Source organism: Podarcis cretensis (assembly GCF_951804945.1).
Source record: "Podarcis cretensis genome assembly, chromosome: 9".
NCBI lineage: Eukaryota > Metazoa > Chordata > Lepidosauria > Squamata > Lacertidae > Podarcis > Podarcis cretensis.
In genome coordinates, this window is record NC_137178.1 from 15,905,482 (window position 1) to 16,192,497 (window position 287,016).

General features: G+C 44.1%; 8 protein-coding genes and 2 long non-coding RNA genes across 26 annotated transcripts in view; 4 read left to right on the forward strand and 6 right to left on the reverse strand.

Annotated features, from left to right (window-relative positions):
* Positions 1–1,129: 1,129 nt before the first annotated feature.
* Positions 1,130–5,656, reverse strand: LOC307224149 (uncharacterized protein C4orf36 homolog). Its single transcript, XM_079990645.1, has 4 exons — positions 5,515–5,656; positions 4,200–4,332; positions 3,361–3,518; positions 1,130–1,433 (listed from the first exon to the last, which is right to left on the reverse strand). The coding sequence occupies exons 2-4, from the start codon at positions 4,262–4,264 to the stop codon at positions 1,291–1,293; spliced, it is 366 nt and encodes a 121-aa protein (XP_079846771.1). The 5' UTR covers positions 4,265–4,332; positions 5,515–5,656; the 3' UTR covers positions 1,130–1,290.
* Positions 5,657–13,753: 8,097 nt separating this feature from the next.
* On the forward strand, positions 13,754–162,315 carry AFF1 (ALF transcription elongation factor 1). 7 transcript variants are annotated; one of them, XM_079990719.1, is made up of 23 exons: positions 13,754–14,014; positions 20,888–20,941; positions 83,293–83,413; positions 84,213–85,109; positions 121,121–121,165; positions 122,925–123,011; positions 123,736–123,772; positions 125,330–125,378; positions 135,389–135,449; positions 135,584–135,621; positions 137,351–137,510; positions 141,644–142,582; positions 146,675–146,772; positions 147,091–147,129; positions 149,383–149,656; positions 150,151–150,242; positions 151,206–151,269; positions 153,208–153,344; positions 153,978–154,049; positions 154,991–155,084; positions 155,983–156,026; positions 157,046–157,275; positions 158,468–158,735. In XM_079990719.1, the coding sequence occupies exons 2-23, from the start codon at positions 20,916–20,918 to the stop codon at positions 158,587–158,589; spliced, it is 3,726 nt and encodes a 1,241-aa protein (XP_079846845.1). In that variant the 5' UTR covers positions 13,754–14,014; positions 20,888–20,915; the 3' UTR covers positions 158,590–158,735. The 7 variants fall into 7 exon arrangements, with proteins under 7 accessions (XP_079846845.1, XP_079846846.1, XP_079846847.1 ...); XM_079990720.1 differs by having other exon boundaries at positions 146,678–146,772; XM_079990721.1 differs by having other exon boundaries at positions 135,389–135,443.
* A 13,932-nt stretch (positions 162,316–176,247) lies between these two features.
* KLHL8 (kelch like family member 8) lies at positions 176,248–200,453 on the reverse strand. Of its 8 annotated transcripts, none has more exons than XM_079990874.1 (10): positions 200,327–200,453; positions 196,693–197,012; positions 187,969–188,517; positions 187,076–187,262; positions 184,936–185,079; positions 183,721–183,832; positions 182,420–182,588; positions 181,358–181,517; positions 180,696–180,897; positions 176,248–179,803 (listed from the first exon to the last, which is right to left on the reverse strand). In XM_079990874.1, the coding sequence occupies exons 2-10, from the start codon at positions 196,894–196,896 to the stop codon at positions 179,680–179,682; spliced, it is 1,851 nt and encodes a 616-aa protein (XP_079847000.1). In that variant the 5' UTR covers positions 196,897–197,012; positions 200,327–200,453; the 3' UTR covers positions 176,248–179,679. The 8 variants fall into 8 exon arrangements, with proteins under 8 accessions (XP_079847000.1, XP_079847002.1, XP_079847001.1 ...); XM_079990876.1 differs by having other exon boundaries at positions 196,693–197,015; XM_079990875.1 differs by having other exon boundaries at positions 200,277–200,444.
* A 364-nt stretch (positions 200,454–200,817) lies between these two features.
* On the forward strand, positions 200,818–204,109 carry LOC307224463. Its single transcript, XR_013842550.1, has 2 exons — positions 200,818–200,891; positions 203,011–204,109. It is a non-coding gene; the product is annotated as an uncharacterized lncRNA (long non-coding RNA).
* On the reverse strand, positions 200,887–207,226 carry LOC307224445. The gene is made up of 4 exons (XR_013842528.1): positions 206,117–207,226; positions 205,055–205,243; positions 202,698–203,812; positions 200,887–202,581 (listed from the first exon to the last, which is right to left on the reverse strand). It is a non-coding gene; the product is annotated as an uncharacterized lncRNA (long non-coding RNA).
* Positions 207,227–210,714: 3,488 nt separating this feature from the next.
* On the reverse strand, positions 210,715–228,197 carry LOC307224332 (17-beta-hydroxysteroid dehydrogenase 13-like). Of its 2 annotated transcripts, XM_079991152.1 has the most exons (7): positions 227,581–228,197; positions 225,435–225,542; positions 219,633–219,764; positions 218,330–218,436; positions 216,669–216,806; positions 213,563–213,673; positions 210,715–210,810 (listed from the first exon to the last, which is right to left on the reverse strand). In XM_079991152.1, exons 1-7 carry the CDS (start codon positions 227,836–227,838, stop codon positions 210,744–210,746), a joined length of 921 nt encoding a protein of 306 aa, XP_079847278.1. In that variant the 5' UTR covers positions 227,839–228,197; the 3' UTR covers positions 210,715–210,743. The 2 variants fall into 2 exon arrangements, with proteins under 2 accessions (XP_079847278.1, XP_079847279.1); XM_079991153.1 differs by lacking the exons at positions 225,435–225,542; positions 227,581–228,197 and adding an exon at positions 225,143–225,379.
* A 5,222-nt stretch (positions 228,198–233,419) lies between these two features.
* Positions 233,420–245,546, forward strand: LOC307224336 (estradiol 17-beta-dehydrogenase 11-like). The gene is made up of 7 exons (XM_079991162.1): positions 233,420–233,669; positions 233,813–233,920; positions 238,578–238,709; positions 240,776–240,882; positions 243,824–243,961; positions 244,642–244,758; positions 245,064–245,546. The coding sequence occupies exons 1-7, from the start codon at positions 233,460–233,462 to the stop codon at positions 245,152–245,154; spliced, it is 903 nt and encodes a 300-aa protein (XP_079847288.1). The 5' UTR covers positions 233,420–233,459; the 3' UTR covers positions 245,155–245,546.
* Positions 245,547–246,695: 1,149 nt separating this feature from the next.
* LOC307224403 (estradiol 17-beta-dehydrogenase 11-like) lies at positions 246,696–258,349 on the reverse strand. Its single transcript, XM_079991270.1, has 7 exons — positions 258,096–258,349; positions 251,621–251,728; positions 251,253–251,384; positions 249,571–249,677; positions 247,726–247,863; positions 247,133–247,249; positions 246,696–246,950 (listed from the first exon to the last, which is right to left on the reverse strand). The coding sequence occupies exons 1-7, from the start codon at positions 258,303–258,305 to the stop codon at positions 246,860–246,862; spliced, it is 903 nt and encodes a 300-aa protein (XP_079847396.1). The 5' UTR covers positions 258,306–258,349; the 3' UTR covers positions 246,696–246,859.
* Positions 258,350–262,652: 4,303 nt separating this feature from the next.
* On the forward strand, positions 262,653–276,749 carry NUDT9 (nudix hydrolase 9). 3 transcript variants are annotated; one of them, XM_079991052.1, is made up of 9 exons: positions 262,653–262,736; positions 262,967–263,056; positions 267,260–267,496; positions 270,013–270,108; positions 271,302–271,388; positions 271,960–272,071; positions 273,456–273,602; positions 274,071–274,155; positions 275,007–276,749. In XM_079991052.1, exons 3-9 carry the CDS (start codon positions 267,300–267,302, stop codon positions 275,198–275,200), a joined length of 918 nt encoding a protein of 305 aa, XP_079847178.1. In that variant the 5' UTR covers positions 262,653–262,736; positions 262,967–263,056; positions 267,260–267,299; the 3' UTR covers positions 275,201–276,749. The 3 variants fall into 3 exon arrangements, with proteins under 3 accessions (XP_079847178.1, XP_079847177.1, XP_079847176.1); XM_079991050.1 differs by lacking the exon at positions 262,653–262,736 and adding an exon at positions 265,251–265,431; XM_079991051.1 differs by lacking the exon at positions 262,653–262,736 and having other exon boundaries at positions 262,962–263,056.
* Positions 276,750–276,876: 127 nt separating this feature from the next.
* The window catches only part of LOC307224397 (uncharacterized protein), an 11,477-nt gene continuing 1,337 nt past the window's right edge, over positions 276,877–287,016 (reverse strand). Inside the window, exons 3-11 of the mRNA XM_079991262.1 lie at positions 285,845–285,874; positions 284,807–284,932; positions 284,035–284,070; positions 281,707–281,742; positions 280,794–280,832; positions 280,449–280,475; positions 279,703–279,723; positions 278,844–278,875; positions 276,877–277,968 (exon numbers count right to left, since the gene is read on the reverse strand). Of these exons, the coding sequence (XP_079847388.1) occupies positions 278,870–278,875; positions 279,703–279,723; positions 280,449–280,475; positions 280,794–280,832; positions 281,707–281,742; positions 284,035–284,070; positions 284,807–284,932; positions 285,845–285,874 (321 nt within the window). The 3' untranslated portion in view covers positions 276,877–277,968; positions 278,844–278,869. The remainder of the gene's footprint in view (positions 277,969–278,843; positions 278,876–279,702; positions 279,724–280,448; positions 280,476–280,793; positions 280,833–281,706; positions 281,743–284,034; positions 284,071–284,806; positions 284,933–285,844; positions 285,875–287,016) is intronic.

Genomic DNA, 287,016 nt, shown 5'->3' on the forward strand with positions numbered 1-287,016 from the left:
GGAAATGTCACATCTTGTTTGCCCTAATCATGATTGCAAGATCTGGATCTGTGGGGTGGGCTTCAAAAAATGGATGTTTTGGCTGTAAATATCATACTAGAAAAAGGTCATGACTGGAGGACAGGGATGGCTGGAAGAGGAGGTGGAGCCCACACAAAGCAAATGCCTCATTTATTTGTATCAAAGGTAAGACTTTTATATTGCTCCCACTTTGTCCCAGGCCCTGCCCATTTGGCCCTTAGAAAGTTGAATAGACGAAAATATGGCTCTGTTTTACTGAAGTTCTTGCTCTCTTTTAATATTTTGAATATCATTATTAGCCTGTTTTAATAGTATTGCTTTCTAAAGTCATTGATATAAGAAAAATTGTTTAAATCAAAGGCACAGCACACCCAGCTAATAAAATTATGGCAATATGGTGATGATAAATTCTGGAGCTTAAATGATCAAGTGGATAATGTTTTCATGGCATCCCTGGTTCACCCCCAACCCTACGCAATTCTTCTGACCTTACCAGATCAACTTTCTTTATGGTGTGCAGTTTGCTGTTCCAACAGGGGTAAGGAGTGTCAGACCTGGGGCCAAATCTGGCCCTCTACTTCTCTTCATGTGGCCCTCAGAACTTTCCCTAGGACATATCTCTCACTGGCTCCATTTTGCACCCCAAGTACTTTTGTCTGGCTGGGATGAACTCTGATAACGCCTCTTGCCTGTCTGGATGAAGGGGGTAAATGAGTGTTTGTACAAACTAGGCTATTCTCCAAAGGTAAAATTCACACCTCTTGCCCCGCCCACTTTCCCCTCTGCCCCGCCCACCACAGGCGTATGGCCCTCATAAGGTCACCCAGATGGGAATGTGGCCCTTGGAATGCAAAAAATGCCCCTGCCTATCCCTGCTGTTGAAGATTGCATGAAGCAGCCCATTCCACTAACTGTGGTTAGGGGAAATAGTATGTGAAGCCTTCCTATCTCGTCCTTGCAGCTGGAAGAGAAGCGGAAGAAGGAGCAAGTGAGCCAAAAGCTCATGCATGCATTTATAAACCATTATTTATCATTACATCTGACCAGGACCTTAGCATCGTTCTTTGTCCTGCTTTCCCTGCATTGACCACCATTAGGCATTCGGGACTGGTTTTCCAATTCGGTTTTTAATAATCTGAATTACGTTACTAGATACACATGATCTTATTAAGGCTGTGGAAAGCCCTTTGTTAGCCTGCTCACTTTGTGCACTGATGTGGTGAATAGCTTCTCTACTGTTGATATAACCACCATAAACACGAGTCAAACCTAGTTGGGACCACTTGGTGGCAGTGGTCGCCTTGCCAAATAGATCCTGTGTTTCAGTTCGGACTCCACTTGCTGTGCTAACTTGCAGTGAAGTTCAATCTTCTCAAGTCTTTGGCGTTGCAAAATCCTGTTGAATTCTATTGCTAAGATTAGGAAACAAAAGAGAAGAATGGAACAGGATTCTCATAGAAACACAATTCTTTAGACATGTAGACCAGGAGTTGATGGACTACAATTCTAATTGTTCTTCACTATTGGCTATGTTAGGGACGCAGGTGGCGCTGTGGGTTAAAGCCTCAGCGCCTAGGGCTTGCCGATCGAAAGGTCGGCGGTTCGAATCCCTGCGGCGGGGTGCGCTCCCGCTGCTCGGTCCCAGCGCCTGCCAACCTAGCAGTTCGAAAGCACCTCCGGGTGCAAGTAGATAAATAGGGACCGCTTACCAGCGGGAAGGTAAACAGCGTTTCCGTGTGCGGCTCTGGCTCTGGCCAGAGCAGCGATGTCATGCTGGCCACGTGACCCGGAAGTGTCTCCGGACAGCGCTGGCCCCTGGCCTCTTAAGTGAGATGGGCGCACAACCCCAGAGTCTGTCAAGACTGGCCCGTACGGGCAGGGGTACCTTTACCTTTACCTTTATTGGCTATGTTGGCCACAGGGCTGATGGCAATCCATCATCATCATCATCATCATCATCATCATCATTAAATTGTGTATGCTGCCCTCCGTCCAAAGATCACAGGGCAATTCACAACTTAAAAAAATACATAACTGTCAGAGCTGCCTCTAGGTCCCAGCTCACAGAGGACCAACGCTAGGCTGTAGTAATGTACAAAAGTCTTTATTGAAGTTCAGTTTCCATTTCAAAGCCACAGCGTGCAGCCCTACATCTTAAACCCTAGATCGGCGAAGTCCCGTCTGAGTCTCCTCCCCTATGACACCAGTTTAAGATCCTAGCCCTGCTCCACCTTTTACGCTGCTCTCTCCTCCTCTGGGTCCTCCTGCCCGCTGGGGCATTGCCCTTTCTGGACTCTTCCGACGCTGAGTCGCTTAGCTCCTCCCCCTCCCTCCGGCGGGCTTTAGGACCCGGTTCCCAATCCTCATTCTCTGCTGTCCCGCGCTCCTGTACATTTGAACTTGCCTCTCGCGCCAACCCAGTGACCTTCCTCCTGACTGTTACACTACTTCTGTCACTGCTTCCCTCTTCCGGGACACTGGCCGGATCTGACCTCTCCTCCGTTGTCCGACTTTCTGATGGAGGCGTGGTCAGCCCTGCCTTATCTTCTCTCCCTGGTGGGGAATGCACTGGCCCCGATACCTGGGACTCTTCCCCCCCCACTCTGCTCTGGTGGGGAAGCTGGTCCTGATTTCCAGCTACTGCTCTGGGAGTCCCTGCTGCCCCCTTGCTCCTGGGGTGTTCCCCTTGGGAACCCCCTACCCCTGGCCACTGGCGCCCCCTTCTGTGAATCTTCCGATTCGCTGGAGAGGCTCATGGAATCCCTCGGTCCACTGTCCTCTTCTCCTACGCTCCCCTCGGATTCTTCCCCTTCGCTCTCCATCTCCTCTCTTCCCTGTGCCTCTGCTCCTGAACCCCTGACAATAACAAAAACCAAACCAAACTAAACACATAGCCTCCCTCAGACACATTTAAAAGGCCATAGGATGTTAATCAGCCAAATGCCTGATTGAAGAGAAACATTTTTACCTAGCACCTAAAGATATGTAATAAAGATGCCAGGTGAGTCTCCCTGGGGACAGAATTCCACAAAGGGGAATCACAGAAAATGTCCATTCTTGTTTGGCAAACATTCTTATCCCTAAGATAAAAACACAACATTGGGTTTTCACCACTGCCTGTAACTGAATACAGTATTTAAAGTTCTTTTGCAAATGAATATGGTACAAAATTAAGGAAGAGGTCACTGAATGCTTGTTTAGATTAAAGGTAGGTCCATAGAATTAAATCAATGGCCCTCTCCTAGCAGTAAATTCCACTTATTAATTCTGTGTTGAGTAAGCAATTAAATTAAGAAGGAAACCCCAGCACCCTCCGGTCCACAAAGTCCACGTATGTACCTTGTACAGAAGGGATGGGCGCTTTCAAAATAGTTTTCACAGGCCTCAGGTGGAAGGGAGAGCCCCAACAGATGTCATAATGCAGAGGGTTGCTGATCTTTTCTGCAGATGCTTGCAACAAACGCCTTGTTAGTTCAGCAAATTCAAAACGGTTGTGCCTGAAATGTCAGCATTACAATTAGAGGTATGCATTTGGCAAGGGAATTCCAAAAAGTGCATATAAATTTGTGCCTAAATTGGTTTTAGAACACTCCTCTTCCTCTGTTGCTTTCGCCACCAGAGGGAAATCCCTGCCAGTTACCTAATATGGCACCTGCAAAAGGCTTCACTCAATATCTCCTCAAAAATCCATAATGTACAGGACGGAAAGACTGTTTGCTCCCCCTGTTCCATTCCTGTTTGCTTGACTTTGTCCACACTGAACACCTCTCCTTAAAGCATACGTACATTTCACTGAATGCCAAGATTGGACACCCATTCTCCCTTCTGTTCCAAGCAGAACAGAGTTGCAAAAAAACCTTTTCTGTGTGTGAGTGCAACAGTGACTGACCTAGGTGTCTTTTTCCCATTGATGGATGTGTGTGCTAATGGGAGGGGTTTGCCCACATCATTTTGTGGTCCTGTCTCTTTTTCTGCTCTTTTAGGTGTGCCACCCATTTTGGGTTGTGTCACATCCTCACAGCAGCCAGTTTGTGACTGGTCCCCACAAATATTTGTCAAGATTCCAAATGCGTCCAGCAGCCTGGAAAGGATAGTGATCCTGTTCTAATCTGTATATGTCTCTGAAGATTTTAAGATAGAAGGAACTCTATTTGAACAATGCAGTGAAAAATACATACACTTTATAACCACTGTCTTTCAAGACAGATTCTCTTTTCTTCTTCCTGTGAAAATCAAATTCCATGATGGGTGGATGGTACTGTGTGTTTACACCTGCACTTCAGAAACAGCTGGATATCCTATTGTGCTCACCTGTAATAGAAAAATAAGTGGAACATCTATCCATGCAAGGGCAGGAAAGACGCTGCTACTAGCTTTAGTAAGTGGTGATTATAGCGTTAATGACCCGCCAGAGTCACCAAACTTCCTTGCAAATGAAAAAGCTTTCAACAAATTGTGTATTGGGACATGGCAGGAGCTACATGGTCTGTCCATCTCATGGTGAACTATAATTTTCTCAGAGGCAAGTTGTGGGGAAGCTAGCATTGTGCTATACAATACGTACAAGAAAGAATGGAAATTAATATATAGGCCAGGCACTTCAAATTCCCACTTGGCCATGGATCTCACTGAATGACATTGGGCTAGTTGTTGCCTCTTGGCCTAAGATGCCTCACAGTGTTGCTGGGGATATTAAATGAGTTGGGGGAGAATGGTGTGTCTCAACTGTTGCCCCTCTCCCAACCCAGCATGAGGGAGTGTGGCTCTAACACTGAGAACAGTTTCCTACTCCTGTTGTAAGACAGCTTTGTAGGTGCCCTACACTGCAATCCTAAATATATTTACCCAAAAGCAGATCGTGCAATTGTTATAATAATTCTAAGGTCTCAAATATAGAATAAATGTGCACAAGGTAAAACACACATGCGTAAGGATCTAAACCACATGTCTCAAATAGTGCAGGAGAGCAATCCTGAAGCCATCTTGATTCTTAATGACCCCAAACATTTCCTCTGTGAAGGAAATATCTTGGAAAAACCTTTCCCAGTAGTTCTTTTCACTTACAAATCCTTCAAACCCTGTCTTAAGAGCGTATTTTGTGTATTTTGTGGATTCTAGAACTAAAGTATTTATTTACCATATCAAAAAGGTGGCCAGGTAATGCAACCAGTAAAACATTGTCAGTCATCTTGGCAGACAGGAGACATGTGTAAGACTCTTTGGCTGGTCTTTGGCTAAGGGGTTGGGCATCTATTAAAAGTTCTTGTCTGACTTAGGGGACTCAGTCCCTTGAAGAGCTGGGCAGCAAAAGCCAAACCCCATTTTTCCTATAACACTATATTCAGTGGAACTTGCTCCCTAAAGTGTGTTTAGGATTGTAATTATAAAGGCACTTGGGGTCTGTATAAAACAATGAACAAAAGCCTGTCATGTATTATAAATAGCTTAATTAATTTTCCTGCTGGGTTGTTCCCTGTTGTGTTTGCTACTCACTTTTTTCATAATCAATGATGGCCAGCTTAGTAACTTTCTCTTCCCCCTCACAGGTCCATTTCTCGTGAGGACCTTAATTTTTGCCCTCAAGTCTGTCCTGTTGCCTCTGACATTTCCCACAGGTTTGCTTCTGATGTAATAAAGCGTATTGTATTTGTAAGGCATATGGCTGGAGGCAAATATGCTAAAATAAGCTGAGGCGATACTACAAACTGATATTGGTGTATTTATTACTTTGTCATACATTTCCCTAGAAAACTGGGGCGAGGTTACCAAGATTTATTTGAGACTCCACTTTGCCAAACAACATAAATGGAATCAACTGATGTTTAATGACCAATGTTTTATAGTGTTCTGATGTTAGTAAGGTAAAGGGACCCCTGACCATTAGGTCCAGTCGTGACCGACTCTGGGGTTGCGGCACTCATCTCGCTTTATCGACCGAGGGAGCCGGCATACAGCTTCCGGGTCATGTGGCCAGCATGACTAAGCCACTTCTGGCGAACCAGAGCAGCGCACGGAAACACGGTTTACCTTTCCACTGGAGTGATACCTATTTATCTACTTGCACTTTGAGGTGCTTTCAAACTGCTAGGCTGGCAGGAACAGGGACCGAGCAGCGGGAGCTCACCCCATTGCAGGGATTCGAACCACCGACCTTCTGATCGGCAAATCCTAGGCTCTGTGGTTTAACCCATAGCGCCATCCTCTGTCTGATGTTAGTATTGCTTGTCTATTTGTTTGTTGTGGATTGTTCTGAAGAAAAAAAGTTTTCCCTCCGAGCGGCTTTAGAAACACATAAAAGCAAAATGCAATCGATACATGAACTATAGATAGACAGATAAAAATATATGCAGCACACATTTCAGATAAAGGCAGCATGAAATTAATTACGTCAAGGATTAGGAATTTAACAAAAGTCTTAGGATAATAAAAAGGATTTTGCCTGGTGCTAGAAAGACAACAAAATAATCGCCGGGCCAATCTCCCTGGAGAGAGCATTCCATAGTCTGGATTTCCCACCAGACATTTTGGCACCTGAGGTGAACTACAAAATGGCTTTTACCACACCAGGGAACAAGTGGGGAGTGAAGATATTCTCCGGGAATAAGAGGTGGGTGGGAAATAAAATCACCCTTACCCAACAGTTAAGGTGGGAAGGCTGTACACGGGGCAGAAGGGGGCCTGTTCTGAATCACAGAGGGTGGGTTCCTCTGCCATTTCCCCCCATAGGGATAAAAGGAGGCCATCAGCACCTCCAAATTAGCTTTAAAGGCGCCACTGGGGAAGGGCTGCTGAGGAGGCAGAAAATATGGACTCCAAAGAGTGTGTGGCAGCCATTGCTGCCACAGTGGCAACAGCAGCAGCAGGCGATACATTCTTTGGAGGCCAGACCTTCTGCCCTTGTAGATCCTTCCGCCTGAGGCAGTTGCTACACCTTGCCTCATGGGTGGGCCAGGCCTGATGTCACCACTGAGAAGGTCCTGTATCTCATTGCCACTCCCTTAACGATAGTGGGAGTGCAGAGGCAGAGCCGTCTTTAGCATATGCGGCGTTGGAGTGCAAAAAACTGCCCAGCGCCCCCATTTGGGGGGGCAGGCCAAAGTTGTTGAGCGCCTTTTGGAGGGGCAGCTCAGAGTTGTTGAGCTTTGGGGGGCACGCAACTCTCTCCCATGCCACTGCGGATGAAGGGAGGAGAGGAACAATCCCCGCAGAGGTTTGGGTGGGAAGCTGTGCACCTCTTGTGAGCAGTGTGCGTGTGCTGGGCGGGCCTCTTGATGACCCGCCAATCCCAGGTACGCAGGAGGGCAGAGCCAGCCGACGAGCTCTGCTCTACTCGGCAGCGGCTATCGGCTGGCCTGGCTGTTCAATCCCCGGACTCCAAATCTCCACCCCGGACTCTTATCCTGGCGCCCCTGAGAGCCTGGTGCCCGAGCGCCCTGCACCCCTAGCGCCTATGGGTAAGCCAGCCCTGTGCAGAGGTAAACCTCAAAAGATAATCTTCAGGGAGAATTAGAGGGTATCCAAAACAGAAAGTACAGAAAGAATGGAAAATCTATAAAGAGTATTTGGAAAAGTATTACAATAACAAATATCTCCTGGCAGAAATAGAATGATCCCTGTAAAACAACAAACTTAATGTTTTTTGATATCTGACAAAAACAAAGAAAGAAATATAGTAATTTGGAACTGTGTGTGAAAAAATTGTAGAAATAATAATACAATGAGTCTAATCGGAAGCCAAATGTGTTTGTTTTGTTTTGTGTTATTTTTCTTCTTTTCTTTTTTCCTCTCTCCCTTCCCCTCACTCCCTCCTCGTCCTTCTCCTTCTTCTTCTTTCTCTTCTCTTTTTTTCCTTAGTGTTTCCCATCTTGGTCTTTCACTTTTTGATATGTTAAGAAAGAGATAAAGAGATAAGAGTGTAATATGAAAACCTCAGTAAGTTAAAAGTGATGTTATGTTTAAAAAAAAAAAATATTACAATTAATATATTGTTAAAATGGTTAATTGTAAAGGAACTGAGGTAGCAACTACTGTGGGGTTTTTTTCTTTGTTAATGTTGAATTCTAAATAATAATAATAATAATAATAATAATAATAATAATCTTCAAAGTATAGAAATAAAGGTGATCCAAAGTGACAGGGCTGTATCACACCTCACACACACACACACACACACACACACACACAAACACACACACACACACACAAACACACACACACACACACCATTGGGAACTTCTCCCAGCAGCAGGACATGGGAAAGAGCCTCTTCTGGAGATCTTAAGGCAATTAAATAAAATGTTCTAGCCATGCAGACTATATTCCACTCCCTATCAAAAAACCCTTTTTATACCCTTCAACACTTCTAACACGTACCGTCATCAGCACATAACACATACATGAAAGAAAAAATGGATGGAGATCCACTCCCATAAAATTCAGCTCAGTCCCTCTGAGGGAATGACTTCCTAGTCCTGGAGCACATTATGCTACTTGCATTTTATATAATAATAAAGTGGTACCTCGGGTTACATACGCTTCAGGTTACAGACGCTTCAGGTTACAGACTCCACTAACCCAGAAATAGTACCTCGGGTTAAGAACTTTGCTTCAGGATGAGAACAGAAATTGCACGGCAGCGGTGGGAGGCCCCAATAGCTAAAGTGGTACCTCTGGTTAAGAACAGTTTCAGGTTAAGAACGGATCTCCAGAATTTATTAAGTTCTTAATAAATCTCCAGAATTTATTAAGTTCTTTTCTATAGTTCTGCAAACCTCAGGATTTCTCCTTGAGCTTTGCTGATACTTCCCTTGTGCTTGGATGGATTGATGCTTTTGAGACAGGTTTGAGCTCCAGCTGTTGCCAAGCAGGGTGGCCAGTTGTGCCCATACAACACAGCAGTGTGGATCCATTTATTGCTTGCTATTATTGAGATAGTGAAGCTGAGGCTCCAATACTTTGGCCACCTCATGAGAAGAGAAGACTCCCTGGAAAAAACCCTGATGTTGGGAAAGATGGAGGGCACAAGGAGAAGGGGACGGTAGAGGATGAGATGGTTGAACAGTGTTCTCAAAGCTACCAGCATGAGTTTGACCAAACTGCGGGAGACAGTGGGAGACAGGAGTGCCTGGCGTGCTCTGGTCCATGGGGTCACGAAGAGTCAGACACGACTAAACGACTCAACAACAACAACAAAAATTATTGAGATTGGGACGTGGGTGGCGCTGTGGGTTAAACCACACAGCCTAGGACTTGCTGATCAGAAGGTCAGCGGTTTGAATCCCTGCGACGGGGTGAGCTCCCATTGCTCTGTCCCTGCTCCTGCCAACCTAGCAGTTCGAAAGCACGCCAAAAAGTACAAGTAGATAAATAGGTACCACTCTGGCAGAAAGGTAAACAGCGTTTCTGTGTGCTGCTCTGGTTCGCCAGAAGCAGCTTAGTCATGCTGGCCACATGACCCAGAACCTGTACGCTGGCTCCCCCGGCTAATAAAGCAAGATGAGCGCCGCAACCCCAGAGTCGGCCACGACTGGACCTAATGGTCAGGGGTCACTTTACCTATGATTGAGATCTCCACAAAACCGGCTTTGTCATTTTGCTTTTCAGTCTGCTGTCCTGCATGCATATAGCTTGAGGTGAGGGTGCTAGAGAGAAAGAGAGAGATGAGAATGAGACTGTCAGTCTAATGGAACAGAACGTTCAAAATTTCTGTCAGCCCCAAGTTGTGCCAGTGAAATCTTTGAAGTAAGCCAAGAGATGGATTTGTTTTGTTCCCAGTGCTGTTCCAACAAAGGGCATAACATTGTCCAAAGTGGCGCCTCATCCCAGCTGGAAAGGGAGGCTGAAATTCCTAACGGAAGACATATTTGAGTAACTTTGCTGCTCTGAGCAAGCACACATTTTAAATTATGTATCACACTGTTGACACATCCCAAAAATATTGCTGCCTTCAGCATCTCTTCATAGCTGGCTCTATGAAAAGAAAGCTGTTAAAAGCAGGGGGTTTAACTTGGAAATACCGAAGCTATTCTAGCCTTCCAACAGGTTGCCTTAAATACAGTAGATGTTGTGTATTTTGATGATATGCAAAGTCCAGACTCTTTATATTCAAGAGAACTTTACTTTCAAAAGAACCTTGCTTTCATAAACATATAACTGTGAAGAACATATATACTGTTATGTACTGAAGTTCTCACCCTGGGCCAGCAGGGGGATACTGTAGATAGTTATGCAAATGAAGGATCGAAAGTGACGTTCAGTGATTGGATAGTTTTAGAAACATGTTACAGTAACATTGTACTGGAGCTCTATATAAGCAGGCTGACTGAACCCTTCAGTTCAGTTCTGTTCTGGCCTGTGAATAAACAAGAGCTGTTTGAAGTATCGCTGTGTCGTCTGATATGTTCACCCACAACTTAACATCTACAATCTCATGTTTATTCACTTTGTTCCTTATATAGAGCACAAGTTTCTCCCTACAGTGGTACCTCGCGTTACATACGCTTCAGGTTACATACGCTTCAGGTTACAGACTCCGCTAACCCAGAAATATTACCTCAGGTTAAGAACTTTAGCTCAGGATGAGAACAGAAATCGTGCTCCAGCTGTGAGCAGCGGCAGGAGGCCCCATTAGCTAAAGTGGTGCTTCAGGTTAAGAACAGTTTCAGGTTCAGTATGGACCTCCGGAACGAATTAAGTACTTAACCTGAGGTACTACTGTATTTTAGGGATCATGCTGACACAGTCTGTCCTCAGCAGTATCCAAAGGAGTATCTCTCAGCAGCCGTTCTCCCTCTCATGCACCTATAGAGAAAAGCAGAATACAGTTTAAAAAATCAGTTACCTTTTGCAATAAGGAATGCGAAGGGAAAACTCCACCGGAAAGTGCGGGATAACACCTGGTTTTTAATTTTTGTTAGGCCATCTAACCACCCTGTAAACAAATCAGAATGAACTTTAGTTAAACAACCAAAGCTGTCTAATCTCCCTGCAAAAAAATAATAATCAGGATGAATGCTCAATATACATGTTGTTTGGAAGCACTGTTAGATATTCAACCAATAAATCAAGTCTCCATAACTCACTTGGCCAAGTTTGTTAAGACACAAATATCAACAACTCCATTTCCAAGTGCCCAGTGAGAGAGAGTGAGTTTGGGTGTCCCTCTTCCTGAACCAACAGACATGTGTACACACAATACATAATTGTATATATAGTGGTACCTCTAGTTAAGAATTTAATTCGTTCCAGAGGTCCGTTCTTAACCTGAAACTGTTCTTAACTAGAGGTGAGCTTTCACTAATGAGGCCTCTTGCTGCCACTGTACCGCCGGCACACAATTTCCGTTCTCATCCTGAGGCAGAGTTCTCAACTTGAGGTAACTCTTCCAGGTTAGCGGAGTTTGTAACCTGAAGTGTTTGTAACCTGAGGTGTTTGTAACTCGAGGTACCACTGTACTTCCAATTTGTTGTTAGGAGAGCTGCGTTTCATGAGGCTCAGAGCTGAGATTAAGGAAGGTGGTGGACTCTCTCCTTCACTGGAGGTTTTTAAGCAGAGGTTGGATGGTCATCTCTCAGGGATTATTTAGCTGGGATTCCTGCATTGGATAGGGTTGGACTAGATGACCCTTGGGGTCCCTTCTGACTCTATTATGCACATTAACAACTTAAAATGCAGTAAGGTTGTCTCCCACACTGCATTTTTTAAAGAAAATTATTTATACTTTTCAAGCTTTTGAAGCTTATCAACTTCACAATCATTTTAACCTTTCAAAACTTGACTTCCTTCCCCCTCTTTCTGCAGTTCCTTACATTTATTATTTAATACCTTCTTCATATCCAAAGTAACTTAATTTGCTTGTTTATTCATCTACTTTAAATATATACTCTTATAAAACTGCAGGTTATTACAATAATCCTGCCAATGTTCTCATCTGTTTACAATTTGTCTTTAAATACTCAACAAACCATTTCCATTCTTTTATAAAAAGTTTGTTGTCTTGGTTTCTTATTCTTCCGGTAAGTTTCGCCATTTCTGTATACAGTGGTACCTCAGGTTAAGAACTTAATTCATTTTGGAGGTCCATTCTTAACCTGAAATTGTTCTTAACCTGAGGTACCACTTTAGCTAATGGGGACTCCCACTGCTGCTGCTGTGCAATTTCTGTTCTCATCCTGAGCTAAAGTTCTTAACCTGAGGTACTATTTCTGGGTTAGCGGAGTCTGTAACCTGAAGCGTCTGTAACCTGAGGTACCATTGTATTCCATAAGTTTTTGTATCCATTCTTCCTTTGCTGGGACTTCTGCTTCTTTCCATTTTTGGGCAAGTGTTACTTGTCCCACACTGCATTTTAAGTCATGTGGGGTTTTTTTGCCCCCTGCATGTACCAGAGAGGGAGGGAATGGGGAAGTTGCGCATGACCTGATTTCCTGAAGCCAAACTGCTATTCAGTGAAACCGACATCCACACATGTGCAATGGCTGCCTCAGAAGTACACACCTCAGCCTAACCACAGCTGAGATTTTGGAATTGGATGGAAGCTGCTGTGAGGGAAAGCGCATCAACCAGGTGTGTTTCTGAAGAAACAACAAAAAAAGGATTGTGGCAAACGTCATGCGCACTTGGCTTCAAACACCAGCAGTGGGAGAGCACAGGAGCTGGAGCAAGCAGTAATGTACATTACCCAAGCGGTATCTGTCACTGCCGGGGATGTTTGCTTTTTTGAGCTCATCTTTCAAAAAAAACCCAATGTTTATTTAGACCAGCTAATGCAGAGTTGCCACCTTCTTATTACTTGTTTTAAAACAGATTTACTTTGCCCATATTGGAGCCTCTCTCCTTCCCCACACCTCCCAGTTCATAAAAGAGAAACCCTTAAATAGGGGATAGTTTAAACCAAGGTTTCCCAAACTTGGGTCTCCAGCTGTTTTTTGGACTACAATGCCCATCATCCCTGAAGACTTGTCCTGCTACCTAGGGATGATGGGAGTTGTAGTCGAAAAACAGCTGGAGATCAGAGTTTGGGAAACCCGGGTTTAAACTTTGGAGTGGGGGAAGCACGGAGGAAAAAGGCTAAATCCTTGGGCCTTTGTGTGAAACCCTGAGAGAGGGCAACACGAGCAGCTGGAAAGCAGGGGGCCTATTTTGACCTGGAAACTTTGCTCTTCAAGCCGGGTAGGGTTGCTTCATGGGAGGAAGGGGTATTTTGTACATGCTCAGGAGCACTTTCCATAGCTGAAGTTGAACACTGAAAACCAGTGTCAGGCTTTAACCCCCGGTGAACTTTGCTTAGCTTAATGCAGTGTGTTGTTGTTTTTTCCTTAAAAAAAATGTTTAGGGGTGCTCTCATTTTGACTCAAGAAAATCACCATTTTCGGTAAAAATAAATACAGGAAATGGACCAAAGTACAAAGATTCATAGAATGTTTAGGGGTATGCCATTAAAAAAATCACTGGCTTAATGAAAGTGGTGTCCTTTCCATGCTGTTTTAAGTCTCGCACTACCCTCCCCAATTGCCTTCTGTAATTAGAATAATATTTAGCGCCCCAGGTTGAATTCCCGGGTCTCGAACTCTTGGACTTGCCGGGTTTCCATCGCCTGCGGCGCTTCGGGCTTTCCCGGAGACGCTTCGGCTGCAGCGGAGAGGAGGGGTCGGGAGGAGGAGACCGCCTTCGGAGGGGGGCGTGGTCAGAGCGAAGGAGGCGGGACCGGCAGCCCCTGGAGCCGCTCTCTGGTTGTCGCTTCAGGCCAGCCAATCCCGCGGCCAGCTCTTGAAGCCCGCATCTCTCTCTGTCTCTGCCCGGTGCAATGGGGCTGTAGAAGCTGCTGCTGCAGCAGCAACAACAGGTTATGAAGGGCGCAGAAAGCAAGAAAGCGAGCGAGTAAGCAAAGCCTCTCCTGGCTCTCTAAATCTGCTGCTGCTGGAGGGGGAGGCCGGTCCAGGCTTGGCCCCCTCCTCTCTTCGCTCCTGATGGGGTTTGCACGGCTGTAGCGGAGGTGAGAGTCAATTTCCCTACCTCTAAAAGATACAAGGCACTCAATGAGAAAGCGCTTTCAAAAGCAAGCAGACGTCCATTTCTGCCTTGCAAAAGCTATGGGGCGCTTTATTTATTTATTTAGGGGGGGGTGGGGAGGTTATCGACTCAATGTTTGCGCCGCTTTGAATGCAAACAGCAGCAACAGCCAAAAGTTTGGGTTTGTTGTTTTGTTGTTTTGCTTTTTTGCAGAGAGTTTTCCGGGGCTGTCAAGCTGTTAATCCCGTCAAAAAGTGTGTGCTGTTGGGGAATTGCTTGTTTTTAACAAAAAGCAATGCAGGGGCGATTCAGTCGAAGCTGCAAAACGGTGGAAAGTGCTTCGAATGACTGTGTGTATGTGTGTGTTATTTGCCTGTGCGTTTTGGTGGTTTGAAAGACCAGGAGAAGGGCGGGGTGGGGGATGCTGAGCAGTTGTCTCAATGATTTGTTGTTTTGTTGTTTTTGTTGTTTATTTACTTAAATGTTTCCTATGCCCCTTTGGAAACTTCGGAACCGTTTGCAACAGAAAACGTGCATCCCTCTGGGACAAGCCTTGTTAGCAAATGGAAGTATCCCCTTTGCCTTAAACTATCTAACCAAAACTATCTAAATTATGAGTTACAGTTGAAATGCTCTTTTCAAAATTTTCCACAGGGTTAGTAGCCATGGCAGACTGTTACTCTGCGAAAAGATTAGATGTTGCTATATTGTGTGTCTAGATATATGCGCTATGCATTTGATTTTTGTTGTTTTAAAAAGTTTTTGATATTCTGTAACTGAATAAAAAAGGATGGCCTTTGTTCCTTCACTCAATGTGTGTCTGAAAAAATACGGGCATATCCTACGCTGGATAGTAGTGTGCTGACCAGTTCTGGTGCACACATTGCATGATAATACAGGGTAGCGATCTAGCATTTGGTGTGTGCCTATATATGTGTGAACCAATTGTGTAACTTTGGGGTGTGGCTCCAGAGCCCCAGGAGGTGTGTGAAGCACTGGGAGTTTGTCCCAAGTCTAGATATGGCTAACGCTGAGGCTATTATGTATAAATTAGAGTATTTTGCATTTGCACATAGATTCATAGAATTGTAGAGTTAGAAGGATAATCTGGTTCAACCCATTTTAAAACAAAATCTGGGAAATGGTCTTTAATCTGTGCTTGAGGTAGAAATGTGTTGCAAAACCGTCTTAAAATAAAGCTGAATGCTGAAGTGAGCTCCAATAATCCACCAGCAGATGAAACGGGTACAGGGTGTTTTTTTATTGTTGTGTAATAGTTGTTGTTTATGTTAACAAATGGTTTGTCCTGCATTTATTTTTTAAAAGTCATTTCTACAAAACTGCATTAAACTTTGGCCACTAGAGGCCGCTCATTCAATCTCGCTTCAGCCAAGGCTCCATCTCACACACTAGGAATTTTAACGTTCTTTGAAGTTGCAAAGTGGACATATAAAATTCAGAAGCGACTCAAATATACCTGCTCACCGAGAAGCAACCAAAGGCTTGCCAAAGAGCAGATAACTCATTTTGAGATTTGAGCCTCCCCATGGAGCATCAAGCAATTCATTTCCATTAGATCTGTAGCAAATTTAGTCACAATTTCTGTGCACACACATTTTTTTTTAAAAAATTGATCTGCACAATAGTGATCTGAAGCCTATGGGAGGTGCATTGTGCTATTCACAGATGATCCTCTGAAGATTTGGATAAAGAGCTTTATTACGGCATTGGTTCGCATGGGGGTACAGTCGACTTTCCCGATTCATGAATTGGCAGGGTCTTTAGTGTGGTGGCTCCCGTCATGTGGAACAGTCTGTTTTATGTTTTCCAAGTATTCTAAAAACTTTTTTGCTTACCGAAGCATTGGGAAAGACTAAAGCTCAATGGTACAACATCTGCCTTACATGCAGCAGGTCCAAGGTCCAATCCTTGACATCTTTAGATTAGTCTTTTCAAAGTAATGAATAAAATAGCTAGGCATCTGCTTTATGGAAACAGGGAGGAGGAATGTTTTTTACAAAATGAGGCAAAAATGAACGACTGTTCTACAGAACAAAATCTAGTTTAGAAAAAAGGATACAGTAGAACCTTGGGTTACGGCGGGGATCCGTTTCAGAGGCCCTGCTGCAACCGGAAAACAACCCAACCCAAAGGATCGCGTCTGCATACGTGTGCAGCGCAATTTAGCACTTCTGCGCGTGTGCGAACGGTGCGAACCCGGAAGTAACGCATTCCGGTACTTCTGGGTTTGTGCCGGTTGCAAGCCAAGGGTGACGTAAACCGGAGGCAATATAACCCAAGGCTCCACTGTATTTGGTCATCGTAGAGCACAGTCCTTTTTTTAAAAAATTTTTAAAATTAAATTTCCTGTTTTACATTTTAGAATATTCATTTAAACAACCTTAAAATATCAGTGACTTCCCTTCTCTTTCCATGGTTCATTTTGCATAACATAAATTCCTGCATATTTTACCTAAACTAAACCATTCAGTATTCCGTTATTACATCCATCTAAACTTATTTACGCTGTTGAATTTATCTTAATGCTGCCAATATTTTCAAGTGTACACAATTTCCCACCGTATATTCAATAAACATTTTCTAATCTTCTTGAAACGTGTGTTCTTCTTGTTCTCTTATTCTATATGTTAGGTATGCAAGCTGTGCATATTCCATCAGTTTAAGCTGCCATTCTTCTTTTGTTGGGACCTCACTCGTTTTCCATTTTTGGGCTAACCAAACATGGGCCACCGTAGTGGCATACATAAATAACCTTTTTTGACATCTGGGAATTTCCGTCTGAATTATGCCCAACGAAAAGGACTCTGGTACTTTTAAACATTGTTTTCAATTCATTACAAATTATTTCCCAATACCCTTTTACCCATTTACAGGTCCACCACATATGAAATAGCCTCACTGAGCACAGTCCTATTGTCTACTCAGAACTTAGTCTTGTTGAATTCAATGGGTCTTGCTGCTCAGTAAAAATGGGGTTAAAATTGCAGTTGACTGACACTGCCCTCATTTTATTAAAACATTCCTTTCCCCTCATTCTCTCTATTTGTGTGTGTGTGTGTGTGTGTGTGTGTGTGAGAGAGAGAGAGAGAGAGAGAGAGAGAGAGATGGCTTGTACAACACTGATCATGCAGGGATAGTGCTTAACTTTAACTGGCTTGTATCCATTATGCAGACTTAGGGTGACCAGACACGTTGAAGCCAGGACTCTTGTACCCTTAATAATTGTAGCCAGGGCTCCTGTATCTTTAATAGTTGTGTAGAAGAGGGATGTTATTATACTGCAAGTGTGATAAAAGCTGTGCCACCTTCTCATCAGGGTACAGGAGACCCCATTCCTTCCTATGCACTAGGTCAGTTGATGAGCATTGTCTGTTTCCAGTATTCAGAAAGGGTGTGCAAATGTAGTAGCATACACTCCCCCAGCCCCACCCCCACTTTTAGTATTTGCATGCCATATGCAAACAAAATCCATCCTGTTGCATGAAGAACTATTTTGTTTGGAGGATGTGTTGCCAATTTTAAATTGCACTAGAGAGCAAATTAGTATGCTTCCTTCTCTTTCAAATTCATGGCATGTGGGATTCTGTATGTCTTGCCATCTGTATAGCCATCACTTGCGGAAAGAAGCTTAAATCCGATTTTAGCTTGGGCTCTGAGTGATGGCAGAGAGTCAGAGAAGAATCCTGTTTGCTACTACTGTGTTTACTTCTTCTTGATGTAGCAAAGTGCTTTACAATATGTATTTGGGTGGATTTGCACAGGCTCTTTACTGTTTTTCTGGAACTACAAATTAGGCATGCCAAATGGTAAAGTTAACAGCATATCAACAAGGTAAAGGTAAAGGGACCCCTGACCATTAGGTCCAGTTGTGACCAACTCTGGGGTTGCGGCGCTCATCTCGCTTTATTGGCCGAGGGAGCCGGCGTACAGCTTCCGGGTCATGTGGCCAGCATGACTAAGCTGCTTCTGGCGAACCAGAGAGGCGCACAGAAACGCCATTTACCTTCCCACCGGAGTGGTACCTATTTATCTACTTGCACTTTGACGTGCTTTCAAACTGCTAGGTTGGCAGGAGCAGGGACCGAGCAACGGGAGTTCACCCCGTTGCGGGGATTCGAACTGCTGACCTTCTGATCAGCAAGTCCTAGGCTCTGTGGTTTAACCCACAGCGCCACCCGTGTCCCTATATCGACAAATGTTGCCTAATAAAACTTTGGTTCCAGTGACGAACGGTATAACTGCCTCAATGTTTTGCAAACATTGGTGAGCTTGTTTTGCTAATTTCACTTCATCTGTAGCAATGTTTCTAGCAATGTTTCAATGCAATCCTTTGCGGTGATGTAGGGCAAAACAAGCGGTTGTAGTATAAAACATCAGAAGATGTTCGCATTGGCAAACTGTGTTGTCCGAAAGCACCAGGTTGCCAGAGGCTGCTTTTGTTTTTTACCTGTCCTATTGCAAGGTCTTGGATTGCAGGCTTCCATATAGGCGCTCACAACAAAATACTCCCCTCCATTTGCTTTTTAATTATTTTTAACAAAACACAGACCAAACAAACCAAACACAATTGATAAGGTGCATCAGTTTCATTCTACCTTAGTTGCTGCTTGACTTGCTAGTGCAGTTGGGTGAGCCCTGGGAGCCTGACCTTTCTTCTCCCAACCCATAATAAAACGCTTCCTTGGTGGTTTAGAATTTGTCCCAGCCCCATCCTGTCTATCTTCTTTCCTGCGCTTTCGTAAGTTCTAGCAGCAGACTTCTGTCCCCCACTCCTTCTGTTTCAGAGAGAACTCTCTGCGTGTCTTTTAGTACCTGGAAAGAAGCACTAACTAAATCATAATAGCCGCAGGGACTCGCTCAAAGAATCTTATTTGTAATATATATGTCTATTTTGTGTTTATAAGCATTACTAGTGTTAAATGTGAATTCTAGGCTTTTGAAGCTCCCTGTTGAAAGTAATGCTGGGGTTTAGCAAACCACTTGAAAGAGTGGAAACTTCCTGTTTTTGCTTTGAAAGAGCCCATTGGCACCTTAAAATTTATTAAGTGTGTAAGAAGACTGGTGTGTGTGTGTGTGTGTGTGTTGTTGTTGTTGTTGTTGTTGAGAGAGAGAAAGAAAAAAAGAAATAATAAGGAAAGAAAGAACCAGAAGAGGGAAGGAAAGACTATTACTTGCTGCAGAGCTATTGAATCGAGAGCATGTTTAAAGTTCCCAGTATTTATTTTGATAATTATTCCATTAGGGTTGTTCACACATTACACAGAACACAGGTGTTGGCTGTCTCAACACTTGTACAAGTCTTTGTGTGAAAGTGTGTATGCTTGCTCACATACGTAGCTTGCCTGTTACATACACAGAAGTATACTCACAAATAATAATAATAATATGAGCGCCGCAACCCCAGAGTTGTCCGCAACTGGACTTAATGGTCAGGGGTCCCTTTACCTTTTTACCCCAGCCACTCTGGGCGGCTCCCAACGGAATATTAAAAATGCAATAAAACTTCAAACATTAAAAACTTCCCTAAACAGAGCTACCTTCAAATGTCTTCTAAAAGTCAGATAGTTGTTTATTTCCTTGACCTCTGAAGGGAGGGTGTTCCACAGGGCGGGTGCCACTACCGAGAAGGCCCTCTGCCTGGTTCCCTGTAACCTCACTTCTTGCAGTGAGGGAACTGCCAGAAGGCCCTCGGAGTTGGACCTCAGTGTCTGGGCAGAACAATGGGGGTGGAGACGCTCCTTCAGGTATACAGGGCCTTCTGAATTACTGTAGGAGTGTACAGCTAAACTGATTGCGTACATAGATTGTACACTTGTTGAATGTAACAGTTGAGCATCTTTTTAACTGCATCTTCCTCTGCTTCTCCTTATTCTCTCAACTTTAATCCTTGTAATACCTCCTTAAGAGATAGACTAAGGGTAGCCTTGGGGTGGTTCCCAAACTCTTCTCCCCACGCCTCGCCTCCATGGACCACTTGAAAATTGCTAAGGGTCTTGGCAGACCTCTTAATAATTCTTCTGCTTGTTGTAGCAATAGCAATGAGCTGTGTTAGATGCTGCACGTTTTTTAAAATTGCATTTTTACAGACACACCACAGGCCACTAGTGGTCTACAGTTTGGGAACCCCTGCTAAGAAATGAAGTTTCGAGGCCTGCTTCAGGCTTGTTGGAGTCGCCTTTTCTAGCTGTTCATTTCTACAATGAGAATAAGCGACAGTGACCTGTCTAAGAAGCAGGACTTGCAGAAATCTCTGTACATGATTTTAAAACCAGAAGACAAAATAAGAAAGCACAAAAAGCAATTGTTGGGATCAATTGAAAAGTCATAAAGTAATGAGCAAGCTTTTGTGGTTGGACATGTAGCAAAGAAGGAGAAAAAAAGAAAAGAAAAGAAGATGGAGAGAGAGAGAGAGAGAGAGAGAGAGAGAGAATGAATTATGAAAACCTTGTTGTAATACTCAAGCTGGAATTGAAGAGGTTTTGCCCAGACTTAATTAGGCTAGACTGTGTTTGCAGTGAAGAATTCTCATGTTACACCAAAGACGAATGGGACAACCCTTTTCTTATACAGTATACTCTTGGCTTTAGTTTTTGATTAGTAATTAGCCGGAAGAAGGGGGGGGGGGTGAGCTTGAAAGCTTGTTTGCTACTCTGTGACTTGTTAGTCATAAAGGCATTGTGCTAATAAAGGCTACCGCTGCTGCAGGGAGCAACAAGAATATATTTGAAAGAGCTTCTGCAATTTTCAAATGCTATATAATGAGTGGCGTGTGATCTTCTTCAAAAGGTGATAAAACTGAAGTCTGATTGGCTGATGACTCATGTTTCCTTTCCAGATGAGCTGATTTGCAGAGGATTGTCAAGATGGCTTCTACAAACACCAGGAACAGGTAGGATTTAGAATGAGGGCACCATCCACTTCTCTTAGAGAGCCAGTGTGGTGTAGTGGTTAAGAGCAGTAAACTTGTAATCTGGTGAACCGGGTTCGCGTCTCCGCTCCTCCACATGCAGCTGCTGGGTGACCTTGGGCCAGTCACACTTCTTTGAAGTCTCTCAGCTCCACTCACCTCACAGAATGTTTGTTGTGGGGGAGGAAGGGAAAGGAGAAAGTTAGCCACTTTGAGACTCCTTAAAGGAAGTGAAAGGCGGGGTATCAAATCCAAACCCTTCTTCTCTTCTAGAGAGGCCCTTGCTTTCTTGACCTTGTTTTGTGGTCTTTGCATGAACAAAAGGTTACTGTTAAACACACCAATAATAATCATTTAATAATTCTATTATTTGTACCATCTGACTGGGCTGCCCCAGCCACTCTGGGCAGCTTCCAGCATATTCAAAAACATAATAAAAGTTTATTTGGGCCCATTTAGGGGCCTGGTTTGTGCAGCATCTTAAGTCTGAGCCTAAGCCTAGGTAATCTGAGCTGGGACTTGTGCTAACTATGAGTGGTACCCAAGAACAGCCTTAGCTGCTGCTTATGGTTAGTGGGGAAACAGCTTAACCACAGGTCCTGGTTCAGATGACATGCTAATCCGGTCGTTGCCAAACTTTTTTGTTCCACTATCCCCTTGGCTCCATAAACTGTTTCCCAATGCCCTCTATAAAAAGCATTACAGCTGTACCTTGTAAGTCAAATGGAATCCGTTCCGGAAGTTCGTTCAACTTCCAAAATATCCAAAAACCAAATCACAGCTTCTGATTGGCTGCAGGAGCTTCCTGCAGCCAATCTGAAACCCCGTCGGATGTTCAGCTTCCAAAAATAGTTTGCAAACCAGAACAGTCACTTCTGGGTTTGCGATGTTTGGGAGCCAAAATGTTTGGGAACCCCGTATTTTTTGCACCATAACACTCACTTTTTTCCTCCTAGAAAGTAAGGGGAAATGTCTGTGCGTGTTATGGAGCGAATGCCTGCGGGTGGCGGGGGGGATCTGCTGCAGTCGTGAGCAGAGGATCCATGGTTCCCCTTCCTTCCCTCCTCCGTGGTTACAAAGCATGGATCCACATGGATCCTCAGGATTTTTGCATTGGGTACTCCAAACTCACTGTCAGATCACATGTCTGTGGCCACAGCATGAACCACAAAAATCATATATCCACTATTTCGTTTAGAATATTTTTTTTCTTGTTTTCCTCCTCTCCTCTAAAAACTACGTGCGTTTTATGGTCTGGTGCGTGTTATAGAGCGAAAAATACGGTAATCTGTTCGAAAACCCAAGGTACGACTGTATTCAGAATACAGTCATACCTCTAGTTGTGTTAGGTTCATGTCCCAGATTTTTGGGTTGCGAACGCGGCAAACCCGGAAGTGTATACTTCCGGGTTACGCCGCAAGCGCAGAAGCGGTCTGTGCGCTTCATGCATGCGTAGGAGTGCTCTATTGCATCATGCGCATGCACAGAAGCGGCGCTCTACTTACAGACTTTTAAGTAGAGGTACCACTGTAGTGGTTTGCATGACGCACTGAAGAAGATCACAATGCAATAACATTCGAAACAGTAACAATTAATTGCACCTTTATCCAATTAAAACTATTTCGTTCCATTAATTCAACAACAGGACTTGATCCTGTGATAAGGGCTTTTTAAGGTCTCATAGTCATTTACACCACCCAGCCTCCACTGCCCCCCAGGCGGCACTTTGGGAACCAGTGTGCTAAGCTGAAACTTGGATTGCTGGCGGTCCCTGGAAAAGAGTTTGGAGGCACTTTGCTCCTCCCCAATCTGGTAAAAACAAGCAGGGAGCGGAGCAAAGTCCACTTGCAAGATGCTCTCTTGAAGCCCATAGAGAAGCCATAGTTTAGCTTACTGTATTGTGTGAACTAGCTTAGTGAGGCACTGCTAGAGGCATCTGAGAGCTGCTCCCAGTATTTCAGGGTAGGCAAACTAAGGCCTGGGGGCCGGATCTGGCCCAATCGCCTTCTAAATCCGGCCCGCGGATGGTCCAGGAATCAGCATGTTTCTACATGAGTAGAATGTGCCCTTTTATTGAAAATGCATCTCTGAGTTATTTGTGGGGCATAGGAATTTGTTCATTATTATTTTTTCCAAAATATAGTCTGGCCCCCACAAGATCTGAGGGACAGTGGACCGGCCCCCTGCTGAAAAAGTTTGCTGATCCCTGGTCTTAAGAGACATTGCTGAGGGCTTCCAAGTTTCGTCTTGCACTCTGTATCTGTGCAACAAGCACAGGGCATGGATTATCCTGTCGCTGTAAACAGAAATATGCCTTATTTCCCACTTCAGCTTCCTGTTATTAAATTTTAGGGTGCACACACATAGCAGACACACATAGCAGTCCTTCACCCTTCAAAATTTAGGAAATATTCCCTGAGGGGAAATTACACTTTATTTTAGCACACAGAACAAGCCCCAAAAGCCACTTTACCTCTCCTAATGACTCTAAATATTTCCTGTGCAGAATGAAATATCTTAGAGAAACCTTTCCTAATAGTTCTTTTACTTAAAAATCCTTCAGATCTTGTCTTAAGGGCATATTTTTTTCATGAATTGGGTAGGCCTGTGACCTGGTTTCTAGAACTAAAGTATATACTATCTCAAAAGAATGGCCAGATAATGCAATCATCAAAGCATTATCAGGTATCTTGACAGGAGAGAAGTCATGCCTCTTTCTGTGACACATGTATGATGCTTTGTGGGTGGTCTTTGGTTAAGGAGTTGGGCTGCAAAAGCGAACCCCAGTTTTTTCTAGAACTGTCACATGAAAGAAATTGGCTGTGGCCTTCTCAAGTGCAGGGCTATTCAGAAGAACAGGCAACCTGTAAAATAGATTAGATCAACAATGGCTCACTGGTTGCCCCAAGATAATTCTGTCTGTCTCCTGATTCAATCAAGAAAGGCAGTTGCATTTTGTAATCTTGTTCTCTTGAGTGTCTATAAAAACGTTTGAGTCACCTCTTCAGCTTTAGTGGAAGGTGCTCAAGGCAACTTCCATTGAAGCCATGAAAACCATTCGAAGGTCTGTGGATTATGAATAAACTTCAACTTGAAAATGTGTTGGCATTGTATTAATTTTCTAGCGTTGGGTGGAAGAAATGGCTGTCGTTTCGCTTGCCAGGGAATGGAGAAGTCTTATACATTTATAAGGCATGGAGAAATTCCACATTTTTGTGTCCCCTTTGGACTTTGCATGCAATTTGACTCCTCTGTGTGTGTGTGTGCTTTAAAATTGTCTTCAAATATTCATATATGTATGCAGCACTGTATCAGCTGCATGCTCTCCATAATAGTAAGCCCTTCGTGCTGGATGATGCCATGGGCAGTCAGATATATAAGCTGATTACCAAATGGCACCTTCAACTTAGGCTATGGTCGCCTAACGTCTTGGCGCCATCTTCCCTCCAAAATGAGTTTTGAAGCTTCCAGATCCTTCTCTAAGAGACATTTTGCTCTCCCCGTATTTATTTAATTACTTAATTTAAATAGCTGCCCCACAGCAGAAGTACTCTAGGAAGCTAGGGTGGTGTTGTGGTTAGGGGATTGGGCTAGGACCTACGAGATCAGGTTTCAAATCCCCACTCAGTCATGAAGCTCACTGGGTGAGCTTCAGCCAGTCACAGCCTCCTAGCCTACCTCGCAAGATCGTTGTAGGGATTAACTGAGGGGTGGGGTGAACCATGGAGAGAAAGGTGGAATATAAATGCAAGAAATAAGACCTTTTGCTTACCTGCTTAAGAAAGATGGAGAGGGCAGCCAGATGGCGATGTCTGTCTCCAACCTGGCATTCAGAGATCTCCACAACTGGACCCGTGCCAGTTGGAAAACACACCTGGCTAATTTCTAGCACTGATGGAGACTGACCCCTTATAAGGTGAAGGAGTGCCTCCACCCCCATCGTTCTGCCTGGACGCTGAGGTCCAGCGCTGAGGGCCTTCTGGCGGTTCCCTCATTGTGAGAAGCAAAGCTACAGGGAACCAGGCAGAGGGCCTTCTCGGTAGTGGCACCTGCCCTGTGGAACCCCCTCCCACCAGATGTCAAGGAGATAAACAACTACCTGACATTTAGAAGACATTCTGTTCAGGGAAGTTTTTAATGTGTGACATTTTAGTGTATTTTTGGTCTTTGTTGAAAGCAGCCCAGAGTGGCTGGGGAAACCCAGCCAGATGGGCGGGGTACAAATAATTAAAAATTATTAATATTATAAGGTGGGCTGTGGCTCAGCAGTAGGACATATGCTTGGCATGCAGAAGGCAGGCTCAATGTCTGGCATTTCTAGGTATGGCCAGGAGAGACGCCTGTCTGAAGCCCTGGAGAGTTGCTGCAAGCCCAGATGAACCCAATGGTCAGAATCTGTCTTAAGACAGCTTCCTAGGTTCCTGTGACATGCATCTGGGGCCACCTGATCTCCATCTGGTTCCCAGACCGGCCTCCTCTGGCTTATGTAAATTAAGTGAAGCAACATGGAGCAACCTTGTCAAAACATGGCCAGCAATGCTGCTTCATCAGGTTTTAAAGGGATTAAGGAGAAATTTAGTTCCTGGAAGAGGTCAAATGCTACTCCCATAACACAGCTGCGTTTCCACAGCCAGAAAAGTGGTGCTGCGCTTGCGGATTGATCAATCCCTTATAGTCAAATTTCCAGCTTAAGTGTGCTCAGCGTGACAATGTAAGAGGCACGAGGGGGGGGGGGACAAGTCGTATTGAGTTTCAGTTAACTCCCCTCTAACCTGTAGTATTGTCTGGGCGCCTGTTAAAGGTGCTTACTGCCGCCACAGAGTCCGAGGTGGAAGAAAAGTAGAGCTGGTGTTCTCAGCATATCGCTGACACCGTGCTCCAAAACAGTGCATGGTGATCTCTCCTGTCAGCAGCAGTTAGTTAGACGTTAAAAAGCAGAAGTGGGACTTCAGTGACCCTCTCCAGGATACTCTATTTCATCCTGACTTCCATCCAGTTTTCTCTCCGCCCCCAAAGCAGTCAGACAGCACTATACATGCTCATTGGGGTTCCTACACTCTGAAGCAGGGTTTTTTTCTACCTAAAAAAATGGAATTTTGCAGATCTTAGTGTTCCCTTGAGTCTGCTGATTCCTCTCTCTTCTGTGTGGGCGTTGTTGCTTTGGCTGCATAAGCAATGGCGCTTGCCTCTGAACAGTGAAAATGGAGGAAATGGTCAGGGAACAAGATGGGATCTTGGGGCACATCATAGGGGTACTGGAATCGGCACTGGTGGGCCAGTTAGAGCAAAACCACCACAAAATGGATGTCTCCAGTTATACCAGAAGGAATTTATTTGTGGTTCGGTGACTAGGACCCTGTCCGCACTGTACGTGTAAAACCAGTATCAAACCACTTTATACAGTCATGGCTTCTCCCAAAGAATCCTGGGAATGGTAGTTTGTTAAGGGGCCTGAGAGTTGTTGTAAAGGTAAAGGGACCCCTGACCATTAGGTCCAGTCGTGGCCGACTCTGGGGTTGCGGCGCTCATCTTGCTTTATTGGCCAAGGGAGCTGGCGTACAGCATCCGGGTATTGTGGCCAGCATGACTAAGCCTCTTCTGGCGCACCAGAACAGCGCACAGAAACACCGTTTACCTTCCCGCTGGAGTGGTACCTATTTATCTACTTGCACTTTGACGTGCTTTCAAACTGCTAGGTGGGCAGGAGCAGGGACCGAGCAACGGGAGCTCACCCCATTGCGGGGATTCGAACCTCTGACCTTCTGATCGGCAAGTCCTAGACTCTGTGGTTTAACCCACAGCACCACCAGGAGATCTCTGTTCCCTGCCCCTTCAGAGCTATAATTCTCAGAGAGGTTTAACCATCACTTATTCCCAGGGAACTCTGGGAATTGTAGCTATGTGGGGGGAATAGGGGGTCTCCTAACAACTCTCAGCTCCCTTAACAAATTACAGCTCCCAGAATGCTTTGGGAGATGCCGTGACCATTTAAAGTGGTATGAGACTGCTTTATATGTATAGTGCAAATATAGGTAAGTCTCCTGGCCTCAAAGAGCTAACAAGTGCTCTACCTGTTGTTATGGACCCTTTCACCAGTGAGGCAACAGTGTAGGAAATTACTGATGAGGAGATATGCATGAAGGTAACTGATCCAGTCTGGGATGCTAACCTGGGAGTGAATCTCACTTGTTCAAAAGGACTTGACTCAATTGCCTCTTCTAAATTACTTCTTGAAGCTTTTGGTGATTTGAGATAAATGTGCGCTCCCTTTCATTAATGTTCCCAAAGCGCACCCACACCCACAATTCAAAGCCGAGAAATAAAATAATGCATCTCCTGCAGAGTCTAGTCTAGCACTATCCAAACAGGCAGTGCTTTCTCACCCCAGATCAGATATTGCATCAAAATGAATCTGACAGCTGTAGTGAATCTGAAGAGCAAATTGCGTCCTGCCTGTGGATTCTGCCTTTGTTTAGCTGGTATATAAATCACGCTCGTTAACACTCTTTATAGCCTGTCTTCTCCCTGAATTGTTCTCCCAAGTCCAACAAGAACATATAAGCCTCTGTGTGTGCTAAATTTGTCTCTCTGCAGAAGCTAGCTGCTGCTTGTAGAACAATTAAAGCAAAATTATTAAGCTGCTCGGAGCAACAGCGGGATAATGTCTGCCTGGAGGATGCTACCTGCAGGATAGGCTAGCTGAGGAAGGGTGGTCTGTAAGACTCCCTAGATTCATTCTTCCAGCTCTTGGCAGGAGTTTCTTGCATTTACATTGCAGACAGCCTAAGTCTGGCTCAGCCATCTAGGCAGAACAGGCAGTCTCCTGGGAAAAACACTATTCAAAGGGCAGCTGTCATGGTGCTTCATAGCCAGCTCTGCCCACAAGTGGAAACCTCACCCTAGTATCCTGTGAGGTGCTGCAGGGAATATTCTCCCCCTACACCTAAAGGTGGCAAAAAAACCCTGTAAGCTGGTTCTGAGACAGTTACAGGGGCGTTGCAGTAATAACAGTGCAATCCTAAACTCACATACAGTGGTACCTCCGGTTACAGACGCTTCAGGTTACAGACTCCACTAACCCAGAAATAGTACCTCAGGTTAAGAACTTTGCTTCAGGATGAGAACAGAAATCGTGCTCCGGCAGCAGGAGGCCCCATGAGCTAAAGTGGTGCTTCAGGTTAAGAACAGTTTCAGGTTAAGAAGGGACCTCCGGAACGAATTAAGTTCTTAACCCGAGGTACCACTGTACTTAGTTGGGAGTTGGGACTTACTGCTGAGTAAAAATACCTGGAAGGTGGTTCGCAATTTCTGGTAAATGGGAATAAGTTTTTTTAAAAATCATAATACTATGGATAACTCCCCCCCACGCGTCACAGTATTTCTACTCCTAGTTATAGTAAACCACTAATACGCTTGTTTGCTAACGAACATATCACGAATACATCAGATAGCCTTGCAATATAAAGTTGTACACAAATACCACAGAGATCTAGAAGTGCCACTTCTGGCTGGTATCTTGTCTCGAGAGACAATGGAGTGCACCTCCAGGGGTGAGGTCAAACCACTGTGTTAGCAGCATCAAAATGATCTCTCTGGGGCACAAGCCTGGGCTGTGCATATGGACGCCCTGGGCTGCCCAGATGCAAGGCTCCCCTTTTGGCTTTGCTGATGTTGCCCAATACATCTGGCACCAGCTTGGCTGCAGAATTTGCTGGGGAGAGGTGTACAAGGCACCATCCAACCATCTCAGGGATTTGTGTAGGGTTGTCTTGCAAGGCAGCAGAGGTTTAAGGTCAGTTTTCCTTCTTCTAGATGGTCTGACTTCCCAGGTTAACGAGCCCCATCTACCCCTCATTTCAGCACTTGCAGAAACTGCCTTCATGATTGTTGGCCCCACTAATGGTCCTGTCCGCTCAATCTGCCAGAGCCTGTCTTTTGCATGCAGGTTAAGTCCCTTCCCCAAGACTGGCTACCCTCTCCTGGTTTTAGCTGGCCAGTCAAAGCCATTCCTGGGGTGTGACTGCTGTCGCCTGTTGACAGGTTCTAGGAGCCACAGCTGAGAGCCGAGTGCAGGGTGGGGACCAAAGATGAACAAACTACCTCAGAAGAGCATAACGTGTCCCCACCAGAGGTACTACCCCTCCCCCAACACCCCGCACATCCCAATTTCCACTTCAGCCTGTGTATGTGTGTGTGTGTGTGTGTGTGTGTGTATTCTACAATCTATATTTACTAATATATCAAGTGATTAGAGGTGTAGCCTCAAGTAAGCAGGACCACAGCCACATCCATTTACTATCTGCATTGTAGATGGTAGAATTCACTCATTTTCCATATAGGCTAATTGCTATTGCTTTCCTTATCTTCCCCAGTTAAATAGTGCTTGTGGGTTGGAAGAACTGACTGCTGCTCACATCATTATAGCTTTTCAGCACAGTCGTTTCTTCTCTTGGCACACAGACCTGGCTCAAATCGTTATGGGTTTTTCCCTGACCTTGATCAACTTGTTAGTGTATGGGCCCTCCTCTAGATCTGCTGTGCAACAGCTCTGAGAAGCAGTTGAGGCCAAGAGCAGGGTAACTGGTTCAGAGTCAGCTTAATTTTGGAAACTGAACCTGGGTCTGGTTCAAATTCAAATCCGTCCGTCTAAGCCAGCGCACTACCCTGTCTCACATGCTGCTCATAAACACTATATTTTAGTTGGGCTGTGGTGTAGTCCAAAGGGGCCCTCTGCACATGCAACATACAGTGGTACCTCAGGTTACAGACGCTTCAGGTTACATACGCTTCAGGTTACAGACTCCACAAACCCAGAAATAGTGCTTCAGGTTAAGAACTTTGATTCAGGATGAGAACAGAAATCGGGCTCCGGCAGCACGGCAGCAGCAGGAGGCCCCATTAGCTAAAGTGGTGCTTCAGGTTAAGTACAGTTTCAGGTTAAGAACGGACCTCCGGAACGAATTAAGTACTTAACCCGAGGTACCACTGTAGTGGAATCCTAAGAGTTGCTGCCAGGAAACCCACCACAGCAGCCTCTTTCCTTTGTGGGGAAGGGTTCTCCCTTCTCCATTTTATCCTCACAACAAACCTGTGAGGTGTGGGTCAGGCTGTCATTGTGCGTGGCTTCAAGGAGCGCCAATGGGCTGCCATTACCTGCTGTACAGTGCCCTGCAGGAAGAATGGCCTACTCAGCTCAGTTACTTGCATGGCCATTTACGACGGGCTCCATCTCTGTGCCGCCGCCATTTTGTGACTGGTGCCATTGTAATGGTGGGCGTTGGCCATTGGCATCCCTCCTCATGGCTCCTGGCAAGATAGTGTGAGCATGTGAATACCAGAGCTACATGGGTACGGTCCCTCTTAGATGCCTAAACTCAAATTCCCCCGGTCTAATATCCCTAGTGCTGCAAGATTGTCACAAGAGCGCCTGGACTAAAATTGTCTATCAAAAACTTCACTCTTGTGGTTTATCACCACAACAGCTACTTACTTTGGGTTTTAGTAAAGCAAACAGTCTCATTTGTCAGCGCCTAAATGATATCGAGCGTCAGAACTTGGCCACAATAAGGAATTTTTGCCCATGGTATGACTATTTTCCACCTTCCCATTTCGACTCTCTGGCACCCTATCTGTATAACCTAGCAATTAGAAAATACAGACGTGCTTTTACTCTCACGGGATTGAATGTATCACCCTCAGCTGTACTTGAGGGACAATTCCAACAGATTCCACACGAAAAACGCTTATGTCCCTGTGGAGACGGCATTACCAAATTGGTGGCGCATGCCCTTCTGGCTTGCACTCTTTATAAAGACTTGAGGAATGAGATTATCACCCCTCTTTTATTGTCCATTCCGGGTCACCCAACCACTGCCACAATGTCCTTTCTCTTGGCAGATCAAGATGAGCAGGTGACAGCAAAGGTTGCAAGGGTTTTAAGCTGGGGCAATCAGAATAAGATCTGCTATTTGACAATTGATTCAAAACCCTAACGTTTATTTTATATAATTGACTTTTTATTTCTATTCTTTGTATATCGCATTGTTGTTTTATTGCTACGGCCGAAGGCTGGCGCAAATAAAGATTCATTCATTCATAGCATAGATGAGGCTGCCCAGTATACAGGACTCTGCAGGATCCAATCAAGGAAGCCTTGACGGTTGTTCCTTATATGCGAGAGTTCTGGGTGTGTAATGCTGATGGGTGAATCTGTGGTTGTGTTGGTATTTTGGTACCCATATGTGAGTTTATTCTGGGAGGGAAGTGTGGGATGTTTAATGCTATGCACATCAGACCTGCAGAAAAATCCCTGTGTGTTGTTATTGAGGTAATGGGTAAAAAGGGCACATCTGCAGTCTCAGCTGGGAATCTGGTTATTTTGGCTGTACAGTAGGGTGACTGTGGAGGGCTATTGAAGCCTCCCTCAATGGGACAATTCATGGACTGGGGCCAGAGGTCTGCTTGGGAATGAAAAGTCCCTAGCTTGCATGCTTGATGCACTTGGAATCACAATAGGGCGCTGAGCCCTTTCACCTCCCGCAGCAAAGGAATCTATTGGGATATAAATGGAGGCTGTTAAGGCACATCTCGTTAATTAATAGGCCCCTTTTCAGCTTTGTTTAAGGCCTGCCTCCAGACTTACTGCTTCTCCATAGTGCTTGCCCAAATTGTGTTGGCTATTAAGGGTGTGTGTGTGGGGGGGTGTATCTATCTATAAAACAATGGCTGCAAAGCTCTTTAACTTACAAATGAATATGAATGAAGGGTGTCTGGGTTATTTTAGTGGGTAGGGTAGCAATGGATAGCTTACAAACAATCCTGTGTATTGCACATCAGCAATTACATTGTGTTCCTTGGGTTGCAGGATGTCTCAACTTCTGCTGATTTGCCTAGGGAGTTGTTATGCTGAAGGAAAGGCTCCCAAGTTTACTTTAGCTCCTTCCTAGTTTGCTATCTTCTCTCTCTGTGTGTGTGTTGTTGTGTGTGGCTAAGCAGGTTTATATCTTTGTTTTACAGGGACCAACTCTGTTTAGGATTTTTGATTATCTGCTACTCACCCTCACCCTCCCTACTACTGACTTCCCTGCAGCCTTTGTAGATAAAAAGAAGCACCAGTTCTTGCACTTTGTTTTAATATATTTTTTAGCTCATCTATTTCTCCACTTTGAAATCAAGAGGAGATCAGATGTTCTGGGCTGTTTGCCTTCTCTGTGCAATAGGCCGCCTAGTTTGTCTGCTTTGCACTGCCCCCCCCCCTTTCAAAATATCCTTTTCTCTTTTGGCCATTTATGCAGAATTGATACCTGTCTGTTTCTGTTTGTAAGAAAAGCCATGTGTGAGAAACATTTCCTCATTGGAAAATATATTGGGAACTGAACATGTACAAAATCCCTTGGGCTGCTCCACCAGCGCATATATTCTTTCAAAATAGCTTTAATAGGAAGCCATCACAAGCCCCATTCCCTGCTTCAAAAAGATGAGTTACAGGGTCTCTAAACCCCCCCCCCCCCCGTTTAAAACCTCACAACCTGCTTCCTAATCTGCAAAACATAATTTCCATTGTCACTGCTCTGTTCATTTGTATTGTTTGGCAAGGGGTATGCATATACTCTCAAAAAACAACAACTATGTGCTTCAATAAATGAATTATGCAACGTCATCAATATTGCTCACTGAACTAATTTGCATGATTTCCCTTTGTAATTTAGTTGTTTTGTATAATTTAATTAACCAAAAAGAAAAGGCTCTCAGAGCATCTTACAGCAATCAATAATAAGACAGTTTCCCCTCTCAGACACAAAAGGAAAAGCAGTGACACAAAAGGAAAAGCAGTTGGGAGGGATGATGAAAAACAGCAAAGTAGTTCTCAGTTGCAATGTTTCTTCTAAGTGTTTTTTTCTGTCAGGGAGGAGTCCAGCACCCTGTAGCTGCTTCACCTTTGGCCGATGCCCAGGAGGAGCTCCCCCCCTTATTATTGCAATGTTCTTCCTAGGATGCAGAGAGATATTTTAATATTTACTTGTCCTGTGGAGGGGCAAGAAGTTATGCAGGGCACTGACACATTGGCCAGTGAAAGAATTTGTTCACCCACCACCACCTTTGGCTTTTAATTTTCAGTAGGCATTTCCTCTTTCAGTTCAAATTGTCTTTATGCCTAGAAGGACTAGAAACGTGTAGCAGCACTCTTGCACCCCTGAGTATCGGTACATTTTTGGGGTAACATAACCAAAAACCTAGGGACCCGGGTGGCGCTGTGGGTTAAACCACAGAGCCTAGGGCTTGCCAATCAGAAGGTCGCGGGTTTGAATCCCTGCGATGGGGTGAGCTCCCGTTGCTCGGTCCCTGCTCCTGCCAACCTAGCAGTTTGAAAGCACGTCAAAGTGCAAGTAGATAGATAGGTACCGCTCCAGCAGGAAGGTAAACGGCGTTTCTGTGCTCTGCTCTGGTTCGCCCAAAGCGGCTTAGTCATGCTGGCCACATGACCCGGAAGCTGTACGCCGGCTCCCTCGGCCAATAAAGCGAGATGAGCGCCACAACCCTGGAGTCATCCGCGACTGGACCTAATGGTCAGGGGTCCCTTTACCTTTACCTAACCAAAAACCTGGCATTCATCAAGAGCATTTTGTGTTGAGTTACCCTTCTGTTTTGTAAAGTGGGATAAAGAACCATTGGTGCATGCTGAATATGTAGTTCATTGGAACACAGAAGCAGGGATCAAGGAACAGAACACACCTCTGCTTCTGGTTTTTTATTTGCACAGAGTGCAAGCTATTAACTGTTGCAAGCCCCTCTTTCTACCCACCAAAAGACCCACTAATCCTGGGTAAAGTACGATTCCCCCATTCCGGAAGTGAGGAAACACTGGGTGCCCAATATGTGAGTCAGCAGTGTGGTGCAGCAGCAAAAAATAGCTAACGCTCTTCTAGGCTGCATCAAAAGGCATATAGTGTCCGGATCAAGGGAAGTAATAGCACCACTCTATTCTGCCTTGGTCAGACCACACCTGGAATACTGTGTCCAGTTCTGGGCAGCACAATTTAAGAAGGATGTTGACAAGCTGGAATGTGTGCTGAGAAGGGCGACCAAGATGATCAAGGTTATGGAAACCAAGCCTTATGAGGAATGGTTGAAGGAGCTGGGTATGTTTAGCCTGGAAAAGAGGAGATGTTATGACCATCTTCCAATATCTCAAGGACTGTCACATGGAAGATGGAGCAAGCTTGTTTTTGCCTGCTCTGCAGGGTAGGACTCGAACCAATGGCTTCAAGTCACAAGAAAGGAGATTGCGACTAAAGACCAGGAAATACTTTTGACAGTGAGAGCTGTTTGGCAGAGGACAGGTCTCCCTCAGGAGGTTGTGGACTCTGCTTTTCAAGCAGAGGTTGGATGGCCACCTGTCATGGATGCTTTAGCTGAGATTCCTGCGTTCCCGGGGGTTAGACTAGATGACCCTTGGGTCCCTTCTGACTCCTATCATTCTGTGATTCTGCATCGGAGCAGCGCCCGAGGCCGATCCCCTGGTGCCCACCGCACCATCAAAAGTTGCCAGTATCTTTCCTCCCGGCGGCGCCGGCTGCCTCTTATCCGCACGCGCCCCGCATTGCGCGGAGGCCAGCAGTGCCAGGCAGGAGGGAACTCCGTGTCCCGCCTGGTGCGTGCTTGTACATTGTGAGGGTGTGTGTGTGTGTGTGTGAATAATTTTTATGTTGGCAGCGCTCAGCCGCCGTTCCCCCTCCGAGGCGGGGCCCCATCCGCGTGTGCGCTCTCGCCGCGCGCCTTTCCCCTTCTGATAGGCTCGCCAGCCGGGCTTGTCCATTCCTCCCGGAGCCAACCCTCCCCGTTCCGTCGCCCTTGACAAAACAACATGTCCATTTAAGGGAAGGCGGAGCGTACCAGGCGAACTTTTCGCTGGGGGGGGCGGGGGCGAGGCTATAGGTGCGAATCGTTTCAGAACCGGCTCTCCAAAAAACAATCCCCTTCCTTCGTTGGGAAAGCGCAGCCAGAAGCGCACGGTGCTTTCGCCGAGTTCCCCCTCACCCCAGCGCCCCAGAATGGGTCGGCTCAGAGGCCGGACCGGTCCGGAGCTCCAAATGGTCATTCAGTAAGCGAGCCCAGCCAGCCAGTCCCGGGCTTGGCTCGCTTACCTGTGGAGCAGCAGCAGCAGCAGCAGCAGAGCCCGCGAGCTCCGCCGCCTCCCCCTTCGCCTCTCAGCTGGCTTGCAATGTGTCGAGCCGGACTGGAGGAGGCCCCCGGGTGCCCGGATGTCTATCCAAATTAGTGTCGGACTGAGCTAGCAGAGGGAGGGAGGGAGGGAGGGAGAGGGAGGCGTTACAGCCGAGGAAGCAGCAGTCTTGGGGGAGAAAGGAAGGGGGCGCGTAAAAGTGGGATTGCTCTGAGCCAGGGGCGCAGAGCGCAGCAGCAAATAGGCAGGAAGTTTTTGGGTGGCGGAGGGTAGGGCAAGGGCGAAGAAAGCCTTCCGATGGCCAGGAGACGGTCGGCTTGCTAAACTTCACTATGGCTGCCCAGTCAAGGTAAGGATTATATATATATATATGTTAGCCATCTACCAAAAACAAAACAAAACAAGATTTATGTTTGTTTCCCAGCTTCCCTCCCTCCCTCCCTGTTGTCGGAGTGTTTCCCCTTTTCATTGCTGCTCGTTCTTCGCCGGTTCTCTCTCTCTCTCCCCCCCCTCCCCTTCTCAAAAGTTTGTGCTCTTCAGAATTTTATTTAATTTTTAATTTGTTTCGAATCGGGTTGAAATGTATTTGGGTTTAAAAAAAAGATAGCAAAGCTCCCCAGCCCCCCCCCTTGTTAAAAATCAAAAGACAGTTTTTTGTTGTTGTTTTTTTAAAAAAGTTTACCTCTCTCTGAAAGGTTGTGAAACAGGAACCTCCTGGTATTTAAATGTAATGGTGCATTAAAAAAAAAAAAATCCTCGTGAGGGAAGCAGTTGGAATCCTCTGATCTTATAAAAGCTGATCATTGATACCCCCTCTTGCAGCGCTTTCCTCTTCAACAGCCCCTTTATTATAAAGGAAAGTATATATACTGATGCTGACACAATGGGTCTTTTTGTAAAATGTGTACGGATTTAGTATGCTTTCAGTTTTCTCTGGATTTCATGCCTTTAAAATGGTAGTTGGGCTGACTGTGAGTGAAATCTGCTGAGTAGGCAAAGGATGGAAATGGTCTGTGGAGCAATAAAAGGGGAGTTTGAGTGAACCAGAGTAATTATGTCTAGTTACTGCCAAATTAGGGGATGGGAGATGAATCCAGGTATACACTTTAAAAATGGTTGTTCCTAATCACTTCGGATTACAGCTTCAGGGGAAAGGCTTTTTATTAGTGCTGCTGCTACTCCTTCCTCACCCTTCCTTAGGATTATTTGAGAAATCCCATGGCTAAATGGGGGGGGGGGGCTATCCACCTCACTATATTTGAAGCAGCATGATGAGTTTGGGATGCAGTTTTCTCCCCTTAAATTCACACCCACCAGGCTCCCACTGTGGTTCTCTTACCACCCTCCAAAAAAATAAATAAATCAGTACCCAGCTGACCTATTTCAAAATGATGTTTGGTGTTGCTATTAGTAGTGTAGATTCCTGGCTGGAAACCGGGAGTTGGGATTGTGGCAACTGGCAATGTTGGAGAAAAAAATGTCTGGTCACTCCTGCGTGGGATAAGTAGATGCTTGTATTCTTTTTTCTGGATAACTGCAACTTTCCTTGGGTAATCTTGGGCAATAAATAATGGGGAGAATATTGCTAATGGGCCATTGCCATAGTTTTGGAAATATTAAAGCCCCATCTCTCTCTCTCTCTCTCTCTCTCTGCCAGAGTCTTTATGTTCAAGGTATAATTTGCTGGCCGTCTTCTAGTTCATAAAAGTGCCAACCTCAACTTTTGCCTTTAAGCATGCACTGGCATAGTTTGGGAGGTTTGAGGGTGGAGTGAAGCGTTCTGGCTAAACTTGATTTGTATCATTTAAGAGGCAACATAATTGAACTCAGTCCTTTGTAGTGTCTCTGTGATGTTTGGAGGACATAGCCTCTGATGCAAATGTCAGTGTTCTTGGTTGGGGGGGGGGAGAAAGAATGTAATATGTGATACTTTAAAAACAGCAAAAAACTGAATACACTGATTTGACTTTCAACAGAATGTGTTGAGAACAGTCAGAGATGCAAACACTTGGAGTGTAGCTGCAACAAGGAATTCGGAATTGTTTTCTATGTGGTAGAATCCTCTGTTGTAGGAGAGGCTGTTTATGAAATCCAATCCAGAGAGTCTTCTGTTTGCCCTGCAGGTGATTGTGAGGCAGCTTGACAGCAAAGTTCGGGAAGAATGAGAAACATTAGCATATGGATTCCTTTCTCCCCTTTTTTACCTAGAAGAGAAACCTTTACCAAACAGATACAGTAAAAAATATCTACACACTTTGAGCAGCCTGGTTCTTCCCACATGAGCAAATAACCGGGCATCTGTTAAACTGAATAGCATAGCTCTGATTTCAGTAAGGATGTTCCGCTTGTGACTTTAGCATGCAATGGCCTGCCTACAGGGTTGAGTCCTGTGCACAAAGGAAAAACCCTGCACATGCAGTTCTCTTTGTGGAATTGTGTCAGCTGTGACAATGCCTTTTGGGAGGCACCGAATACAAAGCGGTATCTCAGCGGGACTTACTATTCAGAAGTAGGGATTGGAAGGTTCGGTTGCAGTTTTGTGCACATTTACCTGGGAGCAGCTCCTTTTGAACTCAGAGCAACTGTCTTCCAAGTAGATGTGTGCCTATGATTTGGCAGAATTAGCTACAGTAATTGTTTGAGAGGGGCACCACTTGGGCTGCCCCTCACACAGAATTTTTTTGGCCTGGTTTTACATATACAGCATAAGAAAGAGTACAAATTGCACCACTCCAAAATATTAACTTAAGTTAAAAAACAACAATGCCCTGCAAGTAGAAAGCTAGTTGAGTTCGTGCCATATGGCCTCCATTTCCAATCATGTGATGCCTGACATTGGCAGAGTAAGCAGTTATGGGGGACTAACTTAGTAGCTTTATGGGTTTGCTGGTGCGAGGGCCCCCCAAAGTGACATCATTCTGTGGTAAAAACGCTGTGAGTAACCCCCAAAGGCAGCACATTTGCCTAAGAGCTTTTGCTCAAGCCTGTCAGCAACCATGATCCAAGTTTACCTCTCAGGTTTCTCCGTTAAAAAATTGTTGTCGGCATCCATCTGTCTCTGGAGACTATGGAAGAGTGCGCCTTTGGGGGTAAAGTCAAACTGCTGGAAGGTTTCAGCGCCTGCTGTGGCTGTAGAGTCTGATATGGTAGACAGGGAGAGACATGTTTTGTTGCAGCTGGGGCAGGTGAAGGCGTCCAGTTGTGCCTCAGATGCACCATGGCGTTTCTTCAGAGAGAGTTTTCTCCAGTGTGCTAGTTTTTTGCTTAGGAGAATTCTTTTTTTTTTTTTTAAAGCATGCTTTTGAAAATGCATCTGGAGTGGAACTGCCTCATTATGCCTTCCATTTCACAGAAGCTTTCTCCCTGGTTGCAAGCAGACAAAATTGCTCTTTGCAAGCCAGACTTTAGTTATGGTGTAGGAGTGGAACATGGAAATGGGAGAATTCTGACTAACTTCTTTGGTTAGATTGCTCAGCTTCTGCTTTTGTTTTGATTCAGGGGTAAAGAAGCAAATTCTAGGCATTTGGGCTGAAAATATCAGCATGCTATCTCAGTGCTTTGATACATCCTGCAGTGTTCACATACTGAATTGGATTCTAGTTTTCCCCTCTCCTTCCCACAGTCTTACTTGAGTAAAATTAATCATAGTGTCCAGAAGTCTTAGAAACCTGGAATCAAATAACAGTGTGTAGCAACCCAAAAATATTAAGCATTAAATTAAAATGGAAAACTTGATATTTAAAGTGACCCTGGTGAAGGGGAGAGGGTCACAGTTTGCAACTTGAAGGGAGTGATTTTTCCAAAGTAAAATGCCACCCATGAGCTTAGTCCTCAGCTCTTCTTGTCATTATGTAGTCTTGAGCAGTGAAATATTTTCATATGTGAAAGTGCAATTTGGGAACATCGCTCACTGTCCACCTCCAAGGCATTTTTTTTTTAAAAAAGGCTGAAACTCTCATATTGAAAGTTGCATGAATCATGTCATTTATCAATGCAGATTTTGAATTAAATGCTAATGTTGGGAAATTATTTGTAGTGCATGACAAGTTTTCCCCACAGCCGAATCTGTCTTCTACTACTACTTCTTCTTTTAATGGAACATGTCCTATTGATGTTTAATGATTGGCAGGTGGGTTGTCCCACCCACCTGTCAAAGTGGGCCCACTAGAGTTGGGGGGACGGGACACATACTTCCCAATCAGGACGGAACTCCCCAAACATCAGCTGATGTACAAGCATTCTGTTTTCCACCAGATTTGGTTGTGTCAGCCAGTTCCCACGGCCAGGACATTGGGGCAGGTGGGCACGATTTCAGGAAAATTGCTTGCATGCCAAATTGTGGGGTGGGGGTGGGGAACAGTTCTGGAGGTCCATAGGCTGGAGGTCCGTAGGCTGGAGGTGCCCCATCCCACTTTTGTTCCAGCTATTCTTACCACAGAATTGTCCCCCCCCCACCTTCTCACTAGATTTCTTTCACCCATCACATTCAGTTATGTAGGAGCTACTGCTTTTCCTTTCCTTTTTGCCTAGAGGTGTTGTGTACCTAATGCAGCTGTTTAACTACAGCCATTTGTGTCCCAAAGTAGCTCATGTGTGACTCTCTATTAAAGGGATCATTGTAGCTGTCAACTGAGTGGCGGTGCTTCATCCCACACAGCCTATATCAGTCTTTCCCAAAATTGGGTCTCCAGCTGTTTTTGGACTACAGTTCCCATCATCCCTGACCACTGGTCCTGCTAGCTAGGGTTGATGGGAGTTGTAGTCCAAAAACAGCTGGAGATCCAAGTTTGGGAAACACTGGCCTATATGGTCATTTTACTCTCTGTATATTGGGAATGATTATTCCAGGCTGCTTCTAAAGGTTATTATTGACATTGTAGGATGATTTCCACAGGTTCGTTTCATAAGCCTCTGGGTGTTTTCTCCAAAGCTTAGTACCGTGGTACCTCGGGTTAAGTACTTGATTCGTTCCAGAGGTCCTGTACAGTGGAACCTCGGGTTGCTAACGTGATCTGTGCAGGAGGCACATTCGCAACCTGCAGTGCCGCGCCTGCGCATGCACGGGTTTCGATTCAGCGCTTCTGCGCATGTGCAAAGCGCCGAAACCTGGAAGTAACCCACAGTGCGCAACCTGAAGCATCTGTAACCCGAGGTACCACCTCTAGAAATTCATTCTGATTGTGCAGATAAAATATAACTGATAGAATTCTGCAGGATGGGGTATGAGCGTGTGAAAACAGTCCAGATCCAATGATCAACAGATGATGGAGTTGTCAGGCGCCATCATGGCACCCAAGTATCTTCACTTGGTTGCAAAAGGTGCTTGGCGCCTGGCTAATTTCGAACACCGCGAGCATGTTGCAATATATAGGGGACGTTAGCCTGGGTAAGCTCCAAACTGCAGCTGCCAAAAGCAGACAGGGTCTCCAGGTGGTTTCTAAAGTAGAACTCTGCACTTAACTTCATTTTGTGGGTGACTGCTGTACAAGCAGAGAATCTGATGTTCAGGGCATCCACCCACACTCAGGGAATCTTCCTCAAATCTATACAGCAAGTAAGGACAAGGAAGAAAAAGAGGTTGAAAATAGCTGAGAGGTTTTAGAAGCCAGATTTTTAAGATCAGTTAGAAATGGTTGGGAGGTAAATTCAGAACTCTGTAAAGTGTCTTGAACCCTCTCCTATTGCCTCTGTTTCCAGGGCTGTGCATATTGCATTTACTTTTTTTGTTTAAATTTAAAATGTGGGACTGTGAAATAGCCATTGAAAGGCAGGGGATATACACACACATGTACCTGTCAACATTTTTTGCAAGAAGAAAAGCTGAAATTCCATTTCAGTCCTGAATACAATCAGAGAAAGTGTTGCTGCATTCATTGGGGCCTTTTCTCCATTAAGCATGCATAGGGTTACAACTTCAGTGACCTTTGTAAACTAGCCAGTTTTAAGCAAATTTCCCAGCCCCTGATAACAGGAAATGTCTCCTTGACGGTGTTGCCTCCCCCATCTCCTTCCCACTCAGTGTTGTTTTCCCCCTCTCCTTGTCATATTTGCATTTTGTGACCTTCTTAAAATTATTCCTGGACAGGCAGATTTCCCAGCTCCTGATAACCAGGAACCCACCCCTACCCCTGTTATTGAGATGTCAGGAGGCATTGCATATGTTTTTAAACTTATATTTTCACAATATTGAGGTCTAGAGACTTGATACACGCTTTCCATGTTTACTAATTTCTGGATTTGCACTTGACCTCATACAACAGTAGTTTTCTCCCTGAGTGTCCTTTTTTTGTTTGTTTTCCTTTCCCCAAATCCTTCCTGGGAAAATATATTGAACTAATAATTAAATTGTGAATTATTTGGTTTAATTTCAGTTCTTCACATAGCAGAATTTGATTAGTTTGTGTTCAGAATTTGAAATGTGAAAGCCCGGGGGTATGGAAGAGAAACCTTTCTCCCTCATTTATTTATTTATTTATTGCACTTTCCTTGCACAACGTGTATCTGCATCTCTTTATCCAGACAAACAGGCCTACACAAACATATTTTATTTTCTCGCATCAAATGTCTTAAGTTCTCAGGAATCTGGGATTTCCCCCAACCATGTGGACAAAATCTGCATGAATGCTACAAACACCAAAAAGTGCTCGTCCAACAGGGTGTTGAAAATGTATGAAAACTAAGGCTGTGTACATACAGTACATTCAAAGCACATGACACCCCCCCAAAGAACCCAGGAAACTGTAGAACACCCACAATTCTCAGCACCCACAACTAACTACAGTTCCCAGGATTATTTGGGAGAAGTCATGTGCTTTTAATGTAACGGTGTATATATGATCTAAGTCTCCAACAATTGCAAGGAGAGCCCGGTGCATGAGTGAGGCAGACATTTGCATCCACCCCACCAGCGCAACATCAGTATCTTTGTTAAAAAAACACACCAGCTTTTGGGGAGATGTGAATAACAGAAAAAACGGGAAATGGATGGCCCTTATTATCTTGATCAAGTCAAAGTAGCTCTAGCTGCAAAGGATTAGAAATGGCCGCTTTCAGTAACACCAGGGCTTACAGCGTTTGAACTGTGCTTTACATATTAACCTGTGCGCTCCGTTTAAAGTTTTGTTGAGGTTTTGTTTTATTAGACTGCTGTCTCCAGGTGAGGACAAGCTGCTGAACTGGTTTTTGCTGTGAGTGCTGGGCTGCTTAGAGGGTGCGTCACTTAGCCGGCTTGCACCAGTATGGTTCTCCCCCTCCCCCAAATCCCCTGCACTGCCCCTGAGCCTTGGGACATAATACATTGGATAAATTATTACACAAAAGCTGCAGGCCTCACGGGGGAGGCTGCGGTGGGTAGGTGGATGGGAGAACAGTAGGTTAATGCATTCTGGTATTACTTTTAGATTACTTTTAGATTTTATGGAAGCCGCCCAGAGTGGCTGGGGAAACCCAGCCAGATGGGCGGGGTACAAATAATAAATAATAATAATAATAATAATAATAATAATAATTACTGCAGTGACACTATAATCATAGGAACACAGAGTTGATCTAGATGAGTGTTTTCCAGACTTCTTCGTTCCCGTATTGTGTGTCGCAGAGGACTCTGGGAAAACGTACAGGGGTTCATATTGGGCCTCCCCACTGCTCCACATAAACTGAGTTAAAATTTATTCCAGATAACTTCCAACGTTCCTCTGCAGGTTTTGTGCTTTGCTGCAGGCATTGGTGGGGAGGGGGTGAGTGAGTCATCAGCAGCCCTACCCTGGGAAGATAAAGGTGTTGTGTGACCTTCTTTGTGTAATAATCAGGTTTATCTTTTAGATAGTACCTAGTGGCAAAAGCCTTGGGGGGGAATGGTTATGTTGAGGAATGGGAGAAACTTGGCCAGACACTGTTGAACCACTGACCATCGGGTTCATCATCCCTGACCATCTGACACGCTGGCTGGAGCTGATGGGAGCTGTAGTCACAATCTAGAGGGCCGCAGGGTCTATCTACCCTTGGCACGTGGTCTTCAAGACAAATGACTTCTTAACTTTCTGTTATTCGGTAGTGGTAGGATAATAACGTAGTTTTTCTCTACGTGGGTTGATGCCTTTGGAACAACCTTCTGTGTTAAGGTAGGTGAAGACTCGCTTTATAATTCAGATCTTTGGGGAGGTAATATTGGAGGTTTCATATGTTTGATTTGATGCTGTTGCCTTCTAAGTTTTTATCTGTTTATTTGTTTTGCTTGTTAATTGTTACATTTGATTTTGAAGTTTATGGGTTTCCACCTTGGGGACACTTTGAGTGAAGGGCAGATTAGAAATATTGTAAGTAAATTATATATACATATTCTTGAGTATTGCAAGAGGCTTGTATAATCTGAGGCGTGTTTGTTAGATTCCCAACTAAACAGTAGTTGCTATTACCAGTTGGACCTACTGCCTCTCTGTGTTATAGCAAAACCTCCCACTCTCTGCTAGTTTGTGGCTAATTTTCACCATGTCGGTGAGATCTGGCTACTAGTGCAGGAGCTGGTCCTCAGACCTGGGGGATTCCAGGTGCACAAATCCTTTGCTCATTTAATATTGATTTTTTTTAAAAAAAACATCACCGATTCCCAGCTTCAGTGCTTTCATTTAATGTTTAAGAAATCAATTGGCATTTCCGAACTTTACCTTCCCATCTGTAAAGTGGGAATAGAATTGTTGGTAGTTGCTTTATTGCCCATTCTGAGCATTGCGGATAGAAGAGTTAGTATGCAGAAAAACAAGATTTACTGCATAAAGAGCTTCAGGCTCCCTCTTCAGAATGCTTTCAGCTCCCGGCTTTTGGACGGTTTCCTTCCTTCTATTGTTCGGATATGGAGATTATTTTTCAGAGCTGGTAAAACGGGGAGAAAAACACCTGCCTGGATGAATGCAAGACTCTGACATAAAGAAGAGGGAAGCATGGATTTTAATGAATGCAGATGGCTCCTTTCCCCTCCTCCCCATGCTTTCTGATTGAATCCAGCTAGCTAATGGCACTACGGTAGACTCTCATTATTACCTGTAAAATATATTCTCCAAATGGGAGGCGAGTGAAGCAGTTCTAAGGAGTGCCATTAATGTATAGCCCTCATTTAGGCTTGCAGGATGGGGGAAGAGTCTTCAATTACCATGACATTCTCTGCAGCAGAGTACTGCTGCATGATGATGTGTTACAGCACACTGCCTCTATTGCGAGCTGGCTTTGCTCTCTACCTGAATGATGGCTGGCGGTGAAGAATTCTGATTTCAGTGTCGGAGATGGGCTGAAGGTGCACAAGTCAATGCTGACATTTCTCTGTAAAGATTTGGCTTACGTCCCTCCTTGAGGGTTTGCTCAAGCAGAGGGCATGCCAGCAGTTGCAATGGGAAGCTGTGTTGTATGGTAATGTTTCGGAGACATTCTCGGACTGGAACGATGCTCTTCTGAGCGCCCCCCAGCACGTTATATCTTGGTGTGCTGTGTTTCCCAAGGACCTGTGGAAGAGCCATGTTGTGCAGATAAAATAAAGGGGAATTGTAGTTTTATGTGTGCATTGCAAGGTTGCCCAGTGACCTTCATGGCTGATTCGAACCCTTGACTTTCTCACCTCCTATTCTGGCAATCTAACCATTATACCACACTGACTGTGATTTACTGAATGCTTAGCTTTCCCCCAAGATTGAAATCCTAAACATACTTACTAGGATGTAAGTACCGTTGAATTTGGTGCATCAGAGTCTCAGGCAAGCTCTCTGCATCCCTTCTACATCTGTAAAATGGGTGCCAGATGTTGTCTGATGATTGCAAGTTAATGCTTGCAAAGTTTTTTTATTGTGATGAGCTCCTATATTTGTGTGTGCATGCGCGTGTAAAAATGTCCCAAGTTAAAACATCTGCAGACCCAGTGAATAATGGTGCGACTTTGAGAATGAATGAAAAGACTTATCAGGCTAAATTTAGATAATAGGCTTGATCAGATCACAATCAGTTGTGACCTCCCCTGTGTCCCTTTGCAATAGAGTTTACAGTAGCAGCTCCTTTAGCTGACTGGAGCCTTTCGGAGTGCAAAGCTTCCTTTTGCAACGTGCTATTTTGAGAAGTAGAGACATCACCTTGCCAACAAAGGTCCGTATAGTTAAAGCTATGGTTTTCCCAGTAGTGATGTATGGAAGTGAGAGCTGGACCATAAAGAAGGCTGATCGCCGAAGAATTGATGCTTTTGAATTCTGGTGCTGGAGGAGACTCTTGAGAGTCCCATGGACTGCAAGAAGATCAAACCTCTCCATTCTGAAGGAAATCAGCCCTGAGTGCTCACTGGAAGGACAGATTGTGAAGCTGAGGCTCCAGTACTTTGGCCACCTCATGAGAAGAGAAGACTCCCTGGAAAAGACCCTGATGTTGGGAAAGATGGAGGGCACAAGGAGAAGGGGACGACAGAGGACGAGATGGTTGGATAGTGTTTTCGAGGTTACCAGCATGAGTCTGACCAAGCTGCGGGGGGCAGTGGAGGACAGGAGTGCCTGGCGTTCTCTGGTCCATGGGGTCACGAAGAGTCGGACACGACTAAACGACTAAACAACAACACAACAACAACAATTTTGAGTGCAAGCATTTTGCGCGTTAAGCCTCTGTCCTCTCCTCTTCCCTGTCGTTGCCACCAGCAGTCTTCCTTCATTCCCGTAGCTGTGTCTCTATGTATTTGCTTTCCAAGGGGTTTCCTTGCAGTTCAGGAAAACAGCAGTCTCTGCTTCTGTCCATCCCGCTCCCCTCCCTGGCCTTCCTCTGGTGTAAAGTGGGAAACAGGTCAGATTATCTGTGGGTCAGCTTTGAAACCCTCTTTTGCTGTAAAAAGCCACTGTGTGTGCTTAGTGTGGTTCTGTGATCAAAATGTCAAGCCTTGGAACAGTTCCTGTTTTCAGGTGAAACACTGTTCCTGGTTTTTTTATTATTATTTGTGGGATGAAGGAAGAACGCTGAGTTCAGTGGGATTAATTTCAAAATAGGTGGTTTAAGATTATATTTACTCACTGTGGGAAGGAGGAGGCGTGGCAAAACCTCCACTTTTTCCGAAGACCGCGGTTCTATGCACACTTCCCTCTGAGCAAGCATTTATATGATCAGGCTGCATAATATTTTAAACAAAATGGCTGTGGTCTGCTTACAGGGAAAGAAAGGGCAGGAGCTGGCCGGAAATAAAGAGAAAGGAAGAAACGTCAGACATACACCAACATGAAGTGTTTCTCAATTCCTAAAACTGCTTATTGGGGCAGTTGACTATAAGACTTTGGTTGCGAGAACCGGGATGCCACAAGTACAAAAATGTCCCTGTTTTCATCTTGCAGGATGTATGCCTTGAAGCTCCCACAATCTTCCCTAGCTTGCTTCTAAGCCTTTGGAGTAGAATGGGAAGTAAGGATTCACTTCTGCTTTCTAGGCATGGGTCCAATTGGTTTTCCCCTTGCTCCACTCCTTTTCCCATGGAAAACCCACTCTCTAGTGCTAAATCGGAGCAAACATGAATTGCTGTTTCCTCCGATAGAGCGCCAAAGAGCAGTTTTTTCTAGGGGAAAGCAGCAGGACGAGGAGAAGTATGGACAAATCCTTGAATATAGATTGTGGTCCAATCCCACGCAGTTGTTGGAGCTCTCTATTAGTGCATGTCTTAATTGGAGAAGGAATCTCATTAGTGTATCTGTATTAATGAATTTGACTTCCAACCTTTGTCTATGTATCTGAGAGCACAGGGAAGCTTCAAACTGGATCAGTTCAAGCATTCGGAGCCAATAATTTACAACGATTCCAACCATATTCCCAAAATTGAGCCAAATGGATTGGGATTCTGAGTTGGCATGAAGCATCTTTCTGTGTTCCTATTATGGTTGCTACATCCTCTTTGTTCCCAGTTCTAGAGACTTTCCACAGGCTCACCTCTAAGGGAGTGTTGAAAGCATTAATCATGGTAAGAAAGAGCATTAGCTAAAGTCCTTTCTCTTCCTCTCAGCACCCATATACACACAGTTCAGCTGCAGGTGATAATGCAAGAGGCTTAATACTAAGAGATTACAGCAGAAGAATTGCTGAGCACTTTGGCCATGAAAAGGTGTTATGGGAGTTGATAAAGAAGAATAGAATTTCATGATACTAAGTCATCTTTTTAGCTCTTGTTGATAGTGGTGTCCCCGTCATTCAGTGCAGTTAGGGAACAAGAGAGGAGAAATCCTGGACTGATTTATTTGTGGCAGGATCTGCTTCAACACACACGGCATACATTTACATGATCAGACCTATCCATTCTGAAGGAAATCAGCCCTGAGTGCTCACTGGAAGGACAGATCCTGAAGCTGAGGCTCCAATACTTTGGCCACCTCATGAGAAGAGAAGACTTCCTGGGAAAGACCCTGGGAAAGATTGAGGGCACAAGGAGAAGGGGACGACAGAGGACGAGATGGTTGGACAGTGTTCTCGAAGCTACGAACATGAGTCTGACCAAACTGTGGGAGGCAGTGGAAGACAGAAGTGCCTGGCGTGCTCTGGTCCATGGGGTCACGAAGAGTCGGACACGACTAAACAACTAAACAACAACCGATTATGTTGGTGCAGATGGGGCTCATCGACCTGGGAAGGTAGCCCATCCAGGAGAAGGAAACTCTGGTCCCAGACCTCCACTGCTTTGCGAGATATCTTCAGAAGAAGAAAAAACTAAGGCGCAAACATTACACAAATCCTGAGACAATTGGATGGCATCTTGTACGCCTCCTCCTGGCAACTCCTGCAACCAATCTGGTGGCAAACATATTGCTCTGCTTTCCCTTGGACCACATCAGTGAGACTGAGAGGAGATGGGTCTTGTTGCCTGGGCCCCCCTGGACCCTCAATACGCACTGCCCATTCTTGCGCCCCAGGGAAGTCACTTCAGTGCTGCTAATGCACACCATTGTCTCTTGAGAGACAGATGGATGCCAGCAACAAGCTATGTCATTCATATCCCATCTTCCTTCCATTATGGTACTCAAGACAGGGTTCCCTGGTGGTCTCCCATCCGGTAGACATTGACCAGACCAAGCTCTGCTGAACTTCAGCAAGTTTAACTACACTACCCTGTTACCTTGAGATCATGCCCAAAGGTATTGACTAGTTTGTTTGGAGCTAATATTCGACTTGCTGCTATAGTACTTGCAGCTTGATCTCGCTGCATGTTTACTTGGAAACAAGTCATGTCAAATTTAATGAGGCTTAACTTCATAGACGGTGTCCTCAGGATTGCAGGTAATTCTGCTAATAATAGGATTGCAGGCTTAATTCAGAGTGTTTTGAAGAGACATTTGGCAAGCCCAGCTTGAGCGTTGGAGTCCTCACAACTAATAAGGTATTTGAAAGTGTATGTCTGTGTGTATAAGGAAAAAAACCCAGTGCAGATGAGGATAGCGTCCTTAGGCGGAGCCAACCTTGCAATATGCTGAGGAGCGCAGGCAGTAGATTGTGAAAGTCTTCAAAAGCTAAACACACAGGTTCTGTTGAGGGTGTGTTTATGTGCAATCTTGCAATGAAGCACCCTGTTTTGCAAAGGTTAGTGCACCTGAAAAACTGTAAGTACTCACGGTGTAGCTTGTAGTCAGGTCTTCATAGCGTGATCTGCCCTCCCTGTTTGGGTTCTGGGCTCTGGGCTTAGAATCTTAGGTCAACTTTTCAGTTGACTATAAGAGAAAGGGGAAGGCTATGAGAGAGACTGCTGACATGTTTTCTTGCATGGCTGCCTTGCAGTGTAGGCCAGTTGTGTTGCATACTATCCAGTATTGCTACCGTGACCACCCCCCCCCCCCGCCTTTGTACCTATAGCTCTCACACAGGAGGGTATTTTGGGGCTTTCGGGAAAACACTTTAATGGGGACTCAGAGATGGCCACCAGATTCCTTGACGTGCCCTGGGGTGAAAGAAACTTACTTTTCTCCTAGCACCCAGACCGCTGTCTCTCCCAGAGATCACAGCAGCCTGCTTTTCCCTGCCAATCCCAGTCCTGTATGTCTGTGGCGGTTTAGGCCTATTTGTTTGTTTGTTTTACACTAACCCTATGAGTTGGCAACAATGCATGCAATACCCAGCTGTCAAACTATATGATGTTTATTAGGAATGAGGAAGACGAAGGCAGAGAACAAAGGGATGAAGCAGATAGAGGGCTTCAGATGGAGAGCTAAGCTTTTGGTCCAGCAGATATCGCTGCCAGATCAAATAAATATATTTGCACACCATCGTTCACAAGCACTTTAAGATTTGTGCTGGAACATATATATATATATATACTTTAGACTTGCTAAGCTTTCTATGAGGAGGCTCTGCAAGATGATCCTTGAAGTTCTACTAATGAAATAGTTAGCCAATCTAAGATGCTGCTGGATATGTTAGACTGATCTTTTTGCTGTCTTTTTTCAGACATGAGCACCAATAGGTCACGGAGTACGTTAAGTTCAGCTTCCTTTCCCGTTCAGGCAAACAAAACATTAATGTTTAACTTGACAGGCGACAGCACAGTCCATTCTTGGGACTGTGAATATTTCTGAGCTCTGCCGTCGCTCTTGGTTTCCAACATAACAGCCAAAGAGAAACGCTCAGTTGTGATGTAAAAGGTCTGTAAATAAGCCGTATATAAAATCGTTGAATCGTACGACATACAGAGGGGTCGTGTAATCCAACCTTAGTCCCAGGGGAACATCCTGTACACCACAGCCCAGGCTTTCACCACATATTAAATATTTCTACAGACATAACACCCAGTGTCCAGATTTTGTTTTGTACCTGACAATTTTTTCATCTGTGTCTTTCAGCCAAAATAAGTTGAGAACGAAGCCTTCATGTTCAAAGGCAAATGCAACCCTGGGGGACATATGTTGTGAGCTACAAGTAGCTTCCCAGATGATCATAGAATTGTAGAGCTGGAAGGGACCCAAGGGTCATCTAGTCCAACCCTCTGCAACACAGGACCCTCATGCCCAATATGGGGCTGGAACCCATGACCCTGACATTAAGAGTCTCGTGCTCTACCAACTGAGCTATCCCAGACTCCCATAATCCTTGACCATTGGCTGTACTGGCTGGGGCTGATGGGAGCTGTAGTCCCATCAACATCTAAAGGCACCATGTTGGCTATCCGTATTGTGTATGAACAATGGCAGGTGGCAACTGCAATTCCTTAGCGATAAAGAGCACACTGGGCTGTGTTAACCTTTGGTTATATTCAGCATTATTTGGGATGGGGAAGGCTGTGGACCTCACTGATGTTGTTGGACTTCATCTCCCAAACAGCTCTAGCTATCATGGCCAGTGGTCAAGGAGTTGAAGTCCAAAAACATCTGGAAGGCAACAAGTTCACCACCCCTGAGCAAGACAGCTCAGGGTGTACCACAAGCAGGTACAAAGAAAATGTATCTTGAAAAGAGATTTTAAAGTTAATACATTTGTATGGGAAGTCAAATAAGCAACAATAACATAGCATTGTGTTTTCAAGTAAATAGTTTTAGTTTTTTCTTGGGGTTGGCTGTCAGGATACTGGACTTCTCCAGTGATGCTCAGAGAGCATCAAAAGAGCCATTAGAACTGCAGCAAATAATGTGACCACTGAATCAAGGTGTTGGGTATCCTGTAAACTGGAATAAATTGGAAGCAGTGACACAGCATCGTTTAGTTGAATGAGGCTCATTCAGACATTTCACTTTTAAAATTACAAGAGGGAAGCAGACAGACAATAGAGTTGAAGTGAACATGGAGGATTTGGGTTTAGGGAGCTGCCAAGGTAAATATTTAGGGATATGAGTAAAATGCAGTTTCTCAAGTTACCTTAGGGGTAGGGATGAATATAATAAAATGGAAAGTGTTTCCAGCATTGGTGAATTTGATAAATTTACCAGGATATTTAAGAAAAGCCATTTATATTTAAGTATATTTAAGGATATAGATAAAATTATATATAGCTTCCTTTGGGAAATGTGGAGGGAGGGGGAATTATCTTAGTTAAACTTCACTTACCTATGAATTCAGGGGTGGAGGGGAGAGGATTAAGTTTCCCAATATGATCTGTTACTCAGCTTGCATTAGTGGGGATACATTGGCTAATGCAAATCAAATAGTCCAACCATGGCTTGGCTGTCATGAACAGACTTCAGTCTTGATTGCTCTCTCTCTTCCTTACTTATTCCATTTTTCCTCCTCTCAGTTAGAGCAAACCAAAGGCTTGCCACAGTGTACAGATTGGACAAGTATGGTTTGCACAAACCTTTGCTTGCATCCTACTCAGAATTGGAGACCATGATTTGAATGGGATTTAGGATTCTGATCTGGAGGCAAATTATGGTATCTGCAAACTTGGAGAAAAAGAAGAAAATCAGGGGGTGTGTAATGGGAAGATTATGTGAGCCTGAAGGAGAGAATTAGAAGTTCAACTGCTGTACCCTGCCTGAGACAGACATGGAGAGATTATGAATATAATCTAGAGGGTGTTTCTCTGGCCCTGGAAATCTATAATTCTGTCATAGTAGTGGTGGGCAGGTACAGCCTTCCACTTTGCTGTTGGGCCAGGGTTAATTGCTACTACTTGTAGACGAATGCATGGCTGAACCAGTTTACATAACATATATATTTGTTTTGGTATGACAAAGAAGTACAGTAATGATGCATTCTCTGGATGATGTGCAGGTTTAATTATTTTGTACCTGGCAGGACTTAAGAGATCCTTCCTCTGGTTATTTGATAAAGAGTATACCTAAGTGCACAGCTGCTTGGGAATAATTGTGCCTCTTTTGAATGCATGTAAGAAGCTGTAATTTTAATGTGTGCGATCCAGAAGTTTTGTGTGTTTGCTTTTTTATTTTATTTTAAAGGAAATTATTGCTTTTAAATGAAATGGATCAAACCAAAAAAATAGTAACCAGAACATATAACACTCATGACTTTGAATTTTAATTGTAGGTTTTCTATTTTACAATGTGTTTTCTTCATACAGAAAACAAATTAATAAGAAAAAGTGTGAGAAGTACTTGGCTTATATAACAGCAGTTTGTTAAAATAAAATAAAAAACCCAGAATTGGAAACCCAGTTCAAATTGTGGGTTTTAGTTCTGAATTCCAGGTAAACTATGGTTTGCAGCAACCATAGCTTACCCAGTTCAAACAGAATGATGAACTCTCACACCATGATCCAGGAAGTAAGTGGGGGAATTGGAGCAGGGCTGGAGAATCTGTGGCCCTCCAGATGTTGAACTATAACCCCTGTCATTCTTTGACCATTGGCTACACTGGATGGGGCGGATGGGAGTCTGAATCCAGTGACCTGTGGAAGGCCACAAGGAGGTCGGACGGAAGCCCAGGGATCAGAGCTTGGCTCTGAGTCTTCTTCCCCTGGGGGTTCCCCAACTGGTACCTCCCACCACTGCTCTGCATCCAGCCAGTCCATGACATGGGCTTATAAATAGACATCTGTGTACTCATCTGTGGTTGCTTCAGAATCTGCTTCCGGAGAGCAGAGAGGAAAACTGGATAAAATTGTGGTCTCCCCATTTGCTCATCCCTTTAGAGACCACAAATGACTAAGGTGACTACATATGAGCAAGTGGGCTAGAACCACTCTTTTGTGGGCTAATAACTTCTCTGGAATAGCAGTGACTGGCATATAAGCTCTTAAATCAGCCAAGAAGGGCTTTGGGCAATGATTGAGAAGTCCTCCATGCGCCTTCCGTCGAAGGTCTGCCTAGTGGGAGCTCTCTGCTTGTGGTTAATCATGTTGTGCTCCAAGTAATGCAGCTTATGTTTCTGGTGTTATTTATTTCAACCCGGATAACAGCAGGGCCTCAACAGAGGCTTATCTGTGACGTAGACTCTCTCTCCTCGTGTCACTGAGTTTACAACGACTTCTGAAGAATTGGCACAGCGGCTTCCTGTGTGTTCCTCATTTTTGAGACAGAATGTTTATTTCATAAGATTTCCAGAGCGGTGGGTAGTCCTGTTATTATGTCTGTTGCCTCAAAACAACAAAGGGTCTTGTGGCACCTTAAAGGAATTAACAACTTTTAGTACAGGCAGCTTCCCATTTGTGTACGTTGAAGGCATGCACACGCTTGTGTTGCCGTGAACCCAGAAGTGGCGCAAAAAGGGGGGGGGAAGTAGCCCACAAAAGAGCACCAAAAAATGGCACAAAAGTAGACTTGCCTGTACTCCTTTCATGGGGTACGGACTGTAGCCCACAAAATATTAAAAGGTGCTATGGTGTCACAAGATCCTTTGTTGTTATTTCATACGGCATCAACTTCTGGAAGAGGATAGGGTTCATTAGAGTTCTCTTTCTTTCTTTCTTTTTAATAATATTTATTAAAATTTTTCCAGAATAAAAAGGAAAGATAGCAAGAAAGAAAGAAAAAACAAATATGATTTACACTTGGTTTCAGTGGCATCTTTCCCGGACTTCCCCCCCTCCCCCTCTTGTATTCCATTTCCCTTAAATTGATTCCACAGATTCTTACCCCAAATTTTAAAACCTTATTTGTAATTTTAAATAACCCATTTATTCCAAATTAATTTATCTTATTTATCTTAATGAACCATTTCTCCTTATATTTTATATAATTCCCTAAGATCGACCCCATTTCCCTTCCACGAATTCCCCTATTTTCAAACAACAAACATGAAAAAAGAAAAGAAAGAAATAATATATAATTTTACAGCCTTTGGATTCCAAATCTCTCCCCCCCCCCCCATTCCCCGGTTCCAATCCCCAAAGTTCATCCATTGTCTACTGCCAGCCTGGTGTATCCACGTCTATATCTCAACTCCACTTTGCCGTCTTTTGATAGCTTTTCATTTCAGAAAGTCCAATCTCGAAAAAACTCTCAGAAAAAGTCATTGTTCTTCCATCCAGACCTCTATGTTTAAGAGTCTAACTTAAATTCTATTTCTTGGTCCTTTTAAAGTCTGGATGTTCCAAATACTCCGGCTTCAAATTTGGTCCAGCTCTTATTCCTCAGGTTGCTTTTTCCTGTTCTGCTGCAGAAACCTTCTAATTCAGAAACTTCTTGTTCTCCACAGAGGCTTTTGTTATTCAGGAACATAACTTGCGTCAAGTCCCTTCCTTTCTTCAATAGATAAATCCATTGTCTCCTTTAGTATAGAAACCTCTGTAGACAAAATAATGCTTCGTTTTTGCAGCTTTCCCAAGAGATAACAGATCCTGCTCAAATTCATAGTATTTTTCCACTTGCTGCTACTGTTGCAATGTCCCAGCCTCCCTCTAGAGGGAATATGGTAACTTAATTTCTTTCAAAATCAGACCCAAAAGTCAAATAACTTGTTGCCTTTATTTCCAATAATTTATGTCCAAATTGTAACAAATCTAACCAGCAAAGCCATCGTAACAAAGTTCTCTTTTATTTTCCTGCTTTGACAGCTACTTTGACAGCTGTCAAAGTTTCTGTGTCTCTTCACCAGTCTCTCATAGCGGATCGTTCCCGGTTCCCGGGGGGGTTGCATTTTAGTTCCCACAAATCAGTCTTCTTCTCCAGCACAATTATTGTAATTTCCCTTCGTGAAGTTAAAATTTTTTTTCAGGTAAACAAGTTCATCTCTCGATCTTAGTTGTCAAATCCTGGCGTTGAGCCATCTACGACATGGGGGGGGGGGAGTTCCTTTTTGCACTCCCCCCGCTCGCTCCAAATTCAAAGATCAAATTTCCCTTTTAAGTCCAATCAATTTACTCACGGGTTGTTCCTTTTAGTCCAAATCCGAAATTTTCAAAGAAGAAGTCATTGCTCTCCGCCGAATGGCATGTGGCTTCGCTGGGCAGGGGAAGCATTGGACTCACAGCACCCCCCCCGTCACCCGCTCCGCAGCCTTTAAAAAGGCTCCTTCGCGGGTCGGGGGGGCGCAAGTCCATGGGCATCTCCGAGTCACCAAGTCCATGGGCATCTCCGCCCATGGTTTTTGAGGGTCCCCACGTCGCCGGCACGGCAGGATCCGACCCCTACCCAGCCGACTCCCTCCGGAGCTAGGAGGGAGTCCGCCATTCGGCGATGGCGCCGACCCGGAAGTCCATTAGAGTTCTCTTTCGAGCCTCTTCTATCCACCACATTTTATGTACACACCTGAGAAACCACTTGAGTCAGGGCAAGATTCCCGAAGCACGCCTTGCTGATCTGTGAACGTAAAGTAGGGCAGTGAAATGGATACTTGCTCTAAAACGGTCTGCGGACCACAGTTAACATTTTTTTATGTCTGGGTCACGCCGTAGACTGAGATACTTTATAATCTGCTTGAATGTGAAGAGAATATCTTGGGCTGGAACATTTCTGGAGCCAATTGCATGTGGACCAGAACAGTCTCATGGGCGTGAGAGTCTTGGGGGAAGATCCAAAGAGCATTTTGGCAGCACTGTCTCTACTCTTTCTCTGCCTGCTTTTCCTGTTTGGGAGCAGGAGGTTTTTTTTGGGGGGGGGGGGTTGGCCATGCAGCTGCTGGCATGATTTCCACTCTGGCTTCCCAGCTCCAAAGTTGAGAGAAAAGCTGGCTGAAAAGATAACGTCTCATGCTCGCTGGAAGGCAACATTGCATTTTCACCCTGCCTTCCTCATTCCTTCCTTCCCCTGGACTACCTGGAGGCAGTACAGTGGTACCTCGGGTTACAGACGCTTCAGGTTACAGACTCCGCTAACCCAGATACAGTACCTCAGGTTAAGAACTTTGCTTCAGGATGAGAACAGAAATTGCGGTGGCGTGGCGGCAGCAGGAGGCCCCATTAGCTAAAGTGGTACCTCAAGTTAAGAACAGTTTCAGGCTAAGAACGGACCTCCAGAATGAATTAAATTCTTAACCCGAGGTGCCACTGTATTAAGACCGCTGCACTATATTGTTTTAACTCTGAATAAAATCTCGAAAATCTCGAGGTCTCATTACTAAGCCTGCTTAAAAGCTATATCTCTGTTTTTCCTGGTTTTTTTGAACCTGAGTGAAAAAGTGGAACTGCAGGGTGAGTGCTGCTGGAATCATTGAGAAATTCTGTGACGATAAACTGTGTTCAGTAATGGGCATAAGGCTGGAAAGGATATCCTTATTTCCAGTAACAATGAAGTTTGTGCAGTTCCAGTGACTCACAAAATGAGTCTTTAAGAATGCGTGATGTTATCCTGAACTCGCTCTATTTTCCCCGTGTTTCCGTTCAACAGCAGCAATAGAATCTTAACTAATCAGGCTGGTGATAAAGATATTGCACACTGGCCACTATTTTTGCCTCCCTCTTTCCCCCCCACAGAAATGAAAATAGCACAGCCAAGGGTGTTTTTTAAACCACGAAGTCTGTTGCTTCTGTTGCAAAACAGCAGCAAGGCAGAGCCCAATATGTGCAAGTAACTGAAAAATGATTTACACCCCCCCTCCCCCCAGAATTTTCGCCTGCATTATAGGCAGAAACACCAGACTTTCAATACACTTGCGCATCTCATTTTGGGGACTGTCTTACAATCTCCAAAGCTGATCTAAATAGCAAAAGAAAGGCTAGTTTTGGTATAATAAGGTGTGCCATGTGGCTTGAGGATTACTGTATGTTATCAAGGCAAGGCCTAATGATGATAAAAAGGTAAAGGTAAAGGTACCCCTGCCCGTACGGGCCAGTCTTGACAGACTCTGGGGTTGTGCGCCCATCTCACTCAAGAGGCCAGGGGCCAGCGCTGTCCGGAGACACTTCCGGGTCACGTGGCCAGCGTGACATCGCTGCTCTGGCGAGCCAGAGCCGCACACGGAAACGCCGTTTACCTTCCCGCTGGTAAGCGGTCCCTATTTATCTACTTGCACCTGGAGGTGCTTTCGAACTGCTAGGTTGGCAGGCGCTGGGACCGAGCAGCGGGAGCGCACCCCGCCGCAGGGATTCGAACCGCCAACCTTTCGATCGGCAAGTCCTAGGCGCTGAGGCTTTAACCCACAGCGCCACCTGCGTCCCACTGGGGTGCAAAATGTATCCTAATTGCACATTAGATAAGTATAGCGGGTTCCATTTGGCCACGGTCCTTATCCCTCTTGCTGTCCGTTGCCTTCTCCTTTTCTGTTGCCCGCTTTCCCTCCCCTTTATGGTTCTGCCATGGAAGAGCCACCATGTTCAGACATCTTAAAAGGGAGAGAAGATGGTACAGTGGACGCTCGGGTTGCGAATGTGATCCGTGCTGGAGCCACGTTCGCAATCCACAGTGTTCGCAACCCGCAGTGCCGCGTCTGCGCACACGCTGGTTGAGATTCGGCACTTCTGCGCATGCGCAAAGTGTGATTTAGCGCTTCTGTGCATACGCGAGCACCAAAACCTGGAAGTAACCTGTTCCGGTACTTCCGGGTTCGGCGCGGTGCGCAACCCGAAAATGCGCAACCTGAAGCGTATGTAACCTGAGGTATGACTGTACATGGTGCTGGGAGTTGCAGGAAGTGGGAGCATAAGCGTTAATAGTTTGCCAAGGTGAATGGCAAATTTCAAATGTAAGTCAAATGTAAAATCAAAACAGGCCACCATTTCAGCCATGATAATTCCACATTGTACGGCCATGTTTGCATTGGAATGCCATGTGCGTCTGAATTTTTTCTGACCCCTCATGCAAGGATAGGGAACCAGCTTTTATTGGACTGCAGCTCCCACCATCTGCTCTTTTGACCCGGGGGCAGATCGGTGTTGGGATACCAACAACGTATAGAGGGCCACAGCTTTCCCATGCAGTGTTTCCCAACCTTTGGTCTCCAGCTGTTTCAGACTACAATTCCCATCATGCCTGACCACTGGTCTTGCTAGCTAGAGATGATGGGAGTTGTAGTCCAAAAACAGCTGGAGACCAAAGGTTGGGAAACACTACTCTAATGGATGGGTTGGGGGCAGAAGTAGCCTCCAGAACCTCTGTTAACTGGGCCCCAAGACTCTCCCTAAGCCAGACCCCTGCCGCAAAAAACCCCTCTGCCTCTGATTTGCACCTTCCTTGAATGCTTTTGACTGACTGGAATGGGTCTTTTTATCTCTGATAATGCCACTTGCTTCCTTGGATGGGAGAAGCAGCGTATGAGTATAGAGGCTATTTTACTATACAAAGATCAGATATGCATCCATTGCTTTACCTCCTTTTGGCCTTGACCCAGCACTGGCTCGTGGCCCCCAAAAGGCTGTCCAGAAGCGAATCCGGCCCTTGGTCTGAAAACGGTTCCGCTCTCCTGCTCTAAATTCTTTTGGTGTCGGCAGTCAACACAGCACAGACTTGTACAAAAGCAACATAGCTACAGAAATGTTATTTTCATATCTCGTTGAGTGCCAACTTTCCTTTGTTCTTGCGTTTGGATTTCTCTGTATGCAATTAGGGGGTGTGGTGGATGTTCGCAGAGCATGACCCAAACTGAGTGCGGGCCAGAACTACGCAGAAGGAACTGAGCAGAAAACGAGGGAACAGAACTATATTGTGATTAAAATGTTGGACTGTGTTTTGATGCAAGAGTAGTCTTGTAATTTCTGAAATGCTACCCACTCAGGAAACTGGATTTGTATAAACAACGGTGGAGCCCAGAGGCCTTTCGGACAGGAAGCAAATGTTGATGTTCAGTATATTTATAGTTGCTTAAAAAGCTAGAAAGCAGTTGCAGCCAGAGGTAGGCTAACTAGATTGATCAGAACATGTCTGATCTGTTGCAGAAGAGATGTAGAGAGAGATAAAATGAATCATGTACACTTGGGAAGATTTATCTTACTCTTGCTTCATTTTTTCCTCTTAAAGGAAAGGGGCATTACCTTCTAGCAGGAAGGCTATATTTCTCTTCCCCAGTATTCAAATTTCTCTGGGCACCAGGCACATTTTGCTACTGGCATGGGTCCAGTTGTGACTACGTGGAGATTTCTGGGTGCCAGGTTGACAACTGCAGTTTAAAATCCTCTGCCTTAGGTAAAGGGTAAAGGGACCCCTGACCATTAGGTCCAGTCGTGGCTGACTCTGGGGTTGTGGCGCTCATCTCGCTTTATTGGCCGAGGGAGCCGGCGTACAGCTTCCGGGTCATGTGGCCAGCATGACTAAGCCGCTTCTGGCGAACCAGAGCAGCACACGGAAACGCTGTTTACCTTCCCGCCGGAGTGGTATTTGTCTACTTGCACTTTGATGTGCTTTCGAACTGCTAGGTTGGCAGGAGCAGGGACCGAGCAACGGGAGCTCACCCCGTGGCGGGGATTCAAACCGCCGACCTTCTGATCGGCCAGTCCTAGGCTCTGTGGTTTAACCCACAGCGCCACCCAAGTTAATTCCATTTTCATTTCCACTGTGTGTGTTTATCCTGCTTGCATACTGAGACAAGTGAATTGTAACAACAAGCCACACTAAAGCAATATAGCTGAGATGATAGAGGGACCCCAAGCATCAGCTAGTCGAACCCCCTGGCATATAGACATTTCGTTGTGGCGACTATAACCTTGGTTTAAGGTGCTATTTGGTGACTAGCTTATATAGCTGAACTTCTAACACAGCTCCTCCTTTGTTTGATAGTAATAAGTTGAACTATTAACACCAAGAGGGACGTGGGTGGCGCTGTGGTCTAAACCACTGAGCCTCTTGGGCTTGCCAATCGGAAAGTTGGTGGTTCAAATGCACTCAATGGTGGTGAGCTCCCGTTGCTCTGTTGGGTATGTTTATATTACCACTTATTCCACATCCAGTTTTCTAATCGGATTGAAGCTGGGTTGAAGGGGGGGGGGGGAATACCGTATTTTTCCGTGTATAAGATGCCACCATGTATAAGACGCCCCTTATTTTGAGGGGACTCTGAATTAAGGAAACACCCCTCAGTACTACCCGTGTATAAGACGAACCCCAATTTTAAACCTATTTTTTGGGTAACCCCCCCCCAGTCTTATACTTGGAAAAATATGGTACATCAAACAGCTGCATTTGTCCAGGAACTGCAGGATCAATATGGATTGTGGCAAACATAATGTGAATACAGCGCAATAAATTAGCTGTGGGAGCACACTGGATATAGAGCGGTAATGAGAGCATAGGTTAAGACGATGGCCACCTGTCATGGGTGCTTTAGTTGAGATTCCTGCATGGCAGGGGGTTTGGCCTAGGTGACCCTCAGGGTCCCTTCCCTGGTTGGAGGGGCAGTACCCCATTGAGGTGCAATCCTGTGCATGTTTACTTGGAAATAAATGCTCAGTGGCGGTTGCTCTCAAGGAACTGTGCTTAGCATTGCAGCCTTAGCCTTGTCTCAAACCTCAGACTAACATAGTTCTCTCCCATAGAGCAATGTGATAGATGTTATAAATGTTTGTTTTGTGGCTTTTACCTGTTTCAGGCGTTTGCCTGATTTAAATAGTGAGTTGCGTACAGAGTAAGTACCACACAGCATGTAACTTCTGGGCAGTAATTGCAGCATGCCAGAAATGCACACTTAATGTTTAAATAGTGCTTGTCAGTTGAAAAGGGCCTTGAAGTAAGATTTCATTGCAAAAGAAACCTGTTGTTTCACTCTCTTCCTGCCTATCTGCAATCTGAAAAAATACCAAGCGATGGCATGCTCTGGACTGTTAAGGTTGCGCAAGGGAAATTGAGGAGGACGAGGGGTTATGAGCCGCGTGAATGTGTGCAACTGTGTAAAGGAAGAAGAGCAAACCTTTAGTTTTGTGGGAGTCGATTGCACAAGCATCTTCCGCTTGGATGCATGCACGCTTTCTTTCCGAGGCACGCACGCATCCAAAAGCGGGTGAGTGTATGTTTGCACGTACTTATCTCCCTCCTTATTTAGGAGATGTGCAGGAGATAACAGCTGTTGCTGGGTATAGGAAGAAGGCGATTCCTTTCTTTTGCCACACCTGACCTGCCTGGAACAGTGCTTCACCTGTTTTGGTTCTGTTGCTGCTCTTAACTCTTGAAACCGGTAAAAAAAAAAAAAAAGAGTGCTAAATTTTGAAGAGCTAGGAGGAGAAGTCCTTGTAGTCCTTGTCAAAACAAAATAAAAAAATTCCTTCCAGTAGCACCTTAAAGACCAACTAAGTTAGTTCTTGGTATGAGCTTTCGTGTGCATGCACACTTCTTCAGATACACTGAAGCTCATACCAAGAACTAACTTAGTTGGTCTTTAAGGTGCTACTGGAAGGAATTTTTTTATTTTGTTTTGACTATGGCAGACCAACACGGCTACCTATCTGTAACTTGTAGTCCTTGTTGTTGTTGTTTAGTCGTTTAGTCGTGTCCGACTCTTCGTGACCCCATGGACCAGAGCACGCCAGGCACTCCTGTCTTCCATTGCCTCCCGCAGTTTGGTCAGACTCATGCTGGAAGCTTCAAGAAAACTATCCAACCATCTCGTCCTCTGTCGTCCCCTTCTCCTTGTGCCCTCAATCTTTCCCAACATCAGGGTTTTTTCCAGGGAGTCTTCTCTTCTCATGAGGTGGCCAAAGTATTGGAGCCTCAGCTTCAGGATCTGTCCTTCCAGTGAGCACTCAGGGGCTGATTTCCTTCAGAATGGAGAGGTTTGATCTTCTTGCATTCCATGGGACTCTCAAGCGTCTCCTCCAGCACCATAATTCAAAAGCATCAATTGTAGTCCTTAGTGAACTTAATTAAATAGGTATGGTATGGTAGAGGTCTGTACTGGGCCTGTGCACTGGATTCAGCCAAAGCCTCAGTTCAGAATTGAACCAGGCCGATTTGAAGAGTGGGTAGCTGTTGGATTGAGAGTTGGATTGAAAGAGCACGGATCGTTGAGGGTCAGGATGATGCTGATGCTGATGATGCTTTTATTATTTATACCCTGCCTATCTGGCTGGGGTGCCCAGAGTGATGCCGTGCTCTCTCCTTGGAGGTTTCTAAGCAGAGGTTGAGTGGCCATCTGTCTTGGATGGCTTTACTTTGGACTAGTTGAGCCTTGGGGTCCCTTCCAATTCTACGATTCTGTGAGCACGGAGTGCCAGGCAGGAAGAAGGAGAGGTGCCAGGTGGGAAGAAGAAACTCCAAAAGGGTCTAGGACAGCTGTGTTAAGATCAGGGTGGGGTGCAACCCGTAGATGCCTTTAAGCCTGGAGTGCAGAGCTCTCCTTTCTGCCCAGTGCCCCACCTCCTGAAGCGGCAATCCCACAGCAAAGCTCTTTACAAGGCAGCACCCCTCAGGATTGATCCCCCTTGGCGCAGCGTCTCCTTGTCCCGCCCTCCACCTCACTGTATGTTGAATTAAAGGTAAAGGGACCCCTGACAGTTAAGTCCAGTTGCGAATGACTCGGGGGTTGCAGTGCTCATCTCGCTTTATTGGCTGAGGGAGCCGGCGTACAACATCTGGGTCATGTGGCCAGCATGACTAAGCCGCTTCTGGAAAACCAGAGCAGCACACGGAAACGCCATTTACCTTCCCGCCGGATCCCTTTTCTAATCATCTCTATCATGGAATCTTCCGTTCTCTCCACCACTATATTGCTGAGCTGAGTTGAGCTGCCATTTTCATTGACCTCAAGACCTCCAAGAATCACAGCCAGTACAAATCTCTCATATTCATACACGCCAACAGAATGTGGTTAGTGGAGGTGATATAGCACTGAATGTATTCTTCTGAACTGCTGAAAATACAGGTAAGAAGCGATGGATGTTGTGGGTCCTATTTTTGATTTATTTATTTTTAGCAAAGAAACAAACAGATAAATAAGGTAAAGGTAAAGGGACCCCTGACCATTAGGTCTAGTCGTGACCGACTCTGGGGTTGTGGCGCTCATCTCACTTTATTGGCTGAGGGAGCCGGCGTACAACTTCCAGATCATGAGGCCAGCATGACTAAGCCGCTTCTGGAAAACCAGAGCAGCACACTGAAACGCCATTTACCTTCCCGCCGGAGCGGTACTTATTTATCTACTTGCACTTTGACATGCTTTCGAACTGCTAGGTTGGCAGGAGCTGGGACCAAGCAATGGGACCAAGCAATGCGCACCGACCCCTCTCGCTCTCCAGCTTCAGCGAAAGCCTGCATTCGCACCATAGGACGCACACACATTTCCCCTTCATTTTTGGAGGGAAAAAAGTGCGTCCTATGGTGCGAAAAATACGGTAAGCATCAGCTCTCAGGTCCTCAGGTCGGCCTGATCTGGCAGTCCTGGACTAGAGCCACAGGTTGGTGGACCTGTGCTGAAGCATACTAGAAATGTATCTGAATTGCTGCCTGAATGCAGACCATTCATTTGGGGAACTGGGTTTTGCAACTCGGTTAGTATACGTTGCCTTACGAAAATCCTGAATAGTTGTGTTTTGGAAGTGAAATGTTGGGTAACAGTGTCTACATATGTGAGTTTCAAAGTAAAACTTCTGGATTTTGAGGAAACTCATACCTTAAGGTTAACGTCTTTGGCCGAGCGTGAATCCCCGCAGCACATGACACCAGCCTTTCCCCTTTGCACTATGAAATCTTTATTGCACTGATGTAGCTAGGACCACTTTATTTGATGGGTTTTGGTTCCAAGTTGTGTATCAGATTTTTTAAAAAACACAGAGGAAGGAGGACTGGAAACCGTAAAGAATGCATAAAGGGAAAACTGTTCCTCAAGTGTGCCAACCATTAATGTATGTTGTAATTTAATGTGTTGAAGAACTGGAGCAATCCAGGGATAAGTAAAAATGTAAGAATCTACTGTTGTTATATAAATGAAATACAATGCAGTCTGCTAAAAAATATGCAAGAAGACTTGTACTTAGCAAGCAGAATAAAATTCTAAAAATGTTTTTATTTGAGATTAAAATTACTGTAATTCTTTTGGGGCGGTTTTTGCTCTCTCAGTTTCACTTACACACTCTGACTTAGAGGTCTTGGTGGATAGCTCTGTTGAAGATGTTGACCCCGTGTGTTGCAGCTGTGAATAAGGGAAATTTCCTTGTTAGGGATCATTAGGAAAGGGATTAGTTGCTATACAAATCTGTGGGTTCAACAGCACTTTTAAATACTGTTTACAGTTCTGGTCGCCTGCCTTCAAAAAGGATATTGTAGAGCTAGAAAGGGTTCAGAAAAGGGCACTCAAAATGATCAAGGGGATGGAGCAATTCCCCTGCAAGGAAAATTTCCAGCACATCAGGTTTTAGGGGTGGGGGGAAAGGTGGGGTGGGGCATGGTAGATTATGCCCAGCATGGAGAAATTGGATAGAGAGCAGTTTTCCTTCCTTTCCCACAATACAGTGGTACCTATGGTTAAGTACTTAATTCGTTCCGGAGGTCCGTTCTTAACCTGAAGTTGTTCTTAACCTGAAGCACCACTTTAGCTAATGGGGCCTCCTGCTGCTGCTGCGCAGCTGCTGCATGAGTTCTGTTCTCATCCTGAAGCAAAGTACTATCCTGAAGCAAGGTACTATTTCTGCGTTAGTGGAGTCTGTAATCTGAAGCGTATGTAACCTGAAGCGTATGTAACCTGAGGTACCACTGTATTAGAACTTGAGGGTCATCCCAGTGAAAATGAAGATTCAGCACAGATTAAGGAAAGTGCTCCACACAACACTGTAGTTGAACTATGGAAGTCTCTCCCACAAAATGTATTGATGACCACCAACCTGGATGGCCATCTACCATGGATGCTTTAGCTGAGATTCCTGCATTGCAGTGGGCTGGACTAGATGACTCTTGGGGTCCCTTCTAACTCTACCATTCTATGAAAAGAGGATTGGACAAATTCATGAGCTTCCAGTAGCTACCAGCCATGATGGTTATGTTTGCCTCCACTGTTGGAGGCGGCCTGCCTTTTTATACCAGTTTCCCTGGGAATCATAAGTGGTGAGAATGGCTGTTGTCGTGGGCATCCCATAGGTATCTGCCTGACCCTCTATGAAAACAGGATGCTGAACTGGATTCGCCATTGGTTTGACGCAGCAGGCTCTCCTTGCATTCTTAGCAGTGGTCAAGCCATGCCCAAGATTTTTTTTTTAAAGTACCAACCATATGTATTATTTTGTCTGATAATAATAAACAATAATAATAAATTTTATTTATACCCCACCCTCCGCAGTCAAGACCGGGCTCAGGGCGGCTAACAGCCGTTATAAAAACAAATTAATTGAAATACAACTTAAAAACAAGATTAAAATATTAAAATACAGCCTCATTTCAATGGAAACTCAAATCAAAAACTTTTGGGGGGACGAAAACGTCCAGTCTTCACCAAGGCTAACTTTCCAGACTGGTCCTACATGGGCCAGAAAAAAGCCAGGGAACTCCCCAAATAGGAGTTCCATTACAGGAGGGGAAAGGAAAAAGGAAGAGGGAGGAGGGAATCAAATTGATGTAATGGTCTTAAGTCAAGGGGTTACCTTTTTATTCTGTCTCATAAGTATATGCCTTCAATATCTGAGACAGTTCCAAAATGCATTGATCATAAATATGAACAGTTGCCACAATATCTATTTTCTTAACCCCCCCCCATTTATTTATTTTTAAATTTTGGCGTGTATGTAGAATTTGCGCTCTCAGGTAAAACAAGCGCAGCAACCAAATGGGATATCTTCTCTGCTTTGTGTAATTATGTGCCTCTTATAATCCAGTATTTTCTATGGTGAAAGGATGTGGGGAGACAACAAGAGCTCTTTTATCAGCAGTGGCAAGGAACAGGAGGGCATTCTGTACTGAACATGTGTGAGATAACACCTTTGTGTGAACTTGTGAGATAACACCTATGTTGACAGTGTAAAAATTTAGCTGATCCAAGTGGTGAGCTCCCTGACTGTACTTGAATAAGGATAGTTTGGGGGTGGGGGTGGGAAGGCAACACATTTTGAAAGGCCTTGAGAAGAGATAGCATTTATGAGAAAGGAGAAAGAGACTTTAAATGGAGATGCGAAGCACAGCGTAGATCTCCTTGCTTCTCCCAGGCCCGCTCCAGTGACATCTGGCCATGCAACATAATAAGTGGATTTGTCTGTAGTGGAGATGGTTCAGGCAGCAAGGCAAACTTTCCTGTGGAGCTTGGGTCTGGCCATTGTGGGAGTCACTTGGGCAGGTTGTGCCTGTAAAGTCTCTTCCAAGGCTTCCCTCTGGGTGTGTGGAAGTAAATTGCTGGGAGTTGCGTAACAGAAACCGGAGAGTTGTGTGCCACAGAAACCAGAGTTGTGTCCCACAGTGGGGGGAGAGTGTGTGTGTGTGGCTGTGTGTTTGTGTTGTGACCAGCCTTGTGTGGAGTGATGTGTGCAGGCAGGCCTGTATAGAAGGCTTGTCTGGAAGAGCTGTAGAACACAATAAGCCCTAGGAAAAGGGCGTGTGTAGCTATGCAGACCAAGTCAGGTCTCTGTTCACTCGGGCAACATGGCCGCTGCTTTGGTGAAGAATGCAGATGTGGGAAAGGACCTACCCCCCCACAAGAATCCCCCAACGTGGGGCTCTCCAGATGTTTTGAACTATAACCCACATCAGTTCCAGCCAGCACAACTGATGAGGCTGAGGGGAGTTGTGATCCAAAACATATGGAGGGCCCTCAGGTTAGGGATGGCTGGCCTACATGATGCAGACTGCTTACATGGAAACGGGAGGCCCGTACGTTGCCTTGACAATGTGGGAGCCAGCCGCAGGCAAAACCCCCCTACATTAGTAAAAATAAATAAAAATACATAGCAAACTGAGGTTCTGCCCCCACCCTAACAAAAATCCTGGCTACGTCCATGGAAGCAATCATCTACTAAGTCAAATCTCCTTTCTTCTTCTAAGGAATACTACGGTAGCTTGGTGGGGCTAGAAATAGTGCGGAGGATATTAGGCTTGCGCTGCAATATCAGCCTACAAAAATAGTTACGCTAAAAGTAACGTTTCAGAAGGTAGATGGTGTTGAGAATTCTACGTTGCCCGGAAAATTGTGGTAAGCATTTATGGAGAGCAAATGTTTGGTTTAGCTCTGCAGAGATCCAGGTTGAAATCCGTGCTTAGCAAAGGCACCCCACTCTTAAGCTAAATTTGACTTGCCCAACCTATTTTACAGGACTGTTTTGAGGACAAAACGGAGATAACTCTGAACCCAAGGGTTGTTTTTGGAAAGGGGAAGTGCGTATCAGATAAGCAATTTGCCTTATGTAGCAACTTTTGCAGAAACCAAAGTAAACTTTCGAAGTACACTTGTGCAACATTCAATTTAAATAGCTGTCAAAATAACTGCATTAGACCTGGAATTGTGAGGAAATATATATATTAAAATCTTTTATTTATGTGTATTTGTGAAAGGCTTGCAGCTATCCAGAGGTAGATTGTCTTCATGATTTTCTCAGCAAAGGAATAAACTGGAGCTAGTATCTGAAACTGCTCTGCTGCGATTGCAGGGTCACAATTCACTGGGAAGTTTTCTGGTGCAGGTTAACACTGAAACAAATGGGGAGTTTCAGAAGAGGCCTGTCTCAATTCATTTTGGTGGAGTTTCCCCCCCTGAAATGAAATGTATCCTAGTTAAAAAAATTGTGTTGTGAGCCATTACATCCAAAAACATTCACACTTTGAGTGAACACAGGTTGTTCATTTAAATAGGATGTTTATGTTCCTTTTTTTTTTTTGCCTGGTTCATAGAAGTATTATTAAATAAACAGGTTAAAACAATTAAAAAACAAAACCGTAGCAGTTTTAATGAAAATCTGACTTGATCGATTCAGAACACCCTGTGAAATAAAGCTTTTCACTCTTATGTCTAAAACTAACAGCTGTGGGGCATGATGTCTCACATAAGGAATGAATTCCACATCCGTGGTACCATCATTAAAAAGGGTTCCATCTTGTATTACCACCATCCTGTATCTCTGACTCTGAAGGAGGAACGCAGGGCCTCCTTAGGTGATCTTAGATAGAAGGCCCGTGTGAGTTTCCTAGGTCCCAGACTTTTTAGGAAATCAGTTATGGGAATAATGTAGTTCTGGGGCTAAATACACGTACAAACAACTTTCCAATTGATTAGCCCGAAAGAAGGAAGAGGAAATGCTGGATCCGCAATTGCTGACAATTTAAAAAGAGTTGGCTAGATAACTCAGATTTTGAGTGAGGAAAGATCAAATGTTCTCAAACATCCTAGGATGCCACACTATTCCTTTAAAAAAAAACTTATTGATAAATGCAATACTTACAAACACAAACCAGAACACTAAACAGACTTATACATACACCTCTCAATTTAGATTACAAAAAAGAAAACAAACATACAGACATAAATTTTGACTTCCCTCCACCTATATGTGGCTTCCTTCGTTTCTTTTCTTCTTTTCGCTGTGTTATCAATGTTATTTTTGACTATCTTATACCCATTTCATCTTAATTTTTTACTCTATAAGTTTCATTCATTGCATATTGATATATTAATACCGGAACAATGTTTTTTGATGTATTCCTTCAGGAGGCCACACTATTCCATGTGGGGTGTTCTAACAATTAGCAGAGTGCCCATAATTATAATTGTAGCGGAGTCTTGACAGATGAGTAGCTCCATGCCAAAGACTGGATGGATGTGGTTTGGACAGCTTAAAAAAAGGGAGCTTGTTATACCCAAATCAAATGAACTGTAATGACGTCAAGTGTCAGGTTTGCTGAAAGTTCAGCTGTCCTGGGTGGCTTGGGATGGAAAGATAAAAGGCCATAAATTAGTTCCATTGTTAAAGCCCAGTAAGACAATTTTCTGATTGCCTGGGGCAGAATAGCATTTGCCCACAGGCAAGTAGTAAAATCACCTGCCCACCTTCTTTCTAGCTAATGCAGTGCTGATTTCTAGAGTGGGAGAGACCATTGCACAGTTAACTGCTGCTGCCGCCACCACGATTTCTGGCATGAAGAGGTGACGCCTGCTCGCTCTCTGGCACTTTCCAGCTTGGTCGACATGCACTTCTTCCATAAAGCCAGGATGGATTAGCACAGATAGCCCAGTATTGTTTTGCCAGCCTGCAAAATTGCATTGCGCTCCCATTTTGGGGGCCAGAGAGCACCAGTGGGGTATCTTGGCTTGCCTCTTCTGTGTGGGAGACTGAGGTGGGACAACACTGGTTAGGGCAAATACATCCTTCTGTGTTTCTGTGCCCTGCTAGAGTGTGGTGTAGTGGTTAAGAGCAGTGGACTCGTAATCTGGTGAACTGGGTTCGATTCCCCGCTCCTCCACATGCAGCTGCTGGGTGACCTTGGGCTAGTCACACTTCTCTGAAGTCTCTCAGCCTCACTCACCTCCCAGAGTGTTTGTTGTGGGGGAGGAAGGGAAAGGAGATTGTGAGCCGCTTTGAGACTCCTTAGGGTAGTGATAAAGCGGGATATCAAATCCAAACTCTTCTTCTTCTTGTGTCATTAGGGTGGGGTAGCAGGTGGTTTTGGGAAATGTGCAGCTTTTGCATTTGCTAATACGGTATACTCAAGAGCAATGATTTTCTCTTTCTAATGTGGCAGTCATTTGCCTAATGGAGAAAGTAAAGCCTGCTTCCTGTTGGAGTGGTGCTAAAACAGCCTAGAAGATCCAGTGGTTTGGCTTCTCCAGCTTTCAACTGTGTCCAAGATTGCAGTCTGCTTACATTAGCCCACAGAATTTGTGTGTGTGTGTGTGTGTGTGTGTGTTGGGGTATTGAGAATCAAATGTGCCGTAATCTACATAGCCATCTCTTTTTAACTGATGCATCTCCTGCTGCATTTGATCATGCTAGATTGTCGCAAAACAAATCTGGCCCGGGCAGTGACTTTTATGTGTCTGCCACATACGCATTAAATTGTGACATCGAGAAACCTGATCAGCTTGCTTGCCTTTTCCTTCACTCCCTCTCCTTGCAAAGACTGGTTTGGCAGGACACACTGTTCTTTGGGAGAAGGAAAAATGATATTGTTGTGCATGCATGCATGGTTTTTAAACTGTTGGTTAGCGTGCATTTCTAGCAGGTGTCAAAACAGTAAATGAATGGGATTATATAATTGACCTTGTTGTAGCTCCTGTTCCCAGTTACGTAAGGTCTGGGAAAAGGCCTATAGGGCGTAAGTTATCATGTTAGGAACATAGGAAGCTGGTCCATGTAACTCATTACTGTCTAAACTGGCTGGCAGTGGCTCTACAGAATTTGCGGACCCGTGCCAGTGCTACCTGAAGATGCCAGGGATTGGATGTTCTGCCACCAAGCTATGACATTTCCTATGCACCATGCACAAGGAATATTCTGGCTGGCTATTGGCAGAATATTTTAAGGCAGCAGTTCTAAACCATGGTCTACAGTTTGCAAGCTTCATTCAGCTGGTCAGCGCCATGTCTGTAAAAATACAATTTAAAATCATATATCATCTAGGACAGAGCTTAAAGGTAAAGGGACGCCTGACCACTAGGTCCAGTCGTGACCGACTCTGGGGTTGCGGCGCTCATCTCGCTTTATTGGCCAAGGGAGCCGGTGTTTGTCCGCAGACAGTTTACCTTCCCGCTGGAGCGGTACCTATTTATCTACTTGCACTTTGTGCTTTCGAACTGCTAGGTTGGCAGGAGCAGGGACCGAACAACAGGAGCTCACCCCATTGCAGGGATTCGAACCGCCAACCTTCTGATTGGCAAATCCTAGTCTTTGTGGTTTAACCCACAGCGCCACCCAGGTCCCTTAGGACAGAGCTTACAACAGGCCAAAAAACCCCCATTAAGTGATCAGCCCAAGACCCGTGGCAATTTTCAGGCGGTCAGTGGGCAATTCACATGGGTTCGCTGTTGGAAAACTGATGTGATTTGTCAGTGTATGTTTGTTGATTTGACCCCTAGCAAAGCAGTTCTTTTCTGTCATCTAGTGCAGAAAAGCCATGACAAAACTATGGAAGCAAAAGAGGAAGAAGTTCCAGGTGCCTTAACTTAAAATCTGTTCCAGGTTCAATGCATTTGCTAAGTAATTGTTCCTCAGGTGCTTGAAATAATTTCGGGTGGGTTTTAAAAATCTACCAGCTGCTCCAAGGGCACTCTTTTGAGATTGGTGCTAGCAACCTCTAACCAGTGTGTTCAACATTTTAAAGAAAGTGACTGTCCTTCGAAAGTCTGAAAAGAGCATGGATCTGGAAAACCAGCTTCAATACTTATTCCAGCAGGAGGTTTGTGTTACTGAATATGTTCACCAATTTGCTCAGTATCCTACATAATAGTGCTTTTAAAGAAGTGTTGTTTCATGCATTTTTTATTCTTTGACCATTTTTTCCAGGCGAGTGCGGATCCTCTTTCTACTAATCCACCTTCCTTCTACTAACTCCGCCTTTAAACATCCCTTTCACTTTCAAAGGAGTAGAACTTGTTTATTAATTCCAAGGCAGCAGGTTTTACAACCGGCTTACTGGCCCCCCCAGGAAGACAAATTCCAGATAAACTTTCTGGCTTGTTTTTGTGAGTGACAGAAGGCAGCAATTCTGAAAAACGGGAAAGGGGGACTTGGGTTTTCAGGGGAGTGGTTTACTGAAAACAAAATAAATTAAAGCAGAAATGCTGGCATTAGAAATTTTTCTATATTTTTTAAAAAACATCTAAAAAGCTTGCTGTGTTAGAATTACTTCAGATCTAAGGAAAAACTGGCCCGTTCAAAAGCATGCTCCTGTTTTCTGTGCAAAGTGGTGGCTAGAGACAGGCATCACGGAATAGGAAGACAGAAGGAGTAGGAAGGGAAAATTAAGATTTAGGCAATTTGGCATTCTTCCTCTCTCCTCCCCTTCTTTTTTCTTAGAAAAATTGAACTGCATTGAAGATAAATTTGCAGCTCCTGCCATTCTGGCAGGGTTAATTATTTGGGGGCAGGGTGGTCATGGTTGCAGTTAGAAATAGTCTGAGGTATGTGTTAACTTATTTCTTGTGCTATCCTTGGATAATTACCTGCTTCCCATCCTGAATTTGTTATGCGCATGCTCATCTTGTTGGTGTATAAAAGTCTAGGAGTGTGAAGGGGAACCAAACCCTGGCCCACCTTATCTTGCTTTGCTCTATGGCTCTAAGCCATGGGTAGGCAACCTAAGGCCTGGGAGCCAGATCCGGCCCAATCACCTTCTAAATCCAGCCCGCGGACGGTCCGGGAATCAGCATGTTTTTACATGAGTAGAATGTGCCCTTTAATTAAAAATGCATCTCTGGGATATTTGTGGGGCTTGCCTGGTGTTTTTACATGGGTAGAATGTGTGCTTTATTTAAAATGTATCTCTGGGTTATTTGTGGGCATAGGAATTCATTCATTATTATTCTTATCATTTTTCAAAATATAGTCCGGCCCCAGACAAGGTTTGAGGGACAGTGGACCGGCCCCCTGCTGAAAAGTTTGCGGACCCCTGTTAAGCCCTCCAGTTGATGATGGACTACAAGACTCATCACTCCTGAGTACTGGCCTTGCTGGTGGTGGGGAGAGATGGGAGTTGGAGTCCAACAGCATCTGGAGGGCCTCTGGTCCCAGCCTGGCAGCTGTTAAGGAAGGCTGCTGCAGACAAAGGTGGTATTTAGAGTTGACCTTCTCCTTTCCCCTCCCCTTGCAGCCTTCCTGTGACTCTTAACAGCTGTTAGGCCAGCAGAGACTTGGCAAGTGAAGCTTTTCTGCTAGGTCACTTGCAGCATTTAAGGGGAGAGGGAGCCCCAGGGGTGGCGAGGTGAAGGCATCAACTCTGGTAAATATTTGATCTCTCTTATCAAGCTGACTGTTTGCTGCAGATTTTTCTCCTTTGTTGTCTCGGACCTTTGATGTGCTAATTAACCCTCCCAATTCGGCTGCATGCAAGCACATTCCATCCTTTGTATTCTTCCTGCTCTCTCTCTCTGTGTTTTTGTTTTTTAACAGCCCTGCAGAGATAAAATATATTTTGCTCTTGCTCTTTAACCATCTGACTGTTCCAACAAAAGATAATACTTGGAAGCCAGTTTGGGGAGTCGTCTCTCAATGCACTAGTGCCCTGGGGATGTCTTCCTTCTCACTGCACTCTTTACCAAGAAAGTCAGTCTTAATTTTAATCATTTTGCACTTGCAAAGAAAAGGAAGTTGGCATTGCCAGGATTCCCTTTCCTCCTTAACAGAGCCCCTCATCCTGCGATTGCATATCCTTTAGTAATGAGAATAGTAAATGCTACCTGCCTGTTGCACAGTTTCATTCTTCACACCTTCCCAGAGGGTTAAGTAGCAAGCTGGTGAATTATTGGGTTGCTTTCAGGTTTTTGTCTTTCTTGGGATTCTGGATGTTGAGAGAGGCCTGCATGCTGCTGGTCGTGCAAGCTCTCATCCAGATTACTTGCTGGTTCATAGGTCATTCCCTTATGCTATATTTTAGACGTGGTAGTGACATGCTAGGGGACGCGGGTGGTGCTGTGGATAAAAGCCTCAGCGCCTAGGGCTTGCCGATCGAAAGGTCGGCGGTTCGAATCCCCGCGGCGGGGTGCGCTCCCGCTGCTCGGTCCCAGCGCCTGCCAACCTAGCAGTTCGAAAGCACCCCCGGGTGCAAGTAGATAAATAGGGACCACTTACTGGTGGGAAGGTAAACGGCGTTTCCGTGTGTTGCGCTGGCTCGCCAGATACAGCTTGTCACGCTGGCCACGTGACCCGGATGTGTCTCCGGACAGCGCTGGCCCCCGGCCTCTTGAGTGAGATGGGCGCACAACCCCAGAGTCTGTCAAGACTGGCCCGTACGGGCAGGGGTACCTTTACCTTTACCTTTTTAGTGACATGCTGAGTCTAGCCAATGTATTGTAGTCAGTTATATTCTGGTATATTTTAAGATTAGGGTACAAGGTGTCCTGCCCTTGTGAGCCAGTGTGGTGTAGTGGTTAAGAGCGGTAGACTCGTAATCTGGTGAACTGAGTTTGATTCCCCGCTCCTCCACATGCAGCTGCTGGGTGACCTTGGGCTAGTCACACTTCTCAGAAGTCTCTCAGCCCCACTCACCTCACAGAGTGTTTGTTGTGGGGGAGGAAGAGAAAGGAGATTGTTAGCCGCTTTGAGACTCCTTAGGGTAGTGATAAAGCAGGATAACAAATCCAAACTCTTCTTCTTCTTGATGATATGCAAAGCCATAGAGGGAAATGTTTAAGAACGCAGGGATGGCAAGGAATGTTCATGGTTGTCCTAACAGGGAAGGCTCAGTCACAGAATGCTAACAAATCAAGCATTCTTGCAAGAGAAGCAGATGTCTACCTTGAACTGCTAGTTGGAAATCCTCATAAAAGGCCCAGGGCATGAAGGGATGTGTGTTGGTGGTCAACCAGGAGTGTTGCAAAAGCAAAGAGAGTTGTGGTTTGGTGCACAGAGAACTGGAACGGTTGTGCATTTCACATCACAGTATTGGGACACTGAGCCAATGCATTGGCTGCTGGCTCTCATTGTTAGAAATTTTCCCATCCAGATTTTGCTGAGAAGCAGGACTGGGTGTGTGACTAATGTGATGATACATATCAATGGCTAGTTTTTATTGCTCTTAGAAAAGATAATCTTGATATTTTTTATATATATAAGAAAAGGTAGGGGAAAAGCTCCACCCTTGTTCTTGGGAAACTTTAATCGCTCTCTTCTCATAGCAGGGAAGGTGTAGCTTTAATGAGAAAAGGGCTTTATTAAGTCTCTTGATTTCCTGCTGTTGTGTTAAAAGGAAATGTTCTTCCTTAATCTTTGGAAGGGAGAAATGGTTCATGTTCTAGAGCGGAAACACATTACCCATTTCTTACAGCTTCTTGTCCACCCTTTCCCCCTCCTGCAGCATAAAACTTAGCAGCTATCACTTGTGATGTTTCTGTTCTAAATGAATAATGCGCTTAATGTGTCACAAACGGGACATTTGTGTCAAGTGGCGATTTGGGCCAGTGGAATAAAGGAAGTTTTAGTATGGTGGACATTCTACATGAGGCTCCTTTTTCCAGAAAACTTCACAGCCTGAACGTGTCAGAAAGTAAATTGTTTGGATCACTTCAGCTGATGCTAATTTTAAAAAAATGGCAATATGAGCAAAGTTCAATCAGGTGAAAAGCAGTAGCAATAACAGTCATCTGTCACTGTTTGCAGTCCTGTTTGCACTTCACCTGGGAATAAGTTCCATTGAACTTGTCGTGTAACCGGGGGTGGGGGGTGGGGGGGAAGTTTATTGTAAACCACTCATTTCTAAACACTTTATCATCCATATCCATATTTTATTGTTGTCGTTTCTATTGAAATTAATGTGAACTACTTTGGACATAGCTTATACTGAAAGCCCCATATAAATATTTTAGTAAATGCAAAAATAAAATAAAAAATTGTGTGCCAGGTTGGATGATAATGGAAATGATATTCTCGTCATTAAAACATAATACATTGAAACATTCCAGTGCTGTACTGCTTTTAATGGCTACACAGTTCAGTCTTTTTGAATATCATCAGTTTCAGTGCTTGAGTCCAGCACTAATTTTACTGAAAGGTATCCTTAAATTATTTTTTTGCTTGGGTTATGCCCAGCCTATGTAATAGTATCGACTTCTATATTCACAACCGTGTTGCAGCTTCAGTATGTTAAAATAGAATGAAAAAACACTGTCACAAATGTTTGAACAAGAAAGGCTGGTTTCCTTTGACGTTTAGAAAATCTTACACATTTTTGGGGAATTTACCCCCCCTCCTCAGCAGAGGCTTAGAAAACTTTGAAATGAGTAGGATCAGATGTATCATGTTTGCTTTGCTTTTAGTAAGCAAAATGAAAATTATATATATACACACCTTGTTAATTTTATGTATTTTATCATAGTTTACTGAAATATTTAATATTAAGTTTTTGTTCCCTGAAATACACTTAATGTGGTTTAATGCAGTCACACTTTTTTTTAGTTTGGGTTTTACTTTCACTTGCCAGTTACATAGAATTAGAATTTTAAGTTGGCTTTGATTTGACCTGCAGCTAATGTTATGAAATCACCTGACTATTTATAAATAAAATAACAACAAAAGAAAAAATAGTTATTTGCATGGTATGCCATGCTTTGTAAAAGGCATGTTTAAAACCAGTCAGTGCATTTTTATGGACTATAATTGAATCTGTCTTAATCTGAAATGAAGCCATCCCAATACTCCCCCCCCCCTCCACGTTTTGTTATGCATAATCTTTTGGTTTCATTTCCCTCCTTCTCTGTTCCCTGTTCCAGTTTGCAAATATACTGTGTGTTGGTTTAGAATACTGGCACTTCCTAGGAGGTGTCACCTGAAAAAAGTTAATTTCAACATTGAAACTGCTCAGTTTGGTGTTGATTTGATTTGTCTCCATTAAGTTACTAATCCTTTTTTAATGGAATGGTGCATTTTTAGAAATAGAAAGCTCCATGGGAGGGGGGAAGTAGTGGGAAGTTTTCCTCCTGGAAGAATTTCTTTTCCCCTGCATTCTGTTAGCCAGCTCCATCAGTTCATATGACCAGGGTTTGTATGAATCTGCAAAATGATCACTTCCAAAAAAGCTTTCATATTGTAGCGAGTTAGAGGTGTTTAATTAATTAAGCTTGTGTTAAAAATCATGTGTCAGACTATCCAGGAATTAGAATCTAAGGAAGCATAGTGTATATTCTAAGCATCTGTAAAAGCTAATTGGGTTTAGGCACATTTCCTGGGTTGTGTATTGGACATGGTAATCCTAGCCAAATCAACAAGTGTTAATGAAGTGAGACAAACTTTATTTGTGAGGTGATCAGGAGTTGCAAGCATCAAAGGAAAAAGGTGCTAGGATGCAAATGAACTGAGCCCTCATGTAGATGAAGGACTTAGTTTAGGGAGTGTGATGTAACCAGGAAGCAGAGAAGAAAAGTTGCCCCACAGAGCAATAGAGGCTGCAGAGAAAGGATGCTGAAACTGCTACTATGAATAAGCTGGCATCCTTTGGGGTGCTGTTGTGGTGAACCCTTCCTTTCTAGGCTCCTGGTTGTGTGTGTGTGTGTGTGTGTGTGTGTGTGTGAATAAACCATACATCATAAAGACACCACAAACTCCGCTGTGCCTTATTGTCGCGAAGGAAACACAGACCCTGAATAGGTGCCTGGGATGCCCAAAGTCTGGTTCACGACTCAGCAGAGACTGGGCTGGCATGTAACCATACCTATCCCCTTCAGTTGCCGTTATATGTTTTAATAGATTAAATCCGGTTTTTTGATTCGGCGATCACTCAGCGGAATATAATGATAGCAAAGGATTTCAAAGGCTTATGAATTATAGAAATTCTGTTATTGTAGAGTTGCTGCATCTTGTTTTGGGTATTGGTTTGTTTGTTTGTTTTGGATTGGTTTGGGCGGGGGGGGGGGGGGAGAGAAAGAGAGAAGTAACTGCCTTTCTGCCATTTTTAATGCACCCTAAATACAGCAAGGTGAGATTTCCTCGTAATGCAGAAACTCAGACCCGAGCGGTTTAAAGGCCATTATATTTGGGTCAGCAGAACAGCTAGTAAGCAAAAGCAATCCAGTAGCTTCCTTTAGAGAGAAACCCCTGCTAATAAAACAAATATGCAAGCTTTCTCCAGCGCACTAAACTTAGACACAAGGGGAAAGGAGGAAGGTAGATGTTGCTGGTCAACAACTTCTCTTTATGTTTAAGAACTGTAAAGCAAGCAGCCTCTCTGCATGTGGTAAATGGATGGATCTAGCTAAGTCAGTGGTCTGGGCTTGACGTTGCCATGGCAGCAGCAGAGCTTCTGTTTCCCAATAACACGCCAGCAACTAACTTGCTTTGTCACAACACAAGTGTGATGATTCCAGAGGCCTCTGAGTTTCTGCTCCTGTGCAGCATCGCTGCCACCTTAAGTTTCTTAACTCTTTCAATTCCTCTTGTATCCTCTTTAAAGCAGTGACTTGGCAGTGGGAAAAGGGGGAGTTTCCTGGTGCGGGAACCTCTTGAACTTAAGTGCGGCAAGAGCTGTGGCTACGCTTGAGCAGGATAAATACGTCAGGGAAAAACTTCCAAATTTTTCCTATTCCCACCGCAGCTGCGTGGAAGGCAAAAGACTGCAGGTCTTACAGCCTCCATCTTGCAGTGGAGGGAGTGCAAGGCTTCTCGGCAGGGAGGAAAAGGAGGACCGGATCAAAACTGGATGCAAGGCCAGTCAGTGCAGTATTGATAGGAAGGGACTGAGCAGTCCAGTGCGGGGAATGGGGCGAAAGGGGGATTAGGTCTAGACCTTGCCTGGTGCGTTCTGCAAATTGTAGCTTCTGTTGTCAGTGTAACATTGCCAATTTGCGATTCTAAGAGGGAAGCTGAGCTTTCAACCTGAGCAGCTACACTCCTGTGAGCACAACCCTAGTTACATTACTGTTATGTTTCCACGATTGAAAACCAGGCACTTTTCATTGTTGTTTAGTTGTTCAGTCGTGTCCGACTCTCCGTGACCCCATGGACCAGAGCACGCCAGCCACTCCTGTCTTCCACTGCCTCCCGCAGTTTGGTCAGACTCATGTTGGTAGTTTCGAGAACACTATCCAACCATCTCGTCCTCTGTCATCCCCTTCTCCTTGTGCCCTCCATCTTTCCCAACATCAGGGTCTTTTCCAGGGAGTCTTCTCTTCTCATGAGGTGGCCAAAGTAATGGAGCCTCAGCTTCAGGATCTGTCCTTCCAGTGAGCACTCAGGGCTGATTTCCTTAAGAATGGATAGGTTTAATCTTCTTGCAGTCCATGGGACTCTCAAGAGTCTCCTCCAGCACCATAATTCAAAAGCATCAATTCTTTGGCAATCAGCCTTCTTTATGGTCCGGCTCTCACTTCCATACATCACTACTGGGAAAACCATAGCTTTAACTATACGGACCTTTGTTGGCAAGGTGATGTCTCTCCTTTTTAAGATGTCTCTGCTTTTTAAGATATTTTTAAGATACTTTTCGTTAGCTTTCCCTTATTACCGCACCATGGCTCCTCAGTAAGGAGGAAGTGATTGGGCCCACACAAACCACCACTCTTAACCCACAGTATATTGCACTTCCACCCCACAATAACACTTTTGTATGATTTCACTGCTTGTGCTGTGAAACAAGTCATTCATCCGAGTTACGGTCGTGGGGTGCCTCCCAACGAAAACAAGCAAACATGTCTTTCCCCCAAGACCACATTTCCTTGTGCTTGATTATTAATTCAAAATGCCTGACATTCTTAAGCAGAATCCAGTTTTGTTGACTTTCACCGTGGGTTTGGAGAGTCAAATTTCATCCTTCCGTGGGCCGTAGGCAGGCATAGCTCTGTGTTTGCTCCACATATGCTAAAATTGGAATGATGCTGAGAAGTCTATAATGTGACACGCACACCCCCAGCATTTCTTGTGAGCCAGTTTGGTGCCATGCATAGAAGGCTGGATGTAGGTCTGAGGAACAGAGGCTCAAATTTGGAGCCCTAAGACACGGGTTGTCAACCTGATCCCTCCCGCCCACTAGTGGGCAAATCAGGATTCTAGGTGGGCGGTAGGGGGTTCTACAGGACAAGCTGAATCCACCTTCCATCGAGCACTGGTGGGCGGTAAGGAAATTTTAGCATCCAGAAATATGCATTTGTGGGTGGTAGGTATAAAAAGGGTAAAGGGGACCCCTGACCATTAGGTCCGGTCGTGAATGACTCGGGTTGCGGCGCTCATCTCGCTTTACTGGCTGAGGGAGCCGGCGTACAGCTTCCGGGTCATGTGACCAGCATGACTAAGCTGCTTCTGGCGAACCAGAGCAGCGCATGGAAACACCGTTTACCTTCCCGCCGGAGTGGTACCAATTTATCTACTTGCACTTTGACGTGCTTTCGAACTGCTCGGCAAGTCCTAGGTTCTGTGGTTTAACCCACAGCGCCACCCGCATCCCTAAAATGGTAGATTACCCCTGCCCTAAAAGGATCTCTGGCTCTTTCCTTTTTCCCAACCTAACCTAGCTCATAGAGTGGTTAGGGGGCTGAGCCATCAGCCAGAGTGCTAGAAGAGGAAAGGTATCAAGATATGATACATGAATGAGCGAGGATGGTGCTGTGGTCTAAACCACCAAGCCTCTTGGGCTTGCTGATCAGAAGGTTGGCAGTTTGAATCCCCGCAATGGGGTAAGCTCCCGTTGCTCTGCCCCAGCTCCTGCCAACCCAGCAGTTGGAAAGCACACCAGTGCAAATAAATAAATAGGTACCACTGCGGCAGGAAGATAAACGGCATTTATGGGCTCTTTGGTTTCAGTCACAGTGTCCTGTTGCTCCAGAAGCGGTTCAGTCATGCTGGCCACATGACCCGGAAAGCTGTGTGTGGACAAATGCTGCCTTCCTCGGCCTGAAAACGAGATGAGCACCACAACCCCATAGTCCCCTTTCACTGGACTTAACCGTCCAGGGGTCCTTTACCCTCTTTTTTTTTACATGAATGAGATACCTACCACTTACCCAAACAAGCAATATATCTACCAGTCCAAGAAGCAACTTATATTCTACCCCTGCTTTGCAATTTCCCCAAGGAACACGCAGGAAAGTGTCTTCAAAACAAAAGCAAACAAAGGCTTTAACACCACAGTAGAAATCTGGGGGTGGGCGAACTTAATGGGTATCCAATATAGGGAATTTCAGAACCTGGTTTCAGCCACTGAGTTGGTCCTGTTCTGCGTACCCAGCTTCCTAATCTCTGAAGACCTCTAAGGGAAGAGCTCAGGCTGGTACCTTTAAAAATAGTGATTACTTGAGAGGCAGTGTGGCCTAGTGAGTGAAGACTTGGACATAGACTGGGAAGGTGCAGGTTCAAATCTCTGCTCATCCACAAAGCTTAGACCCAGGCCCATTCACTGTCCCTCAGTCTGCCCAAGAGCAAGTTGCATAGATTCTATGAGATTTTCATAGGCTTGGCATTGTTAGGTGGGGCTAGGGCTAGCTGGAAGAATGGTGGGAATAAAATTTTAATTTAAAATAAGCCAGTCTGGTGGAAGAATAATGTTTTTATTTCAACAAAGCTGTTAAGCCTCTGTCTGTGTGCTACCTGAAGGGAAAAAAATCCAGGCATTTTGTTGAAACTCATTGTGCAAATCTCCAAACTGAGAGGTGCAGGAGATGATTCAAATTGGTGGCGGCTGCTTGGTGAGACAAATCTATAAGGGCTGATGACAGAGCCTTCCAAGAACGCCTGCTTCAAACCCACTGAAATGAATGGGACTGGTGTGGAAGCATTTTCTGCTGAATTGCATTAACGGCTGGGGTATGCAAGGCAGAAGAATAATATATAATAATAATAATAATAATAATTATTATTATTATTATTTATTATTTGTACCCCACCCATCTGGCTGGGTTTCCCCAGCCACTCTGGGCGGCTTCCAACAAAGATGAAAGATACACTAAAATGTCACATATTAAAAACTTCCCTGAACAGGGCTGCCTTCAGATGTCTTCTGAATGTCAGGTAGATGTTTATTGCTTTGACATCTGATGGGAGGGCGTTCCACAGGGCGGGCACCACTACCGAGAAGGCCCTCTGCCTGGTTCCCTGTAACTTGGCCTCTCGCAGTGAGGGAACTGCCAGAAGGCCCTCGGAGCTGGACCTCAGTGTCCGGGCAGAACGATGGGGGAGGAGACACTCCTTCAGATATACTGGACTGAGGCCGTTTAGGGCTTTAAAGGTCAGCACCAACACTTTGAATTGTGCTCGGAAACGTACTTCTCAGTACTTCTATAAAGGCCACATCAAACAGTTATGTGTGGACCTTGGGAAAGTCTTGGGAAGAAGAATGGTACAGGGGCTCTGGGATGATGCATTGCCAGATATTTTACATAACACTGTTGTCCTCTGGCAATGCACATCTGCCTTCTCAGCTTTGTGTTGATAAGAGAATAATAACAGTTGTTTTAGAGGCTCTGGTTCACACGTAGCGGTTGTTCCGAACAAATCAACATTCTGCGGCCTTTTCCATGAGCTTTCTTACACATAAAGTCATTGAAAAGACAGTGGTTTCTTTCCCTTGTTCCCAGTGCATGACTGGGTGTAATAACACTCCCAAATTTCAGTCCAAGCGTGAAAGCCAAAAAGTGGCTTCTTCTTCTTCTTGGGAAAATGGATTTGCTGCAGTTTTCACAATCTCAGCAAGAAGAGGGCTGATGGGGGGCGGGGGCAGGCGGTAGCAGTGTGTGTGTGTGTGTGTGTGTGTGTGTGTGTGTGTGTGTATGTATTAAGATGGGACAAGAAATAATGGACTTAAGTGGGCAGGCAAGGGTAGCCCCTGCTGTTTCTCAGGCGTATCTATAGGGAACATACGAAGCTGTCTTACACTGAGTCAGACCATTGTTCCATTTAGCTCTTGTCTACACTGACTGACAGCGAGTGGTTTTCTAGGGCTTCGGCCAGAGCATGTTCCCATTCCCAGGATCCCTGTGGGAAGGTAAACACTGGGGAAAGAAATCCTTCCATACATGAGAACAATTAGCAAGTGGAACAAACCTGCGCAGGGAGTCTGTGGAAACCTCGTAATTTGAAGCATTTGAGGAAAGGTTGGAGCAGCACTTGATGATTGGGGTCATTTTGGCCGCAATGAATTAGCAGAACTGTATGTGCTTCATAACATGCAACACAAAGCCACAGATTTCAACCTCATGGTGATCTCTGAGATAATGTATTTTTAAAAGGAAGCAGAAGTAGGCCTGATGAAATCTCTATAAAGGCAGCTGTTTGGGTTTCGAGAGGTGTCTCATCAGTGCCCCCCATTGCATGGCTTATTATTATTATTATTTCAGCTCCCCCACTCCCATGGCGATCTGTCTTACACATATTATGCTAAGGACTAAGCCATCTATAGCTCTGGTAATCAACTACTTTTTAACTTCTTATCTACTGGGTTACTCCTCTGCAAGGCAAGAAACAAGGCCAATGGGAGTTGCCTGTCCCTAATCTCTTGGGTCCATGGAGTGTCTGGAATAAAGAACATGATGACTAGGGTGTGCGAACCACCTCCTCAGTACTTCTATAAAGGCCACATCAAACAGTTATGTGTGGACCTTGGGAAAGTCTTTTTTTGGTATACAAAAGGTTTGCTGGAGTATTTTCTTGTTCAGGCTTTTTATGCAAGCATGTCTTGCTTTCCTTGAGACTCCCCAGCATGCCTGCAGGCATGTATCTATGTGTTGTCCAACTATATTGTCTGCTTAGCTACTGAGCGCAAGGTCTCTGCTTAGTTTAATTACCTACCTACCTTTTGCAATTCTAGAAAGTCCTTATTAGCTTGAGGAGGTACTTTGTTAATTGCAGAAGCATAGCCTAGGTAGTAATATCCCCTCTTTCTCTCTCTGCCCACAGCTTGTACAATGAAGAGAGAAATTTGCTCCGCATCCAAGCAAAAGAGAGGAGGAATCAGGAAGCTCTCCAGGAGAAAGAATCATTCCCTGCTGATATCCCTCTCTTTGGAGAACCTTACAAGGTATCGGCACAGTCTCACATTGCACAGTAGGATTTACAGCAGGGAGTTGTTGCATTTACAGATTGAGTCTTTGGCCTCTTTGCCCTGCCTAATGCGTTTCTGCTGTCTCCAGGGCAGTGGCTATGGGGTTCTTGCCAATTCAAGGAAACCACAGACTCTATCTCTATACCTTCAGCTTTCTTTCAGAAGCAAGCCTCTCTTGCTTGTGGGGATGTAAATAAAAATGTGCAGCTAGAAATTGATCAGCAAGAAGTGAACCTGAGAGGGCCCATGGCACAATGCGAGACCATGTGCTTTGAGTGCAGAGGATCCCAGATTCAATGCCTGGCTTTCCTGCTTTAAAGAACTGATGTTGCAGGGCTTAGCAAGACCTCTGTGTGTTTTACTGGGGAATTGCTACCAGAAAACGCTGGGCTAGCAGTCTCACTCTGGCTGTAAGAGAGCTTCAGCTTTTCAGTGATGCGATCATTTGAGTATAAAAGCAGTGGCATGACTTAAAAAGAAAAAACTTGGACAACTGACACTTAGTTTTTTTAAAAATGTACATAATATTTTATTGCGATTATAGGTATCGAGCTACATGAATTTAGGTTTCTGTTAGCCTGTGTTGTCCCACACTCTTCAGTTCACCTATTGGTTAGCACCACATAAGCAGAAATGCCTTTCTGTGACCCTGGTTCTCTCATTGCATAGTAGCAAAATCTGCTAAGGAGTGAGGACATCCTCAGTGAACTGAGGGGGGCGGGAATGGTTTAATTTCACCTCTTCCATTTCGCGGTTGTTTTCCTCCCCGTTTCAGAACAACAAAGCAGATGAGCTATCCAGCCGGATTCAGAAGATGTTTGGCAATTACGAAGAGATGAAGGAGCTTATCGCCATCAAGTCTCAGCAAGATTTCATAGGGATCCCCACAAGCGTCATGTCTCTGATCCCTCAGCGCAAGCCAGATCGCCCACTCTTGCCTGAAAAGACCAGCAGCGTGGTACCCGCCTCATTCCAGAATGGTAGCCATCACCGCAAGCCCTTGGGACCCATTGCTTCGGGTGCTCCCTCTGCGGGCAACTCTCTGCACCACCAAAAAATTCACTCAAGGATAGAACTGGCCTCGCAAAGCAGTGGGCTGCCCAGCAACCAGAGGCGAAGTCAAGAGCAGGGCCGCAAGACTCAAGAAGGCCAGAACAGCAGAGGCCAGAAGAAGAATGAAAGATGCATTGAAGAAGCCCGCAAGCTGCAGCCCTCCCTTTTGGAACTTTCTCCCTTGCTGTCCTCGTTGTCTTCCCCCATAGCACCCTTGTCGCCTCTACATTCCAGCCAACGTGTCAATTCCAGGTCTCTCGGCAGCATCAACAAAAACCACGGGCAGAATAGCTCCCCTTCTCTGGAGCTGGTGGCTGGAACACGTGAGAATGAAACCCAGGACAGCTTGAGTGCTCCTGTAGCCGTTGCTGCCCAGCCTTCCTCCCAGACTTTCCCCGGATCGTTGTCATCAAAAACCAGTGCAATACAGCAGAAACCAACTGCCTACGTGAGGCCAATGGATGGTCAAGATCAAGCTCCGGACGAGTCGCCGGAGCTCAAGCCACTTCCTGAGGAATACCACGAACAGTCCTACGGGAAAATAGCAAACGTGAAAACAAACGTCAAGCCCAACTTGCCCAGCTTGCCCAAATTGAAAATACCTGTTGAAGCGACTGAGGTTAGTGGAATTTCTGCTCTTTGTTTTGGTTTTACTTTGGTGCAGTAAAGTGATTTATTCATACTTACTTGTTTTGGTTTAGGGCGATCCATAATAATAATTAGGTTTAACCAATATACAGTGGTACCTCAGGTTACATACACTTCAGGTTACATATGCTTCAGGTTACATACGCTTCAGGTTACAGACTCCACTAACCCAGAAATAATGCTTCAGGTTAAGAACTTTGCTTCAGGATAAGAACAGAAATCGGGCTCCGGTGGCGCGGCAGCAGCAGGAGGCCCCATTAGCTAAAGTGGTGCTGCAGGTTAAGAACAGTTTCAGGTTAAGAACGGACCTCCGGAACGAATTAAGTACTTAACCCGAGGTACCACTGTACAGTACAATCATTAAAGCTGAACTTGCTGCAGAGAAGCCAACTTTTAATAGAATATTGTGGGCTGAGAAGGTACTCAATGCTAGGAATGGACAATTGCCCTCCCATTCACGGCAAAAGTGGAACAAAGCTTTTTTTAAAAAAATGTTCAGGCAAACACTCCAACACCCCTCTGCAGCTGCTACTTCCCCCTAGCTCAAGGACCCAAAAATGTCACGATAGGTGGAGACATCAGCAGCTGGTGCTTCAAGTTCCTGGCAATAGCATATCTTGCCATCAGGAACTGGGACTGCCAAGTCCCATAATTCCCAGTGAGAATCTGAAGCTTTCTGTGCATCCTTCCTGGCACTGGTTTTGGGATCTGTAGGAAAGGACACTGCCTGGGGAATTGGAATATTTGCTTCTTCTGCCTCATCTAAAAATCACTTTGTTAGACCTTCCACACGGGGGAAAGTTGATGGCAAAGGGGGTTGAGGAGCAGATCTGAGGTGCGTGCCGCCTCTTTCAATTATGCCTGCCAGAATGAGAAAGGTGTAGCAGGCCCTGTTCAACAGCTGTTAAACACCTTGTTGAGCAGGCTTGTTAAAAGCAGTTCAAGGATAGACTTTAGACAAAAGCGATAGGGATTCAGGTGGTGTTTTGTGTGTGGGTGTTGGCTTTTATTGCCTGTGTTTGTTTATTGGAGGAGGGGGGCAATTTTGGTAACCAATAATAACTGACAGATACCACAATCAGGTGGTTGGAATTATTATGTATTGATTAATCCGGAGTGAAACTGTTAAGAGGAGCCAAAGGGGAAAAACCTGCATGGATATCTATTGCTACAAGGCTAAATATTTCTGTTCTTGGTTTTTATGCATGAGTTTGTTTAGATAACTTTATAAACTTTGATTCAAGAATTAAACCACCCAAAGCAGCAAACATAGCAAATTAAAAGCATTATAATGAAACAAGCTGCCAAAGCAGCATAGAAAAATTACTGAATAAAAACTAAGAACAATGCAGAGCCGGATAAACTCAAAACTGTGGTCAAACAAAAAACTTGCCTGAGCCAAAATGTTTTCAGTTGCTGATGGAATGCAAACTACAGAGGGGGTCTACTAATCTCCTAGATGTGAACGCCATAATTGACCAGGCCTCTGTTGCTTTACTGCCCAGATGATAGCTTACGAATGATGCTGGTGTATGATTTGGAATTTTCCTGCATTTGGGTCCTAAATGCATTCGAGATTTTGTTCTCCCCTGTTTTTGATAGCCACTGTTCTTCCCCAGTGCTTGCTTTCGACATCACTTTCATCAAATGATGATTGACTCAGAGTTTTCGAGGCTTGTGTGCTGCCACCTGCAGCTGTGAATTTAATTGTTGACGGCATCTGCTTACGGCAACACTGACAAGTTCAGCCTTTCCATTTGAACAGAGGAATCAGCTTTACTACAGAGTCAATTAATCCTCAGTGGATAGCTATGCTATGACTCACTTCGTACTCATGCTAAATCTATACACAAGCCTTTCTGCTGTTCCAAATTCTCTTGTCTCTAACTTGCAGCATTCAAGAAGCTATCCAATGGCATTTACCCTTAAAAAAACAACAACCACCGGTTAAAATAGATATTTAATTTGCAGTGTATGGGTGTGAACTTGCCCACACCTGCTCATATATGCATGACCCATCACTAGGTTGCTGTTTCATGTGAAGCCCTATATTTAGAACTGGAAAGACTGCCTGCCTCATTTTGGAATTATTCTGACTAGTGAGCTGCTGACCAAAGAGTGACCACATTTGGGGTCCACAAAACGGCCCAGTTTGCCATGGAGTACTTTGAATTTCAAAACTTTGCAAGGGGGACTCAGAGCGAGAGAGAGAGAGAGAGGGGACTGACTGCAGCTATTACAACCCTTCTTAACTACATTTAGAGGGATTTCCCTTAATTCTGTTTGGTGTTTGGGAGTTGCTCTTCAAGGTGAAAGGTCACGTGTTCCTCAGACAGGGAAACTGCACAGCATTGGCCATTCCTGCTCTTTCGCTTCCTGGATTATTTACTTATTTCCCAATCTTTATTTGTGTGTGCTTGCTCTCACAGTAATCCTATGTCAGTAGGATCACTGCTGTTCTTGTATTTCAGATTAGAGGTGAAGCATATTGAGTGGGTGGCTTACCCTTGGCCACCTAATGAGCCCATAGTAGAGCCAGGACAGACCTCCTTCCCCTTTTCCGGCTGGGGAGCCTTTTGCCAGAAGTTGTTGTCGGCTGGAGGGCAGAAACCTGCTTCTCTGAAGAAGACCATGTTCCATGCATGCCAAGCAAAGAGTTTGAAATATATTTTGCTTTTTGAAGATCATGTAGTAATCATGCTTTATTAAGCATCCATGTTGCATTTCTTAGATCCAAAGTGAGCCCTTTGCAGTTTTGCATGTAACACAGCTGTGTTGAAGGCTGTGGCTTATCAACGTTTAATAATGCTTCCATGGACTTCAAAACCAGCAGCTGGAAGTTTCAGCATGAGGTGGCATTTGTAGCGAACACGGTTGAGTGGCTTTTAAATCATTGTTTTAAATCTTCAAAGAGGGGAATGGGAGCACTTTTTAAAAAATCAACAACACAACATTCCCCCATTTTGTAAAGCATGTGTTTCATTAACATGATAACATGCTAATGCTGCATGCTGCCATTCAAGTACACTCCCATAGAGAGTATAATGGCTGCGTTAGGAGGTTATGCTAACCGTAGTTTAGTGTGACATCCTAATGCAGCCATTAAACATTATATACTCATTATGTAACCATAGCTTGGCGTGATCTGAAGCCCTCCTTTCAAGTTGGCTTGCTTCAAAGGAGCCATAGTTTCAACAGTAACAGCAGTTTGTTGGATCAGATGACACAACTAACTGTGGTTAAGTAAAAGTGGAAGTTAAAAGCTTCCAAACTCCTTATATGGAGCACAAGAGCCTCAAGATGGTTATTGTCATACTAAACTGTGGCTGGACTGGCTTTGTGGTCCCTGACTGGTGAAACAGAATGAAGTGTGCATTCTGGTTCAAGGATAATCATGCTGATAAGCCGATGTTCTTAGAAGCTGAGAGTGTGAGTGCAAATATAGCCCAGATAAAAGTAAAAGAGAGGGAGAAGGAGAGAGGTGTTCTTAACCTGCCATACTGCTTTCTTGAGTGCTGTCAGTAATCAGATGTTTTGAGACGAGAGACACACTTTGTGCAGAGTAGTAATCTTCCTGAATACATGCAGCCCTCTAAATTGAGAACATCTGGCAACCCCAGGTAGGAGAAAGAGAACATAAAGAAGGCCTCCTGTTATTTTACTTGGCCTTTATTTTATGGGGCACAGCTTGCCGAAAGTGATAGGTTAGAATTGCTAATGAGAAGCTGTTGATCGTTCTGTGATTTGATGGAATTTGCACAGACATGAAAGGAGAGCGGATAAGCAAGAACCAGCAGGAAAAACTTGAGCAATACTTAGGAGCAGATGAGAGGCAAACAGCTTCCAACAAGGCTGGGATGTAGCACACAATGGAGGGAGTGAGAGGTTTGGCCGGGGAGAGAGCGAAGAACAATGCCCAGAAATACAGCAGCATCTAGTTCTCGAGCTTCTAAAGTGAGACCAGACATTTAGCTGCTTTAGTCTGCTTTTCGCGTGCACACCCTTTTGTAATCCATTTTTACAGTGTGTTTTTTAAAAAATCAGTGGCTGATTGTGTGTGGGGAAAGCCCCACTTTGAAATCGGGAGAATATGAGGGCATTTAAATACCCCCTGCCACAGGGTTTTCAGCAGTGCCACTAAGGTATCTGTTTTTCCTTTATTGACAAGGGGTGCAATCCTGCTTGAGCCATGCAAAGAGAGCAGTACACTCTTTCCCTCCTGCACCATGCCGGCGTGGTGTTTGGTCGTTGCTGCTCTCTGGTGGGCAATGACATCTGGGCTGGTACATTGGCTGAAAGGTAAGGTTCTCCTTTCTCCCTTCCCCCCCAATAACTTAACCTGAAATATCCAGCGGCCCTCTTCTCCACTGGCTAGCCTTGACACTAACTGGAATTAGCATTGTGCGCACCTGGCCCCCTGAGGCAGGAGGAGTGGGTTGCAGGATGCTTGATGTTGAAGGGTCAAAAGAGGGAGAGCCTTACCTTGAGTTGATAAGTTCAGTTGTGATGCAGAAGTCTTGCAGAGCAGCAAGCTAGCACTGAGCTAGCATTGGATTGCCAGGGGGGAGAAAAAAGGGAGAGAGAGAGAGAGAAGAGAAGAGAAGAGAAGAGAAGAGAAGAGAAGAGACAGACCATAGGCAGGTAATGTGAACTGGCTGTCTGGTGGATAACTTCCGCTGTATTTTCTGGGTGACTGGAAAGAAAGGCTAGTTGTAAGGTTTATGTTTTCCTCCCTTTTAAACTGTGCTGTGTGTTCTTAGCATCTTCCCATGCTGCTCTGAGGTCTTCTGTCCAAAAAAACTGCCTATAAACTAAGATTTTAATGTATGTTTGTACACACACATACACACACACACACACACACACACACAGTGGGGGTGCTTGCAGGCTTGCATCCAAATAAATTTGCCAGAACATGTGGAAGTGATATTATTATTATTATTTATTTATTTATTTATTTATTTATTTATTTATTTATTTGTACCCCACCCATCTGGCTGGGTTTCCCCAGCCACTTTGGGTGGCTTCCACAGAGACAAAAATACACTAAAATGTCACACATTAAAAACTTCCCTGAACAGGGCTGCCTTAAGATGTCTTCTGAATGTCAGGTAGTTGTTTATCGCTTTGACATCTGATGGGAGGACGTTCCACAGGGCGGGCGCCACTACCGAGAAGGCCCTCTGCCTGGTTCCCCTGTAGCTGATGAACTATGTTGGTATCTACTGGTTGACTTGGGCTTGGAGGTTTCTGCCAGCTCTCCCATCCTGCTCTGCTGTTCATCTGACAGATGGGAGACCGCGGTGCAGTGTTGCGCTGCCGCAGAATCAAACGCATTGCTCTGAAACAGCATGAAAAGTGCAGTATTGTTCTTCTGCAAGAGTGCTTGCGCCTGATCCTTGCACCCTTTGCCTTGTGTAGCAGACCACACAGAAGGCGGCAAGGTGGCATGAGAACTGATACTTCCAGTGTAATTCTTCTCAGATCAAACTGTGCTATTGAGACGATAATACTGGATCGAATCGGTATATCAAGAACCAGTGTGGTAGCGTGGAGGGAGGAAACTTTGGGTCAGGGAGTGAATGAGGCCCTCCAAGCCTCTATCTAGCCGACTCTCTTGCAAGCCATATCCCTCAGTGGCTTTGCTCCATACCCTCATTTTGTGCTTTTGCCTTTCTGAAATGTGTCCTTGAATGTTGATGATGCCAGTTGCTCGCCAGAATGGAGAAATGGATTTCGAGGGGGGGGGGGGAATCCTGATTTTTGCATGCCTGGAATGTAGCTTAGTGTACAAAGGGAAGCATCAAATCCATTGTTTCAAATCCATTGCACCACCCACTTTTGTTTCTGGCCTTGCCCACCCATGAGAAATAAAAAAATTAATTAGCATACTTGGGAAAACACCAATGTTTGAAGAAGTATAAAAATGGGGTGGGGTGGGGATCCGCCCCTCACAAAGAACAACCTGCAGTTGGCCCTACTAAACATCTTCCAAGACAACAATGCCCACTTACACCACAAAGAACTCAAAACCCACCTACTTTCAGCAGCCAAAAACACCATAACCAGACACTGGAGAGACCTGTCAGGAGTAAGCATGGACCAGTGGTACCAAATAGTATGGGAAACAGCCTTACTAGAAAAATTAATCAATAAACTGAAACTGACACAGAGACAAATATAAGAAGACGTCTTCACCCTGGTATGGCTCCCCTTTATCACATACACAGCCCAACAAGAGAATGACAAAAATCCACCAACAGCATACAAATCAATATGGCTAACCTGATCCAAAACACCCACCCACCCCACTCACACATGAAAACAAAGATCACTACAGCCAACCACAAATGAACAGCCACACCCTAGGCCAACCTCAACCTCTCTCACCACCAAAGGAACACAAGTGAACAGGAAAGAACCCGCACAAGCAACGCTGACACAAAACCCCACATATATTAAATAAAATGGAAACATCACCACCGGACACCACCCCACTCTTATTTTCCCCCATCCACCTCTTTCCCCCTATTCTTCCTAATGTCTCAACAAATGAAAACGATTTGTAAAAAAATAAAATAAATAAAAATTGTTATGTGGAAAAAGAGAGACATTGCACATACCTTTGTAAATCAAGAATATCTTTAGTAAAAATACTTTTACAAAACCAAAGAACAACCTGCAGAACGTTGGATGTCTTGAGGTGTGAGGGTTGGGACTAGGAGAGTTCATGAATAGGAGCTCTTCGCGTTGCAACATTTCGTTGTAGATTCCACTTGCATTATTAAAGTTCTAAACACTTGCAGGGTGGTTAAATCCTTTGCTGAAAAGCTTATGACATTAACCCAGTTTCTAGCTCTTTATAACAGAACCTCTGTTTGGGGTCATTTCGGGAGTCTGAAGTTTTGCTGGTTATTATATTGCAGAATTCTCCATAATGTTTGGTTAGGCCAACACTGTGTGCCCACTGTCACAGGCAGAAAGTACTGCCAATAATGTATGTAGGGGTGTGCACATTTGCGGTGATTTAATGCCAGTTCCCACCATGTATTTTTCTGTGTGATTGCGTAGCCAGAAATGGTTAATAACAAGGGCTGCCTATGTGAACTTGCCACCGATTCATACATTTTTGTGGCAACTTTAAGTACTAAAACGTGTTGGTTTTTAAGGTGCCACAGGACTCTCTTTATAAACATAAATATATATGTAGGTATTGAGTAGGGAAAATGGTTTTGAGGAAGCATTTAAACAATTTTACACATGTTATTTCAGACCACTATTTTCAAGCTGGTAGAGCAATGTTATTTCAGTGCCTCAATTCACCACAGAGGTAGGCACATATAAGGCCACTGAAGAAATAAATTGTGTGCTTTTCTTTGAATTGGATTTAGCCTGGTGTGCTGCAACATATTATCAAACTGTTAGCCAACATGGGGACTACTCATATTGTTAATAAGCGCTCTTACTGTTCTTTTTTCTTTCTTTCCTTTTTTAATGGCTAAAATCATGAGGTGTCTTTTTTAGCCTTGGTGCATAGTGCAAACAGTGTGAGCTCTTGAAACATGCCTCCGAACCTCCCTTTCCTACTATGTTTTAATTAATTAGCTCCTTTCAGTTAATTTTGCTCCATCTTACTTGGAAATGCAAAATCCAACCTATTGTACACACAACATGCTGATAGCCCCGCAACACTTATTGACTCTAGATCTCTGGTTAGAGCTACTAATTTTCCTTGAGGGCCATTTTGAAAAGAGGCCGCCAGCTGTTTTGTGTGTGTATGTAGGAAAGCACATATTCTCCCACTTGGTATGCCTGATTTGGTCAGGGGACTTCTCAGTTGTTTACCCCAATTCTAAAATGGATCTTCAGGTGGTAGTAGGAATACTAGAAGTGAGGCTTCCCCTCTTTGCTTTTTATACATCTGTAGAACTAAAGCTCTCGATCCATTTTTTTTTTAAATTATAAATCATAAAAAGGATAATTTTTAACATGGAATACAGCGAAACAGTGGCAGAGCTCCCCTTTCTCTGTCGGTTCATGTTTTGGTTTTGAGGTGAGATGGGCATGTATAAAATGCAGTACCTCCTCATGATTGATTTCTAAATTCCAGCATGAAAAGGTATTCTGACAATTGTAGGAAAACAAATCAAAACAAAAAACCCCTCACAGCAACCAAAAAGCTCCCTTTTCATTCTTGTCATGTGTGGTGTGTACACACACACACACACACACGACATAACCACACACTGACACAACATTATTATTTTTTAAGGAGAAACAGCTATCAGTCACAAGTGCACACTTTTAAAAACAAAAACAAGCTGAGTAAACGAAAACCGGTGCTATTAATGTTTTTATTGTAGTCGCTTATAGCCGCTTTATTTATACAGCTACTTATTTATCTGGGGTAGCAATAGAAAAGTTGAAAAAGAGAGAGAGAGTGGAAAAAGTCGTCTTTAAATAAACAAACCCAAGCCAGAAAGAGTGAGCAAAGAAAAAATAAATAAACTACTTTGCTGTATGTGCTTTTGTCGGCGATTCCCACCGGACTTTACGGGGCTTTGCTTTTCCCTCCTTGCTCTTCCTCTGGGTGCAGCGGCTGCTGCTTTTGTTTTAAAACTGGAAATGAAATATTAACAAAACCAGCCATTAGAGGAGGCCAGATGAAACGGCTTGCGCTTTTCCTCTGCTTTTATTTTTTTAAAAATAAAAAATCCGCACACGGTCCTTTGCATAAGTTGGAACCGCCAAAGGGACAGATGTTGCCAATTTCAAACGTTACGAAGAGGAGCAGCGGGGAACGTGTGTGTGTGTGTGTGTGTGTGTGTGTGTGTGTGTTGGGGGTGCGCACTCTCTCTCTTTCACACACACACACACACACACACACACACACACACACACAGAGCACGGCAGCTATTGCTTAGCAACCGCGCACTTGAGGGAGCGTTTTTTAGGAGAGGAGCCAAGGGAGTTATGCCTGGGAGCGCTCGCTGGCTTCGCATGGCTCAGTGTGAGGGAAGAGATTAAAAAGTTCTTTCCTGTCAGGGCCGACACTCCAGCCGCTAGCACAAAAGACGCTAACCTTATTGACACTGATTACAGCTGACAAGGGAATGTATGAAAACAGGAAACCTCTCTTGCCATGTAGGAAGGCAGTAAGACATGTTCACGGAGGTAAGTGGCCCCCTCTCCCCTCCCCGCACAAATACAAAATTGGCCGTAGCAGCTGTGGAAATGGGGGGGGGGGAGATTTTTTTTTTTTTAAAAAAGGTGGGCTGCCAAGCAGGTAGTCGAGCTGGTGCAAGCTGCAAGCAGGTGTCATCCATCCAGCGCTGTTTACAAATAGCCATGGAAGGATTTCCTCTTCTGTGGGCTGTCGTGCTTAAGCAAACAGGTACCAGTGAACTCCCTGCATAGGTGACTCGTAAACAAGGATGGCTTATGGGGCTGAGGCAGTCGCACTCCTCCTCCTCCTTCTCCTCCTCCTCCTCTTCCTTTGCAAAGAGTTTGATAGATAATTGACAGGCTTGTAGCCGTTTTCCTTGGCGTCAGCAGTCCTGGATTCCGTTGGCATCGTTTCCTAAAAGCTCCAGGAACGGAATACATACATATATATCCAAGCTTCTAAGTCTCTTGTGGCAGAAGGTACTATACCTGGCTAGGCGGAGGGACCTGTCTTGCCTATAGAAATAATAACTGCTGAATCATTATGAGCAGCACGGAAAACTTTTCTTTTTCTCTCTCTCTCTTTTATATTGGCACGCTTGCTTGAGTTTACACAAAATAAAACTCTGGAGCTGTTAAATCATTCCAAGGCGAAATGCTCTTGAAGCTAACAGTTTCAGAGTTACTCATATGCTGCAATTTTCTTAGCCTTGAAATGTTTGTTTTCGTTTTATTATCTGCGAGGTTGGTATAAATGAGATGGAAAATACTGCATTTAACATCTTGCAAAGTTGCTTGTTGCTTCTGAAGCAATGTTTGTGTGACCTCCTTCTGAAAGTGTGCGTGTGGGGCAAGGTAGTGGCTGCTAGTGTTAACTTTCAAGTTGCTGTTTTTGTTTTAGGTTGGGCTTTTGGAGGTGGAGGGTGGCCTATGTGATCTTTATTCCGTTGCAGAGAAATTCTAAAACTATTTAGAATTAGGTTAGTGATGCATTGATAACATGTGGCAGCTGTGGGGCAAACCATACTCAAATACTATAGTCTGGTTTTAGTAAAATAAAAATGGGATCCGTTTTAAAGGCAACAAGACCTATTCAGAAGTTTCCCCATGGACGCTGCTTGCATCCCAAGACTTGTTACATCACAGCAAAAGTCAGATTCTGGTAAGAATCTCTTGGGCCTATGTCCTTCCAACTTCTTGACACAGATGCCCCTTACACTGTAGAGAAATTACTCGTGCTGCACCAGGTTTTTCCTCAATCTCCCTTAATACCCTCCAACTTTCAATTCAAGAAAGGGTCAAATGATAAAATCTAACCCGTGTCCAGTGTGAACTTTTCCACAGTGTCTCATAGCCAATACTACATTGGGGCATTGTGGGAAATTAAAATGGCATCCTGGCACTTGGAATTTTTGAAGGTGCTTGCTGGGTGTGGATTGCAGCCCTGTGGAAAGGCCATAAAGTCTAATAACTGCTGTACTAGACTAATGGCTTCTGGAGATGCCTTGCTAATGGACTAATTAGTTACAGTTAATTCTGTGTTTACTTAAACCCTAGTTACTGCTCACTGTAGGTTTTTTTTTACCTTTTCAGGATATTGATACAGTGAGAATATTTAATCATCATCTGGCAGATTTATGCATGCCTAGTTTGTTTTCATCCTCCTCACTTATAGGTCTTGCTTTTACTTGATAAATAAAATGATGCTTTATCAATTATTCACTTTATTTCCTATCTCTAAGGAGTTTTGTCTTCTACTAGCAGTTAAGTAAAATGCATGCAGTTTTGTTTCAGTTTGAAAACACAGTCCTTGCTCTGGGAGATTTTGTTTTATTTATTTTTTGTCAAGCCACTTGTGGCTAAGTATCACTGCTCCAAATGCGCAAAAAAAATTAGTTCAGACCTACTTTGTGAATAACTGAGAGCTTTAAAAACTTGAGGGCATTGAAAGGTTGTAGTGTTGCTTTCTTCAGCTCTATTTAGTGCATTTGTATTGTTGCTCTGAAAACTAAAATATTTTCTATAGTACCTAGTAGGATTTTGATTATCTTTTCCCCCTCACTCATTCTGGTTATGAAAAGTTCTTGGCATTACATCACCATGTGATTGTTTTTATATGCTGTTAGAACACATTGTGCATTGAGTAAATGCACGAACGTGCATTTTTGAAGCTGCTGGTGAAAGATTCCTGGATTTCCCCTCTCATGAAGTCTAGAAGAAACGAGCTGCAGACTCTGGGGTGCTTAGTGCCATTGCAGCTAATTCATTTTGAAGGCACATCAAGACATTAATAAGCCAGCTAATACCCCACTAAGGTCTACTTACGGAGACTATCCCACATCAAAAAGTCATGTGGGTTATTTTTCTCTTGGTGACATGTCATGGGTAACTAGTATTCTCTGTCCCATCCAATGGTTCCAAAAGCATTCAACTTACCTGCACCTATGGCATGCCATTCAAAAGCAATATATGCTTTAATTTATTTTGTATTACTTCAGGACTCCGTCATCATTCAGCTGACTGATCTAAAGCTGCTTTCTGTGACATCAAAAAGCAAAGCCAGGCATGTCCAGAGGGGAAGTAGCTCCTCCTTCTTAGTCGACGCAGGTTGTTGTTGATATCTGGTGCATCAGCTGCTAACTTGCAGGATACTCTTGAAACCCGTTCTTTGCCAATGTATAGGTAGTTGTTTGCTTCCCACACATTCTCCCAAATTTCAGGAGGCTCTGGACCTCTAGAAAAGACGATGCGGTTATCTAAAGCGTGTGACATGCCATCCTTCAGGCAAAACATACATTTGCCAGAATGCTTTGGCTGGCAGTGGGCTGGACTACATTTGTGGCAAGTGGAGATGGTGTGATGGTATTGTGGCTTGAGTCTTGTTTTTGGGAAGGAAGGTACATCATCCCCCCCTCCTCTCTTCCAGATCTAGCACTTTTATTTTGGAATATTCTATGCCCCAGCTGTCCCAGCACTGCCACTGAGAAAGCAAAAAAGTGCTGTGGGGAACAAAGTGATTTGAATCCTTAGCATAACCTTGGACAGTGTCCAGCCTCTCTGCCCAGCTCAGCACTATGATGGGAATACGAATTGTCCTTTCACCGCTTAGCAGATCAATCATCTGATCAATAGGGATGGAATCACTGAAGCTGACGAAGTGCTGGTCTGAGCAATGACTGCCTCTACCCCCTGCAGTTGATCTTCATGGATCAGCTGTGACAGTTGTGAGAACAGGATGTTGACTAGGCAGCCTTTGGTCTCATCCTGCAGATCTCTTCTGATGTTCTTAGGTTATGCCTGTCTGTATCCATGTATTGGAAAGTGTTCAGAAGTGATTCTCACCAAGCTGACAGTAATGAGGAGAGCACCCAAAATCCAGCAGGGTGTGTATATGGGATATTCATTACTGAGCCTACTACAAATGAATTAGAATTAATGTTTTAGGTGAGGAGGTAGGGTGGTGGAAAGGATAATTAATATAGCTCACTAAAACTAAGCAATATAATTATTTAAACAGTTAAGTACTGCCTATATGGACACTATAACTACCAAAGTGTCTAAGCAGTTTGTAAAGATACAATATTAAAAATAAAAGTCAAAACTATAGAAACTAACTACAAATTAAAATCTCTTCAGTAGGTGCCAGAGAGTCTGTAGGGAGGGGGGGCCTGTCTGACCTCAACTGGAATTCATGGCTTGTGCAAAGAATTCCACGGCAATTAATTCATCTCTGCTAAGAGTTTCAAAGAAATTAATCACGTTTATTTGTATGCATTAATATTTTTAAAGATTTTTTTCCCTTTAAATTTATATTATGAAATTGAAGAAAGGCTCTTTTAAAGAATTACACTTCGGTGCCTCCCCGTTTGGCATGTATGTGGCTTTGGCTAAACCAGACCTAGATGATTCAAACTCTCTTTACCGGAGAAAGGGGAACAAGATTTTTCAGTGTTTCATTGGTAGGAATCGCAACATGCCTGAGTGCCATTCATTCTTCTGCACTATCATCTGCAAAGCCCCATCGCTATATCTGCATAGCTTTGCCCCATATTTTTTTCCAGTCATGCTAGAGCAGGGGTGAGGAACCTTTTTAAGCCTGTAGAGGCTGCATTCCCTCATGGGGGCAACGCACCACTGGTGGCCACATGCCACTGGTGCGCGGGGTGGGGGGCAGAGACAAAGAGTGGGCAAAGCAACAGCTAAGACTTTTCTTTGTATAGTGAGCTACATTCCAACCATGCAAAAGCCAGAGGTTTCTTTGCACCCACCTATATGTATATCTCCAACCCCCCCCCCCCAGGCAAGCAAGGGACACCAGAGCCATTGTGAGCTGTGGCCTAAAGTGGAAGCATGGTTTTTTGACAGTCTCTGCCCCCCCCCCCCACAGCCTGCGGTTCTCCAGTCCTAGAGTGTGACAACTGATAGCTTCTTTAGAGATACAGTGGACCCCTGAGTTACGTACCGCTCTGGATACGTAACTTTCGGGTTGCGAATGCAGCAAACCCGGAAGTGTATACAGTGGTACCTCGGGTTACAGGCGCTTCAGGTTACAGACTCCACTAACCCAGAAATAGTACCTCGGGTTAAGAACTTTGCTTCAGGATGAGAACAGAAATCGTGCTCCGGCGGTGTGGCGGCAGCGGGAGGCCCCATTAGCTAAAGTGGTACCTCAGGTTAAGAACAGTTTCAGGTTAAGTATGGACCTCCAGAACGAATTAAGTTCTTAACCCGAGATACCATTGTACTTATGGGTTTCGCCGCATGCGCAGAAGCGCTCTATTGCCCGTGCACGTGCCCAGAATCAGTGTCTCCAGTTACAGACTTTTCAGGTTAAGTATGGACCCCTGGAATGAATTTAATTGGTATCCAGAGGGTCCACTGTATATAATATGTTTGTATGTATGATTATATTATATACAGTGGACCCTCCGTGTGTATGTATGATTATAGGACGCGTGTGGTGCTGTGGGTTAAACCACAGAGCCTAGGACTTGCTGATCAGAAGGTCGGTGGTTCGAATCCCCACGACAGGGTGAGCTCCTGTTGTTCGGTCCCTGCTCCTGCCAACCTAGCAATTCGAAAGCACATCAAAGTGCAAGTAGACAAATAGGTACTGCTCTGGCGGGAAGGTAAACGGCGTTTCCATGTGCTGCTCTGGTTCGCCAGAAGCGGCTTAGTCATGCTGGCCACATGACCCGGAAGTTGTACGCCGGCTCCCTCGGCCAATAAAGTGAGATGAGCGCCGCAACCCCAGAGTCGGTCACGACTGGACCTAATGGTCAGGGGTCCCTTTACCTTTACCTTTTATATATGATTATAGAAATCGTAGGACTTTCGGAAATGAAATCCAGCTATAAACTCCCTCACCCAATGCCTTAGTTTTACTTTAAAAAAAGGGGGGGGGGAATTCTTGCAGCTTGTGGGCCAAAAGCTATAAATCCTTGCCTGATTTGCTGCCTTCCATTCTGAAGAAGGCACACCTTACGATTCCATGGAAAACTAGTCTTGGCTGGCTTAAGCTTTCATAACACACCTTGCCTGTTCCACTGAGGCCTGGTCTAGGTCCCACTGTGTGCACTTGGTCTGGAAGTCTTGGAGCAGTGTTGCTTGACGCATTACGAGAATGCTGGGGTTTCTCTGCTCTTACCGTTTTATGGCTTGTTTCTCTCCCCCTCCCCTTTAAAAAGCAGTAAGTTAATCTTTGTCTGGAAGAGGCATTGTTAATATTGACAAAAGCCGTTTCCTGTTAATAGGGAAGGAAGCAATATTGATAATGAATGCAGTGTGGATTTATTGTCGTAATGGCTCTATGTTATGGTAGCAATAATCCCAGAGATCTTTTGCTGAGTCTATTTTGCTCAGATCATTTCCTCAAGAGTATAGATACCTGCATATATTTCCCCTCTAAAGCCATTGGGTTTTTCTTTCTGCATACCAGCTGCCTGCCTGCTCTGGTAGTTCCTCTGAAAAGGTTGCAGAGTGAATGCTTTATGATGTTTCAAACGAAGGTGGAATTAATGTTTTATCGTGTTCATATGACTTCGCTTTTTCCTTCACTTGTTAATACATTTCCCCTCAAGTTTTCTCCATTTCCAGTCATTTTCAAAATAGGAGAACCACAGTGCTCCTATGTACATTCTCTCCCCCCCCCTTGCTTTTATGTAGTGTTGTCATTTTCTACATGTGTCTATGCAGAAGAAAGGAAAGCCACAACCTTTCATAATCTACTTGCATGCCCAGAAGCATTCAGCCAGTCATTTCTGGAAACAGTGCTTAACTAAATGGATTTTTGGCAAGGCGATTCTTGCTTCTCCAGCTCATGAAATATTTTTTGCCGTGGACTGTGGTGCCGAACAAATTGCTCACCTAATACTAAAGGGACAAATCCCAGCAAAAGCAGGTAATAGCTTGGGTGGCATTTTCTCACTATTTGTTGGTTATTTATATGCTCCCAAAGGAATAAATCTGTGGCAACATCAATAATGGCTAATAAAACCCTCATAGAATATAGCGCTAATGATAACTAGACATGGTGTGAGGTAGCTTATCACCTGTCTTTGTGATTTATAAAACATTGATAAAACTTTCAAGTTTTTGTTTTTTTTAAAGCATGAAGATCTAACAGAGGCCGGGGGGGGGGGGAGAGGAACTAGCAGCAATGAGAGTGATTTGTATTTTCTTTTTGGCCCCCAAAATAAGTGTCTTAAATGTGGTACCTGAACAAGGAGGATGGAAGGTGGAGCTCTCTAAATAGGGAACTGTATAACGTTGGTGCCACAACAGAGAAGACCCTGTCCAGGGGGGCCAACTTGAATAAAATATTTGGGGGGGGGCAGATAAGCCCTGCTCTGCATAATCTGATCACATTACACAGTGCACACACACAATGCTCATCAACTTTGGAAAGGGCAGCCCCCTCAAATATTTTATTGGGGGGCCAAAAACCCCCCCCAGCCCCTAGGAATTGTCTGCTATGGCCCTATCCCATGTGTTGACCAATAGGTGAAGATTCAGAAAGTTGTAAATGTTATATGCTGGCTATTGAAGTAGAGAGAAATACCATCTATATTAGCAATATTAGGGCTTCCTTTTTGATAAGTTTAAGAACTATTGTAGGATTGTTGGCTTTTGGTCTGATGTGAGATTTTATAACATCGGGGGATCTGTGGCCAGTTTGGACAGTTAGGAGATCAGATGGAATACTTGTAGAGATAGAGAAGTGAGGAAAAATGTTTTACATTTTTTTTTAAAAAAACCAATAACATTAGTAAAATTTGTTACAGTAGAGCCTTACAACTTTGTTACAGTTATACATAACATTACAGTGTATTTGTTGTTGCCTATCAAGACAGAAGCATCTAATCTCCATGTGCATGTTTTCAAAGTTAGTATAATTTATTTCATTTATGAATCACTTCCCGTGCGGCACCCCAAAGAGATTTATAACATAACATATATAAAACAGTTACATTTATAAATAAAGAGCTATTTAAAAAAAAACAAAACCCCAAACACAATTATAAACATGAAGACAGTATAAAACAGGAGATAAATACAGAAAAGGTTCTGTTTGCTGCCTATGCACCTGTGAGACAAAGCAGCATACAAGTTACCCCAGTATTCTTCAGGCTATGGGGTAATGGAGGAAAATATCTCATTTGACAGTTGACCCAGTAGATCCATCAGCAGTTATGATTTTATTTTATTTATTTATTAAATTTATATACTACTCTTCACCACAAGATCTCAGGGGCAATTCACAGAATAAAATACAGCAGTCGTCCCCTCTCCGTGGAAACAGGCAGTCATATTAGTCAGGCACTGCTCATTAAAGCACAGGGCTTGTTAATTGCCTTCCTAGTTGCCCTGAAAGCGTTCAAGGCTTCTATATCAGGGGTTAGAAAACTTTTTCACCACTGTCCCTCAAACCTTGTCTGGGGCCGGACTATATTTTGAAAATAATAATAATAATAATAATAATAATAATAATAATAATAATAATGAATTCCTATGCCCCACAAATAACCCAGAGATGCATTTTAAATAAAACCACACATTCTACTCATGTAAAAACACACTGATTCCCGGACTGTCCGCAGGCTGGATTTAGAAGGCGACTGGGCCGGATCTGGCCCCTGGGCCTTAGTTTGCCTACCCATATTCTATATGTTCCAACTGTCAGAGCCTCAAGGGGCTTCACTGTGTTTGATGCAACACTAAAAAGGTTACCTCCATTGTTCCTCTCCTCCCTCTGTGGCCCAGGGGACCAAAATGGATATTGGGATAGACAGTGGCGTATCCACCAATGAATTCCCCCCCCCCCCGCAAACCATGGACTACGGCTGTAAATCCAGAATCCACAATTCCATCTGGGAGAGGGCCCTCCACAGCATGTCAGTTTCTCACGTGGGAATCTGGGAGTTGTACTCTTACATGCACACACACACACACACACACCCTTCCCCTGGGTGGGAAGAAATGCTTCTGCAGGAATTGGAATGGAGAAATCTGCATCTGTGAGGTCAGGTTGGGAGCCCTGTGGGGCAGAGGGAGGCAACATAGCAGGAGTTACTGTATTTTTCGCGGCATAAGACGCACCTGCCCATAAGACGCACCTAGTTTTTAGAGGAGGAAAACAAGAAAAAAAAATATTCTGAACGAAACAGTGGATGTATGATTTTTGTGGTTCATGCTGTGGCCACAGACATGTGATTTGACGGTGAGTTTGGGGTAGCCCAATGCAAAAATCCTGAGGATCCATGTGGATCCGTGCTTTGTAGCCATGTTTTTGCGCCATTGCGGCCCGGCCCCACGCAACAATGGGTGCGTGATTTTTTGGGTGCAGGCTGTAGCCATGGACATGCTATGTGATCTGATGGTGAATTTGGGGTGACGCAATGCAAAAATCCTGAGGATCCATGGGCTTTTACCTCCCCCCTCCCAGGCAGCCTTCTTTATCTCTAGCGTCCCTTATCTCCCTCCCCAATCGCTTGCCAATCAGCTGTTCAGCGGCTTAGTTTCAACACCCCCTTCCCTCTTTCCAAAAAAAAATGCACGACCTGCTTTTTGCCCCTGGGCAATTTAGCTCCAGGGACCACGCATTCGCTCCATAACACGCACAGATATTTCCCCTTACTTTTTTGGAAGAAAAAATACGGTAACATACGGAGCTAAGGGGGGACACTACCTGCTGCAGAATTCAAGCAGAGATTGCTCACATATGTGAATTCTCAAGATGCCCCTACTCAGGCCATGAGGGAGCATGCATTGCAGAGGGTTGGACTAGATGATCCTTGGGGTCCCCCCTAACTATGATTCTGTGAAGCAAGGCCTCTAAAGATAACCCTGGAAGTATGGGTAGGCTGATAAAAGAAGCAGGTGGTCTTCATAATATTCTGATCCCAAGTAGCTTAGGCCTTTAGATTTAGCCTAGGAACTCATCTGAGAGTTGGTGTTACATGGCCTGAGCTAGGATCCAGATAGCTATTTTCTTCATACCAGAGGTCTTGTGGATTCAGTGGACTTTTTAAAAAAATCTCCCCCTTCCTCCCCCTAATAATAATAATTTATTATTTATACCCCACCCATCTGGCTGAGTTTCCCCAGCCACTCTGGGCAGCTTCCAACAGAATATTAAAATACAATAGTCTATAACAGCAGACCACCATGCCACATCATTAATTAATTATTTTTTGGACACATGGATGGGTTCTGCATGGGAAATGCAAGTTCAGTTCCTTCTTGGGCACATAGGAGGAGGCCCTGGAGTCTGATGTTTTTGCAGGAGGAGAGTGGCATCTGGAACAAGAAGAGAAAGTCTGGGATAGCTGGTAATTAAAGGCAATTATCTTCAAATTTTTGCGAGAACCGCTTGAGACTGTGCTTATTGAAAACGCCTACTTCCTTTATCGTAATGCACAAACCATATTAATACTGCATTAGTTGTGGGTTGACTCTCACACCTTCTTGCATTGTGTTCCTTGTGTGTTAACTGGTGTGAAACAAATTTCCATCAATAAATTCTCTATTGTTAATGCAGTCTTTCCCCTTAAAGTCTCTCTCTCTCTCCCCCCCCCCCCACTCTTTAAGGTATCTAAATTTCTAAGTAACACTAAATAAGATTATTACCGTTGAAATAAATAAAGGTGTCTAGGCAGCGCATCATTATTACCCATCTTTCCTGGTGGTCAGACATGAATTTAATGAAATGCCTATCCTGGTCTCTCAAGAAAAGATCATGTTCAGCAAACGCGAAGGATCTGCTATTTTTTTATTTAAAATTTAAAATCTGCTAAACTTTTACAAAGTGCTTCAAACTATGATTCTCTAAAGTATTGACAGCAGCGCTACTCTTAATTGACAACTGGAAAAAAGAAATAAACCAGAGTGGCTTTTAATTAAATAATTGTTGTTGTTGTTTAGTCGTTTAGTCGTGTCCGACTCTTCGTGACCCCATGGACCAGAGAACGCCAGGCACTCCTGTCCTCCACTGCCCCCCGCAGCTTGGTCAGACTCATGCTGGTAACCTCGAAAACACTATCCAACCATCTCGTCCTCTGTCGTCCCCTTCTCCTTGTGCCCTCCATCTTTCCCAACATCAGGGTCTTCTCCAAGGATTCTTCTCTTCTCATGAGGTGGCCAAAGTACTGGAGCCTCAGCTTCACAATCTGTCCTTCCAGTGAGCACTCAGGGCTGATTTCCTTCAGAATGGAGAGGTTTGATCTTCTTGCAGTCCATGGGACTCTCTGTTAAATATACAGAGCATGGAGAGTGATGTCTGAATTTTAAATTTCTATTAAAGCCAATAAAGGATGATTAAAACAGTAGCAAGAATAAGTTGGTAACATTTTCTACTGTGTGAAATGTTTCCATCTTCTTACTTGCTATAACATGAGAGCGTTGGGGGGGCTAGTACAAAAATAATGTATTCTATCCTTCGCCTGTTGTTAAGGAACCAAGAATGTATATGCAAGTGAAGCTGCAACTGTGTGTGTGTGTGTGTGTGTGTGTGTGTGTGTGTGTTTTGAAATTAACCCTTCATGAAAACTAAGCAAGAAGACAAAAGCCTTCCAAACCCCCACAAAATTTGCAAACCCTCACCAAGTAAGTTCATCTTTTAATACACAAACGGCAATTTAACTTTTAACCAGCGATTTTTAGGCCAGCTAAAAAGAGGAATATCTCTCTCAAACCTGGCTTCAGTGAGGTTTCTTCCTGGTTTCTTAAATCAGTTTCCTATGACAGCCAAACTGGAAAACTGTGGTTTATGATATCCCCTCAGACTAGGATATAAAGCCATGACCATATATCCAGAAAGACATTCCTTTTTCCCGGATTGTGGCGCTGTGGGTTAAAGCCTCAGCGCCTAGGACTTGCTGATCGAAAGGTCGGCGGTTTGAATCCCTGCGGCAGGGTGCGCTCCCGCTGCTCGGTCCCAGCGCCTGCCAACCTAGCAGTTCGAAAGCACCTCCGGGTGCAAGTAGATAAATAGGGACCGCTTACCAGCGGGAAGGTAAACGGCGTTTCCGTGTGCGGCTCTGGCTCGCCAGAGCAGCGATGTCACGCTGGCCACGTGACCCGGAAGTGTCTCCGGACAGCGCTGGCCCCTGGCCTCTTAAGTGAGATGGGCACACAACCCCAGAGTCTGTCAAGACTGGCCCGTACGGGCAGGGGTACCTTTACCTTTACCTTTTACCTGAGGTGCTTGTGTAGCATGCAATCCAGTCCTCTCTACACTAGAAACATGATTGTTCCAGAGACTGTTCTATCATTACAGGGGCCCCTCAGGTAAATAATGGCTGATCCTATGGTCCTCCTGATGTTGTTGGCTTGCAAATTTCATTATCCTTGATTATGAGTTCCTCAATATCTGGTTAATAACCCCTGCTCTGAAATGACTTTCCATTTCCTGATCGGATGGGAGCTCAGCCAAGTTGAGGAGAAACCAGCAAGATAATTGGCGTGAATCCTTAAGGTAAAAGTTTAAATGACATGGAGATGTAATGGCAATGCTCAATCAGTCTCCACAATTTTAATCAAGTACAGTGGTACCTCGGGTTGCAGACGCTTCAGGTTACAGACCCAGAAATAGTACCTCGGGTTAAGAACTTTGCTTCAGGATGAGAACAGAAATCGTGCAGCGGCAGTAGCGGGAGGTGCCATTGGCTAAAGTGGTGCTTCAGGTTAAGAACAGTTTCAGGTTAAGAACGGACCTCTGGAATGAATTAAGTACATAACCAGAGGTACTACTGTAATTCAATTTATTAATCAGTTACTGCTTCATCACTTGTTATTTAATAGTGTTTGTTCGCCATCTGTCATGGATGCTTTAGCTGGGATTCCTGCATTGCGGGGAGTTGGACTGGATAACCCTTGAGGTCCCTCCCAACTCTGCAATTCTTTGTTTCTATGCCACAGGCTAGTTATAGAGAAGAAAATGGACATTTTATTCAGACTTCTGCTGTAGATGTGCCCTGTGTCCGTGCAACCAGGTTCCTTCCCACATCCCTCTCATTTTCCCAGATAGCTTCATATTTAAACCTTTTGTGTCTACTTATAAAATAACCATTTTGACACAAGAGTGTGCTGATTTCTGTCCTTCACCCACAAAAACAGTAGCGGTAAGGAGAGGAGAGAGATCCATTACTGTACATCGGAATGAGGCCTGGGCAAAATAATCTATCTCTGGGTCAGAAAACCTTGTAAAATCTTGAAAAGAATGTTTGTTTCCCTCCAAGCACCCATGCTTGAGGCATACAATGCAGCCATTGTTTAAAAACCATTTTCATGTAAAACACTTGAATCCTTTGAGGGGGGGTCATCCAGTGTCATTTGTAGAGAGGAAGGCTAGAAGTCCCTAGAGATCTCTCTCCCTCCTCATTCCAGCCTGAATTCCCTTGCTGCATTGGCAGAAGCGAGAGAGGTTTGGATAGGCGGTCAGCCTCCTCCTCTATTGGTGAAATGGAGTGTGCTGAGTTTGCATTAGTTCATGCTGGGAGACTTAACTGGAGAGCTATGTATAATCATTAGCTTTGTTAATCCTTTCAGCCGCTTTGGGAGGCAGTCGGTCAGTATTATTACTTACTTGTTTGGGAGACCTGAGTTCAGGGGGATCTTGGGTGGTCCCCGGCAGGACTTAATGCCTCAGAAAAGAGACTCAAGCTTGCCTCTAAACTGAAGCATCTTGATTTTTAAACCCCACCCTCTCTGTCCCTAGCACGTTGGGGAAGCTTCTGGCTACTTGGAGGGAAATGCCCTCTGCACATGATTGAAGCCCCCCTTTACTAATTATAAGTGAGGCCTATGGGTTGCGGGTGGCACTGTGGTCTAAACCACCAAGCCTCTTGGGCTTGCTGATCAGAAGGTTGGCGGTTTGAATCCATGTGACGGAGTGAGCTCCCGTTGCTCTGCCCCAGCTTCTTCCAACCTAGCAGTTCGAAAGCACACCTGTGCAAGTAGATAAATAGGTACCGCTGCAGCGGAAAGGTAAATGGTATTTTTGTGCGTTCTGGCACTTGTCACGGTGTCCTGTTGCGCCAGAAGTGGTTTAATCCTGCTGGCCACATGACCCGGAAAGCTGTCGGTGGACAAATGCCGGCTCCCTCGGCCTGAAAAGTGAGATGAGCACCACACCCCATAGTTGCCTTTGACTGGACTCAACCGTCCAGGGGTCCTTTACCTTTTTTACCTTATAAGTGAGGCCTGGCATTGAAAATAGCTTCTAGAACGAAACTTTCATGTTCCAGTGTTCAGCTTTTTTTGTGATGTGGGAAAGTGGTTGGTGTTTGCAAAGACTTTTATTTCCGCATAAGGAATATGCTCTGTATACTAGCTGAGTGGCAGGTGAAGCACATGCTGGAAGAGAAAGAAATGTCCATTGGTGGGACATGTTATGCTTAATTTAGGCTTACGTGCTTTTACGCACACACAAAGTATTTGGCTGTTCCTGTTCCATAACTGTGGGTTCAGGAACTCTCAATACAGAAATTCTGGGCTAAGCAGAATTGCTGGTTACTGCACAGCCTGGGAGCATAACGATAAGTGCAGCTGCACACTTAGAAATCTGCTTAATCAAGACTGCGTAAGGAGACGCCTCAGGGCTGTACTGTACCATTCATTGCACTGCAGGTTCCACAACCCCTTCACTCCGGAAAAAGGAGCCAGCTGGCTTTGAATTCTGTGTTCTTGACTTCAGTAGTAGAGAGGACAGTACCTCTGTAGCTAAAGTCAAGAAGAATTGTGTGGAGAAGGGGTTCAGACATTCAGTACCGGATTATTTCCCCCCTCCAGCAGCGTGCGTTCTTGGAGATGTTAACATGCAAGTATTCCCAAGGCTGCCTTTCCTTCTTGGGTACATGCATGTGGAGGAGGCCTTACATGAAGAACGGGGTAAATTCAGCTTGGCGTTCTTTAAGTGTAGACGTGCTTCTAGCTGTCACAGAAAATATTCCTTCCCTGAATCCAGGGATGTGCCCTAAGTGTGCAAAATAATACTAGACTTCTCACAACCTGCCAGCCTATCAGCTGTATGCCTGGCTTTTCTGGAGCTGATCTAAAATGGGTGGGAAACTTCAGCCTATGGGCAGGATGTGACCCACAGCCAGGTTTCATTCAACCCTCTGGGACGAAGACCCACTCTTGGATTTGATTCTACACACTACTGGATTGTAGCCTCTGACAGGCTTCCCTGTGCTAATAAATCCCTCACATTATTTATAATAGTGATGTCCTGTTTATAGCCCTCAAGGTTATAAAGTAATCTCTGTTAAGGGGATAAAACTGACACCTGGTTTTGTCTGTTAGATGTCAAAATATGCCATATTCAGGCTTATGTATCAAATTTCAGAATCAAACCATGGTTTAATGTTCTGGCTTTGGAACAAACTATGGTTTGAACAAACCACACTTCCCTGTATTCAGAACTGCAGTATCTTCACATCCTTCCCTTGCACGTGGCATGGAGCTGCTGCACACAAACCTACAGGCAACACCTCCTTAAGCCATACTTTAGCATTACACCTGAACCAGATCAGTGAAACAAACTATTGCTCAGACATAAGCTATAGTTACGGTTTGTCAATCAGACACCTACTCAGTTCACACATAATACTCAGCTAAACTATGAGTTAGTGTGAACAAGCTGGTGCATATTTAGAAAACGATGGCTGCTTTGCCCCTCCAGTTTCGTTGCTGCCTCTCTACCAGGAACTAAGCCATAGTTTGGCTTGGTCTTGGGTATTAACCCAGGCAAACCATAAGTGGTCAGCCAAGGGCAAACCTTGGTTACAGCTTGTGACTTGTTTCGATAAAGACAAACCACATGCCAGGTTTTGCAGGTATTCCTAAACCAAACTCTGGCTTGAGATACCAGCAGAGATGCTGGTAGACAGCAGGACCAGGGAAGAATCAGAGCAGCTGTGTTATTAAATATATAATGCACCAGATATTTGCTTGTACATTCTAAAGCATAGTTAGCTTTAGTGTTATGCGCGAACCACGCTATTGTACAAAGCCATGGTTGATCTTTAACCAAGATTGGCACAATGGTTCATAAAAGAGGTCCAACCCATTGTACATGTTGATGTGACCTCTTCAGTTATTTGTAAACCTCCTGGGTTTGGGATTCTGTGAACCGAAAACCTTTAAACAAATGTTAAAACAAAAAATTAACATTTGGGCTACCCTGCAATAACTAAAATACCCGTTTGAAGAAACCTCCACCCCATCAATATATGTAAGTATCTCAATAGAAAATTATTCCAAGTTGGTTTGTTGGTAGTATATATTTGCTTCCTTGCTTAAGGCTTAGTTTACACTAACAGTATTTTGCAGCAGTGCTCCTGGGTGCAATTTCTACTGTTCACAGCCTTAGCTTCTAAGCAGTTTTGACAGCAAAATGTCACTCCATCTGCTTTTTTTGTTTTTAGCTCTGAATACATTAACTCATGGGTGGCCTACATTTTAGTAACACCAGACAAGTTGGATTTTATACCCCGTGTTGGATAAATATATGCAGTCCCTGCTGTGTTTGTGTTTTTGTTGCCCTAGTGTTTCTCTTGGAATCTTAAGAATCCTGTGTTTTGTGTGTGTAAAGTTTCTAGCCCTCATTTGACTGCAAAGATAATGAAACAGTAGTCATTTGTCCCCAAGGCTTAAAATTCAGAATGAGCATAAGAATTACCCTAACATGTATTTCTCCTGATCTCAAAGACAAGTCTCCTGAGTTTGAAGTGACTACTACCAGATCTCTTTAAGTCAGTCCAACCTTTTGAAAGATTACCAGCACAATCCTATATGTGTGTCTTCGGATGTAAGACCCATTTATGTTCAGTGGAGTTTACTGCCAGGTAAATGTGCATAGGATTGGAACCTTAAGTAGCTGGGCAGTCTTAAGTAGGGTGGTAGTCAGATGTGCATGTTGGAGATTTGTGGTGGGGAGAGAGAGAGTGTGTGCAAAGTTAATACACATAACAAGGTCATGTTGATAAGAGGTGTACACTTCCTGAAACATGCTGAGCACTGTATGTGTGGTGCACCAAAATTCTGCACCGAGTAATGCTGTTTATCGGCCTTTAGACGAAGCAGATCAAAAGTGTCTGAGAGGGCTCACCCGGTCTGGCATGTTTGAAAATGCCTGAGTATTTATTCCCATTACAAGACGTGCTCACCAAAAGGACTCAGAGCAGAACTATCTCCATAAGCAGCTCTTTACTCTTGCCGTAGAAGTTGCCCCGGGAATTCCTGTATCAGAATATTATGGTTAACTTTCAGTCATATAAGCACAATCTGTCCCTTGCTGACATTGTGCAGATTGGCATTGCAGAAGTCCACCCCCCTTCACCTGAAACTTTGATGTGAATTTCCTTAATGGTTAAGAAAAAATACTCTTGAATAGTTAAGAATATGTCACAGTTAATGTCGTCGTCGTCCCCCCCGCCCCACTTTCATGAAAGATCTTAGGACCTGGACCTGACCTAGAAACCTCTAAATTGCAGGTGTTTGTGTGTGGGCTTCTGGTGGTGGGTAACACAAAGTGATTTTGACATGCTCAGAAGCACGATTGGTGGTTGTTTTCATGTAGCAGAGAAAAGCTTAGTCATTGAGGACCAGATTAAAGTGTGCGGAGTCTTGATTCTGATGAAGTTCTGGTCTTTGTGGCTTTTGGCTTTGGTCATCTCTCTCTTCTATTACAAACTCTTCTGCTCTTGTGAGGCCTGCGCTAAAGTTAGCTGGGCACATAGGAGTGAAATGAGGACACCACTGGCAGTCTCCAGCCTAATTTCCCTTGCCGTTTTGTGGAAATCAAGCAGGCCCGGGAAAAAGGGGGAAAATCTCCACGTGGCAAGTCATCCAAGTTCTCCTTGAGAGGGGGAACAAAAAAAGAAAAAGAAAAGAAAAGAAAACCTAATCCCTACTGAAAATGGAATTTAATAGAAACTGAATGCAGATGCCTTGACAAGTCACTGATTTCAAAACCCGACTCTCCAGAAAGTAACAAGGGTTATGGCTTAAATCACCCTTTGGCTCTGAGTGTAAAAAGCATAAATCTGGTAACCAAGTAAAGGCAATAATAAGTAATAAAATTCTAGATATATAGCCTTGCTGCAATGCATTTCTTATAGGTAACAGTCAAAAGAGCTATAAAAGTTCCATTCAAGGGGGTGGGGAAGCACAGTTCAGTCAAACTGAAATAGAATCACGGTGCAGTCCTAGACAGGTCTACTCAGAAGTAAGCCCCATTGACTTCAGTGAAACTTGCTGCAAGGCAAGTGTGTATAGCATTGCAGTGTAGTATTAGGTATTCTCACTGGCCTGGTTCTCATCTAAAACAATTGGCTTATTGTAATGTGCAGCGCTGCTGAAATCGGGCCACTTTTACCCTTTCCTTTTCCGATTTGAGAAAACAAACCACAGTGCTGGCTTAGCATTACACACGAACCAGTGCTCATGCGTCTCTTCTCTCCAAACACGTCATAGAAAGCCAGTTGCGTGTAACACTAAGCCAATGCTTGTGATGTGCACACTGTCAGCTCAGCTCAGCAAAGGTCAAGACAGGACAGCTGTAATTTGAGTGGTGTGCACCAGCACACTGCTCATTCACAGTAAACCATGGTTTGTTTCTAACCATGGCTTACCATTGTGTGTGAATGGAATCAGTGGCAGCAGCTATCCTGGTTCTCAAGCACAGATTCTTCATATCACCTGCTACCTGATTATTTTTAGCCGCTTAGAAGTTTCAGTGCAAAGACAGAAGTACTGTTTTTGGGGGACAGGAGGCGGGCAGGTGTGGAGGATTCCCTGGTCCTGAATGGGCTAACTGTGCCCCTGAAGGACCAGGTGAGCAGCCTGGGAGTCATTCTGGACTCACAGCTGTCCATGGAGACGCAGGTCAATTCTGTGTCCAGAGCAGCTGTTTATCAGCTCCATCTGGTACGCAGGCTGAGACCCTACCTGCCCGCAGACTGTCTTGCCAGAGTAGTGCATGTTCTAGTTATCTCCCGCTTGGACTACTGCAATGCGCTCTATGTGGGGCTACCTTTGAAGCTGACCCGGAAACTACAACTAATCCAGAATGCGGCAGCTAGACTGGTGACTGGGAGCTGCCGCCGAGACCACATAACACCGGTCTTGAAAGACCTACACTGGCTCCCAGTACATTTCTGAGCACAATTCAAAGTGTTGGTGCTGACCTTTAATGCCCTAAACGGCCTTGGTCCAGTATACCTGAAGGAGTGTCTCCACCTCCATCGTTCAGCCCGGACACTGAGGTCCAGCGCTGAGGGCCTTCTGGCGGTTCCCTCGCTGCGAGAAGCCAAGTTACAGGGAACCAGGCAGAGGGCCTTCTCGGTAGTGGCACCCGCCCTGTGGAACGCCCTCCTACCAGATGTCAAAGAGAAAAATAACTACCAAACTTTTAGAAGACATCTGAAGACAGCCCTGTTTAGGGAAGCTTTTAATGTTTAATAGGTTATTGTATTTTAGTGTTTTGTTGGAAGCCGCCCAGAGTGGCTGGGGAAACCCAACCAGATGGGTGGGGTATAAATAATATATTATTATTAATTATTATTATTATTATTATTATTATTTATTTATTATTATTCAGGCGGCATATAAAGGTTGTTAAACAAATGGATAGTTGGAGAGGCCCTAGATCAAACCCAGGACTTTCAACATATAATGCGTTTCCTTTATCACTGAGCTATGGCTAGTCCATGACAAACTTGCATCATCAACTTTCCATGTATGTTACCCCTCTCATCCATCCTGCTCCTCCGTTTCTTTCTTGGACTCTCCTTTCCCAGATTCCTCTCAAGTCATTGCGTGTCTTCCATATCTCAAGGGGGAGGGTTTGGCTTCATCCCACGATCGGGCTTGCAGAAGCCACTTTTTAAAATGAGCACATAAACTTTCACTTACCCAGAGGAACGCTGGCTCTATTTTAACTCGTCGTGCATTCAGTTTTTCCTTACTCATTTAAAGGAAATCCACAAAACACTCCTAGCTTCTAGGTTCCCAAGCCATGCAATCAACAAAATTATATGCTCCTCATGGTGAGATTCTGCAACCTAACCGTAGTAGCTGTGGGCACGTTGTGCAGCATCAAGGTCCACATCGGAAGTGTGTTGCAGACTGGAGAGCATTTTATTTGTATGTGTGGTCCAGTGGAACAGAGCCTCAGACTTGGCCTCGGGAAATGACAGCTTAGCTGTGAACTCTCTGGGTGGCCTTATAGGCCAAGCCCCCCTAGCTTTCGGACTCAATTCCCAATTTGTAAAATGAGAGCAACACTGTCATAGGACAGGCAAACAAACAAACAAACAAAAACTAGAAGCACTTCAGTCATGAAAACCGTAATGTAAACAGTTCGTGATGATAGCCACATTTTCTCCACGCACCTCCGCTCAGAAGTCTTGTTTTACTTCTTATTTTTTTGAAACTTCTTGGCTTCGTAATTGTATTTCCAAATTTATTTCTGCAAGCAGGAGTGCTAACAAAGAGCAGGTTGTTCAGGGTTCTGACAAGAACCTAGGCAGAACTCCAGAAGGAAAGGTAGCTATTCTGGGCAGCTTGCTCCCCATACGTCTTTCCCAGTCTCTTACTGTTTTCCATACAAAGTAGTTCAGTTCATTGCTGTTGATCTGTACTGTATGGTTAACTGGAAATTGTTGTTGTCTCCCTCTACCATCCCCTACACCAGTTTGTCTACACACACACACAGCACCACTCTTTCTCCATCTGTGCTGAACAATGGAAATCTCTCATATGCTTTGCACATTGATTTTGTGAAAATACTGTAGCCCTAAAAAGAAGCAAATACGCTAACCATGGATTTTCTCTTTTAACCATCTCACCTAGAATTTGCTCTTACTGGCAATGGCTCTCCAGCTACCCAGCCTTTCTTAAACTGGGGAGGTCATGGTTCTCAGGGCTGATCTTTCCATAGGTGAATGGATGCAACAGCCTCAGGTGGCAGGTCTGAGAACAGCCGTCCAATCCACTCCCCCAAGCTTGCTTCTACTGGCTAGTCCAGTAGCAAACTAAGGCCTGCAGGCCAGATCAGGCCCAATTGCCTTCAGGATCCAACCCGTGGACCGTCCATGGATCGGCGTGGGAGTTCTGTTTGTTTGGGCTGCGCCATTTCCCCCCCTGCGCCATTCCATTCCCCCTAACTCTCTCACACACACCTCCCTCCCTCCTCCTGGCTTCTCCCAGCCTTGCCTAGAAGAGGAAGGGGGCTGGGCTGAGCTGGCTGAGTGCCATTTTAAGCAGTCCCTCTCCGGAGCCAGCCCTTTCACACCGCTCACCCCCCCTGTCACCACCGCCCTGGTGCTCCTGTGGGCCAGAGAGAGGAGCGGATGAGCTCGCTCTGCCTACCTGGCAAGTCTCTCTGCTTCTTCCTTCCCACCCTTGCTTGGCAGTGGCTACTTCCCTCAGAGCAAGTCATTCTGGTGGGGTAGCTGTGCTGCTGTGGCCAATGACGCCTAAAATGTGTGTGGTGGGTTAGAGTTACTGTAACTTTGCAAACATTTTTTCTTCTGGTTCTTGGCATTGTTTTTTTGCCGCTGCATAAAAACTTCCATGGAATGCTTGAAGGCAGGATCCAACCCACCCCCAGGTCCTCTGTAGTGTGAAGCAGGGAATGATGAGATGGTGTGAGAGGTCCTATCTGGCACTGCAAAATAGCGTGAGCTGGGTGTGGGGAGGACTGCTGCCAAAGAAGCAGTGGCAAAACAAACAAAAGTCAGCGGCAAGGGACAGGGTGCTTCAGCACTGCTAATGCAGAAGGGATGAAGAAGAGCAGGAGCAAAGTCAATGGTTGCTCAGACAGCTCAGTCTCTCGCATCAGCACTGGCATGGATTGAAGTTGGGATCATCTTGATGCGAAGGGTGTGTTCTGCCACTGAGCTACAGTCCCTCATATAAAGAAACACAACTGTTGGTTGCACACCACAAGATACTCCCCTGTTTGTTTCCTAATCACATTTCTATACTACTGTGTATTTTGCCAAGATTTTGGCTTTTGATTTATGTAGATGCATAAATTAACTCAGAGGTTGAGATAAGGTTAGTCCTTCTTGCATTATCAGATGCACTTGGCTCTACAGGCTGACATGAAACACCCAGAACCCTTAACCACTTTGTGTGTGTATTGTTAACCTCTCTTGAGTGCAGCCCTTTGTGAGAAAGTGTTGCTCAGTTTGAAATCTAATATAACCAAAGTTAAGAAAGCTTGCAGGCTTGCAAAATCCCTTACAAGTTATTCCTTCCCTTCTTCCAATGGCTTTAACCACAGTTAAGGTTTATATCCGAACTGACCATGAGCTAAAAGTTCTGTATCCATACCAGTATTAAGACAACTTCATATGGTCGTATATCAGAATTGTTATTCTCTTGTTCCTTGTTCATTTTCCCCAGTACAGCTCTGCTCATACGACTCTTACTGGCCTTATTCAGACATCACACTAAACAATGGCTATGAGACATGAATGAGCCTAATAATTTTTTTCAGAGATCATGCGCTCCCCTCTCCTGTGTGGCTAGGAGTTCAGAATTTCTGCCTTTATGTAACCACAGTATGTCAGACTATCCATACTGAGTTTAATATTAACTGTGGTTAGTTTAAAACAAACTTCAAACCACAGTTTCTTAAGCTGGCTTGTTTAACCATAGTTAATGTTAAACATGGTTTACAGGTTTGGACGATGTGACAAACCACACGAGAAGAGGCACTGCCATCTTTAAAGGCAATCTATCCCCCCCCCCCCAAAAAAAAAAATTGTGTGCCTGAAAATTACAGCACATCACTTCAGGAAAGAAGTCAACAATGACTTGAATCATGATGGCAGTTGCAGCAAACATACGGTATATGAGCTTTGTAAATACTCCATCTCAGCACTGTAGATCAGGCATTTATCACCAAAATCCCTTTTCATTTTGCCCACTGACTGGTTCTGTGAAACCAGGAAATTTGCATACTCCTAATGCAGCTTTGATATCATCTAGTAATAGGTGTGCCATTTTGCCTCCTACTTCAGCCTAAAGCACATCAAAGCAAGTGCCCTTTCTTTATCGACTGGTTCTGCAAGTTAATAAAAAGGAGAGAAGTGGGGACTTTTAACTGGGAATAACCACCCTTCAGATGGGCTCTTAAAAATAAAAATTACACAGGCAGTATTTGGCTTAGCTATACCTTAGTTCCTCAGTATTGGTCTGCGGTGAAACAAAAACTTGTTTTGCATCCAGAAGGTTTTATTGCTTTATGGGTGTTATAAACAACACTGTGTGTTTGCAGTAGGCACTGCTAAGTAACAAGAGAGCTCTGCTATTTGTAGCACAGTGAGAGTTAGTGTGACAAGTGTATGGCAATGACAGCAATGAGCCAGGTAGCCCCTGATTTGAATCTCACCTTGGCAAAGCAATTCAGTAGGTGCTCTTAGGCTAGTCTCATCTCTGAGGACTTGAGTTAGCACTGACCCAGGGCTCAGGTAATGGTGACGGTGGTTGAGCTCAGAGTGCCTTTAATGAATTCCTTAAACTCCTCCCCTTGAACTTGCCTCCCCCAGTTTAAGCCAAATCATCGTCACTCTGTAGCTTTCTAAGAGCAGTACAGTGGTACCTCGGGTTAAGAACTTAATTCGTTCTGGAGGTCCGTTCTTAACCTGAAACTGTTCTTAACCTGAGGTACCACTTTAGCTAATGGGGCCTCCTGTTGCTGCTGCGCCGCCACTGCATGATTTCTGTTCTCATCCTGAAGCAAAGTTCTTAACCCGAGGTACTATTTCTGGGTTAGTGGAGTCTGTAACCTGAAGCGTATGTAACCTGAGGTACCACTGTATCAAGAGAAGGCCGAAAAATAAGTAAAAGTGCCGGTCTCCCAACCACCCAGTAATGTCAGAACTGCTTCAGCCAACCAGTTTTCAAGCAAGGTTATCTTCTAGCTAGTAAGCAAACTTTGCAAAAGTTATGTTTGGAATTGCCATCTCAAGGACACAGGCTGTTGGCTTCTGTTGTTACAGTGCAAAGATAAAATATTTTCCGTACAAAATAAATAATATTCTGCTCAGAAAGGGGAGTGGGGTGAGGGGAGATGGGGGCAAGGAGAGTTCCTCTGGTAGCCTGATAGCAATAGGGCAGAGTGTCCCAACGTGTCATTCCTGGTAGCCAAGTGTTTTTCCCTTTTGATAACACGGATTCTGGAAAGTGGAGTGGGTACAATCCACCATGCAGTTCTTCGCTACCCTGATTGATCAGGAGCTACATATGTGGGGGTTATGTTCTGGGGGCCGCACCTAAAGGCAAATCACGTATAGTCAAAACCAATTGGGTTCAGTGGTGGGTGGAATTGCCAGAGTCATTTCCCCCAGAACCTTGCCCCCTTTCTGCCTATTTTATTTTACCACCAGCATAAAGCTGAATGTGCACAAGTTAAAATGCACGCAAGTTGCAAACTTACTGTAGCTGCAGTTCATTTGAATCAGATGTGCAGAGGAGAACTCTCCAGTGGGGGTGTGTCCAAAATGTGTTTGCCAGGCTTTGGAGTTGCTTGCAAGATATAAAATGGCAGATATATTTTGAATCCTTGCTGTGATCAAAAACTTCCATCTTGCAGCTCCAGAGCACCCCGACCTCATGTCCACAGTTCATAAACACGTAGCATCTGAATGTTATTATTTTTCTGAATTAAACTGCTAACATTTGAAAATCAAAGAGGATAATTGAGCTGATGCCGTCAAGATAACAAAAGCATAGATTTTAGTATCTGTATTTATTCCAGCTATATTTCTGAATATATACTGTATGTTTAAAGCGGCATTGATGTTCAGCGTTGCCTGTGCTACAAGCATGGGCAGTAGATGAAAGTCTTCCTTATACTCTGTACATTTTTATGTCCGGTTTAGCTTGCAGGCGAGGTATGCTTGTTAGATAGTTTAATTGAGTTATGCAGCAGTCAGGCTTGAGCAAAACATAGCCTAATTTGCAGTCCAGCTAAGGTTCTGCACAGAACTCTGATGAAGGAGTTTTGGTTTTGCAAGACTTGTTTTCATTGGCTGTCATTCATGACTTTTGGCAAGGAGGGACGCAGGTGGCGCTGTGGGTTAAAGCCTCAGCGCCTAGGGCTTGCCGATCGAAAGGTCGGCGGTTCGAATCCCTGCGGCGGGGTGCGCTCCCGCTGCTCGGTCCCAGCGCCTGCCAACCTAGCAGTTCGAAAGCACCTCCGGGTGCAAGTAGATAAATAGGGACCGCTTACCAGCGGGAAGGTAAACGGCGTTTCCGTGTGCGGCTCTGGCTCTGGCTCTGGCCAGAGCAGCGATGTCACGCTGGCCACGTGACCCGGAAGTGTCTCCGGACAGCGCTGGCCCCTGGCCTCTTAAGTGAGATGGGCGCACAACCCCAGAGTCTGTCAAGACTGGCCCGTACGGGCAGGGGTACCTTTACCTTTACCTAATGAGCAGAATCATTTAAGGGAGTGAGGAGACTCTAGGGAGGTCGTGTTGAGCAGAGCAGTGGTCATCAGCAATAAGGTGAAACAGAGGCTTAAAGATAAGGTTGGACAAAGCTTTGGGAAGCTTTAAAAGTGAGGTCAAGAAGTTGAGTACATGAAGGAAAGAAGAGCCAGTGAGAGTACAATGTCTTGGAGCCAGGCTGTAGCTCATTGGTAGAGCACTTGATTTGCAGGCAGAAAGTACCAGGGTCAACCCCAGGGAACTTCATTTTTTCATTTCTTTTAAAGGTTAGGTAGCAAATGGTGTGAAAAAGCTCTGCCTCAGGCCCTGAAGTTGATAGGTCCTTTGATCAGATACATGGCATCTTCCTAGGTTCCAGGGAAGGGATTTGGGGGAAGGCGTTGTGTGGTCTGAGAGACTGGAGAGGTGGATGATTTTGGCAGTGGCGTTTTGGATAGAGGTGAGATGATAGAAATGTGAAAATGGGAGGGCCAGAAAGGAGAAGGCTGCAGTAGGCTAGATGGGAGCTGACTAGCACAAAGAACCTGAATTTTAGCCGAGAGGAGTGGATGGGTTTTAATTATGTTGCGTTCTTGAATAGGGAGATGCAATGTGGTTTGGCAACTCTTTTAATGTGGTGGAGGGCGAAGGAGAAGAGAAAAGTCGTGGAGAGATGGGCCTGGAAGGAAATGTGAACATTTTAGCCTTTCGGCTTTCAGCTTGTGCCATCTCCTTGAAAATACATGCAAGATATCACACGAGGCAGCAGAGGTTTAGGATTGGAGTCTTCTCCTGGATGGGCTACCTTCCCAGGTTGATGAGCCCAATCTGTGCCTCATTTCCCTCTGCAGCACATTGCCACAGCCTGCCTTTGCATGCAGGGGAAGTCCTTAAGTCATTGAAGGTTTGAGGCCCATCAGCTACCCTCACATGGTTTAGCTGGCCAGTTAAAACCATTCCCAGGGTGTGGCCGCTGTCACATGCTTACAGCTTCTAGGAGCCACAGGTGATAGCTGTGGGGAACAAAGATGGACAAACTAACCCAGAAGGAGCCCAAGGTGTCCCCCACCAGAGGTATTACCCCTCCCCAACACCCCATACATTCAATAATCTGATACTATCGTCATTATATATATATTGTTCATTCTCCCCCCCCCCCCAATGAGCTTTTTATTTTTTGAATGTTGCCTTCTACTTTCTTTAAGCTTCTGTCTATCACAGCAGAGCTTACTGCTGGGTGTTCGAATACTAACTAAATGTTGGGTTAATCTGCTGAAGTCTAGCTGAGACTTGCCTTGTTCTCTACTGTGAGCAGAAAGCCCAGAGCCTTTAAGCTCTCCTGCGTGGGTGTGGTGGACAAAGGTGAATTTCTAAGTGTTTCTGTAACAAAGCAACGGGTGTGGCGCCAATATCTTAGAAGAGACACCAAGTATATCCTCCGCACTGGCCTTTTATTCCTTAGAGGGGCAGCCTCCTGCGGCGATTACTTTGTGTTCTTCCAACCGGCGGCAAAAATAGTTAACTACATAAAGAGACGGCGTGATATAGGAGCTTCCCTCTTTAAGATACCTCACTGGGAGATGTGGTGCCTCTCTGGCATGCAGCAATTCACATTGCTAGGAGAGTAAACTTCATGGGGGGGTGCAGTTTAATTGAGGAGAAGGAAGCCTCTCCTGAGAGCACTTAAGTGAGGAAAGGAAATCTTTCCCCTAAACAGGGTTCCTGATAACAGTGTTCATAAATACCACGCTTTCATTCGTCATACTCAACGTCAATAAAACAGCTGTTTAAGCAAATCTTTACATTTCTGCTTGTGAATTTGGACCAGTCCATGGAATAACCCCCACTTTTTTTTATCTTGGTTGTTTTCCAGCAATCGTTCTCCAATGAAGTCCATTGTGTTGAAGAAATTTTAAAGGTGAGTGTATCTGCCTTTGGTTGGTGTGTGCTTTAAGCAACAGATGTGGGCAGCAGAACCATTTATTTCTGCTGTGTAAAGGAAGGAATTGCTTGTTTTTTTCTGTGGCTAGCTACAGGGTGTGAATTCAAAGGTTGTTTGCTTTGGATGAACAATAAAGGTTTCTTTTGAAATGCTTCAAACTACCCAACCTGAATGTTTCTGGGCAATCCTTGTAATAGGTCTGAAACAAAACCATGTGTTTCATATTTTCTAAATTGCTAGCCCTAGATAACATACTGTATGTAGATACAACCTTTGTATGCTGTGAAGTTCTGTGGGTGGTTTACGATAAATAAGCAAACAATTGAAATTTCAAGTAAAACATTTTTTTAAAGAAACACTTTTTTAAAAGGAACAGGAAGAGATACAAAAAAAAAATTCCTTCCAGTAGCACCTTAAAGACCAACTAAGTTAGTTCTTGGTATGAGCTTTCGTGTGCATGCACACTTCTTCAGAGATGCACACGAAAGCTCATACCAAGAACTAACTTAGTTGGTCTTTAAGGTGCTACTGGAAGGAATTTTTTTTTTTGTTTTGACTATGGCAGACCAACACGGCTACCTATCTGTAACAGGAAGAGATACAAAAATTCAGCCGTGAGTTTTGGTTTGTTGCAAGATCTCATTTTCAACTGCATCCTCAAAATTAAAAGCACATAAAAAAACAAACAGAGGCCCAGACCATCTGTATTTTTAAAAAAAGATCTAGGTGAACAGAAAGTTACTGAAAAAGCCACAAAGATGGGCACCCCGTGAGCCTAACTGAGAAGGTTATTCCATAACTGGGGTGCTGCTGTTGAAAACACATTTCCTAGAGGTTATCCACTTCATTTCGTTTGGTGGGGGCACCGAAAGCAGGACCTCTGAAGAGGTTTGTGTAGGTCCATATGGCCTTTAAAGTAACCTGGTCTATAAAGGCATTTAAAAATTTAAAAGGCCAATGCCATTTAAAATGTTGAAACCACCACATTAAATTGGGCCCAGAAACAAACTGAGAGCCAGTACCATGTGGTTGTGTACATACTGTACATTGAAAGCACATTCAAAGCACATTGCCCGCCTCAGAGAATTCTGGGCGCTGTAGTTTTACCCCACACACTTCTCCCTGATAAGGCTATTCCATAACTGCTATTGAATACACACTTTCTCTAGGGTCCCTCACACTGTTTGTGCCATTCTAGTTTGTGTATTATTAGCAGAAGCCTTTTCCCCCTCCCTTTCCCCTGCTTGGGAAATAGTGGACACATGCATTTTAAAAACAGCACTGTATACTCTATACCTCGTAATAGCCCAAGGAAGTTGATATAGGCCTGAGGTTCAAAGCAGAATCTGAAATTCCAGTGCCCCAGTTCTGCTGCTGCTGCTGCTGCTGTTTTTAATCCACCAATTCAGACACAGTTTAAAATTTCGTATGCAGTATATTCAAAATGATTGGTGGCAGTAGAAGGTAGAAGTATGGTGGTATTATGCATTTTCCTACCCCAAACCAAAGTCCTCAAATGCCAGGGAAGAACACACACACACACACACACACACACACACACACACACACCATGATAGCTGCAAGGCTCTCAGGCACCAAGAAGCAAAAACGCAGATTATAATCTTGTGCTGTCCCAGTGCTTTGGGTTTACATGTGTCTTGATGCTGGGTAAGTACAGGAAATGGGCATTAAAGACTGGTTTTCATTTTTTCCAATCTTTTTATCTCTCTCTTAGGAAATGACCCATTCATGGCCACCTCCTTTGACAGCCATCCATACTCCTAGCACAGCTGAGCCTTCAAAGTTTCCTTTCCCTGCAAAGGTATAATAATAATAATAATAATAATAATAATAATAATAATAATAATAATAAATAATGGTTGCTTAAATCTAATCAGTTAAACACAATAAAATGATGACTATAAATGTAATTACTGCTGAGCACAAAGTCAGAAGATACTCTGAAGACAAAACAATAACTTAGCAATAGTATATTTCTTTACAGTGTTCAAATAACTTCCATTCATTATATCAGTATTCATAGTATGTCATGACGTGTTAATTGTCTTGCAATGTTCCCCTTTCTCCTTTGCTTCTTTGAAATTATTCTTCAAAGCTCAACTTCTCTGTGGAACCTTTAACAAAGACTTATGATCCCCATTTCTTATGGTTTTTGTAAACTACCCTCGGTTAAACTCAGTTAAAGGGTGAAACATAGATTTCTAATATAAGTAACTGAAATAAAAGCAGTTTCTTTCCCTGTTTACCCCTGCTTTCATTTCTTTTCTGTTGTTCCTCTGTACCGATTGTAAGCTCCTTGGGGCAGAGACATGACATCTTATCAGCGGTATTATATAAATCACTGTAGGAATTGTTTGCAACATTCCTGTAAAGCAGGCTGGGATTATCCCTGTATGGTAGATTAAAAGACTGAGAGATACTGGTGTGATTAAGGTCACCTAGTTAGTTCATAGCCAAAATGAAAGTTGAAGGTGGGAGCTTAGCTACTATTCTATGATTAAAATTTCCATTTCCTCTCTTTCTAGGAAACCCAGCATGGTGGATCAGTCATACAGAGCCAGAGTAAGTAAGAGATCTAAAAATCTATGTGTGGTTGCTTGGATACAGTCAGCTGTGTCCTGCTGTGGTTGCGTTCATTTCGACAGGGATGGAAGAGAAATTTCCATTCAAAACTTTACTGAAATGAAAGCATGTTGAACAATAGAAGTGTCCGTTGGCTTGAGCCCAGTGTTTTTCTGCTGCATACATTTCTGCACGCACTGTAAACATTCCTGTATTTGTATCTATTGTGCATTTACTTGTAAACACAGGAAACTTTCAGAAGCAACAAAAACGACCTAATCAATTACAGTGGTACCCTCGGTTGCGAACGGGATCCATTCCGGAGGTCCGGCCGGATCCCAAGGTTTCCGCAACCCGAGGAGAAGCGGTAAACTGCTTCTGCGCATGTGCACGGGGGGATAGACCACTTCTGCGCATGCGCGTGCAGCAACACACTTCCAGGTTTGCCGCTTTCACAACCTGAAGTTTACGTTACCCGAGGGTAACGTAACACGAGGTGCTACTGTAATTGGATTGGCAGCAACTGCTACTGGCTATCACTACGATATGGAAGTTGAGGCAGAGCGATGAACCCATTCCAGTAGTGCTTTTTGCAAGGTTGAGCTCCAGCTATTGTTGGGGCTGATTGAAGCAGATTTAGAAGTAACCCCATGTGGTGTAGTTAGCACCACTCCAGGTAACGTCTGTGTCTTTGTTGTTGTTTAGTCGTTTAGTCGTGTTCGACTCTTCGTGACCCTATGGACCAGAGCACGCAAGGCACTTCTGTCTTCCACTGCCTCCCACAGTTTGGTCAGACTCATGCTGGTAGCTTCGAGGACACTGTCCAACCATCTTGTCCTCTGTTGTCCCCTTCTCTTTGTGCCCTCAATCTTTCCCAACATCAGGGTCTTTTCCAGGGAGTCTTCTCTTCTCATGAGGTGGCCAAAGTATTGGAGTCTCAGCTAATACTCTGTCTCTTTGTATGTGGTTAAAGCAGATCACATGGCTACACATGATGGTGTTTATGCTTACTGTGTCATTAGCGTGATGCATGGCCATGCGATCTTCACTAACCACATGGAAACAAGACGCAAAAGTTTCCAAGGAATAGTGTGGGAATACATATGGAAGGAGGAAGCTGTATGCCACCTGTGTACCATTTATCCTTATCTTGGTTGTAAAGCCAATCGATAGTGGTCACCTCAGTCTTTCCTGGGCTCCTGGCAGCCTTCCTGAATTATCTGTAATGGAATTATAGAATTCCACTGAGCAGAAAGGCATTTAACAGCTGTCCAAAAGTTTGAGCAGTGTTTGTTTATTTGGTTCTTAGCTGCATTAGACATATCGCCGTCTTTAACTTGTGGAATAAAAATGAAAGTTGCAAACTGTTGGGGAACCTGTATGAATCCATACCCCTAGCATGGATTCAGACGATATACCGTCAATTAACACAGATTGCATAATGCATAAATCTTTGTGTGTGAGAGGCATACACACAGAGAGGGGAGGGCAATAGAAAACAATTTAAATGGTACAATGCTTGTACAGCCTAAAACATGTGTTGTTGTTGTTTTACAGAGCAGTATGATGCACCTTCTAAGACGTCTATTTCTCAGCAAGGAAAATCGTAAGTTGCTGCACCTTGTGCCTCTGAATATTACGGTAGTTAAGTCAGGGTGGGGAACGTCTAGCCTGCCAGGCCACCCCATTTGGCCTACAAGTCTGCTGTAATGAAACCACACCCCTCAACCACACACCTGACATTCACACATCACTTCAGTTGCAGAAATGAGGCCTGAACTCCCCAAACATTCATGGGGAGTTCATTTCTGCTTGGTGTGGCTTCTTCTCTCCCACAACAACAGAGACTTGTGGAGCCTAAATGACCTGGAAAATGTTCTTATGGCCTAAACCTGCAAATATTAAGAGTCCACATCATCAAATGCATGAACCGCAAACTTTAGTTGTATGTTTAGACACAATGTGCTTATTTTTCATGCACTCTAGCTCTAATTATACGGCACCATCTGTACTTGTTGCATTTAATTTCCCTCTCATATCACTGCTTACACTCCCTTACAACCATATGTATCAATACCTAACATGGCTAGAGCCATCCTGAAAATGAATTCTACTGGGAAGCTGAGGACAGCCTCCTGGCCGCACCTGCAAACTCTCAAAATCTACATGCTTTTTGTGAAAGCATAAGCACAGTGCAGCACTGAATGCCATACTTTTAAATGTCTGGGAGCATGCATTTGATTCTGGATGGTTGCCCTGAGTTTCCAGGACATCAAGATGTTGTTTGAAACATCTGCTCATGTGCAGACTGCCACTGAAGAAATTATTCAGGCTTTTCTTAAACTAGCTACTTGGTTAGTTTGCACTAGAGCAGGGGTCAGCAAACTTCTTCAGTGGGGAGCCGGTCCACTGTCCCTCAGACTTTGTGGGGGGCTATATTTTGGGGGGGAAGTGAACAAATTCCTATGCCCGACAAATAACCCAGAGATGCATTTTAAATAAAAGCACACATTCTACTCATGTAAAAACACCAGGCAGGCCCCACAAATAACCCAGAGATGCGTTTTAAATAAAAGGACGCATTCTACTCATGTAAAAACACGCTGATTCCCAGACCGTCTGCGGGCCGGATTTAGAAGGCGATTGGGCCGGATCTGGCCCCCGGGCCTTAGTTTGCCTACCCATGCACTAGAGGTTAGCCACACCCCAAACAATTGTGCAAGCGGCTCCATGTGATCAGTGGGGCTTTTGACAACTTTTCCAAATTGTGTTGCCAGCAGGCCACACCCATGAAGATGGCACATTGCTTTTGCGAGAGAGAAAGAGAACAAATGAGATTATTTCTTTGGCAAAGCTAGATGCACACATGAAAGTTCACATATTAAGCAGCCCCATGATTCTTTTGATTATGTTGATGATTTAAAATTGGACTGGAGCCAGAACCTTAGTTTCTCAGCTTGCCACTGCCTTGACAAAACTTTGCCATGTTGCTCCATTTGTTTGTTTGTTTGTTTGTTTGAGTGGGAGTAGAGGGGCTTGATAAATTAGGGACAGGTTTTCTTATTGAAGATTAAAATCTCCGGTGAGACTTAAGCAAAGATACAGGTTTCATCTTGTTTGGCAGAAGTAAGAATTATGTCTAGCTTGATTTCCATGGTCAGCAAATTTTCCTTAATTGTCTCTGTGCATGAATGTTTCTAGAAAACAAAACATTTACACCAGCTGTTGCTAGGAATCTTTGCTGTAAGTGTACCTATGCTGGAAACAAGTGGGAACAGTGACATTACAGAACCCTTCCTAATAGAACTTCTGCTTAGAAACACCGTAGAACACTGAAGCACAATGCACATCTCTTAAATTTCCCATTTCATGTTAGTTTCCCAAGTGCTATGTTATTTTTAAGTATGCCATTAGAGTCATGTGAGATTTTCCTCCGGCACTGTTATTTTACACGTGATAAACTCAGGGCTCAGGGGCTGGTTAAACGGCCTCTGTGGGCCACAGGTTGGGGTCCCCTGGACTAGACCATGTAAAAAAATGAACATAATGTTTTAGCTGCAGTTCATTCATTTTCAACTTTGCATTCTTGTCATAAAAAAGCGCGCCTAGACATTCCGTTGTTGCGCCCATAACCTAGGTTTAAGGTGCTGTTTAGCTCCTAGCTTTCATATCTCAGTTTCTAACAATGTGTGTGTAAGAAAACAGTTACGGGAGCAAGATTTACAGGGTTAACCAGGAGGTATCAGTCCCTAACAGCTGTGATGGTAATTGCAGAGCCTTCACATTCAATGAATCGGATAAAACTCACAAAATTAATATTTTGCAATTAAGATTTCTTTAAACCAGTGGCTTCCCCATTTAAAACTGTGAAATGGGTACTGTCCCTTAAGAAACCTGGTTTTGAAATGGTGTGAATAGGCTCCAAACGTAAATAATTTTCACTAAATTATGATCATAAACACAGTCTTCAAGTTAAATGTTTAAAACAGAAGTCATTTGCTCTGCAAATAAAATGCAGCACATCTCTATTCAAGCAACTATATTGACACTTCTGTTCAAACTGTACTTGGGTGGGCTGTGTTCTCTTACTTATTAGAAAGCTTTTATTTTAATTTGCTCTTATCTGAAGCCCAGAATCTATCAATGCTGTTTCCTTGTCAGGCAAACCTTGCAGAAGAATTGCATTGCTCAACAATACTTCTGGGGGGGGGGGGAACCGCTCCTAATTGGGCAAATCAATCAACTCCTGCTTTCAGTTTTAACTGATGTTAACAATTAAAAAGGTGAAGCCAGTTGTTGATGAGAACAAGAGCCAAAGAATGTTCCACACACCAATGTTTTCTGTGTGGGTATCCTTATCACAAAGAACTGTGTGTACTTTGTTACCTTTGATGAGTGTACATGCAGCTGTTGTGCCACATGTACACATATCATGGCTTTCCAACATGTTTTAAAGTCATTTCAGGTGAGCAATGACTTCACAATATTGAAGCTTTTCAGGTATTTTGGAAAAAGATAGCATGCGTGAATGAGCAACTTTTAGAGATATTTTCTTACTGTAACCTTCCAAGTTTTCCTTTAGCCTGCATAATTCAATGTTTTCTTTTTCTGCATGAAAATGGCGAGCACAATGTGTGAAACCACCCCTTCAGATCTTTTGACTTATGAGTTGTGAAATGCTTTTCAAGGCTACACGGATTGGAAGCTATTGTTTGCAAGCCTGGTTTTTGTCCCTTCTGCCTTTGTCCTATCCCCATGGAGCATCTTAAATCCATATAATTAATGACAGATTGGTTTTAGAGGAATATGAAACCTCCAGGACTAAAGCCAATCTCTTTATAACTAGGGATGAAGGTGGATTACTGCAGTCACAGCAGAATTGTTTCTCCTTCTTCTGAGTCACCGGGCCCTGTCCCCTGCCAGAACCAGAACAGTGGGACTAGAGTCCTGGGAGTGTTCTGCTTTGGTATATATAACAGCTCCAGTGTCCTGCTGGAGTTGCAATTATGTCTGAACATAGAGCATAGTCCTTGGATGTGGCTATGTTTTATCAGGTGGCTTGGTTAATACCCATCTTACAATGGCAGCCAGTGCAGAAGAACATTCTCCTTTTCCTTGCCAATGAAAACTGTTTATCAGCAGTTAATGAGAATGCCCTATTGCTCCTCAAAAGAGTAGAAAAAAAGATGGCTTCCCAAATATAAACGAAATAAGCACCATTTGGACCGGGGACTTAATTAAGTTGATTCCTCAGGTTTATTTGTTTTAATTAGTGCACTCTTGGGTTTGTGTGTTGCTCTGCACAATGGTTCTCTTTCTTTCCGTTCTTCCTCTTCGAAACGCACGTGACCGTCTGAAACTCCAGCCACTTTGAGTCGCTCACGTTACAGAGTGTAGCCGACTGAAAACAAGCAGCGTTTGTGCTGGCTAATTAGAGGCTGAAATCCCTCTACATCTGCGTGCCCAGAGTAAGCAGGCAAGCTTTTTGCAGAGCAAACGTGGATTTCCCAGAGGGCTTTCCATTCTTGAGTTCGGCCCTCAAGTTTAGCACCTGGCTTCACTGGAATGGAAGCAAGGTTTTTGTTATTTACAACAGCAGGTGGCAAGTTCAGTTCCCACTGACGTTAGGGGAGTCCTAGGAGAGACAAGCTTGTTCGTGAAATAGGATGATCATATTTGGCATGTGACAGGTTTTAGGAGCTACTTCTGTTTGTAAACACACAAACCCCTCTTCCTTCTAAATAATTAGTTCCCAAAGATGTAAGAGTTCTCCCCCAGCCCCGCACACTCAAAATGCAGCATGCCCAGCATTCTTTATTTTTAAAGTCCTCTTTCATTGTTTCTCCAGTGTCATCTTAAGGATGACGGATCCAAAAATGTTATACTCTGTATACTCCAGAAGTTCAAGATTAAAAACATTGAAGATATTTGAAAAGATTATTTATTTATTTAACAATTTATTTATTATCAGTCCATCACCCTAAAGTTCCAAATGCGGGTTTCAGCATTAAAACATCATTAAAAATAATTTAAAACAACTTTGGACTACAATGCACGCAGAGTTAGTTGCATTGATTTTGGTTGCAGAGGCAAGAATGTGCAAGATTTCAAAAAGCTGTATGTTCTTAACTGTTTGGTTTTTTAAAGTTTTTTTTTTTTTAAAAAAAATGAAATTAGCCTTTCCTCTTAAATTAATCAAAGCATTTAAGAGTTTGTTAAAAATAAATAAAAACACATTGCTTAGCAAATACTCTTCTCTTGTATGTAGTGAGTGATGACTCTCCTTTTTTTAAAAAAGAAAAAGCTTCCAATTGTCCTTCCTGGGAACAATTCATCAGCTGCAAGTTTCTTTCTGCATTATTAATAGCTTATCTGAAAGCTATTAATAATATGCCAACAGAGGCAATTTGTGTCTGTCTATCTTTCTTTCTGGGAAGAAGCCCTTCAGAAGATAATGGGAAAATAAACGGTGTCGTCTTTGGATAATAGATGTAGTCTTCACGGTCTTCCCACATAATGCCATTTTCTTCTGAAGGTTTTATTTGGAACACTGATGCCTTCATCTGGGATAATAAAACCTTACTGCAGTTTCTTGTGTAGGGGCAGAAAAATTGTGCTTTGGGTTTGAGTGGCAACTATTTCATAATTATCCCCCTCCCCATTCCAAAAAAACCCCCACCACTGAGTACTGAGTCAAATGTACAATTTCCTGTGCATTAGTGATTTGGAGCTCCTGTGCTCATTAGTCACAAAACACTGCCTTATATAGCGTTTGGCTGTTGTTCATCTAGCTCAATGTGGTCTGCACTGAATAGTAGTGGCTCTTCATCATCATCATCATCATCATTTTATTTGTATGTTGCCTTTCCACAGTTAAAAACAATGCTCAAGGAGGCTTACAACATGACAAGATTTACATAATTACAAAAGTCATAAACAATATATAAACCACATAAAAAAATACACAACCAAATGGAAAACCATTTCCACGTAAATCAAAATCTAAAACTAAGAATACAGCATTTATATCACAGTTTAAAATGACATAGGTAAACATAGGGGACAAATAGAAGAAGACGCCTTCACCCTGGTATAGGCTCCCCTTTATCACACACAGAGCCCAACGAGACAATGACAAAAATCCACCAACAGCATACAAATCAGTATGGCTAACCTGATTAAAAAACACCCACCCACCCCACTCAAACACGAAAACAAAGATCACCACAGCCAACCACACCCTAGGCCAACCCCAACCTCTCTCGCCACCAAAGGAACACAAGTGAACAGCAGAGAACCTGCACAAGCAACGCTGACACAAAACCCCACATATATTAAGTAAAATAGAAACATCGTCACCCGACCCCACCCCCACCCATCTTCCACCCCTTTCCCCCTTTTCTTCCTAATGTCTCAACAAATGAAACTGATTTGTAAAAAATGTTACTTGGAAAAAAAGAGAGAGAGATTGCACATACTTTTGTAAATCAAGAAAATCTTTAATAAAAATACATTTAAAAAAGAAAGAGCAAATTGATGTGGAGAACTGAACAAAGCAAAGGATTAGTACAGGCATGCACCCCCCCCCCCTTACACAGGCGTTCCGTCCCAGACCCCGCCACACTCACATAAGTGAAATTCTGAATGTTCTCCAGCATGCAAACAGCTTCCTGCAGGTAGAAATCATGAAAGATTTCCCTCTGATATGCTGGGTTGATAATGCAACATTCATGAAACTTAGAAGGCACCTAGATGGTAGTGGCGTAGTCTAGAATTCTGCATCTGCCTATTGTTTAGATCCGCTCATGACAACCATGGGAATTGCAGCAGTTATGCCTATCTCAGGACATGTTGTGAGGACACATGGACTCTCCTTCCTTGGAGTAGGTTTTTAAGCAGAGGTTGAATGGCCATCTGTCATGGATGCTTTAGCTGAGATTCCTGCATTGCAAGGCGTTAGACTAGTTGACCGGCAGGGTCCCTTCCAACTCTACTGTTCTATAATGCAGCCACCTGACTGAAGCTCAGCCAAGGGTCTGGGTCTGATCAGTGCTTGAATGGGAGATCACATGGGACAAAAGGCAGGACACAAGTGCGCTAAATAAAATAATAACTGGATGTACATCATGTGCACCTGATTTTCTTTCAATAAACTGGCTGGGCGTATTGTCTAGTCACAGATAACCGACAGCAAGTTAAAATGAGCAGCTACCAGCATGATTTATTTTTTTTACGCCTGGTTTGAGAATCTAGTAAAAGAAATAGTGATTATTTTCTTAAACACTGCTTCACAAAAACGTATTCAAGTGAAAGAATCATGTCGCCTCCAAAAATCATGAGGCATCAAAAATTCACTAGTTTGCTTCTGGCCTTTCATTGTAGGCTTCTGGAAATTGTCCTGTGTGCTCTTGTCTTTTGGGCAACTGCAGGCTTGCTTTTGTGTGATTTTGTATAAACCAACACTGAAGAGCTGAGAAGAAAGGGGACATGCGTGTAGAGAACATTATTACTAGGCCGCTGCAAGAATATGTAGGATTGCCCTCCAGAGTTTGTGGTTATGCTGATATAATCCCTTGGTAGATCTTTACATAATAGGATCCATTGTACACCACAAATGCCGAAGGACCGAACTTCATTAGGATGTGTTTACATTAACCGAGGCTAAACAAGGGACTGGTTTCACTGACAGCAGCTGTACTCTAGTACCCTGCCAATGTCACAGAATAGTTTTGCCCCATATGCTTCTAGTTGGGCATAGTTAGCTTTGCAACATTGATTTATTTAAAGGCAGTAGCTATTGTGGTAGCTTGCTGGCTTATTTTCCAGTGCTGTGCAGGTACAACAACCTTGGAACTAGCCGGCATGGCAAAGCGCTAAGAAGCAAAGTGTTTGTGGCAGGGGAGACAATCTAAGGAAAGCATCCCATGATGATTAAAAGTTTGCTTTTATTGTTTTTATTCTTTGATTGTTTTTAGGTATTTATATCTTGCTTTCTTTTTTAATATAATTTTTTATTAGTTTTTTTTAAACATATCATTTTCAACAATAATTAAACATACCGGTACTTTTACATCTTATTCAAATTTTTGACTTCCATCAATCCTGTCTGAAAATATAGATATATATTTATAATCTTGCTTTCACATAAGTTGCAAAGAAGCTATAAAACTGATAACAGCAATAAATAGTTTTTTAAAAACCAACAGTAGCACACGTAGCAGCAGATTAAAAAGCAATAACAAACTTAATAACTGAACACCTATAGAACTTGCAGTACAAATTGGGAGGACTGGTTATCAGTCCTTTTGGGGGGGGGGATAAAATAAAGATTGAAACTTAATCATGCAGTCTCTGTTTTATTGTGCTGGTTACCTGTTACACACAAGCTGGAAACTTCTTCCCTGATATAATAGGTTTTTCTTTTAATGGAGGGGCAGCTGGGCTCCCACCTGCAGCCTGACATGGTTAGTAACAGGGTTACCCTCTCACCTGCCATTTGTGAAAGCTAGATCACACTCATACGCACAGAAACTGGATGGGTTTGTTCATCCGTGGGTGCCAGCTGGCAGGCCTCAAAAATATCAGATCTTATCTGGCTAACATTCCTGTTCCTGCTGTGGTTTCATTTGGATTTGGTTATCCATCACTTCCGCCTCTTGGCTCTTAGAAGCACTGTTTGTTTGGTATCAACTAACTGCCAGGATCCATCCCCAAAGTGGTCATATTTCAGTGTCTGAGAGGTAACTGGATGTACTTTCTGAGTAAAATCTGTGGCATGTAAATAAATAAAAAATATGTGCCATTATTAATTCATTCTAGCACAAGGAGGATAGTAGTTAAGCGCAAAAAGCTTCTTAAAAAGCAATATCCCCTTTAAGATTCAGTGATTCTTTTTTTAACTTGTGCTAATTCAGCTTTGAGTGTCTGATTTTCATGATAGTGCAAGGAGTAGTTTGGGAGCTGGGGTTGGTTGGTTGGGTGGTTATACCTTTAATGCGTTTTCTCAGTCTTTAGGTAGGTAGTCATGTTTAATTGGTGGTTTTTAGCTTTAAGCAAAAGCTTAGGTATAATCTAAACTTTCCTTAGTTGCCCAGTTGCCACTTACAACCTTGTGTTTTCCCCCTCTTTTTAATTGCAAAGCTTTATAGAAATACATATTGTGATAATGACATGGAACTGGATCCAGAGTTCTTATGAACAGAACTCTACTCACTGGGCACATCCACCTGAGGAAGTGGGGAAGCAATATTTGCTGCTTCCTCCTCCCCCCCCCCCCAAAAAAGTTTTTTTGTGAAACTTGGTAGAAAGTGGTGCAGAAGTCTGCAGGGAGAGTTGGCAAACTTCTACCTCTCCCGCTTTCTGCAGCAAGCGCTTGGGTCCACTCTCTTCCATGAAACAAGTTCTTGTGTTTGCCGAAGTAACACTTTGGATCCAGCCCGCTGTGTGCATATTATGCCGTAGAGTAGAACTCCGCTTCACAAGCATGGGGCTATATCCAGTGTTGCGACTCTGCTTTGCATGCGTGGCTTCTGTCTGTGCAACAGAACTTCCTAGCTCCTACAGCTGCACACCCTCAAAATCAGCTCAGGTGGGTTGGGGGACCCTGCAGAGTAGATTTGGAGGGTACGCAGCGGGGAAACAACCCCCGGCTATCTGATCAGTACTGCACCTGTTTTTTAAATATATTTGAAAGACCACTGTAAACAGTTGAAATCATTGGTAGGAATACAGTGGCACTTGTAAAGTAACATGAACTTTGGTTACCATGATGATATAATAGATGGATTACAGTAAAAGATGCAGGAATAAAATTTAGAAAGAACCTCTTTTTATTTTTGGAATGGTTATGTTTGTTGTGTATGGCTTTATGCAAAACTAATAAAAAATTATTTTTTAAAGTATCTGTTATACACACACACACACATTTTTATTTGTATTTATTTATTTATTAAGGTATTTATATATTGCCCTCTCAAAAAGTATCAGGGTGGGGTGCAGCAATATAAAAAAGCTAAAAGAAACCCATTTAAAGCTGTCATTAGAATGACTGCCTCCTCAATTTTCCCTCTTTTGTTCACATAATAGCAAACGCCAAATCCTTGGTTGCCATCACTTCTGCCACCAGATGGTGGTCCTTGAGTTAGTGAGGTTTATGGCACCGGATTGTCAACAGGCATTCGTACCCATGAACATTTATCTTCATTTCACAACCAGTTTTAAGCTTTGGACAACAGCAGTGCTCTATTCTGACAGGCAGGTAGGAACACTTTCCAGATCTCTTGTTTTATGGGAGCATGCACCACAAATCTTTCTTTACAGCAATGACTATATTAGTTTTCATGAGCAGAGACTCCAGGGAAGATGAAGCGCTCTTGTTCTGCAGAGGAAATAGTTCAGCTTGGCCTTTTTCTTTGGAGTGCAAAAATGAAACCTGTGCTCGTTTTCCAAGAAAAATACTGTGAAAAGACAAGCTTGAGCAAAGAACACTTTCCCAGCTGAGTAGTATGTTGAGTGTAGATTAATCAAAACTTTGAAAACAAACTTGAAAACATTCCCTCTGAGTAACATTGCAATTTTTTGCAGCGAGTTACATTTATATCCTCTTTTCTCTTTCAGAATGCTACATGAAGACCTTGAGATCAGCGATAGTGACGAGGGTGACGATGACCAAGTCAGTGTGTGTAGATAAAATTTATAAATCCTGCAAATACCCAGAATACCTTTAAAAATATTTATGGCCTGTTTTCCTGCCTGAGCTGCTTATACTAACCTTTTTTTGTTGTTGTTGTTGTTGTTGTTCTTGTTAAATAGGTTTCTGATAAACCGTCTTCCTCATCCACTCCTCCAAGGTACGATTTCTTGGAAATAACAGGGAGGCAGAGGTGGGGAACAGCTCACAAGTTGTCTTATGCATGTAAACAGAAATCCTTGTGGAAGCAGCTCGGGGTTGTGGGCGAGAGGTTAAGAGGAGGGGGAGAGAGAGAGAGAGAGAGAGAGAGAGACTCTCACTGAACTGTTCACTGATTGGGATAATTCGGTAACAATGCATGAGGTTGTTTTAATACGTCCCTGCTTCTTCAAAGCACTAAAATTCAGTGTGTAATAAAATGGCTCATCTCACCCAGTATTCTGTTCTCTGCAGCAGCCAAGCAGACACCTACAGAAAGCTCGCATGTAGGAACTGAGTTCAAATCTATCCACTAGCGAGTCCCAACAGTGGATGCAGAGTTATTCACCAGTACGCTTTGGGTTCCTAGCTATCTAGTTCACCTGTGTGATTGTGAAGATAAAATGGAATCACCTCGTGTACACCATCCATAGTTCCATGGAGTAAGATTCTTAATTTAAAATCTAAAAACCGCTCTACGTTTAAAACAAAAGCAACATACAAAAATAGATTACAAAATGTAATATGAATCATACTGTAAGGTAATGCAAATCTGTGGATGGTAGGACCCGAATTAATGGATTCAAGTTACAAAAAAGGGAGTTTCTGCCTAAACATCAGGAAGAACTTTCTGACGGCAGTAGCTGTTCAGCAGCTGAATTTTTTTCACCTTGAGAGGGTATGCAGGCTGTCCTGCATTGGAGGAGGTTTTTAAGCCGAGGTTGGGTGGCCATCTGTCATGGATGCTTTAGCTGAGATTCCTGCATTGGAGGGGGGTGGACTAGATGAGCCTCGGGGGTCCCTTGCAACTCTACAATTCTGCGATTCTATAAAACTAGGTTTAAAAGTCCAGGATGTACAGTGGTACCTCGGGTTACAAACAGGTTACAGACTCCGCTAACCCGGAAGTAGTACCTCGGGTTAAGAACTTTACCTCAGGATGAGAACAGAAATGGTGCGGTGGCAGCGGGAGGCCCCATTAGCTAACGTGGTACCTCAGGTTAAGAATGGTTTCAGGTTAAGAACAGACCTCCGGAACAAATTAAGTTCATAGCCAGAGGTACCACTGTACATGTTTTGAGCTTATTTACTCTCCCCCAGGAAAATGGTCATTAGATGAAATGTGTTTGATCTTCTGCTTTTCTGGCAGTTGTACAGTGGTACCTCGGGTTAAGAACTTAATTCGTTCTGGAGGTCCGTTCTTAACCTGAAACAATTCTTAACCTGAAGCAACACTTTAGCTAATGGGGCCTCTCACTGCTGCCGCGCGAGTTCTGTTCTCATCCTGAAGCAAAGTTCTTAACCTGAGGTACTATTTCTGGGTTAGCGGAGTCTGTAACCTGAAGCGTCTGTAACCTGAGGTACCACTGTATCACAGTCGCTCTCAAAAGCCCCCTTGTTTTCCTAGCAATGTTTCCTTCTCTCCCTCCCTCCACCCCTCTGTGTGTGTGTGTGTGTGTGTGTTGTGTGATTTAGCGCTTTTGCATTTTCATCCTTTTGAGGGATCAGGAGAATGTGATCCCCGCAGTGAACAATGATAGAATGTTTTAAATGATGCTGGTTGGATTTTATCTCTCTCTCTCTCCCACCCCAACCTCCGCCCCAGTGCTGGCCTGTCTCTGGAGGGAGTGGAAGTGCAGAAAGATGATCCTTACCCTCTTCTAATTTTATCTCATGGTATTGACTTGCAGTGCCCCACAATCACAGCCTGAGAGTGTGGCATTGGCACATTCCAGCAGTCCAGAGTCTGGGAGCACAAGCGACTCGGACAGTTCCTCTGACTCTGAGAGTGAGAGCAGCTCCAGTGAAAGTGAAGCAAATGATCCCCCAACAAGAGCATCCACACCTGAGGTACGGTGTCCCATTATTTTTAAAGTGCATGATCTGTGTGTTGTGAATAGCCAATAGGAGGCCCCTCTTGACTTTTTTTTATTTAGCCGGTCAGATAATTGTTCTGTCAGCAGAATGCTGTCAGTCTCTTCTACCACGTTACTGGTCCCTTTCCACCCTCCCAGTTTCCCAGCACATTCGAACCCTGTGCTACTGTAGTCCAGCTGTCCACATAACGCCATCAGCACATACTTTAGCCACAGGCTAAAAGTCACTTCCTTCCGGCCATGTAGCCAGAAATGTTTCAACACAGGCACAGTGCAAATAGAAGAAGACGCCTTCATCTCAGTATGGTTCCCCTTTATCTAATAATAATAATAATAATAATAATAATAATAATAATAATAAATTTATTTATACCCCGCCCATCTGGCTCGGCTTCCCCAGCCACTCTAGGCGGCTTCCAAAAAAATATTAAAATACTGTAATACATCAAATATTTAAAGCTTCCCTAAACAGGGCTGCCTTCAGATGTCTTCTAAAAGTCTGGTAGTTGTTTTTCTCTTTGACATCTGATGGGAGGGCGTTCCACAGGGAGGGTGCCACTACCGAGAAGGCCCTCTGCCTGATTCCCTGTAACTTGGCTTCTTGCAGTGAGGGAACCGCCAGAAGGCCCTCGGTGCTGGACCTCAGTGTCCGGGTAGAATGATGGGGGTGGAGACGCTCCTTCAGATATTCTGGACCGAGGCCGTTTAGAGCTTTAAAGGTCAGCACCAACACTTTGAATTGTGCTCAGAAACGTACCGGCCCAACAAAACAACAAGAAGAATCCACCAGCAGCATTCGAATCAATCTGGCTAACCTGATCCAAACACACACACACACACAAAAAAATTCACTACAGCCAATCAAAGACAACCAACCACCCCCTAGGCCACCCCCAAAGAAATACAAGAAGCGAATAGTAAAGAGAACCCACACAAGTGATGCTGACACAAAACCCCACACATATACTAAGTAGAAGAATAGAAGCATTGCCACCCGACCCCACCCCACTCACCGTTCCTCCCTCCCCATCTTTCCCCCTTTTCTTTCTAACCTAACACTGTATGTAACACTAATGTCTCACACCAAATGAACTGATCTGTAGAAAACGCAATTTGAAAAAAGAGACAATGCACATATTTTTGTAAACTAATAAATCTTAATAAAAATATATTTTTTAAAAAAATACATGAATGCAAAACAGACAAAACCTTAGATCGAAGCATCTAATATATTCAAAGTGTATTTAGTACATTAAATAATTTCAATGCATTTTAATGATGATGATGATGCCTGTATGGTTATCAGGCACCCCAAGGCCTCTTCCCACCTTCCAGCCAACAGACTGTATGCAGCGGTTGTACAAGTGGAAGGCAGTTTGCGCCAACCAGTGTTCCTCTTCCACTCCTCCTTACTGCCCCCTTTACCTTCCTGGCTGTGGGGCTGTGTTGTACAGCGCTGCAGAATTGTATAGAAACTGGGTGGAGTGGTCATGATCCAGGAGGAAGGACCTTCAGATACATCCTGATGTAACCTTTCACTACAAACTGTTGGCTGGAATAGTGGAAGGTGGGGAAAACTTTTTGCTTCTTACTGAAAAGTTGCGTTGAATGCTACCTGCAGCTGTCACCTCGGGTCTTGCCCTATAAGTGCCATGATCAGAAGCTTTAAAAAATGCCAATGAAATTTAGAAATTCAGGGATAAGGCCTGGCGTTATGGTGCTTGTGAATTGCATGTGCTCTGTGTGGTGATGACATCTGCCATATGGACCAGTTGTAAAGTGTCCTCTGAACAATGACCATAAGGCCTCTATTGCCGACAAATCAAAGAACTATTTGAACAAGGGTGAAATTTCTGTCCGTGTTTTGAGTGGTTTTGAGTTCAGAACCTTCTCTGCATCTAAGTTCTGTTTTGAAATTTTAGCTCAAACCTTTCGATCCCAATTATTTTATTTATATGATTGTGTATGTGCAACTTTTTTTTTTTAAAAAAAGCAAATTTCAACAGAATATTTAGACCTTTTCCAGAAATCTGTGTGGAACATTCATGTCTGTAGGAAAGGTTCCTTCCCTCCTCCTCTTTCCCTGGGACGTGGCTGGACTTGACTTGATTTGTTCAGTTTTGGAGGCCTTCGCTGACCTACTTGGGAAGCCAAACTGGGAAAAAGCACCATTAATGTCATAATCAAGAGCAGGAGTGTTGTGAAATTGCTTCAGGAACGAAAATCTGTTTTTTACGTCATTGGTATAATGTCAAGCTTAGTGTGGCATGTTGAGGATCTATGGAATTATGAAAACCATCTTTTAAAAATTGGCCTTAATTCATTACCCTTCAACCTTCTTGATTGGCACCTTCATAATACACTTGTAGGCACCAGGCAAAAACGTTCCTTTTTAACCAGGCCTTTGCTTGATTCGATTGACATCGTTTGGGAGAGGAGGGTATTGGGTTGTTTTTATTTTGATTATGTATTTTGTGGTTTTATATTTTGATTTTGTTCTGTGAACTGCCCTGAGACCTCCGGGTATAGGGCGGAATAATAATAATAATAATAATAATAATAATAATAATAATAATAATAATAATTAATAATAGGAGGGGACCCACACTGCAGTCCTTTATATGAAACAGAGAAAGAAGCAAAATACCATTTGGATTACAGTTTTGTTTGTAGAATCATCTGGCTTAAATCACTGTGTCTGGGCTGCACTGCTTTGGGCTGCAGATGAGGGCTCATTGGACTGCATGCTTGTCCATAAAAATAAATAAATACCCCTTGTGCATGGAAAATCAGCATGTCTGGGACAAGGTGGCTTTTCTCTGACAGGCCTGCTTTCTATGCACAGAGATTTTATTTCTGTTTTTGTATGGCGGAGCATGAAATCGTTAGAATTTCTACCTTCCATCTGAAGCAATACACTCATACCTCGGGTTAAATACGCTTCAAGTGGAGCGCGTTCAAGTTGCGCTCCGCGGCAACCCAGAAGTAACAGAGCGCATTATTTCCGGGTTTCGCTGCTTGGGCATGCGCAGACGTTCAAAATGACGTCATGCGCAGAAGCGGTGAAAAGCGAAGCACGCGTGCGCAGATGTGCCATCACTAGATATGTTTACCTCTAGATGCGAATGGGGCTTCGGAACGGATCCTGTTCGTATCTAGAGGTACCACTGTATAGACAAGGGAAAGGTTTGCTATCTGAGTGAGAACCAGGCCATAGAGTGACTCTGTACATTTTGCGCCATTGTCTTCATGGGGGCCCACTTGACAGAGGTGGGCAGGGCCAAATGGGGCAGAGCTCAATGGATTTGAATATATACAATGGGCTACATTCCATTCACCCCTCTCCATCTCAAGAGGCTTGAAGGTGTGGAGCCTGGCCTGGGTATGAAGCCTGGCCTGGGTATGGTCCCAGTGGGTTGGAGGACCACATTTAGTCCCTTATACCTGAAGCCCCACACCTTGGAAGTAAGAGAAGCCACCTCAGGCAGGTTTCTTTGGAGCCCAGACATGGCACAGCAATAAAGAAAAGGCAGAGGCATTTGGGTGGTGGATGTGGAATAATAATTAATAATAATAATTTATTATTTATACCCCGCCCATCTGGCTGAGTTTCCCCAGCCACTCTGGGCGGCTTCCAATCAAGTGTTAAAAACAACACAGCATTAAATATTAAAAACTTTCCTAAACAGGGCTGCCTTCAGATATATTTTAAAGAGAAGATAGCTGCTTATTTCCTTCACATCTGAAGGGAGGGCGTTCCACAGTGCGGGCGCCGCTACCGAGAAGGCCCTCTGCCTGATTCCCTGTAACTTGGCTTCTTGCAGTGAGGGAACCGCCAGAAGGCCCTCGGTGCTGGACCTCAGTGTCCGGGTAGAATGATGGGGGTGGAGACGCTCCTTCAGGTATACAGGACCGAGTGAAGCTATTTGCCTGGTCTTGCGCTGGTGCTCGCATCAGAATTATGTTCTTGGGCAAAGCCACCATTTCTGGTCTTTCCACCCTTGCTCAGTTCAGCATATAGTCCTCAGAGGTTTGGTGCAGATGAAGCAATGCGCTTTGTGACGGGCGCACAACCAACTGGTGTTTCTCTTTTCTTTTTCGCCACAGCCCGATCCACAGACATCCAACAGATGGCAGCTGAACAACTGGCTGATCAAGGTGAACCAGCCGGTGTCTCCCACCGAGAATTTCCTTGAGGATGACCGCAGCAGGGGGAGTCTCCAGGAAGGCAAGGGGCAAGGGAAAACTTGCAGCGGCAGCAGCAGCAAAAGGGAATGCTCGCAGCCGACAGATGGACACTCGAAAACTGCCAGCAAAGCACCCCGGTCAGCTCAAGAGGTACACCTCCCTACCAAGCGCAGCTACCAGAAGTCTCCGGTGCACACAGAGGAACCCCAGTTCCACCAAGTCGTGGGCAGTAAGCAGCCCAGGAAGTCCAGCAAAGTCGCAGCACCGGAGGAACCGAAGCGAGGCCTGACGGTAGAGAGTGAGCCGCCCGGTCTGTATGGGGCGAAGGACCAGTCTTCCAAAGACAAGCCCAAGGTGAAAACGAAAGGGCGGCTGAAGTTTGGCGACAAGAAGGAACAGAAGCTGGCAGTGCCGGAGCCCGCCGAGAAGAAAAAGCACAAGAGCTTGCACCAGGCCACTGTTAAATTGTTCTCGGACCGGGGTGCTGCAAAAGACAGTGCGGCTGGCAGTGCCCTGGAGCTTTTGCCCCTCAGCCCTTTGAGCCAGAGCCCCAGGGTTCCCGCCACCAGCAGAACTAGCGGCACGAAACCAGCTGTTGTGGTAAGAGAGGACAAGGACAAGTTTCTCTTGCCTATCAGGGATAAGAAGTTGCTGTCGCCCTTGAGGGATTGCCCGGTCCCTCCCTCGCTTGTGGTTAAAATTGAGCTCGCTCTCCTCTCACGGGTCCCACATCCACCCCGGAAGGGGGGGGACTGCCCCAAAAGACTGGAGGTCAGAGAGAGCCACAGCTTGAAGAAGCAGGATGTAGACAAGAGGAGACAAGAGGATGCACCAAGCAAGACTGTCAAAAAGAGAAAGGTGAGAGAGGGAGACCTGTGCAGTTGGTACTTTTTATTTTAACCCTTCAGTATTTCTTGTGTTTATTTTACCATGTTCTATTTATCTGTTTGAGGGACGCGGGTGGCGCTGAGGGTTAAACCACTGAGCCTAGGGCTTGCCGATCAGAAGGTCGGCGGTTCGAATCCCCGCGACGGAGTGAGCTCCCGTTGCTCGGTCCCAGGTCCTGCCAACCTAGCAGTTTGAAAGCACAAAGTACAAGTAGATAAATAGGTACCACTCCGGCGGGAAGTTTCCGTGCGCTGCTCTGGTTCGCCAGAAGCAGCTTAGTCATGTTGGCCACATGACCCGGAAGCTGTACGCCAGCTCCCTCGGCCAGTAAAGCGAGATGAGCGCCACAACCCCAGAGTCGGTCACGACTGGACCTAATGGTCAGGGGTCCCTTTACCTTTACCTTATTTATCTGTTTGTTTCTTTGCTAAAAATAAATAAATCAAAAATAGGACCCACAACATCCATCGCTTCTTACCTGTATTTTCAGCAGTTCAGAAGAATACATTCAGTGCTACATCACCTCCACTAACCACATTCTGTTGGCGTGTGTGAATATGAGAGATTTGTACTGGCTGTGATTCTTGGAGGTCTTGAGGTCAATGAAAATGGCAGCTCAGCTCAGTGGCGTAGCGTGGGGGGTGCAGGGGGGGCCAGCCGCACCGGGCACAACATTTGGGGGGGGGGCGCTCGCACTCGCAGCTCTCTGCCCCTACCTGGCTCACTCACTCTCTCTCACTGCAGTGCTGGCTGTGCGAATCCGATCCGAGCTGCCGGGTCGCCGCCCACTGTGGAGGGGGAGGGTGCCAGGTGTGCGGTGCGGTGCGGAGCGGAGAGAGAGCGAGGGAGGGACTATCTGGGGGAGGGACAGTGCAGCAGCCGCCCAGCACAGCGCTGAGTGCGGGAGAGAACCACACCCGACCAGACCAGGCAGCAGCAAGAAGAAGCTGGCAGCGGCGGCAGGTTAGGGGCACAAATTACTTGCCTTGCCCCAGGTTAAAAGGTAAAGGTAAAGGTACCCCTGCCCGTACGGGCCAGTCTTGACAGACTCTGGGGTTGTGCGCCCATCTCACTTAAGAGGCCAGGGGCCAGCGCTGTCCGGAGACACTTCCGGGTCACGTGGCCAGCGTGACATCGCTGCTCTGGCGAGCCAGAGCCGCACACGGAAACGCCGTTTACCTTCCCGCTGGTAAGCGGTCCCTATTTATCTACTTGCACCCGGAGGTGCTTTCGAACTGCTAGGTTGGCAGGCGCTGGGACCGAGCAGCGGGAGCGCACCCCGCCGCAGGGATTCGAACCGCCGACCTTTCGATCGGCAAGCCCTAGGCGCTGAGGCTTTAATCCACAGCGCCACCTGCGTCCCTAACCTGCCCCAGGTTAGGGGGCGCAAATTACTTGCCTTGCCCCGGGTGCTGACAACCCACGCTACGCCGCTGGCTCAGCTCAGCTCAGCAATATAGTGGAACGGAAGATTCCATGATAGAGATGATTAGAAAAGGGATCAGTATCAGGCCCAGACATCCTAAAGCAGCTGCCCTCTCTCCACCGTGACAGCTGGCTGCATCTGTGAACCTGCTATTTTAGTTTTCCACAGCAACCCCCGGGGTGACAGTAGTCTGGCTCGCATGCCACGTTAAATGGAGAGCGCCGGTGCCCAATGCTCAAAAGTTTGCACGGTTCTCCTCTGTTGGTGCTCCCGCCACACCACTGCATGCAAACTGCAAGCAGTAATCAAGGCTTGTTCTTGGCTGTGGAAATAATATTTAAAAAGCGTGCACCGGTTTTTAAATGGTTTAATGTGATGGATGAACTGGGGGCCCTGCCGTGCACTCTGGAGAAATGTGGGACGTTAAACTGTGACTCCTGTCTTCTCTTGCAATTTCAAAAAGTGTGTACAAAATAAAAACCAAATACCATACAAAATATTATTGATTGAATCAGAAACATAAAACAACCTTACACAATTAAATCAGTAACAATGTAGAAAATCCTATGTAATGGTAGCTGGCCAGATAACAACATTACGTTTTGTGTAAATGTTATTTTCTTTAAGAATAGATTGATAGGATATTAAGGGTTGGTGTAATCAAAAGTGGCAAGTAAGTAACTTAGCTGCCTAACATTCATATACTTTTTTCTTAAAAGCAAGAAAACTAAGCAAGAAAATTAAATGTTGCCCATTTAATTAATGGGCAGTGACATGACACACTGGTTAGAAATGTTATAGTGGCTAATATTTTAATATTTTTTTGCCTTTTATTCATTTGTATTTAAAAAAATTTAGATGCAGCAATTGACTTGGGGTAGTGAGCTGACTGGTAAAAATAGTCACTGAGTAGCAGGCTCAGTGACTCAGAGTAGTCACTTGGTAGTTGCTATAATAATCATTTCTCGGTCTTGTGGCTAAGATCATGCAATTCCAAGGTTAACTTGCTTTGCTTTTCATAGTACATTCTTTCTGAATTTAATCCTGATTTTCCTCTGGTTTGGATGGTGGTGGTTTTCTGCTGGAAGCATTTGTGTATAAAAGTTGTCTCGATAACTTCCTCCTCCCCCTCACGTGTATCTGATTCTTGTTAAAATAGCTTCGGAGGGCGGGGGGGAATCCGCGTGGGGTTAACTCTCTGGTGTATGTTTTCCTTTTGGCAAACAAAAGTACAATCAGCTGCCATCAGTGACTTGACCAGAAGGAATTTTTGTGTTGCAGTCTCAGTTTAATTCATACTCACCAGGAATTTTATATCTATTGAATAGGCTTAAAAGGTAGCCTTATCTGAATCATCCAAGGTCAGGAAAAGAAATACTGTATACATGGCTTCCTTTGGTCTTGCTGAGGCAGAGATTTCTCTCTTGCTTGGACCGCTGAATAAATCAGTCGGTTCCCCAAGCCCCCCCCCCCCCCCAAAAAAAAAATAAGAAAGAAGAATGGAAATTCCAATCCTGCTAGATGTTGTTAAATTAGCTAACTAGGATTACATTTTGAAATCAGCATGTCACATGCTGATTAATGATTGGCAACTTTTTGTGGGGGAGCAATATGAAGTCAGTCACATTCATCTCTATAGATATAACACTTTCTAGCAAGCAGTTAACACCCCCACCAGCCACATTTTCAACTGAAGAGCAAGAACAGAAGGGCTGAAAGACGATTGTCGATTGATTGATTCCCCCTGAAGCTTGAGGGGTGGACGGACAGGTTTTTAACCTCCTCACCTCAGTGGCAGTGTGAACAGCAATGAAGGCTTGGGCAAATTTCTCCTTTTAGGCCCGTCAGCTGTTTTTGACCAGCGTGGTATAGTGGTTAGGTGCAGTGGACTCGTAATCTGGTGAACCAGATTCGCTTCCCCACTCCTCCACATGCAGCTGCTGGGTGACCTTGGGCCAGTCACACTTCTCTGAAGTCTCTCAGCCCCACTCACCTCACAGATTGTTTGTTGTGTGGGAGGAGAGGAAAGGAGATTGTTAGCCGCTTTGAGACTCCTTAAGGGGAGTGAAAGGCGGGATATCAAGTCCAAACTCTTCTTCTTCTTTTCTTTGCTCATGCGTGGAGGAACTCAACAGCTGTTTTACAGAAGAAGGCAAGTGCCTCATTGAAGCCTCTCTTGCTGTACAAACCTAATCCAAATATGTTAGAAGAGCCCTTTTCCTGTGTCCATACATAATAGGAAGGGGTGATGGAGGGTGGCAGAGCTACTTGGGGATCAGCCAGGCTACTTGAGGAACAGAGTTTGTCCACAGGCCTCCAGTAGCTTCTCTCTCTTGTGCATTTAGGCTCTCCTGCAGCTTGGGAAAACTATGTACATAGAAGCACCCTTCCACTGCGCTTATATCTTAGCTGCATGGGAAACCATGGATGCAAGCCTTTGGCTCCTTACCTGATCCAGCTGCCCGGGCCACTTGCTGTTAGCCAGGCTTGAAAAACAGCAACAACGCTGACTGATTTTAACACTGTATTTTATGTTATTGACACCTGGCCTGAGACTATTTGAAATGCAGGTAAGGAATCCAGTAAACAACAGCAGTAATAATAATAATACTGTTCTGCATTTGTCCTTTTATCAGCAGGAAGATTCTCTGAGAAACGATCAGAAAAAAGTCAAGATGGATAGAGAAACCAAATCACCCCCGTTGTCAGGTCACAAAGACTCCAGTAAAAACAAGTGAGTATGAAGTTCTCGTGTAAATAAGTGGGGGACAGTGGCTCCCTTTTTGTGCTTTCAGCTTAAAAAATAAATAAATCATTGTTTTGGCTAAAGAATGGCCTAAGTCTACAGCATGGATATTGTGGCTGTGACTGTCTCAGTTGTAGGAGTCTAACCTTTTCTACTACTTGCACCACTAAAGGCTGTTGGGACTGTGCTGGCAATATCCAGAAACCCCCATACATGGTGATGTTTAATATGCATGTTACGAAACAGTTAGCAAATATTTGCTTTGTTATCAGTGCTGCGTTTGTTCAAACTGTTCTTTCCCCTTAGATTAAATCTGAGGCACCTAGTAGATCCCAAGGCTTGCTGGTAAGGACACTTATTTTTAAAACTTTATAAAATTGCCCAGGCTTCGGGCACCAAATCCCTAAACCCTGATGCGGCCTGGGATCTGTGTGTTCTTAACTCTCGCCAGAAGGGGAAGAGCTCAGGCAATTTAGTTGTTGCAGTTTGGGTGCTTAGAACAGGGAGTCCTGCCCTTTTGCCTACAGAACAACGCTTGGTAACATGTGGAAATACCTTACTGAGGCAGTGTTTCTGCAGCCCTGGCTGATGCACATGAATGCATAGGCACATGTGCATATTTGGATCGGGGGCGTAGTGAATTGTGATGAGAATGCAGCATGTTTTTACATAAAGAATAAATCAAACCATTGTTTCTCGAACTTAGCTCTCATTTCGAATTGCAGTTTTTCATTCGTTTAAAAGGAAAAGGGCCCTGAAATCATGTTTTGGACCTGTTTAGAACAAACCACAGTTTCCCACATTCAAATATGATGGGGGACAGAAAATGGAAAGCTTTGAACTTCCTCTGTTAGTGCATGGAGAAGGGAAGGGTTTGCCACAGCCTGCTCTAGCAGGAGGAAATCATGGTTTTGCATTACTTCTGAACCAGGCCACAGACTATCAAGAAGTTCTTGGTCTACATTGCAACATAGTTCTGCAAAGTGCTGTGGAACTGTGGCATTAACCAGCCACAAGGAGTGGGTCCCTAGCTGTTTTTGGACTACAACTGCTATCATCCCTAGCTAGCAGGACCAGTGGTCAGAGATGATGTAAACTGTAGTCCAACAACAGCTGGGGACCCAACTTTGAGAAACACTGAATTAAACCAAGATAATATCCAAAGAGCTAGTCTTGAGAGTTAGATCTGAGCATGTGTGTTATAGCTTCATGTTCCAAGTTCTGCAATAAAGCTTATGTAACGTATCCAGACCTGGTACTGGAATTTGAAAAACAAAATATGATGACTATTGCAGTATAGCGGAGGACCAGTGCTATGTAGCAGTTAGGGTGTTAGGTCTGCGGGAACCCAGGTTCAGATCCTTGCTCAGAATATGTCTTGGGTTAGCCACTATCAGCTCAAACTACCTCATAGGATTGTTTTGAGGGTGAAATCTTGGGCAGGAGCGCCATGCATTCTGCATTGAGCTCCATGGAGGAAAAGCAGTATTTAAGTGCACCAAATAAATAGTAGTTAAAGATACAAAAATTCTGGTGGCCATACTAGAATCTGCAACAATAAATCCTTTGAATCTTAAAAGAGCACATTGTGCAGGATGGTCTTGCTATCGTTGCACTCCTACGAATAATCATTTTGCATTCTGACAATATTTTAACATTCTTTGCCAATCCATTGTCTTACTTAATCCTAAAGTAATTGGCAGGATTCTATAGATAAATATGTATGCAGGGTGATTGCAATCTTGAGCAGAAGGAAAATAGGAACAGGTGATACCTCTGAGTGTCTTTCGTTTGAAACTTGCTTGTTGCGCTATAAAAGGACTGCATTGTGGTCACCTTTCAGTCTGGCTGAGAGAATTCTTAGCATTGCAACTGGGAGTCGCTGCCCCAGTTCCTGACCCTGTGCAGTGCAGAGATCAGAAAGGAAATCTATGTTCAACGTACACACGAAATGACTTACTGTGACTTAAGCCATGGATCTGAAAGGGTTCAAGAATGACACTGGGAGTCCTTTTGACAGAGTCTTCAAAAGTATTTTGTTTAAAAGCAAAATGTTTCCCTGCACAGACTAATAATAATACTGATAATAAATGGTTCTGCATCTGCAGGGGAGCTTTGAACAACAGCCATGTTCCTATGATGGCAAACCACTTTTGAATGGGAGGATAGCTTCATAAGTTCTTCCACATTTGTCCTGGGCGTTCAAAGCAATAATAATAAAAAAACCAGTAGTTTGCCCAAACTTCTGGGTCCACCTGAAAGTAGCTCTTTGGATCTCAGACATTGTGGGGACCAAATTGTTATGTCTCCCAGCAGCTACATTTAATCGGATCCTTAGCTTCAGTTCTGCTTTAGAGACAAAGCCCAAGGGTGTGTTATTCTGGATACATGTTTGGCTTCTGCAGATGGTTAATGTGCAAATGAATTGCCAGAAAGTCCCTAATTCCACCTCCCCACTGCTCTTGATGAAGTCTTTTCAGCTGTCTGTTTTGCAGCATCTCCCACTAAATAAACAGAGCCCCTGTGTTTCCCCTTCCACCAATGAAGGCTTTACAATAAGCCATATGGCTTAAAACTGATTTGACTCGCCCTCTCCAGGATTTCAAAGCCATCAGTAGAGACACAAAGACAAGAGATGCCACTGCCGCCGCTGCCGCCTCCACCGCCGCCGCCACCACCACCACCGTTGTCTCCTGCGCAGAAACCAGCCAAGATGGCCCAGAAGAGGCCAAAGAATGAAAGCGGTGCCTGCAGCCAGCCTCCTGGTCTCAGTATCAGCACTACCAAGAGCAAGGAAAGCCACAAGGATTCTTCATCCTCCAAGCACAGGAAACTGGAGGGGAAGCCTTCCGAAAGCTCAAAAAGCAACAAAGTAGGTGCCAATGACAAATTCGCAATTGGAGCCTTTGATGATGACCTCTTCCTTACAGTGCTTGACCTTGGGCTACTCAGGGGAAAAGTTTTCAAATACTTACTTGGGGGGCATTTTAAGGCTTGCTCCAGTCTCCCAAGCAGCCCCTACTATTAATAACTGTTTGGTGCAAGAGCTGTCAGTCTGAGAACTGCCTCTACTGTATATACTTTCCCCTTTTCAGTGAGTTTCCCATTCAACATTTTCTGTCTAGTTTATTTGTGTCTCTTTCCCCCCTGGTGGAGCAAGCAGGCTGGTGTTACTTATACCGTAAACCACCCTGTTGTGACATTTCTAGTCAGAAGCCAAGTTTCCTCATCATGCTCTGTTGAAAAAATGCAGTGAAAAGAGATGTCCTGGAACAAATAAATACATGCTCATCTTGGAAAAGAAAAGTTTTGATGTGGCTATTTTTTTCTGAGTACAAAACTTACCTTTCCTCTTTGACTTCTCAGAGATCTGCAGACGATGTTCCAAATCCTTTTCCAGTGCCTTCTTTGCCAAATGGTACCTCCAAGCCAACAAAACCTCAGGGCAAGCCGCACAAGTAAGAATGCAGTTTCTGTTCCTCTCTGGTTAAGTTCTCTTTTGAGTTCTCATTTTACCTTTCTTGTTTTCTTCTCTTGTCAACAACCTAGCTTGCCGTTCTCTGAAACAAAAAATCTTGGTTTTTTGAAGTCTCCCCTACCCCACCAAAGTCCAGATAGATGTCAGTTTGCTTCTCCATTCAAACTCTCCCCTCATATGGCTTGTACACATGGACCCCTCAATTTACAGCTTCTGATGTAGTCTAAATTTTCAAAGGGTATATATGATAGCAGCAGTCAGAATTAGAACCAAGAGGATGTTGTGTATCCTTTGTCTCTTGTATTTCAAGCAAGGAAGCATGACTGAAACTATGGCATATTAAGGTGTTAGAACTCTGTGGTGTATCTCTTGAGAATTCAGGAGCGTGGGTTGCATTTTTAGGTGCCTCTACTCCCGGTTTTGTTTTGTTTTTAAATCATTACGCATATAAAATTAGCATGCTGGGGAGAGAAGTTTAGCATTGTTCTCTCCCTCATGCTAGTTTATTGAATGCGTGGAGCCTTTTAGTTGGAGAAGCATGGAGACATCACACATAAAGATCTCTCTCTCTTTATCTCCATGTCTTGATAAGTGTTAGGCAAGTAGGTACTGTATTTTTCGCTCTATAACACGCACCCGACCATAACACGCACATAGTTTTTAGAGGAGGAAAATCCGTAGGCATGCCACCCGTAGGCATTCCCTCCATAACACGCACAGACATTTCCCCTTACCTTTTAGGAGGAAAAAAGTGAGTGTTATGGTGCAAAAAATATGGTAGTTTCTTTGATGTAAAAGAGCTCAGTTTATTAATGCATGTTAAGAGGTTTGACTAATTCAACCTGTGCAGAGCAAAAGCACGTACATTTTTCAAAACGAGTATTTCATTTACTTTTTTTAAAAAAAACTGAAAAATCCCATTCTGTCTTATGTCTCACTTCAGACAACATCCAGTGGAATTTCACTTAAACGAGGCCAAAAGGTTGAGGCACAAAGCCGACACAATGGTAAGTGCTTTGACTTAGTGCTGGATGCAAGAAAGTTTGCCCAAAGTTCTGAGCAGCGGGATAACTAAACTCCTTTCTACTTAATTAAAGTGTAGAAATTCTGTGGTTGGAACTCATTTCCTGCATTTGCTGAATCTGGGCTTCAGTGTTATGGTTCACGGCATGAACAGCTTGTGTTACTCAGGCCTGGTGCTCTGTGATGCTCTTCTGTGGCAGGGGAAGCGGCTTCCCTTTGGCCTCTGTGGTCCTGGCAAGGCATTATCAACACCAAGAGTGCTTGGCTTGGGACATAATTTCCGCCCCGTCATTCCCCACCCCCACTTCAACTTTGCTTCTCCAACAGTCTTTTTAGACATGAGCTCTTTATACAGTGGTGCCTCGCAAGACGAAAAGAATCCGTTCCGCGATTCTCTTCGTCTAGCGGTTTTTTCGTCTTGTGAAGCAAGCCCATTGACGGCTTAGCGGATTAGCGCTGTTAGCGGCTTTTAGCGGCTTTTAGCGGCTTATCAGCTTAGCGGATAAGCAGATAAGCAGCTTAGCGGCTTAGAAAAAGGGGGGGAGGAAAAAAAAGTCGGAAAAACTCGCAAGACATTTCGTCTTGCGAAGCAAGCCCATAGGGAAATTTGTTTTGCGAAGCACCTCCAAAACGGAAAACCCTTTCGTCTAGCGGGTTTTTCGTCTTGCGAGGCATTCGTCTTGCGGGGCACCACTGTACCATTCTGTCCACTGCTTTTTAAAATATGGGGGGGATGTTCAGAAGTGGTGTACCCCACATTCTGGTGTTGTACAGCCCATTCTGCTACCTCATTCTGAAGGCTACAAAGTTCAATTCTGGGTTTGGTTTCTGGTTGTTGCTTGGAGTGGGACAGAATATAGGGAATAGTCACTTAAGACACGTTTGCTACTCAAGTCACATAGCACAGCCTTCCCCGACTTAGTGCGCATCGTTTGCTTTTGGACTACAAGTCCCATCAACCCCAGCCATCTATTTGGGATGTTCTGAAAGGGCATAGCAACATGCTGTCAAGTAGCTGACATTTGCCAGCACCAATATGTGCATACATGGACTTTGCTTACTCAATTATGAAAGTAAATTCTTTGCTTTCTAATAGCCCCTGGTCCTTCCCTTCCCTCCTGCTTTGAAAAAAGCTAAAAAGCTTTTTACTGATTAGAGAAAGCTAGTCTGGTTGCATAATGCCATTTACCTTAAGCAGCAGTAATGAGTTCTTCCCTCTTAGATGCACCAGTTTCTGAGTGCATTGTGTTCCACTGGATGATGTAATCATGCTTAACAGCAAGCAGTGAATAGATTTGGTGCTTCAAAATATATGTACGTTTGAATTGGTCTTGTTAAACTTTTGCACAGTTCCGTTCCGTTCCATTCTTGGGACCCACCTCTGCCCAGTTGTTCCATGTGTTTTGGGCATGGATTACAAATGCATTGCCCATGGGTCACATGCACCCAGAGAAGCCATCCCTGGAGACTGCAGGGTCCCACCCACCTGCCCCCTCTTAAATTTGGCCTGGGGGAAAAGCCTCCCATTGGCTCCAACAGAAATATATTTTATCAAGCCTAATTGTTAGCGGTGGGTGATCTTCCTGGAGACTGAAGCTGGTGGGAGAAAAGGTTAACTCTTGTCTCCCTAGCTGCAGTCTCCAGGAAAACCATGCCAGCCTCCCAAGAAAATTAAGCTTGGGAAAAAAATCACTCAAGGAGGACTTCACATTGTTGCTTGTTTGCAGTAAACAAACCATAGCTAAGCATGTTAAGTGTGTATGTGGGCGTTAAAGGGGGAGCAGGGGAAATGCCTTCAAATGGAAATCAGCTGGCATCATGAGGCTCGAGGTTCCCATGTCAAATTCTTGGCGTCAGTCCAAATGATTGCACAGAGCATTGAACCCTTGTTAGTTGACCACCGTTCGTCTTCTCCCCAACAGACAGATGACATTGGAAAGGCCTTCAAGTACTTGGATGCTGCCCTATCCTTGATTGAGTGTGGCATTGCCATGGAATCTGATCCCCTCTCACCAAAGCCAGCCTATAGCATGTTCGCAGAGACCATAGACCTCATCAAGTAAGTGGGACACCCCTTCCTTGCCTGGTAATAAGCACATCCCCTTATGCTCATACTCCCAATTTCTACTCTTCCTACGTTAAGGGCCTTCCCTCTACCCTCTTGCACTTTTTGCTTTGCGTTGGCAAAGGACCTGAGCTCAGAAGTGGCGCCATTATGAAATGGAGAAATCTACAGCTATATACAGTGGTACCTCGGGTTACAGACGCTTCAGGTTACAGACACTTCAGGTTACAGACTCCGCTAAGCCAGAAATAGTACCTCGGGTTAAGAACTTTGCTTCAGGATGAGAACAGAAATCGCTCGGCGGCAGGAGCAGGAGGCCCCATTAGCTAAAGTGGTGCTTCAGGTTAAGAACAGTTTCAGGTTAAGAATGGCCCTCCAGAACTAATTAAGTTCTTAACCTGAGGTACCACAGTACTTTGCCTTTGAAGATAGCAGGTGGGCTATCTAAATGAGAAAAAATAAGCAAGCCCTCCCCCATTTCACCCTAGGCCAAATAATCAGTTTTCTAAATCGGCACAGTTTCCTCAATGTCAGCAGGACTATCTGGAATCAGTAAGCAAGTCAGGATGTATGTTTTCATTATTAAAAACAGCCATTTATTTTATTTTATTTTTTGCTTTCTCACAGATTCATAATGACATTAAAATACTTTGCGGACTCTTCAACAAACACGCATGAAAAAATCTTCATTGTTTTTTGGTGAGTGGATCTTCTGTTTTCAAGCGTTCTAGTTTGAGAAATAAGGTGGGGGGCATTTTAAGAGAAAAAGATGGGTACATTAAGTCCAATGTATTCAAGTTATGTGAAAGGAGATTCTGACTAAAACTTAGAAAGAACTTTCTGACCGTGATAGCCGTTTGACAGTGGGATGGACTCCCTTAGGAGGTTGTGGACTCTCCTTCATGATGGCCATCGGTCATGGATAGTTTTGTTGAGATTCCTGCATTGCAGGGGGCTGGACTAGATGACCCCTGGGGTCCCAACTCTACAGTTCTGTGATAAGCTGGTAATGTAGGAAAAACCCTTACGTTTACCCAGTGTACCATTAAAAGGAAGTTAGGATATCCTATTTTTTTTGTCTTCTGTGTTTTACATTGTTTCTTAAAACAGCAAATTAATTTTTAAAAATGTAGCAAGAGCAATCCAGAATTATTTTAAAGATTGTCAAGAAACTGTATGTGACACCCATTTGGAAAAGTGGGATATAAAACCACCCCCCCCAGCCCCCAATCCCCCCCCCCCACAGCCCTGGCTTCACTGGGTTGCCGTGAAAATGCCCTCACTATTTTCGAGTGGCTGGGGAAACCCAGCCAGATAGGTGGGGTATAAGTAATAAAACTATTATTGTTTTATATTTTGTTTTCATGTGGAGAGGTTATAGCACAGTGGTTGAGCATATGCTTTGCATGCCCCAAGTCTTGAGTTCTATTCAGCTTCAGGACAGTAGCAGATCCCATACTTTGTAGTTCTTGGGTTCAGCCCCCAGCATACCTGTTTAAAAGACTCAGTTAGTAGAGGGTGGGAGAGATCTCTTTCCATCTTGGGGAGATGCTGCCAATCAGTGCAGACAGAAATGAGCTATTGGACCAAGGGTCTGATAAGGCAGCTTCATATGCTCAGTGTTGGTTGTGTTTTCACAGCATGCGCTGCCAAGCCATTCTGTACATGGCAATGTTTCGCTACAAGAAGGACACAGCAATAAAGTATTCCCGGACCCTTATTGAACACTTCAAGGTAGAGAACGAAAACGTTGTGGGTTGTATTTTGGCAGGGACTTGGGGTTGGTTCTAACTCAGCTTCAGAACTTGATTTAAAAATAAAAACAGAAGCTTTGTGACATCAGTCTTTGGGTCGGATCCAACAATAGTTTGTGGGCAATTTGTGCTGAATACTCTGCTTTATTTGCGTGAGTAGCATAACATTGAAGCGGCAACCTCATGCAAGATCATAGCTCCCTTTTCCATGACATGGTGTCTCCCCCCGCCTTGTGTTATTCCTTTTTCTCTTTTATTACAAAAGGATAATAGGGGTCTTGTAAATCGCTCACAAGGTAGTGTGCTAACATGAGGATACCACTGTATAATCTGGCCAGTGGACATACTGTCAGAACAGACTCTTGGTTCTAAGTTCAGAAGTAACACTGCAAGTCCAATAAGCAAAAGATTTATCAGACCCAGAAGGATTGTGCCTGCATTACTTTCCCTCCCGTTCTAGCCTCCCTTCTCTTGCAAGACTTGCTGCAAGACTTCTGATTTGTTGAACCACAGTTTCCCAGCACATTAAAACTACAGTTCACAGATCAGGATTGCAAGCTGCAATTTGATCCTGGTTTGCTAGACCAAAGTTCCCAGTTGGGACATAACAGGAAACGGTGTTTTAACAAACCCCCCAAGATTTACATTGAGGCAAGTGAATGAGGGGGTGTGTAGCCACAAGACTTGTTCTCACGTCAGACAGACCTCAGATTACCATTGTTTACCTTACCCAATCCAGACAATTCTCTTAGAAGAAATAGACCTCAAACAATATGAATACATGGCGTCTTAGAAGGTGTAGTTAAAAATGTAATGTTGGAACTGGTTGCAAGTTGGTGTCAAGTGTGAACTGAGTAGAATTCCATTCCTTGTTTCAGAGTTCTTCTAGAATTACACAAGCACCTTCTCCGTGTGTTGCCAGGTAATACTGAAATCTATATCACCCTTCCCTTGTTACAAAAGGTTGAAACCTGATTTTGAAATAATAAAAGTTTCACGCTGTACCTACCTGGGACGTTTAAGGCTGGTTTAGTGTCAAGAAGGGGGAATTGGGGATTTCTGATGGCTTTTCCTCCTGAAGCTTTTAAGCTCCAAACCTATGCCCACTTATTTAGAATGAATGTTCACTGAACAGACTAGGAATGGCTTCTGAGCAGATGTGTAAAAGATGGCTCTGCCATCCTTTCCCCTCAAGTCTGATCTGTCTATTAATGTGATGGAACAGATACTGGGCTGTGGAACTCTTGGCCTAGATCCCACTAGGCACTAAAGTTCACTAGATGGAGAGCACACTTGCTTAAGGCCTTCTCTTCCACCCATTTACATTGTTGGTGGTGATATAGGAGGTGCAGTTTGCGTCTTGCCATTTTAAATTTAATGCCACAATAGCCACTGCCATTGAGTAGAGTTTCAGCTCCTCAACTGGAATTAGCCACCCAGTGAACCACTGCTCCCCTCAGCTGATAGGAACACTGCTTAGTTAGACCACTCCTGTCAAGAGTTCCTTGCAGAAGCTGTGGCAAATAAGACTTCAACTGGCTGTGTTTGACTCTTACGCACAATAAGGCAATGAATGACTGATTGTATGACAGTGGCTCCCAACTGTTCAGCTTCTTAGCTGAAAACTGCATATTAACCAACAAAGCAAGTATTCAGCCTTGGGGTCTGAGTGTACAGTTGAGGGCATGTGTGTGAGAAGAACAGAATGCCAGAACACGTCTTTCCATAGATGTCTTTTTCAGCAAAGGCAAGCGGGACCATTGCAGCACCCAGCGCTTCTGTTTAGTATTCCAGTTGGCCATGGCTTCTCCTGGGACATCCCATTCCATTCCCCTTCCAGCCCTGGCTCTCTGTTTGCTTTCCCCCCTCCTAAAGATAATGAAACTCAGCTCCTGAATTCACTGATGGTATATATGGCAATTCTTGTGTTTTGTCTTTCAGGAGTATAGGCACACCGTCCCCTCTTTCCCCGATGCCCTCTCCAGCCGGCTCTGTGAGCTCCCAGACAGGTTCCAGCGCCAGCAGCTGCGGAAGTGGAAGCATTGGCTCCTCGGTCAACGTTCCTCACTTTATCCCAACCATCACTTCTTCCTTTGTTGGCATCACTTCTTATATTCTCTATGCCTACGATTTCTGGGAACAAGCTGATGTTTTGGCCAGGAAGAATAAGAGTAAGGCTTTTTGTTTTCCTGTGTTTCTACTGACACAGTCCATGCAGCACCCTCAGGCTTTGCTTTCCCTCGGGAGGCCTATTTTGCACATTATTTGGCAAGATTATTAGGGAGAACCGCATAAATAAGCTCAGTGGCATCTGGGACCTAAGGCAGAGGGCCATTCCCAGTTCTGCTACCTGATACCCTGGAAGAGCGGCTGCCAGTCCAAAGGCAAATGACTGTTTCTGCCTGCCCTTTTGAAATAAAATACCTAGCAGTTAGTTTCATCTAGCAGTGGTCAGAATGCATGGGATGCTAAAAGGCAGAAGGAAAGACAAATGTGGCAGTCATTCAGTAAGCAAAGCAGGGGATTAATTTTAGGTGGTCTCTTGGTAAAGAGCCAATGCAAGTCAAATTAGGTAGAGTTATCTTATGGCTGGTAGTCATTTAATCTCCGATCCTCCAAAAATTGAAACGACATGTTCAGGCACTGCTTGTCTCTGGCAACAACCTTGGGGTGCAGAATATCTGCAATATTGTCTAATTCACTTCCTGTTACAGGGAACGTGTCAGTCACCAAGATTTATCGGGTTAGGGGGGTTATAGTCATCTTTCTTTGCCCCTTGATAATATTTTAAGGAGGCAGAATAGTATGTTCTCCAGGTTCTTAAAAAATAAGAAATCAAAATCATGTACCATGGAAAGCTGGATTCAGTATGAATCAGATTAAGTACATTAGCATGGTTTCACATCATTCATATAATGTACTTTGTTTCTCAGTCATACTGTGAAGCAAGGAGCCTCCTCCCCACCCAAAAATTATTTTTTAGCATTCAAGCATACCTTTCTCAATCTCCATCTGGACTAGGAAAATGTTTTGGGGTTCAAATGCAAGCTGAGATTCCTGTGAAACTTGAATTTTGCTCCTAATAACAAGTATTATGTGCTGTAGGGTTAGTCTCTCCCCCCCCCCCCCCTTTGCACTGTTGCAGAACTGGAGCAGGCAGATAGTGCTGCCTGTAAACAGCTATGGTGAAAACTCTGCCCATGCAGGTCTTTAAGTGTGAGGTACTTTCAGCTAAGCATTTAGGTAGCTTGAACGATGCCTCCTATATTTCTGCCGAACCCTTTCCATGCCTGAGCCGTGCAGACTGCAAGGAGCCAAACGTGTGACGCCAGATTTCCTCTTTTCTCTTTCTCTCCCTCTCAGAGTTTTTCTCCGAGCTCAGTGCTGCCGCCTGCCCTCTCTCGCTGAACAGCAGTATGATCGAACTGGTACACTACACCCGCCAGGGTTTGCAGTGGCTGAGACTGCAACCAAGTACGCCTTAACTGGTGCTTTGAGGCGAGAGACCCTTGCCTTGGACTCTTTGCACTTTGAAAAGCCTCCGAAAACAGCCTGGTTGGCTGACTTGTTGGGATATATAAGCACCTGGAACAAGGAAGGATGGAGCTTGGTGGAAGGGGGTCTGGCGCCACTGGAAAACTTTAAGGACTATATTTGCTACGGTGCCAATAGGCCACCTGGAAGATAAGAAGTGGAGAAGAGGCCTCAAAAGTGGAGGGTGCCTTTCTTTCTTTCTTTCTTTCTTTTTTTCAAAGGACAAAGTGCAATGTTCTCTTTTTCATTTCTCTTTTTCCCGTCATGGTTCAATGTGTCAATGGTCTATAAACATTTCGTTACATGAATAACCAGCAGGACAAAAAAAAACAAAATGAAAAAAAAAAAAGGACACACATGAAGAAGTGCCGGTGAGAAGGAAAACCGTCTCCCAAAGAATTTTCTGCAACACCTCAAAGGATGCAACGTCCATGGGCCCAGCGTAGGCTTCAGATTTGTTTGCCTCTCTTCTCCCCCCCCCCTTTTCTTTTAAATGTAAACCACAAAATGCAATCTGTAGCATGTATTCTTGTTCCTGGAGGGCGGGATGGACAGAGACTCACAAAGGAAGCGGGGTTATCCAGCAGCACGACCCCACTCGTTTAAATACAAAATGGCAAAGCTGTCTTCCTCCTTCCCTCTCTCTCTCCACTTGCCAGCCGTAGCTATTTGTTGCACTACTACCCTTTCCCCCCCTTTGATGGGTGGGCTTGTAGCTCGTGTCAGGCATATCCAGATTCTGTAGCTGGCCTGCCCAGCCCCTGCCTTTTCCCTGGTTTCCTTTCTACCTGTGCTGACAGTAGTGTGCCAGTCCCAGCTGTCGTGGTTTTGCAGCCATGCGTGTGGGGCATTGACAATCTCGTATGGGAAAGAGGAAATCTGGGACTGCATTGTCAGAAGCCTCTTGTGAATAGAGGATGCACAGTGTAGGTATGTTTACCCCCTCCCTATGGGGTGGCAAGGTGGGAGTGGGTGGGCTGGCTTCCCCTCCCCTCCAAATTTAGTTGAGCAATACTGCACTAATGAATTGAACTGGAATTGCTTGCAACCACTGTCTTCAGTACTTTAAAAAATGCCGTTTTTTCAGTTCCCCTGTAGTCCATACAGTGGATGCACTCGACCTTTCAGCAAAGGGGTTTGGTCTTGGTCTTACAGCGCAAGCACAGTTCATGGTGGCTCTTTTGCACAAGCAGGAATCTGAGGAGTCCCTGGCTAGCACAGGAAAAGATGAGTTGGGCAGTCAGGAGGGCTCATACTGGCTGTAGCAAGATTATTTTTCAGTTTTCGATCCTTAAAGCAGAAGGAACTTCGTAGCACGCCATCTCACTGTCTCTGAAATGGCTGGTTCAGTTTTTGTTTGCACTGGTTATTGATGCCCAACTTCCATGTCTACTGGCGAGTATGACACCTGACCGTAAGATTTGGCATAACCCCTTCCTTTTTAAAATACTTCCATTTCTTCAACAGTAACCTACCGGTTTGGCCAATTTTCAATCCATGTTCAAGGAGAGTAAATGGCAATTGTCTTAGATTCGCAAGCATATCCTCTTGTGTCTTTATAAAAGTCCCAATTGAAGAGAGGGGCTTCAGGACTGTAGCACCTCTGGCCTATTTACTTCTCTCTGTTTAGTCTAAAACTTATTAAGGACCCATTTTTCTGTTCTCCCCCCAACTTGTGCCTTAACTGTCCCATTTGCTCCTGTCATCACCCGGCTTTATGACAGAGCAGTGGGAATCTCTTCCAAATAAACTGTGCTTGAGTGCGGCATCACAGTTTCCTTTACAGCTGACTCCTGATATTAAAATGTCAGTCTGACATTCTTACATGTTTGTCCCATAGAAAACTGCCCTGCAGCATTGAAGCAGTATTCCTGTTTAGAAGGACCTGTTATGTACTTGTAGGGTTTGCTAAAATGTCAATGGACCTCATAGCTTCTGTGATTCAATAGTAAGGTGTGTCCCTGCAGCTTCCTTCTGGGGAACACAGCCCTGTAAAAGGTCAGCACGAGGAAGCCGGTCTCATGGAAAGTTGAAGCCTTAGTTGATTTCAGGGAAAAGCCACTTCCTCCAATGGGGAGCAAGTTCCAGATTTTCATCCCAGTTTAATGTTCCTTAGGGTTGAACTAGACTTGGGGCAGACAGCCAGGATCTTCATTGAAGTGTGGCAAAATAGTCCACGGAGGGCACAACTTGTCTGGCACCCTGCTTTTTTGGTGCAATGCAGCCGGAGGAGGGAAGAGTTTAGCAATGTCCCATGCCTGCCCCACCCCTGGCTCTTCACACTCTCCTGCCCCTCCTCTGCTTTGGGGCTGCTGGGCAGACCCAGGCCACCAAATTCCACAGCTTCTGTTGAATGCTTAGCTCCTTACATGAGCAGGTTCCTATCAGAAATGATGTGGAAAAGGAAAAGGAGGCAACTCCAAATATCAGGTGCTTGCCCTTTCCTGGGAAAGGACACACAAAGCAATTATGGTTGCGCCCAGGTGTCTTATCCTAGTAAGCTATTGGGTCCGGCCAAGAAGCAAATGCACACTAAACTCATTTTGTTTCTCTTTTCCAAATCATGTCCCTCTCTTCTGACTGGTTGACAGCTGTAGTCTCAGGACTGGCTTTCTCTTCCTTTCTCTGCTCCCCTCGCCTGGCCAAATGGCACCCGACTCAGCCAGCCGCTGCTGCCGTTTGCCTTGTTGCTGCTTTTGCTCTGTTAAAACACACCCTGAGCTTAAGAATCCCCGGTTGTCAAGGGACCCACTTTTTGACCTGCTTGTTGAGCACTTTATCCAAGGGGTAGTGATCATTGGTTCCTGTTTAATCCATTTATGCTGCTGACTTTATATTACCGTTTGTGGGGTGATGCAAAGATGAGCAGCAAAGAACATAGGCTTTTCCCTCCTCCTCCTTCAACCAACCAATGAACAGAAAGATTCCAATCTGATTTGGTCCAGGAATGTCCTATTCCAAAACCAAACAAGAGCACAGCTTCCCTCTTAACGTTCACAGAAGCTAAGCTGAATTACGTGTGACATGTTCTGCAATTTCTTTTTATTTTACATGCAGTTGCAAAGAAGCAGTTGGTCTATGGGGAATCACGCTTAGGAAGCTTATAACCTCTTGACTTTTTTTTTTAATGTTATTAAAGAAAGATCAATTGAAGAATCAGAGAAAATGTCATTTCACCCCCTTTCCAGACTCTGGTACCCCAGATGTTGATGGAACTGCCATTGATTTCAGCTAGGGCCTGGGGCCCAGCCTATCTAAGAAGCAAGAAGTAAATTTGTTTTGCCATTTTAAACACAGGTCAATGGAGCTGTGTACTTAAAGCAGCCTCCTTTCCCAGATGATATTTATTTAGAATTATAATTAATGTATTTAAATTGCCAATGTTCTATATGTCTAAGATACCATTATTTAATAATTTTGAAAGTTCCATTGACACTGGAGATGTGGACTGAAAGATTGATGACAATTTTATTTTTTAAGGGCGTTATCTCTTGCCCTCCCCCTCCTCCCTCCTTAGTTTCTTTATATATAAAAAAGAACTCTACATTAAAATTTATTATAGGGTGTTGTATCTCCCATTTGTAAATTACATTTTCTGCCCTGTATATTGGTGGTATTTCCAGGTTGATTTGTTAAATTCATGTGGGGTAATAAAATAAATATTAAATGAAACAGCATTTTTCTTGAGAGTCAGTGTGGAAATATTTTTAAGCCATTAACAGCTCTGGTATTGGTCTCCAAAAACAAAACAAAACGCCACCAGTGATTATATACTGGTAGGGTGGCAAGCTTCTGCACTGAACAGAATGCCAGCGCCTCAACTTTCAAAGAGAAGACTTCTGTATTGTTTCAATGTCTGGATCTCTGAAAATTCCAGTAACAGCAGTGGTGCCCAGAAGACGCCACCAGAATCCTTTAAGAAAGCTTGTACCTGTCTACGCTGAATACAGTCCCTGCCCCAGCTACAAACAAAAGCTGACATGAACTTCTTGTTTTGCTGCCTGTTTGAGTTTCAGGCCAGCATTAGCCTCCAGTATCCTTGGGCAACTGCCATGGCTCAAGTACCTACTGGGGGCTCCATTGGAACTGATACCTACATTGGGTTATTCCTTGGTGGAGTGTCCAGGGCAGATGTTTACCAGCTCCATCTGGTACACAGGCTGAGACCCTATCTGCCAGCGGTCTGTCTCGCCAGAGTGGTGCATGCTCCAGTTATCTCCTGCTTGGACTACTGCAATGCGCTCTATGTGGGGCTACCTTTGAAGCTGACCCGGAAACTACAACTAATCCAAAATGCGGCAGCTAGACTGGTGACTGGGAACGGACGCCGAGACCACATGACACCGGTCTTGAAAGACCTACATTGGCTCCCAGTACGTTTCTGAACACAATTCAGTGTGTTGGTGCTGACCTTTAAAGCCCTAAACAGTATATCTGAAGGAGCGTCTCCACCCCCATCGTTCTACCTGGATACTGAGGTCCATTGCCAAGGGCCTTCTGGCAGTTCCCTCATTGCGAGAAGCCAAGTTATAGGGAACCAGGCAGAGGGCCTTCTCAGTAGTAGCACCTGCCCTGTGGAACGCCCTGCCACCAGATGTCAAAGAGAACAACTACTACCAGACTTTCAGAAGACATCTAAAGGCAGCCCTGTTTAGGGAAGCTTTTAATGTTTAACAGACCACTGTATTTTAATATTTTGTTGGAAGCCACCCAGAGTGGCTGGGGAAACCCAGCCAGATGGGCGGGGTATAAATAATTATTAAATTATTATTATATAAATAACATTACTTCAGGGCACCAAACAGAGTCTCACTACTGGTAGTGGGCCCACTGAAGGGCCCTGAGATGCAAAGGGGAGCTCTCAGGTGGCCATGTTGAAGGCCACAACAAGGTTCTAATCAGCCCTCTTATGTCACCAGGTAGCCCCAAAGACCTGGATGTTTTTGGTGGATTAGAAGGTGCAGAGATGTCATCTGGGGTTTTATCCCATAATTACAAATGAAGCTGGTAATTTTTAGTTATCTTAATAGTGCAGGATAGTAACTTCTTGACTTTTCAGCATTTCCTTGCTTAAAACGTGGGTCTTTCTGGCAACTCTGCACTCTTAAAACACAGAATCTAAATCATTCATTTTTATGTTCCTGGCAATATAACAGTGGCAGCCTGAATCCTGGAGTGCAGACTAAAAGCCAGTGGAGCTTGTTGGCTCTCAACACTTGCATGGCTTTGGCTGGCAAAACAATACCACTATTATATTTTACCCTCCACCTTCAATATGTAATAACACTCTCCTCATTATGTTTTAAGATTATCACGCTGTAATTTGTCTTCATAACACTTTCTCCCCCCCCCCCCATTGTAAGACCACTAAAACCTGCAGCTGGAAGCTTCTTAATCTATCCCAGCAGCATTCTTCTTTCACTAGCTCCTCACCCATTTTTATTTCTTGTCCTAAGAAAGGTACAGTGGTACCTCGGGTTACATACACTGCAGGTTACAGACGCTTCAGGTTACAGACTCCGCTAACCCAGAAATAGTACCTCGGATTAAGAACTTTGCTTCAGGATGAGAACAGAAATCGTGCTCCGGCGGCCTGGTGGCAGCAGGAGGCCCCATTAGCTAAAGTGGTGCTTCAGGTGAAGAACAGTTTCAGGTTAAGAACAGACCTCCAGAACGAATTAAGTACTTAACCCGAGGTACCACTGTACTGGCATATTCTTCCTCTGACAGATGCCCCCAATGTCTCTGAAATGCTACTTGTAGAAAACCATTGTCCTACGGATGGGTACAGTTCAAAAGGGTAGTTCTCCTAAACACTGAATTTTGATGCACTCCCATTCATTTCACAGGGGCTTCTGCAAGAGACAGCCCCTCTGCGTTATGCCTTAAAACACTAAGCATGAAGGTACAGTAACACAATACTGCAAAACATTCATAGCTGCCTTGTAGATCCATTTAGAACAAGCCTGTGAGGTAGGTTAAGCTGAAAAATGGTGACTGGACCAAGTTCACCCGGTGAGCTTCATGGCTGATTTGGGATTTGGACCCTGGATTCCTAGATCATAATCCAACATTAACCATTGATCCACAAGCCTAGGAAGAGGATCAGACAAAAAAACCCACCTACTAGACTCTAGTAGGAGCTAGAGCATCCTGATTTCTCAGCAGCCGACCTATGGGAAGCTTGCAAACAAGATAGCCCACTTCCAAGCAACTGGGAGACAAGGGCACACCCACCTCCAACATGGAAGACTGGAAATACTGTATAGCCATTGTTAAATTTCACAAATTTTATATATAACATTCAGCTTCACTGAATGGCCCCAGGTTTTACTATTATGTAATAGCAAGAAAAAAGACAAAATATATAACAAAGACACCAAAAAAGAGAAAAATTCCTTCCAGTAGCCTGGAGAGACCAACTAAGTTTGTTATTGGTATGAGCTTTTGTGTATGCACACTTCTTCAGATACCTTCAGATACTTCTTCAAGTATCTGAAGAAGTGTGCATGCACATGAAAGCTCATACCAATAACAAACTTAGTTGGTCTCTAAGGTGCTACTTGGAGCAGGAACCGGCAAGCCACTCCAGTATCCCTGCCAAGAAAACTCCATGGACAAAGACAACAGGCATATGAGTGCCTGGCGTGCTCTGGTCCATGGGGTCACGAAGCGTCGGACACGACTAAACAAAAACAAGGTGCTACTGGAAGGATTTTTGTTTGTTTGTTTTGACTATTGCAGACCAACACGGCTAATATATTAGCAACACAAGGTAGCTATTTCAGGAGTGGAATTTGCTGTGGAGATGGAGGTTCAAATCCCAGCTCTCCCATGAAGCATACTCTCTTTGCTAACCTCTCTCACAGGATTGTTGCAAAGATAAAACAGGATAATGCCCCTCCAAGCCCCTCTGGGTTCTTTGGAGCAAGAAGAGATACGAATGCGAGAAGGAATCTGATACCAGAACACGAGCCAAAGGGAAATGAAATTGGTAGACAACATGAAACACTGGTGCAAGACCAAATCAAATCAAATCAAAGTTTATTAAACGGTCACAGACCAGATTAACTCGTACAGCTAGTCAGCAAAAGATAACACCAGAAGAACAAAGGACAATTTCAATACAGATTAGGTCATAACAACAATTTAAAATTAGACAGCATAAATAAAATTAAATATTTGCCTTCACCTGCATATTGACATTGGAAAGCTCTTGTTTCCTGCGCCTAATAGCGGCTACACAGAATTTGGCAACATTGATCGTAATTTCAGGGACCTTATCTTCTACCAAGGCTCTCATACATAGGAGTTCTGGTTCATTTTTAAGCTTTTGTAGAAATGGGGCAATAAAGGTCAGGCGTAGGTCCTCGTAATAACTACAGTGCAGCAATACATGCAGACTTGTTTCCACTTCCGATGAGCCACATGGGCAAACACGTGACTCATATGGTTTGCCCTCATATCTGCCTAACAACAGGGCAGAGGGCAGAACGTTGAATCTGGCCAGGGTAAAGGAGTGTCTGTACTTAGGTATTTGTAAATCAGCCAGATAATTTGCGGGTGAGAACCCTCTCCCAAAGTCTCTAATTGTGGCATGTTTATCCATTTGGCCCATATGACATTGCAGCTCTATGTCCCTAATGCGTTGGAGCACTTGACTTCTGGCACTCTCATATCCTGCCGCTATTAAGATCTGCGGGGAGAATCCCAAGCTTCTTATCTTTTCAAACAGGGAAGCCTTCCAGGTAGAATGAAAGGTGTCTAAGAGTGTTAAGGGAGCCAAACCGGCCGGGGAAAAAATAAGTTTTAACCAGTAGTGTATCTTTAGAATCCACAGCCGTGCGTTAACGGGTGGTTGTCCAACTTCTAAGCGGACAGCTATATTAGATACACAAGGGGGGATCCCCAATAAACACCGATAGAATTTTGTTTGAAATGCCTCCATAGGCGCAAAATTTTTAAAACTGCAGACCTGGGATCCATAAGTGAGTTGTGGGAGTATTTTTGCAGCAAAAACCTGGGAGGCCGCCGGAACGTATTTTCCCCCTTTCCCATGAAAGAATCTTGTAAGGGCTTTACTGGCCCTTCCTGCGTTGGCAATGGCGTTTTTCATCTGTTGGTGCCACGAGACCCTTTCCTGAAAAGTTATTCCCAGGTATTTGAAAGTTGCTACCTGGTCAATAGGTTGACCATTAATTCTCCATTTGTGTTTCCTTCTTTTTTTTGAGAACACCATAATTTTAGTTTTGCTGTAATTTATTGATAGTTGTTCCGCTTGACAATAGTCAGCAAGTGATCTCAAAAGCTTCCTCAAGCCAACACAGGAAAGGGAGAGTAGGACTGCGTCGTCCGCATACAGAAGCACCGGGAGGGGCATACCTGCCAGTTTGGGAGGGTGGGCATTTTCTTTCGCCATATTTACTGCTAGAGAGTTGATATAAAAATTAAATAGCGTTGGCGCGAGGACACATCCTTGTTTAACCCCATAGTGCGTTTGAATTTCTTTAGTTAGATGGCCTGACCGATCGCATCTTACCCTCACCCTGGTGTTTTCGTATAGACCACGGATAAGGCGTAATAAGCGTTTATCTATGTTTGTAGCGCCAAGCTTTTCCCAGAGTCTGTCCCTTGGTATTAGATCAAAAGCCGATTTAAAATCGACAAAAGCTGCATATAAAGACCCCCCTTTTCTAGAGTATTTGTCTGCTAGGTGTTGAAGGACAAGGGCCTGGTCTATAGTTGAACGCTTTGCTCTAAAACCAGCTTGAGCTTCTGATAGAATATGCTCTCTTTCCATCCACTCCACCAATTTATCACATAAATGAGCAGCGTACAGTTTGCTAATAATGCTTAATAGACTGATTGGTCTATAGTTAGCTGGCTCAGTTCTGTTTCCTTTCTTAAATATTGGAATGATGATGGCTAAACCCCAGTCCTCGGGGATAATAGCCGCTTGATTTATACTAGTGAACAAGGCGGCTAGCACAGGGGCCCACCATTCAACATTTGCCTTAAGAATTTCTGGTGGGATATTGTCAGCACCCGGGGCTTTCCCTGATTTAAGAGATTGAATAAGGCCAGTAATTTCTTCTGTGGTTACAGGGGGCCATTCCTTGCCAAATTCACTTGAAGCAGGAAGCAGAACTGGGGCCAGTTGATTTGATGAATATAATGAGTGGAAATAGGCCTCCCATGCTCCAGCGGGTATAGAGTATTCGATTTCAATCGGGGAGTCTCTCCAGCTTTTTGCAATTGTTTTCCAAAACGTGGCAGAATCTTTCTTTTGAGAGGCCTCCACTAGGCACTGCCATTCCTTCCTTTGTGCCTGGAGCTTTTTCTTGTTAATCAAAGCTTTATAACTGCGTTTTAACTCAAACCAGTCTAATGGTAGCGAAGGTAGGTTGGCTGATCTATAGTTCCTGTACTTATCCAGCAGGAGGCGTTTCATAGCCATGCATTCTTGGTCAAACCAAGGTTTGGATTTATTAGAGTGTAGAGATTGCCGTGGCGGTTTTTTGTTGCTCAGATAAGGTTGTAGGGACGAAATCAGTTCCTGGAACATGTCTAATCTAGCCTCAGGAGTTGGGGAATTAACGAGGTTCTCCTTTCTAGCAAGAAAAGTATCTGAGTGAAGTCTTTCCGATATTTCATCACTCAATTTGCTGGACCATTTAATACGTGAGTATCTTAGCTCCATGTTTTCGAAACATGGGGCTACAAGTTTATCAGAGCAAAATAAATCTTTTCTTATATCCAGTATTAAACAGAGCGGTAGATGGTCGCTGTCAACCCTCTCCACCACTTTGTATTCCCGTGCTCTGCTCAAGAGGTTAGATGACACCAGGACGTAGTCGATAGTGGAGGCTCCCATGTTGGATATAAATGTAAATTCCCCACTGGGTTCTCTGTCGACACGACCATTTAATACAGTCAGATCCAGATTGTTGGAAAAACGTAGAAGACATAGGCCTGCATAGTTGCAGCCCTTGTCTTTTGAGAGCCTAGGGGGAATAAAATGGGCTTCTTCAGAAATGGGAGGTACGTCATGGAAATGGGCATATAACGCCTCGTCTGATTGGCCAATTCTGGCATTTAAATCCCCAGCCAGCAGCACTGCCGCTGCAGGAGTTTGATTCATTAGCTCATCGACATATGATTCTAGCCTATGCCAGATGTTTTTGATAAGCTGCTTGCCTCTTTGGGGAGGGGCATATATATTGATCAATAGAAGTGTGCAATATCTGCATTTCATTAATAATGCCATGGCCACACTACTCAGAGGCTCCAGCTCGATGAAAGATGCTCTCAGCCTTGTGGATATTAGAATGCCTAGCCCACCCTTAACTCGTCCCCCTTTGTTGCTTGGTGAACCTGCGAGCGAAAATGAGGCAAAACCATTTACATCTAAATCCCCTGTTAGCCATGTCTCTTGCAGGAAAACTATATCATGATCTTGAATAAAATTGACAAATGATTGGTCAGTTGCCTTGTTGAGCCAACCAGCAATGTTCCATGATAAAAATTTAAGATTAGCTTTATCACAGTCGAGTCTTTGTCAATTATTAGCTAACGTACTTTTAGGGTTTGTCGCTTTGTGTATCGGTCGCCTATCGTCTTTGTATGGCGGGCTATCCAGCCGCTCTATGATTTCAATAGGTGGATGCAAAGTGCTCACGTTTGTGAACACCAGATCTTTATTATGCATAAATTCCTTCTGTGGATATTCTGTTGCGGCCTGATTTTGGCCCAATTCTGTATCATCTAGGTATCTCATTTTGTCCCATACGTCTGGTGGGGTCACCTTAGGGATATTTCTCCTTCGGGGGGGTGATGGAATGCTCTCCTTGGAGGGTGGCACATTCTCTCTTGGTGGAAAGTTAATCTCCGCTTTAATCTGAAGGTTACATGTTGTGGTCTTTTTTTGGTCCCCCTTAATAACCTCGTTGCCTGAGGCTCTCTCGGCCAGCTTATCTCTTAGCTTGTCTAGTCTTCCCAAGATGTCAGTTTGAATTAATGGTGGGAACATCCAGAATTGGTCAATTAGGATATTTTCTTCCATAGTAAAGGAATCCTCACCTTTGCTCACAAGGCATTGCGGATTCTGTTTGTCAGGCCAGAATTTTGAGAGTTGTTTCCCCTTTCTGAGATTTGCCTGCTTAGTTTTCAAAAGGGGGCCCAAAGGAGCCTTATTTTCAAAGAGCCTAAGTATAGTTATCCGTGCTTTTAAAAAGGCAGGTCTTGACCTAAAAATAAACTTGGCCAGGTTCTGGTCCCTAAAAGTGGTCAGTGCTCTCACTGAGTGACCATCATAATGTAGATATTCCACTGAGGTGATATCATTAGACTTAACCATTCCTGGCAGTATGTCATTTAGGCTAGATACAAAGTTCATTATTCGCTGTTTCCCTGTAAGGAAGCCCTTAGGCTTCGGAAAGTTCGTGAGTACCAATTTTGAGGGGTTTAGGATCAAATTCCAATCTCTTTCCTGACTAGAGGCTTGCCAGGTCTGAAGGGGGGTATCATCTCTACTAAACGCTTCCTCTTCCCCGCTGTTCGATTTGCTAAATGTTTTATTGCCTTCATAGGTAGAGGCCTCTACTTCCGCAGCATCAGGTTTGTTAAATAGTTGGTTATCCAGGGACTGAATTGTTACTTCTGCCTTCTCACTTGCTACTGGAGTCAGCCTTGGCAAGTCCTCCGTAGCTGGTTGCTGTGTAACTATCTTTGTTTCTCTCTTTTTACCCTTCTTTTTACTGCCTCGTGTGGTCGATTTATTTGGGGCCGAGGGAAGAAGTTTAAACAGTTTCTGCCAATGTATATTTCGATTACTGCGGGTATACTTGGCTTTCCTTGTTGTTTTGATATTTTTACTTTTCTTCACTTTTACCCCTGGGTTATGTCTTTGCAGATTCTTATTTATTACTGGTTTGTTCGTCCCCACTAGCTCAACTGTTTTATGTTCTTGGGGCATATCACTTAATTTTGTCTCTTTTAATTGAGGTGTCAAGTTTTCTACTAACGTCAGCAGTAGCCCATTTGTTATTGTTAGATAGTTTTTTATGTTGGCTAGATCAGTACTTATTGCTAAGGAATAATCCAAAGGGTGGCCGTCACTCAATTCTGTTTGAGAGTATTTTGAAATAGGTATCTGGTTTTGATGGGTTGATGTACTTTCTTCCGTGGGCAACTGTTCCTTAGTAATAGAGGTATTTCCTTCCTGGAGTTCCTCGGCTAAAGCTAGTTCTTTCGCTAGGCTGTATGGGGAGTTAATATTTCCAGTATCTTGATATATCTCTTTAAAATAGGACGTCCAGTCAAGAACAGTTAGAGAGGGGGGTATTACTTCATCAAGAATTGACTCTTTTTGTGGACTCTTGCCCTCCTCCATCTTAGGAAAGTAATTTGTGATTTTGCTTTGTCTTTGTCTTTTACCAGGGCCCGGGGGGCTAATTGCCGAGTCAGGCAGTATACCCAACTCCTTATATGTTCTTCTAGTGAAAACCATGGTAAAAGTTGTCTTGATATAGAGAGAGGGCAGTTTACCCCAGGTGCGAGTGCCTTAAATTGGGGGGCAAGTGGGGATATCAATCTATATTCCCACCTGCTCTCTGCAGGAGCTTCCTGATGTGCTCATCAACAGCTGCAGTCTATTTCTCTGTTTTGAGTTCTCTGCTTTTAGATCTTGGTGATTGTCCTAAGCCTATAGTTTCACCTCAATCATGCGACCAGCGCTGTTTCGCAAATGCTGCAACCTAGTCAGAATATGATAATAAAACAGTGCTGCGAAAGGGGCAGCAATAATAAAACGGCTAAGAACTACATTAGAATTAAAATTGCCTTATTTAGGCAATTTATGTGCCGCTGGAAAAGGATAATAGCGGAGTTTGGCTATAGCGTATGTACAGCTATGATAACCTTGTATTTCGGGCCCTAGCTTAGTCTTTAGAGGCCATCTCCCACCGCCCTATACTGAACGAAGGATATCCAAGAGCCCCAGAAGGGAAACTTTCTGTGGGCTGGTTCACTGATTCCTTCTAAGCAGTCTTTCAGAGTCTTTCTAGGCAGTCTTTCAGAGGCCTGCCACATAAGGCAGGGAACAGAACGATATCTTGCTGAAGCCGATTTTCCAAACCTCCAGAGGATCCTGTCCGATACACTGTTGTAGAGGTATTTTGTAAATTAAAAACTTCCTATAAAAAAAACCTCAGGATGCCTTCACCAGAGGTCTCTGAGAGTATAAATGCTGGTCTCCTCAGAACAGTTTGTTAAAATGAAGAGTCTTTCCAGCTAATGCACTACCTCTTCAGCTGCGAAGCAGGAATGCTGTCCCCAGCTAGTTCGCACAGCCCCCCAGCTGGGCGGGGGTCAATCAATCAGTTCAGTTAACCCCCGAATCTCCAAGCTTTATCTTTCTCTGTGTTCAGCAAAGCTGGGAGACTATGGGCCAGTCTCAAAGCAGGGCTCACAGTCGTGTCTCTCCTTACCCTCCTTCTCCAGGCACCGTTGGTCGGGTAAGCAATTCAGTTTTGTCTTTAGACCTCTTCTCTCTCTGCTCTCAGTTCAGGCAGCAGCGTTCTCTCCTCTCTGACAACCTTGACCGGGCAGCTGATAAGGAGGGAGGGAGCAGGCTAGGACAAGCTGAAGACAAGCTGGGGCAGGCTGAAACTTGCAGAGCCAGCAGGAATTATAAAAGTGCTCAGAGTCTTTAAAATGTTTTCCTTTTGTTAGAAATTGGCATCCGGAGGACAATTAAGATAAGGTTTTAAAAGAATAAAAGTGAGCGCCGGAGAGCGTGACTTGCCTCGGCGCCATCTTGGCTCCCCTTCCCGAAGCTTTTGTGTATGCACACTTCTTCAGATACCTTCAGATACTTCTTCAAGTATCTGAAGAAGTGTGCATGCACATGAAAGCTCATACCAATAACAAACTTAGTTGGTCTCTAAGGTGCTACTTGGAGCAGGAACCGGCAAGCCACTCCAGTATCCCTGCCAAGAAAACTCCATGGACAAAGACAACAGGCATATGAGTGCCTGGCGTGCTCTGGTCCATGGGGTCACGAAGCGTCGGACACGACTAAACAAAAACAAGGTGCTACTGGAAGGATTTTTGTTTGTTTGTTTTGACTATTGTAGACCAACACGGCTAATATATTAGCAACACAAGGTAGCTATTTCAGGAGTGGAATTTGCTGTGGAGATGGAGGTTCAAATCCCAGCTCTCCCATGAAGCATACTCTCTTTGCTAACCTCTCTCACAGGATTGTTGCAAAGATAAAACAGGATAATGCCCCTCCAAGCCCCTCTGGGTTCTTTGGAGCAAGAAGAGATACGAATGCGAGAAGGAATCTGATACCAGAACACGAGCCAAAGGGAAATGAAATTGGTAGACAACATGAAACACTGGTGCAAGACAAACCCTTGTATATTTTGCTGATGTGCCTGTAGGAGACTTGTTTGAATTGTGTAACTCAACTGTGCAGCCATTTCAGAAACAGACCCTGCCCTCCAATAGATCATAATTTTATAACCTCTATCATGTTCTCCTTCCTTTTTTCTCTATAAAGGTAAAGGGACCCCTGACCATTAGGTTCAGTCACGGACGATTCTGGGGTTGTGGAGCTCATCTGGCTTTATTGGCCGAGGGAGCCGGCGTACAGCTTCCGGGTCATGTGGCCAGCATGACTAAGCCGCTTCTTGGGAACCAGAGCAGCACACGGAAACGCCGTTTACCTTCCCACCAGAGCAGTACCTATTTATCTACTTGCACTTTGATGTGCTTTTGAACTGCTAGGTTGGCAGGAGCAGGGACCGAGCAACAGGAGCTCACCCCGTCACGGGGATTCGAACCGCCGACCTTCTGATCAGCAAGTCCTAGGCTCTGTGGTTTAACCCACAGCGCCACCCACGTCCCCTTTCCCCCCTCTATACAAAGACTCAAATGTTTTAACATAGGGCAGTTGCTCCAGGCCCTTGATTATTCTCATTATGGAGCAAACAAATGGTTACAACACCCACCCTCGGCTCTTACTGCATAGTTTCCTACTTAGAGCATTAATGTTCAGGGCCATTAGGTTAACAGCAGGGGAGAAGCAGATAGCCAGCCACTGAGTGGGACACATTAAAAAAACTGCTGCCCCGCAAGCTGGCCCTAAGGTTTGCCTGCTTTTTCCATCCATAATCCATACTACATGTAATTTATTACCACTAACCGCCCTCAGGCCGTATGTGAATACTACTGCCTTTAAAAAGGCTGTCCTTCTGCAACAATTAAAAAGCATAAAGTTAACAACGTAGTGTTCCGCACCAAAAGATTTCCCAATAGTTTCATTTGTACCAAATGTTGGATACAGGTTGAAAGCGGAGCTATACAACAACTGTTCTTAATCTGCTTTTTCTGGCAAAGGGGGATCAGTATGTTGGACCCTTTTAGTGTGAAAGTCTCTCTCAGAACAAGAGCACTGCAGCTGCATCTATATAATGCAAAATTGACATTCAAAACTCCGCTTCAAAGCACCGTGAAATCAGCCCTGCACATAAGCCAAAGAAGAAGAAAACCTCAACATTTAAGTACCTTTTATGAGTTCAAACAAAAGTCATGCAACATGCATATGCTATACAGATGTAGCAGAGGCAGCTGGAGCAAAATTAATACAGGATTATGATTTGCAGAAACATTGACATGGATACATCCATTTAAAAAGTTAATTGATTGCTTAAAGCTGATTGTGCATTTGGCAAAGTCTAGAATAGGCTGTTACTATGCAATACAGGACCTTAGAATCTCTCTTGTTCCTGGTGACATTGATATTTATTATAGTCAGAACTGGAGAATTTTTTTAATCTCCTAACCCTTCAGCACCAGGCTGAATATTTCAGATTTCTAAGAACATCAATACTTCTTTTTCCAGTCCTGCGTACATCTGTTTTGACTTACCAAATATTAGCACCAAATGCCAAAGAGGCCTTTGCCACCTTAGAGCCCTTCCAGTGTTCCAAACTACTTCATGCATTGAGAGCACCAAGCCTCCAGAAGCTCATGCCCTAATAAATCCATTAGTCTCTAAAGGTGCCAGAGGACTCTCTTAATTAAGGCTCAGATAATGGACAGCCTACAGCAAGTTCTCAAGTTGGGTGAAGCCAGGATTTTCAAACCAGCCTCCCACATTACAAGTCCCTGATGAATCAGAGCAAATTTCCATAAGCTATGCTGCTGGTCTCCTTTGAGGAGGACAGGAAGTTACGGCCCTTTCCCTCCCTCTACTGGGGAAAAATGCACAGTGCAGCTTCCCAGACATGAATCGTTCAAATGGTCTGAGATGAACAGAGGATACCAGCCCTACAGCTCCCATCAGGCCCAGTCAGCATGCTCACTGGTCATGAAATAATGAGAGCTGGAGTGCAGTAATGGGAAGACCACAGGTTCCCCATCTCTGGTCCAAATGATTATATAATGCAGACATGCCACTGTCATTTATTCCTCTACAGGAAACAGAGAGGCGCAGGGTGTCTCCTCCCCTTGAAATCTTTCTCTTCCTGCTGTTCATTACAAGAACTCCATCAAGTGTTTTTCTTCTAGAAAAATAGGTGCCAGTACTCACCAAGAGCACAGGTGGCACTGTGGGTTAAACCACAGAGCCTAGGACTTGCCGATCATAAGGTTGGCGGTTCGAATCCCCGCGACAGGGTGAGCTCCCGTTGCTCGGGTCCCAGCTCCTGCCAACCTAGCAGTTTGAAAGCATGTCAAAGTGCAAGTAGATAAATAGGTACCGGCGTTTCCGTGTGCTGCTCTGGTTCACCAGAAGCGGCTTAGTCATGCTGGCCACATGACCCGGAAGCTGTACGCCGGCTCCCTCGGCCAATAAAGCGAGATGAGTGCCACAACCCCAGAATCGGCCATGACTGGACCTAAAGGTCAGGGGTCCCTTTACCTTTACCTACCATGAAGCTGTTACAGTAAGTGCCACAATTTTTAACAACAACAAAAAAAGAGGAGCTGGTACTGCATTGAGTACCCCCTGAAGAAAAAAAAAACACTGTCCATAATTAAGAAATTAAGGTAGGGATCGTCGTCATCAACACTTCTAACCCACTCTGGGAGTCATAACTGCTCCCGCACAGCAAGCTATAAGTTTGTGACTTAGTGACACGAGATGCAGCAGGCAGAAGGAACAAACGCATAGCAGAAACATGTTGCATTTAGAAAAGTATTTGGCGCTAGGAATTATGATTACAACTTCTTCTCTGCTTCATGTTTCTAGAGATTTCTATGATGATCTGTTGCACGGTGCTGCCAGAGCTATCCATGGACTGCACAGCAAGACACCAGCAGGTTACAAAATATGCATCTAAACAAAGGACTCTGACCACAGGTAGTCCTATCAGCAGAACTCTGTCAAAAAATAAAATTTAATATCATAAGGTAGATGGTTCATCAACACTAACCCTCAGAAGAGCAACAGTTTCTGATAATTTAATGTTCAGTTTATTCAGATACCTTCTGTATCTCTTAAGTGTCAGTGATAAGGTTTCCAGGGGACCTAAGATACACCCGCTATCTGCCTTTCAGCACTGAAATTCCACCCAAATGAGAAATAAATGCGCAAGCCAACAAATAAATGTATTTTATTACAATATTGCCCATTTCCACACAACATACCACACCACTTCATTCTGCATTTTGTCCACTGGATACCACAGACTAATACAAACCAGGTTTTAGAAGTGGCAGTGCAATAGTAAAGTGATAGAACTACATACAGAGAATCATTAAATAACTGTTTCTCCAAGAAACACTGTGTTGTTATGCCCATATTGTGCCTCAAAGCCAATCCCACCCACCATAAAATGTTTAGGCATAAAGCTTTAGCCATATACATTTTCCCCAAATTTTCCCTTGTGAGATGGGAAGTTACAATTTTGTATGTAGCTGTGTTGAGGCAGCTCCCAAATCACATACTCATCAAAATGCCCAATTTCCTTTATGATAAAAGGATGCGGCACTGTTTCTTGCCTCGTGAGCTTTTGCCACAACAGAGGAAAGCTGCCCCAAGATGCTTGCTCTTAAAATACAGCTATATACTGTCTCACATGCAGAGCTCCATAGGTTGAGTGCTAAGTAACCAGAACAAAAGAAATTCAGTGCAGTTCTGACAAAGAATGGGGGGGGGGGGATAAAAACTAGACCCACTACATCAAATCAAGTAAATTAAATTTTAAAAGGAAAAGACTGCAAATTAAGGAAACCTTCAACTAATGTACACACAAGTCTAATTTCATCTTTCCTTCAGGCTGCCCAATAGAAATATTTAGCATGATTTAACAACTGTACTCTCCTCTAAGTTAACAATAGAACAAGACACACTTAAACCACTAGAGAAAGGCTTGATCCATTCCAAAACACTAGCTCTCCCACCAGGAAGGGGAATGGGGTATGGAAATGAACCAGCATGGCTTAAGACTACAAACTTTTCCTTATGTACTGCTTCTTCTTCAAGGAGCTCACACAGTGAGATGCTGGGTGCCAACCTATTTCCACAACTTCATACAATATTAAACCTTTCACCTGGATCTCTGCAGATATTCACCCAGGGACAAAGTCGCCATCTGACAGGGGTTCCACAAAGGTTCCTCCATCCTGCGGTGGCATTGCAGTATCGGGCCCCAAGTGAGATAACTTCTTTGGGAAATGACTTGCAATGATTGTTTTGAATATAAAGTGAGCATACATGCACACGCAACACATACGTAAGAAAAAACAAAACTAAAAAGCCTATCCCTTTCGTTACCATTAAGGCAAATTAATTTTCTGGCTTTGCAAACTAACCAGAAAAGTCCATTTAAGGTGAGCAGCACAAGATGACCAGCTTCTGAATGATTTGCTGAACGATTGTCCCAAAAGTCACATGAGAAATCTGAAAATGGAATGGTCCAGGATTCAGATGCAAGGTTGGAAACTGAAGTAAAAGCCAGTAACCTCAAGGAAAACAGAGAAAGGTGATTCATAAGCAGCAGGAGAGTGGACACAAAAATCCCTCTAGCTCAGTAGTTTCCAACCAGTGTGCCGTGGTACCCTGGGGTGCCTTGAATGATGGTCAGCGGTGCCATGGGCAAAAGTGGCCTCTGTCTCTCTTTCCTTCTCTCTGATGCCCTCTCACATCTCTGCCTTCCAAAGGTTTGTGTGGCTGTTTGTTGCAGCAGCCCTGGCTACAAGCTCCCCAGGCAAATGGTGCCTCTGGGGCTGGCCACGGGGTGCTAGTTGCCAGGAGCTGAGGTGGCCTTGGAGTAAGCAAGCAAGTGGGCAAGAGAGCGCAGCTAGCCAGTCCGCTAGCCCTTGCTGTTGCAAATAGGCAAACAAGTTGGAAGCCGGGCAGGCAGCCAGGCACTGCACTGGCCTTTCTTGTGCTTACTGTGTGCAAGGTCTGCCTGGGAGCTGAGTGCCCAGTGGTGAAGGTAAGTGTTTTCCACCATGCAGACCCAGCAGCACCCACTGCTGTCATTGCTGCCTCACAAAGTAAGGTGCTGGTCTCACGTTCACCTTTGGCCAGTTTCCATTGGGCCACTAAGCCTGGGGGCACCCTCTTCCTGTGGGGCAGTGTGAGGAAGCACCTCTCTTTGGGGCAGGGGGAGAGCTCAGAGACTAGGGGCAGCGGTAGCAGCTTCCCAGAGGACTCCCAAGGAGAGGAGGCTGAGGGAACACGCCACAAGGGAGGGCATTTGAAAAAAGGGCGAGAGGCTGCCAGGTCTGCAGGCAAAGGGTGACATAACTGGGCTCCTGAGCCCCACAGGGGTGCCACAGAAAGAATGTAGTTGGCCAAGGGAGCTGTGGACTCAAAAAGGTTGAAAGCCTCTGCTCTAGCTATTAGGATGAAATGAAGATGGTTCATAAGCAATATACTTCACCCTGTTACAACATCACCAGCAACCACTATTGATCCAGACAGTTCATGATCCTTGTTTCTACTGTACAATTTTCAACAAGGAAGCAGAATGTAGTTGTTCTGTTACAAACCGATTCATCTGTGTTGCCTGAACAAACAAAACTGGCATCAAATGCAGTTTCTGAAAACCAAGATATCAGAACACCAGAATCTCTCAACTGTTGTTCACGTCAATTTCCTAATTAACGCTTTTCAGGAGTTTGGAGTTTTCCAGGCTTTTATGGGTCTGCATAGTGTTACAACTGTAGAACACATTTACACATAAAGTCAAGAGTTTTTAAACAGAATGTATACAAGTCTTAAAGGATTCTCTAGATAACTGTGATAATTGTAAGCGTACCAATTTTTGAGGACAAATCCCAGTCATTTGAAATATACAGACGAAAGGTTCTCCAACATCTTTGGCAGTTATATGATGCTTAAAATGAAGTCCCCACATCTCTGTTAATATGAAAACACTGGGGGACGTGTTCTAAGCCAGACCAACCTGTTGCCTTCCAAATGTTGGACCCAAACACCCATCGGACAATGATCAGGAATGATGAGAGTTGTAGTCAAACATCTGGAAAGGCACAGGTTCCTCACCCCTGTACTAAACAACTGGTGAGGCCATATTTGCAAACTTTGTGCTACATGCATGAACTAGAATGAGCCCTGGCAATGCCATGGATGCCCTCTCTTCCCTTGTGGCCAAAAGGACATTCCTTGCATCTCAACTAGTCCTGTTTTCCAAAGCATTGATTTATCACAAACTCTGGTGAATTTCAAGATAAGCCAGACTCTTATGAAGGTGGTTTGTTTAACTAGGATTTGAGAGAAATCAGGATCCCTGGTCCAGATGAGAAGAAAGGCTGAGATTCATGGAAAGTGAAGCTAAACATTGCCCAAGGAGAGACAAAGGAAAAGAAGGCCAAGGATGCACTGAACTTGATTCAGCTCATGCATGTAATGCTAAATCATGGTTTGCTACCAGGTATGAACATGAACAAGTTCTATAAATAAAAAAAGCTTTTGAGTATCTACACATACTGCTTTTAAAAAAATCAAAATGTCTTTGCACAAAGGTTGTAAAGTATTGCGGCATTTCACAAAGTCTTCAATTTTACATGCAATCCACCACATTGCTGGACCCTTGACCCACGTCACGGATCTGGCTCCCAAGGCAGGCACACACGGCTACACCAGCCCCAGCTCTGCAGTGAGACACGGAACCAACAAGCTCCCACCTGAGAAAGAATGAAAGAGGAAAAATTGAATACAAGGGGCGTTAGCAATGCAACTGTCCTTGGCACGTCAAATATCTTAAAGTGAAAAAAGCTTAGCTACACTTCTACACAGCTTAGCGTGACAAAATCTCTTATACGGTGCTAATTTTGAAAATTGCTTCTATTTTATTTTTGTAACTATTTATGGGTTCTACCACCACCCATGAAGGAAACTTTGCTGAAGAACTAAATGCTGGTCCATTTGCATTTAAATAGCAAGACTAGGCAGAGGAGAGGGTTTAGCTTCCCATGCACAAAGACAGCAATAGTTCAAGACCAAATATAATTTTAAAATAAGATTTTTATAACTGCTTATATCTGTCTGAGAATAACGAATGATTTCTCGGGTACTTATTTCCTTCCATCTCTACTTGTCAAAATTCCTGCTTTTCTGTTTCCTAGACTCATCCATTACAACAGATCCGTCCCAAAAACCACCCCCTTTTACTTGTACATTTTCCAATCCCCTAGAATGAAGAGTCTAATAACTGCTTGGTGGCAGCTGCAAAAGAGAAAGTGAGACTTTAACATCAACTACACAGATTTTCCCTACTTTTCACAGAATCATATATTTGTAGCATTGGAAGGGACATCTAGTCCAACCCACTGCCATGAAGGAATCTCAACTAAAGCATCCATGACAGGCCATCCAAACTTTGCTTAAAAATCTCCAAGGAAGGAGAGTCCACCACCTCTTGTGGGATTCCCCCCCCCCCCCTGCTGAACAGCTCTTATTGTCAGAAAGTTTGTCCTGATGTTGGGTTGGAATCTCCTTTCTTGTAACTTGAATCCATTGGTTCACGTCTCATCCAGCATAAAGACCTAGCTCTGTAAAAGCAAGAATCAAAGTTACCTGTTCACCACAGGATCGAAGGCTTCCACTGTGTTCAGGTAAGCATTTCCATTATGCCCTCCAACAGCAAAGATTTTGCCCATTAACGTTGCTATGCCAACTCCACCCCGAGGCGTCGTAAGCTCCGCTACATATTCCCACTTGTTGCTGCGAGGGTCAAATCGTTCAACAGAGCTCAGCGGAGAATTGTCATCAAAGCCACCTGCATCAAGGCATATACATACAAGTGAAGCATGAAATCTTCTCTCAGACTATGCAATAGTTTTATCACAAGCTGTTCTGCGGAGCAAAGCTACAGGATGGATGCATAGTGACCCAGTAATTCAAACAGTACCCAAAAATACAATGGAGCTGCTATTTGACCTAAAAGCCCACAATTCTTATAAAGCTAAAGCCTAGTCCATTGTTAGCATGATCTGTAAGCAAGTGTACCTCAATGTTAGTAAGAAGAGGAGCCCGAGGTTTATGCCTAGTAGTGCACTGTTGCCTTGAAAAAAGATAGCTTATTTATCACTTCATCACAAAATACAGTATTGTCCACAGCTAGCAACAAAAATACTTAAAATCCAGTGTAATCATTTGATGATGTTCTTTCAAACACTTACAGCAAAGCTACAAGAAGATGAGTTAAGCACATGGATAACTGTCTAGGTGCTACTCACCTACCACATATAGGCAGCCATGGAGTTCACTAACCCCATTGCCAGCTCTTCGCTGACCCATTTCTTTCACTTCTATCCATTTATCTAGATGAGGATCATACTTTTCCACACTGGAGAGAGAAGCTACACCATCATTTCCACCAACAGCATAAACATGGTTCTGAAAAGAGGAAAGATCAAATGAATGTTCTATCCAACAGACAGGCCCAAGGGTGAATTAGGTGCGTTACTGCAGCAAAAATTAAGATGTGTCCCTTCTGCTCTCACAATGTATAAAGAAACAGTTGTCAGCCAGCTTGCTAGGCAGCAGCAGTCTATCCCCAAGGATAAAATTTTGAGCACCATATAATCATTGCCAACACAACAGCGAGCTTTCAATCCAATTTACTAGACGAGTTTTCAGGTTTCAAAATTATCATCTGTGGATATTACTTATTTTATACTTGCCAAAGTTATACTGTACTTATATTATTTAATTCTATTTAGTAAATATAGTCTTTTTATCAATTACCCCTCCAAAAAAACCGAAAAATCCTCTGGGCAACATGCAAAAACAATAAAATGAATTAAAACAGCAAGATCCACATTAACAACATTCTATATAACAAGACTTAGCACAAAAAAACCCTGCAATCAGGTAAATACTGCAATGAACAACACTTAATAACAAGACTTTGGTTGTAAGTTGCTTTGGGTTGCCTTCGGCAAGATAAAGCAACTAAAAAGTCTAATTAATAATAATATATATATATATAAAACTTGACAAAGTTCCACAGAGTTAAATAACTATTTTAAGACACAGAATAATAACAGAAATTAAAAATAGTTTTTTGTTTTTTATTTTTGATGATGATGATAACAATAATAAATTATTATTTGTACCCCGCCCATCTGGCTGGGTTTCCCCAGCCACTCTGGGCGGCTTCCACAAAGACTAAAAATACACTAAGCTCCAAGCAAATGACACCAAGCAAAGACTTTCCATTTTCACTGAAGAGTTCTATATGACATTTCTGTGCCGATGCCCTTTGAATGCCAATAAAAAAAACCAGAGTCGCTTACCACAAGAGCCACAGAGCCAACACCTCCCCGGGGCGTATTCATAGGTGCTACAGCACTCCACTGATCAGATTCAATGTCGTATCTCTCCACATCGCTGAAGCAAGTGTTATCATCCAGTCCCCCAATAGCATAAATGGGGCCTCCAAGAGAAGCCAGAGCAATCCCTCTCCTAATAAAGTAACGCAATTAGTTATCAGACTACATAATCTTAAAACAAACTGACAAAGTGAGTTACAAACTGGCAAAGTGAGTTACTAGGTATCATTAGTTCTACCTCACTTTGGCAACTTTTCCAGAATACCAAGGTTATTAAAACCCCAAGTGTAAACCACAAATGGAAGCTTCTTTCCCAGCTGAAGTATACTTAATCAAAGAGATCTTTAAAATGTTTCTTCAAGATACTGCAAATGAAAGAATTAAAGAACAGATTTTGGACTCTAGAACATTTGCAGGTTTGTACTTCTGTCAATTTTCTTTAATTTTTTTCAACCACACTAATCACCAGATAATAATATTCAACAACAACATGAAGGTTTAACAGATCAGTGAACTGCAAGTTTTGACCATGACATAAATTCTTTCTTGTTATATGCTGGCAAGGGCCAATTTTCTATATACAAAAGCCCCATTCATTCATTCATGCATTCAATCAACACATGAGGAATGAAGTGTGGCACATGCAGGACCACCAGCAGCTTCTCTGCCCTTTTCAGCTCTAGCTCTGATTTCTCACTTCAAGTAGAACGGTCTGAATGGATATTATGTGCATGTTGGAAGGTCCAATCCACTCAATGTTGGAAGGTCAGGGGTGGAGATGGCATAGACTTCCTCATGTCTCCTCCACACTTTGTTCCCCCATGTTTCTTTGAAGCCTAAATTCAGTTTTAATTTCCCTTCTGATACCCCACGAACACAGTCCATTTTGCCATTATCAGTCTATTCCAAACTCTCAAAAGAATATAAAGAATCCTCTTATATTGGGGATTTCCAGCAGCTTCACAAAACACTCTATTTATAATTACCTCAGCTAAAATAACAACTCTGATTCTTTTTCTAATTTATTTTGTTCCTTCCCCACTTCTGTTTTTCACCTTATGTGCTCATCTCATATTTTTTATGTCCGCTATTCACCTTCTGTGTTGTATCTTACTTTGGACTGCAGGCATTGGCCATGACTAGGTACTTGTTCTATGTACAGCCTATCTGATGCATACCTCAATAAATGCTAATGTGTTCCACATGAATCTACTTCTTTAACAACAACAACAACAAAGCGGAACGTCCATGCCAAGTTTACATACCTTTTGGTATTCATTGATGCTTTCATCATCCATTTATTTGTGAGAGGATCAAACATTTCCATGCTGCCCAGATGTTCATTTCCATCATGTCCACCCACTGCATAAACTTTACCTGAAACATATAAAATTTTCTGGTCAGACAAACTAGGATAACTCCTTAAAGTATTTCCTATGGCCATCTAGTATGATATCAAGAAGACAAGATGTGAAACAGCTGCTTCCCAGGTCTTAAGTCACATTCGACCGCTTGGCATGAAGTTCCCTGCCCCTAATCTAGAAACACCCTCTGGAATCACTTAAAGGTAAAGGACCCCTGACCATTAGGTCCAGTCGTGACCGACTCTGGGGTTGCGGCGCTCATCTCGCTTTATTGGCCGAGGGAGCCGGCGTACAGCTTCCAGGTCATGTGGCCAGCATGACAAAGCCACTTCTGGCGAACCAGAGCAGCGCACGGAAACGCCGTTTACCTTCCCGCTGGAGCGATACCTATTTATCTACTTGCACTTTGACGTGCTTTTGAACTGCTAGGTTGGCAGGAGCAGGGACCGAGCAACGGGAGCTCACCCCGTCGTGGGGATTCGAACCACCGACCTTCTGATCGGCAAGTCCTAGGCTCTGTGGTTTAACCCACAGCGCCACCCGTGTCCCTATTCCCAGGTTAGTTCACACATAATCACTGTGCCACACTAGTGAAATTAGATTCACATTTTTTGCCACTCTATTATATATATTCCATTACTGCTATAGCGTAATGTCTACAATAATTTTTTTCTGTAAAGAAATCTGCATCACATTATCTAAAGATCAGGGGAAAATAATAGTCTCAGGGACTTGATGATACTTTATACTTCTAGGATACAAAGGCAGCCTTAAAAGGCAGCAGCTTTAAATCTTTTCTAATTTAAGATGCAATGCTATTTACTAGTACAGTAAATAGTTCCTAGTGTTGAATTCAGTGGTAGGTACTGTGGCTAGACACAAGCTGTGAGTTATATTTTTAGTACTAGAGAGGACATTTCATTGGGCAGAAACCCAGAACACAAAACCAGCTGACTGCAAAACAGAAACAATTGCATCTTTTTTATCGCAAGAAGCCAACTACTATTCTCAGCTATTTTGTATACAAAGGCTGTAATTTTGGTTGATGGAATGGCTGAGTCATTAACTTCAACAAAGTATAAAGCAATTTTAGAGAACAGATTTCTTTTTACCAACCTCCCACAGAGATTACACCCACATGCCTCCTCCTACTGTTCATTTCAGGGCCAAAAAACCAGCTGTTCTTATTTATAGAGTAGCATTCAATGCTGCGAAATGGGTCGCCAGATCCACCACGACCACCAACACAGAAAAGGACACCTAACAGAAAACATACAACAAAAGTCACAAACACCTCATTTCTTAAGAACGTCAGTATTCATCACACAAAATTCACAGGGTGGCAAAGTACAGAATGCTGCACATAGCACACATTAAAAGTCCTCTTGAAACTAAATAGTAGAAACTGGTCTGTTTGGTTGGCTTAGTATTATTTACTGTTTTCAATGCTCAGCACTGACAATTTGTCATTCAACAGTAACAGTTCCACCCTGCTTCAACTTAGGTTGAACTGGGTTGAGGCTTCAACATAGACTGAAAGGGAAGTCAGAGCTGGAATAGACAAGTCACCCAATCAAGGCTTGTGGAAGTCTCCACAAAAGTTAATAACCCCTTTAAATGTTCAATAGCCTCCCTATTCACATGCATTTTTGACAGCCCAACATAAAGAGAACCAGCTTGCTTCAACTTGCAGGAGGCTATCTGCCTACAGCAATTCTAACTCACCATGGACTTCCAGGCAAGTGGCTCCTTAACAAGCCTGTTTTTAGTCCATTCACAATCCCAACATAGCCATTTCCGAGCTTGGGAGGAGAGGGGGTTGCGGGCTACCTCCTCCCACATACTTGGGGGTGGCCTTTTGCCCCCGCGAGAACCAGGGAATCCCCGGGCGTGTCTTCGACCCTGCCCGCCAATTGGCGGACTGGGGAGGTGTGGCCTAGCCTATTTAAGGCCAGGCACGCCCGGGGACCGCCCTCTTTCCCCTTTCCAGCTGAGCGGTTTTTCCCATACCACCCACTTTTTAGGCTTAGCTAGCTATGACCTTGCTATGGACTCCGGTTGGTCGCCGCAAGGGGCCTGGTAGGAATTTTTCCAATTTGGCGCACTTCCAGCCTTTTGGTTTTTTCACCTACCTCGTAGCAAACGTCACAACTTCCACGGTATTGGCGGTTAGGCATTGGCAGGGGTTAATTGTTATGCAAATGAATGGGGGGAAGGAAGCGCCATCACCTTCCCCCAATGAAAAGGGTAGTCTGGTAGAGGACTCCAGGAGGCGCTGCCTTGTCAGAAACCTAGGGAGGTAAGGGCCCCCGGCACACCCCCGAGCGGTGACACCCGTGGGATCCTAGTTGGCGTACTTCAACAGGACTCCCACGGCTTGTAGATAACCCTTCTCGGTCTCCATGCCGGGTAGTCAATAGGAGCCAATGCCTAAGGCCAATACCTTTCAATTCTGTAATCAATAAAGTTGTGGCCTTTTCATGCCCATTAACCTTAAATAATGTGTCCAGTGTCTTCATTTCACATGGGGGAGGGGACCTGCCACGCAACCCTCTCCACTTTAAAGAGATACATGTTTTTGGCCAACACCACCACAGGCAACGTTCAGCACACTGCTTCAAGATTCCTATAGAGCACATCGCTTCAGATGACTTAAGTAAACAACAAAAACTGGGCAAAGCCCAGCTCCTTTAAGGTGGGAGTTTTTGTTATCAATTGCAATGGAGGCAGATTATATGTTATGTTGAAAACATACATATCTGAAGAAGTGTGCATGCACACCAAAGCTCATACCAATAATAAACTTAATTGGTCTCTAAGGTGCTACTGGAAGGAATTTTGTTGTTGTTGTTGAAAACTGTTCTCCATCATTCAAATGCATTAATGTATCCAAGGACTGTACATTTGGACTGTTAGGCTGTAATACATACTGTTCAATACAAGAAATTTAGCACCTCAGTTGAGACAGTATTCCATGGTTTAGCATTCAAATCAGAGGCTCATGCCAAGGCAATGCTATACCATTGTGAAACAACCTTTTGTGTAGATACAGATTCTCCCTCCCCCCCCCCCAAATGAATTAAAAAAGCTACACCCTAAGGCACTTAAATAAAATGACACGGCTTACTAATGTTATGCTGTGTACAAATTCGTTTATGTTGTCTTTTACTATTCTACCATGAGTACTTACACCTCTGAATTACAGAATAGACTTTTTGTGAGTTTCTAAAACACTGGTGCCTCAGAAACTAGTTACCTGCTGTGCGTTTCCTTGGTGTTGTCCGTACAGAATACTCAAAATCTGGCACGGTATGACTACTTAAGTGAAGGTGGTAGTTCCTTGCTTCATCCAGCAAGTCCCGACATTTTAGGTTCTGCTTGACAATTTCTTCTTTTGCCACAACTCCCATGAGAAAACAAATGGGTAACAGTGGTAGGCGCACCTAGGAGAATGGACATTATGGGTGGTCAGCTGAACCAATAGTAACAGTTCTCAGCAATTACAAGGCAAGCCTCCAGAGACATCATGGAGAACATCGTGATCCTCTATTTGCCTTGTTCAGTGTGGTCAATCTGCATCTGTATGGCCTACAACTGAACCCAGTATGTATGTCCTATGTCTTCACTAGGGAGGGAGAGAGATCCAGAAGATGAAAAAACAAGATTCCATTTAGTTGTAACAACAGTGACATTCCTCCATGTGTTATAGCTGCTGTGAACCCTGACACATCCTACTTACACACACATTGTGATTACTTGCTGCCTGCACTTTTGAACTATGACTGACATGCATAAAATATTTAATCTCTCCACAAATCAACGCTGCTCATGCATTCAGCTGCAAGTCATCAAATAATGTGTGGTGACAAGATGCAGATGTGTGTGACCTGGCTCTGAGATGGAAAGTAACCGAATTAGCTTTTGAGAAACCCATAGTTTTCAGGGATTTAACAGAAGTGACCCCAACTTGAATTTGTCACAAAGAATGCATAAGAGAAAAATTGTCTTAAGTGTCAATCTTTTTGGAGAACAAAAAAGTGATCCAGTTCTAATGTGATGAACCAGTATAATCACTCCACAGATCACCCCACCTCTGCATATTATGAGACACCAATAGATTTAGTTACTTCATTCTCATCTGGTCCTTACCTGAGCAACTATTTCATCTAACCATGTAGCATGATGCTGTGGATTGGCCAGAAGCCATTTAATAGCAGCACCATAAACCTGCTTTTCACTTTCAATGCTCAGGTCACTGGAAGACAACAGTTTATGAAGGTGCTGAGGCGACACACTCACAAAATCTTCACATTCCACCACTTCAGCAAAATGTTCACATGCATAGCGATCGGCCATATCCATCAAGTCAATACGATTGTGGCTCTCCGCAAAGGATCTCACTGCCAGGCAATTTGAAGGATGGAAGTGTAGTTTCATGTATTCACAGCAAGCTTTGGCCACTACCTCTACCTGAAGAATGCAGGCCGCATATAAGAGAGGCTGGACATTGTCTACCGTCAGAGTCAGTCGAGATGAATAGACGAATTTGACCAAATCTTCTATGGCATCACCATCAAAGTCTTTGATCTCGATCAATGTCTGTTTAGCTTCTGCCATTTCAGAAAGGAACATGGCTCGGAAGTATGGAATAACACAAGCCAGGACAAGCTTGTGACAGGAGATCAACTTCGAACCCACCTGTGGGATAACATATATTTATATTAATAGTTAATTGTTTTACCTTAATAAAAAGAAGCTGTGGTCTTGAATTCTAAAGATGAAGTAACGGATTTTAAAAATTATTAGCATTAATCAAATCCAGAAGTGCAAAGGGGTATTGACCTCAGAACTATCAAGAAAATTGAATAAACAGAAAATTGACTAACAACATTACTCAGATCAATGACAATTTTCTGTATAGATTAGTATACATGTGTGGTACTGTTGTAAGAGTCATAACATTTTATTGAAAAGTCTCCATCAAGTATTTATATAAATTTGAAAGATAAATTATATTGATCACAGCATCAAAATCTTATTTGTATTGATGAATATTTCAACAATGAATATGCAGTTCATATTCAGTTGTAAAACCTACTTTTCGCTTTAACTGAAAGAGAAAATTATTTCTCATTAGTCCCACTTTCAAATAGCTTAATGATAAAGTTCCATCCCTGAATTATTTCTAGTAGTTTTATCCAGTCATCTCAATTAGCTGTTCTTTTAATAATCCACAGCCACAGCAATCTAATGCAGCCAAAACAGTTTCTTGCCAAGAAATGATGAAAAGCAATTAGCTGTACATGACTTTATACAATGTGCTGCCATGAAGAAAGGACAGACATCACTACGCTGGGTCAATTTTGCTGCATTACAAGGCTAGTGGATCTGTGTGTACAATTTGACCATGGAAAAGGCAATGCAACCACTTTGGTTATCTACCACTAGATTAGTAACAAATGACCAATATTCATACACAAACCCTAAAGCAGGAGGAAGGGCAGGATATAAATGGAATAAAATAAATGTGCTATTTCAGCAGAGAAATGGAAAAATGGGTTTGCACTGGATAGTCAACCCGGCTGAAAATATTTGTGCCTTATATGATTTTAAAGATTAACTATCAATTGAAAATAAGGATATGAGTCTAATGAAAGTTTACATTTTATGATCCAGCAGTCTTTAGGTTCCATATTAAAGAAGTTAGCTTCCCCTACCCAGCTGTTTTTCTTAAATTTGCAGGATGTGTTTTCAGGTACAAAAATCCTCTTGATTATATTTTCTATTAATCAACCTTTTCTCTTCTGCAAAGATTAGTTTCACTGTCAAAAAATGTCAATTTGAGTTGTATGAACAAGCATTCTGGCTTACAAACTCTTATTTAAACAAATCAGATTCAACCCACAATTCAGTGGTAGCTTACTTTGAAACTTACCAGAGTTTGTTGTAACCTAGATTTCTGGTTTATTTGTTTCAAATAATAAGTGACACCTATCAGCACATGTAAGTCCCCCTTCCTGTTGTGCAAGAGGAGGGGGGAAGCGTGCAATCTTGATAACAGCAGCAGTAGTTTTTAGTGTGAAAAGGATAAAAAACTGCAATATCTCTTTGCAAAACAAAGGAGAAGGCTTCTGACACAAAAGCATGGAAGCAACTCTTCCAAGGGTTCATCCTACAGTTCTCTTGTAATGTTAAAGATCAAGGTCACAGCTATATATTGCTGATAAGAGTTCAAACTTGCACTGAACTGAGCATGTATAGTGGGTTTTTAAAGAACAGTGGTACTTTGGGTTACAAATGCTTCAGGTTCCAGGCTAACCCGGAAGTAGTACCTCGGGTTGAGAACTTTGCCCCTGGATGAGAACGGAAATTTCACGGTGCCAGCACGGTGGCAGCATGAGGCGCCATTAGCAAAAGCGTACCTCAGGTTAAGAATGGTTTCAGATTAAGAATGGACCTCCAGAACAAATTAAGTTCCTAACCCAAGGTACCACTGAACTAGGCAGTCCTTCAAAATTATTTATTTATTTAAAACAATTTATGTTATGTAGTGAAGTTTCACCCTGGGCCAGCAGGGGGATACTGTAGATAGTTTTCACTCAGGTCTGTAGATAGTTTTCACTCAGGTCCATGTCAGTTATTTTAGATGGGAAACTCTGGGTTGTTGTTGCTACAATGTTGACAGCTGGCTGCCTATAAAAGCAGGCCGGCTGAGCTGTTTGCTAGTCAGTTCTATTCCAGCTTACAAAATAAAGAGCTGCTTTGGAGAAATCACTGTGTCGTCTGCTATGTTAACCCACAACTTAACACTGGCGACGAAGGTGGGATCGATGGACATCAGCGAAATCACTGGACTGAACCAATTCAGAGCTGACTGTTCTGGCTGGAGCACTGTGTTCCATCCATCACCCTTCACGCCGGCATCGGAATCATGGCTTCACTTGTGCCTCTACCGCCGTTTGCGCCAGCCTCTGAATCATGGGACTCCTACCTCGCTCGGTTCGACTGCTACCTCCAAGCCAACGAGCTGACAGAAGTATCAAAGGAGCGGAAGCGGGGCCTATTCCTCAGCCTCTGTGGGCCTGAGGTGTTTGAGACGGCCCGAGCATTGGTTGCGCCTGAAGCAGTCCAGGCAACACCGTGGGACACGATCCAAGAGAAGCTCCGCAACCACTACGCACCAAAGCTGTCCAAGATTGCTGCCCGCCATGCGTTCTACCACCGGAAGCAGGCAGAGGGGGAGTCAATCAACAACTACACCACCGCCCTGCGACAGGCTGCAATGCACTGCGAGTTCCGAGACTTAGACGATGCCCTGATGGATCGAATCGTCTGCGGGGTCCAGGACATCCATCTGCAACGGCGTCTCCTCGCCAAGCCAGACCTCACGCTACAGAAAGCCATTGAGGAGGCTGTGGCCTCAGAAGCTGCTGAACACTCCGCCCAGGAGATTCGCAAGTCCAGCAGCCCGCGTCTTGATAGGAAGCCAGTTCCGGTGCATCATGAAGAGGCCAGCAGTGATGAGGCATCCTCCACTGAAGACGATGACGTGCACCAGAAAAAGCGGGAGCGCAGGAAGTTCCAATAGAAGTCCAAGGGCCAACCAGAATATGCCGGCTGCGGAGGCAACCATTCCCGTGCCAAGTGTCGATTCAGAGACGCCATCTGTAGGAAGTGTTCCAGAAGGGGCCACATCGCTAAGGTCTGCCGATCGGCTCCGTCTGACACCCCCCCTTCACCGACTCGCAAGTCCAAGTCTTCACTCCAGTCTGCCAAGGAAAGTTGTTTCGCTCTCACCAACTGCCGCTGCCCGTCTGGAACCACGATTGGCCAAACCGACTCACCTACGCGACGCAAGCTGAACGTCACGGTGCTCATTGAAGGAGCTCCATGTGACATGGAGATCGACACCGGGTCTGCCATGTCCATCATGTCTTGGAGCACCATCAAAAGACTGGTACCCAGAGTGTCCAAAAGGCAACTCGACTCTCACCGCGTACACCTGAGAGACTACCAGGGAAACAACATTCCCGTGGTAGGCGTTGGCCGGTTCCGGATCGCCTTCAAGGATTTTTCGGGCCTGCTCCGGTTGGTGGTGGTCGAAGGTCAGTGGCCAAGCCTCCTAGGGCTTGACTGGTTTGATGCCCTCGGCCTGGAAGTCACTGGCATCAACTGCATCTCTAACGCAGAGACTGAGGGCCTGGTCAAAGACTTTGCCGAGGTTTTTGACGGCACCTTGGGGCAATATACAGGTACGCCCATCTCCTTTAGCCTTGATCCGCAAGTCGCCCCCATCAGGCTAAAGCCACGCCGGGTTCCCTTTGCTCTCAAGGCTAAGGTGGACAAACAACTGGACAAACTGATCGCCCAAGGAGTTTTGGAGCCGGTTGACCACGCCAAGTGGGAAACCCCCATCGTCACACCTGTCAAGCCAGATGGGTCGGTGAGAATCTGCGCTGACTACAAGTGCACGATCAACAAGGCACTTCAGCAGCACGCTTATCCGGTTCCTGTTGTCCAACACCTGCTGCATTCCCTGGGTGAGGGTAAGGTCTTCACTAAGCTGGACCTTGCCCAAGCCTATCAACAACTGCCCGTCGATGATGCCACTGCTGAAGCCCAGACGATCGTCACCCACCGAGGGGCATTCCGTTGCCGCCGGTTGCAGTTCGGGGTGAGTGTGGCTCCTGGCATCTTCCAAAGCCTTATGGAGCGTCTCCTGCAAGGGCTTCCGGGCGTGGTACCATATTTTGATGACATCTTGGTGTCCGCAGACTCACACCAGCAGCTGTTCGAGCGCCTCCGTGCCGTGCTGACCAGGTTCCAAGAGGCTGGGCTCAAGGTAAAGAGGGAGAAGTGCCAGATCGCCGTTCCACAGGTAGAGTTCCTGGGCTATCTTATTGACGCCTCCGGCCTCCACCCTCCACCCGACCACATCCAAGATCCGCGCTATCCAGCAGGCCCCCATCCCAAAGAACAAGACGGAGTTGCAGGCGTTCCTGGGGCTGCTGAACTTTTATAACATGTTCCTGCCCCACAAAGCCACAGTGGCTGAGCCTCTTCACCGACTCCTTAGCACAAAGACGCCTTGGGCCTGGGGTCATCGGGAGACGACGGCCTTCAACGCGGTCAAGGCTCTCCTTTCATCGGACTGTGTGCTGGTACAGTACAGTGAATCCAGGCCGCTGGTCCTTGCCTGCGACGCCTCACCTTTTGGCAACGGCGCTGTCCTTAGTCACTGTTTTCCAGACGGAAGAGAAGCACCGCTCGCCTACTTTTCCAGGACGCTATCTCCGACGGAACGGAATTACAGCCAGCTCAACAAGGAGACACTGGCACTTGTGGCTGGAGTGAAGAGGTTCCATAATTACCTCTATGGCAGGACTTTTGACCTCATCACTGACTACAAGCCACTCCTGGGCCTCCTCGCCGGTGATCGTCCAACTCCACTGGTCCTCTCGCCACGCATGCTGCGATGGACTGTTTCCTGGCTGCCTACCACTACCGGCTCGTCCATCGCCCGGGGAAATCAATGGGCCATGCCGACGCCCTCAGCCATTGCCCTCTTCCAGCATTTGTGGAAGACCCGGCTCCAGCTTCATCGCTCCTCCTGATTGAGGATCTTCCGGCAGCGCCTGTATCGGCTGCCACTGTGGCCTCTGCGTCTGCCCAGGATCGCACCATCAGCCGGGTGCTCAACTGGGTGTGGAGGGGGTGGCCACAAAGGCCTTTTGCATCGGAGTTCCAGCCCTTCACAACCAGACAACATGAACTCTCGGCTCATCGCGGCTGTCTGCTGTGGGGAGACCGCGTCGTGATTCCCCAGGGACTCCGTCAGCGCGTCCTGGAGGCTCTGCACGTTGGCCACCTGGGAATTGTCAAAATGAAGGCGTTGGCTCGGTGTTACGTCTGGTGGCCTAATATGGACGATGCCATCACTGCCTGGGTGTCCGCCTGTCAAGCGTGCCAAGAGTCGAGGCCTGCACCACCGGCAAGTAAGGGACACACCTGGGAGACGCCAAAGACACCCTGGTCGAGGGTGCACATCGATCTGGCTGGCCCCTTTCACGGCTGGACCTTTATGGTAGTGGTGGACACCTATTCCAAATGGCTGGAGGTGGCCCTGATGCCCTCCACCACTACCGAGGCCGTCATCCGGGTGCTGCGAGGCCTGTTTGCAACGCATAGGTGTCCTGATGTCCTTGTCTCCGACAACGGACCGCAGTTCACGTCAGGCACGTTTGAGCGGTATCTTTTGGGACTGGGCATCTGCCATGGCCTAATGGCACCCTTTCATCCATCCAGCAACGGGCAAGCGGAGAGAATGGTGCGCTCGGCAAAAGAGGCACTGGCGCGCCTGGACCGGGGAGACTGGCACGAGCGGGTCGGCGAATACTTGTTCGTGCAACACATCACCCCTCACGCGGCAACAGGGCGGAGTCCTGCTGAACTGCTTATGGGCCGCCGCCTCAGGTCACCGCTTGACTGGCTGCACCCGGACTTTGCCGTGGCTGAACCCCCAGGCTGTGCCAACGTGCCACGGTCATTTGTCCCAGGAAACCAGGTCTTTGCCCGGAACTATGTGGGGGACATTCCTTGGGTGCCAGCCACAGTAGTGGGAGTCACTGGACCTCGCTCGTACCAGGTGGCACTTGAAGACGGACGCTTGTGGCACCGGCACGTAGACCAGCTTAGGCGCAGGGTTGGGGACTTGGACACTACCGTGGTGCTCCCAACTGCGCCTGTGGCTCCAGGAGAGACACTTACAGATGGCGAGGCTCCACCTACACCTCCCTCGCAAACTGCCAGCGTGGAGCCGAACCAAGCCACTTTAGAGGGTCTGCCAGACTTGCCACAGACTCAGACCACTCCACTTGCGGAGGCTCCACCCACAGCAGCGGATCCAGGGGATTTGGTTTCAACGCCACCTAGGGTCGCACCACAGCCTCAGCAAGAACTGTGTGGCCCTCCGGACTTGGCTACCAGTCCCCGGCGGTCTGGCAGAGTTTCCAAGCGCCCAACTTATTTAAAGGACTATGTTGTTGGACATGTATCACTGTTGGTCTAAGTATGGGAAATGTAACCGATATGCTTTTGTGCCTAATTGAACCATTACGCGTAGTGCTGTATATAAGGAAACCATTACGATTGTAACTAACGCCTTATCTCGGTGGGGAGGGGTGTTATGTAGTGAAGTTTCACCCTGGGCCAGCAGGGGGATACTGTAGATAGTTTTCACTCAGGTCTGTAGATAGTTTTCACTCAGGTCCACGTCAGTTATTTTAGGCGGGAAACTCTGGGTTGTTGTTGCTACAATGTTGACAGCTGGCTGCCTATAAAAGCAGGCCGGCTGAGCTGTTTGCTAGTCAGTTCTATTCCAGCTTATAAAATAAAGAGCTGCTTTAGAGAAATCGCTGTGTCGTCTGCTATGTCAACCCACAACTTAACAATTTATAAACCACTTTGTTTAAAAATCTTTAAGCAACATACAAGAATACAACATAAAAATGGTAAAACTGTATCATAAAAAGAGATACAATATAAAAAGCACTAAAACAGGAATTAGCTACAGGAAATGGGCTCCATGTCATCCTTTTGCCTAGGAGAAACTTTCTAATCATCTGTGGTAACCAGGCAATATATAGCTGTGACCTTGATCTTTAACATTACAAGAGAACTGTGGGATGAACCCTTGGAAGAGTTGCCTCCATGCCACTGTTGCAATTGCCTGCAGGACACCTAAGAGGACCTTTAAAGAAGAAGAAAAGGACAACATATGTAGTAAACCTAGGCTGCCTGAAACCCATTAACTAAGCAGCTGGGCTCTCAGGGCATTTTTGTGGATACAGTCATACCTCGGGATAAATACGCTTCAGGATAAGTATTTTCGAGTTGCGCTCTGCGGCGACCCGGAAGTAACGGAGCGCGTTACTTCCGGGTTTCGCCGCTTGCGCATGCGCAGACGGTCAAAATGACGTCCCGTGCATGAGCGGAAGCGGCAAAATGCGACCTGCGCACGCGCAGTCGCATCTTAAGTTCTGTTCAGGATGCGAACGGGGCTCTGGAACGGATCCCGTTTGCATCCCGAGGTACCACTGTACTAGCAGTTGTAAACTGTTATATATTTTCTCAAAGCACTGCAGAAGTTGTATTCCTCTCCTTCCACAGACAAGCAAGAGCCTTGGTGCACTGCCAGAGAGATGCAAAACAGTGCTAATGTACTCCCATTCCAATACACCCATACTCACACATTCTGTTATAGGAGAAGAAAGAGGGGACAGTAGCAACTTAGTCCATGTCAAGATTGTTATCCCCAATATTAGGGCTTTTCCCACTAGAAGAGAATGGCAATTACTACTTACATGGGAGAAAGTGAAGAGGTGCGCTTAGAAACCTGGAAACACCACTGGGATTGGCTAACCCACAGCCTACCCTTGGTGTTCAGCAACCTTCACTGAGCATCCTCTTATCTGATTGGACCCATCCTCGTAAGGAAGAGAATGTTAAGACCAGGCTTGCATATATGACATTATCTGAACAAGATGGCAGCCATGTCACATCAGCTGAGTGGGTTTATATAGGTACTGTGGCCTCTTAAAATAATAGGGGGGAAACTTTGAAATTTGAGTTCAAGTCCATAAATTTAGCACAATCACACTCTCCCTACAAGCACCAAATAGTCTGCTGACTTGCAGCATTACTAGGAAGAGTTTTGGTTAAAGGGAAGGCAACACTGCATGAAACTAACTCCCAAATGTTGTCAACATAAATGATGCAAAGCTAATATATTTTCTAGTGAATTAATACATAAACGCACAAACCATTCTACACACAAAACACATACACACAAAGGAGAAAATATGGAATCAGCACCTTCAGCGTAACATCACAAAGCTCCCCAGCTTCATAGAATCGGAGGAGAGAGCTGTGAAAATCCTTCCAAGCTTCATTTGCTTCGAATACAAATGTTTCTTCTTCACCATCACTGTTCAAAGGTGACTTTTCCTGTGGTTGCTGCCTTCTGCCTTTTACCACATGATGCTTTGCTTGCTCTGGGACCATAGAATCAGAAGCCATTAGCTGTTTTGTCTCCTTCCAGGTTTGTTCTCAGTCTCCATGGAAAAAAGCCACACACATCCTGCCAAGCAAATCAGGAAGAACATCCAGTCTTGAGTAGAACTGCCATTTTCTCACTACTAGAAGAAAATGAAAATAGATTAGGCGTTTTCCTCCATCAAGCCCTTGAAACACCATAGGTTGAAGTTCGCTGCCAACTATTATTCTGTCTTTTACAAAGACCAAGGCAATAAAATCAAGAAGGCAACTTCTAAGTCACTATCAGGATGGGAACATAGGCTTGGATCTCAAGTTGCTCATCCATTCATGTGTGAGAGCAAGTGATGTCTACCAACTACCCCCTACATCCATAATCTTCCATGCCTTCCCGAACCTGCAAGAGAGGATTTTCATGGGGCTGCAGAAGTAAAGAAAATGGTGGAAGTGGCAGTCTAGGAACATGGGCTCTATTGATTCATGGAAGGAAAGTTAGGATCCAAGCCACTGCTAGTACATTTCCACAATGAGTTAGAACCAAGCAACTGTGAGCAACAGGAGGAAAACAAGCCTAAATGGGCACAATGCTGTAATAGGAAAGGTTGACGGATTTAGTTTCACTTGTATTGAGTTCTAGTATGCAGTGCAAAAGACACAAATCTTCTGGAACAATATGGTCCGTAGCATAAAGGTTGGGTGGGCTGCAGGAAGGAGAAATACTAAAGTTGGGACACCCTCCAACTGCCTTTCTATTCATACAGGGAACCTTTGGGTCAAAGCCAAAGTAACAAACTACAGTTCTAAATATCACAAAATCCTTCTTGGCATAGTTAAGGCTGAAGGAAGTTCTCTCAAAGTATATATAATCTGTTGGGTTTTTTATTGTTCAAATTGCTTTGCATCTAAGGAAGATTAAAGATACCTTCCTGTACACAACTGAACTGTACCACTTGCAGATTAAAGTTTTATTATTCACTCATGGGCTCTTAAATCAGGCCATTATTATTTAAGTTGTACCTTATACACCTGAGATATATAGTACCCACTTTACTCAGTTCAATGGCAAACGTTTGTGTGACAAATCGTGCCATTCTACAGCCACAGGTTTTTTAAAGGATGCTTTATCAATATCAATACTTTTATCTGAGGAATTTTCAGAAAAGTTATGTTTAGTAGATGCTTATATAGCTCCAACAACATACAGAACATGGAGCTTCACAGAGTGAAACTTACAGCTGACACAAAAAGCTTAGAATAAAAAATTACAATGGTGAGCCCCCCCCCCCAAATTCATGGTATGTGTGATGACTATATGTACAGCCTTAAAAAGGAAACAATGTTATAGACACAGCCTGTCTTTAACATATTTGCTTCATCCCCGATTTATTACATACTGGCCAACTTCAGGGAGGGAGGACTGTAGTGTGACAAAATAACAGGAGGGTCCACAGGCCCAGTTACAGCATTAAATCTTATCTGCCGTTTTTCCTGTCTCTCCTGCTCTGCACTACTGCTGTTTGGTCCTTAGTTCTGCAGACCAAATACTACAGCAAGGCCACGATACATCAGTGCACGGGAGAGGGAAAGAGACTGGATACACATTTACTGCAGCATAGACAATGTGCAACTGAATGACACACTTTCACACTGTGGACATCAGGTGCACTTCCCAAAGAGGCTGTACATTTTTCAATATATTTATGTCAGGCTTCTACAAGAAGCCAGCACAAGGCAGCTTGCAATTAAAACATTAACTGACAAGACAACTCAAGTACTGGGGTCACCCCCCCCAAAAAAAAAAAAGCTTGGCAGGTCCACTTAAAGGCCATAAGCAGGGGGAGACCAAGTTGAGTTCTCACAGGAGGAAATTCCACAAATGAAAAATCTGTGTTCTTGCTTTCCACCAACAGGATCAACCTTATCACACCTCCAAGGCCAATCTTAAAAGATTTGACCAGTTGAGTCTGGGCAGTCTTTCAAATAAACTGTTCCCAAACCATTCAGGGTTTTAAGAGTTAGTATCAGCACTTTAAACTGAGCATGGAAACAAATGCATAAGCTGATGCAAATTGATGCAATATGATCAAACTGCTTTGGACTGAAGTACTGTACACCACATTCAGTTTTCAGTGCTGTATGGAAAACAGAAGTACATTCTCTAAATGAGGAACTAAATGAAGATCTGCTTTCAACATGGAAAACTACATAAAAACATTTCATGGTTATAGTCATAGCCCAGAGCATTGTGATTAATGGCACTGATGTTATGCACCTGGAAATCGGGAAGTCTTGCTTAGGTATGAAAATTGATGCTTAAACTGTAGTATCCACTGCATAAGGGCATTAGACTCAATCTCAGGGCCGGAGCTTTGAGTCCCACATTGGCCAAGATTTCTGCACTGCAGGGGGTTGCACTAAATGACCCCCCAGCTCTACAACTCTATTATTCTATTCAAGTGAAATGTAATGTAATGTAATGTAATGGAAGCAGCAATGACAGAAGACAAAAAGCAGCAGGGATTATAATAACACAACAATATGCAAGAGCTTAAATGCCACCAGCTCAACTCTTTCTACATTGTATCCAAAAATACAGCAAGAACCCATCTATGGAATGTGTGATGTTTCTGACCCAAATAACCACTGTATTTTACAGAATTCACTAACCAGGAAGCACATCATCAATCTATCTGTAAAGGAAACAAACCTGAGTAGCACCAGGAAACATTAGCTGAAAGAAAATTAGTAAAATGTTCAAATTTTATCTGTCGACAGTGCTGTGTAATTTCCCCTTCTCTTTATATATTTGCTCCATTTATCTTTCATTCTCTAAAATTGAGACTCGTAAATGAGCACTTCACATTTAAACCTAGTTCTTGATTTTTTCCATTTCCTTCCCCCTCACATATCTGCTCTGCCCTTCACCAGTTTCACGCATTTCTACATTCTTCCTTCTGCTCTATTTCACTCGGACGACAAGGGAAAAGAGAGCCAGCTTTTATCCTAACAACCAAGGAACACCCCCTCCGCTCAGCAAAAGCAGAATCAATTGCATTCCGCCAACTCCATCATCATCATCATCATCATCATCATCACCAACAGCAGCAGCATCACCTCTCGCACCCAAGGAAAACCACGTGCAAAAAACACCCCCCCCCCCAGGTTTAGCACCCTGACGACCCCTTCCTTCCCAAGGAGCGGTGCCCCTGCCTTAAAAACACCCCTCCCTCCTCCCCATCTATAACTTGGACCCTACCAGGACTAAAACCAGAAACCCATAAATGAATGGTTGCGAGTTGCTGTTTTTTTAAAACGGGGCATTTCTTCTGAGCATGCACAGAGTGCTACTTATGAGCAGCCCTCAAATATACAGGGCTGAGGGAGCACGCCTTGCTGTAGCCCACCTTCCACAGCCCCCTTCTGCCTCTCTCTCCCTCGGCTCCAGCCTCCTTACCACGCCAATTCTCTACCTCCCTCCTTGGTGCAGCCAGGGCAGTTGCACCTCAGCAGCCGTTACCTCCGGCGCGCGCTCCCTATCTTCCGCGCGCGCAACCCAAAACATACACAAATACACACACACAGAGGCATATATGCACGGAGGACGCGGCCAACAGCGCATGCGCCCAGCCCGGATCCGACGGAGATGTATCTGGAGGGAGGGAGGGAGGGGGGAGGCGTATCAAGGAAACGCAGCGAGCCGGGTGAGAGGAGGAGGAGCAAGGAGATGGGGACCGCGCGCATGCGCTGCAGAGCTCTGGGCTCGAGCGCAAACCCGTGGGCTGCGCGCGCAAGCTCTCCTTATGGCCGTTAACGGCTGTTCAGTTACCAAACACGCCCCCCCCCCGGCCTCCTGGGGGGGGGAGAGAGAGAGAGAGAGAGAGAGAGAGAGAGAGACGCTCGCCTGAGATGAGGGGGGAAATACTGTTTTTCTGCGCATGCGTCGAGTATGTACGCCCCACTAGCTCGAAACGCTGCGAGGTTGTCCGTCTTTGTATGTCGCTTCCTCTGCTGCGTTTTAAGTCAGTCCACTGAATTCAATGGGATTTACAGCTTTAAATCTTTCACGCTTAGCCGGGTGGATGGGATACACGCCCCCCCCCTCCGCCCCATGTCAGACGTTTGTAACGTTTCCTCTGTTGCCACACATTTTGATTTAAATCGAGAGTGAATCGGCCTGGGCACATCAAAACTCAAGTGTTTCATAATAAGATAAGAGACGGTTGCATTTATATCCCACCTTTTCTCCTCCCAAGCAGTTCAAGGTGGTGCACGAGGTATACTCACCATCCTCACAACACCCCTGTGAGGTAGGCTAGGTTGGGAGGCAGCAACTGGCCCAACCTAGCATGTGATGTGATCTTTCATGGCCGAGTGGGGAATTTGAACCCCGGTCTCCAGGTCCCAGTCCAACACTTGAACCATTACAACCACACATAGGGATTGTGCCTGACCATTTGACCTGTCCAATAACTTGTATAACTAAGAACTAGTGTCTGCATTTGCTTTTCTTCCTCCTCCCTCTCACTGACTTTCCTTTTCGTGTTGTGTCTTTTTGATGGTAAACATGATAGCGGGGATTGTCATGTTACTATATTTGCAACCTGCTCGAGAGCCTTTCTTCAGCTCCAAATAATAGCCTGCTCCAAATAATAGCATTTAATTGTCATGAGTGCCGGTACTTTATATTCATATTTTCAGTATTGGGGGCTGTGGTGATGAGGGATTAGGCTTGTATGACCACATAGACGCAGATATCTACTTTGCCTACCCCTTTCCCTCTCTTATGGTGCTGAGTTCCAGATTTTAGAATTCCTACCTTAATGGGATTACGAGTTTTTGAAAAGGGTTAAGCACCCTTTTACCAAAGCACCACATCTCCAGTTCCCAAGGCAGCTCTGAGGGCCTTCTAATTAGCACACTAAAAATAGGAGGGATGGTCTGGTTTATCCAGTTTCTTATGCCTGTGTCTGCAGACAACTTGGAATCTTTGTTGAGCTGTTTGGACCAAACTGGTGAAGTGGGTGTGTGGAAATATGATCCTCTTCAGTCACATACACTCTTGTCAATCTGTGCAGACACCAGTGGCCTAGGTTGAAAAGCAGGCACTCTGAGCATAGAGCAGATGCAAGGCAGATGCATGTTGTAAGATGCTTTTGTCAGGTTGTATCTCCATTCAAATATCACCTAAATCACCATAGCTGTGATACGATATTATAGGCAGCTTCTACATCTTCTTGAGACAGGCCTATACAGCCATATAACTAGTCCACCAGGGGTTTGGTACCCTATTGTTTTTGCTAGTTTCTTGGGTCACCATGCATCAGAACCAAAAGAGCCCTGCTCATTCCAGCCAGGCCAGCATCCTCTTTACCACAGTGACCAGCATCTTTTTCAACCCATGGACCATTTTCCATTCCTGAGCAACCTTCCGATGGCTACATGGCGTCAGAGGCAAAAGTGAGAAGAGCAACAAATGCATATTTTACTTGCACACACATTTCTGTCCTCCATCCAGACCAATAAGAGGCATTATCTCAAGGACACATTCCAGTCAGGGGCATACTTAGGGGTTGGGCAGGCTGGTGTCCTCTAAGGGTGCAGGCTCAGAGGGGCACAAAAATTGCTCCACTCTTCCTCAAAGTGGCCAGGAGCCAGCCCGACAGTATTGCAGCAACCTTACAGGGCCCTCTCCCCAGTCAGCCAGCAGCCCTGTTAGAAATATGAGCAAGGCTCAGAGGGAAGAAAGAGCCTAGGTACACTTCTGGTCACTGGTGGCACACAAAAGGCGAAAGGCAATGAAAAGCAAACTATTAGCATTTCTGCACCATGGTCCCCCCTGGCTTTGGAGGTCCAGATACATCTCCTTGCCAAGGGTGCAAGGGAGCTGAGGTATACCTTTGATTCCAGCCAGGCAAAAAATACTAAAGCACTTGGGGTGTGAAAGAGGTCCAGTGAGGGGCGATGCTTGGGAAAAGTTCCAAAAGGTAAAGATTTGAGCCTTCCCACTCCTGAAATTCCCCACATGAGCTAGAATGTTTCCAGAAAGCTCACAACCAGGGCATCAATGCAATAGCTCTTCCCTGCTGTTTTCCCCACAACTGGTTAAAAGTAGTAACCCTTTCCTTTTTGTTCTTCAAGGTGCAGTTACTTGTTGGCCCTGTGCCCAATGCCTAATTCAGCTATTGACTATTGGCAGGGTGGAGTCAACAGTTGCTAGCAAGCTTTTTGCACAACAAGCACCTGATCTGGAACTGTCTATCTGAACAGCAAGAATTTGGAATTGCCCCACCAGTTCCCTTGCAGACCTACAAACACTTAACAGTGCCAGTTTTAGAACTAGCAGCCTGCTCTTGCCTTACTTAAAAGTAGAGGTGTCTGTGCCCTCCTTTATATATAGTCACTCTAGCAGGAAGTGAAAGATTTTTCAGACTACAGGCAGAAACGGTGTGAAAAGGGAAATGGAGACTCTTTCTTTATGAACAATGTGAATGGCCCACTTAAGCAATCTGAGCAATGTCTACTGTACAGGAAAAGCAGGAATTTGCACCTAGTTAACAATAGGCAAGCTGAGCCTATTTTTGCTCTGACATTTCCAGCTGACTCTGCCATGCACAAGTGCTATATGTGACTCCTCTCAAACAGTAGGCACAGCTGACATGAATGACCCTGGTTTCAGTGTCCTATACCTTCTCAGTTGCTGAAGAATGCTGGGAGGTCACAGGAAATAACAGTGGCCCACGGACAAGGCTAATCCTTACATGCCACTTCCCATTCCTGTTCAGGAACCATGAAAGGAATGTTACCGCTCTTATTGTTGGTCCATTAGCTCAGCAAATATTTATTTGAATGGTAGCATTTGGGGGATGCTGACTCTTGTCACAAAATGTTAGCCAGTTCTGTCTGAGCACCTACGAATAAAACTTATTTAGATATACAAGACCTGCAAGAAAGAAGAAAAAAGGTTGTCGTGTGGAGTGCAGCTGTTCAAAGTGTCCAGCCAGTCATGCCCTCTTCAGGATACTCCATTCCATTCTATTACACACAAACTTTCCGCTTAGGGGTTTGTTTATTATTATTTTTTTGTATTTCTGAAAACTTGCCTATTGAACATTAGGCAGGCACCAAAGCTATATATTGTTTTAGATGCCTACTAAAACTTCTGTTTATTCCAGCAAGCCCACCCAGACATGTAATATAGTTATGTATACATACTTGTTTTTAAAATTTTGCTGATTTGCTCTGTGTATTATTGATAGTTCTTTTATATATAACACAGGAAGCCATTATGAAGCAATGGATCAACTGTTGTATCAAATGTTACCAATATGACTTTGTCATGTCAGTCCCAAGATTATCAATAATATAGTCACAGAAACCAATATAAGCATGCTTTGATTTCCATTACTGAAGTTAGATCACACCTGAAATCTAAAAAAAGTTGTTTAGTGATGACTGTTAGGAGCTGCTGATATCAGGTGAAACTTGTTTTTGTTCCAAACTCAGGCTTTTGTTAGTTATTTGAAAGGATTGCTTGATACTGTAAGAAAGAAGCATTTGTGCAAAGTGTGATTTTTAGCCAGGAAAGCTTCACACATGCACTCAGAAGCTTATTTATTTTTTGTCTGCATGATACACTTGTAAGAGCGGTATGACGCATGTGCAATTGGACTAATCATGCATATTTTTAGAATACCTTTCCATCTAGAGATTGGTCTGAGGGTACGTTATGTTGTTACATTGCATAAGCTGTCTGATGCAGAAAGATCACAGAGTTTTCTTAGCCCAAATATCTTGGTTTTCTTTTTTGAAGTCAAGCTTTGGTAACTCTGCCTATGTCCTTTTAGCTTAGTCTAGTGGAACTACATTAATTTACATAACTGAGGGAAGCATGCAGTGGTTGCGTTCACACATCACCACGATAATGGTTTGCTGCCAATCTGCAAAGCACTCTTGCTTGCTTGCTGCCAGCTAGTGAGCAGGAGCAATAAACCACTATAAAACAAAAAATCTGAATCCAAGGTTTGGTATTGGCTTACCAGTCATGGTTTGTGAATGAGTGTCTCCACTTTAGAAATATATATATTGTCCAGTAGCACCTTAGAGACCAACTAAGTTTGTTCTTGGTATGAGCTTTCGTGTGCATGCACAATTCTTCACACCTACCTGAATCGTCTTCAGCTACCTACCTGAATCTGTCTCCACTTTAATCCAGGATGTGTGGAATGGCGAGCTGCTTCCTTTTGTGTGTGTTAGCCTTGCTTTTGTGCCTGCTTCTTCTCCCATTGTGTGGTGCGTTGCATTTAGGTCAGTAAACCGACAGGGCATCTTTGGCTACGGGTGTCCTTGTGGAGCTAGTGGTACATTCTCCTAACTGGAAATAAAGTGTGCAAGTGCACGCACAGTTGGACACCACTGCCTTTCTTCCCATGTGCTTGGGTGCATGTGACATAAAACCTTTCCTTGGTAGGAGAAAGACATAGTGGTGGGGCACCATTCCATAGTTCACCTCAGGTCACAAAATGTGTTGGTCTGACTCAGGGTTAATCCCATTCCCTAGGAAGGAGGAGCAAAACTGGAGCAATCTGAGCACAGGTTGAAACGTTACCTTTCTATTGAGGCTTTTGCTAGTTATTGATGCCAACCATTCATTGTAAAAACAATTCTGACTATCAATAGTGCTTGTTTAATTTATAATATTTTAATGCATTCTGTTGTATTAAGGTTGTGAAAAGTATGAGATGTTTGCCTAAGAGACACTATATAAATACTTTTTATAAATAAATACGCTATATAAATACTTTTTATAAATATTTTTTAATGAATAACTTGGAAGGCCCTCCAGACGTTGTTTGATGCCAGCTCACATCAGCCTCAGCCAACAACAGGTGTGATCGGTATGGTGGTGCAACAACATCTAGAGAGAAACAGACTCCCCATCCTTGAGCTACAGGGACATTTGTCAGGGCAAACAAGGCACAATTTTATGGAACAAAGTCTATGATGTATCAAGATGGATCAAAGTCAAACAAATAACAGGGCCATGAAAAGGTCAGAAGCAAATCTGAAAGACCGGGAGGAGGAATTACCATCAATGTCAATAAAGGGCAGTTTGTGGAGAAACAGGAAATTGTTCAGAAAAGAGAGCACCAATACCCAGCATTTTGCAATCTTTAACCTGGGAGGGGAAATCTGTGGCCCTCCAAACGTTGCTGAAACTAAACTCCCATAATCTTTGATCACTTACCATGTTGGCTGGGGTTGATGGGAGAAACACACATTCCTCATTCCTCCTTTGCACACATGTTTCCTAATGCTCCCCTTCAATTTAAGGCTTAGGATGAGGTTCAATTTAGTTGAAATAGGAAGGAGAGAGGAAAGACTTGTCTGTTGGTTATACTACAGAGCACTTAATCACCTCTCAGCCCACACCTCTTGGAGATGAAAAAGTGCATTCAGATTTGGCCCACTTAGCACCACAGTGAAAATGCTGACAGGCAGAATGAAGGACTGGCATATTTTTCTCCCTTCCCTGAAGCCCAGCCTTCAAAACAAACAAAGGCATACTTTGCCCAGCTTGGTTGCTATAGTGAATCCATGGAAACAGCTGCACCCCTTAGATGCAGGCAGAAACTGAAAGCTGCCGCTGTAGCATGCCATCAGAAACCTACTGCTGCCTACCTGACACTCTGACCACATGCATCTTTTGTTGTTGTTTAGTCGTTTAGTCATATCTGACTCTTCATGACTCCATGGACCAGAGCATGCCAGGCACTCCTGTCTTCCACTGCCTCCCGCAGTTTGGTCAAACACATGCTAGTAGCTTCGAGGACATTGTCCAAACATCTTATCCTTTGTCATCCCCTTCTCCTTGTGCCCTCCATCTTTCCCAACATCAGGGTCTTTTCCAGGGAGTCTTCTCTTCTCATGAGGTAGCCAAAGTATTGGAGCCTCAGCTTCAGGATCTGTCCTTCCAGAGGGCACTCAGGACTGATTTCCTTAAGAATGGAGAGGTTTGTTCTTCTTGCAGTCCATGGGACTCTCAAGAGTCTCCTCCAGCACCATAATTCAAAAGCATCAATTCTTCGGCGATCAGCCTTCTTTATGGTCCAGCTCTCACTTTCATACATCACTACTGGGAAAACCATAGCTTTAACTATACGGACCTTTGTTGGCAAGGTGATGTCTCTGCTTTGTAAGATGCTGTCTAGGTTTGTCATCGCTTTTCTCCCAAGAAGGAGGCATCTTTTAATTTTGTGACTACTGTCACCATCTGCAGTGATCATGGACATGCATCTTTTGTTGTTGTTGTTGTTTAGTCATTTAGTCGTGTCTGACTCTTCGTGACCCCATGGACCAGAGCACGCCAGGCACTCCTGTCCTCCACTGCCCCCCGCAGCTTGGTCAGACTCATGCTGGTAACCTCGAAAACACTATCCAACCATCTCATCCTCTGTCGCCCCCTTCTCCTTGTGCCCTCCATCTTTTACTCTAAAGCAAATCTTGCTGAACTCTATGGTGCTTGCTCCCAGGTAAATGTCCATCAGAATGCATCTGTAGTGGGTGGCACATTTACATAGATGGACTGAGAGCTGCTCCTGGTCTTGTGTTCGTATGGATTTCAGGCCACTGATGGGAAAGATAAGCTTGAGTGCATGTTACCTGCATCATTACAACAACCAATAAACCCTGATTTTGTTTACTCACCTGCTGTGGCCATTAGCTGATCCTAAAAGCAAACAAGGTCTTAACACTTCTGCTTTTGTTTCGTTCTCACTCTGCATTTCCCAGGCTTTCCATGTGGAATGCAGTTTTAATGACACTGCAAAATGTCAACCAGCTGGGAGTGTTCTGCCCTTGGTCTTTACTACTCATTTGGTGTCTTGTTACGTAAATATTACACAAACCCCTTGACAACTAGCAATCTTCAGCAAAGGACTGGGTGGGTTAGTTCGACTCAAGATGCAAAAGGCAGCTGTCACACAACCCCAATCATTTAAGCTCCCTGGTCAATTTCAAAACCTCCCTTGTTTGTAGAAGGCTATCATTTTTCAACGCAGATTGTAAGTAAAGAGTGCCATCTACTGGCTCTGTCTAACATTTCCCAGAAATCAGGAATAAGTATATACACCTGCAGGCACAGCTTTTTCTTCCAGATTGTCATGTGAACTTTGGCCCTAAGATATGTTAAAAGGCAATAATGATGTGCATTGATTTTTGAACAAGTGTTCTATATTTCCCATATTTGGAGAGATAAATTGCTTTTCTGAAAAAACCCCTGGTTTGTATGAACAACGTTTTACTCCAACAGTCTGTAAAGCAATCTGAGCTCACGGGCAAGCCTGTCAAATTCAGGGTTTTCTTAATTTCTCAGTTTTTGAATTCTAAATTCAGTTCTCCACATTTCTGTATCAATTTGCATTTTTAAAAAATGGCCTAATGAAAATTGTCCATATTTTTGTGCAAATTATACACTTTGTATGCAGTTTTACCTAATATACACATTTTTGTAAAGCAATGTTATGCCATTTTCACTCATATACAGTATGTATGAACTGTTTATACTAGTATATGCATTTTTATACACATTACTTGGCTAGAGAGTTCGGATAAGTGTGCACTTTGAAGGATGACTGCATTTCAGTTTGTATATTGTTTCTTAAAGTGTGGATCTGATATTATGAAGATGATGTATAGATGGTATTTGACTCCTGTAAAATTAGCAAAGATGTATCATAATTTTGATAATACATGTTGGAAATGTAAAGAAAAGGAAGGAACATTCTTTCATATGTGGTGGACCTGCCCCAAGGTGAAAGACTTCTGGGAAAAGATTTATAATGAATTGAAAAAAATGTTGAAATATACATTTATAAAGAAACCAGAGGCCTTTCTTCTTGGAATAACAGGTTTGGAAAGAAAGATGTTAAACTACCGTATTTTTCGCCCCATAAGACGCACTTTTTCCCCTCAAAAAATGAAGGGGAAATCTGGGTGCGTCCTATGGGGCGAATGCAGGCTTTCGCTGAAGCTTGGAGAGCGAGAGGGGTCGGTGCGCACCGACCCCTCTCGCTCTCCAGGCTTCAGGAAGACATCCGCAGCCTGGGCAGCCCTGCAGGAGGTCCGGCAGGGATGTCTAGGCTGCGGATAGCAGCCTGCTTCCCGGAGCGTCGGGCGCCCTGAAAGCAGAGCGCCCGGCGTTTCGGGAGCGCATCCGCAGCCTGGGCAGCCCTGTGGGAGTTCTCCGCAGGGCTCCCCATGCTGCGGATAGCAGCCTGCCGCCCGGTGGGCGGGGCGCCCTGAAGCAGAGCGCCCCGCGCGCTGGGCAGACATCCGCAGCGTGGGGAGCCCTGCAGGAGTTCCCCGCAGGGCTCCCCACGCTGCGGATAGCAGCCTGCCGCCTGAGGCAGACATCGGCCAGCCCCACAAGCTCAGGGAGGCGCAGCGCCGTTCCTCGACCTGGTTTGGTTTCCCCGACCTGCTTTTGGGGGGGAAATAAAGGAAAATTTTTTTTCCTTTATTTCCCCCCCCAAAAAACTAGGTGCGTCCTATGGGACGGAGCGTCCTATGGGACGAAAAATACGGTATTTTTGTATGCCACAACTGTGGCTCGTATTTTGTTAGCTAAAAAGTGGAAAACTCAAGAATTACCAACAGTAGAAGAATGGCAGATGAAGATGATGGATTTTTTGGAGCTAGCCGATCTAACCGGAAGAGTCCGCGACCAGAAGGAGGAGGAACACCACGAAGAATGGAAGAAATGTAATGATTATTTAGCTAAATTTGTTAAGCTAAACTAACTGGAAATAGCTTCCAGATACTTAATGGGATACATAAATAGGATTGTATTTATGTTAACTGATAAAATAATATGTTTAATACAAGAAGGAGAAGATTTAAAGATGTTAATGTTTAATTTAAAGAGTATCAAAATTGGGATTTGGAAAACCGTTATAAGGATATGCAATGAAATTCAACTAAGGGGAAACGAGAAAGTCGTTTTACAAAGTTAATAACTGTTATTTTCAATAAGGTTATGATTTATGTTTGTTATGTTTTGTTTGTTTTGTGTTTTTGTTTGTCGTTAATATTGTAAAAACCAATAAATTTTTTGGTAAAAAATAAAATAAAGTGTGGATCTGGTAGGTTCAACTTTAAATGTTAACTGAATTGAATCTCTCCCCCACCTCTGAATCTGAGCCCAATAGTTTAATTGCCTATTAAATGTCTCTTATGAGAAATAAAAGCCCTTGAGCTTTTCTGAACACTCTTCTGCTTTCCCAGATACCTTTTTTACTTCTTCCGGTAGGTTGTTATTTGAGCTGTTTCAGGAAACCTCCACCATCTTTGCAATCTACTGCTGCTCTAGTTGAAATTTAAAGCTCTGGGTGGTTTTATTTTGCTGGGAAAGTTGTCATAGTTATAATCATGGCAACAAGCATTTTTGAAGAACCCGTTCTTTAGTAACTTAATATAATGAGTTTATTGAGGTGAAGGGAAAGATATAGCTGTGAAGAGCACATAGCAGGTACTCCAAAGACTTTAACATGGCCTTGAGAAATTACAGCAGTTAAAATGTCCATTATTCCAGAACTTGCTTTTATTTTTCAGGTCTTGCCGGTTCATAACTTGCAATAAATAAGCTGCATAACGGTGCTAAGCAGGAGGAGACCACAGCTGCAATCTGATTGTGAGCATACCTGTTTTAGCACATGATAAAAGTGCTAAACACTGAGAAAATAGTGGGGGGAAATTACATTCGCTTCTGTGAAGTGAAAAAAGTATAATAATTTACATATTTGTTCATGGAACAGAAGAAATGCACACAAACATTATTTCCATCAGATTGTGGAATTAACCAATCGTTTAATCATTTAAATAATTTGAAACAACATGACGGCGGCATTCATGACGGTATTGTAAGCACGTTCTGGCAAACACCTAGAAGACATAATGTAGGGGTGGGGTTACAATGGTACAGAAAACACTTCTATATGATTCTTATGGTTAGAGCTATTTAAGAATTACAAAGAAAGATCACAGCAATTATAATCTAATTAGCCTGAACTTGAAACACTGGCATTTATGGCTTATTTGTCTATTTATTTATTTATTTATTTATTTATTTATTTATTTAATAAAAGTTCTTTACCACTTGATTGTAAATAGTGGGTTACAAAACAAAACAAAAAGACACCTTGACCTCATTTTTTTTCTTCATTTAAATATAGATATATCATTATAAACCACTTTTTTGAGTAAAAATACTTTCCCTGCCCCTGAATAAAACTCTCTCATACTAAGGTCAGTTGGTACTGCTGAGGACTTGCTTTTCTGCAACCACCTGGAAGTGGAACTAAAATTATTGTTACTACTATTATTTATTAAAGAATTTTAAAAGCAAAGGGGGTAAGGTAAAAGCAAAGGAGCTGGGTTCAGTTTAAGAATATTTATGGCATAAGCCCTTACTTTAAATGTGCTAGGGGTTTATTTTATCATTTATACATTCACTTTGGAGTCCCCCCCTCACTGCATTAAACAGAACAAAAGTAACATATGAAGGGTTGGGTCCGGACTAAGTTCCTCGAGGTTTAGTGCCGTTGGAATGAATGGGATAGGTTAGCCATAAATCGCACTAATTTAAATGGGATTGAAACATGATTAGTCTGGGTCCAACTCAAAATCATTTACTCTGGAGTAATTTGATAAGAACTGGATCTAATTCAGCTAAAATAATTTCTCGTTAACTGAACAATAACATTAGGTGATGTCAGGGACTCAGCGGGAGCGCAGGGAGGAGAAGAGATGGAGAGCGAGGGGGAGCAATCCGAGGGCAGCGTAGGAGAATATGACAGCAGCCCGAGAGATTCCATGAGCCTCTCCAGCGAATCGGAAGATTCACAGAAGGGGGCGCCGATGGGCAGGGCAAGGGGCGAGCCAAGGGGACACCCCAGAAGCAAGGGGCCAGCGGGGACTCCCAGAGCAGCAGTTGGAAATCAGGACCAGCTTCCCCACCAGAGCGCAGTGGGGGGGAGGAGTTCCAGGTGTCAGAGCCCACATATGCACCACCAGCGAGAGAAGATGAGTCAGGGTTGACCACGCCTCCATCGGAGAGCGAGTTAACGGTCAAGAGGAAAGTTGCAGGCTGGGCGCGCGCGCCAAGTTCAAAGGTACAGGCGAGCGGCACAGAAGGTAGCCCGGATAGGGAACCAGGTCCTAAAGCCCGCCGGAAGGAGGGGCAAGAATCGTCAGGGTCAGCGTCAGAGGAGTCCAGGAAAGATGAGACCCTAGCGGGCAGGAGGGCCCAGAGGAGAAAGGAACTTAGGAAGAGGTGGAGCAAGGTGAGGGTCTTAAACTGGTGTGGAAGGGGAGGAGACTCAGACGGGACTTCGCCGGTCTAAGGTCGGGACGTAGAGCTGCACGCTGCGGCTTTAAAATGGAAACTGAATCTCAATAAAGACTTTTGTACATAACTACAGCCTAGCGTTGGTCCTCTGTGAGCTGGGACCTGGAGGCAGCTCTGACAGGTGATTATAATATTCCCGCAGGAGACTTTCTCCTTTCCCTTTTCTTTAGGACCCTTGACATTTTGATGGGAAGAATAATAACCCAATTTGGAATAATGACAGTGGAGGCTGATGCCTCGTGGGCGGTAGGACGGAATGCAGGAAGGTGAACAGCAATGATGAGCAGATCTGGCTAATTATGGTTTTGCCCATCCTCTTCTCTGCTAAGTTCTACAAAGGCAACACTGAGGCAAAGGAGGAGGAGGAGGCCGATAGGCTGGTTGTAAGGAGGTAGGCAGGCAGGGGCTAGCAGAGGGCAGACTGAGCTTGATGGACAGTGCCCTACTTGTGCAATTGGAATAGGAATATCCATGGAATAATAATACTCCAAATCAGCACACACACTCTACATCCCTCAGAAAATGGAACTAATGTTTCCTGGGATCGTACACACTGACAACAATGTCTTTTGGATAGTCAGACAAACAACAGCAACAACAGCAGACAGAAGGAAGTACAGTGGTACCTCGGGTTACATACGCTTCAAGTTACAGACGCTTCAGGTTACAGACTCCGCTAACCCAGAAATAGTACCTCGGGTTAAGAAATTTGCTTCAGGATGAGAACAGAAATTGCGCAGAAGTGGTGTGGCAGCAGCAGCGGGAGGCCCCATTAGCTAAAGTGGTGCTTCAGGTTAAGAACAGTTTCAGGTTAAGAACGGACCTCCAGAACGATTTAAGTTCTTAACCCGAGGTACCACTGTACTTTTTTCACATGGTACACAGTTAAAACTATAGAATCTGCTTCCACAAGAGGCCACCAACTTGGAAGACTTTAAATATTGAGGATAAGGCTTTCAGTGGCTATTGGACATTGCTGTTTTTGACTCTCCAAAAGAAAATGCATCTGTTAAATCACTCAGAATAGTGGCATGCTCGACTGCTTGTAATGGAAATCACCTGTCTGGGATAGCAGTCAAATTTCCTCAAGGTAATCATCCCAAATTATCCTGGTGCATTATAAAAGGTATACTACATGGATTCACCTTTTCCTATTTTAGCACCTACATCTTTGTCAACATCTTGACTCTCCAGTTATTCATTTGCAATATAAATAATTTGCACTGCCGATTAGAAAGCCTGGGTTACAGCCAGACAAATAGAACACCTTATATACATTACACTTACTTCATAAGTTGGTGAAATTTGGCCCACCGTGGAACTAAAATCATTTTCTGGTTAGTAAGTATTCCTTCCATTAATGCTTTGGCTGAGTCTTCCACTTCTACCAAAGGGCACCTGAAGTTATATGGAAAATAAATGTTTGTTTGTTTGCTAATTCATTCCAATTTATAGCCTGCTTTGTTCAAAGACCAAATCCAGTGGTAACTACCATACAGACCCACAACCAAGTGTTGTCGTGTATTCCTACACAAGTCTTGTGAAGCAACGGTGCTGTAATGGTTATAAGGGGTTACTTGTGCGTAAGTTGCCGTTACTTTTGGCTAGATTGCCTGGCTAACCATGCCTCGGCTGACAGCCCTTCACTCCGTGGCCGTTCAGTCGCTTGCAGAATCCGTCAGTGGGCATTTCTTGAACCTCTTCCAGCATAGAAGTTGTTTGACGCCAAGTCTCCTCCTACTCTCCCTGCGCGGAACACTTCTGCACAAGGAAGGAGTGGGCAGAGGTGTGCCCGTGCTCTCTCCACTAGTCTCGGGCGAAGAGTCTTGGAGACCCCTCTCCGAATCCTCCATCTCCCTCCCTTCTCTACTGGTGTTGTGCTGAATTCCTTCCCCTCTGCTGGTCCCCTCTCCTGCATCGCTCGGGAGCCTTGCCTCCACCTCTCGCTCCGATGTCAGTTCCCTGACAGGTGCCTCCATTTGAGACTTGCTCTACTCAACAAGCCTTACACTGAAACAAAGGAAACTGTGATACCAGTGGTCTGTGAAGCTCAGTATTGTGTATACTCCAGGATTTCACATAGGATTCTCTCCTGGTCCTATTTGGAGATGTTGGGGATTGAAGTAGGCTTGTTTGCATGCGTAGCAGAAGCTCTACCACTGAACCCCAGCTTAGCATTAATGCCATTATGCTTCTGTTCTGGGCAGCGGTGGAGCAAGCCGATTGGGCGCCTGGGGCAGCGTGTGTGCCCTGTGCCCAGGGACAGGACCAGCTGCCCGCGGGGTGGGGTGAGCTGGGGCATGATGCCCCGCGGGGCCTCCAAGGAGTCTGCCTGCCTCCTCCCACTCAGCCGCCCTACAACTGAGGGGGAGGCGGCAGGCGAACCATTTGGGGCAGTGCGGAGCCTGTGGGTGCCCAAGCCATCATGTCACTCCCAGGAGAGACGCGTGGCTCAGGTATGCTGCAGGCTTCGCGGTGAGTGCCGCCTGGCATTTTGTCACCCTCAGTGGCAACACCTGTGGCAACTCGCCCCCACCAAACCCTGCTTCCTCAGCCCATGGTTCTGGGCTCCAGCTAATTCCAAGAGGAAGGGCTGAATAATAATAATAATAATAATAATAATAATAATAATAATAATACATTATTATTTATACCCTGCCCTGGTTTCCCCAGCCACTCTGGGCAGCTTCCAACAAAATATTAAAATACAATAGTCTGTTAAACATTAAAAGCTTCCCTAAACAGGGCTGCCTTCAGATGTCTTCTAAAAGTCTGGTAGTTGTTTTTCTCTTTGACATCTGGTGGGAGGGCGTTCCACAGGGTGGGTGCCACTACTGGGAAGGCCCTCTGCCTGGTTCCCTGTAACTTGGCTTCTCGCAGTGAGGGAACCACCAGAAAGCCCTCGGCGCTGGACCTCAGTGTCCGGGCAGAACGATGGGGGTGGAGGCCTTCAGGTATACTGGACCGAGGACATTTAGGACTTTAAAGGTCAGCACCAACACACTGAATTGTGCTCGGAAACGTACTGGGAGCCAGTGAAGGTCTTTCAAGACCAGTGTTATATGGTCTCGGCAGCCGCTCCCAGTCATCAGTCTAGCTGCCGCATTCTGGATTAGTTGTAGTTTCCGGGTCACCTTCAAAGGTAGCCCCACGTAGAGCGCATTGCAGTAGTCCAAGCGAGAAATAACTAGAGCATGCACCACTCTGGTGAGACAGTCTGTGGGCAGATGTGGGCCTGTGTACCAGATGGAGCTGGTAAACAGCTGCCCTGGACACAGAATTGACCTGCACCTCCATGGACAGCTGTGAGTCCAAAATGACTCCCCGGCTGCACACCCGGTCCTTCAGTGCAAAAGTTACCCCATTCAGGACCAGGGAGTCCTCTACACCTGCCCACCTCCTGTCTTGTCAGGATTCAACTCAATCTGTTAGCTGCCATCCATCCTCCAACCGCCTCCAGACACTCACACAGGACCTTCACCGCCTTCACTGGTTCTGGCACTCAGGTTTGGAGCCAAGTACCCGAAACTTTCCATTAGCATTTCAGATTGTGAGGGTTAAACACCCCAATGGACAAGATTACAAGAAAGTCAGGAGCTGACTGCCAACTCTTAACCTGAACACTTTTAGCATTATATTCCTCACCCCCACCCCCTGTTTTTGAGAAGAACCATCTGCTCTGTAGCACAAAGTATTCAGGCTCAGAACTGGCCAATGCAAAGCTTCCTTTAGCAGGGTAGGTTTCTATGCTACACCAGCCCCAACTCACTACAGACACTGAGAATTGCATTAGCAGAAGCACTGTGGGTTAAACCACTGAGCCTCTTGGGCTTGCTGATCAGAAGGTCAGCGGTTCAAATCCCCGCAACGGGGTGAGCTCCCATTGTTCCATCCCAGCAGTTCAAAAGCACGTCAAAGTGCAAGTAGATAAATAGGTACTGCTCCAGCGGGAAGGTAAACGGCGTTTCCATGCGTTGCTCTGGTTCGCCAGCAGCGGCTCAATCATGCTGGCCACATGACCCAAAAGATGTACGCCGGCTCCCTCGGCCAGTAAAGTGAGATGAGCGCCGCAACCCCAGAGTCGGCCACGACTGGACCTAACGGTCAGGGATCCCCCTTTACCTTACCCTTCACAGAACACTTATTGTTCGTAACACAGGCTGCGTTCACCACCACCACCACCAAGAATTTTCCCCTTTCGCATGTCAGATGTGAGTTGAAATAAGCACATGGTTGGTGCATGCTACTGCACATCATGTTCTGTCTTCCAAAAGAGAACCTTAGAACTTCTCATTACTTAGAGAAACTGGAAAAAGGAGACACAAATGCATCAAAGAACAGTTAATGCAGTGGGGCAGGTGGATACAAACTCCCTACCCTTATTATCACTTACCTTGCCTTAAGGAATTTTACAGAGTCAGTGTTCATAAAAACCGGGCACATGCATGTTGTTTCAATCCCATCCATTTTCAAAAGGCTCAGCTCCTCTTTCAGACTCTCATGAAATCCCACAGCACTCCACTTGCTTGAACTGAGGGAGGGGCATGAGGTGAGGTTAGACACGATTTATGGGGAAATAGATGTCTTAGTTTTCACATGTTATTTATTTTAAAGCATTTATAATCCGCTTAATTTTTAATATATATTAAAAAAATCTGAAGTGGTGTTTGACAAAATAAATAAACCAACAGTATCATTAAAACAAACATAAAACATAAAACCATCACAACAGCAGTATAAAAGCATATAAAAACAAATAAACCCCCACGTTCAATGGAATAAGCTTCAAACCAATGAAATTCAAACAAATTAGAAACAGGGTCTTATATGGGTCAGGGAAACCCCATGTAAAATAGGTGTGGGAAGAAGTCAGCATTGCACTAAAGCAACCATTTTGTAAAGGCAAGCATTACCGCTTGCTAGACAGGACAATTCCCTACCCCCTTCGCTCCCTATATACACTGTTCTGGGTTTTTTTCTCCAAGCCAATTTCAGGGTGTTCTGAGTTGGGGGTACAGGGGGCGGGAGCCCTGTTGTGAAAATGGAAGTCCTTCCAAGGGGCTTTTGCTGCTGAGGCGCCTTCTCTGAATCCTGCCTTACGTCTTTGCACAATGTCTGAAGCAATTGGTGGTTGCTGCTTCCCATACAGTGAAGGGAAGGGCATTGCGTAGGACAGAAGAGAATGGTAGAAGAGAACGTTTACAGGTCACCACCCTCTGATATTCTTTCATTTATGCTTATTATGGTATAGGGACATGGGTGGGTTGAATCACAGAGCCTAGGACTTGCCGATCAGAAGGTCGGCGGTTCGAATCCCCGTGACGGGGGGGAGGTCCCATTGTTCGGTCCCAGCTACTGCCAACCTAGCAGTTCGAAAGCACATCAAAGTGCAAGTAGATAAATAGGTACCGCTCCGGTGGGAATGTGAACAGCGTTTCCGTGCACTACTCTGGTTTGCCAGAAGCGGCTTAGTCATGCTGGCCACATAACCTGGAAAGCTGTCTGCGGACAAACGCCAGCTCCCTCAGCCTATAGAGCAAGATGAGCGTGCAACCCCAGAGTCGTCTGTGACTGGACCTAACGGTCAGGGGTCCCTTTACCTTTACTTTATTATGGTATAGCATACAAAATGTTTATTCCCCATCTCCTTAAAAGCACACAAACACACACACATCCCTTTATTTATTTCAAATGTAATCTCTTCTTTTTTTAAAGTAAGACCTATTTCAAATCAGCACACAATTATTATTTTTGAAAACCAATCTGATTTTTATTTTAATTAGCTAAGTTATTCTCCAAGACCCTGATTGGGAACATGGAGGACCTGCAAAGTTTGGACCAAGAACTCCATTTTCGAGCGCTCAAATTCTTGTTTGAAATTCCCTCTTTCTTGGGACTTTGCTCCTGTGCTTCTCCCATGTGAATCAGGAATCCGCCATGTTAGCTAAACATCCCTCTAAACTAGTGTATCCCAAACGTACAACAATTGCGGACCCCTTTTGAACTGAGCTTGAACTTGCTACCCTGATAAAAGAAAATCACAGTGATTCATACCTGTAGCAAACCATGTATGGAACGCCTAAATGCCCAGCGAATGAAGCAACTGTGACAATATGTCCGTGATTGTTTTTAATCATTGGTGTCAGGAATGCTTTAACTGTCTTGAATGCAAATTAAAACAAAGAACGAAAATGAAAAGTTAGAAGCTAATGGTTCCAAAATGTTCAGTCAGAAATCTGTCTGGGGGAGCTTTTGCCCTCCAGATGTTGTTGGACTCCAGTTCCCATCAGCCTTAGCCTTCACATCATATGGTTAGGGATGATGGGAATTGTAGTCCATGGGAGTTGGTGACCCAGAGGGCCAAATGTTCCCCAGGCCTCATATAAGCACTATGATTAAGAAGAAAGGCATGAGAGTGAGCAGGTGGATCCTGGACCATGCCAAAATCTGGAAGTAACCTGCTGTTTGCTGAAGGGACCATAGCAGCATTTGCCAATCCAGCATAGCCAATGATCAGGGATGATGGGAATTGTAGTCCAACAACATTTTTGAAGACAAAGAGTTTACTATCTCTGGGTTAAAGAAATGGAAAAAAGGGAGGATCCTTGATCACCTCGTACGGCAGACTGAAAACAACCAGAAACTTAAGGTTTATTAAGTTTGTTTTAATCACATTTGAGTGGTGTCCCACTTTTTATCAAATTGCTGTATGACTGATACTTAGACTAAGCAATGAAGATTTTATACTTTGTGAACATTTTAGAGATCCTGATCCCCCATCCCCCACAAGTCTCCAATTATTATCTGCTTCCATGGGTGCTGAACATTTCCATGAAAGAGGAAGGGGGGTATAGTCAGTCCAGCACAAATTTTTAATAGATTCATGTAACTGATTAATCCCAGGGGTGGCCATTGTAGTGCTCTCTAGACATTACTGGACTACAACTCTCATCATTGACTATGCTTGCTGAGGGTCCAAACACATCTAGGGCTGATTTACTCGCATAGTTTTTAACGTTAAGGAAGGGTTAAGTAATGGTTTTCATATGGATACATGACGCCCTACTTTTTACCTTGTCTTTTTTATTGCTTAATTTTTAATCATTTTATGCTTCTATATTGCATTAGGAACATAAAAAGTAGGACGTCATGCCACCATCATACCACAGTGTTGGGAGCTGGCCATATGCACAGCTGGAGAATAAAGTGATGGTTGGCTTCAGTTTCCAGGAGAGTCCCAAACCAAGAAAAAGGAAGCAGGTAGAAGGAAGCCAGAAAGGTAGAGGCTGAAAAATGGAGATAGACTGGTGGGGGGAAGGGGAGCAGATATAAATTCAGTAAGTAATAACAATATTACCCAGAAATGAGCAAGAACATTAATGTCAAACATGTTCTGGATCAGCTCATCCTTGGTTGAACACAGTACTGCTATTTTTGTTGCTGCAGCGTTATTTATCAAGATGCTCACATCTCCAATTTCTTTTTTCACCTATAACAAATTTAAAAGCACTAATGAAAGAAAAGCAGCCTTCTTTAAGAACTTAGAAATAAAGCTGATGGAATATCTGGAAGACAAAATAATATTAATCAGGGATTTAAATGGGTAATTGACCCACAATTAGATAGGTCTGGAGGAAATAAAAACCAAAGGAAATTACCACCCACCTTTCTAAAAATGAGTGAAATTTTAGATTTAGTAGATTCATGGAGATACAAGCAAAGAATAAAGAATATACATACTATTCCAAACCAAACAAATTGGCTAGCAGGATAGATGCCATTTGGATTTCCAAAGAGCTGCTAGGAAGGATTGAAGAGGTACAAATTCTACCAAAAACAATTTTGGACCACAACCCGGTTTTGTTGAGAATAAAACCAGATTGGACAACAGGAATGCGGAGATGGAAACTAAATGAACTTCTATTGAAAGATGAAAAGATAGTAGAGGGTGCAAAAAAAAAAATATTGAAAGAATATTTTGAATTGAACAACAAACAAGTTAGTGATGTAAGAACAATATGGGACGTGAGCAAGGCGGTCATCAGGGGATATTTTATAAAACAAAATGTGCTATTAAGAAAAGAAAGTGAAAAAGAAAAAACAGGATTGTTGGAGGAAATAAAGGAAAATGAAAATGAATTAAATAAACAACCAAGCGATGACAAAATTAAAAGAGAAATTAAACTATTGCAGGCAGAATACAAATAAAAAATAGAGCAAGAAATGGAATCGAATTTGAGAATGGGTAAACAAAATAATTTTGAGTTTGCCAACAAACCAAGTAAATACCTGGCATGGCAACTCAAAAAGAGGAGAAATGAAAAACAAATAAATAGAATAAAAATAAATGAGAAATGTATAGATGATCCTAAGATAATAATGCAAAATTTTGTAAAATATTATGGAGATTTGTATAAGAAAGAAGTAGATATAGGGGGGAAAGTTGAAGATTATCTATGCCAACAGAAAATCCCAGAGATTAAGAAAGAGAAACTTCAAATATTGGATGCCCCAATAGCAGAAGCAGAAATTAAGAAAGCTACCCAGAAAGTTAAAGTAGGCAAAACACCTGGCCCAGACGGCCTCCCAGCAGAATATTATAAAAAAATGGAAGCAATATTAATTACACCACTTACTGAAATAATGAATAACATCTGCAATCAAGGGAAAGTACTCGATTCATGGAAAGAAGCATACATAACCACCATACCCAAACAGGGAGGGGACCCAGAGTTAATGACTAAGTATAGGCCAATATCACTTTTAAATTATGATTACAAAATCTTTCCTAACATATTGGCAAATAGGCTCAGAGAGGTCATTAAAGATGTTATTCATCCAATTCAAGCTGGAATCCTCCCTGGCAGACAAATCTCAGGAATACAAGAAACATCATAGACATATTAGAATATCCAGAAGCAAATAGTTATAAAAAGGCAGCTTTACTACTACTTGATGCTGAAAAAGGCATTTGATAATGTCTCTTGGTTTTACATGAAAAAACAACTGGAAATAATGAATTTTGGAATACAATTTAAGAAGGGAATAGAGGCAATATATGAACAGCAGATGGCTAGACTTCTAATAAATGGTAACCTCACAGAGAACATCTCCATCAGAAAAGGGACGAGACAGGGATGCCCTCTGTCACCCTTGTTATTTATAACAAGGCTTCGCGTTGCTTTTGCTGAAGCCTGGAGAGCGAGAGGGGTCGGTGCGCAGGGCCAGGGCCCCTCTTGCTCTCCAGGCTTCAGGGATAGCCGCCTGAAGCCTTTGGAGCGCAGCGGGAACTCACGCTGCACTCCAAAGGCTTCGGGTTCCTTTTGCTGAAGCTGGGAGAGCAAGACTCTCCTGGCTTCAGCAGAGAGGGAGAGCTGCGCAGCGCCCTTCAGCGAAGCGGGAGGAGAAATGGAAGGGGCTCCGTTTCTCCTGCCGCTTCACTGATGGGGCGCTGAGCAGAGAGGGGGAGATTTTTTTTTTCTTGTTCTCCCCCTCTAAAACAAGGTGTGACCTATGGTCGGGTGGGTCCTATAGAACGAAAAATACGGTAATTTTTATTAAAGGAAAAAATATTTGCAACGCGAATATCTCATGAATCTATGAATATCTTTTGGAATGGGAAACAAAAGAAGAACAAGTCAAGTCAGTTATGGTGAAATGAGCACATGATTTTGGATACAACATATATATGAACCAATGGAGAAATTGTGGAAGGCAGATATTAAATTCACAGCATGCTATAACCTTTGGGAGAACATCATGAAGATGTTATATAGATGGCATCATACCCCCTTGAAAGTAGCGAAAATGTATAAAGGAGGGTCACTGATTTGTTGGAGATGTAAAATAGATGTGGGGTCATACTACCACATAAGGTGGACTTGTGCAATCGTTAGGGAATTCTGGGATAATATCCATAATGAATTTAAGAAATTATTCAGACTCACTTAAAAAACAACAACCAGAGATCTTTCTTTTAGGCATTTTACCATTAGAAATTAAAATAGACATAAGACCACTGTTCGTGTATGCCACCACAGTAGCAAGAATTTTGTGGCGAGGACGTGGGAAAACGAAACAATACCGACAATCACAGATTGGCAGATACTCATGTTAGAATATTTACAACTAGCAAAACTGACGGGAAGAGTTAGAGGAGTATTGAAGCAGAAAATATTTGGAGAATGGAGAATATTGAAGGATTATATAAGATCATATTGTACCAACCACACCATATTAGCAGAACTTGAGTGATACTTGTAAACACAACAAATACTGTTTGTGGGGTAGACAGGAACAATATTAAAGAATATAAAACTGTGCAAAAAAACCAATAGTATAAACAGTACATTGAGAATGATTGGAAGACTTGTTTTCTCAGAAGTCTGGTTTATTTAAGTATTAATTAGGAAGATTAAGATTTTTTTATGCACGTAAATCTGCTTTTTCTGCTTTCTTTTTTCTGTATTTTCTTCTTTTCTCTTTCCTTAATTGTTTTTTCTTTAATTTTCTTTTTGTAGTTGGAGATTGTAAATTCTTTGTATATGTGTGTAATTTAAATTAATAAAGATTAATTTTTTTAAAAATAAAGAAATAAAAGGACAAATTATGAAACTTCACACAGAGTTCAGTGCTAGATTGGCACATGATAAGACCATCCTCATCCACAACTTGATTCTAGATGAAGGGGCTGATCTTCAATACTATTTAATATTCATAGGAAGCAGTGGGAATTAGAAGGATCAAGGTGTGATCGGTATGCTGATGACACCCAGTGGCCATGCAATGCTTGGGTTGGTGCCTGGATGCAATAAGGAGAAACAAGCTGAACTTGAATCTTGGCAAGCTGGAAGCACTGTGGGTGTATAGTAATCCCCATTTCTGAGAAATTGGTATGACAACAATGATTGCTGCACTCTCCCTGAAGAAGCAGGTTTGCAGTCAAGGGGTACTTCTGTGTCTGGCTTTGGTACCGGGTAGCCCCAGTGGCTAGAAGTGCTCTTTGTGACCTGAGGCTTGTACAACAGGTACGGCCATTCCCAAACTTTTTTTTTTTTTTAAAGATTTTTATTAATTTCCAATTTTTTAACAGAAACAAAAAACAACAATAAGAACAGACAAACAAAAAAAAACTCATATTTTCATAACCTTATTTTCATAACCCTCTTTTCCCGGACTTCCCCATACCTTTCCCTTTTTGCATCCTTAGTTTAGTACCATTATTCAGCAACCTATCTTGCCCAATTAAATATAAATTTGTCCTCTTTCTCTATTCCACCCTTAATTTTAAACCCAATTATCGCTGCAATTCTACGTCTTCTTTTCCCTCAGCATTTTAACACTCCTCAGTTTTATAATAATTCTTAAGATACATCTTAAATTTCTTCCAATCTTCTTCCACAGTCTCCTTCTCTTGGTCGCGGATGCCATTCCCAAACTTTTGGTGCTGACCTTTAAAGTCCTAAATGGCCTCGGTCTGGTATACCTGAAGGAGCGTCTCCACCCCCATCGCTCTGCCCGGACACTGAGGTCCAGCTCTGAGGGCCTTCTGGCAGTTCCCTCGCTGCAAGAAGCCAAGTTACAGGGAACCAGGCAGAGGACCTTCTTGGTAGTGACGCCCTCCCTGTGGAACGCCCTCCCACCTGATGTCAAAGAGAAAAACAACTGCCAGACTTTTAGAAGACATCTGAAGGCAGCCCTCTTTAGGGAAGCTTCTACAGTGGTACCTCGGGTTACATATGCTTCAGGTTACATACGCTTCAGGTTACACACTCCGCTAACCCAGAAATAGTGCTTCAGGTTAAGAACTTTGCTTCAGGATAAGAACAGAAATCGTGCTCCGGCGGTGCGGCGGCAGCAGGAGGCCCCATTAGCTAAAGTGGTGTTTCAGGTTAAGAACAGTTTCAGGTTAAGTACGGACCTCCGGAACGAATTAAGTACTTAACCTGAGGTACCACTGTAATGTTTAACAGACCATTGTATTTTAATATTTTGTTGGAAGCCACCCAGAGTGGCTGGGGAAACCCATCCAGATGGGCGGGGTATAAATAATAAATTATTATTATTCTTATATAAAGCCTGGCCACAGTAGTCCATGCACTGGTTACTTCAAGACCGGATGCAATGCACTCTATGCGGGGCTTCCCTCGCGCTTGATCTGGAAGCTGCAGTTTGTGCAGAATGCTGCAGTGCAATTGCTGACAGGGGTGAGACCCTATCAGCGTATAATTCCTCTGCTCAGAAACCTGCACTTGTTGCTGATTTGCTACCAGAGCAAGTTCAAGGTGTTAGTGTATATAAAGCCCTTAACAGCTTGGGACCAGCTTCCCTGTGAGATAACCTTACCTCATATATGCCCGCTTAACCTCTTCGATCTGCAGAACTGGTACTGTTACAGGTACCACACAATACCCACTCTGCATTTGTAAGAAATCTATCATTTCGTGTGGGAGCACCCACACTTTGGGACTTCCAGCCTATTGGTACCAGGCAGGTGCCTTCACTGCACTCTTTTCAGAACCTGCTAAGAACTCTTTTGTTTAGAGAAGCCTATCGAGACATTGTAGAATGTTGACATGTTTTTATCTGGTTTTAAGCAGACTGTATTGTTGATGTTTTTAAAAAATGTTTTAAATAGCTTTTTAAAAACTTTTTAAAACTTTGTTTTATTATTATTATTTTGGTAAAGACTAAAGGTTTTATTACAATCAAGTTTTATACGACTCTTGTGAAAATTTAAATTTATTTTATCATTCTAAATAAAATAATTCAAAAGGTGCATTCGATGAGGTCAGGGGGAAAGAGGATATCCTATGAAAGCACCTCAGCTTTTCCAGCACAGGCCTATTTATTTAGGATGTTTCTAACCTGCTGATCCTCTGAGTTGCCAGGAATGGCAAGCATGGTTCCTCGTCCTCATTTTCTTCTTACAACTCCGTGAGGTAGATCAGGTTGGCTGAATGGGGAATTTGAACCCAGCTCTCTATATTCCTAGTCCAGGACTCTGAGTGCTACACACTACTCTGGATGTTCTGTGCTCACTTAATGCAAATCAGGCATACATCTCCTCCTGTGCCAAGTGTTGGGGAGCATGCAAGGTCATCCCACGATGACCCAACAGGCTTGGAAAAAGTTTGGAATCATCTCATAGGAATCTTACTTGATCTGCAACACTGTAGATTTCCGTCCTGTTCCTGCAGTCCACGACAAAAGCGTGTGCAATGGCACCCAGCTTTCTGCATTCCTCAGCTGTTTCCTCAACACCTTCCTAGCGGGAGAAAACATCTATAAACATCTATAACCCACAGGTATGATGCTAGCATATTCATGGCATAAACAAAAGACCTGTACAGGGAAGACGTGCTGCGTGTGCCAAATTTTAATGAACCATAGTTTAATATACAACAGAGGGGAGGGAAGCAAAACTGAGGCAGGAATGAGCAGTGGGATGTGCATTTATTTCCGTTATGCAAAGAGGGGCTTCCTTCTTCCCTGTGTTAATTGCACTGCCAGGGATGCAGATAATAAACAAGGGATAGACAACACTACCAAACCATTCTACGTTATAAATCTTATATAAATAATCCAAAAATTGGGAGAACAATGTACAAGATCTACTACAGAAGCCACAATCAGAAAACTCATTCAAATTGTGTCCAAAAGGAAGGTTCAGTCTTTAAAGTTCCTTTAGCCAGGCTCCTGCAGATATCAACAAAGTTAAGTTTGATCAAACGAAGTATCGGTGATGTTACGCATAAGAGTTAGAGAGGGTGCCGGCGTTTGTCACCTGTTTCGCCCATGAAGAGTCTCGGGCTTCTTCAGGAAATTCTCTCTCAGGAAATTCTCCCTCAAGATTTTGGGTATTTACATACATTCACTGGTGATATAAACCAAAACCTGATTAACCTTTAAACATTCATTATATAATTTCTGAGAGTATAAATACAAAAAGCAATATTTAGAACGTAGAATGGTTTGGTAGTGTTTTGTGTGCCGCTTATGTGCTGCTTACTTTATACTGGTCTAATACGAGAATACTACGAGGGACGCAGATGGCGCTGTGGGTTAAACCACAGAACCTAGGACTTGCCAATCAGAAGGTCGGTGGTTCGAATCCCCACAACGGGGTGAGCTTCTGTTGCTTGGTCCCTGCTCCTGTCAACCTAGCAGTTCGAAAGCACGTCAAAGTGCAAGTAGATAAATAGGTACCGCTCTGGCAGGAAGGTAAACGGCGTTTCCGTGCACTGCTCTGGTTTGCCAGAAGCGGCTTAGTCATGCTGGTCACATGACCCGGAAGCTGTACGCTGGCTCCCTCGGCCAATAAAGCGAGATGAGCGCTGCAGCCCCAGAGTTGGCCATGACTAGACCTAATGGTCAGGGGTCCCTTTACCTTTACCTTACTACAAGAATTGGCAGCATAGGTTCATTTCTTCAATAAACGAGGGATAGGCAGACCTGAAGCGGGAGGCAAGAGGTAAAAGAGAGCAGAAGGGAATATGTGGCCACATCTTTCTCTCTCTCTAGGGCAGGCAACAAGGTGTAGCAGTCCTCCAGCCCAACCCAATCCTCAGCTCCAATTGTTTTTAAGCACATAATAATGATTCATCTCCATCTGGAAGGGGCAGACTTTGGTAATCTTTGGTAATATGGCACCCTGAGCGAGGCCAAGATTTGGCACCCCAAAATGTATCTTCTCAGTTATGGGCCGTCTCAATTTTGCACCCCTTCGGCTCGGCACTCCTTTGCGGGAGAACCTCCTGCACCACCCAAAATCCGGCGCTGCATCTGGTGTTGGGCACCAGGCTGTCATCTGAAACACTCTGAGGGATTTTCAACACACACACACACACACACACACGGAAATGTCCATGCAAACAATTGTATGCCTTCCTTGGTCAAAAGCCAACGGCTGGCACTGCAGCAGGAGTCTTGCTGGAACAACCTGGGATAACCCTGGGCGTCTTGTCAAGCCTTGGCAATGCACACACCGTCAGCAGCCTCCCCCCCCCCCCCTTCTCAAGGAACTGTGGGATTTGTGTCTCTCTGAGGGGAATAGGGGTCTCCTCAGAACTTTTAGCATTCTTAAGAAATGGCAATTCACATGATGCTTTGGGGGAAGCCATGGCTGTTTAAAGTATGGTACTGCTTTAAATTAATAGTGAAGACATGGCCTTAGATCTGGTTTGCAAATTGGCAAGCCCTGTAATAATTTGAAACATCTGCTGCATTTTTGGACGCTGCGCTGCAACATTTACCACTGCCTGTTGATACTCAGGACTGAGGGTAGAATAATAACACACACCTACCTTGTTGATATCCCAAAGAACCAGCTTGCTTTGGCGTTTGGCAAACTCATGGGCTGTTGCTCTTCCAAGTCCATGGGCAGCTCCGGTGATCAGAACAATCTCTCCACGAACAGATTTTCTCCTTTTAGGAATAAAGAGTTTCACCAGTGCTTCCAAGAGTGAATAAATGCATATGACTAAAGTCTTGAGGACTAGAAGGATGACAAGCACCACTCTCCATATTAGAGGCTTTCTGCCCTGTAGCTGCTTATTGTGCATTCTGGCAAAATAAACTCTTCAGGTAGCTAATGCTATAAAGAAGCAGTGAGTGCACATGAATCCTTAAAATGCAAGGAGTTGGCAGTACCCACGCCCTGAAGAATTAGGATGGCTGTTCCTCTTGTCGTCAGCTTCAGAAGTACAGCTAATAAGAATATGCTGCAATAGTCACCTCTGCTGCAACATTCTATTGTGTATATTCGCAAAGGCAGCTTAAGTGTTACTCAAATTTAGAATGTAGGACGTGATGCTACTAGGTATAGGAAAATCTGTCCACTTCAACGTCTCTCAGTTTCTCATTTTCCCAATCTAAAATTCAGTTCTCTACATTTCCACATCAGTTTCCAAATATATATTTTTAAAATAAGTATTCGCCAGCATTTAGTGCAAAATTTTCCTGATGTACCGTAATTTTTGTATGTGGTTGTACCTAGTACATTCATTTTTGCAAAGCCATTTCCCCATATGTAATGCTTTGTAGGGAAGTTATTTCCCCAAATATATGCATCTTTTTTGCAGACTTGATCTTCACATATGCTTTTTTGTACACTTAATTAGGATGGTGAACTACATTTAGAAGTGTGACTTCCTGGGAATGGAATGCTGCGCTGAAGAGGATTTCTTATTTACCGCCACCAGTCAGACTTTGGTGCACGTAAAACGGCAGGAGCGATAAGTAGTATTTGTGGAATATTGATTTATAACTAATGATTTTTGTGGGCTGACAAAGTGAAGAGTAACTCGACTTGACATTTGGGAATGTGTTCTAGTTAAATAAAAGTCTAAGCAGGAATTGAAGTATGTACAGCCGCTGGGAAATGAAGAAGGAGGAAAATAATGATAAAATGCTAAAACATTTTAAGTATTGAAATGGAATTAGGAAATGTATGTTACACTGAGCAAGTAAAGGAGGGAAGAGAAACACCCTGAAAGTAAGATGGGAAGTCAACTTTTAAAGTTTGTACTAAGTTTAAATTAATTTGTTGTTAATTTGTTAATTTTTTTGAAAAGCAATAAAAATTAATTGGCATAAAAAGAGAAGGATTTGCTGCATTCAGCAGCAGGGATTGCCTTGCAAGGTCCCACAATTATTTGATCCTACTCCAACACTTAACAGCTGTTTGAAGATCGCCAGATTGTGGGAGGCTGGTCTACATTATGCATACTTGGGAGATGGCAAACAACTGCAGAATGTGCCATATGCTTCTTGTGACTGTTGCAAATATAAGATCAGCCCCAGGCTGAGGTTCCACAGCTGAACTGCTCTGCCCATGTTTTCTCCTCATGTTCCACCAAAATCGACTCTCCTGTAGTCTAAGCCAATAAAATTCAAGCCATTCCTCCTTTGAGATCTTGAACGCCATGTTTTGAAACAAGTGAAGTACAGTGGTACCTCAGGTTACATATGCTTCAGGTTACATACACTTCAGGTTACAGACTAACCCAGAAATAGTGCTTCAGGTTAAGAACTTTGCTTCAGGATGAGAAGGCACGGTGGCATCAGGAGGCCCCATTAGCTAAAGTGGTGCTTCAGGTTAAGAACAGTTTCAGGTTAAGTACGGACCTCCGGAACGAATTAAGTACTTAACCTGAGGTACCACTGTAATACACATTTCCTCATAAAAGGGGGGCTGGGTTGAAAGAACTAGAGTCTTAAGTTACCTAATTGTACCACTAATCAAATGGAAAGATTCAAATCCCTAACTAAACTTAAGCCTGGAAATGGTAGAAAGTAAGAGGAACCAAAATTGCCAGATGCATCCTCCATCTGGACTTCCCACCAGAGCTAGGCCTTCCAACAGAATATTAAAATACAAAAACCTATTAAACATTAAAAGCTTCCCTAAACAGGGCTGCCTTCAGATGTCTTCTAAAAGTCTGGCAGTTGTTTTTCTCTTTGACATCTGGTGGGAGGGCGTTCCACAGGGCAGGTGCCACTACTGAGAAGGTCCTCTGCCTGGTTCCCTGTAACTTGGCTTCTTGCAGCGAGGGAACCACCAGAAGGCCCTCGGAGCTGGACCTCAGTGTCCGGGCAGAATGATGGGGGTGGAGATGCTCCTTCGGGTATACTGGACCGAGGCCGTTTAGGGCTTTTAAAGGTCAGCATCAGCAGTTTGGGAATGACCGTACCTGTTGTACAGGTCACTAGAGAATGTACCACTCTGGCAAGACAGTCCCCGGGCAGATAGGGTCTCAGCCTGCGTACCAGGTGGAGTTGGTAAACAGCTGCCCTGGACAGCTGTGAGTCCAGAATGACTCCCAGGCTGCGCACCTGGTCCTTCAGGGGCACAGTTACCCCATTCAGGACCAGGGAGTCCTCCACACCTGCCTCACACATTTTCCCCAATGTGTTCACCAAGCAAAAATAGGTTCAACAGGTAGCGTTTTACTGTGCTTTCTAGTCACATTTCCTAACTCTGTGAACAAAAGACAAATGATTAAACCACCTCTAAAATTACTTATGCACATATTCACCTATTTTGCAATGTTTACTTCCCTTTAGCAAATATGTTATTTGGGTTGATTCCAAAGTTTCTGCAGGCACATTTTTTTTTAGTTAAGTAAACAAGGTAGCCCAGAGTTGGACTGAGGGGAAATGTTTGGGAATTGTGTTCAGATAATGTTTTTCACCCCCCCCATATTTCTTGATCAGAAATCCAAGTTCAAAACAAATGCATGGGGGACAATACATTCTCATATATTATCTTTACTTCTTGCCTGGAGTAGCAGTATATATTAGCCTAGTGGGTTAAAAATAGTGTCTCCTTCCATTTGCCTCAAGGAAAGTCATAGGAAAAAGGCCCCCTTTGTCCCTTAAGATGTACTTTGAGTTTCTTAGCCATTTAAAAAACCATAAATTAGTAAACCATTTCTTGCTTCATTGCTTTGACACACAGGCCCCCAAACTTTTAATCCCTCCATTCTATGATTGGCCTTTGGTTTAGGTCTTCCACCAGTTCCTGAAATTTTGGGGACTTGCCTCAGCAGAAGAGGGATGTTGAGCGTTTTTTGGGAACATCTCAAAAATGTGGTTTGTCCCCCCCCCCCATTTTTTCTTAAAAGAAACACCCTAGTTCCCAAATCCTGGGTTTTCTTGGACATTTTGCTGTTTCAGCAAAAATCTGCCCGGCCGCCATTTTGACAGTCTGATTCCTGGACGCGTCCAGGAAAACCCAGACGTACGGCAGTCCCGGACAAGGAATTCCTGGGCTGACTTACACAAACCAGGTTGGCTGACCTATTGAAGAGCAAATCTGTAAACATGACAAATGGTGTTGATTAGTCATCTGAGATGAATTCTTTGGCCTAAGGAGACAGATGGTGCCAGGGTAACTGGGTGTGAGGTGACAGGAAAAGGGAGTCTTTTAGCAAAGTGTTCTGGGAAGAAGAGACGAGAGAAGAAAGACTGGGATCCATCTTAGGCAGGTTGGCTGAAGGCTGGCTAGGAGAGATCCCTTGGGCTCCAGGGCTGCACTGCTGTGAGGGGGACAAGCCCCTCCTGAAATAAAAATGCTGAAGGTGTAAATAGGTGAATAAACCATACTTCTTAAAGCTACAACAGTGTCCACAGTTTCTCAGTTCTCCAAAGGAACACAGGTCCAGGGTGAGTGCCTGGAACCCCCTGTGATCTTGCTACTGCTCCACGGAAACAGGGGGAGCCCCCCAACTCTTGTAACACTGGGCATTTTCAGGGAACCAGGAAGACACTGAAGGAATTAGAGATGGATGAATATGTCCATTTTGGTTTCTCTCTCCTTGTTTTTCTGATTTGAAGTTCAGTTCTCCACATTTCCACATCAATTTGCTATTTTTTTAAAAAATGTATTTTTATTAAAGATTTTCGTGGTTTACAAAAGTATCTGCAATCTCTCTCTCTCTTTTTCTTTCAAGTAACATTTTTTACAGATCAGTTTCATTTGTTGAGACGTTAGGAAGAAAAGGGAGAAAGAGGTGGAGGGGGAAAGATGGGTGGGGTTGGGTGGCAATGTTTTTATATGTGGGGTTTTGTGTCAGCGTCGCTTGTGCAGGTTCTCTGCTATTCACTTGTGTTTCTTTGGTGGTGAGAGAGCTTGGGGTTGGCCCAGGGTGTGGTTGTTTGTTTATGATTGGCTGTGGTGATCTTTGTTTTCATGTGTGAGTGAGGTGGGTGTTTTTGATCAGGCTAGCCATATTGATTTATATGTTGTTGTTGGATTTTTGTCACTGTCTTGTTGGGCTGTGTATGTAATAAAGGGGAGCCATACCGGGGTGAAGGTGTCTTCTTCTATTTGTCCCTGTGTCAGTTTTAGTTTATTGGTTAATTTTTCTAGTAAGGCTGTTTCCCATACTATTTGGTACCATTGGTCCATGCTTACTCCTGACAAGTCTCTCCAGTGTCTGGTTATGGTGGTTTTGGCGGCTGTCAGTAGGTGGGTTATGAGTTCTTTGTGGTGTAAATGGGCATTATTGTTTTGGGAGATGTTTAGTAGGGCCAATTCTGGGATGATTTGTAATATTTGCTTAGTTATTTTACATATTTCTCGTATGGCTGTTGTCCAGAATAGTTGGATTTTGGGACACTCCCACCACACGTGGAGGTATGTGCCTGTGGAGGTGCACCCTCTCCAGCATTTTGGTGAGGTTCCGTTTTTCCCCATTTTCCTTTAGAGTCAGGCGCTTGTGTTGTATTATTTTCAACACTTGCTAAATAGGCAAGCCTATATAATTCTGACATGCAATTTTATTTTATCATGTACTTTAAAAACAACAAAACTGCTTCTCCTCTGTTCTCCCATAGGATGTTTGGGCTTGATTAAGGGGTCCCTAACCTGCACCCCAAGCGATGCGGGTGGCACTGTGGTCTAAACAACAGAGCCTAAGTCTTGCCAGTCGGTGGTTTGAATTCCTGTGACGGGGTGAGCTCCCGTTGCTCGGTCCCTCCTCCTGCCAACCTAGCAGTTCAAAAGCATGTCAAAGTGCAAGTAGATAAATAGGTACCACTCCGGCGGGAAGGTGAACAGTGTTTCCGTGCGCTACTCTGGTTAGTCATGCTGGCCACATAACCCGGAAGCTGTCTGCAGACAAACGCTGGCTCCCTCGGCCTATAGAGCAAGATGAGCGTGCAACCCCAGAGTTGCCTGTGACTGGACCTAACAGTCAGAGGGTACCTTTACCTTTACCTGCACCCCAAACCCAGTTTGAGCACTGGACTATTTAGATTGGCTGGGACAGATTGGTCAGCTTAATGTCTGAGAGAGGGGCTAGAAGGCTAAAGGAAGAACAGCAGATTGAGTGATTATGTTATCAAGGGGTGGGTGGGACTTTTTTCACCATTTTCCAAAGCCAATAAGAATACATTTCTACTTCCGCTTCCAGCTAGCCTAGCCAAGGAGACCAGGGACTTGTGGCTGTTCCCATGGGGTGGGGGATTGAGGCTGTTTAGTGGGGTGTCAATTAGGCAGGCATAAATCTGCAAAATGTTCGCATGGAAAGCCAGATCTTTGGAGCATTGCATCAGGAGCGTTGAGGGTAGCTGCGTGGCCATGTGGAACCTAGCCAGGATGTCAGTTTCTGATTAATAAATAACAGTGTGCACACAGGTGTGCATTGGTCTCAGTGTGCAGAACTTTTCTCAAAAGAAAATGCATCTTTTGCTCGAGATCCCTGTGTTTTTTCTTGTAGTCCTCTACTCCTATTTAGAGGCTCTTGTCAAGCTTTTCATTCCCGTGAAGGAAAAATGTGTCAGCGGACAAATTGTTCTGATCACTGGATCCGGCCATGGGCTTGGGAGAGCCACTGCTTATGAATTTGCGAGGCGCCAATGCAAGTTAGTTCTGTGGGATATCAACAAGGTATGATTGCGTTATTGCTAGGATTAGAGCTGGGTTAGTCTACACTGACTGGACCTTTTTCAATAGCATTCTCTAAAAGAATTCTAACTGGTTTTTGAGGCCCTTTCCCAGTGAGCTTTCAATCCCTTTCTTTCCATTTCTAGAATGGCGTTGAAGAAACTGCTGAAGAATGCAGGAGGCTGGGAGCCACAGCACATGCTTTTGTGGTGGACTGTAGCAAGAAAGAGGACATCTACAGCGCGGCAGAAAAGGTGAGCCTTCAGATTCCCCCACTGGGAGCCAGTGTGGTGTGGTGGTTAAGAGTGGTAGTCTCGTAATCTGGCGAACCGGGTTCGCTTCCCAGCTCCTCCACATGCAGCTGCTGGGTGACCTTGGGCCAGTCACACTTCTCTGAAGTCTCTCAGCCCCACTCACCTCACAGAGTGTTTGTTGTGGGGGAGGAAGGGAAAGGAGAATGTTAGCCGCTTTGAGACTCCTTAGGGTAGTGATAAAGCGGGATATCAAATCCAAACTCTTCTTCTTCTTCAAAGGCTTTCCCAACCTGCTATGATGCCAGTATCCTAAAGTTCAGCTCCTGCCAACCTAGCAGTTCAAAAGCACGCCAGTGCAAGTAGATAAATAGGTACCACTGCAGTGGGAAGGTAAATGGCGTTTCTGTATGCTCTGATTTCTGTCACTGTGTTCCATTGCACCAGAAGTGGTTTAGTCATGCTGGCCACATGACCCGGAAAGCTGTCTGTGGACAAACGCCGGCTCCCTCAGACTGAAAGCGAGATGAGCGCCACAACCCCATAGTCCCTTTTGAATGGACTTAACTGTCCCGGGGTCCTTTACCTCTTTACCTAAAGTTCAGCAAATTATTAAATATTGCTATTTGTTCTTTATATAATATCGCTATTTGTGCACACCCTCCTACTCCTTTGGCAATCACTCGTAGCCAAGTAAGATTGTCTTCCATAAACACGGTTTTAACAATGAGTCCATAAGTGACTGTGGATCCAATTCTGGATCCACACGTCCTTCCACAGTGGGGACATTGGTTTCGGGGTGGGAGTTGATCACGGTGTGGATTTGCCAAGTGTACCTTCCTCTTAGCACACTTCTCCCTTGCGTCCTGACTGTGAGTGTCTTTGGTAAAGGCTGTTCTCCAACTGGAGCATTCACAGGGTAGTGTTTTCCAGTTGTCAGTGTTTATACTACTTTTTTTTTAAGATTTGCCTTGAGACAGTCTTTAAACCTCTTTTGTTGACCACCAGCATTACGCTTTCCCTTTTTAAGTTCGGAATAGAGTAGTTGCTTTGGAAGACGATCATCAGGCATCTGCACAACATGACCAGTCCAACAAAGTTGGTGTTGAAGAATCATTGCTTCAACACGGGTGATCTTTGCTTCTGCCAGTACACTGATATTAGTTTGCCTGTCTTCCCATGAACAAGAATGGTAGGAGTGGTAAGTCACTGTCAAAGATCACTGAAATGGAGGCCTTGATAATGCCACTACTAGGGTTTTGCCAACAGCATCAGCTTACTACACTTTTTAGTGATAGGCCTGTCATTTCTTTCACTGGACTGTATTTGAATGGTAATTGTTATGTACTGAAGTTCTCACCCTGGGCCAGCAGGCGGATACTGTAGATAGTTATGCAAATGAAGGATCAAAAGTGACGTTCAGTGATTGGCTAGTTACAGAAAATGGTTACTGTTGCATTCTAGTGGAGCTCTATATAAGCAGGCTGACTGAGCTCCTCAGTTCAGTTCTGTTCCAGCTTACAAATAAAGAGCTGCTTTGGAAGAATCGCTGTGTCGTCTGATATGCTCGCCCACAACTTAACAGTAATTGTTTACATTTCATATTATTGCTAGCTGATGAAGATTTATCATTGAAACAGTTCATTATCCTGAAAGACCTTTGACCTTTGACCTTTGACCTACCACTCCCACCATTCCTGTTCATGGAACATTTATTTGATTCTTATTAGTTTGTGACTCCATGCACATATTATACGTCTTCTGTTTATGAATTTTGAAACAGTATAGTGTTTTAAAAATATTGTCTGTATATTATTAGCTGACTTGTTGCTTGTTGTTGTTTAGAGTGTTCTGATTTGCAACACACGGGATTTTCTTTGTTGTTGTTGTTGTTTAGTCGTTTAGTCGTGTCCGACTCTTCATGACCCCATGGACCAGAGCACGCCAGGCACTCCTGTCTTCCACTGCCTCCCACAGTTTGGTCATACTCATGTTTGTAGCTTCGAGAACACTGTCCAACCATCTCGCCCCCTGTCGTCCCCTTCTCCTTGTGCCCTCCATCTTTCCCAACATCAGGGTCTTTTCCAGGGAGTCTTCTCTTCTCATAAGGTGGCCAAAGTACTGGAGCCTCAGCTTCATGATCTGTCCTTCCAGTGAGCACTCAGGGCTAATTTCCTTAAGAATGGATGTGTTGTTGTTTTTTTTTAAATGATATTTATTAAGTTTCACAAAATATAACAAACTTCGAAACAACAAACAACAAACATCAGAAATACAAACAATATCAAAAATCATAAGAAAAAAAACATAAAAAAGATTCAACATAATAATAAAAGAAAAATTAAAAGAAAACTCTGGTTCATTCTAATAGTCTTCAAAACCTTATTTTCCTTGCTTCCTCCCGCCTTCCCTTCTTGTATTCCACTTTAAAAGTTTTTTCAGCAAGCTCATTCATATTCGTTTTCATCCTTTATCTTTCCCTTTATACTCTCCCTTATCCTAATCACTAGAACCCCATCATTTCATTTACACTGCCCTTAGCACTCATAGATTTTACAATGATTTTGTAGATAAACTTTGAACTTCTTCCAATCTTCTTCCACCAACTCTTCTCCTTGATCTCGGATTCTGCCGGTCATTTCTGCCAATTCCATATAGTCTCTTACTTGTATCTGCCATTCTTCCAGGGTGGGTAGGTCTTGTGTCTTCCAAGAATGGATGTGTTTGATCTTCTTGCAGTCCATGGGTCTCTCAAGAGTCTCCTCCAGCACCATAATTCAAAAGCATCAATTCTTTGGCGATCAGCCTTCTTTATGGTCCAGCTTCTTTATGGGATTTTCTTTGGGTTATACCAAGTCAGATCATTGGTCTTTCTAGCTCAGTATTCTCCACAATGATTGGCAGTAGCTCTCCAGAATTTCGAGCAGGATCATTTTCCAGCCCTCCCTGGAATTGTTAAGGATTGAGCCTGAGCCCTTCTGAGGTGTTACACATATCTAGGCTTCATTATCAGCTTAGCAGCATGAATGCTTGGGAAACGGTAGGTTGCGTGCCAAAGACTTAAAGGAAAACATGCCCATAGCTTCTTGTGCAAGATAGTTTCTCATTCTCATTCCATTTGTTTTATATGAAGTAAGCAGTGTTGCAAAGAGAGGAGTCTGTTGCTCGTTGGCAGATAGCCATATTGCAGAGATATATTCAGTGGAGATTTGTGCATTAGGTCTCCCAGGGCAATGCAGCAGTAAAAAATTAAAATATTTTTTAAAGTCCTGCACTATCTCAAAACCGTACTCTTTCTCCTACCATCAAATCCTTCCACTTCCCCTGAGAGAGACCCGTGGAGACATTTCTGTCCCTCTCCTCTTCTCCAGAGAATCAGCCCTCTGCACTGCTCAGACTGGAGATCCTTCCCTGGTGGAGAGTTCTGGAGAGCTCAAAAATCTTGTTCCTAGTTTTGCAAAACTTTGTTTGCTCCTAATAAATGCATTGCCCTTTTTAATCATCTCCATAATCTTATTTGTATGTTGCCTTTCCATAGTAAAAACCATGCACAAGGCAGCTTACATGAAAAGATTTACATAAATACAATAAAAGTATCAAAAAACATTTAAGAAAACACAGCACAAAGAACACAACCAGACTGAACAATTTCCACATAAATCATAAGATCTAACCCCCCCCCAAAAAAACCAATAACAGCAAAAAAATAAAAAAATAAAAATCCAACAACCCCACCCTGAAACAATACCCTGGCCAAAGAGTCTGTTCAGCAGCCTCAGCTTTTGTAGCTGGAGTCAGTCTGGAACCCTCCCTCCCAGGCCAGGTGGGAAAAGGCCGGAAAGGCAGGGAGCAGGTCTTCCAGGACTTACAGCCAAGATGGAATAATAAATGGAATAAAAACAGCCCATAATGAAAATAATGGACCAACTGGACTTCTTATGCTATTTGTTTTAGTTAGGGATTCAGGGCAAGATCCTGTCAAAGTTAAGCTCTTTCCTGCCCAATTGACTTTAATGGGGGGAGAAATTTAACAATTAAAAATGGCTTTATGCTGCAATCTAGTACCCACCTGCCTGGGAGCAAGCCTTATTGAACTCCATAGGATTTCATTCGGGGTAGACATGCATAGAATGGCACTGTTAGGACTTCATTAACCCACTCAGCAGGGTCAATGACAAAGGTGAGTCATGCAAACCTACCTGTCCATACTCACTGGCGATAGCAAAATGAATATGAGAAATTCAAGAAAGTTGCAATCCTGGCACATATGCTTGTGGAGATTGAAGCACAGGATCATCCTACATTCCTGCATAAAATTTGAATGTGCTTATTTATATTTACAGTATAGATGCCCCCGGGAAAGGAAGACATTGAGCAGCTGCTAAAGGTGTTCTGTGCTGACACTGTGCTTTGCAGTGTGTCCAACCACCCTATAAGCAAACTAATGTTGTTGCTTTTTAAGTTCCTAAAGGGAGAATCTAGGCAATACAGAGCTTGCCACAAAAGACTAGGGGGTTCAGGCCCTAAGACCCTAATCTAACCTCCTGTAATCTGTAATTTTATTATTATTATTATTATTTGCATTTATTCATTCCATACATCATAAACTGTCTCAGAGCAGCTAAACACCTCTGCCCTATATTACTCCCTTTCTTTAAAGGTGAGAAAGGAGATTGGTGATGTGGACATCTTGATGAACAACGCCGGGGTGATCTCCCCAACAGACGTGCTGTCAACTGAGGATCAAGCCATTCAAAAAATGTTTGAAGTCAACATCCTTGCTCACTACTGGGTAATAAAGAATCATTAAGCAAAGCCCTGTTGCAAGAACAGCCCTATGAGCACATCGTTGTGTAATGGGAGGTACTGACAATGGTTGCCATGATCTCCTGCAGCTTTCATGCAACCTACTGGCCTCCAGATTATTTGAATGACAAGCTTTCATGGTAGTCCTGGCAGGGGCTGATGGGAGTTGTAGTTCAAAACATTTGGAAGGTGCCATGCTGGCGAAAGGGCGGACTACTCTCTGACATGGATAATGTTGGAACGTTCCCATGAGTGCCACAGGGCAGGTTGGTGTTATGGTGTTGGAAAAGGCAATCAACTCCCCCGCCCCCCCCCCCAGTTATATTTTATTAAATTTTCGAAAACAATCACATACTACACTCCAATGCATAATATTTTTTTTCTTTTCTTTTGCCGACTTCCCACCCCGATTTCCATCATCTGATGTGGCATTACACCTGAATGAAAAGGTTCAGCGTGATTCAGCGCTGTTTTATTAGCTCAGCACAGCACTATTTCGTTTTTATTTCTGCATCTGGTTTTCAAATTTATACCATAAATTGTTCTGCTCATCCTAGGGATTGAAGAAGTGTGATATTAAATAACGCATGTACATAAAGAACTAGGGTCCCTGCTCCTTGCCCCTCCCCACTGTAATAGCCACTTGCACTTGGAAGATGGGAGAGTTGAACCTACGCAACTACGTTGGCCCCTACAGAATAAAACCCACTTCAGAATAAATAAAGGAAACTAAGAATAAACAAACCTGAAACAACAGCAGCAGAGTTGCTACAACAGTCGCTACTGTTTTACTAAATGGCTGACTTCTATGGAAAGTTACCAGGGCTGTCTTACCCATAGGTGCTAGGGGTGCAGGGCACCCGGGCACCGGGCTCTCAGGGGTGCCAGGCTGAAAGTCTGGGGCCAAGATTTGGAGTCCGGGGATTGGGAAGAGCCGACAGCCGCTGCCGAGTGGAGCAGAGCCCATCGGAGCGCCACAGCTCTTCTGCGGGTGAGTGAGGCACTGAGGCAGCTGGCCAGCTCTGCCCTCCTGCGCACCTCGGATTGGCGGGCCGTTGAGAGGCCAGCCCAATGCATGCTGCTCACATGAGGCGCCCGGCTTCACTCAGTCGCCGCTGCCACCTCCTCACACTTGACTGTTGTTGCGCTGGTGTGCTGGTCCCGGGGGGGGGGGGGGGTTCCATGCAGCGTGGTCTAAGTCCGGTCCTAGGTCGAGGGTAAGGAGGCTGTCCGTCAGGGGCAGAGCGAGGTCCAAAGCGAGGAGTCAGGCGTGGTCAGGAACTCAGGAGAGCAGGTCAGGGTGCCGGCAGGAACAGGATACCAACGATGTTGCTCCCGCAACCTGGGTCTGGGCTGACTGGCCTTTATCTCCTCTGAGGCCTAAGGTGGCCCCGACCCACAGTTGACTCACCTCTCCTGGCCTTAAGGCAAGCACTCCTCCTGAGAGAACTTAGTTCCCTCCGCCTCTCTGCCCTGAGCCTCTGCAGCTCAGGAGAGGCTGGAGGGTTACTGGACCCAGAGGCAACCTCACCTTTCCCTGACACGGCTGGGAGAGGAGCACCTGCAGGCAATGGGTCCTCAATCACCTCCAGATCCAGAGCGGATTCAGCTGGTGTCTGCTCCTGAGGATCTGGCACAGGTGAGGGCCCTTCCGATTCAAGCCCCTGCCCCGGCTCAGCCGGCCCTGGAGGTGGGGACTCCTGTGCAGGCTGGGATTCCTCAGGTTCAGCCTCTGAATCAGATTCCCAGGCTATCACAGCTGGGCTCTGCTTGCCCGGCCCCCAGGTGCCCCCCTTTGCTCTGCTGCCGCTGCTGCCTCGGGCTCCTCTGTTGCTACTGAGGCGGCTGGCGAAGCCAGCTCTGCTGTGTGCGACTCACCAGCCCACCCTAAAAAAAGGTCATTAATTTGGGGTTTCTCCTCCCTAAAAACAGGTCAACAACTCTAGGCAAACTGGGGGGGGGGAGGGTTGCCGGGCGAATCTTTGCACCCTGGCACCACATAAGCTTAAGACAGCCCTGAAAGTTACCCCCCCTTTCTTTTTAAACTTTCAGACCGCAAAAGCATTTCTACCGACCATGATGAAGAACAACCACGGCCATATCATCACCGTGGCTTCCGCTGGGGGACACATAGTGGCTCCATTCCTCGTGGCTTATTGGTGCGTATATAGGAGAGACATTTCCCCATCAGCAGAAATAAAAGAAGCCATAAAATAATACCCTACTGTCAGGGGCTCAGGAACAGAGGCACAGGGAAGAGAGGAGATGGAGAGCGAAGGGGAAGAATCCGAGGGGAGCGTAGGAGAAGAGGACAGTGGACCGAGGGATTCCATGAGCCTCTCCAGCGAATCGGAAGATTCACAGAAGGGGGCGCCAGTGGCCAGGGGTAGGGGGTTCCCAAGGGGAACGCCCCAGGAGCAAGGGGGCAGCAGGGACTCCCAGAGCAGTAGCTGGAAATCAGGACCAGCTTCCCCACCAGGGCAGAGTGGAGGGGAAGAGTCCCAAGGATCGGGGCCAGTGCATTCCCCACCAGGGAGAGAAGATAAGGCAGGGCTGACCACGCCTCCATCAGAAAGTCAGACAACGGAGGAGAGGTCAGATCCGGCCAGTGTCCCGGAAGAGGGAAGCAGTGACCGAAGTAGTGTAACCGTTAGGAGAAAGGTCACTGGGCTGGTGCGAGAGGCAAGTTCAAATGTACAGGAGCGCGGGACAGCAGAGAATGAGGATTGGGAACCGGGTCCTAAAGCCCGCCGGAGGGAGGGGGAGGAGCTAAGCGACTCAGCGTTGGAAGAGTCCAGAAAGGGCAATGCCCCAGCGGGCAGGAGGACCCAGAGGAGGAGAGAGCAGCGTAAAAGGTGGAGCCGGGCTAGGATCTTAAACTGGTGTCATAGGGGAGGAGACTCAGACGGGACTTCGCCGATCTAGGGTTTAAGACGTAGGGCTGCACGCTGTGGCTTTGAAATGGAAACTGAACTTCAGTAAAGACTTTTGTACATTACTACAGCCTAGCGTTGGTCCTCTGTGAGCTGGGACCTAGAGGCAGCTCTGACACCTACTCTTATTAAATTTCTGAGTAAATTTACCTGTATTGGTTTTATTTACCCAACAACCGATTTTATATGGAATCTTACCCTTTGGGAAATGCAGCTTATAAGAAGAATACTTTGGATTCAGCTTTTTCTTCCTCCCCTCTCCCAGTGTGCACTCCAGAAATGTTTTCCTGAGGGTCCCCCAACTATCTGGAGGACATTCTGAGCGTGTGTGAGGAGCAGCCACAGAGAGGAGGGGGCATGTTCTGTTGTGCAAGTAGACGTTTGCCGCATAAGCAGAATGGCAGTTCCCATTCTAAATGCAGCTCCTGCTCCTGTTTCTGAAGCTGCACCCATGGATTCCCAATGGTGTGGTGCCATTTTCTGGGAGCATGGATGTTTGTGGTGTGGAAGGCAAGGGTTCAGAAGTTCTGGAATTCAGGCAGAAGCTCTTTGGACTACATCATAAGTGTCCAGCCAATGCCAATACATACATGAAGTCCATGAGCTTGTGATTCTTAATTTATATACTGCTTCTTGGACCAGAGGTCTTCACTTTGGTGAACAGTACATTGATGCCACCAAAGATACAATGAAAGTACCATGAAATGCAATAAGACAATCATTTGTCAAAATTACGATACATGTAAGGCAGCGGAATCACAGCATCGGGCAGGGGTGGGGAAATTGTGAGCTTCCATATGTTGCTGGACTCCCAACTCCCATCAGTCCTGGTCAGCATGGCCAAATCATGAGGGATGATGGGAGTTGCAGTCCAGCAACAGTTGGCGCACCACCATTTCTCGATCCCTGATGCAGTAGGAGAAGAATAAAATGATTCCCTCCCAAACTAAAGGATTACAGAGTGCTCTCACCATTTCCACATCCCACATGCTTAGGAGCTAGAAACCCGAGCCCAGTCAATAAAAGATCATCATAACTATAATCATCTTCCTTTAACCAGAGGAATTGAGTGGTGCTTGATTGCTAACCTAAAGCTAATTCTCATGACCCTGGGATTGCTGAATGGGCGAAGATTTCACTGAATATCCAAATCCCAATTGGCCAAAGTGATGTTATCTAAGAAGGAGATATATGGAAACCATCTGGACTTAGTGGAGGAACGGGAAATCCACACAGGATTATTACACTTGCTATCGGCTTAAGGAGACTAACAGAAGAGATCGTAAAGGAAAAAGAGAAATTATACGAACAAGATATGATGTGGCAACACCAAGATAAGACTGGATAGAATTATGAACTTTGTTTGGACTGATTGGGACTGATTTGGACATTAACGCAGTAATAAGAAGATGATCTGAATTCCCCTTTGGATCTTGAAGTATGGGTTCCCCCAACAAAATTTAAAAATTTGGCTTTGTAATTCGGAATTTATATGATGTGATTTAATTTGATGTGATTGGCCAGTTAATAAAAATTATTTAAAAAAAACAAAAAAACAAAACAAATCCCAATTGGCCAAAATGTGCTTCCAGTAGCTGAACAGCATTTGAGTGGCAAAAGCACATGCATGCATTATAAAATTCACATGTGGGGGTAAATACACAAACAATTTGAAAAGTAATTGTAACGCACAGATTACGCTAGTAGGATTGCAAGACGTTTTGTAAGGATGATTATTTGAAATATTACAATAAAGACTATGAGGAGAACTATTAGTTAATGATAATAAAGAGTAATACAGAAATTAAGAAATGCAGAATAAGTGATAAAGAACAGAAAATTATCAGAGGTCTTGACAGAAGTCTAAAATATTGTATATGACAAGAAGTTATGTTATATGATTGTTGGAGATGATATGTTAAAAAAACTAATGAAAATGTATATTAAAAAAATATAAAATTAGCATGTGGAGAGGAAGCTCATAAGTCAACTCTAGAATGAATACAATTACTCCATACATGTATGTCTGAGGTTCGTGAGGGCTGACAGCTCTAAAAACAGCTGCATGTTGTCCCTGAATATTTGTGATGTTTCATGTGAGATTTGTATTGTGCAGAAGGCAATCATGATCATCCAGCCACTAAGCTATGTCCGAAATTTCTCATAGCTCGTCCAAATTTGCTGCAGTTGGGCTTCACCGAGCTCTGACTGAAGAGCTGTCTGCATTGAAGAAAGACGGGGTCAAGACTTCATGCATCTGCCCTATGTTTATAAATTCCGACTTCGTCAAAAATCCGTCTTCAAGGTACTGAATAAGAAAGGTGTGACATTGACATTTAGAAAAATCCATTGTTAAGTGCCCTTTTGTAGTGCCAGTCATTTAGTCCTTCCTTTCGTTCCATCTATTGTTGTGTCCCATATGTTTTTTTTTATTGAACATTCATGATGATTTGTGCTTATCAAGATGCTATTTTGGCAGTCATACATGATATCACTTTCAATACTCTTTTTGCCTGCAAAAGTTTCAGGGGGGTCATACTGCTTCATTTCCAACAGAATCTTCCTGCTGAAATCCTGTAACTTTTCATGCCACAGATTATATTGGTGGCATGGCGTGGGTTTTTTGTCGTACTTTCCAGACAGCAATAATGTGGTAGGTGGCATTGGGGAAGCGTTGCAGAACAACAAATAAAGCAAAATAAATCCACTACTAAAGCACTTTAATAGCATCAAAGAGCATGTTGCAGAATGGCCCAGCCTCTTTTTAAAATAATCTGAGTTTCCATTTAGATTCATTTCAGGTCGTTCAGTTAAAAGAAATCCTCCCCTACCTTCTCTTGTGTTCTGGCTTCGTTTACCTGTGGTCCAGGCCTATTATGTGAGCATCATCTCATTGCCTGATTTTTGTACGGGTCACAAGTTCCAAGCCTTGATCTTGCAAACAATAGGCAAAGAGAATGTCACTTTTTTCCTCTCTAACTTCAGATTAATGCCTCCATTGGAGCCTGAAGAAGTTGCAAATCAAGCAATGAAGGGAATTCTAACCAATGAGAACATGATTTTCATCCCACGATTTCTGAAAGTCAGTGTCATGCTGGATAGGTAAGTATGCTGAAAAATTAAAGCCAAGTGCTAAATGTATTTTTTTAAAAAAACAAAACACAAAAACCAAAACCACTTTTGGCCTAATTAATGTGTCTGTTGCTTTCAGAGTGTTACTTCCAGGTAGACAAATGACAGGAAACATATAGGTCTTCACATGTTGTTAGACTATAACCTCAGTCATCCCTTACCATTGCCATGCTGGCCACAGCTGATGGGGGTTGAAGTCCAACATTTAGAAAGTTGCAGGATGCCCAACATTGAAATAGGTAGTCAAAACTAATATATCTTCCTCTTTTCTCCAGGTTCCTTCCAACTCGTGGAGCTAAAGCTTTGTGGAAGCTGAATAAACTTAAATTTGATTTTACCATTGGATACAAGGACAAGGAAAACTAAGGGGATGGGATTCCTGTTTTTAATTGCTTTTAACTCTTTGAAGCTTTAATTCTGGATAAAATCTAATCTGTTATGAAACCTATCATACACCTCCTTGTAGCAAGTAGCTCCATCAACCTATCTATGTATGAATGGCATGGAGAAATCAACTTTTCCTTGCAACTGAAATGATGTCTTCCTATCTCTTAAGAATGGTGTAATCCAGAGTTAAGTTTCCTCCCTCTCTAAACAAAGAAATAATAATGTTTTGTTTCATGAAACGAATGAAGCCTCTAACTCAGTTCTTTCAGGGAGAAATGCAAAATGTCATTGGACGGTGGATGAGGCATTTACAACTTTCCCCCTTGAAGTATGAAATAATGCAGCAGAACCCAATAAACATGAGTGTGAAATATGGTTTTCCTACTGTATGATCATGGATGTAACGTTGGTGGGAGACAGGGAAGGATGTCTCCTTCATACTTTACAAACTCTGCTAGGAAATATCAGGATCAAACAACATTAATAGCATGAATATTTCTGAGTGCCCACATTTTTTCACTCATGCGATCCTTTGTTTTGTGCCTGGAAAATGCATGTCACAATGGCAAGTAATTTAGTTTCTCTCCCATCGAAACCGACCTTTGCCACTAGTATTACCATTAGCACCTGTCATTGTCCCTGTAATTACTGCCGTTATCAGTGAATCATACTTTCTACTTGCGTGTCAAGTTAATATTGCCCTGCCATTGCTTAATTAATTCTATGGCATTGCCAGCTAAACATTTGAATTGCAGATATATCATGATTTGTGAAATAAGGGTGGAACTATGTAGAGTCGAACAGTAGGGCTGGGCGATACCTAGTTTTCAGCATCATGATATATCACCAGCTAAACATCACAATAGACTTGTATATCACAATGTCTGAAATAAGGATGGAGTTATGTAGAGGCATTGGCTGGCCTCACGGTTTCCCCCACATTGTGATTTTTGCATAGCGTATGCGCACACACACACACACACCATGATTCACAATATATTGCCAGGTCAAAAATTATGAAACCAGTATCACAATATGGATTTCAAACCAGTTTTGGATGATATGTTGATATATCGCCCAGCCCTAGTGGAGACACGGCAATAGCAAAGCCTGGATAGCTCAGCTGGTGCTGGTAACGCCAAGGTTGCAGGTTCGATCCCTGTGCAGCACAGCTGCATTGCAGCGGGTTGAACTAGATGATCCTCAGGGTCCTTTACAATTCTATAATTCTATGATTCTATGGCAGTGGCGTTGCTGGTGCTTACTGCAAGGGAGAGAGGCAATGGAACTGCAAGGGGGAGCTGCACAGGCACACCGCCAGTGGAAATGGCTCTGCCAGTACACCCACATGGTCACAAACTTGCTACCAGCTCATCGCTCTTCCTCCTCGAAAGCAGCAAGAAGCTTCTAGGGCTGCCTCGCTGCATCTCTGCCTTAATGGATGAGCTGCCCCCGTAAGGTGGCATATAAACGTAAAGAATGGAAGAAAGTACGTGATTGCAACATACCAAGAAGCAATATACACGCCAAGATACTGTGCTTTTAATATATTTGGGATGGGAAGTTCAGGGGATTCCATCTGCAGGTTACAGACAAGGTGTTACATATTTTACCCACTTCCTGGCATTAATCAGACACCTGAATAATGGATTCATATACTCCCCAAGTGAAAGCATCTCTTAATCTAATGTTCTTTCCCCTTGCTTCCAACAACTGCATCGAATTTCACGTTTGTGAACTTGTTCAAAGCCACCAAGGCATGCTCGGGTAAGATTCTGCAAAGAAAATAGAAGCATCAAGTTACAACCGTCACAGAAGCTCAGAATTCTTTTAGATACAGGTACTTGACTTTGGGTTGCCTGCTTTCTGTTGATATTGTTTTGACCACAAGGCATGTTTTTAACCCAAATAACAACTCGGAAATTCATTGCTCCTTTCCTACGTGCACCCCACATACCTTTCCAGCAGCAGGCGGAATTTCACAAACGAAGGAACGAAAATCATGTTTTGATTGCAAAGAATTCCATTGATGAGTTTCTTCGCAACTACGTCAGGCTCCAGAATAGGCGACAACCTGCAGTTAAAGGAAAACACTCACTAAAATGTTGCCAGAAACATGGACACAGGACAGTTTGAGATTAGCTATGGCAATATCATTATAATAATTGCCAGAATGTTTCTTAAATGTTGTTAACTCTCTGCAATCCCTCCAAGGGTCTAATGGTTTCCTTTCTTGCTAGCCTATGAAATTAATTCCATGATGTCAGGGACCGACAGGACTCTGAAGTGATGGGGCAGAGGCAGGGGACCAGGAATGTGATCCTGGAGAAGGAACCAGTGATTTATGTCTGAGACAGAGGAAGTCATGCAACATGTGGTGGTGGAAGAATAAGAAGCTGTTCAGCCAACAGATATGTCAGTAGACTATGGTTACCAGATTTTTTTTCCAATGAATCCAGGGACTATTATACATGTTTTTCTTGAACAGGAGTAGCTGTTTCAAAAGAGGATTTATTTTTTAAAAAGGGAAAGAGCCTTCTCATAACTTACCTTGATCTTGGATTTTTAATAAAGCCAGTGTTAATAAACACTGGACAAAGGCATGAAGTTTTTATCCCATCCTTTCCCAAAGCAGACAGTTCTTGAGTCAGACTTTTGTGAAACCCAACAGCAGCAAACTTGCTTGAGCTAAGGGAAAGAGGAGATTTGGGAGATCTTTGAAAACATTTCTTAGCTATTATTATTATTAATTTATTAATCACCGTCTATACAACCATTTCAAGATGTTGTACAATAAAAGCAGAAAAAAACAGTTAATAGCACACACAAAACAGCGGATACATTTAATACAACTTCTAAAAAAATGACACTCATAGCAAAGACCTATTTGTCCACCTGAGAAAGTCCTGAAAATACGTTTTGACAAGAAACTCCACTGTATTCAGTGTGGCTGACTTCTGAGTAGGGATTTGGATCAGTGTTCTGTACCATTCAGAAGAAAAATGTATCCAGCTGTGGGCACCTAGAATCAAAGATTTTTAAGGGACCCCAAATGTCATCTAGTCCAGCCCCCCTGCAATGCAGGAATATCTTAATGCCTGTGACATCTCAACAGGAATACTATTCCACAGAACAGAGGCAGTCACACTAAAAGCCCTGCTACTGTAGAGATCTTTGGAACTTGCCGGAGAATGAGGAGATTTCACCCCCCCCATATCCAAGAATCTCCTGACGAGTCTGCTGATTCTCCAGAGAGGAGGAGCAGTGTTCTGCTTTCTACTTATTCAGCTCCAGCACCAAATCAGTCAGTCAGTCAGTGTGTCGGGGAGAGAGAGAGAGACTGAGTGTTAGAGATCGTGTGTAGAGATAAGGTTGCTGCTAAGAGCAGCTGCAGACACTCAGTGCAGCATTCATTTATGCTTAGACCTATTTAGCTCTGTATATAATTTTGTATCATAGTTGTAGTTATAGAATAAAAGCAGATATTCTACAGAGCTGCTCTCCGAGTGGTTTATACTCTGCAAGACTCTGCTATACTCTGCTGTGCGACGACTGTATTGTGGAAGTGAATCCGGTGCTCACATCTCTAAGCTGTGAGTCCACAGCACTTTGACCTGTTCCTGTGAAGAAGGTGGTCTCTGGAAGTGCTACCCAGCTCGCCTAGCCCAGTCGGGGTTGAAGTGCATGAGTCCAGTTGGTGACACTGGCTCAAGGGCAATGCTGACATCGATTGGGTGTGTAAGGGATAAGGCAGTCTCTCAGGTAACCCGGTCTTGAGCTGTAAAGGACCTTATCTATTTGTACTAACACCATGAACTAGACCCCGTAGCAGATTGATATACATTACCCAATGTATGTGCAACATGCAAGCTTTCAAAATATAGCCGCTATCAATGAATTGCTAAGACAGATAATACTAGAGAATTAGTAACAAACTTACAGAAAACAAATCACTTATAATTGACCAACTTCACAACTCTTAAACTGATTTCCGTGGGTTTACCCTGAATATGCCTTTGTTTGATATCACCCACAAAGAAAGACATAGTGATAACAGCAAGAACCTTTATTGAACTACAGAACTAGACAACAGGGGCAAAGCAACTGCTTATATACATTTCTGAAGGCCTGGGCCACTCCCACTCCCAACGTGATTGGCAGTCTAAACTTCCAAGCTGCGAATCATAAGTCAGAGTTTAAGGGCCAATGGCAGAGGCCCAAATCCTGAAATGTCCTGTAATTGGATATCATGTATCCAATCAGAACACAGGGACTGAGAATCCTTAGTCCAGACTCAAGCTCAGGCAAACACAGACCACTGAAGACATAACAATTTTGTTCTAGACTAATCGGAGCATTCTTTGGTATGAACAGAAATGTTTCTATTACACTCACCAATAAGACACCAGAAAAGGGACCGTCAGGTGCCCACCAGCTGATGCAACAGTGACAATATGGCCATGGTTCTTTGCCATCATTGCTGGCAGGAATGCTTTTGTTGTCTTGAAGTTTGAAAAGAAAGGGGCAGACATTGTTAGATTCCCACATATCTAGTATTTCCTTTTGTTATATTACTGTTTGTTTATATGCTGCTTATTGGCCTAAAGAGCATATTATCGTAAGTGAAATATTCAATAAAAATGTAACAGAAATCAAATATTTCAATGCCCCACAAATACCCCGTAATCACGCTGGATGCAAGTTCATGAACCACATTCACACTTTACCTAGAGTTCCATGTCTAGCTTGGAAGATGAGTTCACTCACTCCGTCCACAAACAAACCTGTCCAGGTTTACTCCCACATCCCATCAGCTGCCCCAGTTTCTAAGCTAGGAGCAAGCTCATCCACAACCATTTGCCCATGGTGAGTTTCTGCACCCTTGTCACACCCTGATGGAGTGCCTCAAACAGAACTTCCCCATTGGGGCTGACCAGCATCAGATGCTATGGATCTGACATGGCAAGAAAAGGAAGGAAGCATCTTCATTCACTTTGCTGGAGATGCTCTATGACATTAACCTCAGGGGTGATGAAGACCAAATGGGAGCTACGCTGACCACCCAAGGTCTTTATGGAATCAAAGAACTGTAGAGTTGGAAAAGACCTTCAGATCAAGAGTCTTGTGCTCTACCAGCTGAGCTATCCCAACTGTCTATGAAGAATGAATTTTAAATCCAGGCAATGGCTACTTCCTTGCATGCCCTGCTTGCAAGGAATTTTCTGCCTAGGGTTTTTGGGTGGAGGAGACAGTCATCCCCTCTTAAACAGTTTGCTTTTGAAAATATGTTTGCTTTTGGGAAAAGGGGTGTAGCTTGATGATTTTGACGACCAGCTCAGTGTAGGCCTTCAAATGAATAGATTCCCCCCCTGGAAATCAGCTTAAGTTATGACAAAGTGTGTATCAACCATAATATTTAGCATGTAAATGATATAAGTGCATTGGTCATGCTTTAGTTTGGATTATCAGGTATAACTGTAGCAGTGCATTAGTACTTTTTAATGTATTAGGTTGGCCTCGACCAGAGCCAGGGCTTTTTTGGCCATGGCCTCGATCTGGTGGAGCGCTCTGTCACAAGAGATTAGGGCCCTGCGGGACTTGACATCTTTCCGCAGGGCCTGCAAGACGGAGCTGTTCCACCAGGCCTTTGGCCAAGGCACAGTCTGACCCCCTCCTTTGGTAATCCTCACAGAACTCTAGCCCAATGGTTGCCAATAATTTGATTCTGAACTGATTTTAGAATGTATTTTCATTAATTGACTGTGTGATTTTATGTACACTCTGCTATTTTTACTTGTTGTTAGCCGCTCTGAGCCCGGCTTTGGCTGGGGCGGGCTGGATATAAATAAATTGTTGTTGTTGTTGTTGTTGTTGTTGTTGTTGTTGTTGTTGTTGTTACTAGCAGTGCTTTTTTGGGCGGGGACGCAGGGGTACACATACCCCTAAACATTTTGTGAATCTAAGTTTAGCCTCTTTGAGGGGCAGTATTTCAATATGAGTAGGACAATGGGAGTACCCTTAAACATTTTTTTTAATAGAGAAAAAGCACCGATTAGCAGTACCGTAACAATATTTACCCAGTAATGAGCGAGCACGTTGACCTCAAACATTTTCTGTATTTGCTTGTCCTGGGTGGAAAGGAGATCTGCTGTTGCTACCACACCGGCATTATTCACTAAAATACTGACATCTCCTATGTCTCTTTTCACCTTTAAAATGTGACAAACGGGAAGAGCAGCCGGGATTAGATTTGCAGTCACAGAATCCATAGGCAGGCAATACCTTTAGCATAGGACTAAACAAAATATCACAAAATAGTGAGGAAGCCTTTGAGTACGCCAGAGTTCTTCAGACTGGATATAACATAAAGGGGAGGGGGATGAGAGAAAGGGGGGGGCGCACACACAAAAACAAACAAACAAACGTCGTCACTTTCAGGTCTCACCTTCTCTGCAGCACTGTAGATTTCCTCTCTGACGCTGCAGTCCACAACAGAGGCATGAACTGTGGCTCCCAGATTTCTGCACTCTTCAGCTGTTTCCTCAACGCCATGCTATGCCAAGCAGAAAGGGAGAAACATGGCTCATTTCCTTGCATTCAGTATATAACTGACTGTCTAGCTAGGATCTGGGAGACCAGAATCCAAAGGCCCACTTAGCCCATGAGATGACTTTGGACCAGTCACTGCCTTTCAGGGGCAAAATCATGTACGCCATGGGTACGGCCCAATCGCCTTCTAAATCCGGCCAGGGGACAGTCCGGGAATCGGTGTGTTTTTACCTGAGTAGAATGTGTCCTTTTATTTGAAATGCATCTTTGGGTTATTTGTGGGGCATAGGAATTCATTCATTTCCCCCCCTTCAAAATATAGTCTGACCCCCTCCCACAAAGTATGAGGGGCAGTGGACCAGCCCTCTGCTAAAAAAGTTTGCTGACCCCTGAGGTACGCCATCACAGAGGGAAGGTGGTATATATGGAATACTACATAAGTTAACTAAATACAGCAGGGAAAGGTTTAAAACGGGGCCAAGAAACCTGTGGCCTTCCAGATCAACAACTGCCATCATTCCTTTTTTTTTTTTTAATAATAATTTGTATTAATTTTCCAATTTTAAAACAAAACAACGTAGAAACATCAACAAAATGCAGGCAAACACACAAATATAATTTCTCAACCTCATTTTCATAAGCCTCCTTTCTCGGACTTCCCCATACCTCACCCTTCTTGCATCCTTATTTTAGAGTTTTTCAACAACCCTTTTTGCCAATTAAATTTAAACTTATTATCTTTCTCAATTTCACCTTAAATCATCAAACAATTTCAGCTGTGATTCTGCGTCTTCCTTCCCCTTGACATTTTAGCACTCCTCAATTTTGTAACAGTCCTTAAGATATACTTTATACTTCTTCCAGTCTTCCTCCACCGTCTCTTTCTCTTGGTCACGGATTCTGCCAGTCATTTCTGCCAATCCCATAAAGTCGATCACTTTCGTCTGCCATTCTTCCAGTGTGGGTAGTTCTTGTGTCTTCCAATACTTTGCTAGAAGAATCCTTGCTGCTGTAGTGGCGTACATAAAAAAAGTCTTGTCCTTCCTTGGCACCAATTGGCCGACCATGCCCAAGAGAAATGCCTCTGGTTTCTTATGGAAAGTACATTTAAGTACCTTCTTAATTTCATTATAAATCATTTCCCAAAAGGCTTTAATCTTTGGGCAGGTCCACCAAAGGTGAAAGAAGGTGCCTTCAGTCTCATTGCATTTCCAACATTTATTATTGGGCAGATGATAAATCTTCGCAAGCTTGACTGGGGTCATGTACCACCTGTAAATCATTTTCATAATATTTTCTCTTAGGGCATTACATGCCGTAAATTTAATGCCGGTGGTCCATAACTGTTCCCAGTCAGCAAACATAATGTCATGCCCTATGTCCTGTGCCCATTTAATCATAGCTGACTTGACTGTCTCATCTACTGTATTCCACCTCAGCAGCAGATTATACATTCTTGATAAATTCTTAGTATTGGGTTCTAACAATTCTGTTTCTAGTTTCGATTTCTCCACCTGGAAGCCAATTTTCCTGTCTTGTTTAAAGGTCTCCATTATTTGGTAATAATGGAGCCAATCTCGTACCTTGGACTTTATTTTCTCAAAACTCTGTAATTTGAAATTGCCACTTTCTTGTTCTAAAATTTCAAAATATTTTGGCCATTTGGATTCCATATTAAGTTTCTTCACCTCCTTAGCCTCCATTGGTGATAACCACCTAGGAGTTTTGTTTTCCAGCAAATCCTTATATCAAATCCAAACATTGTATAATGCTTTCCTAACAATATGGTTTTTGAAACCCTTGTGAACTTTAACCTTGTCATACCATATATATGCATGCCAACCAAACCTAGTGTCAAATCCTTCCAAATCCAAATGTCTGCATTCTCAAGAAGTAGCCAATCTTTCAACCAGCAGAAAGCTGCCGATTCATAGTACAGTCTTAAGTCCGGCAGGGCAAACCCCCCTCTTTCTTTTGCATCAGTAAGTATCTTAAATTTTATTCTGGGCTTTTTGCCCTGCCAGACAAATTTAGATATATCTTTCTGCCACTTCTTGAAACAGTCTAATTTATCCACAATTTGTAATGTCTGAAACAAAAATAACATTCTAGGCAATACATTCATTTTAATCACTGCAATTCGGCCTAACAAGGAAAGCTTCAAGTTCGACCATATTTCTAGATCTTTCTTTACCTCTGTCCAACATTTGTCATAATTGTCTTTAAATAAATTCACATTTTTAGATGTCATATTAATCCCCAAATATTTTACTGCCATCATTCCTGGCCATTGGCCAAGCTATCTGGGGATGATAGGAACTGGAGTCCAACGGCATCTGTGAGGGGCACAGGTTCCTCACCTCTGGTTTATTAAGAGCAGGGTCTTAGCCCAAGAACCTATCCAAATACGCAACCTCAGAATACACCACATAGCAAAGAGAAGAGCATATTCAGAGTGCTTTCCCTTTAGTATCAAGTGACCACACTTCATCCATTCACATCTGAGCTTAGAGGTCTCCCACATTGCCACTAGCCGTAGAGTACAAAAATCACACCTGGCTCCTTCCATCTTGTGCATATTATTATTATTAGAGTAGTACCTCGGGTTAAGTACGTAATTCGTTCCAGAGGTCCGTACTTAACCTGAAACTGTTCTTAACCTGAAGCACCACTTTAGCTAATGGGGCCTCCTGCTGCCGCCGCACCGCCGGAGCACGATTTCTGTTCTCAACCTGAAGCAAAGTTCTTAACCTGAAGCACTATTTCTGGGTTAGCGGAGTATGTAACCTGAAGTGTATGTAGCCTGAGGTACTACTGTATTATTATTATTATTACAGTGGTGCCCCGCAAGACGAATGCCTCGCAAGACGAAAAACTCGCTAGACGAAAGGGTTTTCCGTTTTTCGAGGTGCTTCGCAAGACGAATTTCCCTATGGGCTTGCTTCGCAAGACAAAAACGTCTTGCGGGTTTGCTTCCTTTTTCTTAAAGCCGTTAATACACGGGGAATCCGCGCTCCGCAAGAAGAAAAAACCGCAAGGCGAAGCAACTCGCGGAACGAATTAATTTCATCTTGTGAGGCACCACTGTATTATTATTATTATTATTATTAAATTTGTATACTGCCCTACATCAAAGGTCCACTTAGACCTATGGCAGGGGCTGGTATACTGGCCCTGTCTCTGTCCTCCAGGCGGGGATAGCTTGACCACTCCGATAAAACCCAGGAATTGATCACTCAGTTTTCGGATTAGGGTTTTGGCTAATGCACATAGAAATAGGCTCCATTTGGATGGGCCATCCCCACATGGATGGCAGAGATAGGCCCAGCCTCTTGCCAGGCACCTGGGTCTGTCAAGCCTCCATTTTAGTTTCCCACATGCCTCACTCATGCCTAACTAGACCAGCCTGGGGCAAGCGTGTAGCTTTATTTTATCTTTTTACTTGTAGTGTTTATATCCTATCTGTCATTTGCAACAGGAGAAAAAGAAAACAAAAACCCAGCTACACAACTCTGATTATCTGCCAATTCGCTCCCCCTCTCACTCTATTCAAAACATGTCTGATAATTGAGAAGGGGGTAGTATTCAAATATTTCACCTTCAAACCTTTTTACTAATGAGAACGAGGGCTTTGTTGCCAGCACTGCATCCGCAGAGTCAGAGTCTTTATAGTGAACATAAATCCAAACCATTTTAAGACATAAAAGAAAAAGTGGCTCAACTCCCAAATTGCCTTTTTAAATCATCTATTTCCCACAGTGCTTCTTGTTAAAGAAAGGGAGGTGTCTGATGCATGGTTGACCTACGAAGAAATATCTCAGGACCACAATACGGCAAGGACCACCTTTTTCCATATGAATCTATCCTGAGGCCCTTCTTCATGTGCCTCCTCCTCGAGAGGTCCGGAGGGTGGCAACATGAGAACGGGGCCTTCTCTGCAGTGGCTCCCCGTCTGTGGAATGCTCTCCCCAGGGAAGTTCACCTGGTGCCTTCTGGTGATCCTCTCATATTCAAGAATCGGTTTGAGGAGGGCCCTTAAGATTTTTGCGTCATATTGCCAAACAAATTTACTTACTATTAACCATTCCAAATCTAAAGTCCTAATTTTTTCCAGGAGTCGTAAACTGTATAGGTGGGAACTCGAGGGGAAGCCAATTGAACAAGTCTACAAATTTCAATATCTAGGAATTTACTTCCAGTATAATATGGGATGGAAAGCGCATATCACATACTTACAAAATAAGGTTAAAGCCCTTATCTATGCTCTGTTACGCTTCTTCTTTACTGAGGGGGCTATGCATGTTCCATCCGCCTTAAAAGTTTATAGTGCAAAAGTGGTTGCAACTATGGCCTATGCGGTCCCTTTATGGGGCGCCTTTGTAAACCTCATGCCTCTGGTGACATTGCAAAATCTTTTTCTCAGACGCCTTTTGAAACTACCCTCCTGTGTAAGCAACTCTGCTATTTGCTTAGAACTTAAGACCCCCTCCTTAGAGATTCTGATGTGGAGACATGCCTTTAATTATTGGCTGTCCCTTTGGCATAAATTGCCAAATTACCATCTTATTCAGTGCCTTTGGAGAGATGAATTCACCAGCCCATGGGCAACAAAAATCCATTCCAAACTGTTGTCTTATGGAATCTCTCCTTCCGATATACTAAATTTAGATCTAATTACAGCTAAAAAGGTCATCAAACAAAGATTGGAGGAGGTTGATTTGCAACAAAATCTTACTACAGGTGGAGGTACATGTTCCCCGATAAATCAGAGCATTACATCTATGTCCCAGATACCTCGATATCTGTCTACCTTATCGGTAGCGTCGCATAGATTCGCATTTGTTAGAGCCAGATTTAATGTGTTCCCCTCAAATGTGCTGAGCAATAGATTTTCTAGCGGTAAAACCTCTGTTTTATGCACATGTGACAACAAACCAATAGAATCCCTTTATCATATCTTGTTTAATTGCCCTTTATACATTGTTCCCCGATCAAGGATTCTGAGTTCAATCATTCTGGAAATTGTTGCTAAACCACCTGAATTACATCTAGCTTATCTACTCCAGGACATTGACTCTTATAGAACATTACAGGTTGCCAGATTCCTGATTTCAGTTCTTTCATATAAAAGACTTCATGGAATGCTGCATGACTATTAAAAATCTAGTAAACTCTATGCACCATCTTTATCCTCAAGGTCATAATACGGTACATCTAGAGATTGTAAGTAAGTAATGTGAAGGAGATTATGCGTTGAAATATTTTAGTTGATATTTTAGAATGTAAAATGCTATTTTATTTATTGATTTGTTTTACCTTGTGGGCTTATAGCCGAATAAAGTATTATCTATCTATCTATCACCTGGTGCCCTCACTATACACCTTTAGGCACCAGGCAAAAACATTCCTTTTTAACCAGAGCTTTGGTTGATCTGACTGACATCCTATGCCCTTTTAAAATGTGGCTCTTTTTTGGATGTGTGTGTGTGTGTGTGTGTGTTATTGGGTTGTTGTTTTTATTCTGATTATACATATTGTGGTTTTTATGTTGATCTTTTCTGTGAACTGCCCTGAGACCTCTGGGTCTAGGGAGGTATGTAAATTCAATAAATAACAAAACAACAACAACAATAATCTGCCCAATGTTGCAAAAGAGTATTGAGAGCTGCCATTGTAGATTTTACTCCATCTTCCCACACAGAGATCAGAAGCTACCATTATAAGCAAACACGGAGTGCAGCCCTAGGCATATTTGCGTGCCGAGGACCCATGGCTGCCTCGTTCCTGGAAGGATAAATAACTAGACAGTACAAATTATTCTAGTTTTATGGGATTAAATAGGGCCACAACTTTGTTGGCTACAGGTGTGTAGGTTTTGGCCATAGGCATTGAGGTAAGTCACTGCAAATATCACTCCAGCCCATCAGCTGGAAGTATCTCCAAGGGTGAAGCCAACCTATGACCCATGTCAAATCAGGGCATCCCCCAAGTGGTTGCCTTTGGAGGAGTGGAAAGGCCCTAGCCCCCATCTGGGCGTCAGACAGGAGCCATCCCTTCCGGATCCTTTTAACAGGATACCCTTACCTGTCAAAAGGGTGGCAGGGAACGATCCAGCCTGCCATACGCCAATCCTGGGAGCATCCCCATGGCCTGCGCGCAAATCCGCCTGCCGCAGAAGGGCAAACGGACTTAATGAAGGAGCACAGTACATCCCACTGAAGTCAATGGAGTTTCTTTCCAGGAAAACATGAGTAGGACTGACTGCAAATGATTCTCAGAACCCAGGAAGCCTGCTAACCATTATTTCTACACACACCAGCATTTACCATTCCCATTCGTTATAGGGTTTCAAAGGGGGAGCTCTTTTGTACCTTGTTTAGATCCCAGAGCACCAGTTTGCTCTGCCGTTTGGCGAATTCATAGGCGGTGAGTCTTCCGATGCCGTGTCCCGCTCCAGTGATAAGCACAATCTCACCACTGACAGATTTTCTTTTCGCAGGAATAAAAAGTTTCACACAAGCTTCCAGGTACGAATAGATTATAATGCCTACGAGCCGCAGGAGTTCCAGTATGAGATTCATTTTAATTCCTCCTCCTCGTCTGTGACTTAGCTGACAGCTGGGAGGACTTTGTAATACAACAGGCTATTCATTTACTAAGAGTGTGTGTGTGTGTGTGTGTGTGTGTGTGTGAAATGGTGATGAACAAGGGGGGGGGACCCACACCCAGTTGCTTAGAAGGATGCAATTTCTATATTAGCAATTAACCTGCGTGATTATATATTGCACACTATTGTAAGCAAACCTGTTCATAAAAGTAGATTGCAGATGGTGACAGATCTTAGTTGTTTGTGGGCTTTATATTTAGTTGTGTAATAATAATAAAAAAATTTATTTATACCCCGCCCTCCCCAGCCAAGACCGGGCTCAGGGCGGCTAACACCAGGGATAAAAACAATTGATTAAAATACAACTTAAAAACAAGATTAAAATACAACATTAAAATGCAGCCTCATTTCAGTAGAAACTCAATTCCTTCCTATCTCATTTGTCCTCCAGGGAGCTCAAGGCACCGTACATGGTTCTCCCTTTCCTCAGTTTCCTCTCACAACAACACTGTGAAGTAGGCTAGGCTGAGAAATAGTGACTGACTTTGAACCTTGGTGTACAGAGGCAGAAATCCTCTTTATATTTGTCTCACTTTCACTCACTTGTGTTCACCATGCCACTGTTGTTGGTTTTTTTTATATATATAAAAAACCTTTTTAACAATGTCATCTCAAAGGTTGCAGAAGTATTTGCAGTTCTGCAGCACTTTTCAACATACAAATTACTTTGAAAATTATGTAATGCATTGGACTTTTTTTTACACCCTTACCACATGACTTAATGTAAACTGAGATCAGCAGTTATGTATGTGTGCCGCTTCCTTGAAGGTTACTGAAGAAACAAAGTAGTGTGGCAGTGGCTCAGGGCAGTGGCTCAGCTTACAGAGAAGCTCAAAGGGCCAAAGGAAAGCACATGAAAGTGTTTCTTTGTCCTCCAGGGAGCTCAAGGCACCATACATGGTTCTCCCCCTGGGGTAGTCGCTACCTTTTAACCTACCTTACAGGGTTGTTGTGAAGATGAAATGGGTGGAGGAACAATCTTGTAGGAATAATGTGTGTGTGTGTGTATATGTATATATGTATATGTATGTGTATATATATATATATATATATATATATATATAGCTAGAGGACTCTCTCCCGCATTAAGGCTCTCTGACCTGCTGCAGTTTTGGGAGTGTAGCAGGACCCCCCAATCATTCAGTTTGTACAAACTTCACACACACTCACACACTACAAACACTATGCTTCTGTTATAAATTCATAGAAAATCAATCATATATCGGATTTGCACTGTTCCACTTTTATTTTACTCCATGAAGGAAGGTCTACAAAATGGGGAAGGTTTGATACAGGGCAGCCATAATCCCTTGAGCATACCAGCACATCCACAGGAGCCCTGCCCAGTTGCTATGCCAACCCTGATGGTCCTAGACAGAAGACCATCAAGATCACAAAGAACTTGCATATGGGAGTGGATTCAGCACAGACTGGAACAAAGAACAATAATAAGCTCTTCCCTCTGGGGGCAGGAAACTGCAAATTCCCCTCTGTCACCTGGAAAGTACTCATGGGGAGGGGGAAAGGGGGAACCAGCCAGGTGACAGGACACTCAGGTTACCACCACAACTCCTCCCTCAACCCCTCCTTTCTGTGATGTATGTATGATGTTTCTGGGGGTGGTCTTGATCTGCAGGGTGGCAATTTCAAAAGTCTTTATAAGACCTTGCACACTATTCTTCTGGGTCTTTTCTCTCTCCTGCAAGTGAGGGGAGCACCCTGTTGCAACAGTTCAATAAAGGCCAAGCCCACAAGCTGCTGTTTTGCTCCAAGTTATCCTGGTTGGTGTCTTTGTTTTTGTCCAAGGGAGCCCTCGGATTTTCCCGTTAACAGGAGCAGCCTGTTGCACAGTGGAGCAACTCAATTTGAGAAAGGACCTTTAAAAATGAAGGCTGGGAGACAGAATCAAGCTGTTTAAAATGCTCTCTGCAGGCCCAGTGACAGACAAGAGAGCTAGGGTTACCCCCCTGGAGATGCTGCATCCCATCAGGGTTGAGGGATCAGGAGGGAGTGGAGAGTTAAAAGACAGAACCTGACAGATCAGCTGTCAGAAAGTGGGTTGGAGAGGGTTTGGGTAGGGCTTGGCTAAGGGATGAGCTGGGTGGTTAGGATAATTTCCCTCAAGGGTAGGAAAAGATCCTAGAAAGCATCTGGAAATGTTTTACTGGCTTAGCAGAACAAATAGCCAGTTGATTAGAAGCAGGTTTAAAGTGAAAGCCTTAAGTAAAAGTCTCGATTCTAGCATGATAGAATCATAGAGTTGGAAGGAATCCTGAGAATCATCTAGTCCAGCCCCTTGAAATGCAGGAATCAGTGCAGGGAACAACCAAGTGTTAAAGCACCCTAACCCCAGTCATGTTACTATGCTCCTATCCCTTCTCCTGGTCCCAGCACCACCCTCCCAGGCATGCTTGGTAGAGATGTAGGACAGGGCCTTCTTGGTGGCTGCTCCTAGTTCAGAACTCCCTCCCTAGACTTTCTTGTTCCAACAGGCTTTTGAGAACTAACTGGTTTTAAGGAAAGGGTTGGCGCTATGCTGTTTTTATGGTAATTAATGGGCAAGATTTTTGCAGTGGCGTAGCGTGGGTTGTGTTGTGAATAAAAATATGCCCTTTTCCCTTATGGGGTATCCAAGAGCCCATATAGAGTCCTTACATAGGTTCCCTATTGGTAGGAGAAAATAACAGAGGCCAACCAGAGAATATTGAGAAGCAAAGCAGCTTGTAAGCATGATCTTTATTGATAAGTTGCAACAGGGTGCTCCCCTCACACGCAGGAGAGGAAGAGGACCCACAAAAATGCTGTGCAAGGGCTTATAAAGACTTTTGAAATTCCCATCCTCTAGATCAAGACCACCCCCAGAAACATTATGCATACATCACAGAAGGGGTGTAACCTAAGACCACCCCTCAGATACATCCCACCTACATCACAGAAATTTAAATGTTGTTTTTCTCTTGTCCTTGTTTATCTCCTGTCTGGCAGGTTACTTGATTGGATTGCCTGGGGAGCCTGGCCATTCTTTTGTAGTGGTAAAATACTTATTTCCTGGGCCAGGTCACAGGCTCACACCTTTATTCAAACACAGATTAAGACAGGATTCGTGAAGGAAGAGACAATGGGGAGGCTTTTCCATTTTGACCGTGCAGAGAAACATTTGCTCAGTTTAGGAATCAAAATGGTTCCAGGTTGGCTTTCCTGTGCTGATCTATGTACGTGTGGTTATGAACGTTGCCATATATCTAAGACCATAAAATTCCTATCACAGTTGTCAGCACCCGGGGCAAGGCAAGTAATTTGCGCCCCCTAACCCGTGGATTTGTGCCCCCTAACCCGTGGATTTGTGCCCCTTAACCCGTGGATTTGCCCTAACCCCAGATGTTGCGCCCGGTGCGGCCGGCCCCCCCCTGCACCCCCCACGCTACGCCACTGGATTTTTGAATGCACTTTATATAATTCCTGCATCGCAGGGGGTTGGACTAGATGACCCTGGGTACCCTTCCAACAGGTGGCGCTGTGGGTTAAAGCCTCAGCGCCTAGGGCTTGCCGATCGAAAGGTCGGCGGTTCGAATCCCTGCGGCGGGGTGCGCTCCCGCTGCTCGGTCCCAGCGCCTGCCAACCTAGCAGTTCGAAAGCACCTCCGGGTGCAAGTAGATAAATAGGGACCGCTTACCAGCGGGAAGGTAAACGGCGTTTCCGTGTGCAGCTCTGGCTCGCCAGATGCAGCTTTGTCACGCTGGCCACGTGACCCGGAAGTGTCTCCGGACAGCGCTGGCCCCTGGCCTCTTGAGTGAGATGGGCGCACAACCCCAGAGTCTGTCAAGACTGGCCCGTACGGGCAGGGGTACCTTTACCTTTTACCCTTCCAACAATGCTATGATTCTAATGTTCCTCATTGGTCAGCACGGACACCTTTGCTTGTAACTCTACCACTGCCTATCTCTGTGGTGTCAGTTCTCTGTGAACTGGACCTGGGGCGATATCCCTTTAAGAGGATTTGCCACGTTCGTCACAGGGACCATAGAGGTAGGAAAAATGTAGAGCGGCGCAAAACATGAATTTTTGGCAGACCGTTCTCGGGTAGCTTTGTAGAGCGGGAAGAGATCCACAGGGATATCTAGTCCAACCCCCTGCAATGTAGGGAAACCTCCATGGGTTCCGACCTATGAGGTTCCCTATTAATTTATTGCTTATTCGCAACCTCTTGGATGGTGTGTGAGTCTATACTTCTACCTCTATGTATCTATACTTCTACCTCTATGTGTGGAAAGGCGAGAGGGCAGTGGGAAAGGCCTGACGCCTCTCCTTCATCTGAAACCCAATCAGAATACGGGCGACGTGTGACGTAGATGCGTTTTTTTGTTTTTGTTTTTTCAAAGAAAGGTGACAGGCGACGTCAACACATCGCCACCCGCGCTGCCCTATCGACCACCTAGAGTAGGCGGGGCGAACGAGACGCCGCTAATCCCCCGGCTTCATTTCCCTGAGGGGTGGAGGGAGGCGGGATGAAGGACACAAGGACGTGGCCCATTGGGTAAGAGCGGCGACGGTTTTTCTTTTTTGTCCCCGTCGCAGCCAATCACGGGGCAGAGATTTGACTGACGGGGGGGGGCAAAGGCGGCTTGGGAGGAAAAAAAGGGCCGAAGAGAGGAAGCTTTGCGGGGGGTGAGTGCTGAGGGGAGAGCGAGAGGGGGAGGGGAGGCCGGTCCCCTCCCCACCTCGCCAGTTCCCGCGCTTTTTTTCTATATAGATAACGCGAATGTCAAAAATAAAGGAGATGCGATCTGTATTTCGGTTCTAGAAATATGCATGCAGAGACGCGTATACATGCGGAACAAATGTTACACGGCTCTTAACACACATTGATCTATCCTTCCCTTTCCTCTAAAGCGCAAAGTCTTCGTTTTAATCCACGACGACCCTGCGAGGTAGGCTCGCCTGACAGGAGGCAGCCCCGTGAGCTTTTACGGCTGAGTGGGGAATTTCATATTTCCCTAAGATTTCTAGGCACCGTTTGAGAGTAAAACAAAAAACCAGAATAGAACACCTCAGAGCAGAAAAGATAAAACAACAAAACATATTTATGCCTCGGCTGTTACTTCAGTGGATATTTATTCTGTTTATAGAACTGTTTCTATACCACCCAATAATAATAATAATGATCCCTATGTATTTAACTTTTTTTTTGTAAGCTGCCTTCAGTCAAGGAAAAAGGCGGGGCGTAAATAAATATATAATAACAGTTACTTCAATGGATATTTTGTTTATAGAACTGTTTCTATAACACATAATAATAATCCTATGTTTTTAACTGTTCTTTTTTTTTTGTAAGCTGCCTTCAGGTTAAGGAAAAAGGCGGGGCGTAAATAAATATACAGTATAACAATAATTACTTCAATGGATATTTTGTCTATAGAATTGTTTCTATAACACCTAATAATAATAATCCTGCTTTTAACTGTTCTTTTTTTTGTAAGCTGCCTTCAGTCAAGGGAAAAGGCGGGGCGTAAATAAATATATAACAATAGTTACTTCAATGGATATTTGTTTACAGAACTGTTTCTATAACACCTAATAATAATAACAATAATAACCCCTATGTTTTTAGCTGTTCTTATTTTTTACTTGTAAGCTGCCTTTAGTCAGGGGAAAAGGCGGAGTGTAAATAAATATACAGCAGTAATGATGATATGGGCTCAAATGCACAAGAAGAGAGAGTCTGACTAAACATTAGGAATAGCTTTCCCTTAAGAAAACTCCATTGAGTTTTTTAAAATAAGAGGTTGGATGACCACCAGGGATTCTTTGGCTGTGATTTCAGCATTGCAGGAGGCTCCATTAAATGACCATGGGGTGTTGGGATCCTTCGAACGCTACAATGTTATGAATATTAGCGTGTTTTACAATCCAAAAACATAAGACATCCTTTAAAAAAAATGCAAATAGTTGTTGACTGGCTAGTCAAAGCAAGCCTGTCTGAATATAGTAAAGCAGCATTGTTTGTTTATGGGTTTTATCCTGTAATAAAATGTTTCTGAACCGTCAGTACATGTGCAGAAGAATATTGCCACCTGCACCCTGCTGGTTATGATGCCAGATGTATAATGTTGCCAGATACAGCTTTAATGCAGGCTTAGAAAAAGCTAAACTTGCTAGAATGTCCTCTCCTCTTCAACTGTTAAAAGCACAAGTTTTCTTGCCCTGGTACCCAGTATGAAAATGTCACAATATAATTCAATGCCTATAGCTATAAAGTACTCCTACTAATATAATTGCAAGTGTTCTGCCTAGTTGTAAACACAATTTAACAGTTACGTAAAAACTGCAATACACTTTTTTGGGTGGGGGGAGGGGGACGAAAGTCCAACCCTGTGATATGTCAATGAAAAATGTTGACTAATGTTTAGGATTTAAATCAGTGCTTTCTAATCTGAATGGTTTCTTTAATTGCCACAAAAACCAAGATGCAGTCTCCCATTGAACTCAGTGGGACTTACTCCTGTGAAAATAAAAATAGGATCGCACTGCAGTGCAGTCTTATTTCATCTCATACGTTGGTGTATTTTGCAAAATGGCTTGTCCTAGATAAATAATGCAGCAACCGATACTTGTGGAGATTAAAATGCAAAAATGTGTTTTATCTTCGGCCACACAAGCCGAATCTTGGGGGCGAGTTTACATAAAATAAAGGTAGCAAGTCTTTGGTACCGTAATATTTGCAACAATACCTGCCTTCCACCCCATAATTTGTATAAAGTATAAATTGTGAAGTGAATTGTCAGTTTGTCTTGCGGGGAATGGAGAAGGATCAACGCATACTATGCTAAGATGTTTTCTATTTGGTTTCCTGACTTTCCAGGTTGCTCCACAACTGGTGGGCATTTCTATTTGAGCTTACTGCATGGGATGGCAAGGGGTTTCCTGGCCCGGACGGTTACCGTGGTTTCTCTCACTGTGACTTTAACTGCTGTTGCTGCTAAGTCTTCTTCCTGCACTTACTTCTACCCACTATTTCAAGCAGCCAGGAATCTAGCCTACAGGTATTTGTCCCAAGGTCTAATATTACACTCCTGCTTTCTACATAGATCAGTGAGCAAGGGCTCCTAGATGTGTGGGGAATAATGTCAGAATGATGATGCTGGTAGCCTAATAGTTTTCACAGCCGACTTAATTGTATTGATATGGAAAATTAATAAAATGCATTTTAATTTTGTACATTTTAAAAGTAAGCATAAGGAATTCTGAGTTATTCTAGCTAGCACCTTTAAGCTCCTTGGCTAGAATGTTGAAAGCTGGGAGCAAGTTTGCTTCTTGGTGGAACAACTGCATAGCGGAAATGGAGCCTGCAACAAAACGTTGCAGTGTATTCTTGCCTCCTAAAAGCAGTGCTCTTATTCAGGTTTCCAGCCACCACACCTTCCTCCAAGATACTCCATTCTCTCTCTCCCTGTCCCCTAATTGTCCTTTGCTGACTTTCTTTTCCAACTAACATTTAGTGTTCTATGGCTACTGATCATACTCAGTGTTCATTAGTGGTGATTGTGAGTTTTCCCTTAGGTTTGCATTTTAACCTTTATACACATTTGTTGTTGTTTAGTTGTTTAGTCATGTCTGACTCTTCGTGACCCCATGGACCAGAGCACGCCAAGCACTCCTGTCTCCCACTGCCTCCCGCAGTTTGGTCAAACTCATGCTGGTACCTTCGAGAACACTGTCTAACCATCTTGCCCTCTGTCGTCCCCTTCTCCTTGTGCCCTCCATCTTTCCCAACATCAGGGTTTTTCCAGGGAGTCTTCTCTTCTCATGAGGTGGCCAAAGTATTGGAGCCTCAGCTTCACGATTTGTCCTTCCAGTGAGCACTCAGGGCTGATTTCCTTCAGAATGGATAGGTTTGTTCTTCATGCAGTCCATGGGACTCTCAAGAGTCTCCTCCAGCACCATAATTCAAAAGCATCAATTCTTTGGCGATCAGCCTTCTTTATGGTCCAGCTCTCACTTCCATACATCACTACTGGGAAAACCATAGCTTTCACTATACGGACCTTTGTTGGCAAGGTGATGTCTCTGCTTTTATACCACCTCCTTATTTCTCAGTGACTGTGGTTTGGCTGCAATCCTATCATCACTCACTCATGGCTCAGTAGCAGAGGAAGCAATATTGCCTTTAAAAAAATGTATCTCCCTAACTAAAACAACTAGAAATGTACTTTAGTTTTTCATTTTCATTTTTTTTAAAAAACCTGATAATTTATTAAGGAATATTGGGTGGGGGTACTTGCTTTATAGTCTTTGGTTTTGTTTTTTTTTGGCAAATGATTTAAGTCATTTACTAAAGTGTCCCCATCCACCTTCCCCTCTCTTTGAACCAACGAGCATTAGAAATGTTCACCATGCCACCCCTATAATACCCATGAGCACCATACTTGATATTTTATTTTTTCAATGTGATGAAACTACAGTTTGGTTGATAGGTCAACAGCTTGTGTAAGGAAATTTCCACCTTCATAGAATTATAGAATTGCAGAGTTGAAAGGGACCGCAGGGTCATGTAGTCCAACCCCCCTGCCATGCAGGAATCTTTTGCCCAATTTGGGCCTTGAGCCTATGACCCTGAGATTAAGAATCTCATTTTCAACAGACTGGGCCATCCTCCTGGGGGAGGATGAACTTTCCCCACTTGCCCACATTTTTAACAGTTGGTTATTTAGCACTTAAATCACACAAGATGTGGAGTTTTCCTGGATGGCTGTGATATTGATGGTGTTTGTATGCAATTTACTGTGTATGAAATGTCCCAATCCTGTAACGCACAGCATTACATCAAGTTTATTTTCCCCTTTGTGTGCAAGTCCTTCTATTTTTCTACAGCCCATCTTCAGAAAGTTGGTTTCACAGCAAGGCTGCTAAAATGTCGAATTGTAAAGATGCAAGAGAAAATTTGCATAACAAAGCAAGGACCTCCCCATATCCAGGATCAAACATTGAGCGCAGCAGAGTTCCCAACGATAAGGTGGATTGGTCAACTGAATGGGAGGATTACAGCCCTGTGGAATATACAGCACAATCTGTTTTGGCAGGACCTAAATGGGCAGATCCAGAAATTGGGTGAGCACTGTTGGTTGACTAATGGGGTGCAGTAAAAGGGGAGGGCTTGTTTTTGAGAATGACTTAGCTTTTGCTTGACTAAAAGTAAATGGTGGGCATAATATTTATGAATGTGACCATATATTGCCTTCGTTCTTAGTTGTAAGAGAGAAATTGTTGAAAGAGGAGTTGTGTTCAGTTATTAAGTTATCCAGGGAGGCTGCTGAATAATAATAATAATAATAATTTTTTATTTATACCCCGCCCTCCCCAGCCAAGGCCGGGCTCAGGGCAGCTAAGAAGCAACAATACAGTTCCAGTTCAGGTTATTTATACCCCAAGACTTAAATGGGACTTAAATTTTGGACTATGCTGCAGTTAGAATATGCAGTGCTTAAGCTCACCATTGTGGAAATAGCTTCCTGTACAGATTTTGGCACTAATAGGGTAAATTTTGGAATTTCGTTGACATGTAAAAATCCAGCTCTGTTCAATGCACTTCTAACTGTAGTTATATCAAGGGCAGCAAATTATGTAAGGTTTGATAATGCATACATGCTTTCTGACAGTGGCAGGGAGTCGTCTTCTTCCTTCTTTGGCGATCACTCGTAGCCGAGTAAGATTGTCTTCCATGAACATGGTCTTAACAGTGAGTCCGTAAGTGACTGTGGAGGCCTATTCTGGATCCACACCTCCTTCCACAGTGGGGACATAGGTTTCCGGGTGGGAGTTGATCATGGTGAGAGTTTGCCAAACGTGCCTTCCTCTTAGGACGTTTTTCCCTTTCGTCCTGAGTTCCAGCGTCTTCAAATTCCATGACACCTTTGGTGAGAGTGGCAGGGAATAATGAAGGCTCAAGGGGGAAGCTCTCCCTTCTGCTTGGTGAGTTGGCACTGCCACTTAATCCTTCCAGCTGTTGACTAGCAGCTAAACTTAAATATAGCAGCAGCTTTGGATAAGGTGCTTCCTTTATCTTATTTCGTCTGGTAATAGCAAACGTATTACGAGGCATGAATACAATTCCAGAGGAATTGTGCTGAGATCCTACAAATTAACCAAAGTGTTTAATTTTGATATGGGATGGTGGGATTGGAGAAGCTACCAACAGTAGCCAAGTTAAGCACTTGATAAATTTGTAGGGCTTGTTCACAATCAACAATGCAAAAGTAAAGGATGCATTCTTTAATTTTATCATGCATTTGATATTGTACATATTTATTGTGTCATGCCCTTTTTCAGAGGTTCTGGAAGGTAGAAAACACATTTTTTAAATAAGTTCATAAAAACCATTGCATGCTTGTGGGAGAATTTAAACAGTTGCCGTGAGTCCACATCCAGCACCATCTGCTATACCACACTGGTAGCTTTAAACTACCACCTTTTATTTATTTTGTTTCATAAAATGTATAGACCACTTAGCTGTAAAAAACAACAACCCTCAAAGCAGTTTAAAAACCTTAAGGAAATTTACTAGCTTAATTCCAGACCACCAAGTGACAAATGGAAGCATGAGGGTCTTACTTTACTAGAAGTAAAGTTATAAATCTAGTCCTCTCTTGGTTTACATAATGAAGGTGTTTATCATGCATTGTCCTGCATGTACTGAAGGCTTATTTGCAGGCCAGGGTGACAACTGAGCCTAGCAACGTAACTTGGCTGTGTCACAGGGAAGAACTTTGCCATTTTCATATATCACAGCTACCTAGTGTCCCCAGATTTTAGCAGCCACAATGCTAAAAATAAGCATGATTTGAAAAAAGCCAAATATTAGCATTGTTTGTTTAGTGCAAAATTGATGTCATTATGACTTATTCTTTTGAACCATTAAATAACTAGAAGTTTTACCGCTCGCTCTCTGACTGTGTGAGAAAATCAAGAGACGGTCAGCGATCAAGCAGCTGCCAAATTGTTGCCAAACAAGCACTGGCCTTGGGCTACAAACTTCTTTATGTAAGGGCTAGAGAAGGAGACAGCTTTTGTCTAAAAAAGATAGGTCAGATGTGCACATGCTTGAAGGCAGAATGCTTCTCCCACCTACACGAAACTCTAGGCTGTCCATGCTAACCTTAAAATGCAGCCTTTTAACTAAGTTGTCTGTAACTGGCATCTGTCAAGCAATGAAAAATGTAGGTCCTGGCTAGACAAAGATGGCATGTGCCCTGCAACCATCCCAAAAAGAGCACCCCAACACAAGTCCAATTCCCTACATACCTGCACACCACAAACTTTTTCTAACAGTAGGCACACAAACTCATGCCAAGCACATGGATATCACAGAGAAGCACAAATGAAATGAGCAAGCCAAAGAGCATACACAGTAATGCGAAAACAGACTGAAGAATCTGATAGACAGTTTGAGGATAGGGCAAAAGGATTACAGTAAAGGACATCTTACCAGATAGGATTGGGCTGCCAAGTTGTGATCCTGAATACAGCTAACATTGGAAATAAGTTCCATAGAAACAGGGATGTTGGTAATGCACACTGAAGGGTTTTTAAATTGTTTATTTCAGTTTTGTTATTATTTTTTTGAAAAGGGTGAAAAACTTTTCTCCAAAGTTCAACGAGAAGGATGGGCAAGTGGAGAGGAGGAGCCAGAATGGTTTCTATCACGTGGAAAATGGGAGGCCCAGGTATTTGACATTCTGTGTTGGTGCTTGCATCAAAAGTCTGTGAGTGAAGGTCACATACCTTAGTGGAAATAACCTAAGAGGTCAGCACAGATTCACTGGTTCAGAATCCTGGTTGCCTGTCTGCTAAAATGTGTGTCCAATACATATTTGCAAGTTTCCAAGCTAAAACTCTTCTGAAGCTATTTTCTGAAGCCTTGATTGCCATTAGGACCATGGGTTTAAAAGACAATTAAAAGAGCATAACTTCAACCAGTATTGCTATTATGTGAAAGGCAAAGTAATGGTTGTTATGTGGCCCAAGTGTAAAGAATGAAGCAGGAAGAAAAGGTTTATCTCATGCTGTTTCATAGCTCCATGACTTGTTCTTGATAATGTTTTTCTTAACTGTGTATTTAATGTAAACTCCTTGATAGTGCATTAGGCATGTAAACCAGATTATACATCCTTATTCCTCAGAAAATTATATTCAGGACTTTAGCATTTAAAAAGAAAACGCTGAAACTATTACATGCTTTTAAAATGCATTCTAAAAAATGAGAATATAAGAAAAACATCTCTAACAAAATCTTGAATACCCTGTAAGCCATTTGTCCCCAATCATCCGCCCCCCCGCCTATTGTAGCAATCGTAATGCAGTGTGCTAGATGCTGTATTTAATTGCTTTTATTTCTTACATAGTATTTTATAATAATACTATTTTCATCCCTTACATTGTAATACAACAAAAAGATATGAACGATAAGATGAACGATTAAAATGCAATTAAAAATCAATATGAATACTTAATGTAGACATGCCGCGGACCACCTGAATGAAGCTCACAGACCACTGGTGGTCTACAGACCACAGTATGGGAACCCCTGCTATAACACTGTCATAACACTGTTTCGTTAAATATTTTTAAAAATACATATGCTTTAAAGACCTATTTTGGGTGCACCAAAGAGGCTAGACATGCCCAGTAGGGTTTTGGTATTTGAACAACAGATCCACCCCGCTCCCAATTCTGTATCACAGACTGCATTTGAAAGGCTTCCATGTTTCAAAAGTAGTGTGCTAAGTGGCATTTGGTTAAGAGGGGGCGTTGCTGTTCAAGAAAGATGAGCTGCAATCTTCTTTGGCCGTGTGGAACTTCAGTTGTGTGGGCCTTTGGATCGTATTCAGGCATTCATTTGTGCTCTGTTATTTTTCAGGAATCCTGTAGGCAGGACAGGATTAGTGGGCCGAGGTCTCTTGGGGCGTTGGGGACCAAATCATGCTGTAGATCCTCTTGTAACTAAGTAAGTAATATCATTCTAGATGATGTCAAATGGGAGTATTTTACGTTCAAGTCAATATGTGAAATATTAAAAATGCTGATCATGATATTGCTTCTAATTCTACTTTAAGATGACTTAAAAAACTATATGGAAGCAATTGCTATGTTGCCTGAGCCTCCACAATGCATCCTTGCTGAGCAGACCCAAGGTTTTCACATTCATTTCAGTTCCAATGTTCTGGGTGGGTTCAGACAGAATACCAAACTGTGGAACTGTATGAATGAGCCCAGAGCTCACACTCTCTCTCCTTCTTCTCTTCATTTCCTCTGTTTACCTCCCTCACTTCCAGTTCTGCAGCAAGCCTTACATTTGCAACTGCAACAAAATCCGGCGAAACATGGTTCAGAAGTAGCAGCAAATCATGTCTTGCAGCTAAATTGCAAGCAAGAGAATCTGAGCATGTGGTATGAGTGGGAAGCATGCAGGCATTGGGCTCATTGCTATGGTTTGATGTTACATCTGAAGTGGCGTTTTCCTGCATGTCTTGAGCTGAACCACAGATTAACCCCCCCCCCCCGGTGACTCTTTGCAGGTGGAAGAGAGACGGCAGTGGCAATAAAGTAGCTCACCCAGCGTCTGGCAAAAGTATCTTGCAGTTCATTGCAATCAAAAGGAAGGACTGCGGGGAATGGGCCATTCCAGGGGTGAGAAGAGAGAATTGACACAATCGGTTTTCAAAAATGTGCTGGTCTCCAAAAGACCCAGTGTGTGTGTCACAGCTCCCTTTCTTGCTGAGCATTTGAAGGATTATTAAAATCTTCACCAGGAGAGGGGAAACGTTTTCATTCTGAGGGCCACATTTCCTTCTGAGGGCCGCACACTAGCTCCTGTACGTACAGTGGTACCTTGGGTTAGAGACGCTTCAGGTTACAGACGCTTTAGGTTACAGACGCTTCAGGTTACAGACTCCGCTAACCCAGAAATAGTACCTTGGGTTAAGAACTTTGCTTCAAGATGAGAACAGAAATTGCGCGGTAGTGGCACGGCGACAGCGGGAAGCCCCATTAGCTAAAGTGGTACCTCAGGTTAAGAACAGTTTCAGGTTAAGAACTGACCTCTGGAATGAATTAAGTTCTTAACCCGAGGTACCACTGTACCCCTCTGTATTGATTCCAGCATTGCAAGGGGTTGGACTAGATGACTCTTGAGTTCCTTCTAACTCTATGATTCTATGATTCCTTCATCCAGATGAGCAAGAGGTACTGTCACAGTTCAAGGGCACATTCCAGCCAGGCAAAAACATGGGTTTAAAGCAGAGCCAGTGAGGGCTGTGGCTTGCAGAGAGTGGTGGCAGTCTGGGGAAAGCTCTGAGTGCCAGATAGAGAGGTCTGAACAGCTGCATTACCCCCCACCCCCCGCCTGAGGTTCCTCACCCCTGAGCTACACCCAGAAAAACTAACAACACTCAGCAGCTGGCATATTAGGCCGTGAGTAAGGGCATAACTGGGACGCGAGTGGTGCTGTGGGCTAAACCACAGAGCCTAAGACTTGCCGATCAGAAGGTTAGCAGTTTGAATCCCTGTGACGGGGTGAGCTTCCGTTGCTCGGTCCCTGCTCCTGCCAACCTAGCAGTTCGAAAGCACGTCAAAGTGCAAGTAGATAAATAGGTACCGCTCTGGCAGGAAGGTAAACGACGTTTCTATGCGCTGCTCTGGTTCGCCAGAAGCGGCTTAGTCATGCTGGCCACATGACCTGGAAGCTGTACGCCGGCTCCCTCGGCCAAGAAAGCGAGATGAGTGCCGCAACCCCAGAGTCAGTCACTACTGGACCTAATGGTCAGGGGTCCCTTTACCTTTGCCTTAAGGGCATAACTGACATGTCAAGAGATCTGTCATCAGATATCTCCATTGTTTTTCATTTTTTAAACTATCATCTGCCGCTATCATATTTCATACCATTCCTGCCTCACCCCTTGATGTGGTTTTTATAATGATAATCACCCTCCCCTACAAAGGTGGGATTAGCCTCAAAGGGAAAGCATCCAGGCTCTGAAGGAAGTTGTAACAAGTGACAACCTTTTTATTTTAGGGCATGGTAGACCCAGGGGAAAAATTGTCGGTTGCACTAAAGAGAGAATTTAGCGAAGAGGCCTTGAACTCCTTACAGAAAACAGAGGCTGAGATGGAAGAAATGGAGAAACAACTGAACAAGCTGTTCAGTCAAGATTACTTTGTGGTGAGTGCCCTCTCTGCTCCTGTTATAATTTTGCAAGCCCATTAAATATTACATGCGAAGGTCGATGGAACTCTTTTCAATTACATTTCAAATAGTAGCAGCTTCTTATTAAGCAGATTTTGGTAGCAGGAAGTATAACAACCTTTAATGGACTGATTAAAATAATCTGTACAACATTCTCTCCACCCCGTTTTTAGTACATTTTAAAGAAAAGTGCTTTTAAAAACTGACAGTGGCAAGCATACATTAAATGGCATTTCTCTTGTTCCAAGACGATACCTGGTGTGTGTTAAACATGCATCATTCAAAAACAAAATTTTTTTCTTTAAATTTCCCATCTCCAATGCACATTTTTGCAGATTTATTTAGTTGACAAACTCACGTGATTAGCTGCCTAAGACTTAATTAATTGGGCAAGAGCCCAAATGGTAAACAGGACAGTTGTCAGCCTATATCTTGGCTTTCCAGGTATACAAAGGGTATGTGGATGATCCTCGTAACACAGATAATGCTTGGATGGAGACAGAAGCCGTAAACTACCATGATGAAACTGGTGAGTAAGGGGTGCTGCCTTCCTTGTTTTGTGGTCACACCCATTGTCATGTTGTTGGAACAAGGGTGGGGAACCAGGGGCCTTCAGCCGTTCTGCACTACAATTCTCAGCATGTGCCAGCATGGCCAGTGGATAGGGATGATGGGAATTGTAGTCCAACAACTGGAGGACCACAAGTTCCTCATCTCTGTTAGAAGATTAGAAGATGGGAAGGATGATCATTAATTTTCCAGTTGCTAACCATTTTTTCTGCACATTCTTGACTATAGGAAATTGGAGGACAGAAAAAGAATTTTAAGTAATACTTGAATACCTACTTGTTGGCACACTTACTTGTGCATTGTTATGCTAGATTTTTTTTTTTTTAAGTTCAACACTAAAAACCCAAAAAAGTTTCCTGATGACTCAGGAGTGTTGCTTACATGGGTACCATTGCACAAAAAATGTCATTTTGTTGTCATTTGTTGGTTTAAGTTTCAAGCAGCCCCCTATGTTTCTGCTTACCAAACCAGTCCATTGGTTCATCTAGCTCAGTATTGCAGTGGCTATTCAGATAGGGAAGTGAAGATGTTAGTGATGGAACCTGGGACCTCCTGCATGCAAAATATGCACTCTGCCACTGAACTATCACCCTTCCTTTGTGTTCAAGCCTGATTCCTTGGGACAAGGAGGGCTGTAAAATCTACTGAAGGTATGAGAACTTCTGTCACAAGAGTGTTTGGTGAAAAGAACTGTTATGTGCTTTGCCATGGAAGCTGTCATGGGGTAGAAGTCCTGGTGGAGTATTCAGTGGGTTGTGCTGTAGGTTAAAAGGATTCAAACTAATGCCAGAATCTCTCTTTGCATAACAGGTGGAGCAATGGAGAACTTACACTTGGAAGCAGGAGACGATGCTGGGAAAGTGAAATGGGTTGACATTGGAGAAAAGCTGAAACTCTATGCCAGTCATGCCGACTTTGTCAGGCTCGTAGCAGAGAAAAGAGGAGCACACTGGAGGGAAGAGCATAACCTGGTTTGCCATGATGGGGCTGAGATCAAGGCCTAAACTAAAGCCTAAACATGGCTGATAGATGGAATGAGGTGTTAATACTGCTTTGAAGAATGAGATTACTGATGTATGGATGGAGAACCTGCAGCCCTTCAGATTTGTTGGACTCCAGTTCCCATCTGCCCCATCTACCATGTGCCAATGGGCAGGGCTGATGGGAGTTGTAATCCAACAGCATCTAGAGTTCCACAGCTTCCTCATCCTTGTCTTAAAGCCACAAAGGATAGGCAGCCAAATTTAAGTGAAGCCAAATCCCCATTAAATTTTCCAGTAAAATAATATCAGTGTGACTTCTAAATGTCTAGCTTTGGCTGCATGGTGCCCTCTCTTTCTATCAAGAAATATTGCTAAGGTATTCGAGAACATATTCTGCATCCATTATACGTAAATAAAAACATGTATAAGGGTGTGGTTTTTGTTGATCAACAGGAGTGTTGAGAGGTATTTTACAATTATAAAAATTAACAGCTGCAATCAGTTTTACTTTCTGACATTGATCTAATGTTATGGAAATAACCCTTTAGTGTCTGCACTTAATATTTATTGCCATAATCAGGAAGCAATTTAGGTTGCGTTCCTATGCACTTAATCTGGAAATAAACCCCATTAAACCCAGAGGGACTTGCTTCTGAGTAAACCATGCACAGAGTTGCATTGTGTATCTTTAAATCATAATCTGAATTATCTCTTGTACATCATACAAAATAAGCCACCATACTATTGTTGTTTTTACCACACTGATCCTAGTCTTTGTAGAGAAGGGAAAAGAGATCTTTGGTATAATCACAAAGAAAATGTAATATAGGATTTGACCCAGGAGCCTATGATTGAGGAAACAGAGGGCAACACAAACATGTTTTAAAATATTTACTTGGATGAATGAAACACACCTCTAGGCTTAGCTCATATTGGAATGAAACACTCCAGTAAGCTTATCTTATATTGCCATTTCCATTTTTTTAAAAAAGTGGGATCCAAAGAGCTCTTTTAATTATTCTCGTTTCCTGTACTGGCTGAGCTTTCACAGTTTTGGCCACTGGAGAATATTCTGATATACTGGTTGTTTTAGTGTTTGAAGAGAAGCTCTCTGGACTCCAGTCACAGAATATTCTTGTTTGAAACCACCAGCAGTATAGAAACCTGCTTTCAAGCACTTAATATTTCCACCACCAACATGATTGTAAACTACCTTGGACCACTCTAAAGAATAGCTTTGCTTCCGAGCCACTGTTGGAGTGTCTTCATTCCATGGCCTGCCCAAAGGTCATTATACTTTGGAACCATCCCCGTAATGACGAAGTCTTATCAACAAATCAATAACGCTAACCTTTTATGCCAGCCAGCTTCTCATTGGTTATATTGTAGCGCTTAGTTTTTTCTTATGAACCTTTGGCTAAAGTTTGGGATGGTTGTTCATTATGTACCCTTCTATTTGTTATGTCAAGCTGCCAATATTTTCTGAAACACATAACGAAGCGGTTTTATTCTTTGACTTCTGAATAAATTGCACAGCAGCCACAGTTTCTGGCATTCCTTGCCTTCTGCATATGTTATCTGTTTTTGAATGTGAGATGACCTCCATTTATTCCAGAAGAAAAATTAATCCAGATATCAAATGTTTGAGAAATGCTGATATAATAAAACCGCCTAGCTCGCACTTTATGCTAAGGTTTATTGAACAATTTTTTTGTATTAAGTGTTATATATAAATCCTGCACAGCACGTTAACAATGGTTTGTTTACAGTATGAAGCCCTTAGCTTATGAACCTTGATTTGATTTAACCATGGCTTGGCACTATGTGAGAATGCAACACCATTCCTTAACCATAGGGGGTTTGGGGGTTGTTGTTTTTTGGCCTCAGACATTCATCAAGCTGCCAAGTCCTGAGCAGTTAGAAAAAAAGCCATGGTTTGTTCAGTCACTTGTGGAATAACACATTGTGAATTGTGGTTCATTAAGCAAACCACGGCTTACTGTTGTGTGCAAACTAGGCCAGCACTGTGGTTAGGCTTTGTCAGAAGCTACTGAATCTACATGAAAGAGAAAAACCCAAAATACTGAGGTGTGAAAAATTGTGATGTGTTGATTCTTCTCCAAACAGACCATAAACGTAAATTTGATGTGCTTATTTGTATTCTTTATTCATACAATTTTTAAACGGAATGCCCCTCCCATTTTCCAGCAAAAAACATCGTGGGCTGGGTACTGTTAGTTACATCTTAGTACCGTGGGACTTAAGTTAGTCATAACTATTTTTCCCCATTGATTGGAATGGAATTAAAACACAATTAACTGAAAGTGACCTATTTGACTGAAATCTGTTAAGCGAGACATTTCAATCACTTACTGAGGCAGAGCAGCAAACCAAAATTTATGCATTTCATTCTATGTGTTACACAATACAGCATTCATACATTTATCATCTTTAGTGGTGTTAATGAACTTTAAACCCATAGTTAAAACCATGGTCTTTTCTTTTAAAATTTGACAATTTCAAAATGGAACTGTCAGTGCTTACATTTACCCAATCAAATATGAACACTGCTTAGATTAGAAGCTGATGATTTTATATTGCATTAGGTGAAAACAATTCTTCACAAGAGATGAAAGATGGTGTATCGTTGTCAAAAAAAGAAATTACTATTACTTATAGCCATTTAAAGCAAATAACTGCCATTCAAGATGCATACAAATGTGGCTTGAAGACTGCAGCAGGGAAGTAAAAGCAGGCATGGAACACATCCTTCATGTTCTTGCTGTCACCTTTAGAACACAAAATCAGATTTGAAGCTGAACGAATCTCTTACAACTGGGTTTAAAAAGCATAGGCAACAACTCTCTCTCTCTGTCTGTCTCTTTTGCAAGATCCCATCAATCTACGCTGCTTCACTCTGTAGTAGAGCATACACTTTGTACCTAGAAGATCCCAGATAGGGTTAGGAAAAAGACCTTGGCCTGAAAATTCTAGAGAACCATTGCTAGTTAATGTATACAATATTGAGCTTGATGGACCAATAGTCTGATTTGATGTGTGATTTGAGATTTACAAGCTTGCAGGGCCGGCCCACCCATGAGGCAAGGTGAAGGAACTGCCTCAGGTGGCAGGACCCACAGGGGCAGCAGATGTAGATCATTATTCTCCTCCTGTTCCTGATGTAGATCTTAACTCATCCCTTCTTCCCTGGTGGGGAGGGGGATGCCATTTTGTAGTTTTCCTTGGACATCCAAACTGTCTTGGGATGGCCCTGGTCACTTGTCTCATTGCGCTACAAATCTGCTCTCCAAGGGTATAATTCAGCCAAAACAAAGTCCTCGAAAATCCCATTGGTTTCTGTTTCACCGAAAGCCATGGGGCACCCAGCCCAATTTTATGCGTTTTTACTTGGGGATACAATGAAACCTGCTCTCAGGTATATGGAATAGAATTGTAGCCTTAAGCATTTTTAAACGTTCACTGGAATGTGTCCTGAATAAGTGAGGGAAGTTGGCACGCATGACGGGATGCTGTACAGGTTTTGGCATACTAGTATTAAACTTAAGCCTCGTGCCTTTGCTTGCTGACAGTTAAGCATTTCATAAAGCAGCAAAGCTATAAATGATATGAAATGGAATTTGCCAACAAAACACTTGGTACATACCGCAGGAGGGTATCTCAGCTGGGATGCTATTTCTGTTGAAGAAAGTAATGTTTCATTAGTTAAAAGTTCTTATACAGAAAGTATGTAGACAGCACTTGTTCCCAATGTCTGATTCTGGTCCCTAGTAAAACTCTGTCCCAGTTTGGATGATCTTTTAAAGCTTCCACCACCACGGCCCTGGATGGTTTATTATCCCATCATTCAGGCAAAGTTTATCAGTTCAGATGTAATGGGGAACTCTGGCTTAACACAAGCCATGAAGAGAGTGGGGAGTACTCAGCCCTGAGGCTCATTCATAAACCATGATTTGTTCATAATACTATGTTATGCTTTTTGAGGAGATGTTGGGGGAAGCCTTTGGGAGTTCATGCACATGCTGTAGTGGTTTCTTTAGGCCTCCTCCCCATAGGCATAGAATCATAGGACTGAAGAGTTGAAAGGGACCACAAGAGTCATCTCTCACAACCCCCAGCATTGCAGAATTTTTTTGAACCCATGGCCCTGAGATTAAGAGCCTCATGCTCTACTGACAGAGCTATCCCAGCTTTCCCTCTTTTCCCATTGCTATCTCCATTGCGGGGGGGGGGGGGGGGGCATTCTTTAGTACTCAGAGCAAATGGCAAGTTGAGTTTTTGTTCTGATTTTGAGCTAAAGAACAGGTTTTATCTGGGAAAGGCATGGGACAAGCATGACTGTGGATGAGGGACATAGAAACTGAACCTTTTCGGTAGGGCAGGGGCATAGTGGGGGAAGCAGAAAGGCCGTGGCCCCGGTTGCACAATTTTGAGGGGGCACAAACCAGCCCCCCCAGACTCCAGCTGGTTGTTCTTAGTACCAATAGAAGTAGGAAACTACTTACCCCCACAATAGGTGGGAAGCCCTAAAAATGTGTAAGACAGTAAGACTGTTGAAAAGCATTTGACATGAATCTTGGTATCCTCCAAGAAAGGTGTGGGCAAATATCAGGCAGAAAGGAATCTGCTTTCTTTGCTACCCACTTCCCGCACCCAGAAACTGAAATCCACCAATAGAACCATCTGCAAAAAACATTGATTCACATCCAGGTACCTTTCCTGGTACTCAGAAGGTACCCCTCCCACTTCTGAAATTCCACTTGAAAGTAGTATTCCACTGTAGCCAATGGAATAGGTCTCAGTGTGGGACTGGTCATTGCATGTGGTCTGCAACAGTTTCTCCAGATCTCAAATGTGTCCACGGACCCCAAGAGACTGGTGACCCCTGACTTAAGAGTTAAAGAATTCTGAGCCCAGGAATTTGTTTTTAGTGCCAAACTGAACTGTGCTTATAGTTCTTCCTAACCCTTTGTTCTTCCAAACTCTGATGCATCACGAGCCACTTTTGATTTTTTTGGTTCTGACAGGTAACGACTCCATGGAAGCCACTTTTTCAAAATTCCAAATGTGCCCATGACCTCCCCCACAAACGTTGAGGGCTTTCTCTCCCCGCTTCTTTTGCAGGATACCTTTCATAAAGTGCAATGGCCTAAACCCACACATATAATCAGGCAATCATTCAAAGACCTCTGAGTTTCCCCTTGGATCTCTGACTAGGGAAGTATGATGCAATGAAGATCAATGAACTTACCGCCCCAGGAATTGCAGGATAAGGGATCTAGAGAGAGGCAAAAAATCAGTACACTGCATTCTTGTAACAGAGGTCAGTCATACGGTTATTTGGTGAACATTATGGGCCGATTTCCACAGTGCAGTGTAGATATGCCCCCCCCCCGCCACTGTGCTACGATCTAGTAATAATGATGAACAGCAGTGGCGTAGCGTGGGGGGTGCAGGGGGGGCCGGCCGCACCGGGCGCAACATCTGGGTGTTAGGGTTAGGGGGCGCAAATCCATGGGTTAGGGGGTGCAAATTACTTGCATCCCGGGTGCTGACAACCCACGCTACACCACTGATGAACAGTAAATTGTCTTACCAGAAATGGGCCACCAACACCTCCAGCTCCAGGGCTCACCTAAAGAGAAGGGACCTCATTCAATCATATAAAGCTTGGTTTCAAATGGTGGTTTTCTATATCCGGGAGCTGCCATAATGTGGTGGCAATGAGGAAACTATGAGATCGTTCACTTTAGCTAAAGTATTTACAACACCGATGCAGAATTTGACGAGAAGTGTTGCTCTCTTGGTGGATTTTATTCCTTTCCCATCTCTTAAATTTCATAGATTTGGGGAGCAACCCAGAGAAAGTAAATGGCATTCCACAATGCAATCTTATCCATGTTTGCTCAGAAAGTACTGTAACTCCCACTGAGTTCATAGGGACTTTTCCTTCCAGGTAAACAGGTATAACATTGAACTCAATGTGGCTTACTTCTGAGTAGAGAAGTTTTGAGTATTGTGCTGCAAGTGCACTCATTCAATGATCAAAACTAACGTTACTTGATTAGTGCTCTTTTGAATCCCCACAAAGAAGTCTGTTCTGAAATTGGTTAAGCCAGAATTGGCATTGTATATTTATTTTTCAGTTCATTTGATCAAATGTGCATGAGTTTTTGTATGGAAGTGCATATAAACTGACACCCTCCAGATGTTCTAGACTAAAACTTCCATCAGCCCCAGCCAGGAGAGTCATACAAGTTGGTCCCGATAGGAGGAAAACAGGCTGGAAAACAGCATAGACATTCAAAAATGTGAACTTTTTTTTAAATTAAAAAAAAAAAAGGACTGGTGAAACCATAGGAGAGATGGCAGGAGATAACAAAGGAACTACCTTGTGGATGATATTTCACTCTCATTTCTTACTCAGACTGAGTGTTAACCACAGCTGCTGCTTATGAAAGTCTGAAATAGGTGGTGGTATAGAAAACCAAGCAGAATTTTGAACTTACCACGCCTGGCAGATTGCTGAGAATAGAGGGCAAACCCTAAGGGAAAAGAAGAAAACAAGGGAGGTAGTTGGTTTTGATTCAATATCAATATTTAAATTTATTAAAGGTAAAGGCACCCCTGACCATTAGGTCCAGTCGTGGCAGACTCTGGGGTTGCAGCGCTCATCTTGCTTTATTAGCTGAGGGAGCCGGCGTACAGGCTTCCGGGTCATGTGGCCAGCATGACTAAGCCGCTTTTGAGGAACCAGAGCAGCACACGGAAACACCGTTTACCTTCCCACCGGAGCGGTACCTATTTATCTACTTGCACTTTTTGCGGTGCTTTTGAACTGCTAGGTTGGCAGGAGCAGGGACCGAGCAACAGGAGCTCACCCCGTCGGTCGTGGGGATTTGAACCGCCGACCTTCTGATTGGCAAGTCCTAGGCTCTGTGGTTTAACCCACAGCGCCAGCTGCGTCTTTAGTCACTTTTTAAAAAAGCAAAAGCAACTCAAAGTGACTCACAACAGTAAATAACACACACACATTAAAACAAAACTGAGAAAAATCTGATGGGTTACACTATCTAGGTTTCCTCCTTGTGGCAAAGCAGGTTAATTACTAACACACACTGATCAATTCCTTCTCCTAGGTGGGCTCCCTTCCCGGGTTGACAAGCCCCATCTGCCCCTCACTTCCCTCTACTACAGGCTTCCTCAAATTCAGCCCTCCAGAGGTTATTGGCCTACAACTCCCATTTGGATACAATAAAGGAACTGGAGGCCCCTCGACTGTCCTCGGGTTCAGTATTGGACCACTTTGACTGGATATCCCCAGCTGATGTAGACAGACTCCTCCGAGCTGGAAAGCCCACCACCTGTCCTCTCGACCCGTGCCCGTCCTGGCTGATTAGAGCGTGTCCAGAAGAGGTGCGGGCCCCCCTGGGGGATATCATCAATCTGTCCCTTGGCGCCGGGACATTCCCAGGGGAACTGAAGGAGGCAGTGGTGCGCCCGCTCTTAAAGAAAACATCATTAGATCCCTTAGATCTATCCAATTACCGCCCGGTCTCGAATCTTCCATTCCTGGGTAAGGTGATTGAGAGAGCGGTTGCTGAACAGCTTGGTAGGTTTCTGGATGAAACATCAGCTCTGGATCCATTCCAGTCCGGCTTCCGCGCTGGTCATGGGACCGAGACGGCTCTGGTCGCCCTAACAGATGATCTCCGCAGGCAGCTGGATCGAGGCGGGTCGGGGCTGCTGATTCTTCTAGACCTGTCAGCAGCCTTCGACATGGTCGATCACGAACTCCTGGACCACCGCCTTGCCGACGTGGGGATCCAGGGCACAGTCCTTCAATGGCTGCGCTCGTTTCTCTCTGGTCGGGGACAGAGGGTGGCGCTTGGGGGGGAATTGTCATCCCGCCACTCCTTGGTGTGTGGTGTGCCTCAGGGTGCAATACTCTCCCCGATGCTTTTTAACATCTTTATGCGCCCCCTCGCCCAGCTTGTCCGGAGTTTTGGGCTGGGCTGCCATCAGTATGCTGATGACACCCAACTCTATTTGTTGATGGACGGCCACCCGGACTCGGCCCCAGACACACTGATCAGATGCTTGGAGGCTGTGGCTGGATGGTTACGTGGGAGCCGGCTGAAGTTAAATCCTTCGAAGACAGAGGTCTTCTGGCTGGGACGGGACGACATGGGACTGAGGGGGCAACTCCCATCTCTTGCGGGGGTGCAATTAGTGCCAGCACCGTCCGTTAAGAGTTTGGGTGTAATCTTTGATACCTCCCTCTCCATGGAGGCGCAGATTGCAGCTATAACAAAGGCGGCATTTTTTCATCTCCGCCAAGCTAAGCAGTTGGCTCCTTACCTCTCTCGCCCTGACCTAGCCACTGTGATCCACGCGACGGTCACCTCTCTTCGCTTAGAGATCACATTCATCCGGTGCTATACCAGCTGCACTGGCTCCCGGTGGAGTACAGGATCAGGTTTAAGGTGCTGGTTTTAACCTTCAAAGCCCTATACGGCCTAGGGCCCTCGTACCTACGGGACCGCCTCTCCTGGTATGCCCCACAGAGGAACTTACGATCTTCAAATAAAAACACCTTGAGGGTCCCAGGCCTCAGAGAGGTTAGGCTGGCCTCAACTAGAGCCAGGGCTTTTTCGGCTGCGGCTCCAACCTGGTGGAACGCTCTGTCACAAGAGACAAGGGCCCTGCAGGACTTGACATCTTTCCGCAGGGCCTGCAAGACAGAGCTGTTCCACCTGGCATTTGGTCAGGGCGCAGCCTAACCCCCTCCTCTGGCAATCTTTACAAAGCTTTAGTTTATGGTTGCCATCAATTACCTGAGCTGGATCATAGGTCACATAGATCGGGATCATCTGTAAAAGAAACAAAGCTATGAAACAAATCACGCTAACATATTTGCCTTTAATTATCTTAATAAAAAAAAAAATCCTTCCATAGCACCTTAGAGACCAACTAAGTTTGTTATTGGTACAGGGATGCGGGTTAGTTCTGTGGGTTAAACCACAGAGCCTAGGACTTGCCGATCAGAAGGTCGGCAGTTCGAATCCCCGTGATGGGGTGAGCTCCCGTTGCTCAGTCCCTGCTCCTGCCAACCTAGCAGTTCGAAAGCACATGGTTCGCCAGAAGTGGCTTAGTCATGCTGGCCACATGACCCGGAAGCTGTACGCTGGCTCCCTCGGCCAATAAAGCGATGGGGGTGGAGACGCTCCTTCAGTCATACACATGACCTCAATATTTGGGGGGAGGATTCAACCCCCTGCCCACAAATATTGAGGGGGCTGAATCCCCTTCCAACCCCTAAAGTTGGCGCTGCTGCCCACAACAAAGCAGCAATCAGGAGCAGCCTTGCGCACCATCTCTTGTTGCTCCCAGGTAATATCCAATTCCAGCCTGACAATATGGCGCCCTTTAAAATGGCCTCTAGATGACGATGTAGGCTACCCTCTTGCAACTTGCCATCAGTGGGCTCTTCCTGTTTGGGGAGCAAGGCATCCAGGGATGCAGAAGCATAGCTCTTCATTTTGGTGAATGGGGTTTGTGCCACAAGCATAGGCACGCTCCCTTCTCTTAATGCCATGCTGGTATTACCTGAGGTGGGTATGGCTGTGCTGGAATCTGAGGTGGGTATGGTTGTGCTGGAAGTGGAGGAGGAAACTGAGGAAGCAACTGAGGAGGAACCTGAGGAGGCACTTGAGGAACCATGATAGGAAGGCGCTGTGGAAACAGAGAAACAGAAGGTGGAGACAGACAACACCGCAAGTGTGGTGGAAGTGGTTTGAACACACTCTGCTGACGTCCTCACTTGATTCCTGTAATGCTCTCTCTGCAGGGCTACCTTTAAGAAAGCAGCTGTCAAAATGCTTATGGGATCATGTGACACCCATTCTGTTCCAATTTAATTGGTTGTGTGTGTGTTTCGAGGCTCGATGTATATTGGCCTTCTTCAACCTGTTGCTCTCCGGATGTTACAGACTACAACTCCTATCAGTCTCAGCATGGCTATATTAAAGAGCTGGTTTTGATATTTTAAGCCCTGAACAGTTAAGGACCAGGTTGCTCGAAAGGCTACCTGCATCCTGGTGAACATGAGATCAGTCATCATCATTAGCCTATCAAAATCAAGCAGATTTTGAAAACTGATTTGCTCTGGTTGATATTTGATTGATGGCTTTATGCTTTTACACACACCCACACACCCACACCCCTCATACTGTTCGATATATGAAGTTTACTAATTTTGGGGAGTGGCCTTGTGAAGGGTCTGCCCTAAAAATAGTGGAGTCAAAATTAAGGTAACAAACAAGCAAACATATTCATGCTGCTCTTAAAAACCCTCTGCCAGAAATCAAAAGCATCTTCCAGAATGTGTGCTTTTAATATTGTTTCCATGGCACTAACACTCTTGCACACAGAAGGTTATTGATATAATTATAATTTTTATTTTATATACCACTTATATACCAGAAAGGCTTCTAAGTGGCATACAACTATAAAATCAATGCACAATCAAAATGCACAATAACAAATCCATTGGGGGCATCTTAGCATCCTGAATTAAAATATACAATAAAACAAACAATAAAATATTACAATTAAGACAGTTAAGAAATACACAAGATGGTTTACCTCGTTGCTGGCACTGCCACTTGCTGACCGCTGTCAAAACATATGAAATAAAAACAGGGTTAGATTTCATGTTTTTGTGGGTTAGATTTCATGCTTTATCCTCACAGGATGACATTGGGAGTATTCCTCTAGAACCCAAGCAAAGGTTCCACGTATCCTATATTCCCCATTTCCTCAGGTTCCTGTCACCTCCCATGTGAATTCTTCTCTCTTCCCACATCTCACAATGCAGTTGGAGGCACAACTTGTCCTTGCCCATGGATTGGTCAATGAGAGTTTGCTGGGAGAAGGCCAGAGTCCCTTGCACGATGCCTCCAGACACCCCTCTTGCAGCCCATGGAGGCTTCTGCCTCTCCAAACACTTCTTTTCTCACTTGTTTTCATTTGGGCAACGCTGGCCTAGCTCGGAAATGAATTTCAGGTGTCTAGACCCCTCGGCCTTCCCTAACATGTCTCTGAGCCCAGAGACATTTCCCTGAGCAAAGGAGGAGAGGGGCAGCTGGTCAGCTGGTGTAAGGAAAGGAAGAAGATGGTTCAGCAGCTAGAGGCTGGTGCCTGGCCTTCCAGCTGCCTGGCATAACAGGAAGGAAGGAAGGAAGGAAGGAAGGAAGGAAGGAAGGAAGGAAGGAGATGCTGCTTGGGAAGCCCAGGGATGCACCCAGCTCTTCCATTAGGCAGATTGAGGCAGCTACTTCATATGAGCCAGGACTTGTTTATATACACCGTATTTTTCGCTCCATAAGACGCACCTAGTTTTTAGAGTAGGAAAGGGGGAAAGCCCTGTTTTTTGAGCACCAGCTCACAGTTGTGCAGCTTCTTTTGCAAAGGGGAAAAAAATCCTGTTTTTATGGGGTTCAGCTCACAGTTCTGCAGCTTCTTTAGGAAAGGAAAGGGAGCCATTTCTACAGTTTCCAGAGAGATAATCTAATCAGCCAGTCACATGTCGCTGGGGAAACAAACAGCCTCCGTCCGCAGAACATTAAACAATGGAGGCCTGGGCAAGGGGGCGGGGCCAGAAAGGGAGCTGGCGATCGACCACACATTTGCTCCATAAGACACACAGACATTTCCCCTTACTTTTTAGGAGGAAAAAACTGAACTGTGTCTTATGGAGCAAAAAATACAGTAATCAGTATATAGAGTTGGTTATTCCATGAATGCCAGTTTGGGGC

Bases quoted from the DNA above. Each gene is read 5' to 3' on its own strand.
- LOC307224403 (XM_079991270.1), bottom strand. From the start codon at position 258,305: ATGAATCTCATACTGGAACTCCTGCGGCTCGTAGGCATTATAATCTAT. The intron at 247,864-249,570 runs GTGAGTGTAATA...TCTTTCCCTTAG, and splicing joins CCTTTTCTGGTGTCTTATTG to CTCAAGCAAGTTTGCTGCTG. The intron at 246,951-247,132 runs GTATGTGGGGTG...TTTTCTTTGCAG, and splicing joins TTCCGCCTGCTGCTGGAAAG to AATCTTACCCGAGCATGCCT.
- AFF1 (XM_079990719.1), top strand. From the start codon at position 20,916: ATGGCTTCTACAAACACCAGGAACAG. The intron at 83,414-84,212 runs GTATCGGCACAG...TCCCCGTTTCAG, and splicing joins TCTTTGGAGAACCTTACAAG to AACAACAAAGCAGATGAGCT. The intron at 146,773-147,090 runs GTGAGTATGAAG...CTTTCCCCTTAG, and splicing joins AAAGACTCCAGTAAAAACAA to ATTAAATCTGAGGCACCTAG.
- NUDT9 (XM_079991050.1), top strand. From the start codon at position 265,298: ATGGCAAGGGGTTTCCTGGCCCGGACGGTTACCGTGGTTTCTCTCACT. The intron at 267,497-270,012 runs GTGAGCACTGTT...TTTTTTGAAAAG, and splicing joins TGGGCAGATCCAGAAATTGG to GGTGAAAAACTTTTCTCCAA. The intron at 274,156-275,006 runs GTGAGTAAGGGG...TTTGCATAACAG, and splicing joins AAACTACCATGATGAAACTG to GTGGAGCAATGGAGAACTTA.
- LOC307224332 (XM_079991152.1), bottom strand. From the start codon at position 227,838: ATGCACAATAAGCAGCTACAGGGCAGAAAGCCTCTAATATGGAGAGTG. The intron at 213,674-216,668 runs GTAAGTGATAAT...ATATAACTTCAG, and splicing joins GTAAAATTCCTTAAGGCAAG to GTGCCCTTTGGTAGAAGTGG. The intron at 210,811-213,562 runs GTAAGTGTAATG...TATGTCTTCTAG, and splicing joins AAATTTCACCAACTTATGAA to GTGTTTGCCAGAACGTGCTT.
- LOC307224149 (XM_079990645.1), bottom strand. From the start codon at position 4,264: ATGGAATTTGATTTTCACAGGAAGAAGAAAAGAGAATCTGTCTTGAAA. The intron at 3,519-4,199 runs GTATGTATTTTT...CTGACATTTCAG, and splicing joins AAAGACAGTGGTTATAAAGT to GCACAACCGTTTTGAATTTG. The intron at 1,434-3,360 runs GTACATACGTGG...TCCTAATCTTAG, and splicing joins GCCCATCCCTTCTGTACAAG to CAATAGAATTCAACAGGATT.
- KLHL8 (XM_079990874.1), bottom strand. From the start codon at position 196,896: ATGGCTTCTGATTCTATGGTCCCAGAGCAAGCAAAGCATCATGTGGTA. The intron at 185,080-187,075 runs GTAACTAGTTTC...GTTTTCTGTTAG, and splicing joins ACCAAGGAAACGCACAGCAG to GTGTCCTTTTCTGTGTTGGT. The intron at 183,833-184,935 runs GTTGGTAAAAAG...TATATGTTTCAG, and splicing joins GGGTGTAATCTCTGTGGGAG to GTAAAGTTTATGCAGTGGGT.
- LOC307224336 (XM_079991162.1), top strand. From the start codon at position 233,460: ATGCATCTTTTGCTCGAGATCCCTGTGTTTTTTCTTGTAGTCCTCTAC. The intron at 240,883-243,823 runs GTGCGTATATAG...AATTTCTCATAG, and splicing joins CCATTCCTCGTGGCTTATTG to CTCGTCCAAATTTGCTGCAG. The intron at 244,759-245,063 runs GTAAGTATGCTG...TCTTTTCTCCAG, and splicing joins GTCAGTGTCATGCTGGATAG to GTTCCTTCCAACTCGTGGAG.